Source organism: Scyliorhinus torazame, chromosome 2, assembly GCF_047496885.1.
Source record: "Scyliorhinus torazame isolate Kashiwa2021f chromosome 2, sScyTor2.1, whole genome shotgun sequence".
NCBI classification, from domain to species: Eukaryota; Metazoa; Chordata; class Chondrichthyes; order Carcharhiniformes; family Scyliorhinidae; genus Scyliorhinus; species Scyliorhinus torazame.
In genome coordinates, this window is record NC_092708.1 from 174,527,612 (window position 1) to 174,815,969 (window position 288,358).

Consider the following 288,358-nt stretch of genomic DNA (forward strand, 5'->3'; position numbering starts at 1 on the left):
GGGCGCGATCGATGGGATGCACGTCGCCGTGCGGCCACCTGCAGATAACAGGGTCGTGTTCACTAATAGGAAGGGGACCTATTCGATGAACGTACAGGTGGTCTGCGACCACCGCATGATGATCCTGCACGTCTGCGCCCGTCACCCAGGCAGTGTACACGACTCATTCGTGTTGTCGCGGTCATCCATCCCCGGCATGTACGAGGGACGCCATCCCCGGCTGAGGGGCTGGTTGCTGGGCGACAGGGGCTACCCATTGCGATCGTGGCTGATGACGCCTATACGGAGGCCACGCAATGAGGCGGAGTACCGCTACAATGATGCCCATGTAGCGACAAGGGGAGTGATCGAGAGGTGCTTTGGCGTGCTGAAGATGCATTTCAGGTGCCTGGACCTCTCTGGGGGCGCCCTCCAGTATCGGTCAGATAGGGTCGGCCGCATCATTGTGGTGTCCTGCGTCCTGCACAACATAGCCCAGCAGAGGGGCGATGTGCCGCAGGCAGAGGAGGGCGGAGTGGAAGAGCAGCAGGAAGAGGCGCAGTCCTCCCCAGATGAGGGGGATGGGGGCAATGGTCAGGGCAGACGGGGTAGACACAGGCGGGTGGCTGTCCACCGTTACCGGCTGGCCCAGCGGGCACGGGACAGACTGATAGACGCCCGCTTCACTGACTAGATGGGCGTGGGAATCGGGTAGTATGGCCACAGACCGCACACCATGGCAACAGCCGACCACCCACACCCCCCAACTATCCACCCACCCAGCACCCTCACCCCCCTCCCCAACCCCACCCACCCCACCCGCATGCACAACACCCCCCCCCCATTGCCGATCCACCTGCGGCACAACGGGCCGGGCTCACACAGTTGCGGGTGGACGCGTGTCTATCGCAGGCCATGGAGGATGATGACAACGCGCCCTGCGATGAGCTCCTGGCTCTACATCATTTGACTATGTCTGACCCATGGCCACAGTACCACCATCCACCCGGACCATCCCTGCATGCGGCTGTGACACTGCAGCGCACGGTCCCGTCCTCTGCCCGGGGGATGTTGATGGCGGCCCAGGGGGAAGGGGGCAGACTCACCTGGGGCTGAGGTAAGACCACCCCTCACACACACACTTGCGCTCAACGTACATGACACCCCCGCACACTTTGGACAGAGCACAAAGGCAGCTTCGGTAGGTGTAACATTGACTTTAATAACCAAAGGAATTCATGCACGTGCCCTAGCCCATAAAACTCATCTGTGCCCTGCACACGTGCCAACTTACTCAGTGTCTAATTGTTTGGCCTTACGGGCCCTTTGACTACGTCTACGTGGTCCCCCAGACGGTACAGCAGAACTGGAGGTGGACTCCTGTGATTCCTGCGCTCTGACACTGGATCCCTTTGGCGGCCGTTTCCTGGGGCGTCCTGGCCTAGATGGGCCAGGCTGCGGCCTGGGCGACTGGGATGGCGAGCTGCCAGCCTGTCCTGCCCGTTGCCCACCCGATGCACCTGGGACGGAAGGGGCGGAGTCCGAGGTGTCGCGGTGTACCAGGACCTCCCCTACAGAGGGAGCCGGGACGGACCACACCACCTCCTCCTCCCTCGGGGTGCCCGATGGCCCCCAGGCCTCTACATGGGTGGGGGATGCGAACGGACTGGCCATCCGATGCCGCCCCGACATCTGGCGCTGCCAGTCCTGGAGGCCCGTGCTGGTATCGACAGGGGTCTGCAGGTTTGCAGCCATGGAGCCCAGGGGGTTGGCAAACCCTGTCTGTGACAGTGCGACGCCGGCTCGCACATGGCCACTGGCGCCGATGCCCTCAGCGATGGCCTGCAGAGACTGGGCCATGGCCTGCTGAGACTGGGCCATGGCCTGCTGAGACTGGGCCATGGCCTGCAGAGACTGGGCCATGGCCTGCTGAGACTGGGCTATGGTGTTGAGCGCCTCTGCCATCTGGCGCTGGCACTGGCTCATGGCCTCCTGTGAGAGGGCAGCCATTTCCTGGGCCACAGACGCCGCCTGCACGGAAGGCCCCAGGCCTCGCAAACCGTTCCCCATGTCTGACACCGTCGCACCCATTGCCTCCACCGCGGACGCCACCCGTGCGGTGTCAGCCTGGGAGGCACGCATGATCGGCACCACTCCCAGCTCCTGGACGCGGGTGGACTCCTCCACCTGCGACCGCAGCCGCCGCAAGCCGCCCGTCACCCTCTTCGCTCGTCTCCGGGTCGGTGGTTGCATCGGATCTATGTGTGGGTGTGGTAACTGCAGGAACCCGGGATCCATCTGGGCGGCAGGTGTTCGCTTGGGCTGGGCTGCCCTCCGACCGCCCGGTCCCTCTGCTGCTCCTACCTCCACCTGCTGTACCGGGACGGCTGTGTTGTGCGCACCAGTGAGTGTACCAGACGCCTCATCACTAAAGTGCCCAACCGTGGTGAGTGTTTCTGCGATGGTGGAGGGTGTTGGTGACAGCAGTGGCGTTGTGTCGTGTTCTTCGTCCCACTCTGAGTCCATGGCACTTTGGGGTGGGGGTTCGTCTCCACCCATCCACTCTGAGTCACTGTCCGGTATTTCGTCTTCCTGGGTAGTGCTGTCCCGGGTCGGGGTGTCCTGGGTAGTGCTGTCCCGGGTAGGGGTGTCCTGGGTAGTGCTGTCCCGGGTAGGGGTGTCCTGGGTAGTGGTGTCCTGGGTAGTGGTGTCCTGGGTAGTGGTGTCCTGGCTCGGATGTGACGGGGGCCTGTGGCTGCCCCCCTCGTCGCTGGGTGGTCGCTCCCGCACGTGACGGGGGTGTCATCTCCCTGTTGCTCCAGGTCTCTCCGTCTCCCGTGGTCTCCGAGGGGCATCCTGCGGGCTTCGCATGCTGGAGGGTGCGGGTCTCTCCGTCTCCCGTGGTCTCCGAGGGGCATCCTGTGGGCGTCGCATGCTGGAGGGTCCGGGTCTCTCCGTCTCCCGTGGTCTCTGAGGGGCATCCTGCGGGCGTCGCATGCTGGAGGGTGCGGGTCTCTCCGTCTCCCGTGGTCTCCGAGGGGCATCCTGCGGGCGTCGCATGCTGGAGGGTGCGGGTCTCTCCGTCTCCCGTGGTCTCCGAGGGGCATCCTGCGGGCGTCGCATGCTGGAGGGTGCGGGTTTCTCCGTCTCCCGTGGTCTCCGAGGGGCATCCTGCCGGCGGTCTGCATCTGCGGGGATGGGTGCCTGGACGTTTGGTCCTGCGATACACAATGAAGCATGCATGGTTAGACATCAGGCAGTGATCAGGTGATATGGGGGATATAGGGGAGGGGGGATATGGGGACGGGCTGTCGGTGGCTCACTCGCTAGTATGCCCCCGACCTCTGCATCAGCAACCTCCCGGTCCTCAGGTCCGCCAGCCAGTTCCAGGGCCCTTTCCTCGTGTACGGTCAGTGGCCTCTCATCAGCGGGCCCTCCTCCAGTCCTCACATGCTCCCTATTGTTGTGTGCGCGCTTCTCCTGTGGGTAGGGGGCAGGGGTAAAAGGCAACAGTGTTAGACAGGTATATGAATGCATGCCATCGGTTGCGCGTGCATTGCAGAGGTTAAGGTTAGGGCTGGATTCACTTGGGGATATGGGGGATATGGGGGAGGGGGGATATGGGGGAGGGGGGATATGGGGGAGGGGGATATGGGGGAGGGGGGGATATGGGGGAGGGGGATATGGGGGAGGGGGGATATGGGGGATATGGGGGAGGGGGGTTATGGGCGAGGGGGGGATATGGGGGATGGGGGATATGGGGGAGGGGGGATATGGGGGATATGGGGGAGGGGGGATATGGGGGAGGGGGGTATGGGGGAGGCGGGGATATGGGGGAGGGGGGATATGGGGAGGGGGGATATGGGGGAGGGGGGATATGGGGGATATGGGGAGGGGGGTTATGGGCGAGGGGGGGATATGGGGGATGGGGATATGGGGGAGGGGGGATATGGGGGAGGGGGGATATGGGGGAGGGGGGTATGGGGGAGGCGGGGATATGGGGGAGGGGGGATATGGGGGATATGGGGGAGGGGGGATATGGGGGAGGGGGGATATGGGGGAGGGGGGATATGGGGGAGGGGGGATATGGGGGAGGGGGGATATGGGGGAGGGGGGATATGGGGAGGCTCACCCTGCCTGCTCTGACGAGGTCGTTCACCTTCTTGTGGCACTGGGTGCCTGTCCGTGGTGTCAGGGCCACAGCGGTGACGGCCTCTGCCACTTCCCTCCACAGACGCCGGCTGTGGCGTGGGGCAACTCTGCGGCTGTGCCCGGGATACAGGGCGTCCCTTCTCTGCTCCACCACGTCCAGGAGCGCCTCCACATCGCGTGACTCGAACCTCGGGGCTGAGCGACGGCCAGCCATCCAGTCGGGTGTTCCGGTCGGGTGTTCCGGTCGGGTGGGGGGGAGCAGCGCGGCCTTATGAGCCGTCACGCCGTGCAGCGTGTATGACGCTGCACGGCGTGAACCACTGCGCAAGCGCGAATCCCATTACGTCGCTGCTAGCCCATTTCGGGCCGGAGACTATCGACCCATTTTTCCGACGTGACGCAAGTCGGATTTGCGCCGTTTTTTGCGCCGATCGGCGGACTTTCCGCCGATAACGGAGAATTTCGCCCAGGATGTTTGTATGAAGCTAAAAACAATGGCTCACACCTTCATTGAAATTAACCATCTTAGTAACCATCTGGAAAAGTATGGATGAGGGTTTCAGTTGAGTTAGGTGGTAAATGTAAACCTTTCAAGTTATAACCAAGCAATGATTCACACCTTCATTGAAGTAAATTCAGCAGAGAGAAAAGAATGACTGGGGGGCCAAATATATAGGTGTGAAGCTCTGCTGGAATCAGGTAAATTAAAGAAAACTGGAGACAACCTGTCTACAAGAACTCAAATTAGACCCAACTCAAGTCAAAATTATGAGCTGGGGACACAATTCGATAATAAAACTATAGAAATGATAGGAATCATAATTCACACCCCTCTTGAAATCAAAGCATTTTGAACATCACAAAGGACACAATGTAATCAGATCTATGGGCGGAGGCTATGCCCCAAATGAATACTTAGTTGTGTTAGAAAAATTCAGATTAAAGGAACCCTTTCACAATCCAAGTGAAATAAAAGTTACTTTACAATAAAGTCATAAAAACTTAATAACTGTTAGAAAAATATATAAACCCTTAGAAAGGGGCAGAGAGGGAGAAAAGCAGAGAGGCAGAGAAGCAGAGAAGGAACAAGAGAAGCAAGCAGAGTCAGCTTACAGTCAGCTCGGTCATGGGACAGAGCAAAGCAGCCGAGCTCAAACAGCTAATACATCTAAGGAAGACCAGAATTTAAAGAGGAGGCAGAGTCAGCTCAGAGTCAGCTTAGAGTCAGCTCAGAGACAGACAGCAAAGCCAGCTCTCACAGCTCGGTACATGGGAAAGATAGGACATAGCAACCGAGCAGAACAGTGAAAACATCTAAAGAAGACCAGATTTTAAAAAGAAGATTGATTGTCATGGTGGGCCTGAAGGTCGTTGAGTGTCTTTAAGACAGAAGTTGATAAATTCTTGATTTCTCGAGGAATTAAGGGCTATGGAGAGAGAGCGGGTAAATGGAGTTGAAATCAGCCATGATTGAATGGTGGAGTGGACTCGATGGGCCGAATGGCCTTACTCCCACTCCTATGTCTTATGGTCTTATGGTCCCTTCAACCAACTAGGAGGATCCAGAGCATGATCTTTTTACCTTTCTGTAAAGACAGTGATTGCAGCTTTTAAAAGAAAAAATATCATAATAAAATAACTTAAATGTTTTAACCTGAAACAGTGGTTATTCCTAAGTCTACTTTACTTACTTAGCAATGCGAGACCCAGGATTGATGCTACGAAGTGGTAAGTAGATGAAATCTTCTGTGAAGGCATGGGTGATACCAGGGGATAACTTGAAAACATAGTTTGACCTGAATAGCACCCAGCTAAGCCTGCACAGGATTCAGATAGTGAGAATCCCTGTTCACCATTTAAAATTTTGGTATAGGTGGAATTCTAAGAATAGTGGTGAGTTTTCAACAACATGGCGCCCAACGTTTAATTAAAACTGTGTTAATTATGCCTAGCGGGTTGCTTTAGTTTCTACATGGCACCAGACGTGTTAACACCGTGTTAATTACGCCCAGCCGGTTGTTTTGCTTTCTCCATGGCACCCAGCGTGGAGGCCGAGAATATCAGAAATTTCTAGCTGAGCAGAATGGGGGCTAGAGTGGGGGCTAGAATATTAGTAGTTTCTAGTTCCCAAGAAACGGTTGGAATATTAGAAGTTTCTAACCGGCACATTGGCTAGAATATTAGAAGTTTCTGGTCTATGTGTGAGTCAGACTTTACCTGCCAAGTTTAATTTTGAAAGTCATGTAAGGATATTCTGTGGATCAAGGGGACTAAAACTCAGGTTGAGTGTGAAAATCAGCAGACTAGAAGATGCTGACCCTGAGAAAGTCTGCAAGACATCTTGGTGACAGCACTAAAACTCTTGCATCCATTACTGGTAAAAGGAGGCCAAAAAATAAATTATCCTTAGAGTAAGGCAGATTGTGAGGGGTATCCTAGAGAAATAGGGATGCCTAGAAACCTTTAGAGACCAATAACCAATCGACCCTTAACTAAAACAGGAAAACAGTGCCTTAGTTAGCCTTCGATGGGGCCCCGAAAGGGTACTTATCCTTAATTTCAGATTGCAACTGAAAGGGACAACCAGGAATAGAACTTAGAATTCTGAAAAATGGCAATTAGAATAATTCTCTTGCTCTGAAACACGGTCAAGAGAGTTGAAGCAATAAAACAAGAATGGAAAAGATTAACAGAGGCAAAAAACTCCTGCATAAGAGAGACTTATCAGCACGGAGGGGTCTCAATTTTTGTTAAGAGTAATTAAAACCCTACTGAATAGAGGTCCAAGATCTCAGTGGATAAATAAGTGTGTGTTTAATAAGGATTTGTGAAACCCTACAAAGTAGAGATCCAAGATCTGAGTGGACGAATGAGTGTGTGTATGTTTAATAAGGATTTGTGAACTTTCTTTGGTGTTTGTATTTTTAAAAATGTTGTATGTTGCAAAACGAGTTTCACATCAATTAGAAGTTAAAAATGGCAGGCAGAAATGTGATCAGTATTATGAGGTGGTAAATCAGTATGTTCAAAATTAAATTGGTCTCCGAATAAACAGATAAAGAAGTTTTTACTGGGCAGCAGTCAGCTGTGTGCAGGAAATTACTTTGAAACTAATGCGTTGAAATTGGCACGGCATAGCTCCGCAGGGTCCGAGTGCCCGTCGATCGCAAGAATGTTACCAGCAAAACCAAAATGATGTTTTGAATGTTAAAAACATGGTAGAAGGAGCTTTAGAGAATAAAGATATTGGACCAAAAATTAGATTAGAAGAATTACTTGCAGTATCAGGAAATGAGAATCTGATGGCAGAAAAGGATTTAATAAAAATAGATGCAGGAAAAATTAAGATATTAAAACCAATTGATAATACAGAGGAAGTTTGGGTGAAGCTACCAACTAAGACTGCAGGAAAAATAATCAGTGAAGCTGTAAAATGTAAAGACAAGATTGTTCAGAATCTGGGTAAACATACAGTTGAATTAGAGAAGCATGGTGTCTGGAGCAAAATAAATTGTATCACAATTAAAACACATGACCAACTGGTGCGAAGACAGTGAATTAAAACCCGTTAGCAGCTTTGATTGGACAGATGATAAAGTTAAAATGTCATATTTGGAACTTACCTTTCATAAAAATCCGGTCGTAATCAAAATAAAGTAATTAAAGTAAATGCAGTAACAATACCAGGAATGTATCAGGGTAAGGTTTCGACCAGATTGGATCACTGAGTGAGCAAAAGAGGAGGAGTTTGAGATTCTTCGAATCTCACTCAGGGGTGCAATGACAGAAGGAGGAGGCTTAACAGGCCTTAATTGTATGATGTACATCAATGATAAGGAAAATAAACCAGTTCAAAAAGAAAAAGGAAAGAAATGGTGGCAAAAGAAATCCGGAAGTCCTGGAGAGGGCACTTCTGGAGTGTTCAAACGAAGATAGAAAGTACAAATTAAAGAATAGGGCCCTCTCCACCCTTGACCTGTTCATTTGATTTTTCAGATGGAAAAATTAAATAACAGACAAACCAGTTCACAAGAAGGAAGAGAACGACACCCCAGAGAAGAATGTTTTAGACAGTATTGGGGGAAAACTAATGACACAATTGGCTACATATATGAGAGAATGAAATGACAGAGCCCGGAGGAAAACTTTACGGGTTAGAAACAAATAAAAATATCAAATTATTACTGAACAGTGAAACCTCCGGTCAGACATTTCTAACTGGACATCATCTGGTTAAAGTCCACCAGGTTTGTTTCAATATCACTAGCTTTCGGAGCGCTGCTCCTTCCTCAGGTGAATGAAATGCGGAACTTGGCTATAAGTTTCTGCTCAGCGATTCTTCATCGATGACGTGTTGAAGGCTGTGAAGAAGATGTCGTAGTTTCTCTGCATACCTCTTCATTCACCTGAGGAAGGAGCAGCGCTCCGAAAGCTAGTGATATCGAAACAAACCTGTTGGACTTTAACCTGGTGTTGTAAGACTTCTTACTGTGCTCAACCCAGTCCAACGCCGGCATCGCCACATCATGGACATCATCTGATGGATGATCTGCGGTCTCCACTGGGTATGTACTATGCAGTGGAGTTATTAAGGGTCCCAGCAGACAGCAGCGACTGACGAGGAACCCCAACATGATAAATGACAATAGTTTAAGAATTTTTATAGCTTGATGCCACGGTGAGAAAATTATTACCAATGCAGCAAACAATATTGCATTGACGAGCTGTAATAGTTATTAAGGAAGAAATGTCATGTAAATTGGTAGGAACTGTTATGGATGATAATGGGGGTATGTGTGCCGTTCAAGAACTTGATCAGCATTTCTAAACTGTGTGAATGTTTTAATAGAGGGGAAATAGTGGTAGTTTAGTGTGTTTTCTTGATTTAACTGCATAGAACATCACAAATAATATTGATGTTGTCAACACGCCATATTTAGTATGTAATGACTATTGGTCTCAAAGCCACGAAGGGATGTGTCGATATTGTACTTTATTTTTAGTATTGGAATAGTGATAACAGTTGCAAATATGTAAAGTTGTAACACGGTCTATTTGTGTGGTTAGATAATGAGTAATATGTTAAGATAAGACTTAAATTTTTACTATGTATTTCACAATAGGGAGAATTTATTTGGAAAAAGAAAAGTGATAGTTCGATGTGGTTTTGCGAATACTGTTGGCATATTATGTTGCAAATGTTGTAATGGAAAATATACGCTTCATGTGGTAAGGGAAATGATAACAGACAAAAGGGATTTGAAGGAAATTTGTCAGAAATATATTCTCTCATGTCCACCAGGGGCTGGCAGACATACATGGTTCAGGACAATGTTAGACATTGATGTGAGGAAGTCAGGGATAGAAGCAGGATCAAGTGAACCTTTAAAATTAATGAAGCAAGGGAATCAGTGGGTGGTACATGATATCATAATTTACCATTCCAATGAGAAACGGAAAGCAACTTTGGATGACGGAAAATGGGGACACTAGACAGCCAGTGATGGAAAAAATACCTTTTTGGTTACTGATGGACTGAGTTGTGTGCTGTTTCTAAGGATCATGAGGAAGCTTTTACGGTGCTGCTACCCCAAGGAAGTAAAATGCTTTGGAGGCAGTGGAACACACGGATATAGCTATTGTGATACCTTCCTGAGCAGCTGCAGCTATGGTTCACGGTAATTGGACTTGATGAAAGAATGAAAAAATGATATGGATACATTTACAAATTGATTTCGGTGCACAATTTAAAATCACAAAACATACATACAAATGACAAAGATCGGGGATATATATTAGTCAGTACAATTGGATGGGGGGATAATTGACAAAATTATATAGTTATGTTTCAAATGTCAAGACGGAGTGTAATTGAAAATATGGAAAGATGTGTCATTTGAAACATGGAAGTCTGGCAATAGCTGGGCTGAGAGAAACATGATAGAATGTAGAGAAAGATCCCGCAAAGGGTTAACAGCAGCTGCTAAGAACAGGATTATAAAATGCAGATTCCTTCTTCCAAACAGGCTTAGCAAACAAACAGGATTTTTGTATGAAGCTAAAAACAATGGCTCACACCTTCATTGAAATTAACCATCTTAGTAACCATCTGGAAAAGCTTGAATGAGGGTTTCAGTTGAGTAAGGTGATAAATGTAAACCTTTCAAGTTATAACCAAGTGGACTTTTAGCATTACGCTAAAAGCAATGATTCACACCTTCAGTGAAGTAAAATCAGCAGATAGAAAAGAATGGCTAGGGGGTCAAATATATAGGTGTGAAGCTCTGCTGAAATCAGGTAAATTAAAGAAAACTGGAGACAACCGGTCTACAAGAACACAAATTAGACCCAAATCAAAGTCAAAATTATGAGCTGGGGACACAATTCGATAATAAAACTATAGAAATTACAGGAATCAAAATTCACACCCCTCGTGAAATCAAAGCATTTTGAACATCACAAAGGACACAATGTAGTCAGATCTATGGGCTGAGGCCATGCCCAAAATGAATACTTAGTCGTGTTACAAAAATTCAGATTAAAGGAACCTTTTACAATCCAAGTGAAATAAAAGTTACTTAACAATAAAGTCATAAAAACGTAATAACTGTTCGAAAAATATATAAACCCTGAGAAAGGGGCAGAGAGGGAGAGAAGCAGAGGGGCAGAGAAGGAACAAGAGAAACAAGCAGAGTCAGCTTACAGTCAGCTCGGTCATGGGCCAGAGCAAAGCAGCCGAGCTAAAACAGCTAATACATCTAAGGAAGACCAGAATTTAAAGAGGAGGCAGAGTCAGCTCAGAGTCAGCTCAGAGACAGCCAGCAAAGCCAGCTCTCACAGTTTGGTATATGGGAAAGGTAGGACATAGCAACCGTGCAGAACAGCGAATACATCTAAAGAAGACCAGATTTTAAAAAGAAGATTGATTGTCGAGTTGGGCCTGAAGGTCCCTTCAACCAACCAGGAGGGTCCAGAAGCGAGATCTTTTTACCTTTCTGTAAAGACAGTGATTGTAGCTTTTAAAAGAAAAAATATAATAATAAAATAACTTAAAAGTTTTAACCTGAAACAGTGGTTATTCCTAAATCTATTTTACTTACTTAGCAATGCGGGACCCAGGATCGATGCTACGAAGTGGTAAGTCGATGAAATCTTCTGTGAAGGTATGGGTTATACCGGAGGATAAATTCAAAACATAGTCTGACCTGAATAGCACCCACCAAAGCCTGCACAGGAGTCAGGGAGTGAGAATCCCTGTTCCCCATTAAGAATGTCGGCCCTTTTTGGTACAGGGGGAATTCTAAGAATAGTGGTGAGTTTTCAACAACAGGCGGCAACCTTGCCCTCGGCCTCAGCCAGCGCCTGCACAGAATGCCCTGGGCCTTGGACATGCTGATCCATAGCCAAAATTATTACCCTCAATGCCTACACCACAGATGCCACCCGTGTGGTGTTGACCTGGGTGACACGCATGGTCAGTTCCACCTCCTACTCCTGCACGTAGTTTGACTCCTCCACCTATGCCTGCAGGTTCTGGGTGCTCGGCGACAACCCCTCATTTAGTTCCTGGCTTTGCGACTGCATCTCTATAGTCGATGGACTGTCCATTCCAGAAGCCCGAGATCCATCTGGACGGCAGCTAGTTCCTGGGACCGGCCTGCCCTCCAACTGTCCGCCGCCTAGGGAGTGCCTACCTCCACCTGCTGGAGCAGCTGTGTGGTGCGCACCAGACAGTGTCCCAGCGGCCTCAAGGGCATCAACATAATACAATACAATACAGTGGTAAATTGTAGCAGCAATAAGTTCACCACATTCACCCCCTGTTAAAAAATTGAAGTCCAGCGGGCGTGAAGTGGGCTCACAGGTCAAGTCTGTCCGGTGCCTTGATTGTTCTCTGTGATCGCCTCAGTTCCGGCTTCGCTGTGGGCACGGGTGTTGGGCTCATTGACTCCGGGAGTGTGCCGTCTGGAGCTTCGTCATGGTGGGTCGGCGATGGGGGGAGGAGGGGTGTAGGCCGTGTAGGGGCGGTGGTGGTGTTCGGTGTGGGGGGGTGCGTAGGTGATGGTAGCTGGGGAACCGGCGGGTGCCAGATCCCGGAGGGACACTGTATCTTGTCGGCCGTCATGGTGCGCCACGTAGGCATACTGAGGGTTGGCATGTAGGAGCTGGATCCTCTCGACCAGGGGGTCGGACTTATGGCTCCTCACTTGCTTCCGGAGGAGGACAGGCCCCGGTGTTGTCAGCCAGGATGGAAGCGAGACCCCAGAGGTGGATTTTCTGGGGAAGACAAATAGACGGTCGTGAGAGGTCTTGTTCGTGGCTGTGCAGAGGAGCGACCGAATGGAGTGGAGCGCGTAGGGGAGGACCTCCTGCCAGCGGGAAACCCGGAGACCTCTAGACCATAGGGCCAGAAGGACGGCCTTCCATTCCGTCGCGTTCTCCCTCTCCACCTGTCCGTTTCCCCCGGGGTTATAGCTGGTAGTCCTGGTCAAGGCAATGCCCTTACCGATCAGATACTGACGCAGCTCATCGCTCATAAACGAGGAGCCCTGGTCACTGTGGACGTAAGTGGGGAAACCGAACAGGGTGAAGATGCTGTGCAGGGCCTTAATGACAGTGGCCGCGGTCATGTCGGGGCATTGGATGGCAAAGGGGAAACGAGAGTACTCGTCAACGACGTAGAGAAAATACACGTTGCGGTCAGTGGAGGGGAGGGGCCCTTTGAAATCGGCGCTGCGGCGCTCAAAGTGGCGGGATGCCTTTACCAGGTGTGCCTTATCCGGTCGATAGAAGTGCGGCTTCCACTCCGCGCAGATTTGGCAGTCCCTGGTCATGACCCTGACCTCCTCGGTGGAGTAGGGTAGGTTGCGGGCTTTGATGAAGTGGAAAAGCCAGGTGACCCCAGGTGACAGAGGTCATTGTGGATGGCCCGAAGTCGGTCATCTTGCGCGCTGGCGCATGTGCCGCAGTACAGGGCATCTGGGGGCTCATTGAGTTTCCCAGGACGATACACGATATTGTAATTATAGGTGGAGAATTTGAATCTCCATCTCAAGATCTTATCATCCTTGATCATGCCCCGCTGTGTGTTGTTGAACATAAAGGCTATCGACCGTTGGTCGGTGACGAGGGTGAACGTCCTACCAGCCAGGTAGTTCCTCCAATATCGCACAGCTTCCACAATGGCTTGAGCTTCCTTTTCGACAGAGGAGTGTCGAATCTCGGAGGCGTTGAGGGTATGGGAAAAGAAGCCCACGGGCCTGCCTGCCTGGTTAAGGGTAACGGCCAGGGCGATGTCTGACACATCGCTCTCCGCCTGGAAGGAGATGGATTCGTCTACTGCGTGCATCGCGACCTTGATAATGTCTGCCTTGATGCGGCTGAAGGCCAGGCAGTCCTCAGTCATCAGGGGAAAGATGGTGGCTTTGATAAGTGGGTGGGCTTTGTCCACATAGTTGGGGACCCACTGGGCATAATATGAGAAGAACCCCAGGCATCTTTTCAGGGCCTTGGGACAGTGGGGAAGGGGGAGTTGCAGGAGGAGGCACATGCGGTCGGGGTCAGGCTCTAGGACTCCGTTTTCCACGACATAGCCGAGGATGGCTAGTCGGGTTGTGCGTAAAACGCATTTCTCCTTGTTGTAGGTGAGATTGAGGGCTTGGGCGGTTTGGAGGAACTTCTGAAGGTTAGCGTCGTGGTCCTGCTAATCATGGCCGCAGATGGTGACGTTATCCAAGTACGGGAACGTGGCCCGCAGCCCGTACTGGTCAACCATTCAAGAACCATCGTTCTTTGGAATAGAGACCCCATTGGTGACTGTAGCGCCACAGTGACGCCGAAGGGGACCCTGAGGAAGTGGAAGAGGAGGCTGTCTGCCTCAAAGGCAGTGTAGTGGCAGTCTTCCGGGCGGATCAGAAGCTGGTGGTATGCGGACTTGAGATCTACTGTGGAGAAAACCCGGTAGTGTGCAATCTGATTAACCATGTCCGCTATGCGGGGAAGGGGGTACGCATCGAGTTGCGTGTCACGATTTATGGTCTGGCTGTAGTCTACAACCGTCCAGTTCTTTTCCCCGGTCCTGACGACCACCACTTGGGCTCTCCAGGGGCTATTACTGGCCTCGATGATCCCCTCCCTCAAGAGCCGCTGGACCTCTGACTTGATAAAAGTCCTGTCCTGGACACTGTACCGCCTGCTCCCGGTGGCGACGGGTTTACAGTCGGAGGTGAGGTTCGCGAAGAGCGGGGGAGGGGCGACCTTAAGGGTCGCGAGGCTACATACGGGGAGAGGGAGTAAGGGTCCGCCGAACTTCAGGGTCAGGCTTCTGAGGTTGCACTGGAAATCCAGTATTAACAAGAGAGGAGCGCAGAGATGGGGGAGGACATAGAGTTTAAAATCGCCATACTCGGCGCCCTGTATCGCGAGGTTCGCAACACAGTACCCCTGGATCTGCACTGAATGTGATCCGGAAGCAAGGGAGATTGTTTGGGATGCGGGGGAAATCTGGAGGGAACAGCGCCTTACCATGTCCGGATGCATGAAGCTCTCCATACTCCCAGAGTCAAACAGACAGGGCGCTTCGTGCCCATTGACCCGGACGGTCATCATGGAGTTCTTGAGGTGCTTCGGCCGTGACTGGTCGAGAGTGACAGTGCCAAGCTGCGGGTAGCCGGCGTGGTCAGTGGTAGCGGGATGATCCTAAGATGGCGGCCCCCATCGGTCTCATGTGTCAGGCGGCGTTGAAGGTGACGGCCAATATGGCGGCCCCCCCGTCAGTCGCACGTTTCGGGTAGCGTTGAAGATGGCGGCCCCCACGGATCGCACGAGGCGGATGACGCGTCAAAAGGGGGCGTTACCGGCAGGCATGCAGCCACGCTGCGGGGTCTGCGAGCCTGTGAGTCCATGAGTCGGGCCTGCGATTTTGGAACTTTGGGTCGAGCCAAGCAGACTTTGGCAAAATGTCCTTTCTTGCCGCAGTCGCTGCAGGTCGTGTTCCGAGCTGGGCAATGCTGCCTGGGGTGCTGGTTCTGACCGCAGAAATAGCAAGGTGGCCCCCCGGGTTGGGCGGGCAGCCGTGCGGCACAGGCCTGGGACACCCTCGGGTCGGGTGATGGTCGTGCCTCTGGCGCCCACGAGGAAATCTCGTGGTCGGACGGGAAAGCATTTAGGCTCTGGAAGACTACCTCTAATGAGATAGATAGTTTTACTGTCTCTTCTAGGTCGAGGGCGCCCTTTTCGAGCAGGTGCTGTCTGACATAGTTGGCCCGGATTCCAGCCACATAGGGGTCCCGGATGGCGAGTTCCATGTGCTGCGAGGCCATGACGTCCTTGGAGTTGCAGTTTTGAGCGAGTACCCTCAGGTCGTGTAGATATTCCTCCAGCAATTCCCTGGGGCATTGACGACGTGTGGTGAGGAGATGCCGTGCGAACACTTCGTTCACCAGCTTCACGTAATGTCTTTTCAGGATCGCGACCGCGTCTGCATACGTGGTCGCGTCTTCGATTAGTACAGAGATTCTGTGGCTCACCCGGGCATGGAGGAGCCTCAGCTTCTGTGTCTTGGTGGCGGTGGGCGAGGAGGAGCCGGCGAGGTAGGCCTCAAAACAGCGGAGCCAGTGTGAAAAGATTCCTTTGCTTCAGCTGCCTGTGGGTCGAATTACATTCGATCAGGTTTGAGGGTGGCTTCCATTGCGATATCTTAGCTTATTAAATTGATGCGACCATCAATTCACACGAGACGATTAGTAGAAGTGAACAGTGGTTTTAATAAGCTAGATCTGTGCCTGCCTGCGACTGCTCTGTACTGAGTGCTGCTTACAGGCTGCAGATCTATATACCACCCCCGAGGTGGCGGAGCCACAGGAGGAGCCCACAAGGGCATCAACATAATACAATACAATACAGTGGTGAATTGCAGCGGCAATACGTTCACCACACTCGTCACTGCTGAGCTCACGGGGGGCCTCCAGCTGTGGCATTGGCTGGGGGACGTCAGATGGGTCCTCCCCCAGCCGCAGTAGGCCCTGCAAGACACAAGACAAGACGCATGATTAGATTAGGCTGGGAGTGGTTAGGGTGGGGGGTGGTGGTGGTGGGGGGTGGCATAGGGTGAGGATGTGGGTGAGAGTGAGGATGGTGTGGTGGTGAGGGTGATGTTGGCGTGACGGTGGTGTGGGGGTGAGGAATGTGTGGGGGTGAGGATGGTGTGGGGGGATTTGACACACGTGTCAAAGGGAACCACAACTAAGCGGGGGTCTCACTTCCTCACCAGCGCGCGAGCTCCACCTCGGTGACCTCTGTATCCTCCGGGTCGCCAACCACGTCCAGGGCCCTCTGCTCTGCCATGGTGAAGGGGCGATGGTCCAACGGACCCCTTCCTGCCTTCTCTCACTCCCGGAGGTTGAGCGCAGCCTTCTCCTGAACGATGGTGTGGGGGAACACATAAAACAACAGTATTGAACCGTCCCGGCCATAGCAGCTGGTATGGGTATTCACATGTGGTGGAGGTGGGGGATTGGCCATCCTCCTGGGGTGGGGGATAGGGTTATGGGTGTGTGGGATGGGGTTAATGCCAGGGGCACAGTGCTGCCTACTTACCCTGGCCACCATGAGGAGCTTGTGCAGTTTTTTCAGTTACTGCTGGCCCATTAGAATGATGCTGCCCACGACGCTCAGGGCTTCTGCCACCTGCACCCAGGTCCGACAAACGGCAGCAGCTGGCAGCCTCCTTGCCGGACCAGGGTACAGGATCATCCACCTCCCCTCCACCGCATCCAAGAAGGTCTCCAGCTAGGCAGCTGTAAACCTCGGGCCTGCTCTCCTTGCTGCCATCTTGTTGGCTGGGATTGTGAGTCTGTGGGGAGTGAACTGTGTATATGTGGCTGCAGCTTGTCAGCCTCCTGCTTGTCAACTGTGAACCCGGCAAATCCGGCGCCGTTTCTCATTGGAATCGATTGTGTTCCACTTGACGCCGATGCTACCCCCTTAACAGTAGCGGAATAGGTCCAGGTGCGGTGCCAATTTTGCTGTTGTGTAAGTCCACACATTCTACGTTGGTGTCAACACTTAGTCTCAGAAACGGAGAATCCCACCCATGATCTCTGATCTATTAAATGCTTATGAAGCATGGTCAGAATTTCATAGATTTCAGAAAACAGATTATCATTCCATGGAAGAATATATCAATGATTTTAACAGTTTGAATAAAGGATTGGTGAGATTCAGTCTGGGGATCCCTACATCGCTATCAGCATTGAAATTACAGAATTGTGGTCAGGTGCCCCATATGGGCAAGCTACGAATTCTAATTGGTTCTTGGAGAAGCACCCTGTTGAATCAGATGTCTGCTGCCTTAAAAAGGTTTGTGGTCTACTCCAAGTGTCTCACAGCCATTTCACACTGGAATTAGCGTTAAGTGGCTGCAGGAGGGAGTTTCAGCCCCTCCCTCAGGAGGAAGTCCCACCTTAGAGAGTTACTGGCCTATCTGACTGGCTAAAAGCTCCCCAGTCCCCGCAGTAACAGTGCTCTAGTTGACAGAAGAGATAATGCAGGAGGACACAAGACTAAGTCCAGGCACTGGAGGTCCAAATAAGTTCAAGGGGTCCCCGGGCCCGGAGGGTAAGCAAAACCTGAGACGGGAGGCGGATGTGCAAAGGGGGCGATCGGGGCCTCGATAAGCTGCCAGGTGGTGGATCCGGAGGTCATTGGGCCTTAAGTACATGGGAGGGTGGGTTCTCATCTGAGGTCAATCACTGATTTTTGGAGCTGGATGCGAACTGCCCTTAATAGACCACTTAAAGGCATCAATTGGGGCAAGGTTGAGCTTCCCAGTTGAGGCCTTGCCCACCCCAGTGTAAAATTGCTGTGTGGTTGGGGTGGGCAGGAACACAGAGGCAAGGGCAGCATGGTAGCACAGTGGTTAGCGCAGTTGCTTCACAGTTCCAGGGTCACAGATTCGGTTCCCGGCTTGGGTCACTGTCTGTGCGGAGTCTGCACGTTCTCCCTGTATCCGTGTGGGTTTCCTCCGGGTGCTCCGGTTTCCTCCCACAGTCCAAAGATGTGCACATTAGGCGGATTGGCCATGCTAAATTGCCCTTAGTGCCCAAAAAGGTTGGGTGGGGTTACTGGGTTCCGGTGATAGGGTGGAGGTGTGGGCATGGGTAGGGTGCTCTTTCTAAGGGCCGGTGCAGCCTTGATGAGCTGAATGGCCTTATACTGCACTGTAAATTCTATTATTCTTTGATTCTGAAAGCAGACCAAGGCAGGCCAGCAGCACGGTTCAATTCCCGTATCAGCCTCCCCGAACAAGCGCCGGAATGTGGCGACTAGGGGCTTTTCACAGTAACTTCATATGAAGCCTACTTGTGACAATAAGCGATTTTCATTTCATTTCATTCAATTTCATTCTCCCACCCTGCCTACAAACCCACGGGAGGGGAGTGTAAAATTCTGGCCAGAGTATAGATTAGCCCATGAAATAAAGACCACAGAACAGTTTGACAACAGAACTAGACGTAGAAATCCTCAAGACCATCTGTTTTGGTGGCTGCTAATATTCTTTTTTAAAAATTTAGAATACCCAATTCAGTTTTTCCAATTAACGGGCAATTCAGCGTGGCCAATCCACCTAGCCTGCACATCTTTGAGTTCTGGGGGTGAAACCCACGCAACACAGGGAGAATGTGCAAACTACACACGGACAGTGACCCAGAGCTGGGATTGAACCTGGGACCTCGGCGTCATGAGGCAGCGGCTGCTAATAATCTTGAGGATAAACTAATAAGGAAATCAAAACAAAAAAAATGCAGGAGAACATGGAGTTTATTCTGAAGTGTTAGATATGAAGCAATTTTATCGTAGAGGTAGATTTGTCTTGAAAATGGCCATGCAGATGGGACTTAGAAGGCTAAAGCAAAGTTAGTTGCTTTTAAAGAGCAACTGGACAATACAGATGTCAGAGTGTATTCTCCCACAGCTGGAAAAGTCATCTTAAAAATATTTTTGAACTCTTTTGGCCACATATTCATACGAATGTAGATCTGTCAACATAAAAGTCACATTGCTGCAGGGCAATATTTTTCAGAGAAGTGTTTCTGAAACTGCCACAGAAGCAGCAGATGCAAAAGGAAAACCATGGAAACTAAACAAATGTATCCATAGCCTGAATGTTGCCTCCAGGGAATGCTTTATTTGGTGATAGCTGTTTTGCTGAAATTAGGTTGAGCTTAATGAAAAGCAGATTGCCGAATTCTTTGAGACAGGATCTACTCCCATTTGGAAGCAAGTGGACGTATTAGCGCAAGGCAGTATGGTTTTGAGAAGGGGAGGTCGTGTCTCACTAACTTGATAGAGTTTTTCGAGGAGGTCACAAAGATGATTGATGCAGGTAGGGCACTGGATGTTGTCTATATGGACTTCAGTAAGGCCTTTGACAAGGTCCCTCATGGCAGACTGGTACAAAAGATGAAGTCACACGGGATCAGGGGTGAGCTGGCAAGATGGATACAGAACTGGCTAGGTCATAGAAGGCAGAGAGTAGCAATGGAAGGGTACTTTTCTGATTGGAGGGCTGTGACTAGTGGTGTTCCGCAGGGTTCAGTGCTGGGACCTTTGCTGTTCGTAGTATATATAAATGATTTGCAGGAAAATGTAACTGGTCTGATTAGTAAGTTTGCGGAAGACACAAAGGTTGATGGAATTACAAGGATGTTGCCTGGTATGGAGGGCATTAGTTATGAGGAGAGGTTGAATAAACTTGGTTTGTTCTCACTGGAACGAAGAAGGTTGAGGGGTGACCTGATAGAGGTCTACAAAGTTATGAGGTGCATAGACAGAGTGGATAGTCAGAGACTTTTTCCCAGGGTAGAGGGGTCAATTCCTAGCAGGCATAGGTTTAAGGTGCGAGGGACAAGTTTAGAGAGATGTACGAGGTGTTTCAGGCATCTTCATGACGCCTGTTGATAGTTTTTTGTGGAAATTTGAGAAATGTATAAAGGTACTCTTGGTAATAGTGACCATAAAGCCATTGTCAACTGCTGTAACAATACATCCCGTTCCCTGATGCCCTTTAGGGAAGGAAATCTGCCTTCCTTACCTGGCCTGGCCTACATGTGACTCCAGACCCACAGCAATGTAGTTATCTCTCTGAAATGGCTTAGCCACCAAGTTGTACTAAACTTAACCAAAGCCCACAAAAAGGAATGAAACCGGATGGATCACCAGCCCTGAGTATGCTGAAATGTCCTCCTGACTAATATCCAGAATTAGGAGAGCTGTGAGCCATCAGCAGCAGCAGAATTGTAGACAACCAAAAACTGAAATCTCATGGGCCATTCTATCATTACCATAAAACCAGGGGATTAACCCGAGTTCAATGAAGAGTGTAGGAGAGCATGCCAGGTGCATACATAAAAATGAGGTGTCAACCTGGTGAAGCTACAACACAGGACTACTTGCATGTCAAACAACAGAAGCAACAAGTGACAGACAGAGCTAAGCGATTCCACAACTAGCGGATCAGATCTATTTTCTGCAATCCTGTCACATCCAGCCGTGAATGGTGATAAACAATTGAACAACTCACTGGGGAGGAGGCTTTTCAATATCCCCATCCTCAATGATGGAGGAGCAAAGCTCATCAGTACAGGAGACAAGACTAAAGCATTTGTACCAATCTTCAGCCAGAAATGCCAAGTAAATCTTCAGCCACCCCCTGAGCTCCCCAGGATCGCCGATGCTGGTCTTCAACCAAGTTCATTCACTCCACATGATATGAAGAAACGGCTGAAGGCACTGGCTACTGCAAAGGTTATAGACCCTGAATACATTCTGGCAATAGTCCTGAAGACTTGTGCTCCAGAACTAGCCACGCCCCTGGCCCAGCTGTTGCAATGCAGCTAAAACAATTGGCATATATCCAGCGATGTGGAAGACTGCCAAGGTATGTCCTATCCACAAAAAACAGGAGAAATCCAATGCAGTCAATTACCACCCCGTCAGTCAATGCTCTTGATTTATCAGCAAAGTGATGGGAAGTGTTGTCAATAGTGCTATGAAGAGGCACTTATTCAACAATAAACTGCTTGCTGACAATCAATTTGGGTTCCAACAGGTCCACTCAGCTCCTGATCTCATTTCAGTCTTTGTTCAATGATGGACAAAAAAGCTGAACACCAGAGATGAGGCGAGAATAACTCTTCCTGCCATCAAGGCTGCATTTGATAAATTTTGGCATCAAGGAGCTCCAGCAAAACTGGAGTCAATGGGAATCAGGGAAAGGTTTTACTGGTTGGATTTATCGCTAGCACAAAGAAAGATGGTTGGGGTTGTTGGAGCCCAATCATGTCAGACCCAGGGCATCACTGTAGGAGCTCCTCAGGGCAGTGTCCTGGGATCAACCATCATTGCTTAATCAATGACTTTCCCTTTATCATATAGTTAGAAGCAAGGATGTTCTCTGATGATTACATAATGTTCAATATCATTTGCAACTCCTCAGATACTGATAGAGTCCATGCCAATATAAAACAAGACCAAGTCAACAAGATAAAATTCAACCATCTTCCTTTGACATTCAATGACATTACTATCATATTGGCATGGACTCTATCAGTATCTGAGGAGTTGCAAATGATATTGAACATTATGTAATCATCAGAGAACATCCTTGCTTCTAACATTCAGGCTTGGCTTGATAAATGGTAAGTATTTTACATGTCACACAAGTGCCAAGCAGTTGCTTGATTGCTCTCCCTTCCACAAACATTCAAACCCTTCACCACCGACGAACAGTAGCAGCCGAGTGTACCATCTAAAAGATGCACTGCAGTAACTCGCCAAGGTTCCTTAGACAGCACCCTCCAAACCCATGACCACTACCGTCTAGGACAAGAGCAGCAGATTCCTGGAATCACCACCACCACCTAGAGGTTCCCCTCCAAGTCATTCACCATCCTGACTTGGAAATATATTGCCGTTCCTTCACTGTCGCTGGAGCAAAATCTTGGAACACCCTTCCTAACAGCACAGTGGGTGTACCTACACCTCGGACTGCAGCGGTTCAAGAAGGCAGCTCACCACCTAATTCTGAAGGGCAACTAGGGATGGGTGTTGCTACTTTTATTTGCAAACCACAAGCTGCGGGTATGTCTCTTGTATTGACCAAATGACCACACAACCAGTATGTTAGTTCAAAGGACAGTTTATTATGAAACACAAGACTTATCTCTCTGTGCAATGATACACGCGGCTATGTATTAAACTACACCTATCAACTAAGATGACCTTTACTTAACTTCTGGATGACCGGCCCTGTGCAGGTAGTAAGGCCTTTATTGGGTCCCCACGTGTGTCGACTGGTCACGTGGTTCGTCTTGGCTGCGGCTCGTCTCTCTCAGGTAGCGATCGCTGGTCTTGAACTTGGCTGGTCGTTATGGTGCGATCGGTGTGGGCACAGGCCGGTCCCAAAAGAGATCAATCCCTAGTGTGCAGGGCCTCTTATCCTTCTTCTCTTTCGCACCCTTTTGGGCGGGGTTAACACAGGATCCAATGGATCAATGGGGTCTCGATCACTCTAATCGAGACTGGCCAATTAGGGGTGGGTACTTTGATGGCTGGGCGGGTCCTAATCATTATTGTTCTAAGTGCGTAGGCCTTTCCAAATAAGGGGAGGTGGTGCCGGGGAGTCTGCTACTGTTGCTATTCCTTAATTTGAGTCTATTGTCCTGAGGAAATCGGTGATTGACCTTTAACAGGTGCAAGTTTCCGTTCAATCTGGTTTTCCTTTGCTCAATACACAGAGGCTGTGTATTGTCTGTGCCCTGACTTGACCACAATTCCCTTTATCCTCTGTGGGTGGCCATTTTAGATGGCCACATATCCATCCTCTTGATCCTGAACGCGAAGCGTGGTGGATCACAGACTCGAGCCTATGTCTACCTTGTTGTGCCAGTCACCTGTCAGTCAGTTCAGGTCCTACTCTACTCTGTCCTAGAAATTCATTGCACAGTTTGACCTAATTCATTATGATTACATACAGTTTTCAAAATTAAATCCATTGCTAATTATTATCTCATTTTAAATTACATTTATACAAACAGTTCATTTCTAACTAACTCGAAGCTAACCTACTCTCATGCTGCTTGCTCACAAATTAAAGAACTTTATTTACAACACAAAATTTAAAGCAGCAGCACCTCATTCATTCTACTTATCCTTATCTTTAATACAAAGGCACAAATGGCTCATTTCAGCAGTGGTTGTTACATTCGATTATAAGTTGACATTCTTAGGATACCTTTTTTATTGAATTCCAAAAAAGGGGGTCCCGGACCCTGTAAATCTGGGGGTGGGAGACTTTTACCTTCCATTTACAGAGTCGGAATGTGAGGATGACAATATATATTACTGCAATCAGGAGGAGGGTCTCGACTATGTGGGAGAGGGGGTTCCATTTTGCAAGGTTTTCCCACCAGGTGGGGGTTTTGGTCACAATCTCTCACAGTTGCTGGGTGGTGTCCTGACTGAAGGTGGTGTTTCTAACTTTGCCTTAGTTTAATTGCTCTGTTTTATCACCTTTGCTCTCGAGTCGCCAGGTATCTTTATGATACCGCCACGTGGTTCAAGTCCGAGTAATGATAATAATCCAATACACCGATTAGTAAGATTTAAATCAAAGCACATTTATTATACACAGCAATCACTACTCATGCATAAATTCTACGTCTAAGCTACTTCCTACAACTAACAGGCCTATACTTAACTTGGAACTGGCCCACCAGGTCAGGGAAACAAATAGCCTTTCGTTCAGGTTCTGAGCCTGCGGGATTCGAAGTTGGTACAGATTGATAGCTAAGAGCGCCTATCTCGTAGCGAGCGTTGAAGTAAGACTTACAGGTTCGGTCGGCTGCTGAAGAGTGACGAGAGCTGGAAGAGCTGGAAGCGAGCCGAAGAAGAAGAGAGCGACTTGAACTTGGGGCTCAATTCTTATAGTCCCCAGGGGCTTCCCGCCTTTTGGTGCGGACCCTGTACCAGGTCCCAAGTGATTGGACTTTGTCCCAATCTTACGTGACTGCTTAGAGACAGTGGACTGGTCCATATTTAAGAACTCAGCGACCAACTTAAATGAGGATGTCACCACTGTCACAGACTTCATCAACAAATGTGTGGACGACTGCGTGCCAAAGAAAGCAGTACGTGCGTTCCCCAACCGGAAACCATGGCTCAATCGTGAGATTGACTCCCTACTGAAGGACAGATCTGAGGCGTTCAAGGCAGACGATCCTGACCTATACAAGAAATCCAGGTACGACCTCCGCAAAGCCATCCGGAATGCCAAGAGAGAATATCAAACCAAGCTAGAGTCACAGACAGACTCTCGGCGGTTGTGGCAAGGACTAAACAACATAACGGGCTACAAAGCGAAGCCGAACAGTATCTCTGGCAGCAGCGCACCCCTCCCCGATGAACTCAATGCATTCTATGCTCGGTTCGAGCAGGTAACCAACAATCCGCTGGCGAGTGCCCCAGCAGCCCATAATTCACCCATACCCACCATCACAGCTTCCGAAGTCAGATTGGCCTTCCTGAATGTGAACCCTCGGAAGGCGACGGGCCCAGACGGGATCCCTGGTCGTGCACTCAGAGCCTGCGCGGACCAGCTGGCAGAGGTATTCACGGACATCTTTAACCTGTCCCTACTCCACTCCGAGGTCCCCACCTGCTTCAAGAAGACCACCATCATACCTGTACCAAAGAACCAGGCAACGTGCCTTAATGACTACTGACCAGTGGCCCTGACTTCAGTCGTAATGAAGTGCTTCGAGAGGTTGATCATGAAGCGCATCACCTCCATACTCCCAGAACGCCTCGAACCACTGCAATTCGCATACCGCGGCAACCGGTTCACATCAGACACCATTTCCCTGGTCCTACACTCATCCCTAGAGCATCTCGAAAACAAGGACTCCTACATTAGACTCCTATTTATTGACTACAGCTCCGCCTTCAACACCATAATCCCAGCCAAGCTCATATCAAAGCTCCAAAACCTAGGACTTGGCTCCCCACTCTGCAACTGGACCCTCGATTTTCTGACCAACAGAGCACAATCAGTAAGAATGAACAACAACACCTCCTCCACAATAGTCCTCAACACCGGCGCCCCGCAAGGCTGCGTACTTAGCCCCCTACTCTACTCCCTGTACACACACGACTGCGTGGCAAAACTTGGTTCCAACTCCATCTACAAGTTTGCTGACGATACAACCATAGTGGGCCGGATCTCGAATAACGATGAGTCCGAATACAGGAAGGAGATAGAGAACCTAGTGGAGTGGTGTAGCGACAACAATCTCTCCCTCAATGCCAGCAAAACCAAAGAGCTGGTCATTGACTTCAGGAAGCAAAGTACTGTACACACCCCTGTCAGCATCAACGGGGCCGAGGTGGAGATGGTTAGCAGTTTCAAATTCCTAGGGGTGCACATCTCCAAAAATCTGTCCTGGTCCACCCACGTCGACGCTACCACCAAGAAAGCACAACAGCGCCTATATTTCCTCAGGAAACTAAGGAAATTCGGCATGTCCACATTGACTCTTACCAACTTTTACAGATGCACCATAGATAGCATCCTATCAGGCTGCATCACAGCCTGGTATGGCAACTGCTCGGCCCAGGACCGCAAGAAACTTCAGAGAGTCGTGAACACCGCCCAGTCCATCACACGAACCTGCCTCCCATCCATTGACTCCATCTACACCTCCCGCTGCCTGGGGAAAGCGGGCAGTAAAATCAAAGATCCCTCCCACCCGGCTTACTCACTCTTCCAACTTCTTCCATCGGGCAGGAGATACAGAAGTCTGAGAACACGCACGAACAGACTCAAAAACAGCTTCTTCCCCACTGTCACCAGACTCTTAAATGACCCTCTTATGGACTGATTTCATTAACACTACACCCTGTATGCTTCATCTGATGCCAGTGCTTATGTCGTTACATTTAATATGTTGTGTTGCCCTATTATGTATTTTCTTTTATTCCCTTTTCTTCTCATGCACTTAATGATCTGTTGAGCTGCTCGCAGAAAAATACTTTTCACTGTACCTCGGTACACGTGACAATAAACAAATCCAATCCAATCCAATCCAATCACTTGGTTCGATTTTCTCCAATGCTGGAGCTGTTCCCTGATCGATGGGCGGTCTTGAGGTGGTCGTTCACCTCCTTTTGTGTAGGCTCCTGCAGGCGCCGAAGAGTCTGGTTTTACTTTATGTGTCTAAATGTTGCTTATTGTTCCCGGAGATTGCTCATTAGTATGCAGATGGCTGGTGTTTTGTTATGCTGTTGGTTGCTGGTATCGATCTTGTCTGGCCTTTCTAGAGGTAAATACACAGCCAACCTGCAGCTGCTCGTTTTTGTCCTGTTGGCTGACTTTCCCATCAGCCTTTGCCGTTCGCAATTTTGAATCGGGAGTTGGCCATTTTAAGTGGCTACAAACCCTCCTTGTGATCCTAACGCGAAGCGTGAAGGATCACATAACTATGTTGCTTTTCATTCCCTGACCTGGGGGAGGAGGGGGGGGGTGGGGGGGGGGGGAGGGGGGGAAACTTCCTTCATGGCCTCTGCACTGACCATAGCTATGCAAAAAAATTTTAACTAACAATTCTAAAGGCGCTATGTCAAACATGCATTTCAAAACAATAAACTGGGAACCTCTAACTATTCTTAATACACTACACTCACTTAAACATTTCATTATCCTAACTTCCTCAACCATACAAAAAATCATAGCAGTTTATACATCAGTTCTCATGAACAGTTCTTTACATTTCTTTATTTACAATAAACGCAAGTGAATGCTCTTTATTATAGATCGCGGGGCTCGGGAGTCTGGTCGTAACCGAAAATAGGGGATCTGATCCTATATACCGGGGTTCGAGCACGGTAGGCTCTCCTTCTCCATTTCCGTAGACGCATAGTCTGCACTATGCAGCAGAGTATCGCTAATACCAGTAAGGTTTCTATTACATAGGAGAGGGAGAACCAGGTTATAAACCTGGCACACCAAGATGATGTGGTGTCGCTGGTGACTGGGCTCTGGGTACTGCAGGGAAGTGAAACATTAATGGCTGGGGGGATTGAAGTCATGGGGTTCACATTCACGTGCAACCAAATGTCCATAAAGGTGATGCTGATCCATGTGAAGGAAGTCCTCCTGGCTCTTCTCTTTCCTTTTCTTTCTTCTCTTCTCCGGTCCTGGGGCTTCTGGAGTTCTGTGGAAACAAGCATAGTGTCTGTAACTATCTTTGTTTAATATCTTGTATCTGTCCTGTAGTGCCAATTACTCCCTTTAAAATTGGTCACTATGTGTGACTCCCTCATTTTTTTTCAAAAATTGAATTTTCGGACAAGACACACTTCCAAATAATGAACCAGTGCGAGTCGTCTCGCAGACTGTGCAATTTACCATCCAAATGTTTTGGGATGTAGATAGCATGTGGCTGGCAACCTACACGTTACCTAAAACAAATCAAAACTTTTTGAACGAAAAGTGCCAAAATGAGGTGCGCATGGGACGCGATGGGTAAGAGTTGGATGGAGTCCCCGGGTAGGACGGCTACCAATGCCGTGTCTCTCCTACCCGAGCGTAGTTGACCAGAGGGGGGGGTTCCCAGGCAGGGCGGGTCCCAAGCCGTTTCTCCACTGCCTGAGCAACCGACAAGAGCGGGCAAGAAATGTAGTCATCGTGGTGGGGCTGCCGTAGTGGTTCTTTCCTTCGAACCAGAAGGACAGTTACGAACGGGCATCTGGTTCCTTAACCAGTCTCTGCAGACAAGCTAGTTCCGCTGAACTAGTGTCTAGCAATAGTGAGTCTCTGTAGGCAAGTCCTCAGAGGTTTCGGCCGAATCGGCATGGGGCAGTGGGAATTTTTTTTTCCTGTCGGACATACAACATTTAACAAACTTACAAACAACATAAAACATTCTGTAGGTTCCATCAGAAAGGGCACCACTTCTCCCAAGCGGTTCCTTTTAAAACATCATCTGGACACCTCAGTTCTCGGTTGCGAACAGGGTCGCAAAGGGGTTCTCGGTTTGGGAGTCAGACCCAAGGTCGTCATCTTCTCCCGGGTGCCAAACTCTTGAGTGTATCAGGGCTGAAAGGGCTGCGTGGTGTGAGGTGGGGTCGCTCTCGTCGTTGCGGATGAGTCGGAACGAGTTATCTCGGTGCCAATAGTTGGTGTCTAGTTGTGTGGGGCGGAATCGGGGTTGGCAGTGTAGTTCAGTGGTCGGTGGTGGGATTTGTTTAGGAAAGTGATCATGAAGGGATCACTTGGATCGTAGTCGGAATCGCTGGGTGTGAGGCCTGTTGCCTGGGGATAGTAGGGAGGCATGCTGTGGCTATCGTCTGAGTCACAGTCGCTGTCTCTGCTGCTGCAGTCTGTGGGCCTTCCGGGGCGGAGTGTATATTTCGGGGGTGGAGTCGAGGTCGAGTCCATGGCTGGGCTGGACATGTTGGGGGTTGGTAGGGTTACGTTGGCTGTGGGTGGGGCGTGGTGTGCTGCGTCGAGCATGACGTGGTGTGCGTGGTTCGACTGTGTTCCATATGCCTTCAGCTGGTTTATGTGGAACCACGCAGTCTTACCGTTGGGGTACTTTATTTTATACACGGAAGGGTTTACTTTATCCGCAATGGAGTACGGACCCGAGTATTTTGGTGACAGGAATGTGCTGGGGTTATATACAGAGAGCATAACTTGCTGTCCTATACTGTACTCAGTCGCATGCACTGTCTTGTCGAAACAAGCCTTGCTCTGTTTCTTTCTGGTGCCCAATTTTACTGCGGCTGCTAGCTAGCTGAGCCGTTTTAACATTTTCAACTAATTGCTCTACTGCTTTCTCGTGTGTGAGGGCCGTGACCCCGGGGCTGGTCAAGTCTAAACCTAATAAATATTCTGTGCCTTTCATAGGGTATCCGGTCATGAGGGTGTGTGGGGTGTAACTTGTGGAAGTAGAAATTGTGTTACGCAAAAACGTCAGCGCAAAAGGGAGGACTGAGTCTCAAGTGGTGTTGTTTTGCTGGACCATTTTTCTGAGGGTGGATTTTAGGGTCCGATTCATGCGCTCCACGATACCACTCAACTGTGGGTGGTTTGCTATGTGGAATTTTTGGGTGATGCCAAATATCGTGAGGACGTTCTGCATGACACGTCCCGTAAAGTGGAAACCTTCGTCGGATTCAATGCTGCGGGGGAGTCCCCATCTTGTAAAGATGTGGTGGGTCAAAATCTTGGCTGTGGTTTTTGTAGTGTTTGTGTGGCTGGGAATGCTTCCACCCAGTTCGTAAATGTGTCAATTACCACAAGTACGTATTTATAGCCATTCCTGCAAGGGGGCAATGGTCCTATAAAATCAATCTGGAGGTTAGACCAGGGGCCGTTAACGGGTCGGGTGTGGCTGAGTTGAGCCTTTTTGGCATATCTGTCCGGATTATTCTGGGCACAGATAAGATAATTCTCGATGTAGTGGTTTACATCTTCCTTTAAATTCGGCCACCAACAAAGCTGCTTGAAATGGGCTGTAGTGAGATTGATTCCCTGATGTCCATGACCGTCATGGAACAAACAAATCAGTTGATTCCTGTCCTGTCCAGGAACCACATAAAGGGTATCTTTTAACACCATACCGTCATGTGTGGTCAGTGCGTTTTTGAACCTCTCATAGGGAGCTGGATATTTTCCTTTTACAATCTCCCTGAGATTGCTGTCCTGCTTCTGGGCCTCCACTAGATCCTCGATCATTGTCTGTGAGACCTGAACTGCAGTCACTGGTGCGCTTTCGGGGGGTGCCCAAAAGTATCCATGTCTGGAACCTGCTTTAGCCAGTGCGTCGGCTTTCACATTTCCGGGGGGGGGGGGGGGAGGAACGATGGTGACTGCGGACTTTGATTATCCCATAAGTCCTGTTCTGGGCTCGCTCTAAAATGTGACGGAGCAATGGGGCTGAGGGGAGGGGTTTTCCGTCTGCGGAAACAAATCCTCTTGCTTTCCACAGGGGCAGAAATTCCGTGAGGCTGTTGCAGACATAAAGGCTGTCCGAGTATATGTCTGCTGAGCTGGGGAAGGAATCTGGGTGTTCCACTATATACGCGACGGCCACGAGCTCTGCTGCCTGCGTGCCTAAGTGGCCTGGCGGTTTTATCGATATTTCCTTGAGGGCGCGTCCCTGCGCGTCCTCGACATAGATACCGCAACCTGTTATGCGCTTCCCATCCAAGACTGTGGAAGATCCATCCACATAGATCTTTATGGGCTCACACGTATCCGTGTGCTGGGGGCTCTGGGTTGAACTACCTATCTGTCTGGGGGCTGTTTTAGCGATAAAGGGGCCTGTGTTGTGGTGTGGAGAGATAATTTCACATTCATGGGGGGTTCCGGGGTGCCGTAAGTTGTCGGCTAAGTAGGCATGCGTCTTTGTCCTTTTAACAGTGATGTCCCGTCCCTGCAAGAGAAGGGTCCATCTAGCTGCTCTAATAGGCTTACTGTACCGTCCTTGAGTCGTCCGTCCAGTAAACATTGGGTGGAGGCGTGTTCAGTGAGAATTGTGATGGGGTTCAGTCCGGTAATGTACGAAAAATACTGCACTGCCCAAAATACTGAGTAGGTGCCTCTCACAGGCTGAAAATCCCTGCTCCACAGCATCTAAAATTCTGGAGGCGTAAGCTCCGGGCCTTAACTGGTCGTGCCGTTCCTGGAGGATCACGGCTGAAAGGGTGCGGTCTGTGGTCGCTACCTCTGTGGCGTAAGGGGAAGCGGGTCTGGAACTTGTAGTGCGGGGGCTGCTATGAGTGCCTGTTTTAAAGAGTCCACAGCATCCATATGCTGCGGAAGACATTCCCAGGGGGCTCCTTTCTTTAGGAGGTCTGAGAGGGGTGCTGCCTTGCTGGAGAAACCGTCAATGTGGTTTCGGCAGTAGCCAACCAGTCCTAAAAACGACCGGAGGGCTGAAACGTTCTGGGGAAGGGGCAATTTAGTAATCGAGTCAATTCTTTTATGCTCGATTTTACCATGTGTGATAATTGTTCCCAAATATATCACTTTTTCTTCCAAAATCTGGGCCTTTTTGGGGTTGACTTTCAACCAATTGAGTGTAAGAGTTCCAGGAGATCGGACAGAAGCTCAATGTGCTCTTCCTTGGTGTCTGTCTGCAGTAGTAGGTCGTCTACATACTGAACCAGACATTCGGGGAGATAGAATTTGGCTAAACCATTTGCCAGCTGTCGGTGGAAAATGGAGGGGGAGTTGTGGAAGCCTTGTGGCAGGCATGTCCACGTGTACTGCTGTGCTTTAAAGGTGAAGGCAAATTTGTACTGGCACGCCTTTGCCAATGGAATGGACCATAATCCATTACTCACATCCAAAATCGTAAAGAATCGGGAATTGAGTCCCTGCTTGAGCATGGTCTCGGGACTTGTTGCTACTGTGGGGGCTGCTGCGGGGGTGACTTTGTTGAGTTCCCGGTAATCGATGGTCAGTCGCCATGATCCATCGGGCTTTCTCACTGGCCAAATCGGGGCATTATTAGTGGAGGCTACTGATCTAAGTACGCTCTGCTCTAATAAGCTTTCTATTACCTTGGAGATTTCTCCATCTGCCTCTTGGGGAAATCCATACTGTTTTTGGGGTCTAGGGTCAGGTCCTGTTATCTGTACGGAGCCAGTCATCCGTCCACAGTCGTGCTTGTGGGTCGCGAATGCTGCCCTGTTCTTTTGCAGAACTGCCCTAACCTGCTTGTCCATACTAAGCGTGGTCGGGTTGAAGCAAAATTCGCCTACTGCGCTAATTTTGTTCGCATATTCTCCTATGTTGAGCGTTGCGGGGGCTCTTGCGGATTTTGCCATCTTCCAGACACACTGGTTGACTGGATCGAATGAAACATTATGGGAATTCATGAAATCGATTCCCAGAATGTGTTCTGCTGTGTGGGGCTGGTCAACTAAAACTACAGGGTGCTTGGTGGTGATGGTACCGATTTGAATGGGTACAGGGGCTGTGATGTGTCCCTGCTGTGAGTGGCCTGTAAAGCCACTGAGGGTGATGGTGGCTGTAGTGGGCCACGTGACTTTTTGGAACAAGGTGGAGGAATGTATTGTGGTGCGGGACCCTCCTGTGTCCCAGAGAAATTTGATTGGCTGTCGTCCGGACCTATCCCAAAGGGTGTCGCAGACCCAACTGGGGGAGCCCGTACACCGTCAGTCCGTCCGCTCAAGTCCGTCTGATCTGAACGGGCACTAACGCTATGAATGGGCTCTGTCTTTTTCTTACTCAGAGTGCCCGTCTGCTGGGCTCTCTGTGGCTTTTTAGGGGCATTGCACTCTCTTGCGAAGTGTCCCAACTGCCCGCAGTTGTAACACTCCTGTGACTTGGGTGGGGGGCTGTTTTTCCCTCATTCACCCATGCGGGGTTCGGGTGTGTTTTAACTGCCTGTATATCTGCGGCGGCCTGCTCTTCCTCGGTATTCTTAACAGCGGGTTTGCTCTGTATAGATTGCTCCCAAGTGCGGGACAATCTTTTAACTACCCACTTCTTGTAATGGGCCTCCTCTGAGGGATCATAACTCGCGCAGGCTTTCTGTCCTGTTTCTGTGGCATGGGAGATAAGGGTGCGGGTCCATTTGGCCATGTTGTCTGGGGATAACTGGGCACGGTCTAAGTCTCCAAAGACTGCTGCAAAGTGGATCCACAGGCGTCCAGCAAACACTGTGGGGTGCTCGGAATTCTTTTGCCTACATTTGTTGAGGCCATCTACGGAGTCACCCCGGTTATACCCGATCGCATCCAGGATCGCGGTATGCATTTCTGCAAGGGTGCCTCCTCCTATGTTCTGTGGGTCGGGAAGGGCTGCTGCTACTGAAGGGTCTAAACTTAAAACTGTGAGCTTGACATGGTCGCCTGATGCTTAACTGTGGCAAAGAAATGGTGGGGGTCTGAGGTGGGGAGGAACGGTGTGATCTTATTGCACGCATTCCGTAATTAGGTCACTGTTAAGGGGCTGGAGTATAGAAATTCCGCATTGTCCGATGTGGCTGTGCGGTGGGTGGTTACAGGGTTTATTGGAGCTTGAACTATCTGCTGTGTGGGGGGTTGGGGCGCTTTCCTCTTTTGTGGCTTTCCCTGCGCACATGTTCCCTGAACATATCTCTGCGCTGTTTTGTTCAATTCTTCCCAATCAGGGCTGTCTTCCTGATCTAATTTGTCTCCAAAGGTTTCCTGGAAACCTTTCTGAACAGAAAGCAGCGACTGCAGCTCTGCAATCTGCTTCCGGCACTTTGCGTGATCTAGCGAGCTTTGTCTTTGTTCTGTGGTGGCAGCATGGAGTGCTCTTAATGCTGCCTTGAGGTCACTACACTGTTTCTGTAATGCCTCTACCTGCTTTTTCGTTTCTTCACGTACCAGGACAGCACGTTGCGTGTCCTGATAGGCCTTTTCGTATTGAGACTGGAAGCTGCTGAAGTGCGCCAGACAAGACTGGTGTGCCCTTTTGGCATCCTCCACCTCTCCATCTTTTGCTGCCAATTTCCTTCTCAATTCTAAATTCTCCTTTTCTACCTCGCTTACCTCGACCTTACTCATTCGATGTATGCCCTCAACTTCTTTCCGGTGCGTCCTGATGACCTCCTCTGTGCCTCGTAATTGTGCCAAGTAGGACATGATTGCCATCGGCTTGCGAGCTATCCCTAAGCTGTTTTTGTGGATCTCGCTCAGGGTCTGCCACCAAGTATGTCCTATACTCCCGAGGCCTGATTCCTCATTATCACAGAATTCATTCCAAAGGGGCCATCCTTTCCCTTTGAGATATTTCCTGATCTCTTCCTCCCAAATGGGACATTGTCCCACTCTGCTGCTGCTGGTCGCTGCGACCGCAAATTCTTCAGGATTCATGAGGCGTTGCATTGCCTGCATTGCCATCTTTCCTATCCGAATGCTGCTCTTCAAATTTTGGGACAGGGGTATTAATCCGAATGCTGCTCTTCAAATTTGGGACAGGGGTATTCGGGCGGTGCTGTAAATACGGGTATGGCTTTCGCTACTTTCCGATATACAAACTTCCGACAGTTTTGTCGCAACAGAAAATCTATCAGTTTTACCTTATCGCCCTGTTAGTTACGCATGCATACACACACTTCCGAATTATGATCAGAACTGCTTGAAAACTTTTTTTTCCAATGAATTTTGGAGAGAAAACCAGAAATGGAAATTAAAGTGCAGAGTTTGATTGTTCAAGTATCTCACAGCGTGTGTGGTCGATGTTTGGAGTGGGCGGACACTTTCTTCTACCAGTCTCCATCTTAATCATAACCATGGGAGGTTGAGGCTTTGCTTAACTAGCCGAATTTTAGGGCGCCCAATTTTATAATGTTTTGTTCCAGGGGCACAGAGGGATTCCATGTATAGCAGCAGTAATCAGCAACCGTTGTGTCTAACATGTAAATAGCAGTGGGAGTGACCGAAGGGGTCTAGAGAAAGGTGGAAGAGAGCAGGGTTTAAAGTGCGGACCATTGTGGAACACATTCTTGATCCCACAACCAAACAGAGGGGATAAAGTCATGTTGGACATGAAGATTAAGACCTGCCCAAGGCAATGAAACATGCAGAAAACCATTCCAGCGAATTTGAGGGTGACATGGGGTGCGTATAGGCCGCTACGGGTGACGAATGTGTGGGATCCCCAGGTAGGGCAGGGGAAATTCCATTATTCCACTACACGAGCTTTACTTGACCAGTTTTTGGAGTCTTCATTTCGAGCGGGAATTAATGCCATGTCTCCCTACCTGGGTGACCGTGATGAACGGGAAGAGTTTGTATTCATGTGAAATCTTTCTCCATGGGGATAGCAAGGCTGTGCCCACAGATTGTGTCTTTGACTGCCATTAGTCAGTATACTGCATCTTTGACTGTATAAACAAATTCTTGTGCGATGTGGTGTCAGGCCGACAGGAATTAAAACCATGCGTTAAAAAGAGAGGTGAGGAAGAAGAAGAAGAATAGGAATGCGGGCAGGCTCCATCAGAAATTGGACACCTTAATTCTTAGTAGGCGTCCGCTTGTCATCATCTGGACATCTCAGATATATACGTAAATCATTTCCCAGAAGAGGCTCATTGTCTGAATCATCTGTACCTCCTGGCTGCCAGACTCGCGTCTGCAGGTTCATACTGTTACTCTGAGTGTTTGCCATGTGGGCCCGTGAATTGTCTGATCTGTCATGTCGTACCAATCGGCGAGAAGGGTTGCGGTGCCATAGTGGAGGATTGGGGTTGCAGCGTGTCGGAGGGTAGTCATGGTCTGGGGTCCTATGAGTGGAAGCAATGCTGCGTGGGTAGGGCGGATAAGTGGGAGGGGGGTGCCAGGCAGGCATGGGGCCTAATTGAACCAAGTCGTTACTCTGGGGAGAGTCAAGCCAGTAATGTGTCTCAAGTAGGTCCGGCAGATCGGTGTCCCGTAGGGGATATAGAATGGTGGGAAGGTCGCTGTCTGCAGAGAGATCGAACAAGTCATCGGGGTTACTAGTTAAATCCAGTCGGTCAACATCCGAGTCTAGTTCAAGTGCAAAATCTGCATGTATGGGCGGAGTTAATGGTAGGGGTGAGTGGTTGGATCGGGGGCGGGGCGTAATCTTCAGTGGGCGTGGCGTCATAATCTCCCATTGCGAAGGTGACGTGGTGAGCATGGTTACGTTGGGCTCCATAGGCTTTGAGTTGGTTGATGTGAAACCAACCAGTCTAACCGTTAGGGTATTTTGTAAACGGAGGGGCTTACTTTGTCAGAAATGGAGTAGCGGATTGCGAATTTAGGGGATAGGAAGGAGCTTAGATTGTACAACGAGATCATAACTTGCTGGCCCACTGTGTATTCTATGGGGTGGACGTTTTTGTTAAAGTTGGCTTTACTCTGCCTTTTTCTAGCGCCTAGTCGGACAGCAGCAGCCAGTTGTGCCGCTTTAATGTTTTCTGTGACCTGTTGCATTTTCATGGGTGAGAGTGGTTACTGTGGGATTTGCCAAATCGAGTCCTAGTAAATATTCAATGCCTTTCATGGGTCTCCCAGTCATGAGTGTGTGGGGGATGAAACCTGTGGAACTGGAAACTGTGTTTCTGATGAACATGAGGGCGAAGGGCAGTACTGCATCCCAAGTGGTGTTGTTCTGCTGCACCATTTTCCTTATAGTCGTTTTTAAAGCGTGGTTCATGCGCTCTACTATGCCGCTGGACTGGGGGTGGTATGTTATGTACACCGTTAATCAATGCTGAGTGGAAGACCCCAGCGTGTAAATATCTGATGGGTCAAAATTTTAGCGGTGGCCTTTGCTGTGTTGGAATGAGTGGGAAATGCTTCGACCCACTTCGTGAATGTATCGATAACGACCAGAAGATATTTGAAACTATTTCTGCAAGGGGGAAGGGACCAATGTAATCGATTTCAAGATTTGTCCAGGGGCCCTCTACAGGTCAGGTGTGTCTTAATTGTCCCTTCTTTGCATAACGATCGGGATTGTTTTGAGCACAAATGAGGCAATTCTCCACATAATGGGTGACATCACTTTTCAATTCAGGCCAGCAACACAGAGGTTTTAAATGGGCAATGGTAGTGTCTATTCCCTGATGTCCATGTCCGTCATGGAACTGATATAGTAACTGGTTTCTGTCCTGGGTGGGGACCACATAAATTCCGTCCTTCAATATTATGCCATCCTGTATAGTGTGTCCTTCCATTTATCATAGGGGGCTGGGTAGGTGCCGTTCAAAACCTGTTTAAGGGACTCATCTACCTTCTGTGCTTGGGATCAATCTTCAATATTGGTTTGGGATACCTGGAATGTATGCATTTGCTCGCCTTCGGGTGGTCACCAGAAGGGACCATTGCGGGCTCCAGCTTTAGCTAAGGCGTCTGCCTTGAGATTACCGGGTGGTGAGGTGCAGTGGTGAATTTTTACTTTAATGATGCCATATGTGCGGCCGGCTGCATCTTTCAGGATGTGTTTCAGTACAGGGGCGGAGGGTAGGGGTTTCCGTTGGCGGACACAAAACCACAAGCTTCCCAGAGGGGCATGAATTTGGTTAAACTGTTGCAAACACACAGGCTGTCTGAGTGCATGTCTGCAGGCATTGGAAAAGAGTCTAGGTGATCAATTACATAGGCTATGGCTGTGAGCTCTGCTGCCTGGGCTCCTAAATGTCGTGGCCATTTTAAAGATATCTCTTTTAGTGAACGTCCCTTTGAGTCCTCCATAAAAATCCCGCACCCAGTGATCCTAACACCATCCTCTACAGTGGAGGAGCCATCCACATAGATTTTAAATATGTACCCTGAGTTTTGGGAACCTGGGGCGGGATTCTCTGATCATGAGGCTAAGTGTTGAAGCCGTAGGAAACACGGCCCCAGGATCAGCCGGTTCACGCCGCTCCAGCTGCTGATCCGGCCGTGGAATGGGCACCGGGGGATGCGCACATGCGCAGTCCCACCGGCTCGATTTCCGCACATGCATGGTGTCTCCCTTGTCCGCGCCGGCCCCGACCCAACATGGCGCAGGAGTACAGGGGCCGGGGCGAAATAAAGGAGGCCGGGACACAGAGAGGCCGGCCCGCCAATCGGTGGGTCCCGATCGCGGGCCAGGCCACATCGAAGGCCCCCATGGGGTCGGACCCCCCTCCCCCCCCCCCACAGGCCGCCACCCGACCCTTCAACGCCGAGGTCCCGCCGGCTCAGAGCATGTTAGAACGGCGCCGGCGGGACTCCTTTTTTTTTTTTTTTACAGCTGCTTGGCCCATCCGGGCCGGAGAATCGTGGGGGAGGTCGCGTAGAGCGGCCCCCGACCAGCGCTGTGCCGACCACGCAGGCCTCAATGGCGCCGATTCTCCGCTCTGCGGAGAATCGCGTCGGGGAGTCGGGGCGGCGTGGCTCGATTCACGCGGCTTCCTGCCAATTCTCTGACCCGGCGCGGGGTCGGACAATCCCGTCCCTGGTTTCTCGCTGCCTGCACGTGGCAGTAGTGACTTGGGAATAAAGGATCCTGTGTGGTGTTTGGCGGTAATGACCTGACACTCATGTGGGGTACCTGCATATTTCAAATTGTCCGCTAAGAATGTGTGGGTCTTGGTGCGCTTTATGGAGATGTCGCTGCATTGCAGTAAAAGTATCCAGCGAGCTGCCCTTACCTGGCTAACTGAACCGTCCTTTAGTCTGCCGTCTAACAAAAGTTGAGTGGGGGTGCACTCGGTGAGAATAGTGACTGGGTTGAGGCCTATAATGTATGCAAAATATTGAACTGCCCAAAAGACTGCAAGCAGTTGTCGTTCACAGCCAGAAAATCCCTGTTCTACGGGGTCGTAAAGTCTGGACGCATAGGCCACTGGTCCTAATCGGTCGTGGCATTCCTATAGGAGTACTGCTGATAGTGTTTGGTCGGTGGTTCCTACTTCTATGGCATATTGTAAGTCAGGGTAAGGAACTTGTAAAGCAGGTGCGCTTTAGCAGAGGGCTAAACAGCTGGTTTATAAAGCAGACCAAGCAGGCCAGCAGCGCGGGTTCAATTCCCGTACCAGCCGCCCCGAACAGGCGCCGGAATGTGGCGACTAGGGGCTTTTCACAGTAACTTCATTTGAAGCCTATTTGTGACAATAAGCAATTTTCATTTCATTTTTTTCAAATCATTAATGGCGTCTGTGTGCTGTGGAAGCCAATTCCAGGGTGTGTTCTTTTTCAAGAGCTCTCAGAGTGGGCGGCTTTGGTGGCAAACCCATCTATGTGATTCCTACAGTATCCCACTAAACCCAGGAATGAATAGAGTGCACTTACATTACGGGGCAGGGGCAATTTGACTATATAGAACATACAGTGCAGAAGTCTGCACCGACCCACTTAAGCCCTCACTTCCACCCTATCCCCATAACCCAATAAACACTCCTAATCGTTTTGGTCTGTCAGGGCAATTTATCATGCCCTATCCACCAAATCTGCACGTTTTTGGACTGTGGGAGGAAACCGGAGCACCCGGAGGAAACCCAAGCAAACACGGGGAGAACGTGCAGACTCGCACAGACAGTGACCCAGCGGGGAATCGAACCTGGGACTCTGGCGCTGTGAAGCCACAGTGCTATCCACTTGTGCTACCGCGCTGCCCACATGTACTGTGGAGTCTATTCGCTTCTGTTCAATCTCTCTTTTGCCGTGTGTGATAATCGTCCCTAAATAGAGTACCTTCTCCCTCATTATTTGAGCCTTTTAGGGGTTTACTTTACATCCGATGGACTGGAGCAGGGCTAGCAATTCGGCAAGCGGAGCCACCTGCTCTTCCTTGGTGTCTGTTTGCAGGAGCAGGTCGTCTACATATTGAACTAGGCATTCATGGCGTGAGATTTAGAGAGACCAGCAGCTAGCTGTCTGTGAAAAATGGAGGGGGAGTTATGGAATCCTTGTGGGAGACATGTCCATGCGTACTGCTGATCTTGAAACGTGAACACAAATCTATATTGGCAAGCTCGGTCTAGGGGAATGGACCAGAAACCATTGCTAATGTCCAGCACGGTGAAATATCTTGCTTGCACTCCCTGTTTAAGCATGGTCGCGGGACTCGTCGCAATGGTGGGGGCTGTGAAAGGGGTAACTTTATTTAATTCATGATAGTCAATTGTGAGTCGCCATGAGCCGTCTGGTTTCTTTACTGGCCAAATCGGGGCATTGTTAGTGGAAGCAACGGGTCGAATCACTCCTTGTTTTGGTCGGCTGCTGATGACTTTTGAAATCTCACTCTCAGCCTGCTGGGGGAAGCCGTACTGCCTCTGAGGTTTGGGATCAGGATCTGAAATCATGACTGAACCTGTTATCTGCCCACAATCATGCTTGTGATGTGCAAAAGCGTCTTTGTGTTTGGTTAGCACTTCCCTAATGGTTGCATCAGTGCTAATTGCTGAGGGATTGAACCAATAGTCCACTATTGAACATATACTGTGTGCATAATTTCTTACTGATAGCGTTGCGGGGGCCCTCGTTGCTTTACACATATTAGACACTTATTTACGGGGTCAAAGGAAAGTTTATTGGAGATCACAAAATCCATACTGAGAATGTGTTTTGCGGTTGGGGGTAGATCGACTAAAACGACAGGGTGCTTGGTGGCTATGGTTCCAAGATGGACAGGTATAGGGGCTGTAATGTATCCTTCCTGCATGTGCCCAGTGAATCCACTTAGTGTAATGCTGTCTGTAATTGGCCAGGGGGTTTCTAGGAACAGAGTTGCAGAATTTAGCGTGGTCCGGGCACCTGCTGTGTCCCAGAGAAAATCGACAGTATGTCCCCGGACTTTGCCTGTGACTACTGGTCTTGCGACATTATCCCAGCGCGTGTCACAGACCCAAGTTGGAGACGCCGGACACCGTCAATCAAGGGAGTTGTATGCGAGGTTATCTGAGCGGGCGTTCACGCCATGCATGGGGCACGGATTGCCTTCTAGCTGGCGTGGCTGGCGATCATGGTCTGGTCTATTGTTTCTGGGTGGGGGGTTGGGTTGTTCCTGTGGTCTCTGGTATCGGTAATTGGGTAGGGAATTCTGTCTACAATTGCGGGTGAAGTGTCCCGTTTGTCCACTCGTGGCATGTGGGGTGAACCTTGTGCTCAGGGATACTGTTCTCTGGGGTACTGTACCTCCCTCCTGACCTCATTTATCCACGCGGGTTCCTGGCTAGGTCTAGCTGGGTACATGGTGCCTTCTAATCCGTTCTGTTCTATCTGCTCCTGTAGTGACTGTTCCCATGCCCTCGAGAGGAGTCTGAATACCCATGCCTCATTGTGTGTGTGACCTGCCGGGTCATAGTTTGCACAAGCCCTTTTACCTGCTTCTGTTGCATGCAAAACTAACGTGCGGGACCATTTAGTGGTTTCCTCAGCATTGAGGTTTGGTCCCCAAAAACTGCCTTGAAATGTATCCAGAGGCAACTGGCAAAGGCCATCCGGTACTCTCCTTTCTTCTGCCTATACTCATTCAAACTCTCTTCTGGATACCCTTTATTATACCCGATAGCAGCTAATGTTGAGTCCCTCATTTCGTCTAGGGTTCCCCCTCCTACATTTTGGGGTTCAGGTAAAGCTGATCTCACGGACTGGCTAAGGCTCATTACGATTAATTTTACTTCCTCCCTCTCATCTAAACTATACATAACCTTTGTTGGCGCACCTCTTCAAAGAAGCTATGCGGGTCTGCAGTGAGCTCGAATGGTGTGATCTTATTGCAGGCATCCCTTAACTAGGTTATCGTGAGTGGGGTCATGTAGGTGAAAGCTGGACCTATATGATCCCTTACCTTTATTTCTGTCGTGACCGGATTCATGGGTGCCGGGGCGTTTTCACTACTCATGTTGGTTGGTGTGACCTCTTCAGTCGGGACTGCTGGTGCTTTTATTTTTGGGATGGGTGGCGGTTGCTTTCGACCTTCAGTTCTGTCTACGTATATGTGCGCGCTTTCTTTTAACTCTGCCCAATCAGCCATCTCTTCCTCCTCTTTCCCTACTGTCTCAAAGGTACACATAAAGCCATTTTGAACTGAAAGTAGTGATTGGAGTCTGTCTATCTCTCGCTGGCACTTGGTGTGGTCAGCGGTACTTTGCCTTTGCTCCTTAGTGGCCTGGTGGAGCGCTCTTAACACTGCCTGTAAATCAGCACATTTGTTCATTAATTGAGTGACCTGTTGTTCAGTCTCCTCTCTTACCAAGACTGCACGTTCTGTATCTTGATAGGCCTTGTCGGACTGGTTTGGAAGCTGCTAAGGTGTACTATACAGGACTGGTGGACGTGTTTAACATCGGCGATTTCCCTATCCTTAGCGGCTAACATCTCCTGGAGTTCCTCATTGTTTCTCTGGTTCTCGTTCGCCTACTCTCGTAAATGACCGCGGAGTGTCCCTACGACCTCCTCGGTTCCTCGTAACTGTGCCAAGCAACACACTATTGCCATTGGCTTTCAAAATTTCACTGCATTCTTCTTGTAAATCTCACATAGATTCTGCCACCAAGTTTGTCCTATCTTTCCTGCACCTGTCTCAGTGTTTGCACAGAAATTCGACCAAAGTGGCCATCCTTTCCCCTTTAAATACTTCCTCAACACATCCTCCCATACGGGACACTGCACTGACTTATCAACTGCTGTAACCTCGGTTGCTGCTGCGGATACATCATCTTCTCTACCAATTGCGCTGCCATTTCTTCTCTACTTTTAATTTGGAACATTTGGAGCCGATTGAACAATGGGAACGGCTTAAGGCTGTATTCCGGTTCACAATCCTTCTAGATTTGCATGCAAGCCTGACGAGTTTACCTTACCCTTCCCTGTGAGTTACGCATGCACACTTGGTTAGTGCACACTTCCGAAATTTGGTTATTTGGCCAATACAAAACTTATTCTTGTGGTTCAGTTTCCTTTTTCCAATTTAATTCAAAGTTGTGGGCTCTCTCTCGGAGTAACAAAGTAATTTCTAATCGAGATCCCGTCAGAGTCGCCAATAATGTTGCTACTTTTATTTGCAAACCACAAGCTGCGGGTATGTTTCTTGTATTGACCAAATGACCACACAACCAGTATGTTAGTTCAAAAGACAGTTTATTATTAAACACAAGACTTATCTCTCTGAGCAATGATACACGCGGCTACGTATTAAACTACACCTATCAACTAAGATGACCTTTACTTAACTTCTGGATGGCCGGCCCTGTGCAGGTAGATAAGGACTTTATCTGAGTCCCCACGTGTGTCGGCTGGAAATCGTCAGGTTCGTCTTGGCTGCGGCTCGTCTCTCTCAGGTAGCGATCGCGGGTCGTGAACTTGGCTGGTCGTTATGCTGCGATTGGTGTGGGCACAGGCCGGTCCCAAAAGAGATCAATGCCTCGTGTGCAGGGCCTCTTATCCTTTTTCTCCCTTTTGGGCGGGGTTAACACAGGATCCAATGGATCGATGGGGTCTCGATCACTCTAATCGATACTGGCCAATTAGGGGCGGGTACCTTGATGGCTGGGCGGGTCCTAGTCGTTATTGTTCCAAGTGCGTAGGCCTTTCCAAATAAGGGGAGGTGGCACCAGGGAGTCTGCTACTGTCGCTATTCCTTCATTTGAGTCTATTGTCCTGGGGAAATCGGTGATTGACCTTTAACAGGTGCAAGTTTCAGTTCGATCTGGTTTTCCTTTGCTCAATACACAGAGGCTGTGTACTGTCTGTGTTCCGACTTGACCACAATTCCCTTTATCCTTTGCAGGCGGCCATTTTAGATGGCCACATGGGCAATAATTACTGGCCTAACCATAGATGTCCACATCCTGCAAATTAATTTTAAAAAAAAGAAAATTATTGTGGATGAACGGAATTGAACATTAGTTGAAATGCAACCCAGCTGATGGTGCTTTGTGTGGGGGCCTAAGGGCTTCCAAACATATTATTGTATGCTCACAATTATAATTATTGTCTGGGGGTCATTGTTCTGTTCTATTTTATTATATTGTCCGGTTTATGTCATGATGAGGAACAGAACAGTTTGTCCATTTGCACCAAGTGTCATTCTGACCTGCTGATTCAATAATCTGCGGGACAAATACAGATTAAATTCCTGCTTCTCTGTTGCTACAAGAGAGTGAGATTGATGTTCATCTCCCAGGTCCGTACAAAACAAATTAATTTATTCACTCATCCAGCGGAATGTCGGGGCCTTAAGGATGGCCGTAAAAGTTTAAAGGGGTGATACAATGAAAAACCCAAACCAGCAGGTTAAACAGCCTCTCAGGAAGAGTGGTGCTTTTCATTTTTAAAATCCAGAAACTCACTACTGCTAGAAACTGGATGTTGCCTGTTAATGAATCATTGACATCCATCGCAGGTTCTGTAAACATGTTGATGCTGCTGTGCCATGGCCACACCAACTAGGCTTTGCCTTAGAGGGAGCTGGTGAAAGGTCCTGTGGAACCAAGCAATAAGTGTACAAACAAGGAAAACAAGTGTGGGCATGCAGACTTCTGACATAGAAATATAATGCGACCCAGCTTGACTGTGAGGCTTAACCAATGTCAGTTGTCCGGGTATGGTGGAAATGGGGTACTTCATTTTGTGGTTGGAAAACAGTCATAGATCACTTTGGATAGACCGCCATTTAAAAAGGGGCTGTTTAGCACAGGGCTAAATCGCTGGCTTTGAAAGCAGACCAAGGCAGGCCAGCAGCACGGTTCAATTCCCGTAACAGCCTCCCCGAACACACGCCAGAATGTGGCGACTAGGGGCTTTTCACAGTAACTTCATTTGAAGCCTACTTGTGACAATAAGCGATTTTCATTTCAGGGGCAGCATGGTAGCATTGTGGATAGCACAATTGCTTCACAGCTCCAGGGTCCAAGGTTCGATTCCGGCTTGAGTCACTGTCTGTGCGGAGTCTGCACATCCTCCCCGTGTGTGCGTGGGTTTCCTCCGGGTGCTCCGGTTTCCTCCCACAGTCCAAAGATGTGCAGGTTAGGTGGATTGGCTGTGATAAATTGCCCTTAGTGTCCAAAATTGCCCTTAGTGTTGGGTGGGGTTACTGGGTTATGGGGATAGGGTGGAGGTGTTGACCTTGGGTAGGGTGCTCTTTCCAAGAGCCGGTGCAGACTCGATGGGCTGAATGGCCTCCTTCTGCACTGTAAATTCTATGATTATGAAATGTAAACTTATTTTTTATTCAAACAGTATAAAATAAAGAGCTTTCTTAACAGTACCAAACTGTCCCTTAAAACAGTTCCTTAAGCTAGTGCCTAAACAGCTGCTCAGCAATCAGTGGTGACAGATTTTAATGGGGTAGTCTCTCCTCATCTGCTCTGAGGGTTATTAGAGGAAATCTGTGCGCAGAACTAGCTGTTAACTAATTGTATAAAAGGCATATAGCTATATCTTCTCCTGGTGCGGTCCAGGAAAGCCAAACAAGAGCAGGGTTCAGGAACAAAATGTAATGGTTGCGAGAGAATGTCCAATGTTTTCTATGTAACCGCCAGGTCTTCAGGCTATTAGGTGAGACTATGGCAGAGGAAAGTTGTTCCCAATGTATCACGGGGAGCAGCCATGGAAAGGGCAAGAGTTCAAACATAAAGTTTTACTGGGCAACGGGGAGCAGGAAGGGAGGTGAGTGTTAAAGAGGTGAATATCCATTTACTGAATTAGACAACAGAATTCATCCTGATGTTTCACAATTGTTGTATTGTGAAACAATAGCTCAGCATCAACATTGGTTTCCACTCAAAAACAGAAAATGCTGGACAATCTCAGCAGGTCGGACAGCATCTGTGGAGAGAGAACTGAGCTAACATTTCAAGTCTGGATGATTCTTTGGCAAAGCTGGAGATAATTGGAATTAGGATGAGAAATAAGATGGTTCCGACTGACCCTTCTGGATCGTCTCCCTGTCCAGAAGCCTCCCCAACTGCAGAAAAACCCAGCTTCAATGAGCATCACTTGCTCTTTATTCACTCTGAAGCTAGTCCTAGCTGTGTCTTAAAGGGACCTTTTCTAAGTGGAAAGAGATTGGAGGAGAGATCAGAAGTAGCAACCAGACCGCAAGTTTGTTGATCCGTGTTTGAGGGTGTGGGGTGGTTCTCCGTGTTCAAGAGTTTCTATGTTCACTAAAATTTAACACACATAATTTAAATGCTATTTGAGACTCAGTATTAAATATCAACAGTCCCATGCAGGCTATGTTTTTTTCAATCAAACAATGTTTTATGTCCACAGGTAAAGATACAAGTCGTTCGCTGGTGACTCAATTCTCTGGTCCAGCCAGCAGCGCACCCTGTCCATGGGGTTCCTGGCGGCGTGGGATGTCCTCAATTCGAATTTCTATTGACAGCAGCAGGAGCAGGGAATACTGCTGCCAGCGAATGGTGCACTGCCTCCCGCTGCCGAGAAACACGTGGCTGGGAGGTCGGAGAATCTCACCCATAGTATTTTAACCAATGTCCCTTTTACTGTGCAACAAATAAGGACTACCTATTTATGGAAATTACAAACTTTCATCTTTTGGGAAAGCCCCAGTAACTGTTTCAGTAACTGAAAGTGATGAACCTTTTTCACCATATTGTTACAACACCCCGGGCGAGTGCATGGTCAACTCCAGCCCCACAGACCCCAAAGTCCCAACATAAATGAATTAGCCAATAATTTGTATATTTTCCTGAGATTTCTGACTCTTCATGGGCAGCATGGTGGCACAGTGGTTAGCACTGCTGCCTCGCAGCTCCAAGGACCTGGGTTCAATTCCGGCCTTGGGTGATTGTGTGGGGTTTGCAATTCCTCCCTGTATGTGTGTGGGTTTCCTCCAGGTGCTCTGGTTTCCTTCCACAGTCCAAGGATATGCAGGTTAGGTGGGGTTATGGGATTCCACAGTGACCATATGCCATATGCATGCTATTAAGACAGCAACTAGGGCACTGGACACTTAGATGATGTGCCTTCTCTTGTGGGACAACTGACATTCCTCCTCCATGTGTCCAAAGGAGAAGAACCTAAGAAATAAACACTGTGGTGGGTCACACTTCTCACCAACATGACACCCATGAGAGCAGGCAGGGCAAAATGGCAGCCATTCCATCAGTATGGTGAGGCTGGAATTCAAGAAAGTGGGTAGCCTCGTAAGTGGACACAAGGGAGCCTTAGGCGAGCATGGCGAATGGTGTTCCTCTGTTCCTCACAGGAGAAACATCGATCTGATCATCAGTCAATTCTGGAGGCTTGTGTTTGGAGGGGCAAAAATTGTTGATTTTTCTGTTCTGTCTCACATGTCATGCACAAGAGAGTTGCAATCTTTGGGGGTCATCTCTCCAGGAGGAGAAGACTCAGAGGGTGTATTCCACTGCAGCCTGTGCAGACGCTCTCATGTCAGTGCATTTGAGCTTATGATTCGATTCAGGGTCGCAATCAGATGAGAGCATTGCATAGGCGCCAGTCCAGCTGTCGGATGCTGTGATAGCCAAAGCCAATAAGTGTGGGAGGCTGGGCACCAGGCTCATGATGTCTTTGGAGTTGGCAGTATGGCAGCAGTGTGAAGATCTGACAGAAATGCCAGCGGGTTTGCAGATCCTGACTTGGACATCCAGACCATTTCCCTCTTGTGTACAATTTGACCTTAGTGTAGGGCCTTAAGCAGATCTGGGTCTAAAAGGCCTGACTTCAGACTGCAGCATCTTGGCCTGGGATGTAGCAGTCTGGACTAGCTGAGAAATGGCAGTGTAGCTAGAGTGAGAGTAGAAAAGTTGCAAGTTTGTGTTTCCTGGAACTGCTCTTCCAGTGTGATCCCTCAGCAATTCTACTCATCTGTTGTAGAACACTTTCATGTGTTCTCCCGGCAGCCTTATTGAACAGTGACATCCAAAAGCTTGATGGCAACTGTCTGAACTCCCAATGCAGCATTCAGATCTTTGATGCTGCCATGAAACTGTAACATTGGCCATCACACGTGACATCATGGTCAGTTCCACAGAGGATGATGAGGGAGGTGACACATTCCATTTTTGGAAAGGTTTTGCAAAATCTGAGCAAAACCTGGGGCAAACTTTTACCCTCCCCCATTGGTGGCCTTGCATACTTGGGGCTGCATACAATTACCCAGTAGGCCTTCCCATTACCTTCCCGCCTGCCAACCCCGCCCGACCCGTCTGTAATTTTACACTGGATGAACAAGGCCTAGTGAAGTCAGCACACCTTTGCCCCAGTGGAGGCCCTTAAGATTGATATTAATAATATTTAAAGGCAGTTCCTTGACTGCCCTCAATTTCGACGCTGGTGGGACGGGATTAGAAGGCCCAGCAGATCTCCCTGCTCGGTCCTCAGGGAGGAAGAAGGGGCCCCTCACTTAATTGCCTTCTTTCTACATTGGGTGACCCCCCCACAACATATGTCCACCATGGGGGCTTCCTCCCCTCGAACCTCTCCATCAATACCCCTACCCTCCCTCTCCACCCCCACTAAACGCTTACAGCACAGAAGGAGGCCATTTGCTCCACCACAGGGTAGATATTCATTCACATCCCATAGGCCCTGTGTTGGCTATTACACCCAAGATCCCATAATCTTTGCTAACTACTCTCACAATATGAGCTCCTCCACATCCTCCCACCCCACTCCCATACTCTCCCAGCCCCAAGTCCTGGCAAGATGGCATAGCATCATGACAGTGGGAAGATAATAAGCATGCCACCTTCACCTTCCCACATTGCTATAAAGGGTCCCCACTTCCCGCCATGTCTGCAGAGGGTTGGAAAAATCCTGTCCTACGTTTTAGGTCAATACCTTTCATCAGAATCTGTAGCCATCTAAGATGGCCACCTGTAAAGGACCATGGGAATGATGGCCAACCCAGGACTCAGAAAGATACACAGCCTATGTGGACCTAAAACACAGGTAACCAGACCTGACCGAAACCCCTGCTCATTTACATTTCAATGACCAATTTTCCCAGGATAATAGAACTCCAATCAAGCAACCAGTACAGCCACAGACTGATCGGCACCACTCCCCTTACTCAGAAAGCACAACTGGTGCGGCCCGCATGCACCTCATGTTCCCTTCACTTCATACACTTTGAATGGTTCTCAACACTCTGCATTGCCTTTGGCAGGCCTTAGTTTCACCTTCTCTACTCTCTCTTTGGTTGTGGTATAAAGAATGTATTTTGCCACGTTCTGTACACTCACCCCTTCTTTCCTTTACCTCCCGCGACCCCCTGGTCGTTCCCCACATGCTATTTACACATATGACACAATTGGTTGCTGCTCACTGCTGCTATACACGCTGCTACACACGAATACCTCTGAGCCCTGGGACGAAACTATATAAAACTGGCCGCCCTGAAATTCGGCTGGTTAAGATAAGCCTCAACCACCACTAGTTGCAAGTAAAGAAAGACTGGTCGAAGAAATTGTCCGACCACTCCCCGCATCGACAAGCTGCGAGAGTCTCTGTACTTTAAAAATTTGCATTTCTTGTCTTTCAAAAAGAAAAAATGAGGGAGTCACACATGGTGACAATCATAACGGGTAATTGGAGTAAGGAGAGAAAGACTAATAAAACGAGATATTAACCAAAGATAATAACAGATACTAGGCTTGCACCCCCAGGATTATCCAGAAAACAGGATGAAGCAAGGACTGCTGACATGCATTTGGACCATCGCTGGACTTCTGCAATTGCTCGCGCAATGAACTTTTGTTACAAACCCCACACCAGCTCCGAACACTACCACACAACAGGTCACCACCAGCCCGGACACTACACCACACATAAAGGCAGACATCGAAACTCCCACCTGGTGCGAAAACATTGCCAAATGGAACTCCCTTTCATACATAGTAGAGGCCCTTCTAGTAATTACAATAATCTGCAGTGTCATTCAGGCACTCCAACTCCGTAAATGGCGAGCAAAAGCCTCCTGCTCCCCGATATATACAGTCCGATCCCCCTTCTTTGGAATTCAACAAAATGAACTCATGTAACAATCGCTGCAAAAAGAAAATAAACCATGTACCTCTTTAACTTTATTATGATTAAGTAGAAATGTGATGCTGCTGTTTTAAATTTTGTACTGAATATAAGTTCTTTGATATTCACCAGCAATGTGAGAGTAGCTTAGATTACGTTAGCTAGAGATCAACTGTGCGGATAAATTAAATGTTATAGTGACCTAAATTATAGTAACCTTTAGAGATTAATTAATTTATGAATGTATCAATGGAATATTAGGTAAATGTCCCAAACCATAAGATAGAGTAGAGTAGGGCCTTGCCTTGACCAAGGGTGACTGGTCCAACAAGGATGAACAGGGATCAATAGTGTGATCCACCTCGCTTCGCGTTCAGGATCAAAAGGACGGAATGTAGCCATCTAAGATGGCCACCTGAAAAGGACCATGGGAATTATGGCTAACCCAGGACTCAGACAGATACACAGCCTATGTGTACCTAAAACCACAGGGAAACCAGACCTGACCGAAATCCCCACTCGTTTACATTTCAATGGCCCATTTTCCCAGGACAATAGAACTCCAATCAAGCAACTGGTACAGCCACAGACTGATCGGCGCCACTCCCCTTATCCCGAAAGCACAACTGCCAAGGTCAATGACCGCTAAGGACCTGCCCAGCTACAAAGGCACCCGCCCCTTTATTGGCTGAAATCGAAGAGATTGATCAGAGCCCTGTCGAACTATTGGGTCCAAGATTAAGGACCACCCCAAAGAGCACGAAATCCCAGGGGGATAAAAGAGAGCACAGCCATGTGTTCTATCTCTCTTGGATCCGGCCAGTGCCTACCCAATTGCAGCAGGAACAACTAGCTAAGTTCAAGACCAATGCTCGTTACCTGACGGATGAGCCCAGCAGAGACAGAGCCACTTTCTTTGAACCAGCCAAGTGAAATCCAGATAAAGGCCTTTATCCATTTGCACAGTGCCAGTCACCCTGAAGTTAAGTATAGGTTATTGTAGCTGATAGGTGCAGTTTATCTCGTAGTAGATATTGTGTTTGCATGTTGAGATAACTCTTGTGTATGTAAATAAACCATCTTTTGAACTAACTAACTGGTTGTGTGGTCATTTTATCGATATAAGGGAAGGCTTGTGATTCACCGAGATAAATAAATAGAGCAACAAACCATTTACACATTTTTCTTAGAATGCTTTTGCCGAGATGCACATTGCAAACATTCACCTCATTACTCAATAAACAGTTTCAGACTATTCGTAAGGGTACAAGCGAATCTCCAGTTAATGCCCACCACATGCATCCAATTAAATACAACCAATGTACAATTAACAATCATCTTTTTCTCTTTGAATAAAAATTAAATTTCAAAACAATGGTAGTACAAGGGTCGAACAGATGGGATAGGCTAATAAATGGTGATGTACCACTGACACTATAGTCAGTTATCCGTTAGTTTCTTGAGAGAGAGGTTGGAATCATGCCTAGGAGCTCCATGCCTACTCTGTAACCCATTTAGATGTACTATTAACAAACAAGTATTAAACAGAAACCAGGGTATGTCTACACTCGAAGAATCCAGCCCTATCTTCAGGAGTCCAAGGCAGAGAACATAGAAAATACAGCACAGAACAGGCCCTTCGGCCTACGATGTTGTGCCGAACCTTTGTCCTAGATTAATCATAGATTATCATTGAATTTACAGTGCAGAAGGAGGCCATTCGGCCCTTTGAGTCTGCACCGGCTCTTGGAAAGAGCACCCTACCCAAACTCAACACCTTCACCCAACACCAAGGGCAATTTGGACATTAAGGGCAATTTAGCATTGGCCAATTCACCTAACCCGCACATCTTTGGACTGTGGGAGGAAACCGGAGCACCCGGAGGAAACCCACGCAGACACGGGGAGGACGTGCAGACTCCGCACAGTCAGTGACCCAAGCCGGAATCGAACCTGGGACCCTGGAGCTGTGAAGCAATTGTGCTATCCACAATGCTACCGTGCTGCCCTTGAGAACAAATAAATCTACACTATATCATTTAACCGTAATCCATGTACCTATCCAACAGCTGCTTGAAGGTCCCTAATGTTTCCGACTCAACTACTTCCACAGGCAGTGCATTCCATGCCCCCACTACTCTCTGGGTAAAGAACCTACCTACGATATCCCTCCTATATCTTCCACCTTTCACCTTAAATTTATGTCCCCTTGTAATGGTTTGTTCCACCCGGGGAAAAAGTCTCTGACTGTCTACTCTATCTATTCCCCTGAGGAATAGATAGAGTAGACAGTCAGAAGGCAGAAGGACCCAATCTCAGAAAACAAATTAAATCATAGACTTCCTTATTCAGTGCTATAGTGGCATCACTGTGCCACCATGACGCACCTCTTTAGTTGGAGATGGTCATTGCCTGGCACTTGTGTGATGTGAATGTTAATTGCCACTTATCTGCTGAAGCCTGAATGTTGTCAAGGTCTTTCTCCATTTGCACATGGACTGCTTCCGTACCTGAGGAATCATGAATGTACTGAATATTGTGCAAATTGTGTAATGATCAGCGAACATCCCCACTTCTGACCTGACGGAAGGAAGATTATTGATAAAGTAGCTGAAGATGGTTGGGAACTCCTGCAGTGATGTCCTAGAACTGAGATGATTGACCTCCGACGACCACAATTATCTTCCTATGTACTAGGTATGACTCCAACCAGTGAAGAGTTTTTTTCCTGATTTCCATTAACTTCAATTTTGCCAAGGCTCCTTGATGTCTTACTAAGTCAAATGCTGTCTTAATATCAAGTACAGTCACGCTCACCTCACCTCTTGAGCTCTTTTTTCCATGTTTAGATCAAGGCTGTAATGAGGTCAGGAACTGAATGACCCTGACGGAAACCAACCTGAGCATCAGTGAGCAGATCATTGCTGATTACATGTCGCTTGATAGCACTGTCGACGACACTTTGCTGATGATCGAAGAGTAGACTAATGTGGCAGTATTGGACCGATTGGATTTGTTCTGCTTATAGTGGACAGGACATACCCGAGCAATTTTCCACATTGCCGGGTAAATGTGGTTGTAGCTGTGTTAGAACAGATTGGTAGGGGGTTGACTAGTTCAGTAGCACAAGTCTTCAGTAATATTGCCGGAATATTGTCAGGACCCATAGCCTTTGCAGTATCCAGTGCCTTGAACCATTTCTTGATATCACCACTCGGCCCTTCAGGCTGAAGATTGTTGCAAATGTTTCAGCCTTATCCTTTGCACTGATGTGCTGGGCGCCTCTGTCATTGAGGGTGGGAATATTTGTGGAGCCCCCTCCTCTGGTTAGTTATTTAATTGTCCACCTCCATTCACAACTGAAATTGACAGGACAGCAGAGCTTTGATTTGATTCACTGGTTATGGGATTGTTCACCTCTCTCTACTGCATGCTGCATCCAGTGTTTGTATTGTAACTTCACCAGGTATCCCTGATGCACCGCTCGTCATTGAATCAGGCTTGATGTTAATGGTAGAGTACAGGATATGCCGATAATTGTGATTATGGTTGAGTAGAATTCTGCTGCTACTAATGGCCCTCAAGGATGCCCAGTTTTGAGTTTCCAGATTTGTTCAAAATCTATCCCGTTTAGCACACTGGCAGTGCCCCACAACCAGATGGAGGGTACCCAGAATGTGAAAGCAGACTTAATTCTGTTCCTATATCTTACGAACAAGGATTGTGCAGTGGTCAATCCTACCAATAATGTCATGGGCTGGTACACCTGAGACAGGTAGCTTGGTAATGGTGAGGTTAGGAAAGGTTTCCCCTCTTGTTTGTTCCCTCACGACCTGCTGCAGACCAAGTCTAGCAGCTATATCCAACAGAGCTCATACTGTTTAGCCAGTAGTGGTGCTTGATGATGAAAACATGAAGCTTTCTAAGGACCTATTTTAAAAATACATGGACTGTTGTTTAGTAGTACAGAACTTGACTTCCGGTGGCGGCGATGAGCGAGTAAGCCGCGCATTCGGTGGCTCTCACTCCGGCAGGATTTGTGGACCTGGTTTCCCGTTTTTTCGAGACTTTTGAGCGCTGGGATAGACGGCCATGGAGGTGCTGATTAACGGGCAGAGCTGTATGGAACCACAGGAGAGCAGAAAGCAGCGAAAACGGGAGAGGAAAGGACAAAGGCAAAGTGCATTGGAAGCTGACCCGGGAGCAAAGATGGCTGACATACAGACCTCGGATGTCCAGTTAGCGCTGGAAAATATGCTGCAGGTAATTAAAAGCAGTTTTGAAACATTGAAGCGGGATAACTTGGACCCACTTCAGAAGGCAGTGGATCAATTGAACCAGAGATTGGATGCCCAGGACAAAAAAGTTAAGGAGCTGGGGGAAGCGGTGGAGGAGCAGGCGGACACGCAGACGATTGCTGCGCTAGACGTTGATGGGTTGAAGGAGAGACAGAGGAGACTGCTGGACAGAGTAGAGGAGCTGAAAAATAGAGCCCGCAGACAAAATCTGAGGATCATCGACCTCCCGGAGGGGGCTGAGGGGGCAGATGCCACAGCGTTTGTGGCTAACCTGTTGCTGCAGCTGATGGGGGCTGACGCCTTTCCGCGACCGCCGGAGCTGGAGGGGGCACATAGAGTACAGGCGAGACAGATGCGTCCAGGGGGTTCCCCCCCTCCCCCTCTCCCCCCCTCCCCCCCTCTCCCCCCCTCCTCCCCCTCCCCCCCTCCCCCCCTCCCCCTCCCTCCCCCTCCCCCCTCCCCCCTCCCCCCCTCCCCTCCCTCCCCCCTCCCCCTCCCCCCCTTCCCCCCTCCCTCCCCTCCCCCCCTCCCCCCTCCCCCCCTCCCCCCTCCCCCATGGTCTCAAGCTAGAGTCCGAGAGTTATTGTTTGGGGGGATGCCTACTGTGCCTGGACTGACGGTCGACTGTTTACTGCTTTAAAGGTGCTTTGTATTGTATTTCTGGCAGCTTTTGCCTACAGGGTGTGCGGGGGGGGGGGGGGGGGAGGATGTGATCCCCTCGCGCTTTCTTTTACCTTTTGTCGTGTTCTTTTTGTTTGTTGGAGCCTTCACTGTAACATAAAGGTGGTCAGTAAGCAATGGGGGTTAAAGTTTTTGGTTTTGTTTTGTTTTTTAATGGGTGGGTGTTATACAGATACTGTGTTACTGCGTTTGTGAACACTCATCTGTTTACACAGCTGGAACTGTATTACACCTGGAGCAGCCCCACTTTGCTGTTTGATGTCCCCATCTCGTTTGATCTTTCCCATTTTAGTGAGACTGCTCCAGTAGGTCAGATCAGGGGATGGTGTGTTGATGAGTGGGGAGAGGAGGTCGGGGAAACAATGGGAGCGAGACAAGTGGGCGCCGGAGGGATGAGTCATCGGGCTAGCAGATTGGCTAGTCAAGGGAGTCAGGTGGGGGCTGTGCATACAGCCAGTAGATGACAGGGGTGGGGTTATAGGGAGATGTTGCTAGGGGGGGAAGGGGGGGAAGTTATTCTGCTGACGTGGGAGGGGTCTGAAGTAGGTAATGGAGAGGAGATCGGGGGTGGAAACTGCCAAGAGGCGAACCAAGAGAGGCGGGGCACATGGGCTGGGGGCGGGCCCAAGAAAGGATATGACTGACCGGCGCGGGGGGGTAAGGGGGAAGGGTGCCCCCCCAACCAGGCTGATCACCTGGAATGTCAGAGGACTAAACGGGCCAGTCAAAAGGGCACGTGTGTTCGGGCACTTGCGGGCTCTAAAGGCGGACGTAATTATGCTGCAGGAGACACATTTGAAAGTGTCTGACCAGATTAGACTAAGGAAGAGCTGGATCAGCCAGGTCTTCCACTCGGGCTTGGACTCTAAGTCCAGGGGGGTAGCAATTATGATCAATAAGCGGATTCAATTTGAGGCGGAGGGCGTAATCGCAGATGGCGGCAGCAGATTCCTTATGGTAAGGGGCAAGCTGGAGGGGAGGAGAGTGGTACTGGTGAATATATATCGAACTGGGACAACGCTGACTTTATTAAAAGAGTGCTGGGGAAAATCCCAGACCTAGACTCACGCAAGTTGATTATGGGAGGGGACTTCAATACGGTCCTCGATCCGGGGCTAGACTGGTCATGTCCCAGAACGGGAAGGCTCCCAGTAATGGCAAGGGAGCTGAAAGGGTTCATGGAGCAAAAAGGGGCAGTAGACCCATGGAGAGCCAGACTGCCGATGGGAAGGGGATATTCGTTTTACTCACATGTTCACAGAGTATACTCTAGGATCGATTTTGTTATCATGAGCAGGGATTGTGTACGGGAGGTAAAAAATATGGGATACTCGGCGATCACTATTTCGGACCATGCCCCACATTGGGTGGACCTGCAGGTCTGCGGGGAGAATTACCAACGCCCGCAATGGAGGTTAGACGCAGGATTGCTGGCGGAGGAGGGGATATGTGAGAGACTGCGGAAGTGTATGCAAAATTACTTGCAGGTGAACGATACGGGGGAGGCAGCAGCGACCCTGTGGGAGGTGCTGAAGGCGGTAGTGAGGGGGGGAGCTGATCTCAATTCGGGCTCACAGGGATAGGACGGACAGAGCAGAAATGGATAGACTTGTTAAGGAGATTCACCGGATATGCGAGGAGCATACGGGGTCCCTGGGGGAGAACCTACTCAGGGAGAGACGGAGACTGCAGGTGGAACTAGGAGTGCTATCTACGAGTAGAGCCGTGGAACAACTTAGAAAGGCAAGGGGAGTGGTGTATGATCATGGGGAAGAGGTCAGCAGACTGCTAGCGCAGCAACTCAGGAGGAGGTAGGCGGCCAGGGAAATAATTAGGGTGTTAGATGGGAAGGGAAACAGATTGGAGGTCCCACCAGTACTGAATAAGGTGTTTCGGGACTTTTAAAATAAGCTGTACGCTTCAGAACCCCTGGAGGAGCCGGTGGAGATAAAACGGTTCCTGGACGGACTAGCCTTCCCAAAGGTGGTCAGGGGACTAGTGGACGGGCTGGGAGCCCCGATTAGAGCTGAGGAGGTACTGGGGGGCCTAAAGGCCATGCAGTCGGGTAAAGCCCCGGGACCAGATGGATACCCAGTAGAGTTTTACAAAAGGTTCTCGGAGATAATGGGGCTGGTGCTGACCAGGGTTTTTAATGAGGCGAAGGACAGAGGGTCCCTACCTCTGACGATGTCGCAGGCCACCATCTTGCTGATATTAAAGCGGGACAAGGACCCGGAATCCTGCGGGTCATACAGGCCAATCTCCCTGATTAATGTGGACGCCAAGCTCCTGGCGATTAGAATTGAGGACTGTGTACCGGAGGTGATTGGGGATGACCAAACAGGGTTTGTTAAAGGCAGACGCTGACAGCCAACTTGAGAAGATTGCTTAATGTGGTTATGATGCCCCCGACAGGCAAGGAGGTGGAGGCAGTGGTTGCAATGGACGCTGAGAAGGCCTTTGACCGGGTAGAGTGGGACAATTTGTGGGAGGTACTCGGGCGATTCAGGTTCGGGGAGGGACTGGTTAATTGGGTCAGACTACTGTACCAGGCCCCAAAAGCGAGCGTAAGGATGAACAGGACAACGAACAGGACAACAGGTCAGACTATTTCAGACTACATCGCAGGACCAGACAGGGATGCCCACTCTCCCCATTGCTGTTCGCGCTGACTACAGAACCGTTGGCGATTGCCCTGAGAGCTGCAAAAGGGTGGAAGGGAATGACTAGTTGGGGGGGGGTGCGGGGGGTGGAGCACAAGGTCTCTCTCTATGCGGACGACCTGCTCCTGTACGTGTCGGACCCACTGGCCGGGATGGACAATATACTGGAAACATTGAGAAAGTTTGGCCGGTTCTCAGAGTACAAAATAAATATGGCCAAGAGTGAGATGTTTGTAGTGCCGGCAAAGGGCCCAGGAGAATAGGCTGAAGGAGCTGCCATTTCGGCTGGTAGGGGAAAGTTTCCGAGACTTGGGGATACAGGTGGCACGAGACTGGGGCAGGTTACATAAGTTAAATTCACAGTAACTTCATTTGAAGCCTACTTGTGCCAATAAGCGATTTTCATTTCATTTTCATTTTCAATTTCACTAGAGTGGTGGAACAAATGAAGAGGGAGTTTCGGAGATGGGATGCACTCCCGCTAACACTTGCGGGGAGGGTACAGACGGTAAAGATGACAATCCTCCCAAAATTCCTGTTCATTTTTCAGTGCCTCCCAATCTTTCTCCCACGGTCCTTCTTTAAAAGGACCAGCAAAATTATTATGAGCTTTGTCTGGGCGGGAAAATCCCCGCGGGTGAGGAAGGCGCTGCTTGAAAGGAACCACAGCGAGGGGGGACTGGCGTTGCCGAATCTGATCAACTATTACTGGGCGGCTAACATAGCCATGATAAGGAAATGGATGGTGGGTATAGGGTCTAACTGGGAGCGAGTGGAGGTGGCTTCGTGCAGGGGCACCAGTCTGGCAGCCCTGGTCACGGCTCCCCTACCGCTGTCGCCGGCCAGGTACTCCACCAGCTCGGTAGTGGGGGCGGCCCTGCGGATATGGGGCCAGTGGAAGAAACATGTGGGGGAGGTGGGTGCATCGGTCTGAGCTCCAATATGTGCTAACCATCGATTCGCCCCCGGGAACATGGATGGTGGGTTTCGAACACCGCGGCGAGCGGGGGTGAGGAGGGTGGGTGATATGTTCATGGAGGGGAGCTTTGCGAGCATGAGGGCTTTGGAGGAAAAATTTGGGCTGGTAAGGGGAAATGACTTCAGGTACTTACAAGTGCGGGACTTTATACGGAGACAGGTCCAATCCTTCCCACGCCTCCCGCCAATAGGGATCCAGGACAGAATAGTCTCTAGAGGAGAAGGAGGAGAGGGTAGAGTCTCGGATATTTACAAGGTGCTCATGAAGGAGCAAGAGTCCCAGACGGAGGAACTTAAACTCAAATGGGAGGAGGAACTCGGCGGGGCGATGGAGGACGGTGTATGGGCGGAAGCCCTGAGTAGGGTAAACTCAACCGCAACATGTGCCAGACTCAGCCTGATTCAGTTTAAGGTCTTTCACTGGGCCCACATGACGGTGGCTCGGATGAGCAAATTCTTTGGGGTAGAGCCCAAGTGCGCTAGATGTGCGGGAGGACCAGCGAACCACGTTCACATGTTTTGGGCATGCCCTAAGCTTAGGGGGTACTGGGAGGGATTTGCTCGTGTCATGTCCCGGGTACTGAAAACAAGGGTGGTGATGAGTCCAGAGGTGGGACTTTTCGGGGTTTTTGAAGAAGGAGGAGAAAGAGGCCAACGTTCTGGCCTTTGCTTCCCTGATAGCCTGAAGACAAATACTGCTGGCATGGAGGGACTCAAAACCCTCGAAGACTGAACCATGGCTTTCGGACATGTCGAGTTTTCTGGGTCTGGAAAAAAATCAAGTTCGCCTTGAGGGGATCTGTATTGGGGTTCGCCCAAAGGTGGCAACCATTCATCGACTACTTCGCGGGAGATTGAACGTCAGCAGGGAGTGCGGGGTGGGGGGGAGAGGGGTGGAGTGGGGAGATTAGAGTAGAGTAGGAGGGATAAATAGGCGGGTAGTGTTTATGGGAGAGGGTCGGTTATGTGCACAATGGTTCGGTTGAAGTGTAGGTTTTCTGTTGATGTTTGCACATTTATGTAATCTGTAACTGTTTACAACACCAAAAAATACCGCAATAAAATTGTTTGTTAAAAAAAAAGCAGTACAGAACTTGATTATTGCTGAACAAATACATTTTGTTGCAGCTTTTTGTCTTACACTCATCAGGACAATCGAAAGAAAACCATTGTCAGGGGGAACAACAATTTTATACTGTATAAGAATAGTGCTGATTGGTTGGCAAGTGGACTCTAGAGGCGTTGCCATGGAGAATGCATCAGCTGATGGTGACTGACTGTTAACTGCCAAGCATTGGTTGAAATTTAAAATAGGCAGCTTGACTCCGATTGGTTCCCTGAGGAATGAACCAGCAAATTGTTATCACTTACTTTGTTCACTGAAACAGGTGCAATGTATGTACATGTTTGTTCTGTCTGCACAGAACAAAATCCTGTGTATTGTTGCTAACTTTGCCTTAGTTCGGGGGTGGACTTCCGGGTGCGGCTATGCAGAGCTAGGTTGCATATTCGGCAGCTCCTGCTTGGAACGGACTTTTGGGCTCTTTTGCAGGGCCCCCACGGCATTTGTTTGACATTTCCCGGTGTGGGAAGAAGGCTGCAATATTCCCCCGACAGTGTCCCCCAGGAAGGGTATGTCTCTGGGTTGCCAGACACGGCAGAAACAGTAAAAGATTTGGCTGCAACTGCAGGATAAACAGGGCCTCTTCCAGCATGCAGGCGGGGGAAGGGCAAGCTTAAAGCTGCAAGCTGACCTGAGGGCCTGTATCAAAGGTGAATTCTAGCAGCAGAGAGAACAACTGTGAAAAGACCTCATCAAGGCCACTGAAGGGACTTCCGGTTGCGGTGATGCCTAGCTAGCCGCACGCTTCGGCGGCTCCAGCTCCGACGGACCTTCGGGCTCTTTTAAGAGCCCCAACGGGGAATTTTTCGACGACGCAACCCGGTGTGGGGTGTGTGAGAAGGGAGTCCCCCCCAAACGAAGGAGGAAAAAACCGGCGGCGGCGGCTGCAGCGCGAGGAATCGTCGACCAAAGGGTCAGAAAGAGAGAAGTACAAGATGGCGGCGGAGAAAGCGCAGGCGACATGGGGGCCTGAGCAGGATGAAATTGTGAGACGGTGCGTGGAGCTGCTGAAGAGGGAGGTGCTGACCCCGTTGCTACAGGCAATTGAGGGGCTCAAGGAGACATTAAAGACCCAGGAGACAGAGCTCCGCGTGGTGGAGCAGAAGGTGACAGATACTGAGGACGAGATCCTGGGCCTGGCGGTTAAGACACAGACGCACGAGGCACTTCATAAAAAGTGTACTGAAAGTGCCCTAGAAAATGGAGCGCGAAGGAAGAACCTTCGGATACTGGGTCTCCCTGAGGGTGTGGAAGGAGTGGACTGTGGAGTGTACGCAAGTACGATGCTGAGCTCACTGATGGGTGCTGAGGCCCCTACGGGCCCCTTGGAGGTGGAGTGGGCAAATCGGATTCCGGCGAGAAGACCAAAAGCGGGAGAACCACCCAGGGCGATAATCGTGCGATTTTACCGCCTTAAGGATAGAGAAGAGGTCCTGAGATGGGCTAAAAAGGTGCGGAGTAGCAGATGGGAGAATGCAGTGGTACGGGTATACCAGGATTGGAGTGCAGAGGTGGCGAGAAGGAGGGCGAGCTTCAACCGAGCCAAAGAGGTGTTGCATAAAAGGAAGGTGAAGTTCGGGATGCTGCAGCCGGCAAGACTATGGGTCACGTATCAGGAGAGACACCATTATTTCGAGACGGCGGAGGAAGCATGGACCTTCATCAAAGAAGAGAAATTGGATCGGAACTGAGGGACTGATTGTGGTAGTATGTATTGGGGGTCATGTGGGACTGGAAGCCCTAATGTCATTGGCTGACAGATCCCGGGTCCTGGTTGGCCGTTGACCTCAAGCTCCGCCCTGAAGGCGGAGTATAAGAAGCCGGAGTCTTCCCCCGCAGGCCAGTTTACTATCGAGCTGCGGGGGAACAGACACGCTTAATAAAGCCTCATCGACTTCACTCTATTCGTCTCATGGAGTCTTTGTGCGCTACAATTTATTAAGCGTGCCTAAAAAGGACTATGGAGCTCAGGATCATTCCAGAATGCCTGAGGATCAGCCCCCACGCAGTGAACGCGGCAGCAGCCTTCAAACACTGGCAGACTTGCTTCGAGGCCTACCTCAGAACGACCACCGGCCGAGTCTCAGACGAACAAAAACTGCAGGTCCTGCACTCGAGGGTGAGCACGGAGATTTTCACCCTCATTGAAGACACCGATGATTTCCAGACGGCGTTCGCAGCACTCAGATGTCTCTACGTTCGCCCAGTTAACCAAATCTACGCTTGCTACCAGCTCGCGACGAGATGGCAAGCTCCCGGAGAATCGATGGACGAGTTCTACGCCGCGCTGCTGATTTTGGGACGAGCTGCAGCTGCCCGTCGGTGAACGCAAACGAACACACGGACATGTTAATGCGCGATGCTTTTGTGGAAGGTAGGCAATCCACCCAAATCCGCCAAAGACTTCTAGAAAAAGAGTCGCTAGGACTCTGAGAGGCACGGGCCCTAGCAGCCTCCCTAGACGTGGCCACGCGTAATACCTGCGCCTACGGCCCCGACCGCGCGGCAGGCCATTGGGCCCCGTACATACCCGTCGCGGCAAACCCTCTACCCCCCCCCCCCCGGACACCCCACAGGCTTGCGCGGTCCAAACGCCGAGTCGCACCGGGGGCGCCCACTGTTATTTCTGCGGCCAGGCGAAACACCCCCGACAGCGCTGCTCGGCCCGCGCAGCAATCTGCAAAAGCTGCGGGAAAAAGGGTCATTATGCGGTTGTGTGCCGGTCCCGCGAGGTCGCCGCCGTCCCGGGAGCACAGGGAGCCCTGCAAGCAGTCTATGCGCCCCAACCCCCCCAGCACGCCATGTACGACCCGCAGGCGCAGCCGCTCTGGGTCCCGACCACCGCGGTCGCGAGAGAACTGGGAGCCCTGCACGCCGCCTACGCTCCCCAAACCCCCTCCCCGCAGCCCATGTATGACCCGCCGCCGGCACTACCGCTTTGGGTCCTGGCCAACACTCTCCACGGAGAGGAGGGAGTTTTTTGCGTCCCTAATGCCACCCTAACCCCCATCCCGCGCCCCACGCCTGACCCGCCGGCGCCACCTACTTGGACCCCGACCACCGCTGCACCGGTGAGGGAGCTCCGCGCGGTCCTTGCGCTCGCGGCCCCACGCCTGACCCGCCGGCGCCGCCGACCTGGGCCCCGACCACTGCTGTCCCCGGTGAGGGAGCTCCGCGCGGTCCCAGCGCTCGCGGTCCTAGCGCTCCCCAGCCCCCCCAGCACACCATGTGCGACCCGCAGACGCCGCCATTTTGGGTCCCGACCACCACGAGGGGAGGAGGGGCGCCGATGTGCGACCCGCAGATGCTGCCATTTTGGGTCCCGACCACCACGAGGGGAGGAGGGGCGCCGCCATCTTGGACCACCCCAGACCTGAACGACGCATGGGGGCGGCCATTTTGTCCACCCCCGCCGCCATCATGTGACCCCCCAGCCACGTGCGATGTATGGGGGCGGCCATTTTGTTCATCCCCGACGCCATCTTGGACGGCAGCAACGGACCCCACTCCACTACTATAACCACGGCTCACTTCGATTACGCTCGATCAGGCTCGGCCCCGGACACTCCAGACGACGACGACAACGGTCCTAATAAACAGCCACGAGACGCCATGCCTAGTCGACTCCGGGAGCACGGAAAGCTTTATACACCCCGACACGGTAAGACGCTGTTCCTTGACCACCTATCCCAGCGCACAAAAGATTTGCCTAGCTGCAGGATCCCACTCCGTACAGATCCAGGGATTCTGCATAGTTACCCTTACGGTGCAGGGGAGGGAGTTCAAAAACTACAAACTTAACGTCCTTCCCCAACTCTGTGCCCCCACCTTGCTGGGATTAGATTTCCAATGTAATCTACAGAGCCTTACATTCAAATTCGGCGGCCCCATACCCCCACTCACTATCTGCGGCCTCGCAACCCTCAAAGTGCAACCCCCGTCCTTGTTTGCGAACCTCACCCCGGATTGCAAACCCGTCGCCACTAGGAGCAGACGGTACAGCGCCCAGGACCGGACCTTCATTCGGTCCGGAGTCCAGCGGCTACTAAAGGAGGGCATAGTCCAGGCCAGCAATAGTCCCTGGAGAGCGCAGGTGGTAGTAGTGAAGACAGGGGAGAAACAAAGGATGGTCATTGACTATAGCCAGACCATCAACAGGTACACAAAACTAGACGCGTACCCTCTCCCCCGCATATCCGACATGGTCAATCGGATTGCCCAATATAAAGTCTTCTCCACCGTGGACCTCAAGTCCGCCTACCATCAGCTCCCCATCCGCCCAAGTGACCGCAAGTACACAGCCTTCGATGCAGACGGGCGATTATACCATTTCCTACGGGTCCCTTTTGGCGTCACAAACGGGGTCTCGGTCTTCCAACGGGAGATGGACCGAATGGTTGATCAACATGGGTTGCGGGCCACGTTCCCGTATCTCGACAATGTAACCATCTGCGGCCACGATCAGCAGGACCAGGACGCCAACCTCCAGAAATTCCTCCAGACCGCCAAAGCCTTGAACCTCACGTACAACGAGGACAAGTGCGTTTTTAGCACCGACCGGCTAGCCATTCTGGGCTACATAGTGCGCAATGGGGTAATAGGCCCCGACCCCGAACGTATGCGCGCACTCATGGAATTTCCCCTCCCGCACTGCCCAAAAGCCCTGAAACGCTGCTTGGGGTTCTTTTCGTACTACGCCCAGTGGGTCCCCCAGTACGCAGACAAGGCCCGCCCCCTAATACAGACCACGACCTTCCCTCTGTCGACAGAGGCTTGCCAGGCCTTCAGCCGCATCAAAGCGGATATCGCAAAGGCCACGATGCGCGCCATCGACGAGTCCCTCCCCTTCCAGGTCGAGAGCGACGCCTCCGACGTAGCTCTAGCGGCCACCCTTAACCAAGCGGGCAGACCAGTGGCCTTTTTCTCCCGGACCCTCCACGCCTCAGAAATCCGCCACTCTTCAGTAGAAAAGGAAGCCCAAGCCATAGTGGAAGCTGTGCGACATTGGAGGCATTACCTGGCCGGCAGGAGATTCACTCTCCTCACCGACCAACGGTCGGTAGCCTTCATGTTCGATAATGCACTGCGGGGCAAAATCAAAAACGACAAGATCTTAAGGTGGAGGATCGAGCTCTCCACCTTCAACTACGAGATCTTGTATCGTCCCGGAAAGCTGAACGAGCCGTCCGATGCCCTATCCCGCGGCACATGTGCCAACGCACAAATTAACCGCCTCCAAACCCTCCACGAGGACCTCTGCCCCGGGGGTCACTCGGTTTTACCACTTCATCAAGTCCCGCAATCTCCCATACTCCTTAGAGGAGGTCCGTACAGTCACAAGGGACTGCCACATCTGCGCGGAATGCAAGCCGCATTTTTTCAGGCCAGATGGAGCGCACCTGATTAAGGCTTCCCGCCCCTTCGAGCGCCTCAGTCTCGATTTCAAAGGGCCCCTCCCCTCCACCGACCGCAACGCATATTTTCTTAACGTAGTGGACGAATACTCCCGCTTCCCTTTTGCCATCGCCTGTTCTGACATGACCGCGGCCACAATCATTAAAGCCCTGAACAGCATCTTCACACTGTTCGGTTACCCCGCATACGTCCACAGCGACAGGGGGTCCTCTTTCATGAGTGACGAGCTGCGCCAGTTCCTGCTCAGCAAGGGCATAGCCTGAAGCAGGACGACCAGCTACAACCCCCGGGGGAACGGGCAAGTAGAAAGGGAGAACGGCACGGTCTGGAAGGCCGTCCTACTGGCCCTACGGTCCAGGGATCTCCCAGTTTCACGGTGGCAGGAGGTCCTCCCGGACGCTCTCCATTCCATCCGGTCGTTATTATGTACGAGCACTAATCAAACGCCTCACGAGCGTCTCCTGGTCTTCCCTAGGAGGTCCTCCTCTGGAACGTCGCTGCCGACCTGGCTGGCGGCCCCAGGACCCATCCTGCTCCGAAAGCATGTGCGGGCACATAAGGCGGACCCGTTGGTCGAAAGGGTTCACCTCCTCCACGCAAACCCCCAGTACGCCTATGTGGAGTACCCCGACGGCCGACAGGACACGGTCTCCCTGCGGGATCTGGCGCCCGCCGGCAACACGCACACCCCCCCGACACCATCAACCCAACCCCCCCCCTTCCTGCCACCGCCGCACCCCGCGACCGCCCCCTTCCCAGGAGGATCGGTCCCCCTCCCCTTTGCACCGACAGCTGAAACTGTACGGCTCCTGGAGGCGACAACACTGGTACAAGCACCACCATCACCGCCGGGGCCGAGGCGATCGACACGGACGACCAGACCGCCCGACCGACTCGTGGCGTCGATGTAAAACAAATATGGACTGTTCACAAGAACGTTTTGCTTTTCTTCCTATACCCTCTGTAAATAGTTGCAACAGGACGAAATTGTCCAATACTGTATTGCCATGTGAATGTTTTATCCTCCCAGGACCAGCCCTGTAAACCCTTACCACCATACGAAGCATCACCCCGCCGGGTTCATTTTTGACAAGGGGTGAATGTGGTAGTATGTATTGGGGGTCATGTGGGACTGGAAGCCCTAATGTCATTGGCTGACAGATCCCGGGTCCTGGTTGGCCGTTGACCTCAAGCTCCGCCCTGAAGGCGGAGTATAAGAAGCCGGAGTCTTTCCCCGCAGGCCAGTTTACTATCGAGCTGCGGGGGAACAGACACGCTTAATAAAGCCTCATCGACTTCACTCTATTCGTCTCATGGAGTCTTTGTGCGCTACACTGATGCTGCAGGAAATGTTATTGTTAATGTTATGGTTGAAGTTAATTGAGAAGTAAATTGGGAAGTGGGGAGACATTGGGGAAATGTGGGCGCCGGTGAGGGGGGAAAGACGGGACATAGTTGGAGAATGGGGAAGGTGAGTGGGAGGGGAAAGGGAGCTGCGCCATAAGAGGCGGGTCAGGTAAAGGGATGTTCCCGCGCCAGAAAGAATAAGGCGGAAGACAGGCGCAAGGCGGATGGGAGTTCCCCACACTGGCGGGTCGAGGAGTGAGCAGGAGTAGCCGGGGTCAGTTGAAGTCAGCTGACTTACGGAAGTAATATGGGGGGAGCAATCATGCTAGAAAGAGATCTAGCGGGGAGGGGGGGAGGGAGGGGGAGGGGGGGTCAACTGGGTTGCTGCTGCGGAAATCCAAAAGGAAATGGCTAAAGAGTGGGTGGGCGGGGATGGTGTGCGACGCTGGGGGAGCGAGCGGGAGTGCGGAGGCGGGATATGGGACTGGCCTAGAGAAGGTAATGGCTAGTCGACACGGGAGGGGGGCAGTTAGCCCCCTAGTGAGGCTGATCACGTGGAACGTGAGAGGCCTGAACGGACCGATAAAAAGGGCCCGAGTGCTCGCGCATTTGAAAGGACTAAGGGCAGACGTGGTTATGCTCCAAGAGACGCACCTAAAGGTGGCGGACCAAGTTAGGCTAAGGAAAGGATGGGTGGGACAGGTGTCCCACTCAGGACTGGACGCAAAGAATAGAGGGGTGGCCATTTTGGTGGGGAAACGGGTAGCATTTGAAGCAAAGAACATCGTAGCAGATCGCGGAGGTAGATATGTAATGGTGAGTGGCAGGCTGGAGGGAATGGAGGTCGTGTTGGTTAATGTGTATGCCCCAAACTGGGACGATGCGGGATTTATGAGACGGATGCTGGGGCGTATACCGGACCTGGAGGTAGGAAACTTGATTTTAAGAGGGGACTTTAATACGGTGCTGGACCCGGGGCTAGATAGATCCAGCTCAAGGACCGGAAGAAGGCCGGCAGCGGTCAAGGTACTTAAGGGGTTTATGGACCAAATGGGGGGAGTGGATCCATGGCGATTTCTTAGACCTAGGGCTAGGGAATTTTCCTTCTTCTCCCATGTCCATAAAGTGTACTCCTGGATAGATTTTTTTGTTTTGGGAAGGTCGTTGATCTCTAGGGTGGAAGAAGCTGAGTACTCAGCCATAGCGGTTTCGGATCATGCCCCACATTGGGTGGACCTGGAATTAGGAGAGGAAAGGGAGCAGAGAACACTCTGGCGATTAGATGTGGGACTGATGGCGGATGAGGGAGTGTGTGCAAGAGTGCGGGGGTGTATTGAGAGATACCTGGAGGTCAATGACGACGGCGAGGTCCCTGTGGGAGTGGTATGGGAAGCACTAAAAGCGGTGGTCAGAGGAGAGCTGATCTCCATTGGGGCCCACAAAAGGAAAACAGAGGCCAAGGAAAGGGAAAGATTACTGGGGGAGATTTTATGGGTGGATAGGGAATTTGCAGAGACCCCGGAGGAGGAATTGTACAGGGAGAGGAGACGACTCCAGACGGAGTTTGACCTTCTGACCACCAGAAAGGCGGAGGTACTGTGGAGGAAGGCACAGGGGAGGAGGTATGAATATGGGGAAAAGGCTAGTCGCCTGTTGGCTCATCAATTGCAAAAGAGGGCAGCAGCGAGGGAGATAGGAGGAATTAGAGACGAAAGGGGAGACACGGTGCGAAGGGCAGGGAAGATAAATGAGGTGTTCAAGACCTTCTATGAGGAACTGTATAGGTCTCAACCCCCAGAGGGAGAGGAGGGGATGCGGCAGTTCCTGGACCAATTGAGGTTCCCGAAAGTGGAGGAGCGGGGGGTGGTAGGCCTGGGGGCACCGATTGGGGTGGACGAGGTTATTAAGGGACTGGGAAGCATGCAAGCAGGGAAGGCCCCAGGTCCAGACGGGTTCCCGGTGGAGTATTACAGAAAATATGTGGACTTGTTGGCCCCGTTGATGGTGAGGACGTTCAATAAGGCCAGGAAAGGGGGGACTCTACCCCCGACGATGTCGGAGGCGACGATATCGTTAATTTTGAAGAGGGATAAAGATCCGTTGCAGTGCGGGTCCTATAGACCCACTTCATTATTGAACGTGGACGCCAAATTGTTGGCAAAGGTACTGGCATCGAGGATAGAGGACTGTGTCCCGGGGGTGGTGCACGAAGACCAGACAGGGTTCGTAAAAGGGAGACAACTGAATGTTAACGTGCGACGACTATTAGGGGTGATAATGATGCCCCCAGTGGAGGGGGAGGCAGAGATAGTGGCGGCAATGGACGCAGAGAAGGCATTTGATAGGGTGGAGTGGGAGTATTTATGGGAAGTGTTAAGGAGGTTTGGGTTTGGGAACGGGTTTATTAGCTGGGTTAGACTTCTTTATGGGGCTCCAACGGCAAGCGTAGTTACAGGTCGACATAGATCGGAGTATTTCCGACTATATAGGGGAACAAGAGAGGGATGCCCGCTGTCTCCATTGTTGTTCGCGTTGGCAATTGAACCTCTGGCCATGGCGTTGAGAGACTCCAGGAAATGGAGAGGGGTGATTAGAGGGGGAGAAGAACACCGAGTCTCGTTATATGCGGATGACCTAATGTTATACGTGTCGGACCCAGCGGGAGGGATGATAGAGGTTATGCGAATTTTGAGGGGGTTCGGGGATTTCTCGGGGTATAGGCTAAACATGGGGAAGAGTGAATTATTTGTGATACATCCAGGGGACCAGAGTAGAGAGATAGAAGGCTTGCCTCTAAGGAAAGTGGAAAGAAACTTCCGATACCTGGGGATTCAGATCGCTAGGAGCTGGGGAACCTTGCACAGACTTAATCTGACACGGTTGGTAGAACAAATGGAGGAGGACTTCAAGAGGTGGGACATGCAGCCTCTATCGCTGGCGGGCAGGGTGCAAGCAATTAAGATGATGGTCCTCCCGAGGTTCTTATTTGTATTTCAATGTCTCCCTATACTAATCACCAAGACCTTTTTAATTAAAATAGACAGGAGCATCACGAGCTTCGTGTGGGCAGGGAAAGTTCCGAGAGTAAGGAGGGGGTTCCTTCAGCGTAGTAGGGACAGAGGAGGATTGGCACTACCGAACTTGGGCGATTACTATTGGGCCGCCAATGTGGCAATGATACGTAAATGGATGATGGAGGGTGAGGGAGCGGCGTAGAAAAGACTGGAGAGAAAGTCCTGTAAAGGGACGAGTTTAGAGGCGCTGGTGACGGCGCCGCTACCGATCTCACCTAAAAAGTTTACCACAAACCCGGTGGTGGCGGCAACATTGAATATCTGGGGACAGTGGAGGCGACAGAGAGGGGTGCGGGGAGCCCTGGTGGGGTCCCCAATCAGGAACAACCATAGGTTCGCCCCAGGAAGAATGGATGGAGGATTTCATAGCTGGTACCAGTTGGGAATTAGGAGGGTGGGAGATTTATTTATAGATGGGACTTTTGCGAGCTTGGGAGCATTGGAGGAAAAGTATAAGTTGCCCCGGGGAAATTTCTTGAGATATATGCAGGTGAGGGCGTTTACTAGACAACAGGTGAGGGAATTTCCGTTGCTCCCGACACAGGGGATACAGGACAGGGTGCTTTCAGGGGTGTGGGTCGGAGAGGGCAAGGTGTCAGAGATTTACAGAGAGATGAGGGAAGAGGGGGAGGAGTCGGTGGGCGAACTAAAAGGAAAGTGGGAAGAAGAACTAGGGGAGGAGATAGAGGAGGGTATGTGGGCTGATGCCCTAAGCAGGGTAAATTCCTCTTCCTCATGCGCCAGGCTTAGCCTGATTCAATTTAAGGTGCTACATAGAGCACACATAACGAGAGCAAGATTGAGCAGGTTCTTTGGAGTGGAGGACAAATGTGGGAGGTGTGGCGGGAGCCCGGCAAACCACGCACATATGTTTTGGGCGTGCCCGGCACTGGAAGGGTATTGGAAGGGAGTGACGGGAGTGATTTCGCGGGTGGTGAAGGCCCGGGTCAAACCAGGCTGGGTGTTAGCTCTATTTGGAGTTGCGGAAGAGCCGGGAGTGCAGGAGGCGAAAGAGGCCGACGTTGTGGCCTTTGCGTCCCTAGTAGCCCGGCGCAGGATCTTACTGATGTGGAAGGAGGCGAAACCCCCCGGACTGGAGGCCTGGGTAAATGATATGGCGGGGTTCATTAAACTGGAGCGGATAAAGTTTGCCCTGAGAGGATCGGCTCAAGGGTTCACCAGGCGGTGGCAGCCATTTCTCGACTACCTAGGGGAACGTTAGAGGGAAGACAGATGACCAGCAGCAGCAACCCAGGGGGAAGGGGGGGGAGGGGTGACGGGGTGGGGGGTTTAGTTTAGTTTAGGTCAAAGATAAAGGGGTTTTGTTACTTGTGTATTGTTAAAAATTTCTGTATTGTTATTGTTGCGTTTGCTTTGTAAGAGGGGAAAAATTGTTGTTTGGGAAAAAAATTTCAATAAAACATATTTAAAAAAAAAACTTTGCCTTAGTTCAATTGCTCTGTTTTATTACCATTGCTCTCGAGTCGCCAGGTATCTTTATGATACCGCCACGAGGTTCAAGTCCGAGTAATGATCAATAATCCAATACACCGATTAGTAAGGTTTAAATCAAAGCACATTTATTATACACAGTAATCGATACTCGTGCACAAATTCTACGTCTAAGCTACTTCTACAACTAACAGGCCTATACTTAACTTTAAACTGGCCCACCAGGTCAGGGGAACAAATGGCCTTTCGTTCGGGTTCTGAGTCTGCGGGATTCGAAGTTGGTACGGATTGGTAGCTAGCAGCGCCTATCTCGTAGCGGGCGTTGAATTAAGACATACGAGTTCGATGATCACTGGAGTCACTGCACTGGTCACGGTCAATGTTGGTTCGTTTTTGTTGGGTGACCCGGGCAGGAAGAAGAGTGTGAAGTGAGCGAAGAGGTGAAGAAGAGCGCGATTTGAACTTGGGGCTCAATTCTTATAGTCCCCAGGGGCTTCCCGCCTTTCGGGGCGGACCCTGTACCTGGTCCCAAGTGATTGGACTTTGTCCCAATCGCTTGGTTCGATTTTCTCCAATGCTGGAGCGGTTCCCTGATCGATGGGCGGTCTTGAGGTGCTCGTTCACTTCCTTTTGTGTAGGCTCCTGCAGGTGCCGAAGAGTCTGGTTTTGCTTTGTGTGTCCAAATGTTGCTTATTGTTCCTGGGGTTTGCTCATTAGTATGCAGATGGCTGTTGCTCTGTTATGCTGATGGTTGCTGGTATCGATATTGTCTGGCCTTTCCAGAGGTAAATACACAGCCAACCTGCAGCTGCTGGTTTTTGTCTTGTTGGCTGACTTTCCCATCAGCCTTTGCCGTTTGCCATTTTGAATCGGGAGTTGGCCAATTTAAGTGGCTACAGTATTAATACAAAGATTATACCAGTATTACTAATTTCAATTTTAGTTTAAAGTGATGGGAGTGATTGAGTCTATGATGTTGACAGATGTTTTGTGGAACCAGTCTAAAGATGTGCAGCTTAGGTGGAGTGGCCATGCTAAATTACCCTTAGTGTCCAAAAAGGTTAGGTGGGTTAGTGGGTTATGGGGATAACGGGGATAGGGTGGATGCGTGGGGCCTCTTTCCAAGGGCCGCTGCAGACTCAATGGGCTGAATGGCCTCCTTCTGCACTGTAAATTCTATGGTTAATTCTATGAACAGCAGTCCTACTCCTTCCAAATTTGCAAAAGACAATGGGATAGATTTTGCTGCAAACTATAATGTTGAGGCTATCAGCATTCACTGCTATTATTGTGCAAATTGAACAGTAACTTTCTTGTGTTTCAAAACTAAACAGTTTAGCTGTTATTGTGCAGCTCCTAACAACTTTACTCAATAAAAGAGGGAGGCAGAAAGAAGGAAATTACAAGGCAGTTATTCTAATATCTGTCATTGGGAAAGTGCTAATATCCATTATTAAGAAGGTTGTAGCAGGATACTTTTAAAACCACAATGTGATCAGGCAGAGCCAACATGGCTTTGTAAAAGGGAAATTGTGTTTAACTTATCCATTAGAGGTTTCAATAAATTTGCATTCTAGGTGAATAAAAGTAAATCAGTAAATGTGATGTCCTTGGAATCCCAAATAACATTCGATTAGGTGCCACATCCATGGTCACTGCACAAGACAAGAGCCCAAGCTGTAGGGGGGTAACATATTAGCATGGATAACAGATTGGTTTGTGAACAGAAAGCAGACAGTATGGATAAATGGGTATTTTTCGGACTGGCAAGCTGCAACTAGCAGAATGCCACAGCGATCAGTGCTGATTCTCCGCGCTCGACGGGCCGAGTGCCCGCCGAGTCCCATCGGCGTGGTTCATATGTGGTCCCACCCGGCGGTACCTCGACGTTCTGGCTGCGGGGGCCATCCTGGTGGCAGGGCGGGGGGATCCGACTATGGGGGCGGGGCCTCCACGGTGGCCATGCCCGCAATCGGGGGCTACCGATCAGCGGGCGCGCTCATTCCAGGAGGGGCCTATGTTCCTGCGTGCCGGGCCTCTGTAGGGCTCCGCCATGTTGCGTGGGGGCCGGCGCGAAGACAGCCGACGCGCACATGCGCGGACCCGCGGCCAACCGCCGTGCGCATGCTCCGGCTGCTGGCGGGGCCCTGCTAGCCCCCTTGAAAACAGAGAATCACCTTGGACCTTTGAAGAAAAAGTCCGGAGTGATTCTCGCCCGTTTTCCAGTGGGAAACGTAGTCCCCAGAAGGGAGAACCCCGCCCTAAAAGTTTGTATTGATTGCAAGAGGAATGGAGGGCGGGATTCTATGATCCTGAGGCTAAGTGTTGACACCGTCGGAAACGCCGTCGCTCCAGCTGCTGATCCCGGCGCGAACTGGACGCTGCGGGATCCGCGTATGTGCAGTGGCACTGGCACCAATGCGCACATGCGTAGTGGCACTGGCGCCAACGTGTGCATGCGCAGTGGCTTCCTTCAACGTGCCGGCCCCGATGCAACATGGCGCAGGACTACAGGGGCCGGCGCGGAAGAAAGGAGGCCCCCAGCCAGAGAGGCCGGCCGACGATCAGTGGGCCCCCATCGCAGGCCAGGCCACATCGGAGGCCCCCCCCCCCACCCCCGGTGTCGGACCCCCCATCCCCCCCACAAGCCGCCCCCCCCCCCCGACCCCGTTCCTGCCGGCTGAGAGCAGGTGTGGACGGCGCCGGCGGGACTCGACGTTTTTACAACGGCCGCTCGGCCCATCCCGGGCCGAGAATCGGCGGGCCGGCCACATAGAGTGGCCCCCGACAGGCGCCGCGCCATCCACGCTGGCGCCAATGGTGCCGATTCTCCGCTCTCCGGAGAATCACGTGCTGGTATCGGGGTGGCGTGGCGCGATTCGCGCCAGGCGTGGGGATTCTCCCGCCCGGACCCGGGCTGAGAAAATCCCGCCCGGAATGTAAAAGTAAGGAACTTTTGCTGCAGCTGTATTGGACTTTGGTGAGAAAATACCTGGCGTATTGTGTCCAGTTCTGTGTCTTTATTTGAAAAATGTATAATTGCTTTAGAATATGTTCTGAGAAGGTTCACTTTGACTCATTCCTGGGATGCAGGGCTTCTTTTATGAAGAATGGTTGAACAGATTAGCCTTTGGAGTTTAGAAGACTGAGAAGTGACCTTATTGAAACATATCCTGAGGACACTTGATCGGGTCGATACTCAGCGGATGTTTCTTCTTATGCGGGGAAATTCGGGTACATAGATTAAGAACAAGAGGTTCCCTATTTAAGACAGAGATGAGGAAAAATTCCTTTTTCCTAGAGGGTCATTAGAGTGTGGAACTCTCTTCCCCACAAGGTAGTGGGTCTAAATTTATTCAAGGCTGAGTTAGTTTTTTGTTAAACAAGGGAGTCCAGGATTATGGCAGACAGGAAAGTGAAGGTAAGACCACAGCCAAATCCAGCCATGGTCTTATTGAATGGCACAGTGGTTAGCACTGGTGCCTTAGAGCACCAGAGACCTGGGTTCGATTCCGGCCTTGGGTGACTGTCTGTGTGGAGTTTGGACTTTCTCCCCTTGCCTGCATGGGGTTCCTCCTGGTGCTCTGGTTTCCTACTACAGTCCAAAGGTGTGCAGGTTAGGTGGATTGGCCATGATAAATTGCCCCTTAGTGTCCAAAGATATGTAAATTAGGTGGGATTATGGGTTCCAGGGATAGGTTGGGGGAGTGGGCCTGGGTGGGGTGCTCTTTTGGACAGTTGGTGCAGGCCCGATGGGCCAAATGGCCTCCTTCTTCACTATAGGGATTCTATGATTCAATGATGAATATTGGAGCAGGCTTGCGAGCCCAATCATCTACTCCTGCTTCGAAGTTCTCCGTGCCTATGAGTGTAAAATAAATAGAAGGATATGTTGACACTGTTTAGTGAGAAGAATCTGAGGATTGTGTGGAGACTGTGCCTACATAGACATGTTGGGTTGTATGACCTGTTTCTCTGCTATAGACTTGCTGTCACTCAACACAACTGGATGGAAGAGATGAAAATACTAATATTAGAAGGCTTCAGGACAGGAAATTTAATTTTGAATGTTAGAGACATAGGACTGTATTGCAAAATAGAGACACTTTTTGAGTTGCACCAAATGTTGAGGAATTAATTTACCCGGATCAGTTCCAAATTGGTATGGGTTCAACCTTTTCTATTTACATGGTATGAATGTTATGATTAATTATTCTACCTTGGATAAGTTTCAGAATTCTACAATTTAATTCTAAACAATGGCAAGTGTTCTGATTTGAATTAGTAGAAGAAGTTGGATTGATTCACCTAACCACACAGCATTTTGATTTGCACAGAACATACAGTGCAGAAGGAGGCCATTCGGCCCATCGAGTCTGCACCGACCCACTTAGGCCCTCATTTCCACCCTATCCCCATAACCCAATAATCCCTCCTAACCTTTTTGGTCACTAAGGACAATTTATCATGGCCAATCCACCTAACCTGCACGTCTTTGGACTGTGGGAGGAAACCAGTGTACCCGGAGGAAACCCACGCAGACACAGGGAGAACGTGCAGACTCCGCGCAGACAGTGACCCAGCGAGGAATCGACCCTGGGACCCTGGCGCTGTGAAGCCACAGTGCTATCCACTTGTGCAACCGTGCTTATTTACCTCATCCTCAGTGCCAATATTTCAAAATATCCCTCACCAAACATTCTTATTAAACTGAGTTACACACTGTTATTCAGAAGATGTTGCAAAGCACTGGTGGGTTCTCTGCAGCAGCAACTCAAGATGTATTTCTCAAGGTTGAGATATCCAGATAAAGGCTCAAAGCCCAGATTTCAAGGATAGTAAAGAATTTTAGGTCGAAGATTAAATGAAGTGGAATTAGTGATTAGATTACACAAAGACAGATTTAAAAGGCCCAACGACTCACAGAAGGATATTTTCAGGGTGAAGCCATAATAATCAGAGCCGCGCGTGGAATGAATTAGAACCGCATTCTGTCTTAGTTGTGATTCAATATTGTGAGGATATAGGGAGGAGGAAAGCAGAGGGGGAAACTAGTCCAACTCTAAGTCAAAGGGGACAATAAGAGGAGTACTTAAAGCAATGGACTGAGGCAAGTCACATAATTTTGTTCTGTTGTAACTCGGTTTAAGTTGTGGATATCGATGATGAGTAAATGGGGATTCCTTAGGGATTAGCGTTTCTGTGAGTTGATTTCCTCAGACCTTGGGCGTCATTCTCCGCCGGCGGGAGTCTCCGTTTTGCCGGCGCCCGGGGGTTTCCAGGCGGCGTGGGGCTGCCCCACAATGGGAAACCCCATTGACCGGCCGGTGTTACGGAGACTCCTGCCGGCCGGTCGGAGCAGAAATGTGGCGGGGCGGGTAGGAGAATTTTGCCCCTTTTTCTGAACGGTATTTTCCAAAAATAGCCAATTGTAAAGTATTTTAAAATGGTTGTACATGATGACATCACTGTTCCAAGCCAGAATGGAGAAGATTGGTAAAATGGAGCCTGCTCAGCTTCGAGGAGCGGAACTGAATTACATCCATTATTTGTATATAGTTAAACTCCACTCATTGCATTTTGCTGGAGAGATAATGCTGTTATTGTCAGGAGACTTTATAAAGTTTTGGTCATGAGTTCTGTTTGCTCAGGGAGTGAGTTGAAGCTCATTTCAATAGACTGCTTATGAATTATACATTGTTTTCTGGAAAATAGAATTACAGAATCATACAGTACAGAAGAGGCCCTTCGTCCCAGGCAGTGCATTCCAGATTCCCACCACCCTCTGGGCGGCATGGTGACCCTGTGATTAGCACTGCTGCCTCATTGTGCCAGGGGCCCGTGTTCGATTATAACTTTGGGTGACTGCCTGTGTGGTGTTTGTACGTTTTCCCCATGCCTGCATGGGTTTCCTCCGGGTGCTCCTCTCACAGTTCATTGATGTGCAGGTTAGGTAGATTGGCCATGCTAAATTGCACCTTTGTGTCCAAAGCTTGGGTGGGGTTGCGGGGAATTTGGCCTAGATGGGGTGGTCTTTTGAAGGGTTGGTGCAGACTCGATGGGCCGAATGGCCTACTTCTGCACTGTAGGGATTCCATGATTCTACGATTCTATCTCTGGATGAAGAATTGTTTCCTCACTGTCTTTCATGTTAAAAGTATGCTCCCTTGTTATTGACCTTTCAACTAAGGGGAACAGCTGCATTCTATCCACCATGCCCATGCCCCTCACACTCTTATTCACCTCAATCAGATCCCCTCTCAGCCTCTCTGCTCCGAAAAAAACAACCCAACCTTATGCCGCCTCTCGTCATAGCTAAAATGTTCCATCCCAGGCAATAACCTGGTGAATCTCCTCCGCACCCTGTCTAGTGCAATCACATCCTTCCTATTGTGTGGTGACCAGAACTGAACACAGTACTCCAGCCATGGCCTAACTAAAGTTCTGCACAGCTCCAACATAACCTCCCTGCTCTAATAACCTATGCCATGACTGATAAAGGCAAGTGTCCTGAATGCATTCTTAACTACTCTGTTCACCTGCCCTGCCATCTTCAGCAAGCACCCCGAGATCCCACTGTTCCTGTGGGCTTCTGGGTGTCCTGCCATTCATTAAGTAGTCCCTTGTCTTGTTCCTCCTTCCAAAGTGCATTACCTCACACTTTTTAGGGTTAAATTCCATCTGCACTGATCTGACCAATCTGTCTACATATCCCCCTATAAACTAAGACCTTTTTCTTTACTGTCAACCACCCAGCCAAGCTTCATGACACTTGCAATCTTACTTATTATCCTCCCCACATTTTCTTCCATATTGTTTATATGTACATCACAAACAATAAGGGACCCAGCACTGATCCTTGTGGTACGCCACTGGACACCGGCCTCCAGTCACACAAACAGCCTTCTATCACCATCCTCTGTCTCCTACCACTAAACCAGTTTTGGCTTCAATTTGCCACATTATTCTGGATACCATGTGGTTTAACTTCTTTACCAGTCCCCCATGTGGGACCTTGTCAAAGTTTTGGCTGATATCCATATAAATTACATCAACTGCACTACCCTCATCTACATGCCTGGTCACCTCCTCAACAAATGTGATCAAATATTGTTAGGCATGACCTCACTACGACAAAGCCATAGCGACTGCCCCGAATCAAACCTTGCCTCTCTAAGTGGAGATAGATTCTGTCCTTCCGAATATATTCCAATAGTTTCCCTACCGCTGATGTGAGACTCATTGTAATTCCCTGGTTTATCTCTACCACCCTTCTTGAAAGTGAAACCACATTAGCTGTTCTCCAGTCCTATGGAGTCACATGTGGCCAGAGAGGAATTAAAAACTTGGGTCAGAGCTGTTGCAATTTCCACCCTCGTCTCCTGCAGCAGTCTGGGATGAAACTCACCTGGATCTGGGGATTTTGCCACTTTTAAGTCTGCCAAAACCTCCAGTATCTCCTTTCTCTCTGTGTCAAACTGCTCAAGAACCTCACAGTCTCTTTGTCTGAATTCGGCACCTACATCCTCCTTCTCCAACTTGGGCTGGATTCTCCGCCCCGCCGTGCCATATTTCTGTTTCACCCCGCCGGCGGGATGCTCTGTTACGCCGACTGGTCAATGGGGTTTTCCATTGTGGGGCAGTCCTACACCGTTGGGAAACCCCCGGGCTGCCGGAAAAATGGAGCATCCAGGATGTTGCCCGCGCTGGAGAGTTTTAGTGATGGAGAGAGATGGATAGACTTGGATTACTTCCCTTGGAGCAGAGGAGACTGAGAGAGGACATGATTGAGAAGTATAAAATTATGAGGGGCATAGATAGAATTGACAGGAAGAAACCTTTCCCCTTGGTGGAGGGCCAATGCCTGGGGGGCATAGATTTTAGATAAGGGGCAGGAGGTTTAGAGGGGATGTGAGGTTTAGAGGGTGGTGGGAGTTTGGAATTCACTGTCTGCAAGGGTGGTGATGGAGAGACCCTCATAACATTTAAGAAGTATTTAGATGTGCACTTGTGATCCTTGGTCATACAAGGCTATGGGCCCTGGAAAATGAGATTATAGTAGTTAGGTGGTTGTTTTTGGCCAACCCAGACACAATAGGCCGAAGGGCCTTTTCTGTGCTGTATGATTCTATGACTCTATGACTATGAGCTTGCGGACCTGCTCACTGCTGCCGCTTATGAGGGGAAGACTGCACACAGCCTTATTTCCTTCTCATTTAAAAGGCGGCAGCAGCCACCATTCTCAATAACAATGGCTGTACCTGCCATTGGGCACTTCTACCATGATCAGGACCACCGCTGGAACACCGCAACCTGCACTTTGAAAAACCCTGCTCTAAACTCTTTACAATGTGACTATCTCAATTACTGTTGGGAAAGCTGAAATCTCCCAATATAATTTCTCTATTATTGTTTTTACACATCTTAGTGAATTGTCGACATATCTGCTCCTCAATTGCCCACTGACTATTTGGTGATCTAGAATACACTACCAGCAATGTGACTGCCCCTTTTTTATTCCGAAACTCTACCTACAAAGACTCATTCGAAGATCCTGCCAAGATATCCTTCCTTACAACAGTAACAGACTCCTTCATTAATAATGCAACACCACCATCTCTTTTGAACCCTCCCCTGTTCTGCCTGAAGATCCTATACCCTGTAATGTTGAGCTGCCAGTCCTGCCCACCCTTCAACCTATGATGGCAAAAACATCACAACTCCACTTGTCAATAATGCCCTTAACTCATTTGTCTTATCTATGAAACACTACAATAGAGAACATCCAGCCTCGTCTTATTCCCATGAAACTCTGTGTCCCTATTGCATAAACACTCTGCGTCCCCTCCCCCTGCTGAACTAGTTTAAACTCCTCCCAACAGCACAAGCAAACCCACCCGCAAGGATGTTGGTCCCTTTCAGGTTCAGGTGCAGTCCGTCCTGCTTATTCGTACAGGTCCCACCTTCTCCAGAAATGATCCCAGTGATCCAGGAATCTAAAGCCCTACGTCCTGCACCAGCTCTTGAGCCACACATTCATCTGCCCATGCCCCCTATTTCTGTATTTGCTAGCACATGGGAGTAATCCAGAGTTTACAATCTTTGAGGACCTGCTTTTCCATCAACTGCCCAGCTCCCTAAATTCTAGATACAAGGTTTAGTCCCCCATTCTACCTATATCATTGGTACCAATGTGTATCACGACCTCCGTCTTCAGGATGCCCTGCAGCTATCCAGTGACATCCTTGACCCTGGCAACAGGGAGGTAACACACCATCCTGGAGTCATGTCTGTGGCCACAGAAACACCTGTCTGCCCCCCCGAACTAATGAATCCCCTATCGCTATCACTCCTGCTTTTTCTTTTTCCCCTCCTGTACCGTCAAGCCATTTCTGCTTCCAGAAGCTTGACTCTGTCTGCACAACCTTGAGGCACCAGCCCTCATCAGCTTCCAAAATGGAAAACCGGTTTGTGAGTGGGACCCCAGGTGACTGCTGCACTATCTGCCGGTTTCTTTTTGACTGCCTGGTGGTTACCCATTCCATTTTTTCCTCAAGTCCCTTGAACACCTCTCGAAACGTGCTACCCACGTACCTCTCAACCTCACAGGTGTGCCATAGGGTCTCCAGCCGCCGCTCGATCTCCAAAACCCGGAACTCAATTTTCTGCATTCGGGAGCACTTCCTGCAAAACGTGGTCATCTAGGATGCCGGCAGGGTGACTTCCCACATATGACACACATTCCACTCATCTGACCTCACCTGTCATGACTCAAACTTGGACTTACTGAGTCCTACGCACTAAATTCTCTTCGTCTCTGACCTTTTACTTATCCCTGGTGCTTCTCAGTTAATCCCTTAATAATCTTCCAGCTTTTTGGGCCTTGGTTTGCACTGCCGCTTCTGGCCTGAAAAAATAGTTAGGGAAACAATAATAATATTAATCTTTATTGTCACAAGTAGGCTTACATTAACATTGTAATGAAGTTACTGTGAAACCCCCCTAGTTGCCACACTCCGGCACCTGTTCGGGTACACTGAGGGAGAATTCAGAACGTCCAAATTACCTAACAAGTATGTCTTTGGGATTTGTGGGAGGAAGCTGGAGCACCTGGAGGAAACCCACGCAGACACAGGGAGAATGTGCAGACTCCGCACAGACAGTGACCCAAGCTGGGAATCTGGGACCCTGGAGCTGTGAAGCAACTGTGATAGCCACTGTGCTACCGAAAGATAACAGAAAAAGAATCCCTGCCGTAATTCATGCCTCACCACCAGCTCTGATTGGTACAACCCAACTCATTGGCTGCCATGTACTGCCAATGATTCATGTTATAATCTCTTTTCTTTAACTAGAATGGTTCAACTTCAACAGATGAAGCGTTCAGTGGAATCTTGTTGAGGTGTTGGAGGTCTTGCCTTCTGGCTAGAGTGCTGAGGATTATCATAGATTATCATAGAATTCTGCATAGAGCCTGTGCAGTCTCTTTATGGGAAACCCTGCTGAACAACAAGCCAATCAGGCAATGACGAGGCCACAGGCAGGCCTAAATCAAGACCTGCCTAGTGTAAGCTGCTGCTCAATCAGAGGCTGGCATCTCTTCTATTCCACCCCACCCTTGGAGTCCCAGGATCGGGAGCGACCACAAGGTTGGGGGTGGGGTGGGTGGCGGGCAGTCTGTGTGTGGGGGTGATGAGGAGATGGGTCTGGGCATTGGAAGCATGGGCAGGGATGGTGGCTCTCGGTACACTCCTCATCCCTTGCCCTCGATGTCCTGTCCCTCAATCAGGCATGGATTGCCTTTGACCGAGGGAGCTGCCACCAACCCACTCCTCGCACTCCCCAGGTAACAAGCAGCCTACGTAAATTCACCTGTTGAGCACGCTGCATGGTGACCGACCTGCCTGTAGCCGGGTTAATCCCAGTGGCGGTGGAATGAAGCCCTTAAATGGTCATGAATCGGGAGCAGGCCGGTTAGGACAACCAGGGTTTTCCTGCCCAGAATTTAATTCTGGTGGAGGTGGAAATGGAGCAGGATTCAGGTATGTCACCACCTCCCCTAAGTAAATGCCCTTCCCGCCTCCAAGCTAGACACCAGCGAGAGCGAAAGGTTCTTCCCATTAACTCAGTTTCTACTCACTGATGTTGCCTGACCTGATGAGAATTTCCAACATTTTCTGTTGTTATTTTATAGAAGCTGCCCTTTCTAATGTGTCAAACAGCAAAGAACAGAGTAGAGCCCATATTTTGTAAGTAAATGTTATATTGTCGTATTCATGGGTGTGAAAATTTACAGCTGGTAAATTCACATTTCATTCTTGCATTATACCGAGAGTTGAAATTATACAAGGTAAAAATGTCACTTTGTATCTCTTTCTAATTTCCACATGGCAGTCAGTCAACTATTTAAGCTCAGAACTGATTGTATCTATACTCATTCGGGAAAAATGTCGGCGGCGATTTCCATCGGCCTACCACCATACACACTGAAAACTGGAGCAGTGGGCACGAAACGTTTTGAAAACTACCACCCACTGGCTGATGAGACCTGCTTGAATCAAATTTCAAGTGCGTCCCGGATCAAAAGTTCACTGTGGATCGGGAGTTCTAAATGACAGTTTTACATCTACACCGTGTGTAATATAGGCAAAAAATTACATCATAAGGTCTGCACGGCCTGTAATTGGCATCACCGCCCTAAACTCTTCTGCACAATCCTCATTGCCCAGCCAGCATGGCAATATCAGTTTATGTGCTGCTCACTTTCATGCTCCCAGTCACTTCCTCCCCAGTGCGTAGTGAGGTCCAGTTGGCAAACTGCCACATTACGAAGTTTCCCTGATCACTGATGGCATAAGCACACCCTGTATGTCACACAGTGATTGTGTGATTTGATTTGTAAAGCTCTTGGAACAATGAGCATTGCAAAACATTCCATTGTAAGTTATAGCTTGAATATGTGCCGAATGGAAATGGGAAGGTGTACAAATGTAATGTAAGATCTGTAGCTGTGTGTCAGTGGAACAGATGTACAGTGCATTTCTGCTGGGAATTACTAAAGATTACGAAAGTATGTTTGGTTATCTGTTTCTTTAGATTTGCTTTGTCATGAAACTCACCTTCAAAATTTTTGAAAGCTTCACGTGCCTTCCTTACACCCCTCATGAAACTGCCCAGCAGGCTAACAGTTGGTTCTTGCAATTTTTTTGGCGGGGAGGAGGGTGCAATGTGCATGTTGAAGCTAAGGTCGGGAGCATGCAAATTTAATGCTGCCAAGGGGAGAGCAGGATTAAACCGGCTACAAGCAGGCCGGTTGCCAAGCAGTGTGCACGGCAAGTGAACCAACATGAACTGCCTGTCACCTGGGGAGGGTGGTGCTCACAGCAGCTTTAAAGCTCAGCAGGAGTCCTGAGAGCATCTTCCCATCTCACATGGCACCTTCGTTCATCTCTTAAAGTGAAGCTGCTTCGAATAACAACTTCAAGACTTTAGTAGTGGAGGTGGACAGAGAAGAGAAGCTATGACTCCATAAGGGGCCAAGAGGTCCTCAACGATGATCCTCAGAAGGGATTGGGAGTAGATGGCCAGGGGTCAATGCCTGGTATCTGGACCAGAGGACCTACAGCAGAGACATAAGGGAGTGGATTCTCCGCTCCCCTTGTCGCATGTTTCTCGGTGGCGCACATTCACTGGCGGCGGGATTCTCTACTCCCACAGAATTCCGGCCAATAAATCTAATGATTTCTTGGCTGATATCTTTGCAAAACATTTCAGAACATAAAACGTACAGTGCAGAAGGAGGCCATTTGGCCCATCGAGTTTGCACCGACCCACTTAAGCCCTCACTTCCACCCTATCCCCGTAACCTAGCAACCCCTCCTAACCTTTTTGGTCACTAAGGGCAATTTATCAAGGCCAATCATCCGAACCTGCACATCTTTGGATTGTGGGAGGGAACCGGAGCACTCGGAGGAAACCAACGCAGACACGGGGAGAACGTGCAGACTCCGCACAGACAGTGACCCAGCGGGGAATCGAACCTGGGACCCTGGCACTGTGAAGCCACTGTGCTAGCCACTTGTGCTATCGTGCTGCCCACAGGGCGGGACAGGAAACACGAGACAGGAGATTTCCTGTCCAAAACACGAACCTCTCACACTACTCAGTGCATTCGACACTCATCACTCAGCCAGCATCAGTCTCTGGCACTCAGCATTCACATGTAATATTCAGACTCTCCATCTCCGCCTTACAAAACTTGCAATGATGTCAGCTCCATATCCACCTCCTGCTACTTCCACATACCTGGAGCTATTCAGGCAGATCACCCAAACACAGTACAACACTATTACTGACATTCCAGCTTCCTTCTTGCTGCAGATGGTACACAATAGAAAGGAGCAGAGTAGAACCAGGACACTGATGCCTGCCTCTCCCCTGAGGAAATGGTTCTGTACATTATGGTGCTGAATGTTAAACAACCCATGGTATCCAGTGTTGCAACCAACATCAGATATGATGGTAGTTATGTTCCTGCGTTATGCCCTCTCTCAACTCCCAGCTCTGACATGAAAGGGCAGTGGAGGATGATGTGATCCTGAACATCTTCACTTTCCACCCACCTCCTCTCAAACCAAAGGCTGCTGGTGCCAGGTTCTGTCATAATATACACCAGTATATCATGGTGCAGACACACACTGATGGACACACAGTGGGACCAATCAACACACACAACACCGCAGCCAATCACCAGTGAGAGCATACGCACTATAAAGACAGGAGGCATCAGCGTTCCCGCTCATTCGAGCTGCAGCTAGCTAGGAGGACAGAGCTCACAGCCTGCAACACAGACATTCACCATGTGCTGAGTGCATCGACTGGTTAGGACAAGGCAAAGGTCTTTAGTCAAAACAAGTATCGTGTTAACCCACAGTCAGAGTATGTTAAACAGTTAATGATTCAATAAAATAGTGCTGCACTATTTCAAGTGTTGGTGACCTGTATGTGTTCCATGGATCCAGAACACCCAACACAACATGATACCAGGAGTTGAGGGATATTAGCACTTCTTAGACCTACCTGCAAGTGATCTGCCTTCTGCCAGCATTCCTTCATCCTGTAACATGGATAACATCAGCCCGCCGCCGCTCCGCATCACCGGCAACCTAGGGGCCAACTGGAAGATATTCAAACAGCGCTTCCATCTCTTCCTTGAGGCCACAGACAGGGAGGACGCCTCGGATACCAGGAAGATTGCTCTCCTCCTCTCCACGGCTGGAGACCATGCCATCCACATTTTCAATTCTATCACCTTTGCGGATGATGACGATAAAACAAAGTTCAAGACGGTCCTCCTCAAGTTTTACACTCACTGCAGCGTAGAGGTGAATGAAATTTTCGAGCGCTATGTGTTCCAACAGCGTTTGCAGGGTAAGGCTGAACCTTTCCAATCCTTTCTCACGCACCTCCGCATCCTTGCGCAGTCTTGCAGCTACGGGCCCATCTCCGACTCCATGATACGCGACAAGATCGTTTACGGTGTTCAGTCGGACCCCCTGCGACAGCAGCTGCTCAAAGTATAGCAGCTCACCCTTGCGACTGCCATTGAGACCTGTGTCTTACACGAAAACGCTACGAGTCGGTATTCCCACATCCAAGCGGCTGAAACGGCACGGCAAGGTCCCCACGAGACGGAACGGGTCCAAGTGATTGAGCAACTCCAGGGCCTCAGCCTGGATGAGGGCGGCCATTTCGCGCGCTATTCGTGGTCTCCCGCGCTTGTGCGCACCAAACGAGGGGACGGCGACGTCGAAGAACGTAATGCGCAGGCGCGCACCACGCACGATCGCACCGCACATGCACGGTGGCGCAGCGAACGTGCTGACGCTACGATGTGTGGCAACTGTGGCTCCGCCCACTTAAAACAGCAATGCCCTGTCAAATCTCGACAATGCCTACGGTGTGGCAGCCTTGGCCACTATGCTGCCTGCTGCCGAGCAGCTCAGCCTGCCAATTCATATCGCTTCAGCCAGCCTCGCAGGAATGTCCGGGCAATTCAACCCATGGTCACCGAGTCCGATGCGGACCTCTCACACAGTAGTGACACCGAGGAGCCGAAGGCGCCTTTTCGAGTCGGTGTCGTGACAAAAAACAGGCTGTCCCCGAAGCAACGACACCAGCCGCTGTCGGTATACAGCATCGATCCAGACGATGAGTGGTGTGCCACCCTGATTGTCAACCAGTCCCAAATACGATTCCGCCTGGACACTGGTGCCTCCGCCAATCTCATTGCGCGGTCTGACTTCCTAAGCCTTCGTGTCAAACAAGCCATCCTTCCATCAGCCTGCCAGCTATTGGATTATAATGGAAATGTCATTGCTGCTAGTGGCTCGTGCCAACTTGAAGGGGCGCACAGATCACGCAAAGCCATTCTTCCTTTTGAAATCGTGGGCTCCTCGAAAGCCTCCCTGCTTGGCGCGCAGGCGTGCAGGCATGAACCTAGTTCAGAGAGTTCACTCTCTCTCTCCGGATGACATGTCTGCCTTTCAGGACACTGACTTCAGGGCGCAACTCAACGCCATCATCGACCAGCACCACGACGTCTTCGAAGGCATGGGCACGCTCCCATATACCTACAAGATCTTATTGAAACTGAATGCCGCACCTGTGGTGCATGCACCTCGCAGGGTCCCAGCACCCCTAGAGGACCGCCTCAAGCAGCAGCTGCAGGACCTCCAGGACCAAGGAGTGATCTCCAGAGTCACGGAACCAACCGACTGGGTCAGTTCCATGGTATGTGTAAAAAAGCCTTCCGGCAAATTGAGAATTTGCATTGATCCCAAGGATCTGAATCGCAATATCATGAGGGAGCATTATCCAATTCCCAAGCGCGAAGAGATCACGTGCGGGATGGCTCGCGCCAAGCTCTTCACCAAACTCGACGCCTCAAAACGATTCTGGCAAATCCAGCTTGACAAATCCAGCAGGAAACTGTGTACATTCAATACCCCCTTTGGCAGATGTTGTTACAACAGGATGCCGTTTGGGATCATATCTGCTTCAGAAGTGTTCCATAGGATCATGGAACAAATTATGGAAGGCATTGAAGGTGTTCGCGTCTATGTCGACGACATAATCATTTGGTCCACCACCACGCAGAAGCATGTCAGTCGCTTCCAGTGCGTGTTCAAACGCATACATGAGCAGGGCCTACACCTCAACAGGGCCAAATGCTCTTTTGGTCAGACGGAACTCAAGTTCCTCGGGGACCACATCTCCCAGTTGGGTGTGCGGCTGGATGTGGACAAGGTGGCTGCCATCACAGCCATGAAAACGGCAGAGGACAAGGAGGCGGTCCTCCGATTCCTGGGTATGGTCAACTTTTTAGGGAAGTTCATCCCTAACCTCGCCTCTCATACCACGGCTCTCAGGAACCTGGTCAGGAAGACGACAGACTTCCAATGGCTCCCTGCCCACGAGCGCGAATGGAGAGAACTCAAAACCAAACTCACCACGGCCCCGGTCTTAGCTTTCTTTGATCCAGCAAAAGAGACCAAAATTTTGACCGATGCCAGCCAATCTGGCATTGGGGCAGTGCTCCTGCAACGCAATGAGGTCTCATCTTGGGCCCCTGTTGCATATGCGTCACGTGCCATGACCCCCAAGGAACAGCGCTACGCGCAGATAGAAAAGGAGTGCCTGGGCCTTCTGGCCGGTGTGGTTAAGTTTCACGATTATGTGTACGGACTTCCTCAATTCACCGTCGAGACCGAGCATCGGCCGCTGGTCAATATAATAAGAAAGACTTGAACGACATGAAGCCTCGCCTCCAGCGTATTCTTCTCAAGCTCCGGCGATACGACTTCCAGCTGGTATACACCCCAGGCAAAGACCTCATCATTGCTGACGCTCTCTCCAGGGCAGTCAACATTCCGTGTGACCCAGTGGGATTCGTCTGCCAGGTTGATGTCCATGTGGCCTTCGTGGCCTCCAATCTACCTGCCACGGATGAACGCTGATGCGCAATCAATTACTCTCAAGCCGAAGTGATTCATAACTGAAGGCTTTAATCTGCTAGAACTCTTCCCCAGCAGCTTCGATAGAGAAATTGAAGGCTGCTGGGACGGCACCAGTTCTTATACGCCGCCTCTCAGGGCGGAGCTACGTACATCAGCCAATGGTAGACTCCTGGGTCTAACCAATGGTCATCCACCTCTCAGGTACCACAATACCTGGTATTACCACATTCACCCCCTGTTAAAAAAGAGCCCGGCGGGGTGATTGCCAGCGTTAATAGTCGCCTTTCACATGGTATGACCAGATATGGAGGTACCGTGATGTCGAGGGTATTAACAAAGTGTTCATAGTGCAGCAATCAGTGGCCTGATTGTCCTTCTGGAGCGTCTGGGATTCGGCGGTGATTCTGATGGGGGTCCCAGCTGTTGCGACTCCGGGAGCGTGATGTCGTCCTCCCAGGCAGCTTTGTCACCCCTAGGCGGCGCTGTTGGGGCAAAAGGTGGACGGGGGGAAAGCGCCTGTAGGGGGCGTTGGCGTGTGTTCGGGCCTAGGCAGGAGCGGTGGGAGTACTGACCCTCCAGTTAGGTGCTGTGGGGAGGGTGGGGGAGGGGGCAATGGTTTGGGTGCACGTGGGGTTCCGGCGGGCGGCAGGTCCCGAAGGAAGACCGTGCCTTGGCGGCCGTCAGGGACCGCTACGTAGGCGTACTGGGGATTCGCGTGCAGCAGGTGGACCCTCTCGACCAATGGGTCCGACTTGTGCGGCCTGACATGTTTCCGAAGCAGGATGGGTCCGGGTGTCGCTAGCCAGGTTGGGAGCGAGGTCCCGGAGGACTTCCTGGGGAAAACAAGGAGACGTTCATGAGGTGTCTAATTTGTGGTTGTACAGAGCAGTGACCGGATGGAGTGGAGGGCCACCGGGAGGACTTCCTGTCAGCGGGAGACTGGGAGATTCCTGGACCGTGGTGCCAGCAGGACGGTCTTCCAGACCGTTCCGTTTTCCCTCTCTACCTGCCCGTTTCCCCAGGGGTTGTAACTTGTCATCCTGCTCGAGGCGATGCCCTTGCTGAGCAGGAATTGACGCAGTTCATCGCTCATAAAGGAGGACCCCCTATCACTGTGAATGTATGCGGGGAAACCGAACAGTGTAAAGATACCGTGGAGGGCCTTGATGACGGTGGTTGTGGTCATGTCTGGGCAGGGGATGGCGAATGGGAACCGGGAGTACTCGTCAATCACGTTAAGGAAGTACATGTTGCGGTCGGTGGAGTGGAGGGGGCCATTGAAATCCATGCTGAGGCGTTCAAAGGGACGGGAAGCCTTTATCAGGTGCGCCCTCTCTGGCCGGTAGAAGTGCGGTTTGCACTCCGCGCAGATTTGGCAGTCCCTGGTGACGGTCCTGACCTCCTCGATGGAGTAAGGCAGGTTACGGGTCTTGATAAAATGAAAAAAACGAGTGAGCCCCGGGTGGCAGAGATCCTCGTGGAGGGCTCGGAGGTGGTCCACTTGTGCGGTGGCACATGTGCCGCGGGACAGGGCATCAGGAGGCTCATTTAGCGTCCCCGGACGGTACAAGATCTCGGAATTGTAGGTGGAGAGTTCTATCCTCCACCGCAAGATCTTGTCGTTCTTAAGCTTGCCCCGCTGCACATTATCGAACATGAAGGCAACCGAGCGTTGGTCAGTGAGCAGAGTGAATCTCCTGCCGGCCAGGTAATGCCTCCAGTGTCGCACCGCTTCGACTATGGCCTGGGCCTCCTTTTCGACCGAGGAGTGGCAAATTCCGGAAGCATGGAGGGTACGGGAGAAGAAAGCCACAGGCCTGCCCGCTTGGTTGAGGGTGGCCGCCAGAGCTACGTTGGACGCATCGCTCTCGACCTGGAAGGGGAGGGACTCATCGATGGCGTGCATCGTGGCTTTTGCGATGTCTGCTTTGATGCGGCTGAAGGCCTGGCGGGCCTCCGTCGACAGGGGAAAGGTTGTTGACTGGATCAGGGGTCGGGCTTTGTCTGCGTCGTTGGGGACCCACTGTGCGTAATAGCTGAAGAACCCCAGGCAGTGCTTTAGGGCCTTGGGGCAGTGAGGGAGGGGGAGCATGCGCTCAGGGTCGGGGCCTATGACTCCACTTCGCACTACGTAGCCTAGAATGGCGAGACGGTCGGTGCTAAACACGCATTTATCCTTATTGTATGTCAGGTTGAGGATTTTCACGGTCTGGAGAAATCTGCGGAGGTTGGTGTCGTGGTCCTGCTGGTCATGGCCGCAGATGGTGACGTTATCCAGATACGGGAACGTTGCGCGTAAGCCGTACCGGTCAACCATTTGGTCCATCTCTCACTGGAAGACCGAGACCCCGTTCGTGATACCGAAGGGAACCCTTAAAAAGTGATAGAGCCGCCCATCTGCTTCAAAGGCAATGTACTGGCGGTCACTATTACGGAGGGGTAGCTGGTGGTAGGTGGACTTGAGGTCCACCGTGGAGAAAACCTTGTATTGTGCGATCCTGTTCACCAGGCCGGCTTTACGGGGGAGAATGTACGCATCCAGCTGCGTAAACCTGTTGATGGTCTGACTGTAGTCAATGACCATCCTATGTTTCTCCCTGGTCTTTACCACCACGACTTGAGCTCTCCAGGGACTGTTGCTCGCTTCGATGACCCCTTCCCTCAGCAGCCTTTGGACCTCCGACCTGATAAATGTCCGGTCCTGGGCACTGTACCGTCTGCTCCTGGTGGCGACGGGTTTGCAATCCGGGGTGAGGTTCGCAAACAGGGAAGGCGGGTCGACCTTAAGGGTCGCGAGGCCGCAGACAGTAATAGGGCCACTGAATTTAAAAGTCAGGCTTTGCAAATGGCACTGGAAATCCAGCCCAAGGAGGGTAGCTGCGCAGAGGTGCGGCACGTCGTACAGGCGGAATTTGTTGAATTTCCTGCCTTGGACAGTGAGGTTCGCTAGGCAGAACCCCTTTATCTCCACCGAGTGCGATCTGGAGGCCAGGGAGATCCTTTGATTTATGGGATGGTGACAAGAGAACAGCGCCTTACCGTGTCGGGGTGAACAAAGCTTTCCGTGCTCCCAGAGTCAATCAAGCACGACGTCTCGTGGCCGTTGATGGAGATCGTCGTTGTAGCAAGCGTCCGGGGCCGACTCTTGTCCAGAATCACCGAAGCCAGCTGAAGTAATTGAGAGTTCTGGCCGGGCAGCATGTAGTCGGCTGTGCTGGGGGCCTGGGGCCCCATCCAAGATGACGTCACCCATGGGTCACACATGGTGTCTGGGGATGAAGAAGATGGTGGCGGCGAGGGACAAAATGGCAGTGCCCACCTGTCCAGCTTGGTGTCCAGGGGGCAAAATGGCCGTGCTCGCGGGTCGCACGTGGCCTTAGGATAGGGGGGTGGCGGTGAGCGCTGGGCGGTCGGGGCCCGAGAGGGGGGTTGCCGATAGTCGCTGGAGACTGTGGCCATGCTGCGGGCCTGACAGACCCCCACATAGTGGCCCTTCTTGCCGCACCCTTTGCAGGTGGCGCTGCGGGCCGGGCAGCGCGGGCGGGGATGATTCGCCTGCCCGCAGAAGAAACAGCGGTGTCCGGCGGCGTTAGCATGCCGTCTCGCAGTGCAGGCTTCCGGGGTCAGGGGAAAGGTCTGAGGGGCTGCCGCTACGGGGTGCCACGCAGCCCAGGGGGCTGCCGCGCGATCGGGTGCAAAGGACAGCGCGTTTTTATAGGCAACGTCCATGGACCCTGCCAGGGCCCGTGCCTCTATAAGTCCCAGAGCGTCCATTTCTAGGAGTCTTCGGCGGATATCGGGGAGGTCATATCTGCCACTAAAGCATTCCTGATCAAAAGTTCCGTGTGCTCGCTCCCCGAAACTGGCGGGCAGCCACAGTTTCGGCCCAGCACCAGCAGCGCCTGGTAGAAGTCTTCCAATGTTTGCTCGGGGCTTTGCCTCCTAGTCGCCAGCAGGTGACGAGCGTAGACCTGGTTCACAGGGCAGATATAATGTCCTTTTAGCAGCTCGATCGCGGCAGCATAATTCTCCGCCTCCTCGATAAGAGGGTAGATCCCAGGGCTGACCCGTGAGCGTAGGAGATGCATCTTTTGTCCTTCCGTGGGGGTGTCGGCGGCCGTGTCGAGGTAGCCCTTAAAGCACGCCAGCCAATGTTTGAAAATAGCAGCAGAGTTGTCCGTGTGGGGGCTGAGCTGAAGGTACTCCGGTTTGATACGGAGATCCATCCTTCCAACTGAAGTTGTAGCAGATTAAATTGATACGCAATCAATTACTCTCAAGACGAAGTGATTCATAACTGAAGGCTTTAATCTGCTAGAACTCTTCCCCAGCAGCTTCGATACAGAAAGTGAAGGCTGCTGGGATGGCACCGGTGTTTATACTCCGCCTCTCAGGGCAGAGCTACGTACATCAACCAATGGTAGACTCCTGGGTCTAACCAATGGTCATCCACCTCTCAGGTACCCCAATACCTGGTATTCTATGATTAATCTAGGACAAAGGTTCGGCACAACATCGTGGGCCGAAGGGCCTGTTCTGTGCTGTATTTTCTATGTTCTATGTTCTATGTTCTATTACCACAACCGCCTCGTCCAAATTCGCTGCGAGATGGCGGCTGACCCTTTGCTACAGCGTGCCATGCGCCACCTAACAGACGGGTGGCTCAAGGGCCAATGCCCTCAGTTCTACAATGTTAGAGATGATCAGGCAGTAGTAGACAGGGTTCTTCTGAAACTGGACCGCATTGTCATCCCGCATAGCATGTGCCAGCTCGTCCTGGAACAACTACACGAGGGCCATCTTGGCATGGAAAACTGCCGCCGACGGGCCCGAGAGGCAGTGTACTGGCCCGGCATTAATGATGACATAGCCAACACAGTGCTCAACTGCCCCACTTGTCAGCGCTTCCAGCCGGTCCAACCATGTGAGACCCTGCAGCCTCATGGGTTGGTCACGTTACCTTGGACCTAGATGGGCATCGACCTGTTCCACGCGCTGGATAGAGACTATGTCCTGATTGTGGACTACTTTTCAAATTACCCGGAGGTGATACGGTTGCACGATATCACATCATCTGCAATCATCCGTGCCTGTAAGGACACCTTTGCTCAACACGGCATCCCACTCACGGTGATGTCGGACAATGGCCCCTGCTTCGCCAATGGCCCCGGCATCAGAGTCCCCGCTCATTCGAGCTGCAGCTAGCTAGGAGCACAGAGCTCACAGCCTGCAGCACAGACATTCACCATGTGCTGAGTGCATCGACTGGTTAGGACAAGGCAAAGGTCTTTAGTTAAAGCTAGTGTCGTATTAACCCACAGTCAGAGTATGTTAAACAGTTAATGATTCAATAAAATAGTGTTGCACTATTTCAAGTGTTGGTGACCTGTATGTGTTCCACGGATCCAGAACACCCAACACAACAGGTTCCACCTAAGCTGTCACTGCCTTTCTTCTTTCAAATATCAATTCAAGTTGTACCATCAAATAATTGTCACTTTCAGCGACCAATGTGCTTATTGAGAACTGGAAGAGGAAATGTAGGAAATGCATGCAGCATTTGAATTGATATTTGAAAGGATAAAGGCAATGACAGCTTAGGTGGAACCTGTCACCAGCAGTCTTTGACTCTGATGAAACTGGTTTTGTATTTTCCAGGACTGATTTTAATTTGGGGTGGAAATTGGGCAAGTGATTGTGACTTTTAAATAGTTTTGACATTGGCAGGATGAGACCCGGACAATTTTATCACTTACTCATCTCCATATGGTTCCCAGTCAGTTGTACATCCTCTCCAAGATCTTATCAAGCTGGTATGGATTGCCCCTCACTCTGGCACCAGAAAGGAAACATACCATGTGATACTCTCAATTCTGCTTACAAGAGAGTGATTTGTCCCCCTAATTATTATATACCTTACAAGTACCACATGACAATTCTTCTCCTGCTCCACGTTGCACAAGCGTGTTCTCACAGAGAGGGCATGAGAGACACAGTGTGAAGAAAATGAAAAAGTTGGAAATTTGGTAAGGGTGAGAATTCGTATCAGAGGCGGGAGGATCTGCTGCTTTGGCTCCAAAACTTGTATTGGTCCATATAAGCTTGGGACAATAAATGCTTCAAATATTTTTCATGCTCAGCGTGGAGAAAAAAACCTCACAAAATAATAAGGAAATGTAACTAATCAAGATTAAGATATGGCAGGACAAGCTGTGTCCATGGATTGTAGTGTGTGGGAGTTTGTGGATGGCAAAAATGTCCTGAGCAAACACATCTGGGGTAGATGTCTTTGTCTCTAATCTTTCTGGTATGGAGTCATTACGCTGGAGTGCGCGTTGGAGCCATTCTGACATACAGAGAGCGGGAGCAGTATCTGGACATTATCTCTTGATTTTGATTATATGTCACAGAGAGGGTCAGGTTCGGAACAGGTTGGTGTGTACAGAGCAAAGGGAAATCAGGTGAGATAGAGAATGAGGAGAGCCTCCACCTATCACTGGCCCTCTGTCCAGCTCTTACTGCTCCAACCCTCCCCCCCATCACAACAGGATAAACTTCATCCTATTTCCAGTTCTCTCTAGCTCTGACAAAGAGTCATGCATAATGATCATGACTGATCATTAAGTTCAATACCTTGATCCCGCCTTCCCCCCTTATCTCTTGATTCCTTTTGCCCCAAGAGCTATACCTCATTCCTTCTTGAAATTACAGAATGTTTTGGTCTCAATTTCTTTCTGTGGCAGTGAATTCCACAGATTCACCACTCTCTGGGTGAAGACATTTCATAGATAATCCTGACAGTGCAGAAGGAGGCCATTTGGCCCATCTAGTCTGCACCGACTCTTGGAAAGAACACCCTGCCTAGCCCCTCGCCCCCAGCCCTTCCCCGTAACCCCACCTAATCCTTTGGACACTAAGAGGCAATTTATCATTGCCAATTCACCTAACCTGCACATCTTTGGGCTGCGGGAGGAAACCGGAGCACTCGGAGGAAACCCATACAGACACTAGGAGAATGTGCCCACCATCTGGAACATTAACTGTGTTCTCTCTCCACAGATGCTGCCAGACCTGTGAGATTTTCCAGCATTTTCTGTTTTGTGTTAGAGAATGAGGATTGGCAGAAACTGATCCTCTTCAATGGAGACAATCATCATCATCATAGAATTTACAGTGCAGCAGAAGGCCATTCGGCCCATCGAGTCTGCACCAGCTCTTGGAAAGAGCGCGCTACCCAAGGTCAACACCTCCACCCTATCCCCATAACCCAGTAACCCCACCCAACACTAAGGGCAATTTTGGACACTAAGGGCAATTTATCATGGCCAATCCAACTAACCTGCACATCTTTGGACTGTGGGAGGAAACCGGAGCACCCGGAGGAAACCCACGCACACACGGGGAGGATGTGCAGACTGCACACAGACAGTGACCCAAGCCGGAATCGAACCTGGGACCCTGGAGCTGTGAAGCAATTGTGCTATCCACAATGCTAGCGTGCTGCCCCAATGTACTTGTGACCTGTGAGGATGGGAGTAAAGACTGACAGAAGGACACCTAGAATGCAAACCAGGATCTAAAAAGCAAGACATCAGCAGTTGTAACCCCCAGATTATTACCAGAGCTATTTACAAATTGTTATAGGGATAGGAGGATAAGCAGGACTCCTTGGATGGAGAGGGAGGTAGAAATTATGAAGAAACAACAAAGGAGGGTATATGATGCATTGCCGGTGAATTCTTCGACCAGAATTCTCCCCCCCCCCAACTCCCACTCAGCCCTAGTGCTAGGGAGGCAGCGAGCTGTTAGCCACTGGTGGGATCTTCTGTCCCACTGAAGTCAATGGCAATTTGTAAGGCTCGTCAACTCCGTTGTTGGGCAACCCACCGTGGGAGAGTTGCTTCGGCGGGATCAGTCAGAAAATCCCACCCTTCCAAGTGAGAACCAGTTCAAATGCGATAGGTTGAGAAGAGAGGTGAAGAGGAAAATAGTATTGGCAAAGAGAGAATCCGAGGAGAGAATGACGGTCAACATGTAAGGTAACCCAAAGATCTTCTCCCAGCATGTAAATAGGAAGGGGGTCGGAAGAGGTGGAGTGGGTCCTTTTAGGAATAAAGAGGATGATATATGTTTTGAGACTTAAGGGAAGGCTGGAATATTAATGAATTCTTTGCAATAGTGTTTGCTCGGTAAAGAAAATCTGAAAAAATATCAGTCGAAATGGAAATGGTGGAGGAAATCGATAATCTGAAAATTGAGGGCAGACGATCGGCAGTGTGCCGGTCAATGAGACAGCAACGGCCTTGTGACTGCGAGTGGCATGCGTTGCGATGACGCCAGTTTGGAGAGGGTGGAGAATCGCAAACCGGCGCCCATGGCAATGTCACCCCCCACACACATGGACACTACCCCACACCTCCCCAAGTGAGGACGCCCTTCTTTGGGGTCCCTGGGGCCTCCCCTCTTCAGAGGCACCTACTTACCTGCCCTGCACCACCCACACTTCAAACTCATCCTCCACCCTCCTTTTAGGGGTATGGCCCCCTTCAGGCCCTGACCCTTGGCAGAGCCACCCTTGCACCTGGGCACCCTTGCAGTGTTCCTGCCAACTTGCCCCTGGAACCTTGGCAATGCCAGGGTGGCAGTGCTAAGATGCCAGCTGGGCAGTTGCAAGGTGTCCGAGTTCCAGGGGGAGGGCCAGGGAGCCACCCTACACTATCCCTGGCCACCCAGCGGTTCAGATGGAATGGGAATTACTCAATAACCTTATAAAGCAGACGAGCCCTTTAATGTTATGGGCGACACGGTAGCACAGGGCGGAATTCTCCCCTACCCGCGGGGCGGGGGGTTCCGGCGTAATGGAGTGGCGGGAACCACTCCAGCGTCTGGCCGCCCCAAAGGTGCGGAAGTCTCCAAGCCCTCATCTTGAGGGGCTAGGCCCGCGCCGGAGTGGTTTGCGCTCCGCCGACTGGCGGGAAAGGCCTTTGGCCCCACGCCAGCCGGGGCCGAAAGGTCTTCACCGGGCGACGCATGCACAGGAGCGTCAGCGGATGCTGACGTCATCCCCGCACATGTGCAGGGGAGGAGGTCTCTTCCGCCTTTGCCATAGTGAAGACCATGGTGAAGGCGGAAGAAAAAGAGTGCCCCCACGGCACAGGCCCGCCCGCGATTGGTGGGCCTCGATTGCGGGCCAGGCCACCATGGGGGCGCCCCCCGGGGCCAGATCGCCCCACGCCCCCCCAGGACCCCGGAGCCTGCCCGCGCCGCCTTGTCCCGCCGTTCAAAAGGTGATTTAATCCACGCTGGCGGGACAGGCATTCCAGCAGTTGGACATCGACCCATCGCGGGCCGGAGAATCGGCGGGGGTGGGCCCGCCGACCGGCGCGATTCCTGCCCCCGCCGACCGCGCGGCGCGATTCCTGCCCCCGCCGAATCTCTGGTGGCGGAGACTTCGGGACACGGAGGGGACGGAATTCACGCCATCCCCCGGCGATTCTCCGACCTGTTGTGGTGTCAGAGAATCCCGCCCACAGTGTTCAGCACAGTTGCTTCACAGTGGACCCGGGTTCAATTCCCAGCTTGGGTCACTGTCTGTGTGGAGTCTGCATGTTCTCCCCGTGTCTGCGTGTGTTTTCTCCGGGTGCTCCAGTTTTCTCCCACGTGCTGTTAGGTGAATTGGACATTATGAATTCTCCCTCAGTGTACCCAAACAGGCGCTGGAGTGTGGCGACTAGGGGCTTTTCACAGTAACTTCATTGCAGTGTTAATGTAAGCCTACTTTTGACATTAATAAAGATTATTATTATTCGGAAGGAGTGGTGTGGGAAAGAGGGGTTCCATTTAATTGGACACTGACATCAGCACCGTGACAAGAAGCAACTGTACCATTGGAATGGCTCCATCTGAACGAGGGTCCTGACAAAAAGGATAAAAAGAGTGGTCACAAAGAATTTAAATGCTTAATTGGGTGGGGGAGTAGAACTTGGGGGAAAAGGTAGCATAAATAATAGTTCAATGATAAACAAGAGAGTGGAATAAATGTCAGAAATTGCGCTTCAGACAAAACTACAAAATGCAAAGCAATTGAAAAGGGGAGAAAAATAAGAAATGTGTGCATAAAACATTTCTTGAATGTGTCTCAATGTTTTCAGCAGCAATATGCAGGTAAGAGGTAACACAAAACTAAAAAAAAATATTTAAAATGCAGATTCTAGCAGATGGGAAACATACAATGAGCAGCAAAGGTGATGATACAGTGATACAGATTGTTGGAGTTACAGAAGGGGAGTATTAAAATAAACTTGCAAGGAATACCAAAACCAGCACAAAACATTTTTACATCGCTTATCATAGAATCATAAAGTTTACAGTGCAGAAGGACGCCATTCGGCCCATCGAGTCTACACCAGCCCCTGAAAGAGCACCCAACCTAAGCCCACACCTCCACCCTATCCCCTAACCCAGCAACCCCACCTAATGTTTGGACACTACGGGGCATTTTAGCGTGACCAATCCACCTAACCTGCACATCTTTGGACTGTGGGAGGAAACCGGAGAACCTGGAGGAAACCCTGCAGACACGGGTAGAACGTGCAAACACCGCACAGGCAGTGACCCCAAGCCTGGAATCGAACCCGGGCCCCTGGCACTGGGAAGCAACAGTGCTAACCACTGTGCTACCGTGCCGCACGCTTCTCGGTCTTCTGGCTGAGATCAAGCATGAGATCCGATTTAATGCCAGTTCTTGTCAGTTGGATCTGATACGTCTCTCTTGTGGTGACCATGAATTGAATTGAATTTGAATTTGAATTGTTTTTTGGAGCAAGAAAGGAGATGGATTAGGGGTTTGCCTCTGTCCATTCTGCGCTTTGACATTGAACTATGAGAAAGGAATAAAATTTAACATCGTATTTGGGTCAGAAATGCAAGCAAACTAACAGTAAAGAAGAATCTGATAGCACTAAGTCTGACAAATCCCCAGGACCAGGTGGTTTCCATCTGGAGTTTAAAGGGAGATTCTGATATGATTGCCGATGCCTAAACTATAATCTTCCAAAGGTCTCTCAATATCAAAACTTTTCCTGTAGATTGTCAAATTAATCATGTCATTCAGTTATTTCAGAAAGGTGAGAAGGAAATATAGACCAATGAGGAAATGACTAGAGTTTATAATTAATGGGGGTGACTGAATACCTTGAGAATTTCCAGCTGATCAGAGAAAATCAGCATGGATTTGTAAAGCGTTGGCCTGTGAATCGGGTTTAATTGTTTTGAACAGGTGACTAAAGTGACAGCCAAAAAAAGGAAAATGGAAATTATTTATATGGACTTCCAAAAGACAAGAGCCTGCTAACTAAGGTGGGAGCTTATAGAATTGACTGCAAATTTGGTGACTGGTAAGTGGTAAGGGACAGAGAGTAGGGACAATGGGCAGGTGATCTCATTAGTAGACCCGTACATCCAAATTTGATGTTGACACAGAGATAGATGATGGTGTTTTTAAGCAGTGTAGATGGAAGCATGACATTACAAATAAAAATTGACAAATTAAGCCGATGGGTAACATTGTGGCAATGGATTTCAACGTAGGCAATTGCGAGGTCTTGTAAAAAAAAAAATTAATTGCCACTCTCCGAAGGGTAAGAATCTAGAAAACAGTGGAAATACCAAAAGAGTGTAGCCACCTGAGTTGGCCACTTCCTGACTTAAAATGGAGAACCGCAAAGGCTGAAGGGAAATTCAGCCAACACAGGCAAAGACTAGCAAATACAGAAATCATGTGTGTTGAGACCTGTAAGGAACCAGACAGCACTGAAACAAGCAGCCATCTGCATAGTAATGTAGCAGCCATCTACATAGTAATGTGCGATTCCCAGGCACAATAGCAACAGTTAAGGTAAACAAAGCCAAGCCAGACTCCTCGGCACCAGCAGGAGCCAAGACAAAGGAAGGCCAACGAACATGTAGGGACCGCCAAGCGATCAGGGAACCGCTCCAGCATTTGAGAAATCGATCCAAGTGATCAGAAAGTAGTCCAATCACTTGGAACCAGGTACGGGGTCCGCCCCGAAGGGCGGGAAGCCCCTGGGGACTATAAAGTAAAGCCCCCAAGTTCAAATCATTCTTCTTTGGCAGGGTCACTCAGCAACTTGAACCAACCCTTGACAGTGACCTGTCTTGTTGCCTCCAAGCAAGTAAGTCTCAAGTCAACGCTCGCTACGAGATAGGCGCTCCTAGCTACAGTCCATACCAGCTTTTGAATCTCGCAGACTCAGGACCTGAACGAAAGGCCATTTGTTCCCCTGATCTGGTGGGCCAGTCCGAAGCTAAGTATAGGCCTGTTAGTTATAGAAATAGTCTAGAAAGTAGAGTTTATGCATGAGTAGTGATTTACTGTGTATAATAAATGTGTTTTGATTTGAATCTTACTAATTGGTGTGTTGAGTTATTGATCATTACTTGAACTTGAACCTCGTGGCGGTATCATAAAGATACCTGGCAACTCAAGAGCAAAGGTTATAAAACAGAGCCAATTGAACCAACCAAAAGTTAGCAACAAGAGATTTTGGGAACCAGCTATGTGGGTCATTGAAATGTCATGAACAGATACCTAAAATAGTCAAAAAGGCAAAAGGAAGGGCAGCACGGTGGTGCAGTGGTTAGCACTGTTGCCTCATGGCGCTGAGGTCCCTGGTTCGATCCCAGCTCTGGGTCACTGTCCGTGTGGAGTTTGGAGATTCTCCCCGTGTTTGCGTGGATTTTGCCCCCACACCCCAAAAGATGTGCAGGGTCGGTGAATTGGCCATGCTAAATTGCCCCTTGTGGTAGTACCAGGTATTGTGGTACCTAAGAGTCTGATGACCATTGGTTAGACCCAGGAGTCTACCATTGGCTGTTGTTACGTAGCTCCGCCCTGACAGGCAGGGTATAAGAAACGGTGCCGTCCCAGCAGCCTTCACATTCTGTATCGAAGCTGCTGGGGAACAAGTTCTAGTAGATTAAAGCCTTCAGTTACAAAATCACTTTGTCTTGAGTGTCATTGATCGTGCATTAATTTAATCTACTAGACTTAAGCTGGAAGGATGGATCTTCGAATCAAACCGGAGTGCCTTCAACTCAGCCCCCACGCGGAGAACTCGGCTCCAATATTTAAACACTGGCTGGCGTGCTTTAAAGGCTACCTCGAGACGGCCGGAGGCACCCCCTCAGGAGAACAGAAAATGCATCTCCTGCGCTCAAGGGTCAGCCCTAGGATCTATCCCCTTATCGAGGAGGCGGAGAACTATGATGCCGCGATCGAACTGCTAGAAGGACATTATATCCGCCCTGTAAATCAGGTCTACGCACGTCACCTGCTTGCAACTAGACGGCAAAGCCCCGGGGAATCGTTGGAAGATTTCTACCGGGTGTTACTGGTGCTGGGCCGAAACTGTGGCTGCCCGCAAGTTTTGGGGAGCGAGCACACGGAACTTTTAATCAGGGATGCTTTCGTAGCAGGTATGAGCTCCTCAGATATCCGCCGAAGACTGCTAAGAAAGGGACACCCTGGAACTTACAGAGGCACGGGCCCTGCCAGGGTCCATGGACGTTGCCTACAAAAACGCGCAGTCCTATGCGCCCGACCGCGCGGCGGCCCCCTGGGCTGCGTGGCACCCCGCAGCGGCAGCCCCACAGACCTTCCCCCTGACCCCGCAAGCCTGCGCTACGAGACGGCCCGCTAACGCCGCCGGGCCCCGCTGTTTCTTCTGCGGGCAGGCGAATCATCCCCTCCCGCGCTGCCTGGCCCGCACCGCCGCCTGCAAAGGGTGCGGCAAGAAGGGCCACTTTGTGGGGGTCTGCCAGGCCCGCGCGTGGCCGCGGTCTCCAGCGACCCCGGACCGCCGTGGCAACCCCCTCTTCAGGCCCCGACCGGCCAGCGCTGACCGTCACCCCCCTATCCTAGGGCCACGTGCGACCCACGAGCGTGGCCATCTTGCCCCCCGGACACCACACTGGACGGGTAGGCGCCGCCATTTTGTCCATCGCCGCCGCCATTTTGTTCATCCCCGGACACCATGTGCGACCCATGGGTGACGCCATCTTGGATGGGGCCCCAGCACGGCCGACTACACGCTGCCCGATCAGAACTCGCAACTGCTTCATCTGGCGTCGGTGACACTGGACCAAAGTTGACCCCGGACACTCGCAACAGCTACAACGACGGTCCTCATCAACGGCCAGGAGACGTCTTGCCTGATTGACTCTGGGAGCACGGGAAGCTTTGTTCACCCCGACACGGTAAGGCGCTGTTCACTTGTAACCCACCCTGTAAATCAAAGGATATCCCTGGCCTCCGGGTCACACTCGGTGGAGATAAAGGGGTTCTGCCTAGCGAACCTCACTGTCCAAGGCAGGAAATTCAACAATTTCCGCCTGTATGTGCTGCCGCACCTCTGCGCGGCTACACTCCTGGGGCTGGATTTCCAATGCCATTTGCAAAGTCTGACCTTTAAATTTGGCGGCCCTATACCTCCCCTTACTGTCTGCGGCCTCGCGACCCTTAAGGTCGACCCGGCTTTCCTGTTTGCGAACCTCACCCCGGATTGCAAACCCGTTGCCACCAGGAGCAGGCGGTACAGTGCCCAGGACCGGACCTTCATCAGGTCAGAGGTCCAAAGGCTGCTGGGGGAAGGGGTCATCGAAGCGAGCAACAGTCCCTGGAGAGGTCAAGTAGTGTTGGTAAAGGCCGGGGAGAAGCATAGGATGGTCATTGACTACAGCCAGACCATCAATAGGTTTACGCAGCTGGACGCGTACCCTCTTCCCCGTATAGCCGACCTGGTAAACAGGATCGCACAATACAAGGTCTTCTCCACGGTGGATCTCAAGTCCGCCTACCACCAGCTACCCCTCCGTAATAGTGACCGCAGGTACACTGCCTTCGAAGCAGATGGGCGGCTCTATCAATTTTTAAGAGTTCCCTTTGGTGTCACTAATGGGGTCTCGGTCTTCCAGCGAGAGGAAGATGGACCGAATGGTTGACCGGTACAGCTTACGCGCAACGTTCCCGTATCTGGATAACGTCACCATCTGCGGCCATGACCAGCAGGACCACGACACCAACCTCTGCAAATTTCTCCAGACCGCGCAAATCCTTAACCTGACATACAATAAGGATAAATGCATGTTTAGCACCGACCGTCTAGCCATTCTCGGCTACGTAGTGCAAAATGGAGTTATAGGCCCCGACCCTGAGCGCATGCTCCCCCTCATGGAGTTCCCCCTCCCTCACTGCCCCAAGGCCCTGAAGCGCTGCCTCGGGTTTTTCAGCTATTATGCACAGTGGGTCCCCAACTACGCTGACAAAGCCCAACCCCTGATCCAGTCCACAACCTTCCCCGTGTCAATGGAGGTCTGCCAGGCCTTCAGCCGCATCAAAGCAGACATTGCAAAGGCCACGATGCGCGCCATCGACAAGTCCCTCCCCTTCCAGGTCGAGAGCGATGCGTCCGACGTAGCTCTGGCGGCCACCCTCAACCAAGCGGGCAGGCCTGTGGCTTTCTTCTCCCGTACCCTCCATGCTTCCGAAATCCGCCACTCCACAGTCGAGAAGGAGGCCCAAGCCATAGTAGAAGCTGTGAGGCATTGGAGGCATTACCTGGCCGGCAGGAGATTCACTCTCCTCACGGACCAACGGTCGGTTGCCTTCATGTTCGATAATGCACAGTGGGGAAAGATTAAAAACGATAGAATCTTGCGGTGGAGGATAGAACTCTCCACCTTCAACTATGAGATCTTGTACCGTCTGGGGAAGCTAAATGAGTCTCCTGATGCCCTGTCCCGCGGCACTTGTGCCACTGAACAAGTGGACCGCCTCCGAGCCCTCCATGAGGACCTCTGCCACCCGGGGGTCACTCGTTTCTTCCACTTCATCAAGACCCGCAACCTGCCCTACTCCATTGAGGAGGTCAGGACAGTCACCAGGGACTGCCAAATCTGCGCGGAGTACAAACCGCACTTCTACCGGCCAGAGAGGGCGCACCTGATAAAGGCTTCCCGTCCCTTTGAACGCCTCAGCATGGATTTCAAAAGCCCCCTTCCCTCCACCGACCGCAACACGTATTTCCTGAACGTGATTGACGAGTACTCCCGGTTCCCTTTCGCCATCCCCTGCCCAGACATGACCACCACCAATGTCATCAAGGCCCTCCAGGGTATCTTTACACTGTTCAGTTTCCCCACGTACATACACAGTGATAGGGGGTCCTCCTTTATGAGCGACGAACTGCGTCAATTCCTGCTCAGCAAGGGCATCGCCTCGAGCAGGACGACCAGTTACAACCCCCGGGGAAACGGGCAGCTGGAGAGGGAGAACGGAACGGTCTGGAAGACCGTTCTCCTGGCCCTACGGTCCAGGGATCTCCCAGACTCCCTCTGGCAAGAAGTCCTCCTGGTGGCCCTCCACGCCATCCGGTCGCTGCTCTGTACAACCACAAACAGACACCTCATGAACGTCTCCTTGTTTTCCCCAGGAAGTCCTCCTCCGGGACCTCGCTCCCAACCTGGCTAGCGACACCCAGACCCATCCTGCTTCGGAAGCACGTGCGGGCGCACAAGTCGGAACTGTTGGTCGAGTGGGTCCACCTGCTGCACGCTAACCCCCAGTATGCCTACATGGCGTTCCCTGACGGCCGGCAAGATACAGTCTCCCTTCGGGACCTGGCGCCCGCCGGAACCCCACGCGCACCCGAACCATAGCCCCCCCCCCCCCCACAGTACCTCACTGGAGGGTCAGTACTCCTGCTGCCCCCTACAGGGCCCCCCCACCCCCTCTCCCCCGTGTCAACCTTTTGCCTCAACAGCGCCACAAAGCTGCCTGGGAGGCCGAAACCACACTCCCGGAGTCGCAACCACTGGGACCCCCACCAGAATCACCACCGAAGCCCAGACGCTACAGAAGGACGACCAGGCCACCCAATCGACTGATTGCTTCGCTGTGACTTTAACTGTGAACTTTGTAAATATCCTCGACAGCACGGTACCTCCATACCTGATCATACCATGTTAAAGGCGACTGTTACCACTGGCCACCAGCCCCGCCGGACTCTTTTTTTAACAGTGGTTGAATGTGGTAGTACCAGATATTGAGGTACCTAAGAGGCTGATGACCATTGGTTAGACCCAGGAGTCTACCATTGGCTGTTGTTACGTAGCTCCGTCCTGACAGGCGGGGTATAAGAAACGGTGCTGTCCCAGCAGCCTTAACTTTCTGTACCGAAGCTGCTGGGGAACAAGGTTCTAGTAGATTAAAGCCTTCAGTTATGGAATCACTTCGTCTTGAGTGTAATTGATCGCGCATCACCCCGTAATTGGAAAAAATGAATTGGGTAATCTAAATTTATATATTTTTTAAAAGGCAAAAGAAAAGTTTGTCTTTATGCAAGAGGACAAAAATACAATGGTGTAGAGGTCATGCTTCAGCTATACAAAGATTTGGTTAGATCACACCAGGAGATGAGTGGCTCAGAGTGGCCTTGAAAGGAGTGTAGTGTAAATTTACCAGACTGGTAGCTGAACAACAAAGGCTAAATTTTGAAGAGAGATTACACAGAGTAGGATTACATTCCCTGAAAATTTGGAAGGTTAAGGCATGTTTTGATCAAAGTTTTGAAGATATTAAGGGGGACAGATAGGATGTAGAAAAATTGGGTGGCGTTTTCTAGGTTTTGTTTAAAGGTGTTGTCACAGGCGGGAAAAGCGGTGTGTAAACCGTTGGCTGTGCTGCTGGCTTTTCACCCCAAATGAAAGAAAGAGACGAGTTCTACATCATTCTGGCAGGGTGGGGCTCTGAATGAGCCCACCCCGTCAGCAAGCTCGCTTTTCAATAGATCAGGGCACCGTTTTTAAACAGCGCCCTGATGTAAAAGAAATAAACATTTAAAAAAGGATCCTCCCGTGATCACTGACACCCCTGCCACAGACACAGGGCTCCCTCCCTTTCCTAGGAGACCCCCTCCCATGGACATGACCCCTCCCACAGAGACCATTTCAAGTCACCTGTTACTGCCCCCATACTACCAGGGGGCTGTGCCAAGTGGGCAGTGCTGGAGTTAGTGCCTAGGCAGTGCCAGGGGACCCCCCTCTCCCTAGGGACTGTACTTACCTGTGACCCCTGGCGGGGACTGTTCACCAGGTTCCTGTTTTACAAAAGCTGTTGTCATTCCCTGCTGTTGTAACGTCACTCATAATGTTAACGAGGAAGCCTCCAGTGTCTGTCTCAAGCCACCACATTGGCGACGAGGTAAAAGTTTTTGATTGCCACCACAGCTGCCTTGAGTTAAGGGGGGAAGGATCAGTTGAGAAACTAGAGAAACAAGAGAGCCAAAATCATTCAGACCATAAGTGGAAATGTCTATCATTGGTGAACTAGACCCATTTAACTAAGGGACTGAGGATTGAAGTCAGAACATTGAATGGCTGCACTATTTTTTAGCGCGAATGTGATCACAGGTGAGGACAAACATTTCTGACAGTTTGCGGGCCACAAACATATACTTTTGTGTGTCCCCAATGAGTTGAGGGCTGTTCAAGTGTCTCAGTACAAGGGGCAATTTAGCATGTCCAATCCATCTACTCTGTACATCTTTGGGTTGTCGGGGTGAGCCCCACGCAGAGAAGTGGAGAATGTGCAAACTACACATGGACAGTTACCTGGGGCCGGGATCGAACCTGCGTCCTTGGCGTTATAATACAGCAGTGCTAACCACTGCTCCACCATGCCGCACCTGACATTTGTTGTTATGCACCTCAATCCCCCATTCCACGACAGGGGTCACACTCGCTGAAGTTGTTGTCTCATAACATTTGTATGTAGATTTTTGGAGTAGTGTAATAAGGGACTTCAGCGGGAGGGATGTGGTAGAGTGGCCCCTTTATGGGGCTAGGCTCTGAGATCATGTGACTAACTCCGTGCCAATCGCACAGGAGTGCGTGAACCTTGACCTATAGGTATTTTGTGCGGGGCCCTGGCAGCAGGACCGCAGGCAGTGTTGTCCAGGAGGCGAAGTGTTAAGACCTGTTGTATAGTGTTCTGAGCCTGTTACCAAACTGCCTTTGCCTTTCACCAATAAATCTCTTTCTTAACTACTTGGAAGCTTCCAGTGTATGTCTCGAGCCACCACAGGATTATTGATCACCTTGCCGCCATAGGATATAACATAAAGGGCAGGATTGTTCGGGGAGAGTTTAACTGCCTGACTCTCCCGCTTCCATGGGGCAACTTGTGTTAAAATATTCCCTTCAGTATTCATCGTGATCAATACTCATTTCACCCCTAGCTTTTGCACGAGTTAGTTGCACATTGGACACTAGACAAATTAAACTTTGAAGCATTTTCCATTTGAATGCCTGATAACATAATTCTAAAATCCAAAACAAGGAAGAAGGAATCAAGGAAAGTAAAAGCAAGAGAGGGGATATGTTTAATCTGTTGACCATGGAGTACCATTGCCTCAATGCAGAACAATAGAAATAATGGTATTTTTTCACATTTGGCAGATATCAGTAGAACATTTAGTCTGGCAACCACACATTCCTAACAGACTGCTTGCTGCATAACAAACAGCTCAATTCTGGATAAGGGAAGACAGGCAAAGGCAGTAAGAGGTGCAAACAATCAAAACAGCCAAAAAAACAGGAAAAATGAATTTTGTCAGAACCTATAAGTATTGCAAGCATTCCCAAAATATCTACCAATGAGTGGATGGATTCTCGCACTCAACTCATTACATGCCTCTTGTGCCGAGTTAAATAGAAAAGAATTACAAATAATATTGTTCAAACGATCAGAAGCAGCACTGACTCGACATCCTTCACCAGAAGAGTTCAGCAGATATACATCTTCTCCTTATTTACTTCATTTGAGCTATCATGACGGTAAGAGTCTATTTCACAGATCTAACTGCACAGCAGGAAGTAATTTCTTTAAGAAGCAGCAAAGCTTCAAGGATGTTTGTTGTTTTGTCGTGCAAGATTTTACTGAGCTTTCGTTTTTTTCAAAAACATATCAGCATTACCTGAGATCTCGTTTTAAAAAGCTAGGAACCATTTAGACTGATTGTAAGCTGTTTAACTATTTAGTTTTACAATTGCTATTTCATCTTTCTGCAACTAACATAATAACTGGATAAGTTCCAAAATACCTTGGAAGAAAAGATTACAATTTTGTGAAGATTAGTCATACTTTTTCTAAATTAAAATACTTTTTAAATGTTTTGTCTCTGACTAAAATTATTTCAGATATAATTATTTCCTCGATTTGATCACAGATTAGTTCTAGCTAAGACAGTGGTTGGGTAACTGCTCCTTGGATTCTTAATGCTCCATGAGACTGCAGAAGGGATCATTTTCCTTTGTCTCAATGGGAAATTAGGTGAAATCCTCATTTTATTAATAATAATAATAATCCTTATTAGTGTCACAAGTAGGCTTACTGCAATGAGGTTCCTGTGAAAAGATCCTAGTTGCCACATTCCGGCGCCTGTTCGGGTACATGGACGGAGAATTCAGAATGTCTAATTCACCTAACAAGCATGTCTTTGGGGACTTGTGGGAGGAAACCGGAGCACCCGGAGGAAACCCACGCAGGCACAGGGAGAACGTGCAGACTCCACACAGACAGTGACCCAAGCCGGGAATCGAACCCAGGTCCCTGGCGCTGTGAAGCAACAGTGCTAACCACTGTGCTAACATGCCGCCCTCGTTATTCGATTAATAATCCAGAGACCCAGGATAATGCTCTGGGTTCGAATCCTACCATGGCAAATGGTGAAATTTGAAATTAATACAAAAATTCTAGAATTATAAGTCTAATGATGACCAAGAAACCATCTGGTTCAGTAATGTATTTTAGTGAAGGAACTCTGTCGTCCTTACCTGGCCTGGCCTACACATGACTCCAGAGTCCACAGCAATGTGGTTGACTCTTAAATGCCCTCAGGAATGGGCAATAAATGTTAGCCCGACCATCCCATTGACGAATAAAAAAAAACATTATTTCCTTGCAATCCCTTCAGTGCAGCACTCTATTTCAGGTTAAATGTTCAACAGAGGCCCTAGTATATACAATGACTGACATGCGGAGGCACACAAAAGTTGTTAATGGAAAGGACTAATGTCCATTGAGCTCTCTTTTTGCCATCCTAGTTGTCACAAGATAAAATGAGAACTCAATTAGCAGCTTTCAATTAGTCTGCAACAAGCGCAGGAAAGCCGAGACAAAAAAAAAGACAAAGTTGTAGAGGTTTGGGGAAAATAGTCACTGTTTCTGTCACGGACATACTGTACTTTGTGGATATGTGAGTAGGTTTATTGTTAAACGTGCTGAAATAGACAGAACATTGGGAAGCTGCTTCGAACCAACCAAATATTGCATTTATGTGCAATGTGTTTGACTACATGTGAGAAACACACTCAGGAGATGTGGGTAGCCAAATTTATTATTTTTATTATGTTAAGAGGGATTTAACTGCTATTTTAACAAGGGTTTTCACTTTAACCGTGGTGCATCGGTTTGCTGGATTTCCTGGAACTTACCAGTGAAAGAAAGGGAAGCTCACAGCAACATTGAAAGGCTGAAGAAGTCCCATAAATACCAAGACTTCACACCTGGTTTCTTGTCATACATCAGATCAGCAACTTATGCTGCTTTATTTTGGTCCTCAGAAGAGGAACATGATGAGCAGCAGCAGCAGAAGAACCAACAGGAGTATTACCAGCAGGAATTCCAGCAGCCAGAGTACTACCAGCAGGAGAACCAACAGCAGGAGGAACAGCAGCAGGAGGGCCAACAGCAGGAGGACCAACAGCAGGAGGACCAGCAGCAGGAGGACCAACAGCAGGAGGACCAGCAGCAGGAGGACCAGCAGGAGGAGGACCAGCAGGAGGACCAGCAGCAGGAGGACCAGCAGCAGGAGGACCAGCAGCAGGAGGAAGACCAGCAGCAGGAGGACCAGCAGCAGGAGGGTTGACAGCAGGAGGACCGGCAGCAAGAGGACCAGCAGCAGAAGGACCAGCAGGGGGAGGGCCAACAGGGGGAGGACCAGCAGAAGGAGGACCAGCAGGAGGAGGACCAGCAGCAGGAGGTCCAGCTGCAGGAGGAGGACAAGCAGGAGGAGGACCAGCAGCAAGAGGAGGACTGGCAGCAGGAGGTTCAGCAGGAAGAGGACATGGAGGAGGACCAGCAGGAGCAGAAATGGCAGTAGGAGGAGGACCAGCAGGAGGAGGACCAGCAGCAGGAGGTCCAGCAGCAGGAAGACTAGGAAGAGGACAACCAGCAGGAGCAGAACCGGCAGCAGGAAGAGGACCAGCAGGAGGAGGACCAGCAGCAGGAGCAGCAGGAGGTCTAGCAGCAGAAAGACAAGGAAGAGGACAACCAGCAGGAGCAGAACCGGCAGCAGGAAGAGGACCAGCAGGCGGAGGACCAGCAGCAGTTTTTCTCCACACAAACATTGAAACATGGAAACAGAACATTTCTGGCACAGAAGAGTGTATTTGAGCCAGCACACAGTGAGCTAACCAGTCTAATCCCACTTTCACGTTCTTGATCTGTAGTCCTGTAGGTTACGCCACTTCAAAGTATTCGAAGTATTTCTTAAATGTGGTTAGGTTTTCAGCTTCAAACAACCTTTCAGGTGGTGAGTACCAGACCCCACAATAATCAGTTAAAATGTTCACCTCAACTCTGCTTTAATAATTCTGCCAATAATTTTATATGTCTGCCCATCTCTCTGCTCAGGGAAATATACTTTCCTATATTACTCTATCGAGGTACCTTATAATTTTGTACAGATCAATTAAAGCTTCCCTTGACCTCCTCTGTTGAAAAAACAAAAGCCTCCCCCGATCCGACCTTTCCTCACAGTCAAAAATGAGAAATAATAATAATCTTTATTGTCACAAGTAGGCTTACATTAACACTGCAATGAAGTTACTGTGAAAAGCCCCTAGTCATCACATTCTGGCCCCTGTTCGGGTACACTGAGGGAGAATTTAGATTGTCAAAATTACCTCACAGCACGTCTTTCAGGACATGTGGGAGGAAAGCGGAGCACTTGGAGAAATCCCACGCAGACACAGGGAGAACGTGCAGACTCCGCACAGGCATTGAACCAAGCTGGAATCGAAACTGAGACCCTGGAGCTGTGAAGCAACAGTGCTAACCACTGTGCTACCTTGAGAGAGTCTGAGCTCAGTACTACATCTCACAGGGGGTGATAGCCGCAACCGAGGATCAGCATCCTTGACATGTCTGAACAACCGTACCTCAAGATGCTCAGGGTATTTAATTTGAATTACTGCACACATTTGGGCCACAACTTCCCCCAAACAAAACACTTGAAATGAAATGAAAATCGCTTATTGTCACAAGTAGGCTTCAATGAAGTTACTGTGAAAAGCCCCGAGTCGCCACATTCCGGTGCCTGTTCGGGGAGGCTGTTACGGGAATCGAACCGTGCTGCTGGCCTGCCTCGGTCTGCTTTCAAAGCCAACGATTGAATGGATCATTTCCAGACCATTAACTGTTGACAACCAATTAGCGGTGGTAGGTGGGCAGTGGACAGGGGAGAACCAATCAGAGTGGCTGAATGGGGCTGGCAGGTCCAATGAGTGCTGTTCAGGTATTTCGAGAAGGAGCTGGTGGCTCAAGCTGGAAGGTCGATACTGATGCTGCAACCAGCGGCCACATACTGACTCTCAACACAATCCATTTGAGCTGTCTGCAGGGAAATGTTTTCAGATAAAAGCACTTTCCAGTTCATGTGCAGCAAATATGATTTGGCTCCTTCAAAGTCTTCTCAGCGTGCACATGGACAAAGAGGTGATCATGAGGCACTTGGCCTCCTGTTCACCTCTTGCCTTCTGAGAGACGACAAGCTGCATATACAGTGGGGGGTCCAGCTTGATATTTGGAAAATGTAATTGAAGTGTCAAGGTAGGAGCTGATCGATGTTTCAAGACTTTAATTGTCTTCCGGCCGTTGCCAGGTGGGTAGCTGTTGGCATGCTGGAAGCTTACCACAACAAGGCAGGAACAGATCGAGGAGCAGCCCTGATAGACTTCTTCCAGAATTTCTTGAACCCTCCTGCTCCCCTGCCTCCGAAGCAATCTCGAGAGATTGGGAAAACTCCAGCCTTGCTGTCTGCTGGAATAAGTGTTATTGCCAAGTGAACCCTGTGGCCTCTTTCTTCAACTTCTTCTTCACCTTCCAGGCATCACAATATCACAGTTGGCCACCAACAAATACACCACACTTGTAACTGATGCCATGTTTGTCATGGCAAGCCATTATGTACACCTTACCAATGGTGATGCCAGTCAGACTGAGTGGGCACTCAAACTTGAAACTCTAGCTGGCCTCCCATTATCGACTGAGTACATGTGACAATCAAGGTGGCACTAGATCAGTCAGGAGGGGTTTGTGAATTGGGATGGTTTCCCACTCCATTGATATGCAGCCACAAAATGTTCATCATGCTGGTGTGTCCATGATTCCCAAGGATCTGCAATAATACATCTATTCTGCGTCAGTCCATTCTTCCTGAGCTCTATGGACCCAGGAACAGGCATACTGGTTGGAGACAACAGCTACCCACTTAAAACATGGCTGCAGACATCAGTCAAGAATCCGAGCAATGAGGCAGGAGAACCTTAATTTAACCATATGAAGATGTAATATGTAACTGAACAAGCAATTAGGATGCTGAAGAAATGCATTAGGTGCCGGACAGAGCTGGAAGAACCATTCAATACTAACCTGTCGGAGCATTGAGAATGACAGCAGTGTGCTGCGCTCTGCATAACAGCAGTGAGGTTTGGAGCTGCTGATGGATCACAGGAAGAGGACATCACTTCTTCAGAGGAAGAGGAGAGAAGGAGGAGGAACAGGAGGAGAAATGTAATGTGGCCACAGCAGCAGCGCACATTGCTGCCTAGGGTGCCCTCTTTCTGTTAGGTTGGGCCAGTGCGCCAATCTGACAGTCACACATTGGACCCAGTTCACCCCTCTCTTGTCCAACTTGCTGGACTGTTTTTAATCTCACATTGTATAACACACTCATCGGCAGATCCTTCTGTAGCTACAAATCTTTACTCTTCCTTTCTCTGTCATGCATATGTGATGTAAACCATGTTGCTTCAGCAGAGGTAGATGCTAGCTGTTCAAATCCCTGCTCCGACCACTAAGATTCTGTTGTCTGACATCCTCTGGGGTCTGACCGTTGAAGGCCCCATGAAAGCATGTGTGGTAGTCACCACTGATGTATATATTGTGTATAGATGTCGGTGTAGGTGCTTTGTGGTAAGGCCCTGTACTACAAGTACAGGGGTAGTTCCCTGCCTGCTGGCTCCACCCAGTAGGCGGAGTATAAATATGTGTGCTCCTCGTACAGCAGCCATTTCACCAGCTGCTGTAGGAGGCCACACAGCTTAGTGTAATAAAACCTTGATTGCATCCAACCGGCGTCTTTGTGCAATTGATTGTGCATCAGCATGTTCCACCTGTACCTGCACAGGAGCAGAATCAGCCACTGCGACATGAGTCACCTTGTCAGCCAGTGACAGGGTCAGTGAGGGTCCAAAGTGGAAGCACTTTCAGCAGAGTCACCACCTTCTTCATGGCCTGTCCACATTTTGCTTCCAGCAATAAGCTAGAAAGCACTTTTCTGCACATTAGTTGGGAGTGAGGGATTTTTAGCAATCCTTTTTGGTGGAATTCAGTGTGCATGTCGGTGGGTGCGATTTAATGGCCACATTGTGCTTAAGCGAGGGTGTGATGAGGCGGGAGAGGCCAAAGTCGAGAACCTTGCAGAGCGTGATCTGTTTGCGATCTGACCAGCACGCCAGGATCCCGCCAAAGCGTGGCGAGAAACCAATAATTACCACTTAAGCTCAACCTCCATACAATTAAGCAAGAAACCCCCTATCTAATTGCCACCCGTGATCTAAAGGCCTCCCCAGCAACTGTCACTTAGTACACCTTTTGAAGCGGGTGGAAGGGCTGCTGCGGGGGTCTGAGGAGGTGAGTAGCCATCTTCGCTCCCGTCAATGAACCCGGGGGCACTGGGCTTACTGCACTAATGCTCATGGAGTTTGGGGTGGGGGCAGTCCCTGGGGGACCAGTCTCGGTCAGGGTGGGCCACCATCGGGGGTGGCTGCTCATAACCTGGGCTGGGCTGGGCTGGGGGAATGGGAGCAGATGGATTCTGCTATACCAATCCCTAGATCCCTGTGTGATCCTGTTTCTGGGGCAACCACAACCCGTGCCTGCCTGCCCCACCGACCACCTGATGCACAATCAATTGCACAAAGACGAGAGTTGAATACAACTGAGGCTTTATTGCTCTAAGATGTGTGGTCTCCCACAGCAGCTGGCAAAATGGCTGCTGCACGGAGGACACACATATTTATACTCTGCCTACTGGGCGGAGCTAGTAGGCAGGGACTACCGTCGTACCTGTAGTACAGCTGCTCATAACCTGGGCTGGGCTGGGCTGGGGGAATGGGAGCAGATGGATTCTGCTATACCAATCCCTAGATCCCTGTGTGATCCTGTTTCTGGGGCAACCACAACCCGTGCCTGCCTGCCCCACCGACCACCTGATGCACAATCAATTGCACAAAGACGAGAGTTGAATACAACTGAGGCTTTATTGCTCTAAGATGTGTGGTCTCCCACAGCAGCTGGCAAAATGGCTGCTGCACGGAGGACACACATATTTATACTCTGCCTACTGGGCGGAGCTAGTAGGCAGGGACTACCGTCGTACCTGTAGTACAGGTCCTACCATACATCACCTAATATAGGTGCAACAGTGGCTTACCACATTCACCCACTGTTAAAATTGAGTCTGGCGGGGGTGGTGGAGAATTATATACAACAACTGAATTTTACATATACAATTTTTGTGAGAAACCGGTCCGGGGCCTTGATGTGCGGATGCTGGTCTAGTCTTCAGTGACTCCGGGAGCGTGCTGAAATCCTCTTTATCTTCGGGCATGGGGAGGGGAAGGACGGATGGTCCTGGGGGGGTTGCTGCTGGGAGTGCCGGGGGAGAGAGGGGGGCGTCGGGCCGGAGGGTGTGTGTGTGGGGAACCTGCTGGTGCTAGGTCCCTGAGGGAGACACTATCCTGGCGGCCGTCGGGTTACGCCACGTAGGCATACTGGGGGTTCACATGGAGCAACTGCACCCTCTCCACCAACGGGTCCGCCTTGTGGAGTCGGACGTGCCTACGGAGAAGGACGGGTCCTGGATCTGGGAGCCAAGTCGGGAGCGACACCCCGGATGTGGACTTCCTGGGGAAGGCAAAGAGACGCTCATGGGGTGTGTTGTTAGTGGCGGTGCACAGTAGTGACCGAATGGAGTGTAGTGCATCATGGAGGACCTCCTGCCAGCGGGAGGCCGGGAGGTTCCTGGACCGAAGGGCCAGTTGGCCCTCCATACCGTCCCGTTCTCCCTCTCCACCTGTCCGTTTCCCCAGGGGTTATAGCTTGTCGTCCTGCTGGAGGCGATACCCCTGCTGAGCAAGAACTGACGCAGCTCATCACTCATGAATGAGGATCCCCTGTCACTGTGGATGTAGGCGTGGAAACCGAACAGAGTGAAGATTGTGTTGAGGGCTTTGATGACGGTGGCAGACGTCATGTCGGGGCATGGGATGGCGAAGGGGAATCTGGAGTACTCATCGACCACATGAGAAAATACCTGCTAAAGTCGGTGGAGGGGAGGGGCCCTTTGAAATCCACGCTGAGGCGCTCAAAGGGGCGGGAGGCCTTCACCAGGTGCGCACGGTCCGGCTGGTAGAAGTGTGGTTGCACTCCGCACAGACCTGACAGTCCCTGGTGATTGTCCGTACTTCCTCGACGGAGTAGGGCAGATTGCGGGCGTTTATAAAATAGTACAACCGTGTGACTCCTGGGTAACAAAGGCTGTTGTGCAGGGCCTGGAGTCGGTCTACATGTGTGCTGGCACGCGTATCTCGGGATAGGACGCCTGGGGCCCCGTTAAGCTTGCCGGGGCGATTCAAAATCTCGTAGTTGTAGGTGGAGAGCTCGATCCTCCACCTCAAGGTCTTATCATTTTTGATCTTGCCCCGCTGTGTGTTATTGAACATGAAGGCTACCGACCATTGGTCAGTGAGGAGAGTGAATCTCCTGCCGGCCAGGTAATGCCTCCAATGCCGTACAGCTTCAACAACAGCTTGGGCCTCTTTTTCGATGGATGAGTGCCGAATTTCTGAGGCATGAAGGGTGCGGGAAAAGAATGCCACGGGTCTGCCTGCCTGATTGAGGTGGCGGCTAGGGCGACGTCCGATGCATTGCTTTCTACTTGAAAGGGCAGTGTCTCGTCTACTGCGTGCATCCCAGACCTGGCGATATCGGCTCTGATACGGGTGAAGGCCTGTTGAGCCTCGGCCGTGAGGGGAAAATGGGTGGACTGTATGAGTGGGCGGGCCTTGTCCGCATAGTTTGGGACCCACTGGGTGTAGTATGAAAAGAACCCCAGGCAGCGTTTGAGGGCCTTGGGGCAGTGGGGCAGGGGGGAGCTCCATGAAGGGGCGCATGCGGTCGGGATCGGGCCCCAGAACTCCGTTCTGGACCACATAGTGGAGGATGGCTAAGCAGTTCATGCTGAACACGCACTTCTCCTTGTTCTAGGTGAGGTTTAGGAGAGTGGCGGTGTGGAGAAATTTGGCACGGTTGACATCATGGTCCTGCTGATCATGGCCATTGTCTAGGTCCGGAAAGGTGGCCCGCAAACCGTACCGGTCGAGCATTCAGTCCATCTCCCTTTGGAAGACCGAGACCCCATTGGAGACGCCGAAGGGAACCCTGAGGAAGTGATAGAGGCGACCATCTGCCTCGAAGGCAGTGTATGGATGGTCCGCTTTACGGATGGGGAGCTGGTGGTAGGCGGATTTGAGGTCTACCATTGAGAAGACCCGGCACTGTGCAATCTGATTGACCATATCAGATATGCGTGGGAGGGGGTACGTGTCGAGCTGCATGTACCGATTGATGGTCTGGCTGTAGTCCATGACCATTCTGTGTTTCTCCACAGTTTTAACTACTACCGCTTCGGCTCTCCAGGAGCTGTTGCTGGCCTCGATGATGCCTTCCCGAAGCAGCCGCTGGACCTTGGACCTGATGAAGGACCTGTCCTGGGTGCTATACCGTCTGCTCCTGGTGGCGACGGGTTTGCAATCCGGGGTTAGATTTGCGAAGAGGGAAGGTGGATCGACCTTTCGGGTTGCGAGGCCGCATACAGTAAGGGGTGGCTAGGGCCAGGGTTAGGCTCTGGAGGTTACACTGGAAGTCTAGGCCGAGTAGTAGGGCAGCGCAGAGATTAGGGAGAACGTAGAGGCGGAAGCCGCTGAATTCTACACCCTGGACCGTGAGTGTGACCGTACAGTACCCCTGGATCGCCACGGAATGGGATCCGGAGGCCAGGGAGATTCTTTGATTGGCGGGATGTACCGCGAGGGAGAAGCACCTTACCGTATCCGGGTGGATGAAGCTTTCGGTACTCCCGGAGTCCAGCAGGCAAGAGGTCACGTGTCCATCAATTTTAACGCTGGTCGATGCGGTGGCCAGGTTGTGTGGACGAGCCTGGTCGATGGTCACTGAGGCAAGTTGTGGTTGGTCGTCGCTGGTGTCGGATGATGGGGTGCCCGGGGGGCACGGGTCCTGGAACGCTGGTGGTGCCCATGTGCCACGGGGGAGTCAAGATGGCGGCGCCTGAAGATCTTGGGGAGGACAAAATGGGCCGCACGTGTTGCGCGGAGGGGAAGATGGCGGCGCCCACTGGCCACGCTTGGTCTGAGGGGGAGAAGGTGGCGGCGCCCACTGGCCACGCGTGGTCTGAGGGGGAGAAGATGGCGACGCCCATTGGCCGCACGTGGTCAGGGGAGGTGAAGATGGCGGCCCCCATTGTCCGTAAACGAGAGGGATGGGGGCGATAGCGGCGACTGCGCGGGCCTGGCACACCGTGGCGAAGTGCCCCTTCTTACCGCTCACCTTACAAAGGGCCGGGCAGCGTTGGCTGGGGTGTTTCTCCTGGCCGCAAAAGTAACATCGGGGACCCCTGTGGTTTGCTGGCTGGCGCGTGATGCAGGCATATTGGCTGGGTAAGGCCCCCGCTGGGACGGTCGGCTGTGGGGTCCACGATAAATAGGAGGGGTGGGCCGCGCAGCTGGGAGTGTAGGCCTGGATATTGCGCGAGGTGACCGTCATAGAGAGCGCTAGCTTCTTTGTCTCTGTGAGATCGAGCGTGGCCCCCTCTAGAAGTCGCTGGCGTATGAGGTCCGACCCAATCCCCGTAACAAAAGCATCCCGCATAAGGAGGTTTTAATGTTCCGTGGCCGTAACGGCCTGACAGTCACAGTCCCAGGTGAGTGGGATTAGGGCCCGTCAGAAGTCTTCTGTGGACTCATAGGGAGTTCAGAGCGAGTGGCGAGTACGTGCCTGGCGAAGAGCGTGTTCGTCTTCTGGGTGTAATTTTCTTTGAGTAGCGTCATGGCTTCGGGGTAGTTTGGCATGCCCTGGATCAGCGGAAAGACGTTGGAGCTCAACCTCGAGTACAGTATCAGGGCTGGGCGCCGAGTTGATGTACGCCTCGAAACAAGCTAGCCAGTGCTGAAAGTCCTTTTTGGCATCGCTTGATTGCGGATCCAGCTGCAGGCGATCCGGCTTGACATGGAGGTCCATCTTCTGAAAATCTTAGAGCAATAAATTGATGCACGATCAATTGCTCAATGACGAGAGTTGAATACAACTGAGGCTTTATTGCTCTAAGATGTGTGCGAAATGGCTGCTGCACGGAGGACACACATATTTATACTCCACCTACTAGGCGGAGCAAGCAGGCAGGGACTACCGTCGTACCTGTAGTACAGGTCCTACCATACATCACCTAATATAGGTGCAACAGTGATTTACCACACCACCCATAACTCCCTCTGACCGTGGAGTCTTCTGACCGCGAGGCTGAAGGCTACAGGTAATAGGGAATTGGCAATTGTACTTAAGTGAGCACTTCAGACATTCCAAGTGGATACCTGTGGGTAGGCGTGCCATGCAGCATGTGGGAGCTATTGCCTGACATCCCAGCAGCCAACATCCGAACACCCAGGGATTGGGCCCGAGCACCTATGACATTCAGCACCCAGAGGGTTGGTATGTGCACCGGGGAGAGGACCAGCGCCTGGTACAGGTAATGTTACATACATGTGTCTGGGGTGCAGGGTGTGGGGGTCCGGTGAGTAGGGGCCCTACTGCGGCCAGGGGTTCATGGGCAGGGCTGCCAGGTTGGCGGGGAGAAAAGAGGCTTCCAAGACCTCTGTGTCTGAATAGATGGGGCAATGGGTCATGGGACTGCTGCTCGGCCTGCATTGCAGAAAAAGGTGCCAGAGGTGTCAGATTGGCTGAGGTCAACGATATTTATTATATAACAAATGTGTCCCCAACTGCCCCAAACCCCGATGGTGCCCGTTCCCCACCTCTCCCCCTCACAACGCACCCAACCACTCCTTACCTCCTCCCCACATCCTTCTCCCCCTGTGCCCTCTCACTAATCCTCGACCTACTTGGTGCTCTACTGCTGAACCTATGTGTGCCCCCATGATGCACATCAGAGGTGGAGGCAGCCGACTGCCAACCGTGCCATGTGTCATTCGATGACACTGGAGGGTGTCCTCTGGTGGCTCTGAGGCTGAAGGGCCCGGGACGCTCTCAGGAGGGCCTCGGCAATGCCAACCTGAGACATATGCCCCACAGCGCCTCATCATGGTCCGCCTGTTACTGGATCATATCTCACAGTGACTGGGACACGCTGTTGAGGTGCTCAGCTGTGGCTGAGCCACACCTTGGGCATCTTCATTCATGCTGCCGACATCGTGCTCCAGGCTCTCCACTGCAGTCACCACCCTAGCAGTGTTTGACCTTGGTGTCACGCATTGCTGGTGCCATAGCCTCCTGCGCCGTAGCCTCTAGGCCTCCTCCAATCAGCTACGGATCTGCTGAAGGGTCCCTCACACGCCCCTCGGTAGCTTAAGGCCACATCCTAGCATCTGCATCAGCTCCAGGTAAACCTGGTCCAGAGGCTTCGCATCTAACTGGGACCCAGCTGGGTCCTGGGATCCAGCAGACCTCTGACTGCTGTCTTACCTGGAAGTTCCTGCCTCCACCTGATGTACATCAGCAACTGCGTGGTGCTCACCAGAATGTGCCCCAGAAGCCTGACCACTATCTTTGCCGGTGGAGGGTGGGGGTGAAAGCTATGATGCTTTGACGGTGGTCCCCTCAGGCTCTCCTTGGCTCAGAGGGGGCAGTGGAGGGGAGGTGGTGGAATGGGGAGAATGGCTTTGGGAAGGTTGAGGATCTGGTGCCAACTCACCTGTGCGGCCCAATGGATGTCGCTGACCTCCTTGTGGCACTGGGTGCCGGACCTCCTGCTCACACTCCCCGAGCTCACGGCCGTGGCCACTTCCTCCCAGGCAGCACTGGCTACCCTGTGGCTGACCCTCCAAGACCCTTGGGGAACAGAGTATCCCGTCTGGCCTCTACCACGTTCAGTAATCTGCCCACGTCGGCATCCCCAAATCGTGGGGCTGGTCTCCTCGGCGGCATGGCTGCAAGCTGTGTGGGGTTGACTGTGCAGGATTGGTTTACGTGCTTCTCTCCCTTGTTAGTGGGGGGGCCGGCCAGTGCATTCCCAGCGAATCAGCCGGCGGGACCAGCATTTGTGGCGTGAAGCCCGTGGGGCCTTGTTAAGCAGACCCATTATCGTTTTATAGCAGTGACAGCCTCGCCGGCTTGAACTTTGCTCACTACCACACTTAGAAATCTTTTGGTTAAATCCAGTCGGTTGTGTTTCTGTTTCTGCTTTACACAAACTCACCAATCTCACATCAGCACTGGTAAATTTTACATAGGTTTGGTTTATTTGAAGGTACATTACAGATGGCTCAACGGACATCAAATTTATGGAGCCAGTAATTATTAGTCACAAGGATAACACAGCTGCAATTCCTACACACACAGTACCAGCTACTGGTTACATGCTGCTTTATAGCTGGTTACTTACTTATCTGCACATTCCCTGAAAGTAATAATCACAGCATACCCTGTTTTGCACCCAAGATACAATTACATACTTTTAAGAAATACGTGCACAGTTGGGCGATTCTGAAAACTATTCATACAAAAGATAGATCTCTGTTTCAGAGATAGAGTCTGCATAATGTTCATGTGGCTTGTTAATCCTCCTGGATCTCGTGATGGTCTGACCTTCCTTAGGTATTGTTGAACTGTGGGTGCATTGTCATCCTGTGTGATATCAGAGTGATCTTCCGCAGTCTAACTTTCTGAGTTTGGATGTGTCTTCGATGGAGTTGGAGGGCAGAGTGTTATCCGGTTGTACTTCTTTCTGGTGGCAGGCTCTTTTCTCCTGTTAATATGGAAGAATATCTCCTTGTGGATCCTTACACGGTGCAACATCAGCTCCAGGGAGCAAGCCGTGAACCGAATGACAGTTTTGTCACGTTTAAAATTCATTAGTACAGTTGCTTCCACTACTCCCTCACCTTGACCGCTGTCCAACATTCCTTTAAATAATTCTGCTGAAATCTACTCATGTTGCTCACCTCCCTGCCCACTTAGGCCAATTATTTGGGAAACCCACAAGTCAGCTGCAAAGGCAATGACCCTGTTAAAAAGCTAATGACAGACATATTGCAGCTATTTCTAAGCTGTTAAATACTCCGCCATGACTCAAAATGTTGTTTTCTGTATATTCAGCACTTGAAGAGGCAGATAAGATTGAGTGACAGATTCGGAGAATCTTCTTCTGACTGGCCACACTGGTGAAAAGATAGTCCAGGTAGTAATTTCCACCACTGTGTGATTTGTTTTGGAATACGAAGGGAAAGATGAACTGCAGTGTGCTGAACCAATGGACAGCTGATACCACATCTGGCAGCAGCTGCTGAGGACCACCCCTTCCAGGAAACACTGTTTGAGAATTTGCAGCCCAGAAGCACTTAATTTTCTACCTGTTTCCATTAATGACAAAACATCAGGAGCTGCGAGCTGTTGAATCCAGTAGCAGTGCCAGGGGAGGGGGCTGACAAGGTACTGCCCGGGAAATACCCTGCATGACCCTCTCCCCCAGAGTGCTGTACTCGCCTGAACTCCCCTGGTAATTCTGCTCACCAGGTGCACACCTTCAGAGACCAGTCGGGCTTCATGCCGTTCTGCTGTCACGCCGCCGTGGATGGGTTATTTGACAGGGGAAATGATTCCGGCGTACGGGCCTGATAATTACAAGGTAATGTATTCAAATGAGGTTGAAGGTCACTGACGGGGGGAATGGGACCACGCATCATGCCTACATGCCAGTGCAAAACGTGACTTTGCACTTCTCGCAATATTTTCCGCTTCAATCGTGGGACCTACTTGACATGAACAGGAACGGAAAATCCTGCGCTCCGAAAGTTAGTGATTCGAAACAAACCTGTGGACTTTAACCTGGTGTTGTAAGACTTCTTATTGTGCCCACCCCAGTCCAATGCCAGCATCTCCACATCTTTATTAATAGGGGCATAGAATACAAGAGCAAGGAGGTTATGCTGAGCTTATACAAGACACTGGTTAGACATTACCTGGAGTATTGTGTACAGTTCTGGGGCTATAGGAAGGATGTGAACACATTGGAAAGAGTGCAGGAAGAGGTTTACAAGGATGGTTCAAGGATGAGAAACTTCAGTTATGAGGATAGATTGAAGAGGTTGGGATTGTTCTCCTTGGAGAGAAAAGGCTGAGAGAAGATTTGATAGAGATGTTCAAAATCATGAGGGGATTGGACACAGTAGATAGGTAGAAACTGTTCCCATTTGTAAAAGGATCAAGAACGATAGGACATAGGTTTCAAATGATTTGCAAAAGAAGTGATATGAGAGAAAATATTTTCACACAACTAGTTTGGGTCTGGAATGCGCTGCCTGGACGTATGGTGGAGCAGGTTCAATTGAGGCATTCAGGAGGGCATTGGATGATTATTTGAATAGAAACAATGTGCAGGGGTATGGGGAAAAGGCAGGGGAATGGCACTAAGTCACGATGCTCGTTTGGAGAGCCGGTGCAGACATAATGGACAGAATGACCTCCTTCTGCACTGAAACAACTCTGCGATTTTGTTTTTATTGGTACGAGTATTTTTCAAAGACCAGCTGCTGATGACAGTCTTCCTGGTTCTCATTGCCAATTTTGTGGTGAAGCTGTTTGTTTACTGGTTATCTTTTCCAGTTTAAAGACCATAAGACATAGGAGCAAAATTAGACCACTCTGCCCATCGAGTCTGCTCCGCCATTCTATCATGGCTGATACTTTTCTCATCCCCATTCTCCTACCTTCTCCCCATAACCCCTGATCCCCTTATTAATCAAGAACCTACCTATCTCTGTCTTAAAGACACTCAGTGATTTGGCCTCCACAGCCTTCTGTGGCAAAGAGTTCCACAGATTCACCACCATCTGGCTGAAGAAATTCCTCCTCATCTCAGTTTTGAAAGATCGTCCCTTCAGTCTGAGATTGTGCCCTCGGGTTCTAGTTTTTCCTACTGTTGAAAACATCCTTTCCACGTCCACTCTATCCAGGCCTCACAGTATCCTGTAAGTTTCAATAAGATCCCCCGTCATCCTTCTAAACTCCAACAAACACAGACCCAGAGCCCTCAACCGTTCCTCATACGACAAGTTCTTCATTCCAGGGATCATTCTTGCGAACCTCCTCTGGACCTATTCCAAGGGCAGCACATCCTTCCTTAGATACAGGGCCCAAAACTGCTCACAATACTCTAAATATGGTCTGACCAGAGCCTTATATAGCCTCAGAAGTACAGCCCTGGTCTTGTATTCCAGCCCTCTCGGCATGAATACTAACCTTGCATTTGCCTTCTTAACTGCCGACTGAACCTGCACGTTCACCTGAAGAGAATCTTGAACAAGGACTCCCAAATTCCTTTGTGCTTCTGATTTCCTAAGCATTTCCCCATTTAGAAAATAGTTGTCTAATCCTATCTGTGATGTTTTGTCAACAAGTAATTTGAACACTATTTATATCCAGTCTAGATTTGATAATGTCAATAAGGGCGAAACTCCACCCAATGAGAATTTTGATGAAAAAAGGTAGTAGTACTGCAATTAGCAAACGTCCCCATGCCTGTAAATTATATTGAGCATGACTGAATTTTTGAAGTTATGAGCTTATTTACTTTCTCCTTGGCACTACTGGATTGTCCTGTGTATCACATGACTGAGGCCACATGGGTGCACCGCTACTATCATTTCACCAGTGTGGTCAGTAGGTGATGAGCAAAGGGAGGGCTTCCTGTAGTATTTGGGTGTTCTGCACTGTAAGGATTAACAAAGGACTGGGAAAACAATACCACCCACCTTATGATATAGAGAGTCACATTGGAGGAATAAAACGTAGTTGTGAGTCTGAAAGAAGTTGGCAAGAAGATAACACTTACTCAGGAATATATCCTGTATATATGGTATTAATAATCAATTATTATTCAACCATTCAAGCCTCTAGATCTCTTTATGAGACAACATACAACCTTACAACACTTCCTAACATCCATGTTATCTGTTATTAACTGGCAGTGACGTTGGAAAGAGTTGCCAGGGATCAAAGTGAACATAAGCCCTTTAGAAAATGAATCTGGGGAGATAGTCATGGGGAACAAGGAAATGGCAGAGGAGTTAAACAGATATTTTGAATCCGTCCTTACAGTGGAAGATGCTTCAAACATCCCATTAATACAAAAGAATATGGGAGGAGAAATTAAATACCATCACCATCACTCGAGACGTAGTACCAGACAAACTAATGAGGATAATGGCAGAAAAGTTCCCTGGCCCTGATGGCTTGCATCCGAGAATCCTAAAAGAAATAGCTCCAGAGGTAGTGGATGCATTGGTTGTAATTTCCCAAAAGTCCCTGGATTCTGAAATGAAAATTGCTTATTGTCACAAGTAGGCTTCAAATGAAGTTACTGTGAAAAGCCCCTAGTCGCCACATTCCGGCACCTGTTCGGGGAGGCTGGTACGGGAATGGAACCATGTTGCTGGCCTGCCTTGGTCTCCTTTCAAAGCCAGCGATTTAGCCCTGTGCTAAATCTGGAGAAGTACCAGAGGTTCATAAAACTGCCAATATGACACCCTTATTCAAAAATTAAGGGAATCAAAAAGCAGGTAACTATCAGCCGATTGGCCTATCATCTATTGTTGGAAAATGTTGGAATCAATTATTAATGAAGTAATAGCAGCACATTTGGAAAATCATAATCTTATCAAACAGAGTCAGCATGGCTTCATGAAAGGGAAATCATGTTGAACATATTAGAGATTTTTGATAAAGTATCAACCAGAGTGGATAGAGGGGAACCAGTAGATGTGTTGTATTTGGACTTCCAGAAGGAGTTCGACAAGATATCTCACAAAAAGTTAAGTCATAAGATAAGAGCCCATGGTGTTGGAGGTAGTAAAGGTAAAGTTGCGATCGTCCCAGATGGCCACGGGCTGCTTTCCCCTTTGCGGGAGAGCTGACTGGTGGTGATTTAACCTGAAGATCACCACACCTAAGGCGAGGGGCAAGGTTGAGAAGGAGGGGCCTTCATGAATAGCCTCAGCTGGTACGGGAATTGAACTTGCTGTCTAGCCCAGTGAGCTAAGCCGGCCCCCTATTGGGGGCAGTATATTGGCATGAATAGAGAATTGACTGATGGGAAGAAAACAACGAGTGGTGATAAGGGATTATTTTTCAGGTTGGTGACCTGTAACTAATGGGGTTGTACAGGGATCAGGTGCTGGGACCGCAACGGTTTACTACATATATATATAACTTGGAGGAAGGAAGGAAATGTACGATAGCCAAATTGGCAGATGACTCAGGTGGAAAGGCAAGTTGTGAGAGGGATACAAACAGTTCAAAGAGACATTGATAGATTAAGTAAATGGGAAAAAAGTTGGCAAATAGAGTATAATGTGGGAAAATGTGAAGTTGTTCATTTTGGAAGGCAGAACAGAAGAACAGAATATTATTTAAATAAAGAAAAACTGCAGAAAGCTGGAACACAAAAGGACTTGGAGTATGTGTGCACGAAACACAGGAAGCTAGCACACAGGTGCAGCAGGTAATCAGGAAAGCTAATGGAATGCTTACCCATGTTTCAAGAGGGTTGGAAGGTAAGAGTTTGGAAGACTTTCTGCAACTGTACAAGGTACTGGTGAGACCACATCTGAAGTACTGTGAGCAGTTTTGGTCCCTTATTTATGGAAAGATCTTGGGCGGGATTCTGCGGGAATCGGCGGGGCGGGAAACTCCAGCACGGAGTAGCGTGAACCACTCCGGCGTCGGGCCGCCCCGAAGGTGCAGAATCCTCTGCACCTTCAGGGGCTAGGCCGGCGGCGGAATGGTTTGTGTCGCGCCGGCCGGCGGGGAAGGGGCTTGGCGCCACGCCAACCGGTGCCGAAGGGCCTCTGCCAACCGGCGCAAGTTGCCGCATGCGCGGGAGCGCCAGCATATGCTGGCGTCATCCCAGCGCATGCGCAGGGTGGGTTCATCTCTGTGTCTGCCATTGCGGACTTTTACACCCGCCGACGCGGAGCAATAGAGTGCTGCCACGGCACAGGCCTGCCCGCGGATCGGTGGGCCCCGATCGCGGGCCAGGCCACCGTGGGGGCACCTCCCGGGGCCAGATCCCCCGCGCCCCCCCCGAGGACCCCGGAGGCCGCCCGCGCTGCCTGGTCCCGCCGGTACCTGTTGTAATTTACACTGGCGGGACTGGCCTAAAATGGGTGGCCACTCGGCACATCGTGGTCCGGAGTATCACCGGGGGGCCACTGCCAGTGGCTGCCGACCGGCGCGGCACGATTCCCGCCCCCGCCAAATCCCCGGTGCTGGAGAATTCGGTAGCCGGCGGGGCGAGATTCATGCCGCCCCCCAGTGGTTCTTCGACCCGGCTCCGCCCCTTATTTCATTGGAGGTGGTTCAGAGAAGGGTGATCCCCGGTATGGAGGGATTGTCTTATGAACAAAGGTTAAACAGGTTGGGACTCTATTCATTAGAATTTAGAAGAATGGGAGGTGATCACAATGAAACATCTAGGAATCTTAAAGGGCTTGACAGAGTAAATGCTGAGAGGACCTTGGGACCTTTCCCCTCATGGGAGAGTCTCAGACCAGAGTGCATACTCTCGGAATAAAGAGGTGCCAATTTAAGATGAGGAAGAATTTCTACTCTCAAAGGGTTGCAAGTCTTTGGAACTCCTTGCCACAGATAGTTGTGGGGGCAGAGTCCATATTTAAGACTGAGATAGATTGATTCTTAATCAGTCAGATAATCTAGGTTTACAGGGAAAGGGCAGGAAAATGGTTGTGAGGATTGTTAGATCAGCCATGATCCTATTGAATGGCGGAACAGGCTCGAGGGGCCAAACAGCCTACCCCTGTTCCTATTTATTATGGTCATAGGTAGAAGCCTATTGGGCAGAATCCTACACTATTTTGGCAAAGTGAGAATCCCGCTGGCACTGGTGACAGTAAATCACACGCAATACTGAGCGTCTTGAAAAACATTTTAACCACGTACGTGGTGGCCTGCCACTGATTCGCTCGCCCTGGGACAACTTATCTATGCAATCAGTCAGGCTCTCCATATAAATGCCTTCCCAGCACTCCCCAGCATTTGTTCCAGATCGAGCCGGGAGGTGTGGCTGCCAGGAAGCCAGTGCCAAGATACTCTGAGGGAGCCCGGACCGAGGCCCTGGATGGTATGCAGCAGAGGCCTACACCTGCATTCCGTAGATGTCCTTCCATCCAGGTTACCATCCCGCCTGGGAGGTAGTGGCAGCCTTAGTGGGTGCCAAGCTACTGCAGAAGAGGATGGAGCAAAAGTGCTGCAAAAAAATGAATTACCGTCTTTGCGCGGCCAGGGTATATCTGCCTCCTCAAGTATCCCGCTGCACCACTTCACATACCTCTGACACGTTACCAACACTTATCATGTAACCTTTGTTCCCCAACCACACCCCACTCCCCATGCTCTCCCCCAGTAGCTACTCTGCTCCTCACATCCCTGCTCCCACTCAAATCCTATGCATGCCGGCTCCATCGCCATCTGAACTGGCAGGACTCCCGCCAACATTCTCCCCATCTGGCTCATTGCAGGAAAAATCCGAGCACAACCGGCTTGAGAGGGCACAGCCACCTGGAGTCATGCCAGATCTCAGATACCGGATGCCCTTTGATGAAAGGGCCCTTGACTTGGCCGGCGTTGAGCAAAACCAAAAGTGAGAACCTTCAAGACACGCATTCATAGTTCAAGCCTCACGTGAGGAAGCTTTCTCCCATCAATTATCCCTGAGATGCACTAATTCCATCTCATTTTCCTTGCAGGACAATCAGTTGACCGGCCCGAACTATCCTCTGTCCCTCTGGACACCAGAGACACGAGCAGCTCTGAGGAAGACAATTTAGAGACAAGCATCAAGGAGGCATCCCAGTTGTCACCCGTATACAACACCAGCGCAGATAGTCTCATGTCGCTGGGATTAAGTAATAGGCAGGTTTCTCGGTCACTGACTGGTGAGCACCTCATAACTGAAGATCCACAGCAGGCAGGGGCAGGACGTCTCAGGGATCCAGCACTCGGAGGGATACTGAGGGATACTCTGCTGAGCCCCTGGCCGATGACGTGCCCCTTGATCTGGCCGTCCTAGAGCTGCAGAGTCACGAGCATCAAGAAGGGATACCAGGGACTGTCAGGCTGACTGGAGGAGATTCCAGCACCTTCTGTCTGAGTAGATAGTGCCATCACTCCAATGCAACAAGATCAAAACTGTGAGGGTGGCATCGACAGTGGAGACCTTAACCCAGGGCACGCACGCCATGGTGGGTGATGCCCACTCCATGGTTCAGCTCAAGACCTACAGGGCTGAGGGTGTGAATCTCATGGTGCAGGACTTCAACTGCATGGTGCAGGCACCAGTGGTAATTCACGACTGTCAGCTCCAGGGGATGGTGGGGTGTCTAGATCTTACTCCAGCTGTCCCTCTATCCCACGGAAGAGCACACGGGCCCCAAGATACCAGAAGGTTAGACGATTGGCAGGAGCGCAGCACAGGACCTTCCACCCAGGAAACACTGAAGCCTATCTGACACCCCACTTCCTGTGAGTGACACATCTCTAGCCCTACGCACCGAGGAGGGCAAAACTGAAACACCTGTGCAGGATGTCCACCCAGGTAATTTCAGGCACCAGGATATGTAAGGCAGCAGACCACCTCAACCTCAGCTGTGGATTCTGAGAATACTTCTAGATGTAGTGGGAGGGTGAGGAAGAGTAAGAAATTATAGCCACCTAGTGGGTACGATTGTACCTAGGCACAAGGTGATAAAAGTCACCATGGCAATAGAGTTCTTGTATTAAGCACACCTTTGTTCACCTACAGATCCTCCATCTTGTCATTTCATGGCACCATGCTCTGCAAACAGCCGCTCACACTCGACACTTCATCCCTATGGAATCGGAATCACAGCGCTATGTGTCTGCATCTCGTATACAGATTACTAAGTGAGGAAGCGCAGCTGCTGGACATGCCCACCCCTGGACCCACTCCTCAACCCCTCCATCAATGGAAGGTGACACCGACCGCTAGCATCAACGCTCAGGCACTGTGGCTTGGATTCTCCGGTCGCTGACGCCAAAATCGCGTTCGTCAATCAGACGGAGAATCAGAATTCCCGTCTAAATCGGGGGTGCCGCTGCTTTCGCGATGTTCCGCTCCCTCCAAAGCAGCATACTCTAGGGGTACGTCGTGCCACGTATCGACGGCCTCAGGACATTGCCTGACGCCCGCCCCCCGATGCTCCGCCTCCGACCGGTTGAGTTCCCGATGGCGTCGGTCGTGCGTGGTCTCATCCGTCGGGAACTCGGTGTGGCGGCGCCGGACTCAGTCGGGGCAGGGCCGATCCGCGAGCAGGGGGGGGCTTTATTAGGGGCTGGGGGTACTGTGGGGGGGGGGGGGGGGTGGACTGAGATGTGCGAGCCGGCCAAAGGGGGACACTATTTCGCTGGCTGGGTCCACGAGCGGCCTCCGCCATGTAGCACGGCGCGGCCCCTCAGTCCATCGCCGTGCGCATGCTTGGCCACGGACCCGCCAGTTCTCCGGGACGTATCAGCAGCTAGAGCTGGGTGCTCCACGCTGCCAGAATGCTAGCCCCCAGGAAAACAGGGAATCGGTGGCCGTTTTACGCCAATTTATCCACACATGTCTGCCACTCCTCTCCAGTGATGAGGCGGCCAGGGTCTGACAAAGTGTTGAGAGATTGCCCACCTCAAATGTAAGTTGGATGGAAAAAATAGGAACTCCTGACCTCGGAGGGGGCTGTAGTAGGTGAGGTAAATCATCCAGCATTTCTGAACTTCATGATAAGGCCGTTCATTGGAAGGATGCGTTCAATTCATGGTCAGGTAGAAGTCAGACAAACTTCTGAGGATGAGAGAAGTATCGCTCTGTCCACAATGCAAGTCAGCATCATTCTCCTGCAGCATGCAGCCAACGGCTTTAGCGCCCTGCCCATGAATGTAGGAACAATTACAAGGACCTCCCGCAGGCACCTCAGTGGTGTGTTGATGTCACACACATGATGGGAGAGCTCTTCACTCCCTGGTTCTGGTCAATCCCGAACTACGAAGCTATGAGGGATTCCTTAGCCCTACGCCCCATGTAGGCCCTGGCTATCATCAGAGGTGCTTTCTCTTCTTTCTCCATGGGTTTCCCCTCACCGCCCTCATATGAGGAGATGTGGCACTCCTCCATCTCCTCCTGGTCTCTTCACTGCAGCACCAGGAAATGGAGAGCAAAGCAGACGACAATATTGCAGGACACCCACTGGGGGCCATACAGGAGGGCTACCCCAACCAGTCAAGACACCAGAATCACATCGCGAATAGCCCAATTGCCTATTTGACCAACACTCGTTATAGCGAGTCTCAGCGGATGTTTGTGGCCTCCGCACTGGTGTCATCAGCCACATCCTGAGAGAGTTCTCCCGGCCCCCGAGGAGCCACCCCTCCAGCCACTGCTCTCCCTCAATGATGGCTGGGATCTGCGAGCATCCCAAGATGCTCCCCAGGAAATGGGCACACACCTGCGTAATGCCGCATCATGGTGGTCTCAAACAAGTTGGACATTTAGGGAGTGGGATCCCTTGCGGTTCATGAATGGTGCTGCCTGCCACCATGGAGACTGCAGGGCCACGTGGGTGTAGTCGGTGTACCCTGCACCTGGGGCACATCTACTAAGTGGTCAGAACCCATGGCCCTGATGTCCTGGCATGCCCGGTCCCGGATCAGGTTGATGTACATTTGTGCCCTCCGGACAAGCCACGGGCCCAGCCTCCCCTCCTCTGCAGGATGCTGGTCTGGGCCATGTGCTACTGGTCAATAGCAGTGAGTAGAATTGCCAACTCAACTGGCTCCATGTTTCTCCAGAATCATTCACTGAAAAAAAGAGAACATCAAAACTGAATGATGAGGATTCCAGACTGTGGACCCTCAGCCCTACCCGCTACTGGGACATCCATGCAGGTGCTTCCCTCTCAGTGAGTTCCTCTCCATTCAGCCTCACAGTCATAGAATCCCTACAGTGTAGAAGGAGGCATTTGGCCCATCGAGTCTGCACCAAACCTCTGAAAGAGCTCCCTCCCTCACAACAGCATAAGCCCACCTAACCTTTGGACTCGAAGGGGCAATTTAGCATGGCCAATCAGCCTAAACTGCACATCTATGGACTGTGGGAGAAAACCGGAGCTCCCGGAGGAAACCCACGCAGACACGGAGAATGTACAAACTCCACACAGTCACCCAAGATCGGACTTGAACCCAGGTCCCTGGCACTGTGACGCAGCAGTGCTCACCTCTGTACCATCATGTCACCCTCACTCCCTTCCCTTTCACACAATAGCCACTTCCCCACAGTTGTCTCTCTCAACTCTGCCTGGATGAAGCATGTCGACACTCAAGAGTCACAGTGGTACCTCACCCCTGACCATTTATACCCCAACCCCTTACCATTCCCTCCCCCCCCCCCCCCCCCCCCCCCCCACTAACCCCTGACTATTCTTCCTCCTCCCTCCATCAACCCCAGTTTTAAGTGATAGGGCAGTTGTGGGCATGCACTGGATAAGTGATTGTTCCTCATGGGGAATGTCATTGATGCCCCCTGTCATGACCTTGAACGGGGTGAGTGTTGAGAAACATCACCATCACATCTTGCATATGGGTTCACATTGGTGTAATCTGTTTAACGCTTCCAAACTGAGCGACAAATTAAAGGCACAGCCCTTAAAGGGAAAAACACATCACCAATGAAACTTAGAATATCAAACAAAATGTGATTAAGGGGGTAAATAAGTCCGGTCCCTATGGTGCCCACCTGGCATGGAAGGCCTCGAGGTTTCGAAAAGGGCTCCAACAATTTTGATTAAACCAAATAAACTAAATTGAATAAACTGAGGGACAAAATAAAAGGTGCAGCCCCTTATAGGGATACTGCCGTAAACAAAAACAAATCGCAAATGAAACTTAAAACATCAAACCAAACTGTGATTAAATAGGTTGCTAAAGCACCTTAGACCCTGTGGGGCCCACCGGGCATGGAAGGCCTCGATCGTGAGTGTGGACACTGCTTTCTCCCTCTCTGGGGACACCTGGCTGTATAATGTAGCTGGGGTAGAGGGGCAGACAGTTGGATTGGACAACTTCCTTGGTCGTCCACTGCCTGGGCTTGTTTATGTCAAGTTTGGTCAGGCCAAGCAGCAGGTTCATGAGGAGGTCCTCCTCCCTGTCCCTTTCTGCACAGGGTATCCATAGGTCAGTAGCATGGGGCTGATGAGCAAACAACACTGCAACAAGAAGTTTTTCAAAAAACTTAAAAGGGGTGCAGCCTGAAACAACCTTTGTAAACATGGTCCACAGATACCACAAGGCCACAAAAAAGGCAGGCATCTTTCTTGGGAATCCATGAATTAATGCAGTCTATTAGAGCCCTCAAAGCAAAAGCAATAGAGCATTCCATGCCATCGTCCCATCTGTGGGCCTGCATCTCCTTGATGCCATAGGGGAAGACATCACACGTCAAGACTAGCGGTCGAGTTAGATTATGGGCAGCACGGTAGCATTGTGGATAGCACAATTGCTTCACAGCTCCAGGGTCCCAGGTTCGATTCCAGCTTGGGTCACTGTCTGTGCGGAGTCTGCACATCCTCCCCGTGTCTGCGTGGGTTTCCTCTGGGTGCTCCGGTTTCCTCCCACAGTCCAAAGATGTGCAGGTTAGGTGGATTGGCCATGAAAAATTGCCCTTCGTGTCCAAAATTGCCCTTAGTGTTGGGTGGGGTTACTGGGGATAGGGTGGAGGCGTTGACCTTGTGTAGGGTGCTCTTTCCAAGAGCTGGTGCAGACTCGATGGGCCGAAAGGCCTCCTTCTGCACTGTAAATTCTATGTAAAAATAATGGGTGAGGAGTTGCGAGGATGACAGACGTTTCTTCACCCCGCCGAATGCTTCTTGTAAGGCACCCCAAATCCAGTTCTGGATCTTCTTTAGCAGTATGTGGGGGGGGGGGGCGCCAACAGAGTGGCCATGTTTGAGATGAATTTTCCATAATAATTCATCAGGCCTAAAAATGACCAGAGTTCAGTGGTGTTCCTTGGAGTTGGGTCACTTTTATGGCCTGAACTTTCTCCTCCGCAGGGTGCAGGCCATCTTTGTTCAGCCTGTACCCCAAGTACATTATTGACTTCGCCCTGAACACACACTTGCTCCTTTTAGCTGGGTACCCACTTACCGTCTGAGCACCTCTGCAGGTTGTCCATGTTCTCCTTATCAGTGGCACCTGTGATGAGCACATTGTCTATGTATACAGTTACCTTCGGCAGACCTTGAAAAATACCCTCCATCACTTGTAGAAAGAGTGTCAGAGCTGACAAGACTGCAAATGGGAGGTGGGTGTACTCAAATAACCTTCTATGGGTGTTAATAGTTACATAGTTCCTGGATGTGGAGTCCAGTTTCACCTGTAAATAGGCATGGTTCATGTTGAGCTATGAAATGGGCAGCATGGCAGCACAGTGGTCACAGCGTCAGGGTTTGATTCCCGGCTTGGGCCGCTGTCTGTGCAGAGTCTGCACGTTCTCCCAGTGTCTAGGTGGGTTTCCTCCGGGTGATCCGGTTTCCTCCCACAAGTCCTGAAAGACGTGCTGTTCGGAAATTTGGACATTCTGAATTCTTCCTCCGTTAACCCGAACAGGCGCCAATCACAGTAACTTCATTGCAGTGTTAATGTAAGCATACGTGGGACAATAAAGATTATTATTATTATTATTATTATTAAAGGAACACCCTTCAGCCAGTTTCACTTATAAATCTTCCACCCTGGGCATCGGGTAATGTTCCAGGTGTGAAGCCCTGTTCACCATGAGCTGGTAATCTCCACAGAGCCGGTCAGACTTGTCAATGGGTGCGGCTAACTCTGCAAACTGTACTGGACATATGATTCTCAGATCCTTTAGACACTGCATTCTGTATCAACTTTGGTGACTAAGGCATAGAGAACATGCCTTGCCCTAAAGTACCTGGGTTGAGCCTCTGAGTCTATGTAAATACAAGCCTTGGGCCCCTTTAGCCTGCCAGACCATCCTGGAGCACTTCCGGGTATTTGTCCAGTACATCATTGAAGTTTCTGGTGTCCATCCGGAAAATTTGTTGCCAATTAAATTGGAGGACACGTAACCAGTCATGCCTCACCAGACTGGGTCCAAGGCCCTGCGCCATGGCCAAGAGAAGCCTGATAAATTGATGTCTATGTATAACTGGAGTCAGGGTGGGCTACACGATGCTCTGTGCTTCACCTGTACAGTTGCTGACCTCGCCTTGGTGTCTCGCAGTGTTTGTGGTAAGATCTCTGCACAAAGCCGGTGAAAGGTCTGTTGGTCCACAATGGAGAGAGCAGCTCCAGTGTCCATCTCCATCACCAGAGGATGCCCATTTACCTGCAAAGTGACCCGGATATGTGTCATCCTTTGGGACCGTGATGAACTTCAGCTGCATCAAACAATATTCTTCTGGAGGAGCCACGTGCAAGGCCCTGGCCAGTGGCCCCCTCGGTGGTTGCACTGGGTGGTGTTCTCTTTGCCAGTTCTGGTGGCTCTGATCACCACATGCTCTTCGTCTACACATCTGGCAATGTGGTCGGCTCTCCAGATCGTCCTTGGGGGAGGTACCCACAGGTATGCAGTGGCTCCTGGGTACTGGATCCAACTGCGGAATTGCACGTTGGGTTACCTCATGAGAAGTGATCTCGCCAGTCTGGCACTTCCTCCTGATGCTGCTGGAGTCTGATACGGAGAGCAGGTCAAATTACGACTCATAGTTCATAGCCCCTGATGCTCCTTTATCCCTTTCTCTATTTTCACGGGATAGTGACACACTGATGGCCTCTTTCAAGTATAAAGTGGGCTCTGCTAACAGGTTCCCGTAAGTGGCTGTGCTATTTATCCCTTACACAAGCCTATCCCTCAACATCTCCAAAAGAGGTGGCCCAAACTTACAGCGCCGCTTAAGACAGGTCAAAAAGTCACTACTGATCCATCCAAATACAGCACAGCTGTATGGAACCTATGAAGTTGCATTATAACGGAAGGTTTTGGATCATATTGTTCAGCCACCAGTGCGACCAACTCATCGAACGATTTGCAGTCTGGTGCAGCTGGGTAAGTAAAGCTCTTTATAATTCCCAAGGTTGGGGCCCAGCAGGTGGTAGGGTGGTCACTTTTTGATGACCTTCCCCCAAGATACCACTGGCCTGAAAGAAGTACCTCATATGTTCTGCGTATTGGCTCCAATCTTCCAGACCTGCTTCGAAGGCCTCTAGCTTACCAAATAAGGACATTTCCAAACTTTACATCCTCATGTTCCTGCACGGTAGTTGTCCGGGGTGGTTGGGCATTTTAACACGCTAGTCCAAAGTCTCCTTTGTCCTCATCGCCAGTTTAATGACCAAGGAAGCCAGCGGTAGGAAGGAAAGGATTTATTTTATTTTTAACAATAATCTGCTCACGGCAGTAGCTATCTACAATTACAGTCCTCTTGGGACAACCAACATGCGCTCCCTGCTTGGCCGACTTTTATGCTCAGTTCGAAGAGCCCCAGCTGGGTGAGAGTCAAATTTCTGAGACCCATTTTTCAGGCAGAAGTTTCAGGGATCGCCTTTTATACAGGTCTTGTTTTCAAAGGGCTTACTTTCAACTATAGGGTAAGGGGGGAAGCCATCACTGAGATTTACTGAAACACCCAATTTGCACTCTCACCATCTGGTATGTCTATGAACAGTCCAAAACCATATAACCTTTCTTGGCTTCCAAACATGGTGTGAGGGTTCCATCAGTCTATGAAGATTCCTTTCTTCAGCATCATGAACATTAAACCGGACATGGTGCTCTCAATCTTTCAGGGAACATGCCACCTGGTTCCGTATTGATCCATTTTTACTGCGCTCATTGGATGTTAGGAGCGGAACAATGGTGCTCCCACCAAAATCCCACAGAGGCATCAAACCTGAGCCCAATCCCTGATATGCTTCCATCAGGCTGTACTCCCACTTCAGGGACCTTCACCAACAACCCCCAGCCCGGGTGAGGAAGTAATGGTATCGACAGGGTCTGCAGTTTCAATGTTGCTCAGAGGTGAGAGGAAGCAAAGGAAAGGGAAGGGCCATGTCATTGGAAAATGTCACACTTGCACTATTTCAATGAACATTGTCCAAATACTGTTTAATGAATAATTAATTCAAGTATATCAAAAATTAAGGACATTTTGATCAAAGGTTGGGATTGACCTTGACACGAGATCAACTATTATTCGAGTATATGATGCTTATCAGTATCCTGACACTGTCTGCATTCACGTTTTAAATTTAGCCTCTGTAACTAACCTCTCCTGAAACATCAATGTTAACAGGAGGCACTTTAACTTTGTCCTGTATTTTACTTTGGACGCTGCTTATAAATTTGAATGAGTAGGACAACAATGGTTCTGTTGCTGCCCACTTAGTTACCTGTTCATGCCACATTTTCATGTAATAGATCCTGAAGTCTCACCACAAGAGCTCTCTGAAATCAATTGCAGTGCACGCATGAGGCTTCACTGAGAGCCCAGAAATCCATTACTTTTGTTGAAACACCCGCGTCTCAGGACAAAACATTGCTTGATTCAGAGGTCTGGCTCTCTGGTCTCTGCTGTCAATTTCACACTATTTACACATGGTGAAGTGATTGCAAAGGCTTGTGTTTCTATTATTGACACGTTAAAGGGTCTGGATGATTGACACTTGTATTGACTTTAGTAAAATGGCTTTTTTCAATAGAAAGCAATGCATTTTTTTTAAAGCCATAGAAACATATGAAATAGGCACAGAAGTAGTCCATTTTGCCCTTCAAACCTCCTCGGCCATTCAATAAGATCACGGTTGATCTGTTTGTGTTGAGCTCCACATTTCCCATTGATTGTGTACAGTGTGACAATGGGCACTGAAGTGCCATAGCTTGGTCTAGGAGGCATGAGGGGTCATGGGGGTAAGCAAAGTGCCATCGCCTAGCATAGGGGAGCATGTTTGGGGGATCATTGGGGGTGTGTGGAGTATCATAGCTTGTCATGGGGGCATAAGGGGCCAGGGGAGATTGAGAAACTTAACTTGTCATGGGAGCATGAGGTGCCAAGGGGAGAGTGGGGGCCTTAACTTGGCATGTGGGCATGAGAAAGACCTATTGAAGTCATGTTTTAATTGCTCCTACAATCTAGGGTTCATGACCCTTCTGAGCAGTCTGTGAACTGGGACTCTTTAAAAAGCTGGCTCGACTCCACAAAAGTTATTGAGTTGTTCATGTCTATCCCCACAATGAAGCCGGACAGGTCGGGAGTGCCGGATGAGGTCTTCTGACCTGAACCAGCCTGTAGCCTTTAAAGGCACAACCAAAAATTACATAGCCCAAATTGCGACCATTTTCCAAGTCATCCCGACTCAGTAAAAATCCAGCTCTTTACCCGAATTGTTTTGTTAAATCTTGGTCCCTCTAGGCCTCCCCATCCACTTACACCCTACTCCCAATGCCCCATCCAAGCTAACTCATACCTACCCCCCATCCACCAACTCAATAGCCCCTAATACCCTCCATGCCAACTTATCGCACTTCCATGCCCATTCAGTACACTCTGTACTGAACCAATGGACCCATAACAAAGGCATGTATGGAAATGCTCTAAAAACAGCCATTCATTACTTTCTTTAAAACCTGCTCTAACAATCCTAAAATGTGTCAATCAACCAGAACTTTAAAGCATCAATAGCAGAAGCTGTAAGCACTTGGCATCTTTTTATCTTGTGTAAATAAACCTAGAGCCAGTGACAAAATAGATCACAGAAAAATGGCTTGTAAACTTCTCAATCAACCAATGTTTCCCCTACATACCTATTTCAACAAAGGGAACCTTCATGGAAGTCTGGACTCTCAGTCAAGCCTCATTATGTATGCATGCTTTCTTAAAATGAGGCCAGTTTGAGGCTTGTGGCATGCTCATACTCAAGTATAAGGTTGAAGGAGGTGTCGGAGAGCTTGTTTCATCTCTGCAATCTGAAGGCCTGTTAAGAAAACAACAACATTGCTACTAAACCTGCTGACAAGGTTGGAAATGTTAGAGTTGAACCTGAGAGAATGGAGAGCTTCAAGATCGGGGAAGGGTTAGGTTAAAGTGAGTGTGGCCTAACTGGTCTTTGGTTATGTTTATACTCTGCACAAACCTCCTCCAACTTGTCTCCTCCAACGTGGTCCTACTCTTTTTCATATGGCTCTATTCCCTTCTCCCTTGTGTAAGTATCAAGCCTGCTCGTAGTGCATTAATGCTATCTGCGTCAACAATGCGTTTCACAGTCGCATCACTCTCGAAGAGAATTGCCTTCAAAATTATTTATTTGATCTGTCAGTGACTACTGTATCTTATGTTTATGTTCTCGTCATAATCATTTACAACAAAATAAACAAAATGGTTGCCTTTTGACAAAAATTGTATGTTTTATATTAACAATTTTCCTGTTTGTTCCAGGCCCTGTAGAAAGTGTATGGTAACAACAATGAAAATGCACCGCTCTGCTTTCCAGTTGGCCGTGTTTGGTCTAGTCCTCTCGTACTCCGTGACTCAAACACAGCAGGGTAAGGAGTCACTAAAATTAAAGTCAAGCATGAGTTACTATCTGGCCTTGACATGTGAGAAGTAAACACGAGGAAAGACTGTGAAACTGAAAGGGGTTCATTGCCATCTGATAATAATGAAGAGATTCAAATTAAATCAGCAGCAACATGAATGTAAAACATAGGGGTCAATTCTTCAATACTTGTACACTGGTGATTGAGGTTCTGCAGATAAAGGTGGCTCTTTTTTGAGCTAAGTACCAAAATGGCTCTGTTGTCTGTCAGTTGTGTCTCAGTTGGTAGTATTCTTGCCTCAACCTCAAGCTTCTGGGTTCAAGTCCCACTCCAGGGCTTGAGCACACAAATCAAGACTGGCACTCTCGTGCGGTACTGAGGGAGTGTTGGAGATGGTATCTTTTGAATGTTAAACAATTTGGTTGGTTGTGGCTGAACTGAAGAATAGCTGTAGAATTGTTCAATTCACAACTTTTATTACACTCACACAACTCTTCACCGTGCCTCTTCTGTTCTCCCCTCTGTTACAGCTCTCCTTTGTTCTACAGTAGTTTTAGCTTTTTTGACTGTCAGCTCTATTTGTGGCCACAGGGTTTTTTTTTTGTATCCTAACTTCCTTCCTGTTGATATATATTGCTTCCAGGTCAACGGTCGCCATGTCACATGGATTTCTTATTATCTAAGGAAATTACAATTAATCCCATTACAATTGGTGCAAATTCTGAACAACTCTTATATTCCAAGGATAGATGTCCTGACATTTTAATGAAGTTTCAAATTTACCGTACTGTATTTCTTTTGGATCAAAGATTGTCACATCTAACCAATCAAAATCTTTCCATCTACTCTATAATATTCCCTTAATAGACTGGAGACTTCAAACTTATCTACATTCTGGGGACAATTTAACCCTAATTTGTATATTTTTGCCTCGTAATTTAACCCTCCTGCCTTGGACCTTACATGCTGTCTGTAAACTTATTTTCTGTGATAATACTCATTAAATATGCTGGGTAGTGGAATCCGCCCACATAGAGAGTGCTCAGGTGCTACAATGCCTTAAATAGGAAGATGTCTAAAAGAGAGGGGAAGTGTTCCAAATCATTTCTTTACATTTAAAAAAACCTCTAACCAAACTGTGGATCACCAGCTGCAGCAATGCCCAGCACAAGCCCCTCTTCCTCCAACCTTGACAATAAAGCTTGGCCCAGGCTGTATCTCCACCCAATCTCCTGCTGCTCCTGAGTCAGTGGTCATTGAGACTCCACACTCACATCATTAGTTTACTGTGGTGGTTGTCCAGAGGCAAGTAGTCATGCTGCTTGCTCAGAGTGCGTGCATGAAACCATCTGACGTCAGGGGCGGAATTCTCTCATAATGGGACTAAGTCCCCACCCCGTGAGAAAACGGGCGCAAATCACTCGGGACTTTCCTGGAGAAAGTCCAAAGTGATTCTCTGTTTTGAAGGGGACTTGCAGGGCCTCGGAGTGCTCCACGCAGCTCTGGTGCCGATATGGGGCCCTGCATTTCTAGCCGCAGGTCCGCACAACATGGTGGACAGACACAGCGGGCCGGCCCCAACAATATAGGGCCCCCCCAGATCGCACGCGCCCACCGATCGGTGGCCCTCGATCGCGAGCCTGGCTGACCTGGAGGGCCCCCCGGGTGATGGATCCCCCTGCCTGGGCAGCTGCGGACACAGAAACTCCGAGTGCCCGCCGGGTGGAACTATGAGTGAACCATGCTGGCGGGAACTCGGCCAGCTGCCGGCGGAGGATCGCCGCGGGGGCCTCTTTCAATGGCCCCCGACCGGCGTCGCGTCAACTGCGCATGCGCGATTGCCGGCGATTCTCCGGTCCCCGGAGAATCGCGTGAAGGCATTGGAACCGACAACGTGTCTGACGCCCCGTTCTCCACCCCCCCACCAAGCACGATTGTGGCGTGGATGCTCGGAGAATCCCGGCCCAGGGTCTCGCCATCTATGGCTTTTTCGTTTTCCGTTGCTATATAAAAGCACTGTCACAGAATAAAAGCCACGGTTGTTTGACATGTACAAATGTGGAGCAGAAAGTCAAAGTTATGACACAATTGGGGAGATAGTGTGCAGCAATTGCAAACTCAGACAAGATTTTGCCCTGCAGCATTTTTACTGTCAGAAGTGCATCATGGTATTACATCCATCTGCTGATGAGACCATGCTGTGGCCACATCCCATTCTGGTTCCTCAGGTTATTCAGGGCAGGCTGTGAGTGAATAGATTGTCTCCTAGGAGCTTCCTCCTGGAAGAGAGGATCATACTCTATCGGGTGCTGCAGCTCAAAGAACCAGGGCATCAACGTAGCACTGGGCTGTAAAAAATATGAAGAGCCCCCATGTTTACAGTCTCCTTCTCAGAAATTCCTTTGGTTCAAATAAGGGAAGGAAGCGAGGAGCCATATGGGACTAAAGGAAGGAGACCAAATAAGGCAGTGCTCCAAGTACAGTGAAAGGAAGCACCTTGGCAGTTATCATAGAATTCATAGAATTTACAGTGCAGAAGGAAGCCATTCGTCCCATCGAGTTCGCACCGGCCGTTGGAAGAGCACCCCACTTAAGCCCCACGCCTCCCCCTATCCCCGCAACCCAGTGACCCCACCCCAGTTAGAGTCATTGCCAATAAACCCACATAGCAACTCAATGGTGAAGAAAGTTTGATGAAGCCATGGGGCTAACTAAGGTAAGAGAAAAACTCTGAACTTCCAACAATGCGCAGCAATAGGCGTTTGTAACGTGTGCAGTCACCTTTCGTTGAACCCTTAACTTATCAGACGTATGCATGAGGCACCACAAGGCCCTTTGTATCCTTTTCCTTTTCCTGTACGTATTCTGTCATTCAGCGCCTAACATGTATGGAAGCAGTAAATATATCATCCCTGTTAAGGAATGCTCATTGTCATCTGGGCCACATTTTATTATTTGTTTTTTTTAATAAAGAACAAAGAGACCCATAACCAATGGCAGATCAGTTTCATGGGACTGAAGGAAGGAGTCTAAACAAAGATTTGCTCCCAATATGACAAAAGTAAGTGGCCTTGGCCACAGATATTGTTAGACAGCTGCAGGCACATTTTGGCTAATGGTACATTTTCCTGACCTCATGCTGCATATCAAAAGACAACTATAATGTGTCATATATTATGTGTCTTGGGAAGACACATAAGAGAAGCAAAGTAGAATCTTACCCCACTCGCAATACTTTGAACTATATCGCTGTTCCATCACAATTGCTGGGTCAAAATCCTGGAACTCCCTTCCGAACAGCACTGTGGGTGTATCTACACCACAGCCGTTCAAGAAAGAAGCTCACCATCAATTTCTCAAAGGCAATTGTGGGTGGGTAATAAATGCTGGCCTAGCCAGGGATGCTCACATTCTGTGAACGACGAACAAAAATGCTACATTCATAAACTTTCTTCTCTGAAAGTGACAACAGCAGCTTGAAGCACCCATCCAAAGATTGTCCACTCTGTGTAAACAACATTTCAATGGTGCTGTGGTGGCAGCTGCCCTTTACCACATTCACACCGATAGTTTGTCCATTTGTAAGATCTGTGGTATATAGTAGGAGTTCAGCGTTGTCTGGCAGCTACTGAAAGGGAATGCGCATGATTTTTTAAATTGTATGAAATAGTTGTATGCATGCTGCACATTAAACAGAAGGATGTAGAAAAATATACTCCACTGAGGGTTCAGTGAAATGTACACCGGTGGATACAGACCTGGGGGCATAATGAGTTCATTACGCATCATCCTTAGAAGTGAACTGATAAATTCACATGTTACTGTCCTTTAGATAAGAGGAAAATAGCACAACAAAAATCTATTCTTTAATCTCTTCAGATGCAGTATTTATTTGAAAGCCTTATTTGTAAGGTCATCGAGTGAGTTGTCAAAACATACATAGAAAAATAAGGCTCTTTTAGTGTTTGAGCTGTGTACATGTTGTAGAAGTGTAAACTGATCATTCTACAGCGAGGCCTGAATGGAGAGCAAATCAGTTCTCCCTGGGGACAGAGCCAGGACAATGGCAGGGGGACGAGCCAGGGCAGTGCAAGAGGGAAGAGCCAGGGTAATGCCAGGGGACAGAGCCAGGGCAATGACAGGGGGAAGAGCCAGGGCAATGCCAGGGTGAAGAGCTAGGGCAGTGCCAGGGTGAAGGGCCAGGGCAGTGCCAGGGTACTGGCAGCAGTGGCAGGGGGCAGTTACAAGCTCAGTGCGCATTGCAGCACCAGAACAGCCAGGGCAGTGCCAGGGGCTAGTGCCAGGGGCAGTTCCATGAGGCAGCAACCACAGCAGTGCCAGGGGGCAGTATCCAGGATAGTGCCAGGGGGCAGCACCTGAGGGCAGTTCCCACAGAAATGCCAGGGGGCAGTGCTAGGGCAGTACCGGGGGCATATCCACGAGGCAGTGCCAGGGGACAGTTACAAGGAGACAGTTACAAGGGACAGTACCCGGGGCAGTGCCAGGGCAGAGCCAGAGCAGTCCCAGGGAGTAGTACTTGGTCATGGACCACACCCCCTGAATGTTGCACTCACCTGAGCTTCCCTGGGAGATCTGCATGCCAGGTTCACTACTTGGGAGACCAGCCGTGATTCACACCAGTCTTCGCTCAACTGCCGTGGATGGATATTGTGACGGGGCGGGGATGATTCAGGCATAGGGCCTAATAATGACAAGATAATGTTTCAAATGAGGTGTCAGGAAATGTGGCCCGTCACTGATGGGGAAGGGACAATTGCATCATGTGATTACGCCAACATAATTCACAACTTGGCAGTTCTTGCGATATTTTCTTCTCCCGGTGTCAACCTACCAAACACGAATGTCCACAAATCATTGAAGCTGGCAGGGCAGGTTCAAAAATACATTAATAAGTCATTCAAGATCTGGACTTTATAAACAGAAGCACAGAGGACAAAATCAAGGAGGTTTTGCTGAATCTTTATAAACACTGGTTCAGCTTCAGCTAGAGTATTGTGTCAAATTCTGGGCAGCACACTTTCAGAAGAAAATCACAGACATCAAATGACTGCAGCAGACAATGATTAAATGATGATAAAAGATAGTAAAAGGTATTGATAACGTAGATGAAGAGCGGTACTTCATCTTGCGGGGAAACCTAGAGTAAGAGTCATGTTTTAGGATAAGGAGTAGCAGATTTAAAACAGAGATGAAGAGAAATTACTCATGAATCTATAGAATTCATTGCCCTAGAGTGCGGTAGATGCTGGGACATTGAGAAAATCTGAGGAGAAGACAGACAGATTTTTAATTGGTAATGGGTTGAAGGGTTATGGGGAATGGGCAGGGAAGTGGAGTTCAGTCGGAGAAGAGGTAAATCATAATCATATTGAATGGCAGAGCAGCCCGAGGGACTGAATTGTCTCCTTCTGCTCTTAGTTCTTATGTTCTTCCGTGTTCTTATTTGGTCTATTATGTCCATGCTCTGCAGGAAAAGCCCAGCAGTTCATACTAATCTGTCTTTTCCCATAGTCCTATAAATCTTTTCTCTCCAGATAATTATAATTTAATTAAGTCCCTTTTGATTGAATTTGCCTCCACCACAGTCTTAGGCAGTCTATTCCAGGCCATAATCTTCATGTCACCTCTGGCTCTTTTGACAATCACCTTACATGGATGTTCTTTGGTTCTTGACCCTTCTGAAAATGGGGACAATTTCTTCCTATTTACTCTGTCTAGACCCCTTGTAATTTTGGACACCTCGATCAAATCTCCTCCCAATTATCTCTTCTCTAAGAAATATCTTCTCGAATCTATGTAACTGAAATCTCTCTTCCCCTGAACCATTCTTGCACCCTGCACCCTGCCCAATGCCTATACCTTCTTCTGAAAGTGTGCTGCCCAGAATTTGACACAATACTCTAGCTGAAGCTGAACCAGTGTTTATAAAGATTCAGCAAAACCTCCTTGATTTTGTCCTCTGTGCTTCTGTTTATAAAGTCCAGATCTTGAATGACTTATTAATGTATTTTTGAACCTGCCCTGCCATCTTCAATGATTTGTGGTCATATACACCCATGTCCCTCTGCTTTTCACCCCTGTTAGCATTGTATCCTTTACATTATGTTGGCTTTCCTCATTCTTCATATGCAAAGGCATCAATTCACATGCCATGTCCATGCCTTTTGGAGGTCAGTCATCTCAGTTCGAGGACATCATTGCAGGAGTTCCTCAGAGTAATGTCCTAGGCCCAACTATCTTCAGCTGCTTTATCAATGACCTCCCTTCCAACATAAGGTCAGAAATGGTGATGTTCGCTGATGACTGCACAATGGTCAGCAACCACCATTGCGACTCCTCAGATAATGAAGCAGTCTATGCCCATATGCAGCATGACCTGGACAATATTCAGACTGTGCTGACAAGTGGCAAGTTACATTCACACCTCACAAGTGCCAGGCAATGATCATCTCCAGCAAGAGAGGATTTAACTATCATCCTTGAGATTCAATGGCATTATCATTGCAGAGTCCCTTATGATCAACATCCTCCGGGTTATCATTGATCAGAAACTGATCTGGACTAGCACTATAAATACTGTGGCTAGCAGGATACAAAGAACAAAGAACAAAGAAATGTACAGCACAGGAACAGGCCCTTCGGCCCTCCAAGCCCGTGCCGACCATACTGCCCGACTAAACTACAATCTTCTACACTTCCTGGGTCCGTATCCTTCTATTCCCATCCTATTCATATATTTGTCAAGATGCCCCTTAAATGTCCCTATCGTCCCTGCTTCCACTACCTCCTCCGGTAGTGAGTTCCAGGCACCCACTACCCTCTGCGTAAAAAACTTGCCTCGTACATCTACTCTAAACCTTGCCCCTCGCACCTTAAACCTATGCCCCCTAGTAATTGACCCCTCTACCCTGGGGAAAAGCTTCTGACTATCCACTCTGTCTATGCCCCTCATAATTTTGTAGACCTCTATCAGGTCTCCCCTCAACCTCCTTCGTTCCAGTGAGAACAAACCGAGTTTATTCAATCGCTCCTCATAGCTTATGCCCTCCATACCAGGCAACATTCTGGTAAATCTCTTCTGCACCCTCTCTAAAGCCTCCACATCCTTCTGGTAGTGTGGCGACCAGAATTGAACACTATACTCCAAGTGTGGCCTAACTAAGGTTCTATACAGCTGCAACATGACTTGCCAATTCTTATACTCAATGCCCCGGCCAATGAAGGCAAGCATGCCGTATGCCTTCTTGACTACCTTCTCCACCTGTGTTGCCCCTTTCAATGACCTGTGGACCTGTACTCCTAGATCTCTTTGACTTTCAATACTCTTGAGGGTTCTACCATTCACTGTATATTCCCTACCTGCATTAGCCCTTCCAAAATGCATTACCTCACATTTGTCCGGATTAAACTCCATCTGCCATCTCTCCGCCCAAGTCTCCAGACAATCTAAATCCTGCTGTATCCTCAGACAGTCCTCATCGCTATCCGCAATTCCACCAACCTTTGTGTCGTCTGCAAACTTACTAATCAGACCAGTTACATTTTCCTCCAAATCATTTATATATACTACAAAGAGCAAAGGTCCCAGCACTGATCCCTGTGGAACACCACTGGTCACAGCCCTCCAATTAGAAAAGCATCCCTCCATTGCTACCCTCTGCCTTCTATGGCCTAGCCAGTTCTGTATCCACCTTGCCAGTTCACCCCTGATCCCGTGTGACTTCACCTTTTGTACTAGTCTACCATGAGGGACCTTGTCAAAGGCCTTACTGAAGTCCATATAGACAACATCTACTGCCCTACCTGCATCAATCATCTTAGTGACCTCCTCGAAAAACTCTATCAAGTTAGTGAGACACGACCTCCCCTTCACAAAACCGTGCTGCCTCTCACTAATACGTCCATTTGCTTCCAAATGGGAGTAGATCCTGTCTCGAAGAATTCTCTCCAGTAATTTCCCTACCACTGAAGTAAGGCTCACCGGCCTGTAGTTCCCGGGATTATCCTTGCTACCCTTCTTAAACAGAGGAACAACATTGGCTATTCTCCAGTCCTCCGGGACATCCCCTGAAGACAGCGAGGATCCAAAGATTTCTGTCAAGGCCTCAGCAATTTCCTCTCCAGCCTCCTTCAGTATTCTGGGGTAGATCCCATCAGGCCCTGGGGACTTATCTACCTTAATATTTTTTAAGACACCCAACACCTCGTCTTTTTGGATGACAATGTGACCCAGGCTATCTACACCCCCTTCTCCAGACTCAACATCTACCAATTCCTTCTCTTTGGTGAATACTGATGCAAAGTATTCATTTAGTACCTCGCCCATTTCCTCTGGCTCCACACATAGATTCCCTTGCCTATCCTTCAGTGGGCCAACCCTTTCCCTGGCTACCCTCTTGCTTTTTATGTACGTGTAAAAAGCCTTGGGATTTTCCTTAACCCTATTTGCCAATGACTTTTCATGACCCCTTCTAGCCCTCCTGACTCCTTGCTTAAGTTCCTTCCTACTTTCCTTATATGCCACACAGGCTTCGTCTGTTCCCAGCCTTTTAGCCCTGACAAATGCCTCCTTTTTCTTTTTGACGAGGCCTACAATATCACTCGTCATCCAAGGTTCCCGAAAATTGCCGTATTTATCTTTCTTCCTCACAGGAACATGCCTGTCCTGTATTCCTTTCAACTGACACTTGAAAGCCTCCCACATGTCAGATGTTGATTTGCCCTCAAACATCCGCCCCCAATCTATGTTCTTCAGTTCCCGCCTAATATTGTCATAATTAGCCTTCCCCCAATTTAGCACATTCATCCTCAGACCACTCTTATCCTTGTCCACCAGTACTTTAAAACTTACTGAATTGTGGTCACTGTTACCGAAATGCTCCCCTACTGAAACATCTACCACCTGGCCGGGCTCATTCACCAATACCAGGTCCAGTACTGCCCCTTCCCTAGTTGGACTGTTTACATATTGTTTTAAGAAGCCCTCCTGGATGCTCCTTACAAACTCCGCCCCGTCTAAGCCCCTGGCACTAAGTGAGTCCCAGTCAATATTGGGGAAGTTGAAGTCTCCCATCACCACAACCCTGTTGTTTTTACTCTTTTCCAAAATCTGTCTACCTATCTGCTCCTCTATCTCCCGCTGGCTGTTGGGAGGCCTGTAGTATACCCCCAACATTGTGACTGCACCCTTCTTATTCCTGATCTCTACCCATATAGCCTCACTGCCCTCTGAGGTGTCCTCTCGCAGTATAGCTGTGATATTCTCCCGAACAAGTAGCGCAACTCCGCCTCCCTTTTACATCCCCCTCTATCCCGCCTGAAACATCTAAATCCTGGAACGTTTAGCTGCCAATCCTGCCCTTCCCTCAACCAGGTCTCTGTAATGGCAATAACATCATAGTTCCAAGTAGTAATCCAAGCTCTAAGTTCATCTGCCTTACCCGTAATGCTCCTTGCATTAAAACATATGCACTTCAGGCCACCAGACCCGCTGTGTTCAGCAACTTTTCCCCGTCTGCTCTGCCTCAGAGCCACACTGTCCCTATTCCCTAGTTCTCCCTCAATGCTCTCACCTTCTGACCTATTGCTCCCGTACCCACGCCCCTGCCATACTAGTTTAAACCCTCCCGTGTGACACTAGCAAACCTCGCGGCCAGGATATTTATGCCTCTCCGGTTTAGATGCAACCCGTCCATCTTATACAGGTCACACCTGCCCCGGAAGAGCTCCCAGTGGTCCAGAAAACGGAAACCCTCCCTCCTACACCAGCTGTTTAGCCACGTGTTTGTCTGCTCTATCTTCCTATTTCTAGCCTCACTGGCACGTGGCACAGGGAGTAATCCCGAGATTACAACCCTCGAGGTCCTGTCTTTTAACTTTCTGCCTAGCTCCCTGAACTCCTGCTGCAGGACCTCATGCCCCTTCCTACCTATGTCGTTAGTACCAATATGTACAACGACCTCTGCCTGTTTGCCCTCCCCCTTCAGGATTCCCTCTACCCGTTCGGAGACATCCTGGACCCTGGCACCAGGGAGGCAACATACCATCCTGGAGTCTCTTTCACGTCCACAGAAGCGCCTATCTGTGCCCCTGACTATAGAGTCCCCTATTACTATTACTCTTCTGCGCTTTGACCCTCCCTTCTGAACATCAGAGCCAGCCGTGGTGCCACTGCTCTGGCTGCTGCTGTTTTCCCCTGATAGGCTATCCCCCCCGACAGTATCCAAAGGGGTATATCTGTTCGAGAGGGGGACAACCACAGGGGATTCCTGCACTGACTGCCTGCCCTTTCTGGTGGTCACCCATTTCTCTGCCTGCACCTTGGGTGTGACCACATTTACATAACTGCGATCTATGACGCTTTCCGCCACCTGCATGCTCCTAAGTGCATCCAATTGCTGCTCCAACCGAACCATGCGGTCTGTGAGGAGCTCCAGTTGGGTGCACTTTCTGCAGATGAAGCCATCCGGGACGCTGGAAGCCTCCCGGACCTGCCACATCTCACAGTCAGAGCACAGCACCCCTCTAACTGACATTGCGTCAATTAATTAAAATTAAAATTTGTCTTTTTTTTTTTTTAAATACTTTTTTTTTTAAATTGCAAAGTTACTGTCAACTATCTGTTTCCTAGCACTAGATTTCTAATAGAAATGCAATAGCTAACTATAATACTCTCCGATCTCTGGCTTAGATATCCTCTAAATTATAATTAAGTTATTATGTTTAATTAGTTCCCAAATACTCAAATTTTTTTTTTTTTTTTTAAATTTAGGTTAGAATCCCAACCAGCCACTCAGGTCACAGCTTTTCTGTGATGTCACTTCAGTTTCCCCCCGACACACAATTTGAAAAAAGGTATAAAAGTAAAAATCACTTACTTGCCTTCTGAGTGTCTGAGATGTTCTCAGGTTCTCTCGCTGACAGAGACTGCTCCTCCACCACCGATCCTTGACCTGCACAATGCTAATAATATAATAATATAATATGGCACTTACCTTACACCAATGGGTCTTATTATTAGGTTAGAGGAGGAGGGCGGGTGGGAGACACTACACGTGTAGTGTCTCGGGTTTCCTCTCCACCAGAATTTATTGGTTGGGGGGGGGGGGGGGGGGGGCACTTGCCAGAGGTAGAACTTCCGGTTCCCGCCTTATATAAAAACAAATAAAACTGAAAAGAAGAACAGACACGGGACCAGGTAAGGCTTTTTAAATACACTACTCACCTCCAAGAAGGCCCCTGCGCACCGCTGCCGCCGAAATCCAAAGGGCTGCTCCTGTAAAGGTAAGGTTTTTAAACACACTACTCACCTCCCAGAAGGCCCCTGCGCACCGCTGCCGCCGAAATCCAAAGGGCTGCTCCTGTAAAGGTAAGTGGTTTTAAATTCACTACTCACCTCCAAGAAGGCCCCTGCGCACCGCTGCCGCCGAAATCCAAAGGGCTGCTCCTGTAAAGGTAAGGTTTTTAAACACACTACTCACCTCCCAGAAGGCCCCTGCGCACCGCTGCCGCCGAAATCCAAAGGGCTGCTCCTGTAAAGGTAAGTGGTTTTAAATTCACTACTCACCTCCAAGAAGGCCCCTGCGCACCGCTGCCGCCGAAATCCAAAGGGCTGCTCCTGTAAAGGTAAGGTTTTTAAACACACTACTCACCTCCCAGAAGGCCCCTGCGCACCGCTGCCGCCGAAATCCAAAGGGCTGCTCCTGTAAAGGTAAGTGGTTTTAAATTCACTACTCTGATAGTGACCTACTGATAGGTCAGGCTGGGAATTTTGCAGATAGTACCTCACCTCCTGACTCCCCAAAGCCTGTCCACCATCTACAAGACACAAGTTAGGAGTGTGATGGAATACTCTACCACTTGCCTGGATGATTGCAGCTCCAACACTGAGGAAGCGCGACATAATCAAGGACGAAACAGTCCACTTGATTGGCACCCCATCCACAAAGATTCATTCCTCCCACCACCGATGAACAGTGGTAGCAGTGTATATCATCTACAAGATGCACTGCAACAACTCACCATAGTTCCAAATCCACTCCCATCTAGAAGAAAAAGGCCAGCAGGTACATGGAAACATCTCCACCTGGAGGTTGCCCTCCAAGTCATTCATCATCCTGACTTGGAAATATATCGCTGTTCCTTCACTGTCGCTGTGTCAAAATTCTGGAACTCCCTCCCTAACAGCACTGTGTGTGCACCTACACCACAAGGATTGCAGTGGTTCAAGAAGGCAGCTCACCACCACCTTCTCAGGGCAATTAGGGATGGGCATAAATTGCTGGCCTAGCCGGTGATGCCCACATCCCAAGAATGATTAAAACATCAATCGCATTGCCCTCATCAAACCTGTCTGTTACCTCATCAAAAATGTCTATCAAATTAGATCCCACATGCTTTGCTAACTAATCTCTTAATGTGCCCTGCCACCTTTGCAGATATATGATATGAAATTCCAGATCCCTTGGTCCCTGCACTCTCTTTTATACCATTCAGACTATATTTCCTCCCGTTATCTCCTCTGTCAAAATCTATCACCTCACATATCTGTATTAAATTTAATTTGCCATTTCTTTGCCTATTTTGCTAACTTAGCCATGTATTCATAGAATTTACAGTGCAGAAGGAGGCCACTTGGCCCATCGGGTCTGCACCGGCCCCTGGAAAGAGCACCCCACCCAAGGTCACACCTCCACCCTATCCCTGTAACCCAGCAACCCACCTTCTTGGACACTAAGGGCAATTTAGCATGGCCAATCCACCTAACCTGCACATCTTTGGACTGTGGGAGGAAACCGGAGCTCTGGGGGAAACCCACGCAGACACAGGAAGAACGTGTAGATTCCGCACAGACAGTTACCCAAGCCGGGAATCGAACCTGGGACCCTGGAGCTGTTAAGCAACTGTGCTAACCACTGTGCTGCTGTGTTGCTATTGTTCCATGTTTGCTGTTTTTCACAACTCCAAGTTTGACATTTAGCAAAATTTTGAAACCTTATTCTAGATTCCAATGTCCATGTCATTTACAGTATGGTGTCCAAATCCTGGCACCTCAGGACCGAGACCATGCTGGATTTTGGATTTGACAGAATTTTGGATCGGGTGATTAATAAAATTAGTCGAGGCACCATTTCTGCAGGTGAAATGCGACCTCAGTTCCTCTGGGTTTTACACATTTGATCTAATGGATTCAGTCTTCTCCTGCAGGGCTTCCTAGAGACAAGCCAAATGCCTCAGGCACCGACAAGTGCCTCTTGGCATCTGCTATGGCCAACAGTTGCATGCAACAGTTTGGTCACAGAACAATGGAATTATACATCAGAAGTCAGTTTCTGTTCTTTCAGCTTGCCCTTGGCCAGGCAGGGTGGATGGTCAGTAATAGCACTGCTATTACCCTTTGCAGTTTACTGAGCATATTCATATGCAAATCAATCTGACTTCTATCCCAGAGTTACTGTCAGTTGACCAAAGTGTACCCGAGGCCTTGCATTCAGGACAGTGTTTTTCCAAATTTGGCCAGCTCATTTTCGGTTGGTGCACTGGTAAAATATGTGGAAGGGTCCAGCTTGGAGAGCAAGACATTCCTGACATGAACTTAAAACATGTCACAGGAGCAAAGAACATCTGGCCGCAGGCACCTTCGAGCACATTGTGAAGGAGAAATCATCAATCAATGTAATACTGTAACTTCACCCACAGAGGGCAGCATTAATTTCCATTTTCAAAATGATTTGGTTTCAGACAATTCTGGATAGCCGGATTTTGAACATTGCACCAGTATCTATATCAAGCACAAACTTTAGTCCGAGAACTGAACCTAGGGGTACACCACTGTCTATCATTGTCCAGCCTGAAAAACAGCCATTTACCATGATTGTTGTTTTCTGTCCTCAAACCAGCTGACCCTTCTTTCCATGAGCCGCAATTTTGCAAACCCACTTTTTGTGAAATACTTTATCAAACTCTTCCTTAAAAGTCATACAGGTGATATCCATTGCATTCCTTTCATCGACTTTCAAAAAAGTCAAATTGGTTATTAAAGCATTATCTATTAACTCAAACCTCTCCAAGTGCCTGTTGATTGTTTAAATCCTCTTTATTATTTCTAAAACCTCCCCTACTGTTGATGTTAAACTGACTAGCCTGTAGTTACTAGCAATGTCTTTACCCCCCATTCTTTAAAAAAATTAAATTTAGAGTACCCAATTCATTTTTTCCAGTTAGGGGGCAATTTAGTGTGGCCAATCCACCTAGCTTGCACATTTTTGGGTTGTGGGGGCAAAACCCATGCAAACACAGGGAGAATGTGCAAACTCCACACAGACAGTGACCCAGAACCGGGATCGAACCTCGGACCTCGGCGCCGTGAGACCGCAGTGCTAACCCACTGCGCCACCGTGCTGCCCTTTTACCCTCATTCTTGAATGATGGTGTTATATTTATCACTCTCCAAGCCTGAAGCCTCATTGGAAGATTAGAAGACTATAGCAAGTTCTTCCATTCTCTCCACCCCCACTTCTTTTATAATAATAATCACTTATTGTCAGAAGTAGGCTTCAATGAAGTTACTGTGAAAAACCCCTAGTCGCCACATTCTGGCACCTGTTCGGGGAGGCCGGTACGGGAATTGAACCCACGCTGCTGGCATTGTTCTGCATTACATGCCAGCTGTTTAGCCCACTGTGCTAAACCAGCCCCTCACCAGACCCAGTTTTAGCAAACTGGTTTGCAAATAATGTGACTGTCCAATCTAAGCATAGCCAACCTTTCCAGTGCTTCCTACCTATCAATTTTCACCCCATCCATTATCAATATCCTCTCTGCTTCTTCTGATACGTTGTCAGCATCCTATTCACATGTAAACACAGGTACACTTTAGGTATTCCACCCTTGTTTTGTGCCTCTAAACATGTATCACTCTTTGTCTATAAAATGACCCACCCCACCTCTTATTATCTACATACGAGTAGGTAGAAGATTTTCAGGTTAATTTTTATGTTAACTACCATTCTATTCCCATATTCTGTCTTTGAAGTACTACTTTCCTCTTCATTTCCCTCTCAATTATTCTATTTATTTTGCTTATTGTTTAAAGTATACATCTGACATGTATCATACACCCTCTTCATTCCTGCATCATATGATCTATCTCTGTCCTCGTCCAAATAGCTTTGATTCCCCTCGCCTTTGTCCTTGCTGGAAAGTACCCAGCCTATACATGAAACATCTCCTGCTTAAAGATGTTGTGTTAAACCTTTCCTGTCAGTCTTTCCTTCCATGCTACCAAGGCTGAATTCCCTCTCATCCGACTGAAATTAACCCTCTTCCAATTTTAGAATTTCTTTTTTAAATTGTTCCTTCACTTCTCCATTACAATTATGCAACCCCCTCGTGAGGCCTTTCCTTGCCTGGTTGATGCTCTGTAACTGAAAAGCTGAAAAATAAGTTGTTTTTATAGAATCATAGAATCCATACAATACAGAAGGAGGCTATTTGGCCCATTGAGTCTACACAGACTCTCTGAAAGAGCACCCTACTAAGGCTATAACCTCATAATCCCAACTTTGGACACTAAGGGACAATTTAAAAATGGCCAATCCACCTAAGCTGTACATCGTTGGATGGGGGAGTCGGTTTAGCTCAATGGGCTGGACAGCTAGAACAAGGAACAAAGAAAGTTACAGGGCAGGAACAGGCCCTTCAGCCCTCCAAGCCTACACCGACCATGCTGCCCGCCTGAACTAAAATCTACTGCCCTTCCGGACCATATCCCTCTATTTTCATCTTATTCATGTATTTGTCAAGATGCCCCTGAAAAGTTACTATCGTATCTGCTTCCACTACCTTCCCTGGCAGCGAGTTCCAAGCTCCCACCACCTTCTGTGTAAAAAACTTGCCTTATACTCCTCCTTTAAACGTTGCCCCTCGCACCTTAAGCCTATGCTACCTAGTAATTGACTCTTCCACCCTGAGAAAAAGCTTCTGACTATCCACTCTGTCCATGTACCTCATAATCTTGTAGACTACTAGCAGGTCACCTCTCAATCTCCGGCATTCCAGTGAGAACTAACCAGATTTCTCCAACCTCTCCTCATAGCTAATGCCCTCCATACCAAGCAACATCCTGGTAAATCTTTTCTGTACCCTCTCCAAAGCCTCCACATTTTTCTGGTAGTGTGGCAACCAGAATTGAACACTATATTCCAAGTGTGGCCTAACTAAGGTTCTATAAAGCTGTAAGTTGACTTGCCAATTTTTAAACTCAATGCCCCGGTCGATGAAGGTAAGCATGTTGTATGACGTCTTGACCACCTTCTTCACCTGCGTTGCCTCTTTCAGTGACCTGTGTACCTGTACACCCAGATCCCTCTGCCTATCAATACTCTTAAGGGTTCTGCCATTTACTGTATATTTTCCATCTGTATTAGACCTTCCAAAATGCATTACCTCATATTTGTCCGGATTAAACTCCATCTGCCATCTCTCCGCCAAAGTCACCTTCTGATCAATATCCTGCTGTATCCTCTGACGGTCCTCATCGCTATCCGCAATTCTATCAACCTTTCTGTCTTCCGCAAACTTACTAATCAAACAAGCTACATTTTCCTCCAAATCATTCATATATATTACAAACAGTAAGGGTTCCAGCATTTATCACTGAGAATTGCCACTAGTCCCAGCCCTCTGATTCAGAAATGCACCCTTCCCTCTGTCTTCTATGACCGAGCCAGTTCTGTATCCATCTTGCCAGCTCACCTCTGATCCCATGCGACTTCATCTTCTGTACCAATCTGCCATGAAGGACCTTGTTAAAGGCCTTACCGAAGTCCATGTAGACAACATCCACTGCCCTACCTGCATCAATCAACTTTGTCACTTCTTCAAAAAACACAATCAAGTTAGTCAGATTCGACCTCCCTTTCACAAAACCATGTTGCCTCTCGCTAATACGTCCACTTATTTTCAAGTGGGAGTAAATCCTGTCTCGAAGAATCCTCGCCAATAATTTCCCTACCACTGACGTAAGGCTCACCGGCCTGCAATTACCTGGATTATCCTTGCTACCCTTCTTAAACAAAGGAACAACATTGGCTGTTCTCCAATCCTCTGGGACCTGCCCTGTAGCCAATAAAGGTACAAAGGTTTATCTCAAGGTCCCAGCAATTTCCTCCCTTGACTCTTTCATTATTCTGGGGCATATCCCTTCAGGCTCTGGGACTTGTCTACCTTAATGTTTTTCAAGACCCCCAACACCTCCTCCATTTTGATCTCAACATGGCCCAAACTATCTACACCCTTCCCCTAACTCACCATCCACCAAGTCCTTCTTTTTGGTGAATGCTGACGCAAAGTATTCAGGTTATACTTCGCATATTTCCTCTGGCTCCCGCATAGATTCCCTCCCCTGTCTTTGAGTGGGCCAACCCTCTCCCTGGCTACCCTCTTGCTCTTTATATATGTATAAAAAGCCTTGGGGATTTTCCTTAATCCTGCTGGTCAATTACTTTTCGTGACCCCTTTTAGCCCTCCAGACTCCTTGCTTAAGTTTCTTTCTATTTTCCTTGTATTCCACACTTGCTTTGTGTGTTCCCAGCTTCCTAGTCTTGACAAATGCTTCCTTTTTCTTTTTGACTAGGCTCACAATAGCTCTCATTATCCAAGATTCCCGATATACTATACTTTGCTATACTTATCCTTCATCCTCACAGGAACGTGTCAATCCTGAATTTCTGTCAATTTACACTTGAAAGCCTCCCACATGCCAGAGGTTGATTTGCCCTCAAACATCTGTCCCCAATCTACATTCTTCAGTTCCTGCCTGATGTTGTTGTAATTAGCCTTCCCCCAATTTAGCACCTTCACCTGAGGACAACACTTATCTTTATCCAGCAGTACCTTAAAGCTTAGTGAATTGTCACTGTTCCCGAACTGTTCCCCCACTGAAACATCAACCACCTGGCCGGGCTCATTCCCCAATACCAGGTCCAGTACGGCCCATTCCCTAGTTCGACTATCTACATATTGCATCAAGAAACCCTCCTGAATGCTCCTTACAAACTCTGCCCCATCCATGCTCCCAGCACTAAATGAGTCCCAGTCAATCGAGGAGAAGTTAAAATTATCCACTACAACAACCTTGTCACTTTTACACCTTACCAAAATCTGCCTACATATCTTCTCCTCTATCTCCCGCTGGCTGTTGGGAGGCCAATAGTAAACCCCCAACATTGTGACAACACCCTTCCTATTTCTGAGCTCTATCCACATTGCCTCTCTGTATGAGCCCTCCGAGGTATCCTCCCGCAGTATAGCTGTGATATTCTCCTTAACCAGTAGTGCAACTCCCCTTTTACATCCTCCTCTATAACGCCTGAAACATCGGTATCCTGGAACGTTAAGATGCCAATCCTGTCCTTCCCTTAACCAAGTCTCTGTAATGGCAACAACATCATAGTTCCAAGTACTATAATAATAATCTTTATTAGTGTCACAAGTAGGCTTACCTTGCACTGTAATGATGTCACTGTGAAAATCCCCTAGTCACCACACTTCGGTGCCTGTTTGGGTACACAAAGGGAGAATTCAGAATGTCCACATTACCTAACAAGCACATCTTTCGGAACTTGTGGGAGGAAACTGGAGCACTCGGAGGAAACTCACGCAGACACGGGGAGAACATGCAGACTCCGCACAGACAGTGACCCACGGCGGGAATTGAGCCCGGGTCCCTGGCGCTGTGAAGCAACAGTGCTAACCACTAACTAATCCAAGCTTTAAGGTCATCTGCCTTACCTCTTCCACTTCTCTCATTGAAACAAATGCACTTCAGTCCACCGGACCCTCTTTGATCAGTAACCACATCCTGCCTGCTCTTTCTCTAAGTCTGACTGGCCCTACTCTCTCGTTTCCCTTCAGTTAATTTATCTTTTCTTTGCTTCCCACCCCTTTCCAAACTAGTTTAAATCCCCCTGTATGACACTAGCAAACCTCTCAGCCAGAATATATTTGCCCCTCCAGTTTAGATGCAACCCATCCTTCTGTACAGATCATACTGCCCCGGAAGAGATCCCAATGGTCCAGATATCTGAAACCCTCCCTGCTACACCAGCTGTTTAGCCAAGTGCTGAGCTGTACAATCTTCCTATTTCTAGCCTCACTGGCACGTGGCACAGGGAGTAATCCTGAGATTACAACCCTAGAGGTCCTGCTGTTTCATTTTCTACCTAACTCCCTAAACTGCTGCTGCAGGATCTCGTCACTCTTCCTGCCTATGTCATTAGTACAAATGTGTACCACAATCTCTGGCTATTCACCCTCTACCTACAGACTAATTTCTGCCCGTTCAGAGACATCCTGGACCCTGGCACCAGGGAGGCAACATATCATCCTGGAGTCTCTTTCACGTCACAGAAGTGCCTATCTGTACCCCTAATTCTAAGTATAGAGTCCACTGTAACTATTGCTCTAGTGCTCTTTGTCCCTCCCTGCGTCACAACAGAGCCAGCCGTGGTGCCACTGCTCTGGCTGTTGCTGTAAATTTCAATCCCACTCTGGCTGCCTCACTCAGGCCATCTCCCACTTCACGTGCGCAAAGTTTACTGAGAGTGTGCTTATGCCTCTCTCTTATATAGAGCTGAGGTGGGCTGAGATGACTCACACACTAGTTAGGCTTCAAATAGAAGAATGCAATTTATACCTTTTGCCTCTAATCAGACTTCAGGTGATTGACAGGTAACTGTCACTCAACTATTTGGGTGGGGGCAGCTCTTTTTTACCAACTAACTAGACCACTAAACTTCTAACTGAATAAAAAACAGGAAAATTAGATTTACCACTTACCTCTTTAATTACCACACTGTTCCACATTTCCAAATTTCAATCCCATTCTGGTTTCCTCACTCAGGCTGTCTCCCACTTTACATGCACAAAGCTAGTTTGTGATGCAGAGCAAGGCCAACACACTGGTTCAATTCCTGTTCCAGGTGAAGTTATTCATGATGGCCTACCTTGCCTCTCGCCTGAGGTGTGATGATCCTTGATGTGTTATGTATGTTGGATTAACACGGACTGCAAATTGATGCAGTATCACTTGAAAACAGGCTTCCAACGCTGTAGATGGTTCAACACTGCTTTATTGAACTTGCCGAGTAATGTACACAGTTCGCTGTGGGTCGACTCTCTATTAATCTAAGCTTGCTAACCTTGGTCTGGCTTGCCCAGGCTTGCTCTGTGCCATGTGTAGTAAGTGCAGACTGTACATTGCACCCTGACTGTTGCTACAGCGATCACCAGTACAAAGAGGACGAGCCTTCCTGCCTCGTGTGTTTTATACTGGTCATGTCCCCAGTAGTGTCCTGCCTGGAGATTGGTTCCTGTGTGTGTCCATCACTGCCTGTCTGTATCTCATTATGAACATGAGTGCATATTATGACAATCCTCAGGTTGAATCACACCAATCGCTCTCCCCTTCACGCAGCCTATGGTCATCTGGGGCTATGGTGATTCTACTTATTTACTTACACCTTTGGACTGTGGAGGAAACTGGAGCACATGGGGGGAACCCTCACAGACATGTGGAGAATGTGCAAACTCGGCATAGCCACCCAAGGCCGAAATTAAACTCGGTCCCTGGTGTTGTGAGGTGGCAGTGCTAACCACTGTGACACCATACCACCATTTTATTCAAAGATTCCGTCTCATTGATGAGGCTTTAGGTCAATCTCGGCCAAAGAAGAGAGGGTGAAAAGAGGACACGGAGGTAATGAACAACATCAAGAACAGCGAACCAGTCTAATCTTAGGCTCAGGAATGGAACGGCCACATTCTGAGAGATATCTAAGTGGGACATCACAGGGAGACAGATAAGTGATTGGTTGGTGAATATTCTGCTTGTTTCTCTTAAAATCCTGAGTCATTTTATTCATAATTGTAAGGTTTTATTATTTATAGGCGGTTTTATGAGCTCAGTAAAGGTTATTGGGAATAGTAGTGATTATTAATTATAAACTAATTAAGAAAAGTAAATTAATTAACACATAACAAAGATGGCACAGCGGTTGATGTGTTGCGACTGACTGCAGAATGTGGGAGCTCCTGGTTACTGGTGTGATTCTGGGAAAACATGTCTGCTGCTTGTGGAGCTTCGGCTTAGAGTCACTAAGCTTGAGGTTGAGCTGCAGACACTGCGATGCATCAGAGAGGGAAAAGTTACCTGGACAATTTGTACCAGTCACACCCCTTCTGGTTTGGTTAGGGATAGGAAGGTGTGACTGTTAGTGAGGCAGAAGTGGAGAAGCCTCGGCCTTTGCAATTGTCTAACAGGTTCAAGGTTCTTGTAATCGGAAAGCATGAAAGTGGTGGCTGCAGGATGGAGGAGAGAACTGGCAACAGCACCAAGAAGCCATTCATATTGTGGGGTGGGGGCAATTAATAGGACTGTAGGGGAGGGTATTGTCAGGGGGATAGACACAGCTCTCTGCAGCCAAGAGCGGGAATCCAGATTCAAGGGTTTGGGACACCAGCTCTGGGCTGGAGAGGAACTTGATTGGGAGAGAGAGGATCTATTAGTTGTGGTCCTCACAGGTATCAATGACACAGGTGGGACCAGGCAAGAGGCTTGCTGAGGGCATATGAGCAGCTAGGGTCTAAATTAAAAAGCAGAAATTCAAAGGCAATAATCTCTGGATTTCTATGTGAGCCAAGAGCAAATTGGCAAATGGTAGATAAGATTAGAGAGTAAAATGCGCTGCTCAAATATTGGTGTGGGAGAAATGAGTTTTGATTCATGGGGCACTGACACTAGTACTGGGAAAAGTGGAAGCTGTATCATTGGGAGGGTCTTCACCTGAACCAGTGCTCTTGGCAAGTCAGAAAAACTGAAGGATTTCAGACAGCTTTTGGCTGACAGACTCAATGGGCCAAAGAGCCTTTTCTGTGCTGTAGATCTCTAATACACTATGAGTACACCCTTGTTCAAAAAGGTTGTCAGGATAGACCCAGCAATCACAGACCAGTCAGTTTAACTTCAGTGGTGGGTAAGCTTCTGGAAACAGTTATTCAGGATATAATTAATAGTCACGTGGAAAAATATGGGTTGATTAGGAAGAGCCAGCATGGAAAATTGTGTTTATCAAACTTGCTGGAATTTTTTGAGGCAATAACAGAAGGGATCATTGAGAGTAATGCTGTTGTTGTGTGTATATGGACTTTCAGAAGGGATTTAATATAGTGCCACACAACAGACTTGTCAGAAAGGTTATTTAGGTCATTGATTAAAAGGGACAGTGACAACATGGATACAAAATTGGCTGAACAATAGCAAATAGCAAGTCGAGAGTAATGGACAAAGGGCATTTTTCAGGTTGGAGGAAGGTTTGTAGTGGTGTAGTGGTGTTCATCAGGGGTCAATATTGGAACCCTTTTTTCCCTGATATATGTTAATGATCTAGATCTTGGTGAACAGGGGACAATATCAAAGGTTGCGTATGATACAAATGTTGGAAACATTGTAAACTGTGAAGAGGGCAGTGTAGAACTTCAAAAGGGCATAGGTAGGTTGGTGGAGTGGGCAGATAGGTGGTAGATGAAGTTCAATGCAATGTCGTGTGAGGTGATGCATTTTGGCAGAAGAACATGTCAAGACAATGGGCATGATTCAGCAGACTGAAATTAAAGTGCGCTGTCGGGTGCATTTAGCTGAGAAATACCCCGCAATCTAATTGCACTCTGTCATTTTTTTTGGCCTTGGGGAGATTCTACCCATTGAGGCCGCACTGAGACAGATTTCCTGCTGCAGGAAGGGCTCCTCACAGGGTGCTATTTTGTCCAGCACCCTTAATCTGCAGCCCCCCTCAGGCCCACCCTCCAGCATCATTGACCACCCACTCACGCTCCCCCTCCCACCCACCCAAGCTTTGGGAGGATCCCGGGAAACACCCCTCACTGCCCCTACTTGGAAAGCCCCTCTGGACCTAACCCCTGGCAGTGCCAACCTGGCACCTGGGCATCCTGGCACTGCCAGCCTGGCACCCAGGGTGGTATTGCCATGGTGCCATTTGGCACAGTCAGGGAGCCAGGATGGCTGTGCCAGGTGCCCATGAGCCAGGGGTAGTGCCAGGGTATCACCCTGCCCTGTCCCCAACCACCTGGGGGTCTCAATGGCCTGGAAGACTCCCCCAGGTACCGTTACGACTGGTCCACATTTGTGTGGACCAGTACTAAACAGCACCCTGGCGAGATCTCCCAGGCACGGCCAGTGAGTCCAGTGCGCTGGGTGAATCCTGCTGTTAGGCTCATTTAAATATTCAGATTTGGATCTCGCCCAGTGAGAGCGAGATCCAGATCCTACTGGATGGAACAAGTCGGGTGACTTGCAATCGGCTCAACACAGAGCCGGTTATAGGGCTTACGTCAGATTCACCCATTGCACCTGGCTCCGAGCCAGGGCAACGGGGTCACTGAATCCTGCTCAATATAAAATAAGGGGTACAACTCTTAAAGGGGTGAAGGTATAGAGGGACCAGGGTGTATAAGTGCATAGACCTTTGAAGGTGGAAGGATAGGTGGAGAGAGCAGTAAATAAAGCATACAGTATTCTGGGCATTATTTTTAGAGCATAGAGTGCAAGAGCAAGGAAGCTATGCTGAACGTATACAAGTCACTAGTTGGACCTCAGCTGGAGTATTCTGTACAGTTCTGGGCATCACACTATAGGAAGAATGTGAATGCATTGGACAGGGTGCATTAGAAGTTTACAAGAATGGTTCCCGGGATGAGAAATTCAGATATGAGGAAAGTTTGGCGAGGTTGGGACTATTCCCCTTGGAGAGAAGAAGATTGAGAGGAGATTTGATAGAGTTGTTCAAAATCGTGAGCGAGCTGAACAGAATAGATAGGGAGAAACTGTTCCTGCTCATAAACAGATCAAGAACGAGAAGGTACAGATTTAAAGCGATTTGTAAAAGAAGCAAATGCGATGTGAGAAAAAGCATTTTTACACAATGATTGGTTCGGGTCTGGAATGCACTGCGTGGAAGGCAGATTCAATCGAGGCATTCAAGACAGCATTAGTTGATGATTTGAGTAGAAACAATGTGCAGGGCTACAGGGGAATGGCACTAAGTCACGATGCTCGTTTGGAGAGCCGGTGCAGACATAATGGACCGAATGGCCTCCTTCTGCACTGTAACAACTCTGTGATTCTGAGTCGTAAAACTATGGAGGTAGAGACAATGTTTAACTAAATAGTGAAGGATCATGTTTGGGAGATGTGATAAATTAAATAGAGAAGACAAGGCAAAAGAATAAGGCAGGAATAAGGGAATTGATAATTATAGTATGGCAGGAAGGACCGGAGTTTACAATTTTGAGTGCACCAACAGATAGTGTTAAAGTTGACCAAAATGATAAAAGACAGAATAAAAGGCTTTGTATTGGAGCACATGTAGGATGTGTAACAAAACAGAAGAACTGACAGCTGTTATGATTCCAGTTGATGTTACTACTGGACCGGAAGCTCCCAGAATGGAACCCTGGCTCAAAAGATCATAACTTTTACTTGTGGATGAACAGAATCACAGACCTGCCAGAAAAATACATTTATTATAGATGAAAAGTTTGACTATAATGCAATACTCCCTCACTCTCATTTATCTTCACAAATGTACAGAGATTTTATGGATAACACATTCCAAAATATGTCTTATACTACAATGTTCTCAGTAAACACTCAGCCCCTGTAACCCAACAGGCTAACTGTGGTCAGGCAACCCCTACTCTGAAACCTAGGGGCAGATGCCACCTAATCAGACTTTTATGGATTACTCCTCAAATTACCTAGATGATTGCCACATGAGGGTTTCAAAACTCCACTCTCAAAATACAAGCTTTAGAATCTTCTTACAAATAATTGCAGTGGTTGCTGAGTGAGTGCTTGCTGAGAAGGGAGTAAATTTTTTAAAAAACTTACTGTTGGGGGTTTCCAGCTGAATCCGGTCGGAGTGAGGACAGAGTGACTGCTGGATAAGTAGTAAAGATTTAAATTGTTTGCGCGGGCCCATACCAGCTGATTGCTATTATAGCGCGGAGTGCAGTGGTAGCTGTTTAAGTGTTTTATTTTTACATGTATTTAAATTGGGCGTTTCCTAAACCCGAGACACTACACTTGTAGTGTCCCCCACCCTTCCACCTCCTCTAGCCTAAGGGGTTGAGTGAATATCAGGTAAGCTCTTTCTTTTTCTTGTTTTTATCCGCAAGTTATCTAGGGGGGATGGCAGGGAAGGCAGTGCAATGTTCCTCCTGCAGAATGTTTGAGGTGAGGGACGCCGTCAGTGTCCCTGCTGATTTCACCTGTGGGAAGTGCACCCATCTCCAGCTCCTCAGAAACCGCGTTAGGGAACTGGAGCTGAAGCTGGATGAACTTCGGATCATTCGGGAGGCAGAGGTGGTCATAGATAGTAGCTTCAGGGATGTAGTTACTCCGAAGAATCAAGATAGATGGGTGACGGTGAGAAGTGCTGGGAGGAAACAGTCAGTGCAGGGATCCTCTGTGGTCGTTCCCCTCAGTAACAAGTATACTGTTGTGGATACTGTTGAGGAGGACGACCTACCAAGGGTAAGCCACGGTGAGTGATCTCCAGCACTGAGTCCATCCCTGTGGCTCAGAAGGGAAGGAGGGAGAGCAGGAGAGCAATAGTTATTGGGGACTCGATAGTTAGAGGGACAGATAGACGGTTCTGTGGCAACGAAAGAGACTCATGGATGGTCTGTTGCCTCCCTGGTGCCAGGGTCCGTGACGCCTCGCACCGTGTTTTCAGAATCCTTAAGGGGGAGGGGGAACAGTCACAAGTCGTGGTACACATCAGTACCAACGACATAGGTAAGAGAAGAACTGGGGATTTAAAACAGGAATTTAGGGAGCTAGGGTGGAAGCTGAGAGCCAGGACAAACCATGTTGTCATCTCTGGTTTGTTGCCATTGCCACATGCTAGTGAGTTGAGGAACAGGGAGAGAGTGCAGATAAACACGTGGCTGCAGGGTTGGTGTAGGAGGGAGGGTTTCAGTTACGTGGATAATTGGAGCACATTCTGGGGAAGGTAGGACCTGTACAGACAGGACGGTTTGCACCTGAACCAGAGGGGCACCAATATCCTGGGAGGGAAATTTGCTACGGCACTTCGGGGGGGTTTAAACTAATTTGTCAGGGGGATGGGAAAACGAGCTGTAGTCCGGAAGCCAGTATTGAGAGTAGTGAGGTACTGAGGAGGGTATCAAGGTCGTAGGAGTGTACCGGCAGACAGAAAGGTGGGTTGAAGTGTGTCTACTTCAATGCAAGGAGCATCCGGAATAAGGTAGGTGAACTTGGAGCGTGGATTCGTACCGGGGACTACGATGTTGTGGGCATTACGGAGACATGGTTAGAACAGGGACGAGAATGGTTGTTGGAGGTTCTGGGGTATATATGTTTCGGTAAGAGTAGGGATGGTGGTAAAAGAGGTGGAGGAGTAGCATTGTTAATCAATGATAGTTTAACGGCTGCAGAAAGGCAGTTCAAGGGGGATCTGCCTACTGAGATAATATGGGCTGAAATTAGAAATAGGAAAGGAGCGGTCACGTTGTTAAGAGTTTTCTATAGGCCCCCAAATAGTAATAGAGAAGTGGAGGAAGAAAATGCAAAACCGATTATGGATAGGTGTGGAGGTCTCAGGGTAGTTGTCATGGGTGACATTAACTTTCCAAATATTGATTGGAACTTCTATAGGTCGAACAGTTCGGATGGGGCATTTTTTGTACAGTGTGTGCAGAAGGGTTTCCTGACACAATAGGTGGATAGGCCGACAAGAGGTGGCGCCACATTGGATTTGGTACTGGGTAATGAACCAGGCCATTTGTTAGATTTGTTTGTGGGAGAGCACTTTGGAGATAGTGACCACAATTTGGTATCTTTCACTATCGCAATGGAGAGGGATAGGGCCATACGGCAGGGCAAGGTTTATAATTGGGGGAGGGGTAATTATGATGCAATTAGGCAAGAATTAGGGAGCATAAAATGGGAACAGAAACTGTTAGGGAAAGGCACAAATGAAAAGTGGAGCTTGTTCAAGGAACAAATACTGCGTGTCCTTGATAGGTATGTCCCTGTCAGGCAGGGAGGAAAAGGCCGTGTGAGGGAACCATGGTTCACAAAATAGGTTGAATGTCTTGTCAAGAGGAAAAAGGAAACGTATGTAAGGATGAGGAAACAAGGTTCAGTTGGGTCTCTTGAGGGTTAGAAGGTAGCAAGGAATTAACTAAAAATAAGGGCTTAGGAGAGCTAGGAGGGGGCATGAGAAGTTCTTGGAGGGTCGGATCCAGGAAAACCCCAAGGCTTTTTACTCTTATGTGAGAAATAAAAGAATGACCAGGGTGAGGTTAGGGCCGGTCAAGGACAGTAGTGGGAACTTGTGCATGGAGTCAGAAGAGATAGGAGATGCGTTGAATGAATACTTTTCTTCAGTGTTCACCAAGGAGAGGGACCATGTTTTTGAGGATGAGAGTGTGATACAGGCGGGTAGGTTGGAGGTGGTAGATGTTCTGAGGAAAGATGTATTAGCAATTTTGAAAAACCTTAGGGTCGACAAGTCCCCTGGGCCAGATGGGATATATCCTAGGATTCTTTGGGAGGCAAGGGATGAGATTGCAGAGCCTTTGGCTTTGTTCTTTGCATCCTCACTGTCCACAGGGATAGTGCCAGAGGACTGGAGAGTGGCGAATGTTGGGCAAAATTCTCCTACCCGCCCCGCCACATTTCTGCCCCGACCGGCCGGCGGGAGTCTCCGTAACACTGGCCGGTCAATGGGGTTTCCCATTGTGGGGCAGCCCCACGCCGTCGGGAAACCCCCGGGCGCCGGCAAAACGGAGACTCCCGCCGGCGGAGAATGACGCCAGTTGTTCCTGTGTTCAAGAAAGCGAATTGGAATGACCCTGGTAATTATAGGCCGGTTAGTCTTACTTCGGTGGTCGGTAAGTTAATGGAAAGGTCCTGAAGGATAGGGTTTATGACTATTTGGAAAGATGCAGCTTAATCCGGGATAGTCAACATGGATTCATGAAGGGGATGTCTTGCCTCACAAATTTGATTGAATTCTTTGAGGAGGTAACTAAGTGTGTCGATGAAGGTAGAGCAGTTGATGTCGTATACATGGATTTTATCAATGACTTGGAGGAGGGGGCAGAAGGGTGGGTCAGTAAATTTGCTGATGACACCAAGATTGGTGGAGTAGTGGATGAGGTGGAGGGCTGTTGTAGGCTGCAAAGAGACATTGATAGGATGCAGAGCTGGGCCGAAAAATGGCAGATGGAGCTTTACCCTGGTAAGTGTGAGGTGATTCATTTTGGTAGGAAAAATTTGAATGCGGATTACAGGGTCAACGGCAGGGTTCTGAAGAATGTGGAGGAACAGAGAGATCTTGGGGTTCATGTCCACAGATCTCTGAAGGTTGCCACTCAAGTGGATAGTGACGTGAAGAAGGCCTATAGTGTGTTAGCGTTTATTAACAGGGGGCTTGAGTTTAAGAGCCGTGGGGTTATGCTACAACTGTACATGACCCTGGTGAGACCACATTTGGAGTATTGTGTGCAGTTCTGGTCACCTCACTATAGAGAGGATGTGGAAGCATTGGAAAGGGTGCAAAGGAGATTTACCAGGATGCTGCCTGGTTTTGAGGATAGGTCTTATGAGGAAAGTTTGAGGGAGCTAGGGCTTTTCTCTTTGGAGCGGAGGAGGATGAGAGGCAACTTAATAGAGGTTTATAAGATGATGAGGGGGATAGATAGAGTGGACGTTCAGAGACTATTTCCTTGGGTGGACATAGCTGTTACAAGGGGGCATAACTATAAGGTTCAGGGCGGGAGATTTTGGAGGGATATCCGAGGTAGGTTCTTTACTCAGAGAGTAGTTATGGTGTGGAATGGATTGTCTGCTGTGATAGTAGAGTTGGACACTTTAGGAACTTTCAAGCGGTTATTGGATAAGCACATGGAGCACACCAGAATGACAGGGAGTGGAATAGCTCGATCTTGGTTTCGGACAAGCTTCGGCACAACATCGAGGGCCGAAGGACCTGTTCTGTGCTGTACTGTTCTATGTTCTATAATGCTTTCTCGCAGATGCTTTCAACAAGCTTCCACCTCCATGATTTCCAACTCTCCTTTCAGTATTACATTTTTTTGAATAGCTACGAGCATTCTTGTTTTTTTCACACAAACTCTCAGGTACTCAGTCGCAAACTAAATATTATTGCTCCAAAGACTGGAATAAGGACATCAACCTTACAATTGCTTCAGTTATTTGGCTTTTCCCTTGCGAATTTCATCCAGCTCTTCGCTTTCAACTCTTTCTGTTTTAACATCAGTGGCCAGTACCCTGCTCAAATTCAAACTTCTGTTTTCCTTTTGATTTCAACCTTTATGAAAAACTCTCTTTTCATCACCTAGTTTCTGGAACTAGCGGTGCTTTCGTTTCTGGAACTTTGTTGGCCATTCCTCCACTGTATGGCTTTCCTGCTTTGAGCAGAGCACTGGGAGTTGTTCACTCTCTCACTGCCAAGCTCCAACAGGTTTGAATTCAGTTGTACACAATCACTAAAGTGACCCCTATTTGTTGAACAATATCTCACCCTTTCTCCAAGCTCTTGTTTACATTTCATGTGGTAACCTCTCTGAGCACAATAGTGACAATATTAAAATGAAACCAAAAATCCCCATACATTCAAAAGACCTTTGCTTAGCATGAATCTAACTCGAGTTTTATCCTTTCTTATACAGCAATTCTAAATTAAACTTACTTCAACTTGTACCTTGTTTCTAATATGCAACAATACAAACATAGACCACTTAAAACTACCTTTGCTTCCCGACACAGCTCAAGTAACAATAAATATGTATGATCTGATGGCCATGACAGAGACGTTACTGCAGGCTGTCATAAACTGGGACATTAATACTCAAGGGTACATGACATTCAGCAAGAAGTTAGGTAAAGGGGTAGTGGGAGCTCTCCTAATCAAGGATGGCATTGGTTCAATAGAGAGAGATACCTTCGTTTTGGAGATCGTGATGTAGAAACAGTTTGGATATAGATGAGAAATAGTTAAGGGGTGGGATTTTCCAGTCCTTCCCGCCAAGGGGATTTCTAGTCCCGCTGAAGGTGATCCCCCCCCAATGGGTTGCCTTGCGGCGGGTCGGGAAAGCCATGCAAAATGGCGCAGGCATTGGCGGGATCTTCCGATCCTGCTAGCAGAGAATGGTCTGCCTCCGCTGCTAGAAAATATGCCATGGGGGGGGAGCCAGAAAATCCTGTCCAAGTTAAGAAGTCACTTGTGCTAGTTATTTATATTCCCCCTGAACAGTAACCACACTGTTGGATGAGATATATAGAAATAAATAATGTGGGCTTGTGAAAAAGATACAGCAATAATCATGGGTGTTTTTAATTTGCATTTTGATTGAACAAATCAGAATGGCAAAGGTAGCTTGGATGATGAGTTCATGAAGTATTTTGGGGACAATTTCCTGGAGCAGCACATTGTAGCATCAACTAGAGAGCAGGCTGGTAATGTGCAATGAGACAAAATTAATTAATACCTCATAAAGAAGGTGCCACTAGGTAGCAGTGATCATAATATGATTCAGTTTCACATTGTGTTTAAGGGAGAGAGGAACGGATCTAAGGCTAGTGTTTTAAACGTAAATAAGGAAACAGTGGATGAAGTGAACAAATATTTTGGCTGGAACTTTCTGGCCGTTCATGCCAGTGGACTCTTCTGGTCCTGCCAACAGCACATCCCCACTGTGGGTTGCTCTGTAGTGAGGGGTGCATTCAACAGGAAACCCCGTTAACAATTGTCAACCAGAAGATGCTGCCGCTGGCTAATAGGTTGCGTGGACAATTCCATCCCAAGTGTCTGTCTTCACTGTAGTGAATACAAATGACACTCCTAAAATGATGGTGAATCAAGAAGTAAGAGGAGGTAGGAGCTTAAAAGGATTACAATTACCAGGAAACGGGTACTGAGAAATTTATTAAAGAGCTTAATGCTGAACGTCCCCCGGTCATTATGAATTTCATCCTCGGGTCTGAAAGGAAGTGGCTGCTGTTATGGAAGATACATTGGTTTTAAATTTCCAAAATTTCCTAGATTATGGAAAAGCCCCATCAGATTGGAAAATATTCAAGCAAGAAGGGAGATAGAAAGCAGTAAACTTCAAGTCTGATAGCTTAACATTTGTCATAGGGCAATTTCTGGAATCAATTGTTAAGGAGGTTATAGCAGGGCATTGAAAAAATCTAAATGCAATTACGCAGAGTCAGCAGGTTTTTTAAAAGGGAAATCGTGTTTGACTAATTTATTGGAGTTCTTTGAAGAAGTAACAAGCAACATGGAGAAAGGTGAACCTGTGAATTTGCTTAGATTTCCAAAAGGCATTTGACAAGATACTACAGCAAAGGTTACTGCACAAAGTAAGAGTTCATGATGTTGGGAGGGAAGGGGTAACATAGTAACGTGGAGAATAAATGGGTTAGCTAACAGGCAGCAGAGTATATTAAAAATTCAGAGTATTACTTAAATGGAGAACACCTGCAGAGTCCCGAGGAATTTAAGTGTTTTCGCACTTGAGTCACAATAAGTTACTGTGCAAGAGCTGCATGTAATCAAAAGGCAAATGGAATACTATCCTTTATTATGAGAGGAACTGAACATAAAAAAGGATGGTATGTTTCAGTATACAGGGTATTGGTGAGCCTGCACCTCGAACACTGTGTGCTGTTTTGGCCTTTTTTTGAGGAATGATGTAAATGCATTGGAGGCAGTTCAGAGATGGTTTCCTAGATTGATACTGGAAGGAGTGGGTTGTCTTATGAGGAAAGGTTGGAGAAGCTGAGCTTGTTCCCACTAGAGTTTAGGAGAGTGAGGGGGTGACTTGATTGAAGGGAATAAGGTCTTGAACAATATTGACAAGGTGGACGTTGAAAGCATGTTTCCTCTTGTGGGTGAATCCAGAACTAGGGGGCACTGTCTTAAAATTAGGGGTTATGGGACAGAAATAAGGAGAATATCTTTCTCTCAGAGGGTTGTGTGACTTCAGAACTCTCCGTCTCCGAAGTCGGTAGAAGCGGGCTCACTGAGTATTTTTAAGGTGGAGGTAGATAAATTCTTGTTGGCCAAGGGGATCAAAGGTTATAGGGGGTAGGTGGGGAATGTGGAACTCAGCACAAACAGATCAGCCATGATCTTATTGAATGGCGGAGCAGGGAGATGGGGCCGAATGGCCTACTCCTGCTCCTATTTTGTATGTTCATATGTTTGCTCATATGTTCATAGGGTAATCATAAACGGGTCATATCCCGTTTGGCAAGATGAAACAAGTGGAGTGCCAGAAATTAGTGCAGAGGCTTCAACTAGTTATAATTTATCTCTTTGACTTGGATGAAAGGACCAAATATATGGTTGCTAACTTTGATGATGACACAAAGATAGGAAGGAAAGTCAGTAGTGAAGAGAACATCAGGGGCGGGATTCTCTCAGCCCACACCGGTTCGGAGAATCGCCGGGCCGGGCGCGATCGCATCGCCACCCCGACGCTGGTCCGCCAGAGAATCGGGGCCATTGGCGCCGGCGCAGTCATGGGCCTCTTTACGCGGCCCCCTTGCTTCACCCGGGCTGGGCCGACTGGCTGGCAAGAAAGCCCGAGCCCCGCCGGCACCATTCACATCTGGTCTTATCCGGCGGGACCTCAGCGTCCATCCTGTCAGGGGCGGCCTGGTGGAGAGGGAGGGGGGGTCCGACCCGGGGGGGGGGGGGGGGGGGGGGTCTACACCGTGGCCTGGCCTGCGAACGGGGCCTACCGATCGGCAGGCTGGCCTCTCCTGGTGGGGGCCTCTTTTACTCCGCACCGGCCCCTGTAGCCCTACGCAATGTTGAGTCGGGACCGGCTTGGAGAAGGAAGCTACCGCGCATGCGCGCATTCGCTCCGGTCGCAGCGCACAGCGCAGACCCGCCGTGCACGTTTGACACCGGTATCGGCAGCTAGAGTGGCATGAGTCGCTCCAGTGCCGTGCTGGCCTCCTGTGGGGCAGAGGATCGCTACACTTAACGGTCCAATGCCGTCGTTAAACTCTCCAGTTTTTACGACGGCGTCAACACTCTGCCGTCAGAAGGGAGAATCCCATGGAGTCTAAAAAGGAACGTTGATATTTTAAGTGGGCAAAGATTTGGCAGGTGGAGTAAAGCCTGGGGAAATGCAAACTTGGCCATTTTGGCAGGAAGACTAGAAAAGCAGTATGTTATTTGAATGGAGATTCCAGAACTCTGAGGTACAGACAGTTCTAGGTGTCCTGGTACATAAATCACAATAGGTTTGTTTGCGAATTCATCAAGTAATTGGGATAGCAAACGGAATGTTGTCATTTATTGCAAGGGAATGAAATATAAAAGTAGGGATGTTTTGCCATAGTTGAACAGGGCATTGGTGAAACTACATCTGGAGTATTTTGTGGAAGCGACGAGTATAAAGGGCACAGTTTAAGAAAAAGATTGTCCCATTTAAGATGGAGATCAGCGGAGGTAGGGGCAGGATTCTCCCCTACCCGGCGGGGCGGGGGGTTCCGGCGTAATGGAGTGGCGGGAACCACTCCGGCGTCGGGCCACCCCAAAGGTGCAGAAGTTTCCGCACCTTTAGGGGCCAAGCCCCCACCGTGAGGGCCTAGGCAAGAACCGGAGTGGTTTCTGCTTCGCCGGCTGGCGGGAAAGGCCTTTGGCGCCACGGCAGCCGGTGCCGCAAGGTCTTCGCCGGGCGACGCATGCGCGGGAGCGTCAGCGGCTGCTGATGTCATCCCCGCGCATGCGTAGGGGAGGGGGTCTCTTCTGCCTCCGCCATAGTGAAGACCATGGTGAAGGCAGAAGAAAAAGAGTGCCATCATGGCACAGGCCCGCCCGCGGATCGGTGGGCCCCGATCGCGGGCCAGGCCACCGTGGGGGCACCCCCACGACCCCGGAGCCCGCCCGCGCCGCCTTGTCCCTCCGTTCAAAAGGTGGTTTAATCCACACCGGCGGGAGAGGGTTGACAGCGGCGGGACTTCGGCCCATCGCGGGCCGGAGAATCGCCTTTGGTGGGTCCGCCGACTGGCGCGGCGCGATTACCGCCCCCGCCGAATCTCTGGTGGCAGAGAATTCGGGACACGGCGGGGGCGGGATTCATTCCAGCCCCCGGCGATGCTCCAACCCGGTGGGGGGTCGGAGAATCTCGCCCAGGGTCTTTGAATATTTTCAAGGCAGAGCTTGATAGATTCTTGACGATGAAGGTGTTAAAGGTTATCGAGGGTAGGCAGAATGTAGAGTTGAGGCCTGCAGCTAAGACAATCCACAACATTCCAAAGCAACCCCCAAAATTCTGAAAGAAAAAGTCAATTCCACCCTATCCTCCAATGTGAAGTGATCCTTTAAAACAAATTCAGGATGGAGATCTGCATCTTTACCAAAAGATGGGCGGCACGTTGGCACAGTGGGTGGCACTGTTGCTTCACAGCTCCAGGGTCCAAGGTTCGATTCCCGGCTTGGGTCACTGTCTGTGCGGAGTCTGCATGTTCTCCTCGTGTCTGCGTGGGTTTCCTCCGGGTGCCCCGGTTTCCTCCCACAGTCCAAAGATGAGCAGGTTAGGTGGCTTGGCTATGCTTAGTGTCCAAATAATGGTTAGGTGGAGTTACTGGGTTAAGGGGATAGGGTGGAGGTGTGGGCTTAAGTAGGATGCTCTGTCAAAGGGCTGAATGGCCTCCTTCTGCACTGTAAAGTCTATGATTTTACTCAGTTCTTCCTGGGAGTGCATCCTATCCGTGTACCCCACTTCATTGAAATCCATCCATTAGTTTTTGAGGTTTTTGTTTACAGGCAAATTGAGGTTGAGGTAAATTATGCACAAGGTCATTAGAATCTTCAGACACAGTTCAACTAGGACCCCTGTAGCTAACACTCTCAGTTAGAATTATATTCTGGGCCCTGAAATCAAATGATCATCCAGCTATATCATTCCAATCCCTGCTTTCCCCACTGAATCCTCTGTAATAGTACAAGTTCTTCAGGGAATTTGTCAATTTAGACAGAATTGATATTTCCACAAAACACTTCCAAGTTCATCATACTTATCGGAGCACTGTGACCAAAGCTTTCCACGTTGACAAGCCAACATCACTAATGCTATTTTCAATATTTGAAGCCTAATGGCATTTGGACTTGTCAGAACATCTCAAAATAACTAGAATGCTGCATTTTTCATGAGTGGTAACAGATGTTTGAAGCAGCATGTTACAATAAACCAAAAATACTGTAAGATTTGTTGATTCTTTCTGGCTGAACTGTGATTTTACTTTTAAATTGTATATGTTTCTGTGAAAACGCACCCAATCTGACGGGTTAAAACAAGATCACTATTAGTTGTGACAATCTTGATGGTGCATTGTTTACTGACATTCAATGCGGATTCTCCGGTCACATTGTGTTCTGGTTCAAATGTAACAAGGCCGACGAATACCGGGAGAGGCCAAAAACGAAAGCCACGCCAAACAGTTTGCGGTGAAACCGGCTTGTTCCCATAGTTGAAATCGGGATCTCGCTGTAGCGTGGCAAGAAGCTAATTATCACCACTGAAGCACCATTTCCATACAATTAACGAGAGCGACCCCATATCCAATGGCCTCCCATCATTCAGCGGCTTCCCCAGCAAGTGCTCACGCTGGCGCCGATTGGTACTCCTTTTGAAAAATGTGAACCTTCTGTGGGGAGCCGAGGAAGTGAGTAGCCATCTTTGCTCACAGGCAAAGAGCCTGGGCTGACCACCCCAGTGCTCGGTAGGGTTGGCTGTGGGTGGCGGAGCCTCCGCAGGGGTTGGCCACCATGGGATGTGAGGGGGAAGTGCTGAGGAGGCAGTGGGAGCAATCATGGGACAACCGCTCGTTGCACCACCATGCCAATCCTTGGATCATGTGTAACGGTTCCGGGGCCAACCTTGTCCTTGCTCGTCTTTCCCACCGGTCAACCATAACCCCCACCGAATGCTGAGGCCTCTGGCAGTGCGGCTGAAGGCTTTTGCTGATAGGAATTGTCGTGTTGGGTGCTCTGCTGCACAGACGAACCAACACGGTTGCAGATGGTACAACTCTGTTTTATTACTATCAATAACAACATCTGTAAACTTGTTACGGTGGTTCGTTCATTACCCTTTAACCTGTGGACCCAGCCCTAACACTATCTTGGAGAGGCACTCAGCACATGGTGTATGTCTGAGTAGCACGCTGTGAGCTCTGTGCCCTGAGCTGTCTCCTGCTGGAATCAGCGTGAACTGTGGTGTTCCCCATTTTATAGTGCGTGTGCTCTTGCTTGTGATTGGCTGTGATGTTGCGTGTGTGTTGATTGGTCCGTTGATCTGTCCATCAGTGTGTATGCGTGTTTGCACCATGATGTTTATCTGAACATCATGACATCCCCCTTTTTAACAAAAATATGTGCATATGTGTTAATAAATATAGATGTGTACTGAGCGCAGCTGAATGTGTGTGTGCAATATCTACAACATGTACATGAGGCTAAACTATATACATAGGAAGGTGTCAGGTGCAACATAGCAATGAGGTTGTACCATAAACAAAACAAGTGTAAACATCAAGCATCAAAACAAACTCCTGTAACGACAAAAAGAGAAATATATTAACATTGTGGCATAAAACTTTAGTGAGTCCAATGTTCAAACAGGCTCATAAGTCCAGCCGAGCAGGTGGGCGACAAATTCGGATTGACCGCCTCAGGGGTGGGTCAGGATCCACCGGCTGAGGAATGGGCCTGGCCACAGGCGACAGAGGAATGGGCATGGTGGCAGGAAGCTCCACGAAGTCGACATCAGGAACAACAGGAGGGCGTGGCACCGGTGTATGATCACGTAGCGAGTGCGGAAGCAGCCGAAGAGCCCGGCGATTGCGCCGGCGAGTGGAGCCATCAGGCATACGAACCAGGAACGAGCGGGGAGCCATGTGTCGGAGAACTTCGGCAGTTGTCAACCAGCCACCCTCTGGTAGGTGGATGCGGACAGTGTCTCCAGGCGCCAAGGCAGGAAGATCAGTTGCCCGAGAGTCATGTGCCACCTTCTGCTGAGCACGCTGCTGTCGCATCCTTTGCAGTACTGGAGCATAGTCGGGTGTAGGAACAAGAATGGATGGCACAGTGGTCCTGAGGGCGCGACCCATCAACAGCTGGGCTGGTGAGAGGCCAGTGGCTAGTGTGGTCGAGCGATAGGCCAGCAGGGCTAAACAGAAGTCAGATCCTGCATCAGCAGCCTTGCAGAGGAGCCACTTGACGATATGAACGCCCTTTTCCGTCTTGCCATTGGACTGGGGATGCAGAGGGCTGGACGTCACGTGTGTGAAGCCATACGAAGCAGCAAAAGAAGACCATTCTTCGCTTGCAAAGCAGGGCCCATTGTCCAACAAGTCAGTAAACGGAATGCCATGGCGAGCGAAGGTCTCTTTGCATGCCCTGATGACAGCGGACGATGTCAAATCGTGGAGGCGTATGACCTCTGGATAATTTGAAAAGTAATCTATGATGATGACGTAGTCCCTGCCGAGCGCATGAAAAAGGTCCACACCCACCTTCGCCCAGGGGTACGTCACTAACTCATGGGGCTGAAGCGTCTTAGGGGACTGCGCCGGCTGAAACCTTTGGCAGGTGGGGCAGTTGAGCACCATGTTGGCGATGTCGTCGCTGATGCCCGGCCAGTATACAGCTTCTCGGGCCCTCCGCCTGCACTTCTCAACCCCGAGATGGCCTTTGTGTAATTGTTCGAGGACCAGCCTGTGCATGCTGTGTGGAATCACAATCCGGTCCAACTTTAGGAGGACACCGTCAATGACGGCCAAGTCGTCCCGGACATTGTAGAATTGTGGGCACTGTCCTTTGAGCCACCCTCCCATCATGTGGCGCATCACACGTTGTAGAAGGGGGTCAGCTGCAGTCTCCCGGCGAATACGGGCCAGACTTGAATCATCAGCTGGCAGATTGGCCGATGTGAAGGCCACATGCGCTTCGACCTGACAGACGAACCCCCCCGATTGGTGTGCTCACTGCTCTGGATAGGGCATCCGCGATGATGAGGTCCTTTCCCGGGGTGTAGACCAGTTGGAAGTCGTACCTCCGGAGCTTGAGCAGAATGCGCTGGAGGCGAGGGGTCATCTCATTCAGGTCCTTTTGTATGATGCTGACCAGCGGGCGATGGTCGGTTTCCACGGTGAACTGAGGGAGACCATACACGTAGTCGTGGAACTTATCTATGCCGGTTAACAAACCCAGGCACTCCTTCTCAATCTGCGCATAGCGTTGTTCTGTGGGGGTCATGGCCCGTGAGGCATAGGCGATCGGGGCCCATGATGCAGTGTCATCCCGTTGCAGGAGTACCGCCCCAATGCTGGACTGGCTGGCATCAGTCGAGATCTTCGTATCCCGAGAGGTGTCGAAGAACGCCAATACCGGGGCTGTGGTGAGCTTAATTTTGAGCTCTACCCATTCCTTCTGGTGTGCGGGAAGCCACTGGAACTCCGTGGACTTCTTCACTAGGTGGCGAAGAGCCGTTGTGTGGGAGGCAATGTTGGGAATGAACTTTCCCAGGAAGTTGACCATCCCGAGAAAGCGTAGCACTGCTTTCTTGTCTGCCGGCTGCGGCATGGCTGTAATGGTGCTCACTTTGTCTGCATCCGGATGCACTCTTGACCGGGATATGTGGTCCCCCAGAATCTTTAGCTCAGTTTGGCCAAAAGAACACTTGGCTCGGTTGAGGCGCAGTCCGTGTTCTCGTATCCGAGCAAAGACACGCTGGAGACGACTGATGTGCTCCTGTGGTGTGGTGGACCAGATGATGGCATCGTCAACATAGACGCGCACCCCTTCGATGCCCTCCATCATCTGTTCCATGATTCTGTGAAATACCTCGGATGCCGAGATGATGCCAAATGACATTCTGTTGTAGCAAACCTGCCGAAAGGAGTGTTGAATGTGCACAGCTTCCTGCTGGACTGATCCAGTTGAATCTGCCAAAAACCCTTTGTGGCATCAAGCTTTGTAAAAATTTTAGCCCGGGCCATTTCGCTTGTGATCTCTTCCCATTTGGGTATGGGGTAGTGTTCCCCCATGATGTTGTTGTTCAGGTCTTTCGGGTCGATGCAGATCCGGAGCTCGCCAGAGGGCTTTTTAACGCACACCATGGAGCTGACCCATGGCGTGGGCTCCGTGACCCAGGATAGCACTCCTTGGTCCTGGAGATCCTGCAGCTGCTGCTTGAGGCGGTCTTTGAATGGTGCTGGGACTCTACGAGGTGTGTGAATGATCGGGGTGGCGTCCGGTTTGAGCCGTATCCTGTAAGTGTAGGGCAGTGTGCCCATGCCCTCAAAAGCCTCCTGGTTGTGGGCGAGGAGCGAGTGGAGCTGTGCCCTAAATTCTGCATCCGGGAAGTCTGACGTGCCTTCTGGAGACAGAGTGTGTACCCGCTGAACGAGGTGGAGAACCTTGCATGCCTGTGCGCCTAGCAGGGAGTCCTTCGATGATCCAACTATCTCAAAGGACAATGATGCTGTGTATGCATTGTGTGTAACCTCGAGCTGGCAGGATCCCATGGCCGGGATAAAGTTTCCGTTGTAGTCGACCATCTTACAATGAGATGGCCGAATCGGTGGTCTGACCTTCAAGGCGTAGAAGGCTGACCATGCTATCAGGTTGGCGGAGGCACCAGTGTCTAAACGGAATGTGATTGGTGATCGATTGACCGTTCATCACCCGGATTGACACTGTTCACTGGCACCGGCTGGTGTGTCCTGCTTGGGGACATCCGGTTCCTGTCAATGACCGTAACACGGAAGGCTTCCTGGGCGTCTGTATCACCGGTCTGTATATCATCAGGGTATGACTAGGTGTATGGAGGCTGAATGGTCCGCACGTCCCTGCGAGGCTGGCGGAATTGGGGAGCGTTGGCAGGTTGAGCTGCTCGACAGCAGGCAGCGTAGTGGCCCATCTTGCCACAGCGGAGGCATTGTCGGTTCTTTGCTGGACATTGCCGCTTTAAATGTGCGGATCCACAGTTGCCGCACGTCGTGACGTCATGGCGTTCGTTGCGCCATCGCGCCTGTGCAGTTCGGTCCTGCGTAGAGCGCGCCTGCGCGTCACGTCCCTCTGCGTCAACGTCTCTTTTGGCGCGTACAAGCGCGAGAGGCCGCGGAAAGAGTGCGAAATGGCCGCCCTCATCCGGGCCGCGAGCCGGGAGGAATTCGATCGCCTGGACCCGCTCGGCCTCGTAGGCCCCTGCCTTGCCGATTCGGCCACGTAGGACCCCTGCCGTGCCGATTCGGCCGCCTGGAATTGGGAGTAGCGGCTGGTCGCGTTTTCATGGAGGACGCTGGCTTCGATGGCGGTGGCTAGGGTGAGGCTTTTAATTTTGAGGAGCTGCTGGGGTAGGGTGCCCGAGGTGACCCCAAAAACTATCTGGTCCCGAATCATGGAATCAGAGGTGGCCTCGTAACCGCAGGACTGCCCGAGGATACGGAGGTGTGTCAGGAAAGATTGAAAGGGCTCATCCTTACCCTGCAGGCGCTGCTGGAAGAGGTACCTCTCGAAGCTCTCATTTACCTCGACGCTGAAGTGTTGCTCGAGTTTAAGAAGGACCGTCTTGTACTTCGTCTTGTCCTCACCTTCCGCGAACACCAGGGAGTTGTAGATGTGGATGGCGTATCGCCCTGCCGTGGAGAGGAGGAGGGTGATTTTCCTGGTGTCCGAAGCATTCTCCCTTTCTGTGGCTTCTAGGAAGAACTGGAAGCGCTGTTTAAACAGCGTCCAGTTGACGCCGAGGTTTCCAGCGATTTGGAGCGGCTGCGGCAGGCTGATGGTGTCCATGGCGCAGGATGGCGGATTCCTGAAGATGTGTAGGTAGGTCTCACAGTTGCTGGGTTCCAATCCTGGTACTATGTTGTGTTGGAGAGGCACTCAGCACATGGTGAATGTCTGAGTGGCTTGCTGTGAGCTCTGTGCCCTGAGCTGTCTCCTGCTGGAATGAGCGGGAACTGTGGTGTTCCCCGTTTTATAGTGCGTGTGCCCTTGCTTGTGATTGGCTGTGATGTTGCGTGTGTGTTGATTGGTCCGTTGATCTGTCCATCGGTGTGTATGTGTGTTTGCACCATGACGTTTATCTGAATATCATGACAGGAATTTTCAGTCGTGGTGAAGTTAGTACTTCATACATGCCAAGTGGATTCCCGTGTGTGGGCGGGCCATGTAACATATGGGAGTCATTGCCTAGCATCCCAATGACACCCTGATCCCTGGACGCTGTGCTTAAACACTAACAGAGGCAACACCACACACGCAATATCCGAACACCCAGGGGATGGGACACAGCTCCGGGGACATGTCCACGGCTGGAAGGTGGGTGGACACCACGGGAAGGAGGGGGATGCCTGGAGAGACAGGCAAATAGTTCGGAGGTCAGCCCACATTGTGGAAGAAAGTGGCAGGTGGTTTAAAGGAGTTTAATGTGCTGTACAATAACCCACTCCCAACTGTGCCAGCCCACCACCCCAATCCCCAAACCCCCCTCGCCACCCCCTATGTACCCCACACCCCATCCCCCTGCCCCCAGTGTCCTCAGTGATCATCAACTTACCTGGCCCTCATAGCTCTACCACTAGGTCGAGGTGTTCCCCCAAGATGCACATCTGGGGTGGAGACTGCCAGCTGCCTACCTCATCCCGTGGCCGTCGATGCCCCTGGTGGGCATCCTTTAGAGCTCTGGGGCTGGAGGGCTCCGGCTCACTTGTAGGCGGCACATGCACACCCCTTAGGTCCCTGGGGTCCACCTTGGGATGGAGGGGCAGCTGGTTTGAGCCCCGGCTGCCCCTGCATCAATCTGCCAAACCTGGTGGTTCCCCATGATCTGCATCATCGTGTTGATGCCCTCGGCGATGTTCCTCAGTGACTGGAACATACACTGCAGTGCCTCAGCTATGCCCACCTGCGACTGGGACAAGCTCAACAGTGCCTTGGCCATGCCCATCTGAGAGCGGGACATGTCCCGCAGAACCTCATCAAGGTCGGCCTGGTGCATTCTGCCGAGGCCTTCAGCCATGGCCGTCACCGACTGCGTGACGCCTTGGATACCTTCACTCATGGTGCCAACATCATGCACCAGGCTCTCCACAGAAGTCGCCATCCTAGCGGTGTTGGCCTCGGTGCCACGCTGTACCAATGCCATCCCCTGCACCCATAGCCTCTGAAACGTCTCCAAGCGGCTATGGAACTGCTGTAGCGATGCTGGTACCTCCTTCTGAAGGTCCCAGCCACTCCCTATCGTCTCCATCAGCTCTGGGTAACCCACTTCCACAGGCTTGGCATCAGGCTGGGACCCAGTTGGGTCCTGGGATCCAGCAGACCTTCGACTGCTGTCTCATCTGGGGGTTCCTGCCTCCACCTGATGTGCATCATCAGCAATGTGATGCTCACCAGATTGTGCCTCAGAAGCCTGACCCCTAACATTTCCCAAGGTATGTGTATTTGCACTGGTGGAGGGTGAGGATGGCATCTGGGTTGCAACCATGGTTGCATCCTCGGAGCTCTCCTCCAAGATGTTCTCCTTGCAGTCAGGAGAGGGAGTCGTCCGGGATGGGCCAGATCTGTCGGTTGGAGGACCTGCAGGAGAATGAACATTGGGTCAGTGGGAGGGATGGGTCAGTCAGTAAGTGTAGCGCACAATGACTCACGAGAGACGAATAGAGATGAAGTCGATGAGGCTTTATTAAGCGTGACTTGTTCCCCGCAGTTCAGCAACAGACTGGCCTGCGGGGGAGAACTCCTGGTTCTTATACTCCGCCTTCAGGGCGGAGCTAGGGATCAACAGCCAACCAGGACCTGGGATCTGTCAGCCAATGACATCACGGCTTCACAGTCCCACATGACCCCTAATGCATACTACCACATTCACCCCTTGTTAAAAATGAACCCGGCGGGGTGGTGCTTCGCATGGTGGTAGGGGTTTACAAGGCTGGTCCTGGGAGGAAAAAAAACTTTTGCTTGTCATCACAGTGCCCTACACTGAGCTATGTACAGGGTTTTTTTGTTTTGAACTATTTACAGTATTCGTAAGAGGGAAAAAAAGGAAAAAAAATTCTCGTGAAAGTCCACAACATTCTAGTGTTACACCGATGCCACGAGTCGGTCGGGCGGTCTGGTCGTCCTTGTCGATCGCCTCAGCCCCGGTGGTGGTGGTGCTTGTTCCAGTGTTGTCGTCTCCGGGAGCTTTACGGTGTCTGCTTCTGCTTCACTCCTGGTCGGACATGGGAGGAGGACCGATCCTCCCGGGAAGGGGGCGGTCGCGGGGTGCGCCGGTGGCAGGGAGGGGGTGATTGGTGAAGGGGGGGTGTGCGTGTTGCCGGCGGGCGCCAGGTCTCGCAGGGAGACGCCACGTAGGCGTACTGCGGGTTCGCGTGGAGGAGGTGAACCCTCTCGACCAACGGGTCCGACTTGTGCGCCCGCACATGTTTCCGGAGCAAGATGGGTCCTGGGGCCGCCAGCCAGGTCGGCAGCGACGTTCCAGAGGAGGACTTCCTGGGGAAGACAAGGAGGCGCTCATGAGGCGCTTGATTAGTGGTAGTACACAACAGTGACCGGATGGAGTGGAGAGCGTCCGGGAGGACCCCCTGCCACCGTGAAACTGGGAGATCCCTGGACCGTAGGACCAGTAGGACGGTCTTCCAGACCGTGCCGTTCTCCCTCTCTACCTGCCCGTTCCCCCGGGGGTTGTAGCTGGTCGTCCTGCTCGAGGCTATACCCTTGCTGAGCAGGAACTGGCGCAGCTCGTCACTCATGAAGGAGGACCCCCTGTCGCTATGGATATATGCGGGGCAACCGAACAGTGTGAATATGGTGTTAAGGGCTTTAATAACTGTGGCCGCTGTCATGTCGGGGCAGGGGATGGCGAAAGAGAAACGAGAGTACTCGTCCACCACGTCCAGGAAGTATGTGTTGCGGTCGGTGGAGGGAAGGGGCCCTTTGAAATCCAGACTGAGGCGTTCAAAGGGATGGGAAGCCTTGATCAGGTGCGCTCTATCCGGCCTGAAAAAGTGTGGTTTGCACTCTGCGCAGATGTGGCAGTTCCTGGTGACTGTACGGACCTCCTCCACGGAGTAGGGGAGGTTGCGGGACTTTATAAAATGGTAGAACCGAGTGACCCCCGGGTGGCAGAGGTCCTCGTGGAGGGTTTGGAGACGGTAAATTTGTGCGTTGGCACATGTGCCGCGGGATAGGGCATCGGACGGCTCGTTCAGCTTTCCGGGACGGTACAAGATCTCATAGTTGAAGGTGGAGAGCTCGATCCTCCACCTTAAGATCTTGTCATTTTTAATTTTGCCCCGCTGTGCATTATCGAACATGAAAGCTACTGACCATTGGTCAGTGAGGAGAGTGAATCTCCTGCCGGCCAGGTAATGCCTCCAATGTCGCACAGCTTCCACTATGGCTTGGGCTTCCTTTTCCACTGAGGAGTGGCGGATTTCTGAGGCGTGGAGGGTTCGGGAGAAAAAGGCCACGGGTCTGCCCGCTTGGTTAAGGGTGGCCGCTAGAGCTACGTCGGAGGCGTCGCTCTCGGCCTGGAAGGGGAGGGACTCGTCGATGGCACGCATCGTGGCCTTTGCGATATCCGCTTTGATGCGGCTGAAGGCCTGGCAAGCCTCTGTTGACAGAGGGAAGGTCGTGGTCTGTATTAGGGGGCGGGCCTTGTCTGCGTACTGGGGGACCCACTGGGCGTAATATGAAAAGAATCCCAGGCAGCGTTTTAGGGCTTTTGAGCAGTCAGGGAGGGGAAATTCCATGAGGGCGCGCATACGTTCGGGGTCGGGGCCTATTATCCCATTGCGCACTACATATCCCAAGATGGCTAGCCGGTTTGTGCTAAAAATGCACTTGTCCTCGTTGTATGTGAGGTTCAAGGCTTTAGCGGTCTGGAGGAATTTTTGGAGGTTGGCGTCGTGGTCCTGCTGATCGTGGCCGCAGATGGTTACGTTATCGAGATACGGGAACGTGGCCTGCAACCCGTGTTGATCAACCATTCGGTCCATCTCTCGTTGGAAGACCGAGACCCCGTTTGTGACGCCAAATGGGACCCTTAGGAAGTGGTATAATCGCCCGTCTGCCTCGAAGGCTGTGTACTTGCGGTCACTTGGGCGGATGGGGAGCTGATGGTAGGCGGACTTGAGGTCCACGGTGGAGAAGACCTTATATTGGGCAATCCGATTGACCATGTCGGATATGCGGGGGAGAGGGTACGCATCTAGCTGTGTGTACCTGTTGATGGTCTGGCTATAGTCTATGACCATCCTTTGCTTCTCCCCTGTCTTTACTACTGCCACCTGTGCTCTCCAGGGACTATTGCTGGCCTGGATTATGCCTTCCTTCAGTAGCCGCTGGACTTCGGACCGAATGAATGTCCGGTCCTGGGCGCTGTACCGTCTGCTCCTAGTGGCGACGGGTTTGCAATCCGGGGTGAGGTTTGCAAACAAGGATGGGGGCTCAACCTTGAGGGTTGCGAGGCCGCAGATAGTGAGTGGGGGTATTGGGCCGCCGAATTGGAAGGTTAGGCTCTGCAGGTTGCACTGGAAGTCTAATCCCAGTAATGTGGACACGCAGAGTTGGGGAAGGACGTAGAGCCTGTAGTTTTTAAACTCCCTCCCTTGCACCGTTAGGGTCACTATGCAGAAGCCTTTGATCTGTACGGAGTGGGATCCTGCAGCTAGGGAAACCTTTTGCTCACTGGGACGGATGGTCAAAAATCAACGTCTTACCGTGTCGGGGTGGATGAAGCTTTCTGTGCTCCCGGAGTCGACCAGGCATGGTGTCTCGTGCCCGTTGATCAGCACCGTTGTTGTCGTCGTCTGGAGCGTCCGGGGCCGTGCTTGGTCCAGCGTCATTGAGGCCAGACGTGGTCGTAGTGCTTCAGCGTCTTCCTCGAACCCAGTTGAGCCGTCGATGCTGGGGTCCATTGTTGCCGTCCAAGATGGCGGCGGGGTGAACAAAATGGCCACCCCCATGCATCGCACATGGCTGGGGGTCACAAGATGGCGGCGGGGGTGGACAAAATGGCCACCCCCATGCGTCGCACAGGGCTGAGGGGTCCCAAGATGGCGGCGCCCCTCCTCCCCTCGTGGTGGCCGGGACCCAAAATGGCGGCGCCTGCGGGTCGCACATGGGGCGCTGGGGGGGTTGGGGAGCGTTTGAAACGCGCAGGACTCCTTGTTCTCCGGGGACAGCGGTGGCCGGGACCCAAAATGGCTGCGGCTGCGGGTCGTACATGGGGCGCTGGGGGGGGTTGGGGAGCGTTAGAAACGCGCAGGACTCCTTGTTCTCCGGGGACAGCGGCGACCTCCCGGGACCGGCACACAGCCGCGAAATGGCCCTTTTTTCCGCAGCTCTTGCAAATCGCTGCGCGGGCCGTGCAGCGCTGCCGGGGGTGTTTCGCCTGGCCGCAGAAATAGCAGCGGGCCCCCCCGGGACGACTTGGCGTCTGAACCGCGCAAGCCTGTGGGGTGGGGGGGGGGTTTGTCGCGACGGGGGTCCACGGAGCCCAAGGGGCTGCCGCGCGGTCGGGGCCGTAGGCGCGGACGTTTCGCGTGGCCACATCTAGGGAGGCTGCAAGGGCCCGTGCCTCTGAGAGTCCTAGCGACTCTTTTTCTAAAAGTCTTTGGCGGATTTGGGGAGAGTTCATACCTGCCACAAAAGCATCGCGAATTAACATGTCCGTGTGTTCAATCGCGTTTACCGGCGGGCAGCTGCAGGCCCGTCCCAAAATTAGCAGCGCAGCGTAGAATTCGTCTAGCGATTCTCCGGGACTTTGCCGTCTCATTGCGAGTTGGTAGCGTGCGTAGATCTGGTTCACTGGGCGAACATAGATGCTCTTTAGTGCTGCGAACGCCGTCTGGAAATCCTCTGCATCTTCTATGAGAGGGAAAATTTCCGGGCTTCCCCTCGAGTGCAGGACCTGTTGTTTCTGGTCTTCTGTGACCCGGCCGGGGGCCGTTCGGAGGTATGCTTCGAAACAAGTCTGCCAGTGTTTAAAAACTGCTGCTGAGTTCACTGCGTGGGGGCTGATCCTCAGGCATTCCGGGATGATCCTGAGCTCCATAGTCCTTTAAGCACGCTTAATAAATTGTAGCGCACAAAGACTCACGAGAGACGAATAGAGATGAAGTCGATGAGGCTTTATTAAGCGTGACTTGTTCCCCGCAGTTCAGCAACAGACTGGCCTGCGGGGGAGAACTCCTGGTTCTTATACTCCACCTTCAGGGCGGAGCTAGGGATCAACAGCCAACCAGGACCCGGGATCTGTCAGCCAATGACATCACGGCTTCACAGTCCCACATGACCCCTAATGCATACTACCACAGTAAGGCAATAAAAACTCACGTTTGACAGGTTCCCTAGTGGAGCCCGATGGTTCCTCATCTCTGCGGCACACGCCAGCCTCCGCGTGGGTGACCGCTCTGTCCTCGGTCACCTCCAGGGCCCGCTCCTCAAAGGAGATGAGGATTCTTATGTCCAACACCCCACCGCCAGTCTGGGTCCTCTCACGCTGATTGTGGGAGAGCTTTTCCTGCAGAGAGGGCATTGTTAGCTACACGTGTGGCTTACAGTGATGGGAGAGTAAAGGCGAGGTTTGAGAGGTTGTGGAAGGAGGGGGGAGGGATGGCCGGGGTTCACATGGGGGTGTTGGGGTATAGATGCTCCCTTTGTGGGGGGGGGGGCATTGGTGTCTACTCACTCATGCTGCTCGGTGTAGATCTTTGACCTTCTTCCTGCACTGCTGGGCAGTCCTCTTGGCCATACTATTCAAACTTACGGTCGCTGCCACCTCATCCCAGGCAGCACTGGCTGCCAAGTGGCAGACTCTGTAGGACCCTCGGGGGAACAGGACATCCCTTCTGGTCTTCACCGTGTCCCGCTCGCTACCACAATTTGGCCCTCAATGTCTGGTCCAATACATGTAGAACCAGATACAAGTTCATCATCTGCACTTCTGAAAAAACACCCGAGCCTGCACATTACCTTCAGCAGAGATGGAAGATGAGTTTTCAAAAAGCTATTTGCTAAAATGCTGCAAAAATATTTCAGTCTGAAGTGAAAACTCCATTATCCCTCACTTCAATTTACTAGTCTTCTTCATTAACTGCTGGGTTGAAAGACTTGTGTAAATGTTTCACTTTTTGCCAAGACTATTGACATCTACCCCATTTTATCTGACATCAAGTAATACCAAAGCATGTTTTCCATATTTAGCGTACTGAGAATAAAATGTGTCCTAATATGGTTCACTACCAATTTCCATCCAATAAATGGATCCTCCTTTCTTAAGGCATTTGATGGAGGTTTCATTGTGCTTGCTTTGATTGAGTTCTCTGAGTGATCAAACTCGCAGTTAGGGTCGGTTCCACATATATACGTTTTCTTCATAACTCCAGTGTATTAAATTCTAACTGTAGTTTTATTTTTATTTTAGCACTCAGGTCAAAGTAGCTCTGCTCATAGTTGCCTTTGTTATCATGTTTCTGAGATTACTCTGCACCTCATTTTACTATCCAGTGTTATGTGTCAGGGTTTAGAGAACCCCAAAGTGTATCATGGAGTTCACCTGACCCACGACTTTTAATAGATTGTGGTATGGGGAGCACACGGCCCAGTCTACAGGTGTGGTACAGCAGAAAAGGACAAGTATTTAAAAAAAAAAAACAATGTTTATTCTATGAACGCAAGTTAACCTTTTTTAAAACAAACAGTGAACATCTAAGCAACCATTAATTCAAATACAACCCCAAAGACTACAACCCTAAGTAACCCTGTAAGCTGTCCTTTTAACATCCAAAAGACTTAACAAACCTACAAACAGGAGCACATTAGGTTTACATTCAATACTGAGACCTTTTACAATTCTGGGTTCACCAAATGATCCATAGATAGTCTTTGGATGGCAGAGATCAACAGTACAACCCTTTGTTTTAACTCCAGATGCAGCTCACTGAAAAGCACAGACACACCCAAGCTTTTCTCAAACTGAAACTAAAAAGCAGAAGTAGAGCTCAGCTCCACCCACACTCTGACATCACTCCAGTAACATGAGAAGCTCCATTTCTTAAACACCCATTTCTTAAAGGTACTCTCACATGACACCAGTCACAGCAGCCTTTGCCGACAGTAGTGACATTCCTGACCCCTTTATCTTTACAGATTTTAGATTATTGCCATAGAGGCACTACAGCACAAAAAGAGGCCATAACATCCAGCAAATGCTCTCTGTGAAGCAATAGAGGCAGTGCCATCCATCCGCTCCATCCTGGTAGCCCTGCAAATCTGATTCCCTCAAGTGTCATTCCAATTTCCTTTTGAAATCATTTACCATTTACGCTTCCACCATCCTCGTAGGCAGTGAGTTACAGGTCATTACCACTTACAAGCACACAAAGAAACAAACTAGGACCAGGCGCGGGCCATTCGGCCCTGTGGTAACTTGACCACACAAAGGTAGTTGCGAAAGTTCAATCTTCTTTACTTATGAAAGTATCGAAGTAACAGTCCCGCATGGATTGAGAAAGTAGCAGCAGCTATACACAAGTATACACAGGTCCGTTGTGGCAATAATAAAAAACCTGTGCAAGTCCATGCTACCAATGACATTACTCATGCATGCACACTTGCGAAAGACATCTGTATATATATTCAAATCGGAAGATGCTTCTATAACACTCTGTAGCATAATTTGCTATTTGATAAGATCATGGCTGACCTGGTTTTGGCCTCAATTCCACTTTCCACGCTACCCCTATGCTCTTTGACCACCTTGTCAATCAATAATCTACCTAACTGAGCCTTAAATATTGAATGACCCTGTCTCCATTGCTATCTGGGGAAGATAATTCCATCGACCAACAACCTTTTGAAAGAAAGCATTTCCTCTCATCTCCAGCTTAAATGCGAGACCCTTTGGGGGCGATTCTCCAATATGGAGCCCAAGTGCTCGCGCCGTCGTGAACGTTGTCGCGTTTCACGCCGGCTGGAACCGGGCCCGGGTATGACCGATTCTGGCCCCCACATGCGCGGGGGACTTCTTTAGCGCGCCGGCCCCGACTCAACATGGCATCGGTGATCAGGAGCCGGCCGCGCCAGGGCCAGACCCCATTGGAGCACCCCCCCCCACACCCCCCCCCGGTGAAGGCCCCCCCCCACAGGCCGCCTACCAACCATTCGCGCAGAGTTCCCGCCGGCAGCGACCAGGGGTGAACGGCGCCGGCGGGATTCTGTCGTATCGGCGCGGCAGCTCGGCCCATCCGGGCCGGCGAGTCGGCGGCTTCGCCGGTTCCAGCGGCCCACGGCCGGCGCCGCGCCAAACACGGCGGCGCAAATGGCGCCGATTCTACGCACCTCGGAGAATCGCGCGCCGCATCGGGGCGTCGTGGTGTTGTTGCGCCAATTCTCCGGCCCAGCGCGGGGCTCGGAGAATCGTCCCCTTGATTTTTAAACTGCGCCTCCTAGTTCTAGCCTCTCCCACAAGGGGAAACATCCTCTTTGTATCCACTCTTTCAATCCCCACAGGATCTTATATGTTTCAATAAGATCACCTTTCATCATTCTAAACTACAACGGGTACATGCCGAGCCTGTCCATCCTTTTCTCTGGCATTCAAAGCATTATCCTGCATCATTGGCTTTGTCTATATATGTGTTTGTCTAACCTACCTCTTCACTCACCTGGTAAAGGAGCGACACTCCGAAAGCTAGTGATTCCAAGTAAACCTATTGGACTTTAACCTGGTGTTGTAAGACTTCTTACTGCAACCTTTCCTCATAAGATAACCCCTTCATTCTCAGGAATTATTCGAGTGAACCTCCTCTGAGCTGCTCCAATGCTACTATATCTTTTCTCAAGCAAGGAGTACAAAACTCTACACAGTACCCCAGATATGGGGCGAAATTCTCCGTTATCGGCGCAAAGTCCGCCGATCGGCGCAGAAAACGGCGCAAATACGACCTGCGTCACGCCGCAAAAATCGTCGCGAAATCTCCGGCCCGAAATGGGCTAGCAGCGACGTGATGGGATCCGCGTTTGCTCACGAGGTTCACGCCGTGCAGCGTCATACACGCCGCACGGCGTGACGGCTCATAAGGACGCGCTGCTCCGCCCCACCCGACCGGAACACCTGACTGGAACACCCGACCGGATGGCCGGCCGCCGCTCAGCCCCGAGGTTTCAGTCACGGGATGTGGAGGCGCTCCTGGACGCAGTGGAGCAGAGGAGGGAGGCCCTGTATCCCGGGCACAGCCGCAGAGTTGCCCCACGTCACAGCCGGCGTCTGTGGAGGGAGGTGGCAGAGGCCGTCACCGCTGCGGCCCTGACACCACGGACAGGCACCCAGTGCCACAAGAAGGTGAACGACCTCGTCAGAGCAGGCAGGGTGAGCCTCCCCCTGCCCGATATCCATATCCCCCTCCCCCATATCCCCCCTCCCCCATATCCCCCCTCCCCCATATCCCCCATATCCCCCCTCCCCACATCCCCCTCCCCATATCCCTCCTCCCCCATATCCCCCATATCCCCCCTCCCCCATATCCCCCCTCCCCATATCCCCCTCCCCATATCCCCCTCCACCAAATCCCCCATAACCCCCTCCCCCATATCCCCCACCCCATATCCCCCCTCCCCCATATCCCCCATCCCCCATATCCCCCCTCCCCATATCCCCCATATCCCCCTCCCCATATCCCCCCTCCCCATATCCCCCCTACCCCATATCCCCATCCCCCATATCCCCCTCCCCATATCCCCCCTCCCCATATCCCCCCTCCCCCATATCCCCATCCCCATATCCCCCCTCCCCCATATCCCCCCTCCCCATATCCCCCCTCCCCCATACCCCCCTCCCCATATCCCCCTCCCCATAACCTCCTCCCCATATACCCCCTCCCCCATATCCCCCCTCCCCTATATCCCCCCTCCCCCATATCCCCCCTTCCCCATATCCCCCCTCCCCCATATCCCCCCTCCCCCATATCCCCATATCCCCCTCCCCCATATCCCCCCTCCCCATATCCCCCATATCCCCCTCCCCATATCCCCCCTCCCCCATATCCCCCTCTCCCATATCCCCAAATGAATCCAGCCCTAACCTTAACCTCTGCAATGCACGCGCAACCAATGGCGTGCATTCATATACCTGTCTAACACTGTTGCCTTTTACCCCTGCCACTCACCCCCGCCCGCAGCCACAGGAGAAACGCGCACACAACACCAGGGAGCATGTGAGGACTGGAGGAGGCCCCGCTGATGAGAGGCCACTGACCGAACACCAGGAAAGGGCCCTGGAACTGGCTGGCGGACCTGAGGACCGGGAGGTTGCTGATGCAGAGGTCGGGGGCGTACTAGCAAGTGAGCCACCGACAGCCCGTCCCCATACCCCCCCTCCCCGATATCCCCCTCCCCCATACCATCTGATCACTGCCTGCGTGTTTAACCATGCATGCTTCATTGTGTATCGCAGGAGCAAACGTCGAGGCACCCATCCCTGCAGATGCAGACCGCCCGCAGGATGCCCCTCGGAGGCCACGGGAGACGGAGAGACCCGGACCCTCCGGCATGCGACGCCCGCAGGATGCCCCTCACACACCACGGGAGACGGAGAGACCCGGACCCTCCGGCATGCGACGCCCGTAGGATGCCCCTCGCTCACCACGGGAGACGGAGAGACCCGGACCCTCCGGCATGCGACGCCCGCAGGATGCCCCTCGCACACCACGGGAGACGGAGAGACCCGGACACTCCGGCATGCGACGCCCGCAGGATGCCCCTCGCACACCGTGGGAGACGGAGAGACCCGGACCCTCCAGCATGCGACGCCTGCAGGATGTCCCTTGGAGACCACGGGAGACGGAGAGACCAGGAGCAACAGGGAGACGACGCCCCCGTCACGTGCGGGTGCGACGACGCAGGCGTGTGCCACCCAGCGACGAGAGGGGCAGCCACAGGCCCCCGTCACAGCCGAGCCAGGTCACCACTACCCAGGACACCCCTACCCAGGACACCCCTACCCGGGACACCCCTACCCGGGACAGCACTACCCAGGAAGACGAAATACCGGACAGTGACACAGAGTGGATGGGTGGGGACGAACCCCCACCCCAAAGTGCCATGGACTCAGAGTGGGACGAAGAGCACGACACAACGCCACTGCTGTCACCAACACCCTCCACCATCGCAGAAACACTCACCTCGGTTGGGCACTTTAGTGATGAGGCGTCTGGTACACTCACTGGTGCGCACAACACAGCCGTCCCGGTACAGCAGGTGGAGGTAGGAGCAGCAGAGGGACCGGTCGGTCGGAGGGCAGCCCAGCCCAAGCGAACATCTGCCGCCCAGATGGATCCCGGGTTCCTGGAGTTACCACACCCACCCACAGATCCGATGCAACCACCGACCCGGAGACGAGCGAAGAGGGTGACGGCCGGCTTGCGGCGGCTGCGGTCGCAGGTGGAGGAGTCCACCCGCGTCCAGGAGCTGGGAGTGGTGCCGGACATACGTGCCACCCAGGCCGACACCGCACGGGTGGCGTCCGCGGTGGAGGCAATGGGTGCGACGGTGTCAGACATGGGTAACGGTTTGCGAGGCCTGGGGCTTTCCGTGCAGGCGGCGTCTGTGGCCCAGGACATGGCTGCCCTCTCACAGGAGGCCATGAGCCAGTGCCAGCGCCAGATGGCAGAGGCGCTCAACGCCATGGCCCAGTCTCTGCAGGTCATGGCCCAGTCTCAGCAGGCCATGGTCCAGTTTCTGCAGGCCATGGCCCAGTCTCTGCAGGCCATCGCTGAGGGCATCGGCGCCATTGGCCATGTGCGAGCCGGCGCCGCACAGTCACAGACAGGGTTTGCCAATCCCCTGGGCTCCATGGCTGCAAACCTGCAGACCCTTGTCGATACCAGCACGGGCCTCGAGGACTGGCAGCGTCAGATGTCGGGGGGGCGTCGGATGGCCAGTCCGTTCGCATCCCCCACCCATGTAGAGGCCTGGGGGCCATCGGGCACCCCGAGGGAGGAGGAGGTGGTGTGGTCCGTCCCGGGTCCCCCTGTAGGGGAGGTCCCGGAACACCGCGACACCTCGGACTCCCCCCCTTCCGTCCCAGGTGCATCAGGTGGGCAACGGTCAGGACAGGCTGGCAGCTCACCATCCCAGTCGCCCGGGCCACAGCCTGGCCCATCTAGGCCAGGACACCCCAGGAAACGGCCGCCAAAGGGATCCCGTGTCAGAGGGCAGGAATCACAGGAGGCCACCTCCAGTTCTGCTGTACCGTCTGGGGAACCATGTAGACGTAGTCAAAGGGCCCGTAAGGCCAAACAATTAGACACTGAGTAAGTTGGCACGGGTGCAGGGCACAGATCAGTTTTAGGGGCTACGGCACGTGCATGAACTCCTTTGGTTATTAAAGTCAATGTTCCACCTACTGAACTACCTTTGTGCTCTGTCCAAAGCAGGCGGGGGTGTCATGTACGTTGAGCGCAAGTGTGTGTGTGTGAGGGGTGGTCTTACCTCAGCCCCAGGTGAGTCTGCCTCTTCCCCCTGGGCCGCCATCAACATCCCCCCGGGCAGAGGACGGGACCGTGCGCTGCAGTGTCACAGCCGCATGCAGGGATAGTCCGGGTGGATGGTGGTACTGTGGCCATGGGTCAGACATAGTCCAACGATGTGGAGCCAGGAGCTCATCGCAGGGCGGGTTGTCATCATCCTCCATGGCCTGCAATAGACACGCGTCCACCCGCAACTGTGTGAGCCCGGTCGTTGTGCCGCAGGTGGATCGGCAATGGGGGAGGTGGTGTGCATGCGGGTGGGGTGGGGGGGTTGGGGAGGGGGGTGAGGGTGCTGGGTGGGTGGATGGGTGGGGGGTGTGGGTGGTCAGCTGTTGCCATGGTGTGCGGTCTGTGGCCGTACTACCCGATTCCCACGCCCATCTAGTCAGTGAAGCGGGCGGCTATCAGCCTGTCCCGTGCCCGCTGGGCCAGCCGGTAACTGTGGACAGCCACCCGCCTGTGTCTAGCCCGTCTGCCCTGACCATTGCCCCCATCCCCCTCATCTGGGGAGGACTGCGCCTCTTCCTGTTGCTCCTCCACTCTGCCCTCCTCTGCCTGCGGCACATCGCCCCTCTGCTGGGCTATGTTGTGCAGGACGCAGCACACCACAATGATGTGGCCGACTCTATCTGACCAATACTGGAGGGCGCCCCCAGAGAGGTCCAAGCACCTGAAACGCATCTTCAGCACGCCAAAGCACCTCTCTATCACTCCCCTTGTCGCTACATGGGCATCATTGTAGCGGTTCTCCGCCTCATTGCGTGGCCTCCGTATAGGCGTCATCAGCCACGATCGCAATGGGTAGCCCCTGTTGCCCAGCAACCAACCCCTCAGCCGGGGATGGTGCCCCTCGTACATGCCGGTGATGGATGACCGCGACAACACGTATGAGTCGTGTACACTGCCCGGGTAACGGGCGCAGACGTGCAGGATCATCATGCGGTGGTCGCAGACCACCTGTATGTTCATCGAATAGGTCCCCTTCCTATTGGTGAACACGGCCCTGTTATCTGCAGGTGGCCGCACGGCGACGTGCATCCCATCAATCGCGCCCTGGACCATGGGGAACCCGGCCACGGCAGAGAAGCCCACGGCCCGGGCATCTTGGCTGGCCCGGTCCACGGGGAAGCGGACGTAGCGGTGCGCCATGGCATATAGGGCATCTGTCACTGCCCGGATGCACCGATGCACCGATGTCTGCGATTTGCCGGACAGGTCCCCACTCGGTGCCTGGAATGACCCCGTTGCATAAAAGTTCAGGGCCACCGTAACCTTGACGGACACGGGGAGAGGGTGTCCCCCACCAGTGCCACACGGTGACAGGTGTGCCAGCAGGTGGCAGATGTGTGCCACGGTTTCCCGCCTCATCCGGAGTCTCCTCCTGCATTCCTGGTCCGTGAGGTCCCGGAATGGACCGGCCGGGGCCGGTACACACTCGGGTGCCTCCGTTGCCGTGGGGCCGCGACGTCCTCCTCCCCCTCCTCATCCTGTCGGTCAGGTGTCCCTCCAGCCTGGGCGGCTGCCGCCTGCCCCTCTGCGGCAGCCTGCGCTGCCTCTCAGGCACGCTCCTCCTCCTCCTCATCCAGGGTAACATAAACATTAGCGGCTGCCGCCATGGCGGCCAACGTCGCTGGATGATCGGAAAACATGACGGCCTGGTGGGGGTGGGGAGGAACGACGACATGTCATCATTGCCCATATCCCCTCCTCCCCCCAGCCAGGTGGCATGGACCGCATGGGTCCAACTGTTGGAGGCTGGCACCTGGCCAGGTGGACCAACTCACTTGCCCTCGCACCCCCCCCTCCCCGGAACGGGCCCCCCATCCTCCTCCCCGGCACGGGCCTCCCATCTTCCTCCCCGGCACGGACCCCATCCTCCTCGCCGGCACGGGCCCCCCATCCTCCTCCCCGGCACGGGCCCCCCATCCTCCTCCCCGGCACGGGCCCCATCCTCCTCCCCGGCACGGGCCCCCCATCCTCCTCCCTGGCACGGGCCCCCCATCCCCCTCCCCGGCACGGACCCCATCCTCCTCCCCGGCACGGGCCCCCCATCCTCCTCCCCGGCACGGGCCCCCCATCCTCCTCCCCGGCACGGACCCCATCCTCCTCCCCGACACGGGCCCTCCATCCTCTTCCCCGGCACGGGCCCCCCATCTTCCTCCCCGGCACGGGCCCCCCATCCTCCTCCCCGGCACGGACCCCATCCTCCTCCCCGGCATGGGCCACCCATCCCCCTCCCCGACACGGGCCCCCCATCCTCCTCCCCGGCACGGGCCCCCCATCCACTTCCCCGGCACGGACCCCATCCTCCTCCCCGGCACGGGCCCCCCATCCTCCTCCCCGGCACGGGCCCCCCATCCTCCTCCCCGGCACGGGCCACCCCCCCCCCCATCCCCCTCCCCGGCACAGACCCCCCATCCTCCTCCCCGGCACGGACCCCCCCATCCTCCTCCCCGGCACGGACCCCCCAACCCCCTCCCCGGCACTGACCCCCCTCCCGGCACTCCCCCGGAGCCCAGCCCACTCTAACCACCCCCCCCGCCACACACACACACACACAACCCTAGACACACCTCTCCCCACACATTCAGACTGCGGCCACGCCATCGCCTGCCCAGCGGCCAACCCCCAGGCCGTCACTCACCTCCACGCTGGTCGGCGTGAACCTGGAGCACAGGTTGACGCCGATTAAAAGGAGGTTTAATTTACGTCGACGTGAACGGTCATCACGTCGACGGGAGTTCGGCCCATCCGGACGGGAGAATATCGGCAGGCCCAAAATCGGCTGCCTTGCGGCCACCCGTGCCATTCTCCGACGTCTGCGGCGCCATTAACGCCCCGCCGACTTTTCTCCCTTCGGAGACTTCGGCAACCGGCGGGGGCGGGATTCACGGCGGCCAACGGCCATTCTCCGACCCGCTGGGGGGTCGGAGAATGACACCCATGATCTTCCCCAAGCCCCATAAAATTGCAACAACACATTCGTACTTTTATATTCCATTCCCCTTGCAATAAACAGCAACATTCCATTTGCCATCCTAATCACTTGCTGTACCTGCATATTAAGGTTTTGTGATTCATATACCAGAATACCCAGATCTCTCTGTACTGCAGAGCTTTGCAATCTTTCTCCATTTAAATAATATACTGCTTTTCTATTTTCCGCAAATGTGGACGAGTTTGCATTTTCCCACATCATACTCAATCTGCAAATCTGTGCCAATTCACTTAACCTAGCTATATCCTACTGAAAATGAAAATGAGAATGAAATGAAAATGAAAATGAAAATCGCTTATTGTCACAAGTAGGCTTCAAATGAAGTTACTGTGAAATGCCCCTAGTCACCACATTCCGGCACCTGTTCGGGGAGGCTGGTACGGGAATTGAACCCGCGCTGCTGGCCTTGGTCTGCTTTACAAGCCAGCTATTTTGCCCACTGTGCTACACCAGCCCCTAAGGGGGTGTAGACCCCTCCTCACAATTGAGTTTCCTCCCTATCTTTAAGTCAGCAATGGCAACAAAGTGGTTAGCACCGTTGCGTCACAGCGATAGGGACCCGGGTTCGATTCCAAGTTTGGGTCACTGTCTGTGCGGAGTCTGAATGTTCTCCCTGTGTCTGTGTGGGTTTCCTCCGGGTGCTCCGGTTTGAATTATAGAATTTACAGTGCAGAAGGTGGCCATTCGGCCCATCAAGTCTGCACCGGCCCCTAGAAAGAGGACGCAACTTAAGCCCATGCCTCCACCCTATCCCAGTAACCCCACCTAACCTGTTGGACACTAAGGTGTAATTTAGCATGGCCAAATCCACCTAGCCCGCACACCTTTGGGCTATGGGAGGAAACCGGAGAACCCTACCTACATAGACACGGGGAGAAAGTGCAAACCCAGGATTGAACCCATGACCCTCGAGCTGTGAGGCAGCAGGTGTAAACATACTTTAACAATTATACGTCTCTTGTATCACTTTGCTTATCTTTCACAGAAGATTCTAGAGGTCTTGGAAAGAGAACAGCTTATTACCTCATCAAATTTAAACTTATTTTCATGTTAGAAACTCTTAACTCCATTAAGCTAATTCTGTGCAACACTTGCATACTGCTTCCTTGCCACAGAATTCTGCAAGGAAGCCTTTATCTTCTCAGCTTGTCTAGTCCTAACCTTTCTTGACTCTCTCATACTGTTTTGTCATTAATGCTTCCCTTGAAATGTATTTTGTCCTTTCTTACAAACTCACCATTCTACACAAACTTTCTTATTCCTCCATTATGTTGAATTCAGGGCTAAGTCTACCACACCTTTTCTGAACTCTTCTTTCCTATTTTTTGAACACATTTGAACTCATTTTCACCTCAATCTATCATTTCTCTTACAATCTATAAGATTTATTTAGTTTTCTTTCTTATTCTTGGTTCTGTGCATGACTATCAACATCCTGAGGGCTATCATTGACCAGAAACTGAACTGGATCAGCCATATAAATACAGTAACTACAAGAGTTGGCCAGAGGCTGGGAATTCTGCAGCGAGTAACTCACCTCCTGTCTTCCAAAGCCTGTCCACCATCTACAAGGTGCTAGTTTGCAGTTTGAATGAGAACTCTCCACTTGCCTGGATTAGTGCAGCTGCAGCAACACTCAAAAAGCTCAACACCATCCATGAGATAGACGTCCATTTGCTTGGCAGCCTATCAACCACCTTAAACACTCAGACCCTCCAACACTGATGCACTGTAGCAGCAGTGTGTACCAAATACACAATGCGTTGCAGCAACTCACCAAGACTCTTTTGAAGCACATTCCAAACCTGCGGCATCTACCACGCAGAAAAACACGGGCAGTCAGTACAAGGGTACACCACCACCTGCAATTTCCCTCAAGCCACACACCATCATGCCCTGCCATTCCTTCACTGACAGATGATCAAAATCCCGCAACTCCCTTACTAACAGCACTGTGGGAGTACTTACACCTGAAAAATTGCAGTAATCCAACTAGGCGGCTCACCATTTTAGGGATGAGTAACAAAAGCTAGCCTTGTCAGCAGAGCCAACATCCATGAAATAAATTTAAAAAAAAATATATAAGCTTTTATCTTAAATAGATTTTTCTGTAAAGTGTGATGTGTTTCCCTATATTACCACAGTGATAGCGTGGCAAAGGTTGACTGTATCATTGACTTTGAAGTACACTGGGACATTCTAAGGATATGTTATATAAATACAAGTCTTTCCTTTTTACTGGATTGTTTTGCTTTCTCTGTTTTAACATGTTCATATTTTATCTTTCTCTTTAAAGTGCAGGGATCAGCTGACCTAATTTTCCTAATTGATGGATCAGGACATTTGGGAAGTAATGAATTTCAGCTCATCCGTTCTTTCATCGTAAATTTCATTCAAGATCTCAATATTGGCCCTGATGCCATCCAAATTGGCTTGGTGCAATACAGTAACACCCCCAGTACGGAGTTCTATTTAAACACGTATCCCACAAAAAGAGGAGTCCTCAATGCCATGAAAAATCTTTGGCAGAAAATTGGAGACCAAGCCAACACTGGAAAGGCTCTTCAGTTTCTGATTGACAATCATTTCATTCCATCGGCTGGGAGCAGGGCAGAGGAGGGGGTTCCTCAGGTGATGGTCCTCATGACTTCACGACAGTCCACTGATGATGTCAAACGGGGAGTGTTCTCAATAAAAAAGCGTGGCACGTTTACATTTGTTGTTGGGGTGAAAGACGCAGATGCAGCCGAAGCCAAACTGATAGCTACCGATCCTTCATTTGTTATGCTCATTCCCGACTTCCAAGGCATGGCTACCACAAGACAAGGGTTGATGTCACTGTTTTCATTAGTGGCTACCAAACAATTGGTGATTGAGGTGGGAGAACCTAAGGCTGAAGGTGCGTAGCTTCCAACTTTTGTAAACACTTGTTTTATTGCATCTCTAATTATATAAATGACATTCAACAAAATTGATGACATTTTCCCTGGTCAACCAGCTTTCCTTTAACACAGTATTTCGCTTTGGAAAGACTTTGGCCTTTTCAAAGATACATTGATAAGGTTAGCACTGTTGCCTTATAGCGCCAGGGACCTGGGTTTGATTCCGACCTTGGGTGACTGTCTGTAGGACTTTGCATATTCTCCCTTTGTCTGCATGGGATTCTCTAGGTGCTCCAATTTCCTCCCACAGTCCAAAGATGTGCAGGTTCGTTGGACTGGCCATGCTAAATTGCCACTTTGTGGCAAAACGATGAGGTGTGGTTACGGGGTAAGGTGGGGACATGGACCTAGGTAGGGTGCTCTTCCAAAGGGTTGCCATAGACTCGATGGGCTGAACGGCCTCGTTCTGCACTGTAGGGATTCTATGATATCTCTAGCCATTAGGTTGTTTGGGCTTAGGCTACCCAGAACTAGACTTGCCACTCTACAAAATTTGGACAAATTGTCGTGAAATTAAAACAAAATGCTCCACCGGCCAGGCAGCATGTATGTGACAGACAGTTTATATTTCAGGCAGGTGACCTCTGGTTGGAACTGTTTCTTTCTCCACATGGGCTGATATATCTGACCTGCTGAGTATTTCCAACATTTTCTGTTTATATTTCAGATTTGTAGATCTGTAGTATTTTTCCTTAATATTAATGCTTCCCACTATTCTGCACACTGCATGCCAAAGAAAAAATGTATTTATTCCCATTTAGAGATAATTCAATAGCAGACCTCATTTCTATCTGCTATGTAGTGATGGACGTAAACATTGCTACTGCTTTATATATAATCTACAATTAGGAGTTGACCCTTTTATTGTTCTTTGTTGGACTTGTTTATTTTCCGTGCTGAAGAGTTATCTAATTTTGTGTTTTATGTATGTTTATTTATTAAATAAGTAACAATTTATGTAAGCACTTAATATAAATTGTGAAAAACGAATTTTCAAATGCTTTGGTATTTATCATTGTGAGAATTAATTTTAAATTTCATACCCCTGTGTGTTAGACCCGACTCATTTACAGCTATTATTTGGAAAATCACATTGGGCATATGCTTAAATGCCACTTCTTTTCTCTCAGAATGGGTAGCTATGTGCTGGAGTTATACGTTTTGCAGATGACACAAAAATTGGTGGGAAGGCAAGTGGTGAGGATAACACAGAGAGTCTACAGAGGGATAGAGATGGTGAAGTGAGTGGGAAAAAAGCTTTGCGGGTGGAATATAATGTAGGAAACATGAAGTTATGCACTTTGGTAGGAAGAATAAAGGAGTTAAATATTATTTAAATGTAGAAAGCTGGAGCACAGAGTGATTCGGGGATCTTTGTGCATAAATCACAAAGTGCTAGCATGCAAGTTCATTAAATATCTGCACAATCTGTACAGTTCTCTGCTGTGAGTCATGATTTGCCATGGTTCAATCAGTTCAATATTGTTCGAGCCCTTTGCATAAAAAGAATCTTCACTTTATGCTGCTAAGTACAAATAAAAATGTATTATTTTGAACGATGCAATGACTTCAAACAAACCTTTCAACTAACCTATGGTTATTTTGCAGTTCAAATCAGCAAGAGGGACATCGTATTCCTGATCGACGGCAGTTCCAGTGTGGGAAGAGCTAACTTTTTGCAAATTTGCAAACTTATCATGAGTATAACTGACAAATTTGTAATTGGACCAGACTCTGTTCAGGTTGCTGTGGTACAGTACAGTGATGTTCCAAGAACTGAATTTTACTTAAATACCCACACAACACAATCTGCTTTACAAACTGCTCTGAAAAACTTGAGTTTGAGAGGTGGTTGGACACTTAACACTGGTGCAGCTCTGGACTACACCTCTAAAAACCACTTCACCAGAGCTGCCGGAAGTAGGAAGGAGGACAGTGTTCCCCAGTTTTTGGTGCTGATCACTGGTGGAAGGTCTAAGGATGAGGTCAAGCACCCTGCAGACACCCTGAAGCGAGCGGCTGTAATGATCTTTGCCGTTGGAGCCGGGGATGTAGATCCAGCACAGTTACACGAGGTTGCGATTGACCCCAGTTTAGAGTTCCGTGTTGATGATTTCCATTCTCTACAAGAATTACAAGAACGATTGATGGCACCCCTGTCCACATTGGCTGGTGTAACCATAGTTTATGAGAAACCAAATGTTCCAGTTAAAAAAGGTAACAGAACATTTTAGCAACTACTCTGGGTTTGGGTGTTTTAAATAACTTATTGAACACAGTGTTGAGAAACGTAATTCTTGTGCAAAAACTTATTCTATGTTAAAGTATTCAGATTTGCTCGAATAAAACAGCACTGGGGGAAAATGCATTCCATATAAAGTGGTTACTAATTTTTGCTCTCAATTGCCATCATGCGTTTAAGCTACTTTTGATAAGCGATGATCAATGGTAGGTTTCCTTGAGTAAGGTTCCCCTGGAGAAAGATATTTCATTCACATCAATCACGCAATATGGCGCATTTAAAAGACAATAAATTGCTGTGTGACAATTGTTGCCAATCAATGTGTATATTCAACATAAGGCAGCACGGTGGCACAGTGGTTAGCACTGCTGCCTCACAGTGCCAGGGACCCGGATTCAATTCCAGCCTTGGGAGACTGGCTGTATGGAATTTGCACATTCTTCCCGTGTCTGCCTGGGTTACCTCCAGGTGCTCTGGTTTCCTCCCACAGTCCAAAGATGTGCAGGTTAGGCAGAGTGACAATGCTAAATTGCACTTTAGTGTTCAAAGATGTGCAGGTTAGGTGGATTGGCCAAGATCAATGTGCGGGGTGTTACGTGGTTAGGATGGAAGTGTGGGCCTAGGCAGAGTACTCTTTCGGAGGATGCAGACTCGATGGACTGAATGGCCTCCTTCTGCATTGCAGGCATTCTATTCACCAATTTGACATCAGTTGGGCTTTGGTCTGATTCAAGAAATATCTTTAAGTGAATCAGCATTTCAATTTTATGTTGTGAAAGCCTTTTTAACAAGAATAGGAATTTCTTGTTTATTCATTTACTGGTTGAGCTGTATCAAGTAGCTGAAAGTAGGCCAGTTTATATGAAAAATGTGTCCTTCCAACTCTCCTACAATGTTGCCTGTTCCATCTCCACAGGCACCTCACTGAATGAAGAATCATTAATAGTCACCTCAGATAAGTTCCTAGAGGGAGTAGAGAGAGGGCAGTGGGAAAGGGGCTTTGGGAAAGGGCTTGATTGCAATCAGCAGCGACCGCCAGGCCTTTTACTAACCGTAACATCTGTTATCTGCCTGTCTCTCCCTGTTTTATAACAGTTGTGTTTCTCCAAACAAATGCATTAAACTGTGATATACGAAAACCTTGGCCATCATCATTATGTGGGCTCTGCCCAAAGACAACTCCTTGGCTCATAGCGGTAAAAGCTTAAATTATTCTCACAATAGAATAGGAACATTCAGAAAAATGAAAATAGCAGAAAGTTACATTTCTGAAAGATATCTTACCGAAATAGAAGAAAAAAAATAACAGCCGAGAGAAAGACTTCATGGTTCTTTCTGACCCATGAGGCTCAATTTTAACCCAGAGTGGGAATGGGGCAGGCGGGGGTGAGGTGAGAGGCAACTGACCTCAGCAGTGAGAAGCCCAGGTGATTTGAACTTCTGGATTTCATGTGTCTGCCCGAAAAGGTTTTAAACAACTCATGATCTGTGGGCAGTTATGCAGTTTGCATGGGAGTTGGTGCTTGGCTGAACTGAAAGGGCAGCACAGTAGCACAAGTGATTAGCACTGTGGCTTTATTGCGCGCCGGGGTCCCAGGTTCGATTCCCTGCTGGATCACTGTCTGTGCGGAGTCTGCACGTTCTCCCCGTGTGTGCGTGGGTTTCCTTCGGGTGCTCCGGTTTCCTCCCACAGTCCAAAGATGTGCAGGTTAGGTGGATTGGCCATGATAAATTGCCCTTAGTGACCAAAAAAGGTTAGGAGGGGTTATTGCGTTACGGGGATAGGGTGAAAGTGAGGGCTTAAGTGGGTCGGTGCAGACACGATGGGCCGAATGGCCTCCTTCTGCACTGTATGTTCTATGTTCTATGTATGTAAGGACAGCTGCTAGCAGTCCATAAAATCAGAAGACATAGGAGCAGGAGTAAGCTGCACAGCCCATCGAGTTTGCTTCACCGTTCAATTAGATCATGACTGATCCTCAATTCCACCATCCCACCTTATCCAGAACCGCAGTCTGAGGATGCAAGGTAGACCATTTAGGACTGAGATGAGGGGAAATGTTTTCACCCAGAGAGTGGTCGGCCTGTGGAGTTTGCCACCACAGAAAGCTGTTGAGGCCAAAACACTGTATATTTTTAAGAAGCAGTTAGATTTAGCTCTTGGTGCGAAGGGGAAGGTTATCAGGGTAAGGCAGGATTAGGCTACATGAATTGGATGATCAGCCATGATCATAACAAATGGTGGGGCAGGTTTGAAGGGCCGAATGGCCTACTCCTGCTCCTGTTTTCTATGTTTCTATGTAACCCTTGATTCCCTTACTGATTAAAAATCTGTCTATCTTAACCTTGAACATACTTAATGACCAAGCCTCTGTAGCCCTCTGCAATTTCTCCTCATCTCTGTCTTATATGAGTAACCCCTTACTCTGGGATTATCCCCTGTGGCCTTAGATTCTCCCACAGGAGGAAACAAACTGTCAGCAACTACCCTGTCAAGCCCCCTGTGTATCTTGTATGTCTTAATAAAGTTGCTTCTCATTCTTCTAAACTCCAATCAGCACAGGCCCAACCTCCTCAGTCTCCCCTCAAAGAAACATCCCTGTATACCCAGGATCAACCTTGTGAACCTTCTCAGGACTGCCTCCAATGCTAATTCATCTTTCCTTAGATAAGGGGACCAAAACTGTTCATAGTTTTCCAGATGCGGTCTAACTAGTGCCTTGTATAGTTTTATCAAGACTTCCCTTATCTGCTGAACTTGCATGCTAGCTTTTTGTGATTTATGCACAAGGATCGCCAAATCCCTCTATGCTGCAGCTTTCTGCAATCTTTCTCCATTTAAATAATATTCAGCACCTTTATTCTTCCACCAAAATGCATAAATTCACAATTTATTTCATTATATTTCATCTGTCAAGTTTTTTTCCACTAACTTAACCTGGCTATACCCATCTGTAGACTCTTTGTGTCATCCTCATCACTTGTCTCCCCACCTATTTTTGTGTCTTCCGCAAACTTGGCAATAATATATTCTTCTCGCATCGAAGTCATTCATTTATATATTGTAAATAATTGTGGCCCCAACATCGATCCCTGTGACATTCCACTAGGCACAGGTTGCGATCTGGAAGATGCCCCTCTTATCTTAACTGTCTGTCTTCTATTCATTAGCCAATTCTCTATCCATGCTGATATACTACCCTCAACACCATAAGTTCTTGTTTTATTCAGCAGCCTTTTGTGTGGTACTTTATTCAACATGTTTTGGAAATACAAGTATATTACATCTATTGATTTCCCTTTATCTATCCTGCTTGTTATTACCTCAAAGAAGTCTAATAAGATTGTCAGGTATGATTTCCTCTTCATAAAGCTATGTTGAATCTGCTTGATTGTATTGGCCCATAACCTCCTCGAGTCGAAATCTCTGGCAGATTGCCACTCTTGACGGACTTACCAACGTTAATATTCCAAAACACCTGACCTGCCCAACCTTCCTCACTCAGGCTGGGTGAGATAGGAGCAGTGAAGTGTGCCCTTGGCTGCAAGGGCGTGGAGTAACTGGGGCACAGAGAGGAAAAAAACACCGGCCGGGATTCTCCCCTACCCAGCGGGGCGGGGGGTCCCGAAGGGATGGAGTGGCGGGAACCACTCCAGCGTTGGGCCGCCCCAAAGATGGCTACCTGTCAATTTGATTTTCCCAATCCACTTGAAGACGAAAGTCATCCATGATTAATGTACTTGCCTTTTTTACAATTCCTCATTATTTCCTGATTGATTCTCTGTCCTACAGAAGAGCTACTGTTTGGGAGCTTATAGATTACTTCCACCAGTGTCTTCTTCCCCTTGTTATTGTTTCTTACCTCCACCCATATGGAGTCTACATCCTCTAATTCAAGATAATTTCTTGCAATCGTACTTATTTAATCTTGAACAAAGCTACCCCACCACCTTTCCTTCCTACCTGTCCTTATGAAAAGTCACATACCTTTGAATATTTAGTTCCCAGCTTTGATCTCCTTGTAATCACGGCTCTGTGATTGGATCCACAATTGGCTGAGTAGCAGGAAGCAGAGGTTGATGGTCAAGAGATGTTTTTCTGACTGGAAGCCTGTGTCCAGTGGAGTCCTGCAGGGATTGCTGATGTGGCCCTAGCTGTTTGTGGTTTATGTAAATTATTTAGACTTGAATGTACGAGAGTTTGCGGATTATACAAAAATTGATGGGGAGGCAAATAACGAGGAGGATAGCCTTCGATTACAGGAGGATATAGACGAGCTGGTCAGATGGGTTGATTAGCGGCTGTTGGATTCAATAATTATAGATGGGGGTCCTTTAAAATATTAGCTAAAATGATTCTTGAAAATTACTGCATTTGCAGAAATATGATCATTTGAATACTTTTCATCACTGTCTCAAATGTTACGAATAATGTACTACTTGTCCGATACGATATATGATATGAAAAGTACATTCGACAAGCTTGTAACAATATTGTAACTGAGACCAGACGTGACATAGGGAGTTTGAACGTGGGACAAAACTCATGGGACAGTTAATTAATTTAGAGTGTCTAATGTCTAATTAATGTCTAATTAACCAATTGCCTGTTAAGTGACTGACATTTTTCTGAATGAATCAAGCGAGTTTTACTTAGAACCAATGAAACTAAGTAAGGGGCTAAACCCAGATAAGGGGCGGGATTCTCCGACCCCCTGTCGGGCCGGAGAATCGCTGGGGGGGCGGCATGAATCCCGCCCCGCCGCCGGCTGCCAAATTCTCCGGCGTCGGTTTTCGGACGGGGGCAGGGACTGCGGCGTGCTGATCGGGGGCAGTTGGCAGCGGCCCACCCGGCAATTCTCCGGGCCCCGATTGGTCGAGCTGCCACCCATTTACGGCCAGTCCCGCCGGCGTGAAATGGACATGAACCATCCCGGCAGGACCTGGCTTGTCGGCCATCTAGCGGGATCCTCGGGGGGGCGGGGGGGGGGGGGATCCTGCCCCGGGGGGGGGGCCCCACAGTGGCTGTCCCCCCACGGTGGCCTGGCCCGCGATCAGGGCCCACCGACCTGCGGGCCAGTGCCGAGGGGGCACACTTTCCCTCCGCGCCGGCCTCTGTAAGGCTCCACCATGGCCGATGTGGAGAAGAAACCCCCTGCACATGCGCAGGAAACACACCGGCGGTTCTACGCATGTACAAGAACACGCTGGCAGTCCTGCGCATGTGCCAACTCGCGCGGCCAGCGGCAGCCCTTCGGTGCCGGTTGGCGCGGCGCCAACCCCTCCAGCGCAGAGGATTCCGTAACTTCCGGGCAGCCCAACGCCGGAGTGGTTCGCGCTGCTCTTGGTGCCGGTACGGGCCGCCCCGCCAATTGCGGGAGAATCCCGCCCCTCGATCCCCTTAAGAATGTGATCCGTCTAATTGATTAGCAGAGAAATTATAGCCTTCGGAGAATAAACATTACTTTTAAAGGCCTTTGTTGAAATGACTTTTAATTTTGTAAATCTGAAGTCACTTTTATCTTGAAGATTTTGTTTCTACTTGTTCGTGCCTCAAGGACATTTCGAGAGACACAGGAAAAAGCATTTTCAATTAAGTTTGTGTGAATGTACCAAAATGTGTTCTTTAGAAATAAACTTTGCTTTACATTCATTCAACCGGGCTGACTTATCTATGAGAGAGAGAAATAAGACAAACCTTACAGTGGCAAATGGAATTCAATCTGGATAAGTGTGAGGAAGTGCACTTGAGCAGAACAAACAAAGCGAGGGAATACATGATAAACTGCAGGATCTTGGGAAGCACTGAGGATCAGAGGGACCTTGGTGTGCATGTACACTAGTACCTTAAGTGGATGCAGTGGTTAAGAAGGCATATGGTGTACTTGCCTTTATTAGCAGAGGCATAGAGTTTAAGAGCCAGGTGGCTAGGCTGGAATTGTATAAAGCGTTGGTTAGGCCCCAGCTGGAGTATTGTGTGCAGTTCTGGGATCAAAATTACAGGAGGAATGTGATAGCACTGGAAAGGATGCAGAGGAGATTTACAAAGATGTTGCCTGAGCTGGAAAATTTTAGCTATGAAGAGAGATTGGATAGACTGGACTTGTTTTCCTTATCTGAGGGGGGACGTGATTAAGATGTATAAAATTATGAGGGGCATAGATAGAATAGACAGGAAAAAACTTTTCCCCTTGATGGAGAGTTCAATGACCAGGGGGCATAGATTTAAGGTAAGTGGCAGGAGGTTTAGAGGTGATGTGAGGAAAATCTTTTTTACCCAGAGGGTGGTGGGAGTGTGTAAATCACAGCCTCAAAGTGTGGTGGCGGCAGAGACCCTCATAACATGTAAGTATTTGGATGTGTACTTGCGATGCCAAGACATACAAGGTTATAGGCCAAGTGCTGGAAAATGGGATGAGAATAGTTAGGTGGTTGTTTTTGACTGGCGTAGAAGCATTGGGCCTTGGGGCCTTTTCTGTGCTGTAGACCTCTATGACTCTATAACATCTTTAAGTTCATCCCCATAAACATCAATGTGTGCCGTTAAATAATTTAGTTTGTGCTGAATACTATGTGCATTTAAGTAAAGAACCATTTATTTTATCTTTTTACCTTTTATTCCCTCTTTGACCCTAATTGTTGCTGTTTTTTTTTGTTTGTACACTCTGTCCCTTCCTGTCACACTCTGGGTATAATTAATGCTGCAATATCCTTTTGCCTTGTAAGCCCCCCACTCCCAGAACAATTCGAGTGAGTCACATGTTTTGGGAAGGTCTACTTGTATTTGAGAACGAGGGAGGGATGAGGTGGTGTCTCTTTTGGCCTCATCATCTCTTCTTGCTCACTTTATCTGGCGAGAAAGCTGCATTGCCATTGGACTTTGCTCTGTTTAAAGAAGCATTCTGCTGACCTGAGGCCTGCTCAGAAATGCAAGTTGAAATTGAAAACTTTGAGAATGGGCCAAAGTCAAATAATAATGTGAAACAGCCAAAGAGGTGCCCTGTTTTCCAGCTAGTGTTACAGTGGAGCTGAGAATGCGATCAAACAGCTGCAAGAGGTTAGTTCAGATGATGGTTTGGTGAGGCATTGGTGCTTTTTAGTCCCTGGTTGATTATAACTACCTGCTTGCTTGGACTTCATTGAGTGAGTTGAGTTAAAATCAGGTCCTATGGTAGGAGTCAGCAGAAGGCCATCGGCGGAATACAGACCTGCTGAATATATGGGGCAGCACGGTAGCATTGTGGATAGCACAATTGCTTCACAGCTCCAGGGTCCCAGGTTCGATTCCCGCTTGGGTCACTGTCTGTGCGGAGTCTGCACATCCTCCCCGTGTGTGCGTGGGTTTCCTCCGCGTGCTCCAGTTTCTTCCCACAGTCCAAAGATGTGCAGGTTAGGTGGATTGGCCATGATAAATTGCCCTTAGTGTCCAAAATTGCCCTTAGTGTTGGGTGGGGTTACTGGGTTATGGGGATAGGGTGGAGGGGTTGACCTTGGGTAGGGTGCTCTTTCCAAGAGCCGGTGCAGACTCGATGGGCCGAATGGCCTCCTTCTGCACTGTAAATTCTATGATAATCTATGATTCTATGATAACATGCATGAGGTTAGAAATAGCAGCTTTCCCCAAAATACCAACATACTTCAAGTCATAGCGTAGCTGACAAATGATTTAATTGATGAGTAAATTAACACGAGCAACACTTGCTTATCTGACAGTGCCTTAAATGTTGAGACTTTAAGAATTATCTCTGTACCTTCAGAGGTAAATCCAGGGTCTTTTGGAAATCTAATATGGAGCGCTTTTATTTTACAGAACTTCCAAATATGTGTTATTTAGTGACAGTAATTCTGTATTTCATTTGGTAATCATAACAGAAATGGACAAGAGAGATATCGTGTTTCTTGTTGATGGATCACATAATGTTGGAAGAAGAAATTTAGCTGCTATCCGTGACTTTATTACAAGAATAGTTACTGCGTTTGACATTGGAAGCGATGGGGTGCGAATAGGCCTGGTACAGTACAGTGATGTTGCAGAAGCCGAATTCTTTCTAAACACCTACTCATCAAAAAATGAAGTTCTCTCTCATGTAAGAAGACTCACGCAAAGAGGTGGCGCAGTTCTCAAGACTGGAAAAGCACTGAACTATGTACTTAAATACCTTTTTACCAAATATTCAGGAAGCAGACAAGAGGAAGGTGTTCCCCAGTTTCTGGTACTTATTGCTGGTGGAAAATCGAGAGATGATGTGAAACTGCCATCTGACGCCCTGTCACAAGCTGGTGTTACAACGTTAGTCATTGGAGTGGAGAATGTGATCAAACAGCTACAGGAGGTTAGTTCAGACCCCAATTTAGCTTTTGGAGTGAAAGAGTTCTCTTATCTCCCAGATATCCAGCAGGAAATACTTTTACCTTTGTCAACACTAACTGGTGTGAGGAAAGCTTCTGAACGGCAGACAGACCCAACAACCGAAGGTAACTGCATTTTGAATGACAATGTTTTGGCTAATTTGTCTTATACTGCGATACATTTATCAGAAAAACTTGGCTTTGAACAATCTTCTCTCCTCTCTGAATATGCGAACATCATTTATATTTATTTTCACCCCAGCATTATAGAAAAGCAATGTTCTTTTTTCTGGACAGTAAGAAGTCTTACAACACCAGGGTAAAGTCCAACAGGCTTGTTTCAAATCACTTGCTTACGGAGCACTGCTCCTTCTTCAGGTGAATGAAAAGGTAGGTTCCAGAAATATATATATAGACAAAGTCAAAGATGCAAGACAATGCTTTGAATGCGAGCATTTACAGCTAATTAAGTCTTTACAGATCCAGAGAAAGGGGTAACCCCGGGTTAAAGAGATCTCTTTTTCTGGAGAGATTGTTACATGAGTTTATCAGAAGATTATAGTATCACAGCATGATGCACTCTGAAATGCACACAGAAGCAAATTACAAAATGCCTTTATGCTGGTTTCCTTGTACAATAGCAGGCACGCAACAGTTTTTTTTCACCTTTTTCAATTTTTATTGCTCTCCTGCAGACGAAGGAGGCAATTTTGGCTTTGTGTGGTTGTATAAAATGGGTGATGGTGACTCATTCACTATCACCCATTTCACACAAAGTCAAAATTACTCCTGCAGAGTCCTGCAGAGATTCTGTTCGCCCTTCGATACATTTTCATGGGTTTTCATGTAGCCATGAATCATGTGCGAATCTGGATAGTCCATGCCAGTCAGCTACCGAACTGGTGAACACATCAAAGCACAGCCCCTACCTGCCCTCACCTGATCCTCACATATATGTACATTCCATTATGAGTCACTACATCAGGAGCAGGAATTTTGCCTGCTTTTTCTCAGCTCTAACCTAGCATTGCTGAGGCCAATTGTAGTCAGCTATTAATGTAACTAATCAAGATCAATGAACACAACACAGAGCAGATTCAGAATCCTGAACCTTCCTGAACCCTGGGTTTCATATGGTGCATTTTCCTCCTTGAACAATTCAAATGGATAACATGTTCGTTTGCCAGTGATTAACTGGAGGACAGTTTCTGTAACACAACAATCAATCAGATTAATGGTTACTTCTGGAGTAGTGGAGAGTGTCCTAAGATTCCTCAGCTGGTTCATTGAATGCCTCTCCTTTATAAATCTGGTCTGGTATTGAGTATGTATTATTTGGCAAACATCTACCAATATCCAACAACCGAAGAAGTGAAGCCCTCACAATTATTAAAAAACACTAACTCACTCTATTTTTCATCTGAAATATTTCATCCACAAGTCCACAAAAATGGTTGGAGTACACGTGTTGCAGGAATGAGCACTGAGATCGAGATCACATGCTCAAAGAGTGTGTCTGTTACTCGGTTTTTACTTACAGATCAGAAATGCAATTAGCCACATATCAATTCCCAATTAACCCGACATAACTAGTGATGAATATATTGGAGAAGACTGGTTTAGTGTCTACTTGGGCAATTACTCTTGTTCCTTGTAACATAATCTGTACGATAACATCATATTTGCTGTATTGGAGTTTTCCCACAGCAAGAACAGTAGAATCTTGGGAAAGAATTGCATTCCTGAAATATGAATGGCTCATTTTTCATAGATCGAAGCAAGGTTGTGTCGTCCAGGAGGGAGAACATCAGTCTGCACCTTTTGACTCATGATTATCACAGCAAAAGTAAAACAATTATCCTTTTCCACCTGTCAGCCCCAACCTCCTGCTGCATCCGTTACAGTTTGTTTCCTTTCTGCACAGATTGTGGTCTGAACCCATTTATGCTGTTTGCATCAAAGGGGTTTCACCGCAATTTATTCTATCCTAGAATCATTGGCAGAATGAGCGGAGCATGGTCATAGCTTATGCAGCAGTAAATCTACACTCTCAAAATGCAGACCTCAGAATACAAAGTGGGACGGCACGGTGGCACAATGGTTAGCACTGCTGCCTCACAGCACCCGAGACCCGGGTTCAATTCTGGCATTGGGTCACTGTCTGTTGGAGTTGCACTTTCACCCGTGACTGCGTGGGTTTCCTCCAGGTGCTTTGGTTTCTTCCCACAGTCCAAAGATGTGCAGGTTAGGTGGATTGGCCATGTTAAATTGTCCTTTAATGTTTAGGGATGTATAGGTTAGGTGAGTTATATATAGTGTTAGGACAGGGAAGTCAGCCCAGGTAGGGTGCTCTTTCAGAGGGTCAGTGCAGACTTGATGGGCCGAATAGCTTCCTTCTGCACTATAGAGATTCTTTGATAATTAAGGCTGGAACAGATTGGATAGGATTGGGTGTGGGAAGTAAAGTTCGCCGATCGACTCATCTCAAATTTTACCGAAACTGACACACAATTTCACTGGCAATAGCAATTTGGAACAATGCAAAGATGCAGCCTATGATTCAGTGAGGTACATAAATGTATATCAACTTGAAAACTCAATAGAGCATTACTCCTGAAGTCTCTTTATAATCTGTAAAAATCCTGCATTTCATTTATAGAAATTATAAATACTTGTTTGTATTTCTTGTGTTTATTTGTAACAGAAACTGAGAAGAAAGATATTGTGTTCTTAATTGATGGATCATTTCATACTGGAGACACAAATTTACCAGCTATTCGTGACTTTGTCACAAAAATAATTGAGACCCTTGATATTGGAAGTGATCGAGTGCGAGTCGGTCTGGTACAGTATAGCGATATTGCAGAACCTGAGTTCTATCTAAACACCTACTCATCAAAGGATGACCTTATCTCTGAAGTAAACAGACTCCGACTGAGAGGCGGTACTGTGCTCAACACTGGAGCAGCACTGAATTATGTCCATAAATATATTTTTACAAAATATTCAGGAAGCAGGAAAGAGGAAGGTGTGCCACAGTTTCTGATATTACTTACTGGTGGAAGATCAAGAGATGATATCAAAAAGCCATCAGATACTCTGCTACGATCTGGTGTGATGACTTTAGTCATCGGAGCTGAGAATGCCATAAATCAACAACTACAACAGATTGCTTTGTGGCCCAGTTTGGTTTACACTTTGGATGAATTTACTTCTCTTCCAGAGATACAACAGGATGTGCTGTTACCACTGTCAACTCTAACTGGTGTAAAGAAAATCGTGTCTGAAATGCCGACAGTGAAGAATACCAAAGGTATGACTTGGTAGTTTGATGAAAATGCTTTACGATGTTATAAATGAATAGGAATCCTTAGGTTGCCAACAAGTTCGACTCACTGAACACCGCTTTGTTATTCAGTTGCAAACAACAAATTATATTGCCCATCCACCCACTAAGTGTGTATCATTTTGGAGAGATTGTAAGAGGGTTTTGTCAACTGATCATGGTGTCACACCATGGTCCTTGCAAAAATGAATGAAAAAGGCAAGTTACAAGTGTCAATAGATGAGGGATTTTATATAATACATGTGTGTAAATCTGCTCTTCAGTCCTGTAGATTGTGGGGCAGATTCAGTGCTATCCATGCACTGAGGTGAGATTCTGCAACTATTGATTGAAATTGATCAGTTAGTGAATATAATGTGAAGATGCTTTGCCAGTTTTTCTTTTGCAAAGGGGCTGCTGTAATTATCAGGTCCATCTGAGAGCAGCTGTTCTTAAAGGGACTGCTTCACTTCAAGGCAGCTATGTTCTGGCTCCAGGAAATTACTAAATTAGCAATGGAAAAGAGATGTGGGAAAATGGCCAGGACTATCCACTTTATTGAAAAAAGAGGTATTGCAGGGGAAAGTAGCCACTCTGCGACCTGGAAGCAAGGTGGCTGAAGGTAACTCAACCAGCCAGTGCCTCCACAGACCTGTGCCATGGGGTAAATGAAGATCATTTTCTTCAGGCTGAGGAAAGGGTAAGTCTGACCACAATCTGTCTATTTAAATTAAGTCTTTGTGCTTAACATGTAGGTCACAAAACTGCATTTTAAACATGGTAGAGCATCAACAAATAAACATGAGAAGCATTGAGACAACCTTTCAGACTCTTTACATTTAGAATCATAGAAGCACACAGCACAGAAGGAATTTAGTTGTGCCTGTATCAGATCTTTCAAAAAACTATCTAATTCCTGTATCCCTCTCCTCTACTCCTCGTCCATAGCCATAAAATAATATTGAAAAGTTACGGCACAGAAAGAGACCATTCAGCCCATCAAGTTTGCACCAGCTGAAGAAACTAGCCGCCCATTCTAATCCCACTTTCCAGCACCTTGCGGCTTACAGCACTTCAGGTGCAGATCCAAGTAACTTTTAAATGATTTGAGGGTTTCTGCCTCAAGCACCAATCAGGGTAGTGAATTCTAGGTATCTCCCACTCTCTGGGTGAAAAGGTTTGCCCTAATATCCCTTTAATTCTTGTACCAATCACTTTAAATCTGTGCCCCCCCCCCCCCTCCAGCCCCCAGTAATTGGCCTCTCTGCTAGGGGAAACATATCTTTCCAGTCTACGTTATCTAGTCGGTGATTGGGGAGGTGGTGGAGTAGTAATAATCTTTATTGTCACAAGTAGGCTTACATTAACACTGCAATGAAGTTACTGTGAAAAGCCCCTAGTCGCCACATCCCTACACCTGTTCGGGTACACATAGGGAGAATTCAGAATGTCCAAATTACCTAACAGCACTGTTTCGGGACTTGCGGGAGGAAACCGGGGCACTCGGAGGAAACCCACACAGACACGAGGAGAACATGCAGACTCCGCAAAGGCATGGACCCAAGCCGGGAATCAAACCTGGGACCCTGGTGCTGTGAAGCAACAGTGCTAACCACTGTGCTACCATGCCACCCATAATGGTATTGTCACTTTTAGAAGCTGATGAGCAGAGGCAGGCTAACAATAAAATACAGCAATGCAGCATGGGCCCCTGGCCAATGGGTGGAGGCAGGCATACTGAGAGGTGGCTGTGGTGTGGGAGCACCAATCAGAGCGTGGTAGCGGTCTCCCGGCTTTCACCGGCCACGCTGCGCCACGGCGAGCTGCTTTTCTGGCGCAATGTGGTTGGAGGATCGCGCCCTGTATGTTTTCAAAAAGCAGTTAGATATAGCACTTGGGACAAAGGGGATCAAAAGATATGGGGGGAAAGCATAATTAGGCTATTAGTGGACGATCATCCATGATCATATTGAATGGCGAGTAGGTTCGAAGGGCAGAATGGCCTCATCCTGCTCCTATTTGCTATGTTTCTACGTTTTGGAAATTTCATGATCAGCAATATGTTTTCCAACATTTCTCCAGTTCGAGTACCCATCAACAAATTATTGTTACTCTTTACAAGGGAATCATAGACTGCCTTAGAGACTTCTGAAAAAAATCTACCAATTTCTAATTTCTGTCAAGCCATTTCTCATGAAGACTTTTAAACTGCTTTCAGCCTCGAACTTCAAACCCTTTTCCCAAATTTTCCATATTACCTGGTCAATTTATTATGAAATATTCAATCATAGCTAGTGGGACAGGTTTTGGCCATAAGGCAATGTCTTCAGGATAGGTTTCTTCCCTCACTTCAGCAGCAGAACAATGAGCATGAGCAATATCTTGTCATTCCATTCCTATTTCAGAGTCCATTTTGTGGTCAAGCTTTTCAGGAGATGTGTTGTCTCCGGAAATTGACAGGTCCGTAGTCATCGGACCAGTGCCCAAAACCTTTTGTGGATGTTGTTGTTGAGGATGAATGTTCAGCTTGGGCACTGCGCAATAATTCAAACCTTTTCAAGTAAAATGTCATGTTGTCTTTTTTCCCTGCTTCGTCCTCTTGCCTTCAATTGCCTGCATTTTTGACTGGCAGATTTATAGTTCTCTTCATCGTGACTGATCTGTCTTCATTTCGACAAATATGAATTTTCAGAAAGAGCCAGCTTCTTTGCCCTCCTCAGTCCTGGCCTGGGGGTCAGGTTGCCCCTGCAGCTACTCCCTTCGACGACCCAAGCTCACAAGTGTGCTGATGATAGCTGCTTGTCTGCCGCTGCTGGTTATCTGACCTGGCCTCTGCTCTCGCACTCGTGGTCCAGTTGCCTCCCAGCCCTTTAACTCTTCGCCTTGCCTCTGGCCAAGTTGCCCTGCTGGTCCCCGAAAACCATGATGCCGGTGCCTGCCTTGCCATTGCACCTCCCAACTCTCCCTCAGGTGGCTGGACCTCGAGCCTCGATGGCCACGTGCGGTCCTGGCTGGCTGCCTGGCTGCTGCAGCAGGATATTTGGTCTGGCCTCTGCTCTCACCCTCACCGGGCCGGTTGCCACCCAGCTCTCTCACTCTCAGCCCTGGCCTCTGGTCGCGTTGCCCCGCTGGCCACTGCTCCCCAAGCCTCGACGTGGACCAGACTGGTACAAATGACTTAGGTAGGAAGGGAGATGGGGTGCTGCAAACAGAATTTAGGGAGTTGGCAGAAAATTAGCATTGAAAACCTCAAATATAGTCATCGGATTACTTCCAGTTCCACGTGAAGATGAGTACAGAAATAGGAGGATAAGGCAGACGAATGCATGGCAGGGAAAATGGTGCAGGAGGGAGCTGCACCATTTCTGGGATTTCTGGGACTGGCTCTGGGGGAAATGTCACCTGTGCAAACAGGACATGTTGCACCTGAACAAAGCTGGGACTGAGTTCCTTGTGTTTTACTGGTGCTGGTGGGACGGCTTAAAACTAACTCGGCAGGGGTGTAGGAATCAAGAGGAAATATTAGAGAGGAATCCCAGGATGCACAAAATATTGGGAGGGAAGAAAACACTAGTATAGAGAATAGTAAGTTAAAAAGTGAAGTCGGAATAAGGGAACAAGAAACAACGTCTAAATCAGGGTTATGTCACGTACATGAATGCATGGAGGAGAGAAACAAAGGTTGTTGAGTTACAGGCTCAGATTACATTGTGGAAATACAGGGCACAATTTTGCCAAAAACTTTCAAAGTGTCGTCTCCAGCGGGAAACAAAGTGAGGTTCCCATTGGGTAGTTCAGTGCTATCCAGATCGCAATCCAATCACACTGAGAAATTTTATTTTGAGGTTGAGGTGAATTGCGCCCCGAATGAGGTGTATGGGACCTGAAGACGCCAGCAGGTCCAGCTCCTCAGCGATCAGGGCACATTTTTAAAGGATGAACCAATCTCAGATGAACACTCCATGTCCTCTACCCCTCCCCCCCTTGCCGTCAACCCCCCCTCCCCCTTCACGTCAGCTATGACCATCCCCCAATTGCCGGTATCAGCGCTCCCCTCCCCCCCAGATGAGCGAAACCCTGCTATGTGGTCATAAAATGCCTCCCTTTGAGGCTCTTCCTCCCGCTCAGGCCCTGTCTCTTGGCAGTGCCAACCAGGAACCTTGGCAGTGCCAAACTGGAACTTTGACAGTGCCGAACTGGCTCTGTCAAGTTATCACTGCCAGACTGCCGGATTTATCCTAGGATTCTCTGGGAAGCTAGGGTGGAGATTGCTGAGCCTTTGGCCTTGATCTTTAAGTCATCTTTGTCTACAGGAATCGTGCCAGAAGACAGGAGGATAGCAAATGTTGTCCCCTTGTTCAAGAAGGGGAGTAGAGATAACCCCGGTTACTATAGACCAGTGAGCCTTACTTCTGTTGTGGGAAAAATCTTGGAAAGGTTTATAAGAGATAGGATGTATAATCATCTGGAAAGGAATAATTTGATTAGAGATAGTCAACACGGTTTTGTGAAGGGTAGGTTGTGCCTCACAAACCTTATAGAGTTCTTTGAGAAGGTGACCAAACAGGTGGACGAGGGTAAAGCAGTTGATGTGGTGTATCTGAATTTCAGTAAAGCGTTTGATAAGGTTCCCCATGATAGGCTACTGCAGAAAATACGGAGGCATGGGATTCAGGGTGATTTAGCAGTTTGGATCAGAAATTGGCTAGCTGGAAGAAGACAAAGGATGGTGGTTGATGGGAAATGTTCAGACTGGAGTCCAGTTACTAGTGGTGTACCACAGGATCTGTTTTGGGGCCACTGCTGTTTGTCATTTTTATGAATGACCTGGAGGAGGGCGTAGAAGGATGGGTGAGTAAATTTGCAGATGACACTAAAGTCAGTGGAGGTGACATAACCCTGATTTAGACAGTGCGGAAGGATGTTACAAGTTACAGAGGGACATAGATAAGCTGCAGTGCTGGGCTGAGAGGTGGCAAATGGAGTTTAATGCAGAAAAGTGTGAGGTGATTCATTTTGGAAGGAATAACAGGAAGACTGAGTACTGGGCTAATGGTAAGATTCTTGGCAGTGTGGATGAGCAGAGAGATCTCGGTGTCCATGTACATAGATCCCTGAAAGTTGCCACCCAGGTTGAGAGGGTTGTTAAGAAGGCGTACGGTGTGTTAGCTTTTATTGGTAGAGGGATTGAGTTTAGGAGCCATGAAGTCATGTTGCAGCTATACAACACTCTGGTGCGGCCGCATTTGGAGTATTGCGTGCAATTCTGGTCGCCGCATTATAGGAAGCATGTGGAAGTATTGGAAAGGGTGCAGAGGAGATTTACCAGAATGTTGCCTGGTATGGAGGGAAGATCTTATGAGGAAAGGCTGAGGGACTTGAGGCTGTTTTCGTTAGAGAGAAGAAGGTTAAGAGGTGACTTAATTGAGGCATACAAGATGATCAGAGGATTGGATAGGGTGGACAGTGAGAGCCTTTTTCCTCAGATGGTGATGTCTAGCACGAGGGGACATACCTTTATATTGAGGGGAGATAGATATAAGACAGATGTCAGAGGTAGGTTCTTTACTCAGAGAGTAGTAAGGGCGTGGAATGCCCTGCCTGCAACAGTAGTGGACTCACCATCACTAAGGACATTCAAATGGTCATTGGATAGACATATGGACAATAAGGGAATAGTGTAGATGGGCTTTAGAGTGGTTTCACAGGTCGGCGCAACATCGAGGGCCGAAGGGCCTGTACTGCGCTGTAATGTTCTATGTCCCCAACCACCCACGAGCTACATCGAGACGATGCCCTTACTGAGCAGGTACTGATGCAGCTCATCGCTCATAAACGATGTGCCCCGGTCACTGTGGATGTACGCAGGGAAACCGAACAGGGTGAAGATGCTGTGCAGTGCCTTTATAACAGTGGCCGAGGTCATGTCGGGTCAAGGGACAGCGAAGGGGAAGCGGGAGTACTCGTTAATGATGGTCAGGAAGTATATATTCTGGTTGGTGGACGGGAGGGGCCCTTTGAAGTCAATACTGAGGCGCTCAAAGGGCCGGGAGGCCTTTACCAGATGAGCCTTGTCTGGCCGATAGAAGTGCGGTTTGCACTCTGCGCAGACGTGGCAGCCCCTCGTATGGCCCTGACCTCCTCGATGGAGTAGGGCAGGTTGCGGGCCTTAATAAAGTGGGTAAGCCGGGTGACCCACGGGTGACAGAGGTCATCGTGGATAGCCCGAAGTCAGTCATCCTGCGCGCTGGCGCATGTGCCGCGGGACAGGGCATCTGAGGGCTCGTTGAGCTCCCCATGACGATACTTGATATCGTAATTGTAGGTACAGAGTTCGATCCTCCACCTCAAGATTTTGTCATTTTTAATTTTGCCCCGTTGTGCGTTGTCAAACATAAAGGCTACCAGCCGTTGGTCGGTGACGAGGGTGAACCTCCTACCGGCTAGTCGTGCCTCCAATGCCGCACAGCTTCCATGATGGCTTGAGCTTCCTTCTCGACAGAGGAGTGTCAGATCTCGGAGGCGTTGAAGGCTCGGGAAAAGGCTACTGGCCTGCCCGCCTGGTTGAGGGTGGTGGCCAGGGCGACGTCTGACGCATCGCTCTCTACCTGGAAGGGGACGGACTCGTCCACCGCGTGCATTGCGGCCTTAGTGATATCGGCCGAAGGCCGAGCGGGCCTCAGCCGTTAGGGGGAATATTGTGGCTTTAATAAGTGGGCGGGCTTTGTCCGCATCGTTGGGGTCCCACTGGGCATAGTAGGAGGATGCCCCAGGCATCGTTTGAGGGCCTTGAGGCTGTGGGGAAGGGGAAGTTCCGTTAGGGGGCACATGCGATCGTGGTCGGGCCCTAGGACTCCGTTTTCCACGACATAGCCGAGGATGGCTAGCCAGGTTGTGCGGAAAACGCACTTCTCCTTGTTAAATGTGAGGTTGAGGCAATGGGCAGTTAGGTGGAATCTCTGAAGGTTGGCGTTGTGGTCCTGCTAATCATGGCCGCAGATAATGATATTGTCCAAATACGGGTATGTAGCCCGCAGCCCGTACAGGTCCACCATTCGGTCCATCATTCTCTGGAAGACCGAGACCCCATTAGTGTCGCCGAAAGGGGCCCTGAGGAAGTGAAAGAGTCGGCCGGCTGCTTCAAAAGCCTTGTAGTGGAGATCTTACGGGCGGATCGGGAGCTGGTGGTAGGCTGACTTCAGATCTACCGTGGAGAAAACCTGGTATTGCACGATTTGGTTGACCATCTCCGCGATGCGGGGGAGTGGGTACACATCCAGTTGCGTGAACCGGTCTATGGTTTGACTGTAGTCCACAACCATCGGATTCTTTTCCCCGGTCCTGACGACCACCACTTGTGCTCTCCAGGGGCTGTTGCTGGCTTTGATGACCCCCTCCCTCAAGAGTCGCTGGACCTCTGTCTTGATAAAAGTCATGTCTTGTGCGCTGTACCGTCTGCTCCTGGTGACGACGGGTTTACAGTCGGGGGTGAGGTTCGCAAAGAGCGCGGGGGGGGGGCGACCTTAAGGGTCACGAGGCTACATACCATGAGGGAGGGTAAGGGTCAGCCAAAATTTAGGGTCAGACTTCGGTGACTGCTGTGGAAGTCTAGTCCACGCAGTAGGGGGGCGCAGAGGTGAGGGAGGACATACAGTTTAAATTGGGTGTACTCTGAGCCCTGTATCGCGAGGTTCGCGACACAGGTCCCCGGATCTGCACCGAAAGGGATCCGGAGGCAAGGGAGATTGTCTGGGACGCGGGGTAGATGTGGAGGGAGCAGCGCCTTGCCGGGTCGGGGTGGACTAAGCTCTCTGTACCCCCGGAGTCGAAAAGACAGGCAGGCTCGTTCCCGTTGACCCAGACGACCATCATTGAAAATTTCAGGTGCTTTGGCTGCGACTGGTTGAGGGTGACTGCGACGAGCTGCGGGCAGACTGCGTGATCGGAGGTATCGGAGTCACAAGATGGCGGCCCCCACGAGTCGCACGTGTCGAGCTGAGTTGGATATGGCGACCAAGATGGCCACCCCCATGAGTTGCACGTGTCGGGCTGCGTGAAAGATGGCGACCCCCACAAGTTACACGAGGTGGATGACGCGTCTGAAGGGGGTGTTCCCGGCCGACACGCAGCCACATTGCGGGATTTGTGGGCCTGTGAGTCCGTGGATCGGGCCTGGTATGCATTAGACTTCGGGGCTTTTGCCGCAGTCGCTGCATGTTGCGGTGCAGGCTGGGCAACGCTGCTGGGGGTGTTGTCCCTGACCACAGAAGTAGCACGGCGGACCCCCGGTCTGGACGAGCAGCCACGCGGCACAAGCCTGTGACATAGCCGGACCTGGTGAGGGCCACGTCAGTGGTGCCCACGAGGGGTTCGCTGGATCTGCGGGGAACGTGCTGAGGCTCTGGTTGGCCACCTCTAATAAGGTGGCTAGTTTTACCATGTCCTGCGGGTCCGAGGCCCCATTTTCCAGCAGTCGCTGCCTGACGTAGTTAGACCGGACCCCAGCCACGTAGGTGTCCCGGATCTGCAGTTCACATCCTGGTAGTTGCAGTTTCTGGCGAGTAGGGTCAGGTTCTCCAGGTACTCGTCCAGCGATTGGTCGTAGATCATATTACTATTTCCTGGTCATAGGTCAAAGTACTATACAGATAGGGTAGATCGTATTACCATTTCCTGGCCATAGTGAGAAGGTGCCACGCGAACACCTCGTTTACGGCCTTCACGAAACCCTCCTTCAGCGTCGCGACAGCTGCATCATACGTGTCGGCTTTCTCAATCATCACGGAGATTCGATGGCTCACCCGGGCGTGGAGGAGGCACAGCTTGAGGGCGTCGGAGGGAGGCGTTTCAGAGGAGTCGAGGTAGGCCTCGAAACAGCGGAGCCAGATGATCTCCTTAGCTTCTGCCGCTCGTGCGTCAAGGTCATGTTTATCAGGCTTTAGAGAGGGTTCCATAGTGATGTCTTCGGTTAATAAATTGTTGTACATCAGTTCACTGCAAGACGATGAGAACGAGTGAACAGAGGCTTTATTAACCGAGAACCTGCCTGCCTGTGAGTTCAGTAACAATGAGTGCCGCCCACAGGTGGCCAGGTCTGTGTACAGCCCCAGGGGGGTGGAGCCTACCGGGGCTCCTGTACAATACATGGTGGTAGATCATATTACTATTTCCTGGTCATAGGTCACAGTACTAAACAGACAGTTTATACTATGGTGAATACATTCACCACAGGTGGTAAAAGGAGTAAGGTCAATGAGGGATTTAAAAGGGAATTTCCACATTGGGGCTGAGGGCAATACTGAGGTATGAAATAAATACTCTGCATCCATCTTTGCCAAGGAGGTAGATACAACCCAGGACCCAGACAAGGAAACGCATTAGAAGGGTACAAAATGGAAAGAAAGAAAGTGTTGTGTAGATTGTATGTGCTTAAAGTTGACAGGTCACCAGGGCCGGATGAGATATATCCAAGGATATTGAAGGAAGTGAGAGTGGAAATTGAAGAGGCTCAGGCCATAATCGTCCATTTTTTTCTAGACTCCGGGGAGGTGCCAGAGGACTGGATAATTGCAAATGTTACACCCTTGTTCAAAAACGGTGCTCAGTATAGCTCCAGCAATTATGGTTCAACTTGCGTGGTGGGCAAGTTTCTAGAAAGGTAGCAGATAAAGTTCAACGCGGTGAAGTGTGAAGTGATGCAATTTGGTAGGAAGAGCATGAAGAGATAATATGAAATAAGGGGTAAAATTCCAAAAGGGGTGCAGGAGCAGAAGGGCCTGGGTGTATATTTACACCCCCTTCAGCTGAGACTTCACCTTCCCGAGAGTCAAAGAAATTCAAGTAAGTCTCCCTCCGCCAAGCCGTGTCTCAGGATGGAGAAGCAAACCTCCACCCCAACAGAACCCGCCTCTGGGCAATCAGAAAGGCAAAGGCTAACATCTGCCCTCGCACCCGTCTGCCGCCTGAGCCGGTCCGATCCCCAAAAAGGCTTCTGGGGGCCATCGTTCCACGTTCACGAGCACTACCCCCAAGATGGCCCTGAAAAACCTCCCTCCAAGAAACCCCTCACATTCCATGTAACTATCATAACCGGGGGTCTCTCACCCCCACTCCCCTCCGATCCACTATCCTCATAACTCCAGGCCCCGTCCACTGGGCTTGGCCCGCCCCGTCCCATTGTTACCATCGAGCGGCTCCCCCTCCCCCAGAATCCTCCCATCCACCTCCTTTCAAGAACACCTCACCCAGTATCGGTCCCCTCCCCCAACTTTTCACACCTCCTAGGCCCATCGAAACCTGTTGTACCAGGCTCTGAAGGCCGCAGGCCCTCTCTCTACCACACTCCCATTCACTGGCCAGCTTGAGCTAGCCAGTGTGGAGGCTCCTGCCCAGGCCTCACTCTCCTCCAATCCCTTCTCCCAGCCTGGTCCCAGGAAAACAAAGAAACCCCTTTCAACACACAACTGCAATGTAAACACACAAACCCCAAAGAACCATCATTGCAAAAGAAAATCCTAACTTTTACCTTGTCCAAATAGGCAACTTCAACTCATTTAGCACATATAACATGTCGTGATAAAGAGCTACACACATTCCTCCACTCCCTCTACCCTCAGCCTAAGACAAATTCTCAGTCCCATTTCTCACTTTGCCCCAGTCCTTCTGCCTTCACAAACGCCTCCGCTGCTTCCATCATCTCGAAATAAAAGTCTTTGGAGTTGTAGGGTACCCTCAACTTAGCTGGGTACACTATGCTGAACCGAACACTGCTGTTATACAATGCCAAAGGCCGCCCGCCTCCTCACCAACTCCGCGGTAAAGTCCTGGTATATATGTATACCAGCTCCAGCCCAGTGCACTTCACGCTTCTGCTTTGCCCAACACAGGGCGTTCTCCTTCACGCGGTACCTACGGAAACAAATAATCACTGCTCTTGGCGGCTCATTCACCTTTGGTTTAGGCCTCCACGCCCTATGAGCCCAATCCAGTTTGTGCTGAGAGGGGTCTTCCCCCTCCCCCAACAGCTCCGCTAACATCTTGGCAAAATACTCCGTCAGCCTCGTGTCCTCCAGCCCTTCGGGCAGGCCCACGATCCTCAGATTTTGCCGCCTAGATCTGTTTTCCAGGTCCGCCGCTTTGGCTCGCAGACCCTTGTTGGCCTCCACCACCCTCTGCAGCTACTCACCCATCAAGGTGAGTCGATCATTGTGTTGTGACAAGGCCTCTTCCACTTCCTTCAGTTTCTCACCCTGCTCCCGTACCTCGGCCGATGTCCTCGATATCGCCTCCTTCACTGGGGCAATCGCCTCCTCCACCAGCACCTTCAATGCTGCCATCATCTTCTTCCTCATCACCTCCATGTGCTTTTCAAACTGTTTTTCAAGTTCCACAACCATCACCTCGGTCATCTTTTCTGCCGTGAACAGTGCGGCCCCACCCAGCGACCCATCCTCCACCATCCTTTCAGTTGCTGAGCCGACCCTACCACTCGGCGGCGAACCTTCACTCGCCCCCTTCTTTAAGGCAGCTATCCTTTGGGGTTTGGACATCCTCCTTCCTTATGTCTTTCTGCACTTATTTAACCAAAAATTGCCCCTGGGACCGGGCATTAAATTTAAATAAATCAAGCCTCGAGGAGGAGCCATCCAACGTGTGACCTCCTCCTACATGCTGCCACCGGACGTCCACTTCATTGTCAATGTTGCAGGATAATGACGCTGGTCGATTATAGATGTGGAAGTTCTGGAGTCTCATGCTCTCAGAGAAGTTAAAATATTATGGCCTTTGCTGCTTTAAGCTCTCCTCTTTTGTTTTAGCTAAACTCCAAATATCCCACCCAATTTGTCCTTTCTTTTTCCTTTGTCCTCAGGGTTTTCAAATTCTGGATGGTTATATCACACCCATGGTAACTACTTCTTCCACAAAACTGTTGAATTCCTTGCCTCCTCCAGCCTTACCTTACTACCATCTGTTGGATTTGAAAGCCCAGGGCAGCACGGTGTCGCAGTGGGTTAGCACTGCGGCCTCACGCGCCGACATCCCAGGTTCAACCCCAGCTCTGGGTCACTGTCCGTGTGGAGTTTGCACTTTCTCCCCGTGTTTGCGTGGGTTTCGCCCCCACAATCCAAAAATCTGCAAGTTAGGTGGATTGTCCACGCTAAATTGGCCCTTCATTAGAAAAAATGAATTGGGTACTCTAAATTTAAAAAAAAAGTAAAGGTTTGATAGCCAAGTTTGACATTATCTAATCACTACTATTTAATTTATTTATATTTCTGTCCAAGCCTTTTCAGCCTTGATGAATTCTCATAATGTGGGTCTTTACTCATCACCAAGGCACACAACTTGAAATCATAGAATTATAGAATCCCTGCAGGGCAGAAGGAGGCTACTAGCCCATCGAATCTGCACTGGCCCACTGAAAGAACACCCCACCTAGGCCCAATCGCCTACCCTATCCCTGTAACCCCCACCGAGGAGCAATTTAGCATGGCAAATCCACCTAACCTGCACATCTTTGAACTGTGGGAGGAAACTGGAGCACCCAGAGGAAACCCATGCAGACACGGGAAGAATGTGCAAACTCCACATAGACGGATAATGAGGTCGGAATCAAACCCAGGTCTCTGGTGTTGTGAGGCAGCAGTGCTAACCACTGTGCCACCATGCATATTAAGCATTTATCAGGAGAGCCCATGAAACCATAGTTTCAGCAGTACATTTTTTTTAAAATGCATCTTAACTCTAAACTATTGAATGTTGTCTTGGTAGAGATCATTGATACCCGGGAACGAGACATCGTGTTCCTGATTGATGGTTCGACAAAAGTTGGTTCTACATTTTCTTCTGTACGTGAATTTCTTCACGGTGTAATTGAGCATCTCAATGTTGGGTTGAACAGCAATCGCATTGCAGTGGTACAATATAGCACGGACCCAACAGTCGAATTTCTTTTGAACACCTATTCAAGTAAAGGTGAGGTTTTGGATGCAGTGGGAAATCTGGAACCTAAAGGTGGAAGAACGCTGAATACTGGGGCTGCGCTGAACTATGTCATCAGGAATGTCTTCACCGCAGCTTCTGGAAGTAGGCGAGATTCTGGTGTGCCACAACTGTTGGTGCTTCTCATTTCTGGAAAGTCAAATGACAATGTTAAAAAGGCGGCAGAGGCACTAAAAAAAGCTGCTATTGTCACATTTGTAATCGGGGCAATGGATGCAGATGGCAAAGAATTACAGGACATTGCGTATTCTTCTAATTTGCTGTTTGCTATTCAAGACTTCCAGTCTCTTCCAGATATCCAGGATCAAGTGTTACAGCCATTGAAAACGCTGATTGTTGAAATTGTCAAAATGCCATCCAGTGTCACTGAAGGTACATGGGGTTGAAGAATTTCCAGTTCGGTTTTTTTAACCTTCAATGTTAAATATGTGAAGTAATTTAGAGATTCGATGGCTCACCCAGTGAGCATGTTGCTGTGTGTAGACTAAAACACACAGATCAGCAAGGTTGCAGGTTTGAGTGCATGCTCTCAGTTAATGAAAGATGAAAATCGTGAGGGTTTCCACTTCAGTTGTCCCTAACCTGTTGTTGGAAACTGTCACCAATGAGAATAGAATTTCATGGTCTCCACTCACACATGAAGAATCGCTATTTGAATAAGTTATACCAGGGAGTTAGCCTGGGGCTTACCTCAGTCTCTTCTTGAATCCCTTGGTTAGTGAGATTTGTTCGAATAAACACAGTTGTGAAAGTTTCAGTGAGAGAAGCTCTCAGCACTGTCTTCCTAGAGAATGAAGAAACTGCAGTAATTGCTGAGATAAATAGTGGGAGAGCAAAAAAACCACTGAGAATAAAAGAGAACTAAAAAGTACAGAAGAGGAAGGAAATATTTTAGTAAGTATTGAGGAACAAAGGAGTAAACATAGCAGGGAAAGAAAGGTAAATGCACAGAAAGGGGCAAAAGTAAAAAATAAATACAACAGGAAATAAAATAAATACTGAGAAAAGAATTGAAAATGAATTACAGGGAATGACTACATGAGGGAGGCAAAAAAGACAATGAGAAAGAAGTAATAAGTAATACAGAGAAACAGTGAAATAAACTTCTATTGAGTAACAGAGTGAGACACAAAGAAATGGAAGAGAGTGAAGGAGGGCAAAATAAAAATAAAGAGGGGAGTGAGAATGAAGTTACCCTTTTGTAATATTCCTCTTACATGTATGTATAACTGGATGGGTGTGAATAAGAATAATTTGGCGGCATAAGGCCTGAAAATATTCCAATAAGCATGTGTACAAGATGATTATTTCAGCAGTGCTGTGGCCTGGGCTGGAAGGGGCAGAGAGTCGCAATTGTTGTTGGGGAAGAAGGAATAGAAAGTCCTACTTGGTGGCTGTAGTTGAGATGCTGAGTGGTGAAGTGGGGCTGAACAGTCTTCTGAGAGGGAATAGAAAAAGACAGCAGGACATCCCTGGTGTGGCAGAGAGTAGTTTGTGAGGAAACTATTTGGGGAAGGAGTAAGAGAGTGTCAAAATAGAAGAATGAGAGAAGAAAACAGACACTTCAGCAATCCTTTTACATGCTGGCAGCTGATGGGATATTTACAATTGGAGCTTAGCAGGTCATTGTTATAAAACAATATGATTAACATCAAAGAAAATGCACCAGTATTCATACTATTTGTTGGATAACCTTAGTAATAATTATTCTTCCTTATTTATTGCAGGCAACAAGAGAGATGTTGTGTTCCTAATCGACGGTTCTTACCACGTGGGAACGTTTTTTTATTTAATTCGTGACCTTATTATTAATTTAATTCCCAACTTTAATCTTGCAAAGGACAAAGATCAAATTTCAGTGGTACAATACAGTGACAATGCAAGGATTGAATTTCCACTGAATGCTTACACAAGTAACGAACAGGTCTTGGCTGCAACCAGAAAGCTTCGGCTTAAAGGCGGGAGAAAACTTAAGACAGGCTTTGCTCTGGACTTTGTCAGGAGGAATGTCTTCAGCAGATCCGGTGGGGGCAGGCAACACTTGGGAATCTCGCAAATTCTGGTGCTCATCACTACTGGAAAGTCACAGGATGATGTAAGGCGGCCATCAGAGGAACTAAAGCAGGCTGGTATTGTGCCATTCGCTGTTGGTATTGGGGATGTAGACAGAAGTGAACTCAATCAAGTCGCATATTCACCAAAACTGGCTTTTCAGGTGGACGACTACTGGGGTCTTTCAGATCTGGACTTGCATCTGCTCAGCATTTCACAGAATGAAGAGAATGTCCCAACGCCACCTATTTCTGGATCAGGTAACCAAGAACTTTTGAAATTTAAGAATAGTTTGCTCTATTTGAACAAAGATTATGAACTACTCATTATCAATTTGGGAGATAAACATTAGGGATGAACCCAGTAGAGACAGTCTTTGAAGGGAGTACTGTAATATTAATGAAGAGTGCCCTTGGCTCTGGAGACACAGAACACCACCTAGTGAGGTAATTTCCATTCCTGCCATCTGGAGCTAAGTGTCACTGCTACACAGTGTATGTGGTTGCAGTCATTTTGTTCTGCTTATGAGTGTGCTGGATTCAACCAGCAATGCACTTTATATATGAATGGTCAAATTACAGTGACTGCATGTGCTCCATGTGGTCATATACATCACTGTAACTACACAAAGGGTTAATGTACATACACCTAGCTAGACACTAGAGGGAACAACAGAGACACGACACACAGACAGTCAACCAATAGGTCAGTAAGATAGGACACGGCCAATGGGCAGTCACGATACACATATAGGTGACACTACTACAGGAGGGCATTACACCAACCCATATAAAAGGTCACATCACATATGCTCAGTCTCTTTCCAGTGGAAACACTCAGTGTGTACACAGGGTTGATTCAACATCACACACACCACCTGGATTGCAGCAGACTGGTTAGTCAGTCTGAGTAGCTGTAGAAGGATTAACAGTAGAGGCGAATCCGAGTAGGAGAATTGTAAATAGTTCAATAAACGTGTTGAAGTTATCTCCACGTCTGAACCTTCCTTTGTCAGAGTGCACATCAAGGAAGCCGCTTATGCTACGTCAAGAGCATAACAAGACACTCCAATGTTTTGAAATGTTGTTGCTGGTATTCTAAACTTCACATCCCTCCCCAGAGTTTAAATTACACAATTTCAGAACAAGGCAGCTGAAGACACAGGGAATCCACACCGAGTTGTAACAAAAGAAAGGAAGGTTTATTTACAAGGTTTAAGGTACACTGCTCCCAGTGTTACCCAACCAGGTCTGAGGAGGTCTGCCCCAAACTGACCAACCTTATACACAATGTTAATTGAGCTTCTCCTGTCCCCTTACCGGGGAAGCCGTATTCTGCAAGAATCCGGGGAATACAATCGTTTCCACCCCGTAAGTCCCATGCGGGTACAGGTTATGACAGCAGTGCCATCAAAATGGGGTAGCATTTTTCAGTAAAGATTCTCTTTCATTAGTATCAGTATGCAGTGGTAAAACTTGAGCTAGAAAACAAACTAAGAAGAGAAACAAATTCACACTTTATATGTATATATTTTATTTATAAATTTAGAGTATCCAATTAATTTTTTTCAATTAAGGGCCAATTTATTGTGGCCAATCCACCTAACCTGCACATCTTTGGGTTGTGGGGGTTAAACCCACGCAGACACGGGGGGAATGTGCAAACTCCACTCGGACAGTAACCCAGAGCCGGGATTGAACCTCAGCGCCGTAGGGAACAGTGCTAACCACTGCGCCACCGTGCTGCCCAACTTTATAATATGGTAAGATTTGCAGCACATAAACAAGCTATTTGGCCTAACTTGAGTTGGGAACAAGAGTAGGCCATTTAGCCTCTTGAGCCTGCTCAATGAGAAACTTGTTAATCTGTGACAAGCACACTTGGATTTACTCAAATTTCTTAATGCTGTGATTAACAGAAACCTATTAGTCACAGATTTAAAATGAGCAATGGCCCAACATCAACAGCTGCTTGTGAAAGAGTTCCAAACTTCTACCACCCTTTACATGTAGAAATATTTCCTAACTTCACTTGTGAAAGGTCTGTGCCTGACCTTTAGGTCAAATCCCTAATCCTAGTTTCCCAAGTAGCAGAAGTAGTCACTTCTTTCTATCCTATCAAGTCCTCTCAATAACTTGAAAACTTTGTTCAAATCCCCATTATGGGCCATAGCACCGTGGAGCAGGGCGCTGTCCAAAGTTGGGAGGTGGAGGAGGGGAATATAATGTTGTAGTTGTTTGAAGATTCTACATTAGGGGGACAGATAGCATCCTTTATAAGTGGGATCAAGAATTTCACAGAGTGAAGGACATCTCAAACTCACTTGAAAGGATATTGATGATTGAGGGGAACAATTTAGTCATTATGATCCATGATGGGACCAACAACTTAGGGAAGAGTAGATAAGAGGTTCTGTTTGGAGAGTACCGGGAACGACAAACTAAATAAAAGAGCAGGACATCAACAGTCGTAATCTCCAGTTCGTTATCTGAGCCCTGTGCAAATTGGTAAAGGGAGAGTGTTGTGGAAAAGAGGGAAATTTCATGGGATAATGGCATGAGTACTGGGACAAGAAGGAACTGTACCACTGGGACCGGTGCACCTGAACCAGGCTGGGAACAGGTCCTATGGAAAGTCTAAATAGGGCGGTCACCAGGAATTTAAAATGGAAATTCGTGGCAGGACTCAGGTAGAAAAGTTGATATTCTCAAAAATAAGTGAAAGAGATTATGGGCGCGATTCTCCCAAAATGGAACAAAGTCCCCAAGCGAAAACATTTAGCTATGTGTTTCCCAGCACACACAATGCCAAGAAACACATGGCTGTTCAATGCAACTCGTGTTACTTCATAGACTATCATCATAGAATTGACAGTGCAGGAGGAGGCCATTCGGCCCATCGAGTCTGCACCGGCTCTTGGAAAGAGCACCCTACCCAAGGTCAACACCACCCTATCCCCACAACCCAGTAACCCCACCCAACACTAAGGGCAATTTTGGACACCAAGGGCAATTTATCATGGCCAATCCACCTAACCTGCACATCTTTGGACTGTGGGAGGAAACCGGAGCACCCGGAGGAAACCCACGCACACACGGGGAGGATGTGCAGACTCCGCACAGACAGTGACCCAAGCCAGAATCGAACCTGGGACCCTGGAGCTGTGAAGCAATTGCGCTATCCACAATGCTACCGTGCTGCCCTTAAGGGGCCTGAACAGGGAACACACAGCCAAGGCTGTTTAGCACACTGGGCTAAATCGCTGGTTTTGAAAGCAGACCAAAGCAGGCCAGCAGCACGGTTCAATTCCCGTAACAGCCTCCCCGAACAGGCGCCGGGATGTGGTGACTAGGGGCTTTTCACAGTAACTTCATTGAAGCCTACTTGTGACAAGAAGCGATTTTCATTTCATTTCATAACCCGTTTGTACAGTGGAGCTCCCCTGTGTAGCAGGAGATTGGGCCGCCATTTCACCCACACAGCATTGCCTCAGTGCTAGGCTGGCACTGTCAGAGTGTGCAGGTGGTACCAGCAGTGCCAGGGCACCACCCTGCCCAAAGGGCATGCAGCTGGGGCCTCCGATTCTCTGGAAGGCTCCCAGAAGTCCCCATTTGCAGGGACCAGTGGAGAGCAACGCTCGCCCAAGGTCTCTGAGGCAAACGGGATAAATCCCAAAGCCTCAAGTGCCTCGGGAACTGCACATTCTGTCTCGCTCTAAAATGCAGATTTGCCAAAAAGTGAACCCACCCACAATGGACGGGATTTACATCGCAACTTCTTGCGAAGTCATGATGGATTTCGCGAGGCGGTGAGAGCCGGATAGATCCGGGATCAGAGTCTCCCAGCTTTTATCGGCTACACTGCTTTTCTGGTGCAGCGTGGCCGTTGGATTGCGCCCTATGCTTTAAACATTACAGACAAAGTGAAAATAAAGTAATTAAACTTGGAGATAGAAATCTGAAAATGTGATTGAGGGCAAACATTTTAAAGATAACTTCCTTGTTCTTGTACTCATGGGTGCGATTCTCCAGCCTCGTTATGCTCTCGCTCAAGGAAAACAAGGCCAGTGAATAGCGGGAGAGGCAGGAAACGAAAACCACGCCAGGCGCCAAACAGTTTGTGATGCAACTGGCCCTCTCCCATAGGCGAAATCGGGATTCTACCATAATGTTGTAATGAACCAATTATCACACGTTAACCTCTATTTCCGTGCAATTAACGGGAGCCACCCATTATCCAAAGGCCTCCCGTCATTCAGCAGCCTCCCCAGCAAGGAGTCACGCTGGCACCAATTAGCACTCCTTTTGAAAAACGTGAACCTGGCGGAAGGGCTTCTGTGGGGCACCGAGGAGGTGAGGAGCCATCTTTGCTCACAGGCAAAGAGCCCGGGGGCATAGGTCTTACCACCCAAGTGCTCGCCGGGGTTGGGGGATACTCAGCTGGGGACCCACGACAGGGGTGGGCCGCCATGGGAGGGGGGGGGGGGGTCACTGGGGGAGCAACCGACACGGCAACTGCATGCGGCTCCAACATGCCAATCCCTGGATCATGTGTACCCATTCCAGGGGCAAACCCTGTCCCTACCCGTCTGCCCACCGACCTCCCATAACCCTCACAGATTGCCGAGGCCTCTGGCCATGCAGCTGAAGGCTAGTAGGGAATTGCCAATCAATATTATGTGAGCACTTTACACAACCAAAGTGGATTCCCGTGGGTAGGCAGGCCATGTAGCATTTGGGTGTCATGGCCTAGCATCCCAATCACACCTTGATGCATGGACACTGTGCTAAAACACTGCGGGAGGCAACACCACTCACGCAACAGGCAACATCTGAACACCCAGGAGATGGGACACAGCTCCGGGGGAATGTCCACGTCTGGAGGGTGGTTGAGTGCCATGGGGCAGGGGGTTGCCTGGAGATGGACGAAGGGTTCGGAGGTCGGCGGGCATTGCGAAAGAAAGGGACAGGCATCAAACTGGTTGTGCACAAAGGTGTTTTTATTTATTTAATAAATTTTTAGCGTACCCAATTCATTTTTTCCAATTAAGGAACAATTTAGCGTGGCCAATCCACCTACCCTGCACATCTTTGGGTTGTGGGACGAAACCCACGCAAACACGGGGTGAATGTGCAAACTCCACACGGACTGTGACCCAGAGACGGGATCGAACCTGTGACCTCGGCGCCGTGAGGCAGCAATGCTAACCACTGTGCCACCGTGCTGCCCTGTGCACAAAGGTGTTAATTATGTTTTACAATTCCTCACCCTCCCGATGGTGCTACCCCCTCCCTCACCCTCGGTGCCTTCAGTGATCCTCAACGTGCTTTTCCCTCCTTGCTCTATCACTACGTCTAGGTGTGTCCCCAGGATGAACCATCTGAGGTGGAGACAGCCAGCTTATCACATCCCGTGACCTTCGATGTCCCTGGCGGGTGTTCTCTGGGGGCTCGGAGGCCGTAGGGCCATGGCTCACTCGTCGGCGGCACATGCACAGCTGTGCCGCATTGTCCTGTGTGCTGACTGTGAGACGCAGCCTCATCAGAGGGGTGGAACTCGGGGAAGCTGGTGGCAACCATCGCCACTCCATGGGATGGGTCCAGGTTGGCACCTGGTGCTCCCTCCTTCCGGTCGGTGCCCATAGGGCCCTGGAGTTCACCTTGGGACGGAGAGGCAGCTGGTTCAAGCCCCAGTTGCCACTGCGTCATCTGGCTTTGCCTGCCCTGGCAGCTCCCTGATGCCTGCACTATCGTGTTGATGGCCCACGCTATGCTCCTCAGTGATTGGGCCATGCTCTGCTGTGCCTCGGCAATGCCCACCTGCGACTGGGACAAGCGCCACAGCACCTCGGCCATTCCCATCTGAGAACGAGACATGTTCCACAGAACCTCATCAAGGTCAGCTTGGTACTGGGTGACATCCCCCAGCGAGGCGGATATTCTATCGAGACCCTCAACCAATTCCCGTCACCGACTGTACACCACCTTTGACACCTTCACTCATGGTGCCGACATCGTGCACCAGGCTCTCCTCTGGGGTCACCACCCTAGCAGTGTTGGCCTCAGTGCCAAGCATTGCTGGTGACAGCTCTAGCGCCTGTAACCTCTAGGACTCCTCCAAGCGGCTATGGATCTGCTGGAATGATGCTGACATCTCCCCCTGAATGTCCTGGCTGCTTTCTATCGTCTATATGTGCTCCCAGATGATCTCTTCTACAAGCTCAGCATCAGGCTGGGATCCAGCAGATCTCCGACTGCTGCTCGCCTGTGGGTTCCTTTGTCCACCTGATGTACATCAGCAGCTGTGTGGTGCTCACCAGATTATGCCCCAAAGGCCTGACCACTGACATGTCCCACAGAGGTGTGTGTATCTGTACTGGTGGAGGGTGGGGTTGATACCTGTGCAGCGACTATTACAATGGCATCCTCGGAGCTCTCCTCCGAGGTGATCTCCTGGGAGTCAGGAGAGGGGGCCGCCCAGGATGGGCTGGCACCATCGGCTGGAGGACCTGTGGGAGAATGGACATGTGGTCAGTGGGAGGGATAGGTCAGTGAGTAAGGCAACAACAACTCAAGTGAGACAGATCCGGGTGGAGCCCTGTGGTTCCTCACCTCTGCGGAGTCCGCCAGCCTCCGCGTTGGTGATCTCCCTGTCCTTGGCCACACCAGTCACCTCCTCGAAGGTGGTGAGGATTCTGATGTCCGCCAGTCTGGGCCCTCTCCCGGCGATTGTGGGAGAGCTTTTATAATCATAGAATCATAGAAGTTTACAGCATGGAAACAGTCCCTTCGGCCCAACCAGTCCATGCCGCCCAGTTTTTACCATTAAGCTAGTCCCAGTTGCCCGCACTTGGCCCATAACCCTCTATACCCATCTTACCCATGTAACTTTTCCTGAGGAGACACAGAGGGCGCATCGTTTGTCACACATGTGGTTCATTGTGGTGGAGGGGGGGTTTTAAGGAAGGTTAGGAGGGTTGGGGGAAGAGGGAGGGGTGTGAAGGAACGGTTGGGGGTGGTTGAAGGGGGAGGGGGAGGGAGGATTGGGGTTGGCATGGAGAGTTGGGGTGGATACTCCCGTGGGACAAAAAGGTCTCGGGGAGTGGGTGGGGGCATTGGTGTTAACTCACTCGTGCTGCCCCGGTGTAGATTGTTGACCTTTTTCCGGCACTGTAGGCCAGTCCTCCGAGTCACACTCCCGGCGCTCACAGCCACCGTCACCTCGTCCCAGGCAGCAAGGCTTCCCTATGGCTGACCCTCTTGGACCCTTGGGGGAATAGGACATTCCCCCTGGCCTCCACAGCAGCTCCCAGCCTCTCCAGGTCTGCATCCCTGAATCTTAGGGCTGGTCTCCTGGGGGCCATTATTGCGAGCTTGCTGGGGTTGGCTGAGCAAGAGCAGCTTAAGTGCTGCTCAACCTTGTTAGTGGGGGGCTGGCGATGTGGTCCCGGCGAATCAGCTGGCAAGCCTTCATTTGCGGCGGGAAGCCCGTGAGGCCTCAATAAGCGGACCAATTAACATTGAATAGCGTTGCTGGCCTCATTGGGCTGAGGGGCTGTGAAGATTGTGGTAGTCCTGCTCGCTACAACACTTAGAAATCTTTCCAGAGGATCGCGTCCTATGTCCCCATTGATAAAACCCAGGATGCTGTATGCCTTGTTAACCACACTCTCAACCTTTCCTTCCACCTTCAATGGTTTGTGTACATATAACACAGGTCCCTTTGCTTCTGCATGTCTCTCAGTGCTCTTCCTACCAAAGTGCATCACTTCACACTTACAAAAAACAAAGAACAATATAGCACAGGAAGAGGCCCTTTGGCCCTCCAATTTGCGCAGGTCATGATGCTTGTCTAAACTAAACCTTCTGCACTTCTGGTCCATATCCCTCTAGTCCGATCCTATTCATGTATTCGTCAAGATACCTCTTAAACGCCACTATCATATCTGCTTCCACCACCTCCCCCAGCAGCGCCTTCTAGGCACTACATTAAGTTTCATCAGCCACTTGCTGCCCACTCCACTAAAGTCAATGCCCTTTGGATGTTCTATATCATCTTCTTCACAATTTACAGTACTTCTATGTTTCCCATTGCTTGGCCAAGTTGGTTTAAACCCTCCCCAACAGCAAAACACCCTGTGAAAACATTGGTCTTGGTTCAGGTGCAAACTGTCCAGCCTGTACAGGTCCCATTTCTGCCAGAACCTATCCCATTGTCACAGGAATCTAAGCCCTCTTCCTGCACCATGCCTCCAGCCAAACATTCAACTGCCTTGTCCATCTATTTCTATAATCACCAGCACATGAGGTGAATCGGTGCCTATAGGATTACAGAAGAGCGAAAAGATAATATAGCTCCTCCAGCAATTATTAGATTTGCTTGGATTTGTTTTGCTATTGTTACATAAAAATATTTCAACGGTGCCTACTTTCATTTGTTACAGCTGTTGATAAAAGAGATGTCATCTTCCTTATCGATGGTTCTGCTAAAATTGGAAAAGGATTTTCAACCGTTCGTCAGTTTATGGCTAAAATGGTTGAAAAATTTGATGTGGGAGAGGAGAAAGTTCAATTTGGTGTTGTACAGTTCAGTGAGACACCAAGAACTGAATTTCTCCTAAATACTCACTCAACCAAGAAGGGAGTTCTGACTGCAATCAAGAAACTCAAAATAAAGCGTGGCAAAAAAATCAACATTGGCCGTGCACTGGACCATGTCATAAAGAGTGTGTTCACAAGCTCTGCAGGAAGTCGGCTGGACAGTGCTGTTCCACAGATTCTGTTGCTTCTCACTTCAGGGAGGTCCCGTGATGATGTTTCACAGCAGGCGGAAAAATTAAGAAAACTGGGTATCGTTCTGTTTGGGATCGGCCTGAAGGAAGCTGATCAAACAGTGCTAGAGCCGATGGCATACTCCGCCAGCTTGGTTTTTCCCGTGAGGAGCTTCCAAGGTTTGATGGATATTCAGAATCGACTCCAACTGATAATGAAATCTGTGGCGATTGAAGTTGTTGAAACACCAGTTGAAGGTATTTGCCCAACTTTCTTTTCTGGCTTGCAATAGGGTGGAATTATTCAATTGGGTAAAAGGCATAAATAACAGAAAGATATTTGTGCTGGCTGATGTTTGAGCTGTGTTGCTTACTGTCCCATGATGGAACTAAGATAGTTTAACTTCAAGCTGTGACCACAACCAGATTGCTACAAATGCTTTAGGATCTCTGGGGTGGCAGCAGAAAAAGATTTGGTCCCTCCCTGATTGCCATATAGTGACTGATGCACTATCAATTACGACGAGACGAGAGTAGAGTGTAATTGAGGCTTTATCAAGCAGAGATGTGCAGCCTCCTGCAGCTGCTGCCGAAATGGCTGCAGCTCGGTGAGCACACACATTTATACTCTGCCTACTGGGCGGAACCAGCAGGCAGGGATCTACCCCCGTACCTGTAGTACAGGAGCCTTCCCATATTACATCTCGTATGTGATATATACAACAGTGGTGATTACCGCAGTGATTAAAGTAGAAATTAACCCCCACTCAGTAATATGCCTTGGCCAGAATTCTCACACAGCTGGAGAGGCTCTCAGTTTGCACAAAATGTCAGCAGAGGCCCCCATCCTGAAGTGCTGCCCTTGATATTGCAGACTCCACCACTTTTACATGGTTGTGGGCAGGGTGGGGAGTGGGGGGGATGAGGGGAGCGGGTCGTCAAATTCATGCTTCACAGCGCATGAGTGATTTTGATGAGGCAGGCTAAGTGCAGCCTTCTCGGGTGTTCCTCGCTGTGGCCAAGACCTACCCAGATGGGCGTTAGATAGTGGGTGTTCCTCGGTGCTCCGAGCGCCGGAAACACCCAACTAATCTCACACTATGGGACTCTGTCCCCATTCGGATAGAACTCGCCCATTATAAACCATTGTTACATTCTGTGGTTTATTACATTAATTCACATAAGCCCAGTCTGACACCTGTGTATTTATTTATATATTGTGTGCTCAGTTAAACATATAAAATGATTGAAAAATAAATCTACAAAGAAGATGTAAACGTTAGGAAAATGAGTGTTGTCAAAGGAGGGCTTTCTTTGCTGCACTTGGTTGTTTGAAACCTCGGCTACATTACAAACCAAATGGAAACACTGAAAGTAAAACTTTAACAATGGACTGTAATGTCCATTCCAGAGAACTCGAGGCCCTGTTCCAGGACGAAAGAGAATTTGTCTTTCCTTTGTGATTCTGGGTTCTGTCTTCCCCTCTTCACTTGTCCACAGAAGGAACATATGCTGTGGGGACCCAGTAGACCACTAATACAGCATTGATGCTTCAACTGTACACCCTGCATTCAATTTTTGAGTTCTTGGCAAAGGTCGTGCACTCTGAACATCAAAATGTGTGTTTTTTCTTGTTCTCTCAGGTATCAGAGCTGAGTTTGATGCTGGCTCAATGTTTGATGTTGATACAGCTCTGCCACAGTAGCTGGTCATTTCCCATTGTCAATGGTGAAAGTTGTGCCGATCTTAGAAAAGTAAAACACTTTGAACAGAAGCCTAGGCAAAGGAAATGTGTGCGTTTCTACCAAAAATATTCTTTAATTTCTTTTTCCTCCAACTTCTATGCGGATGCTGTTCATTTCCAACACACTCTTCTTGTTTGTTGGATTTGGAGCATTTGTAATTAAAAAAAAATCTGCACTCAACACCTCACCCCAACCCTGGCTTATCACATTGGGGAATATGCTGTGCAAGAACCTTTCAACCACTTTAATCAGAGGCTTTCAGCACTGCTAATTCACACCTTTTAAATAATCCAGTTCCTTTTCTTTTTTCCACAGATTTCTAACTTTGCAGATGGTTGCACCTATGGATCTATTGCCTTGTAATTTTCAACTTGCAAGCTCCTCTTCTACCGTCAAGCATACAAAGTGATCAGTGAGAAAGAAATTGATTCATGACTCAAACAGGAAATCAACCAAAAGGATGATCTTGATTTTTAGCCACCACTTTGATGATTTCTTGCCTTTCCGAGGGGCCACCACTTGGTACTAAAAAAACTATCTACAATAATTGAAAATTTTTGGTCTGCATGATTTCTGTTGCATGAGATTAATTGGCTTCAGTATGAACACAATGTTAGGAACTCATATACTGTGCTATAATTGATCCCATTATGTTTGATTTGATGCAAAGTTTTAATTCACGTGTATCAGCTAATGAACATTATTGTTGATTGTTTAAATACAAAAGTTGAAGCAGAAGTTATAGTGAGTGTCGCAATTAAGAAAACCTCATAAACATACATCTATAAATCGCAAAGTGTGTTTTACTCCTTTCTCAATTGCATCTTTGAAATGAAATACTTTTGCTTGAAACAGCAGTTCCAAAGAAGAGTCAAATTGGAGTTGAGATTTTTTCTCGACACTTGCTGGCAGACCTGTGTTTTTCCATCATTTTCATTTTATTTTATTTCAGGAGCGCCGGTATTGCTTTAGGATTTAGCTCATTGGAGATTTGAGGCTAACAAGTGTCGTGTTGGGTGTTCTGATGTACAAACGATCCAACACGGCTGGAGATGGTGTAACTCAATTTTATTTACTACTTAACTATAACAGCACACTGCTAACTCGGGTATGTGCATTACCAGCTAATCTGTAGATCCTGTCCTATTACTATCTGGGTGTCTCCACGGTGAACTGGGGAAGGCCATACACATAGTCGTGGAACTTGTCAACGCCAGTCAACAGGCCTAGGCACTCCTTTTCAATCTGCGCATAGCGCTGCTCTGTGGGGATCATGGCCCGTGACGCATAGGCAACAGGGGCCCGTGAACGAGGCGTCATCCCGTTGCAGGAGGACCGCCCCAATGCCGGACTGGCTGGCGTCAGTCGAGATTTTCGTCTCCCTTGCAGGATCGAAAAACGCCAGTACCGGGGCGGTGGTGAGCTTGACCTTGAGCTCCTCCCATTCACGCTGGTGGGTGGGAAGCCACTGGAATTCAGTTGTCTTCCTGACAAGGTGCCGGAGAGCTGTAGTGTGGGAAGCAGGGTTGGGGATGAACTTCCCTAGGAAGTTGACCATTCCGAGAAAGCGTAGCACCGCCTTCTTGTCTGTGGGCTTCTGCATGGCCGTGATGGCTGCCACCTTGTCGGCATCCGGCCGCACCCCCAACTGGGAGATGTGGTCCCCCAGGAACTTCAGCTCGGTTTGTCCAAAAGAGCATCTGGCTCGGTTAAGACGCACACCCTGGTCCCGTATCCGTTTAAAGACCCGCTGGAGGCGACTGATGTGCTCCTGCGGTGTGGTGGACAAAATAATGATGTCGTCTACATAGACGTGCACCCCTTCGATGCCCTCCATCATCTGTTCCATGATGAGATGGAACACTTCAGAGGCCGATATGATGCCAAATGGCATCCTATTGTAGCAGTATCTGCCAAATGGAGTGTTGAAAGTGCACAGCTTCCTGCTGGACTGATCCAATTGAATCTGCCAGAAGCCCTTTGAGGCATCAAGCTTGGTGAATATTTTTGCCCGAGCCATCTCGCACGTGATCTCCTCACGTTTGGGTGTGGGGTAGTGTCCCTCATTATGTTGCGATTTAAGTCTTTCGGGTCTATACAGCTCCTGAGCTCGCCGGAAGGCTTCTTGACGCACACCACGGAGCTGACCCATGGAGTCGGCTCCGTTACCCAGGAAAGCACTCCTTGGTCCTGAAGGTCCTGCAGCTGCTGCTTGAGGCAGTCCTTGAGGGGTGCTGGGACCCTGCGAGGTGCGTGAACTACCGGGGTGGCACCCTGTTTAAGCCGGATTTTGTACGTGTAGGGCAGTGTGCCCATGCCCTCAAAAACATCCTGGTTGTGCGTGAGGATTGAGTTGAGCTGCGCCCTAAAGTCTGCATCTGGGAAATCGGACGTGCCTTCTGGAGAGAGTGTACACGCTGAACGAGGTGGAGGATTTTGCATGCCTGTGTGCCTAGCATAGAGTCCTTTGAGGAGCCCACAATTTCGAATGGTAGTGTGGCTTTACATGAGTTGTGTGTCACTTCGAGCTGGCACGACCCTGTGGTGGGGATGACGTTGCCATTATAGACAACGGGTTGACAGTTGGATGGCAGAATAGGTGGTTTAACCTTCAGGATCTGGAATGCTGACCATGCGAGGAGATTGGCGGAGGCGGAGGCGGAATCTCACCTGGGATCGGTTGACCGTCAGGGTGGCACACCACTCGTCGTCCGGATCAAAGCTGTGCACTGACAGCGGCTGGTGCATTCGGCTCGGTGACAGCTTGTTCTTGTTGATGACAGCAACGCGGAAGGGCTCCCTGTCCTTAGTGTCATTGGTCTGTGTGACGTCGGGATCGGACTCGGTGAACGTGGGTTGAATTGCCCGAACGTTTCTGCGAGGCTGGTTAAATGGGTACGAGTTGACAGAGTGAGCTGCTCGACAGCAGGCAGCATAATGGCCCAACCTGCCACAGCATAGGCATTGTCGCACTTTGGCAGGACATTGCCGTTTTAAATGGGCGGAGCCACAGTTGCCGCACGTCGTGACGTCAGTGCGTTTGTTGCGCCGCCGCACATGCGCGGTGCGGTTTTACGTAGTGCGCGCCTCCGCATCGCGTTCCTCTGCGTCAGCGTCCCGTACAAGCGTGGGAGTCCTCGGAAAGTGCGCAAAATGGCCGGCCTCCTCCAGGAGGTACTCTATCGTCTGGACCTGTTCCACCTCGTGGGGCCCGTGCCGCGCCGTTTCGGCCGCCTGGGTGTGTGAGTACCGGCTGGTGGCATTCTTATGCAGAACGCAGGTCTTGACGGCAGTCGCCACGGTGAGTTGCTTGACCCGAAGGAGCTGCTGGCGCAGGGTGTCCGACATGACTCCGAAAACTATCTGGTTGCGTATCATGGAGTCAGAGGTGGTCCCATAGCCGCAGGACAGCGCGAGGATGCGGAGGTGTGTTAAGTAAGACTGGAAAGGTTCGTCCTTACCTTGCAGGCGCTGCTGGAACAGGTACCTCTCGAAGCTCTTGTTTACTTCAACGCTGAAGTGTTCGTCGAACTTCAGGAGCACCGTCTTGTATTTGGTTTTGTCCTCGCCGTCCGCAAATGTAAGGGAGTTAAAATGTGGATGGCGTGTTGCCCCGCCGTGGAGAGAGGAAGGGCAATCTTCCTGGTGTCCGATGCATTCTCCCTGTCTGTGGCCTCGAGGAAGAGCTGGAAGCGCTGCTTGAACAGTTTCCAATTGACCCCGAGATTGCCAGCGATTCGGAGCGGCGGCGGGTTGATGTTCTCCATGGTGCAGGACGGCGGATTGCTGATACGTTGCAGGTAGGTCTCACAGGCGCTGGTTTGCGTCCACTTCTGGTATCATGTCGTGTTGGGTGTTCTGATGTACAAACGATCCAGCACGGCTGGAGATGGTGTAACTCAATTTTATTTACTACTTAACTATAACAGCACACTGCTAACTTGGGTACGTGCATTACCAGCTAATCTGTGGACCCTATTACTATCTGGGTGAGGCACTCAGCACATGGTGAATGTCTGAGTGGCAGGCTCTGAGCTCGGTGCTCTGAGCTGGCTGCTGCTGGAATGAGCGGGAACTGTAGTGTCCCCTGTTTTTATAATGCGTGTGCTCTCACTGGTGATTGGCTGCAATGTTGGTTGGTCCTACTGCATGTCCATCAGTGTGTGTTTGATTGCACCATGATATGCTGATCTAATTATCATGACAACGAGGACTTCAGTTGAAATAAATAATTGTGCCAGCATCATTTGGTCCCTAGATTTGAATCCAGCCCAGAAAGTCAGTATATAAATCCATAGAATCCCTACAGTGCAGAAGGAGTCCATTTAGTCATTGAGTCTGCGCCAACCCTCCGACAGAGCACAAGGCTCACTCCCTGCCCTATCCCCGTAACACCACACATTGATCATGGCCAATCCACCTAATCTGTACATCTTTGGACTATGGGAGGAAGCTGGAGCACCCGGAGGAAACCCATATATACATGGGGGAACGTGCAAACTCTACACAGTCACCCAATGTTGGAATTGAACCCATATCTCTGGCGGTGTGAGTCAGCAATGCTCACCATCTCCCCCCTCTGCTACCTGTAAGATTTAACTACTGAATTATCTATTAACAAGCAAATGGGGTGCATGGTAGCTTCATAGCGCCAGAGTTCCAGGTCCGATTCCCAGCTTGGGTCACCGTCTGCGTGGAGCCTGCACGTTCTCCCCGTGTCTGCGTGGGTTTCCTCCGGGTGCTCCGATTTCCTCCCACAAGTCCCGAAAGACATTCTGTTAGGTAATTTGGACATTCTAAATTCTCCCTCCGTGTACCCGAACAGGCGCTGGAATGTGGCGGCTAGGGACTTTTCACAGTAACTTCATTGCTGTGTTAATATAAGCCTACTTGTGACAATAAAGACTATAAATTACAGGCGAAGAGCATTGAAGATTGGAGGTTATTGCAACTAAGCAGTTGATCTCCTCTATTAGAGAACAGAGAAAGCATGGATAATGGAAATGGCACATTAATCAGTGGCAGGGGTTTTCCTTTTCCTGGACTTAACAACCCTGAATAAAGGATTCCCCTCACTATTCCCCTGCCAACGTAGTCCAAGAAACAAAAACAATTAAGAAAGTATTGAAATTGAGCAAATTATTTGGGTTTTAATTGCCACATTAATGGTTCTATATATTGTAGTTTGAGGCCTCTCATATAGTACCCTGAGCAACATCAGAAGCATTCACAATTACCCTGCTGATTTAGTCACAAGCAGGGGCCGATATAATCCCAAGCCCCCACCAATTCGGGGCTGAAACCTAAGCAATTCAATTATCAGATCTCTTTCCATGTCTGTGGTGGCCTAATGGTGAAATTCTGGCCATGAAGCGTTCAGGCTATGATTCAGATCCAGACTCCAAAAAGGAAAAGTTAATGGCAAAGTTTATTGTTCCCTTTGTAAAGAAGATCACTGGAAGTAGGCCAGTGCTGTTTCTGGATGGGACCCCAGCATTCCCTGAACCTGGCAGCAGTTGTTGGATTTCCTGGAGGCTTGGGTAGATTTATGGCTAAGATGTAATGTTAGTGGGGGCCATGATCTCAACCCTGAGAAATCCATGGGGACAGTGCAGTTGATTCCAGCGAAATCACCGCTAATCCACAAGGTTTCTGGCCCTTAACAAATTAGTCCCTTAAATGATGTGGATTGACAAAAACTAGTATTTATATGATATATTTAACAAAATAAAATATCTGAAGATGCTTCACATAGGAACATTGGCCTTTCAAATTTGCTCTGCCATTCAACCATGATCATAGCTGATCTGGCTGTGGCCTCAATTCCACCTTCCCGTCTGCATCCCCTTCCCCACCCCCCAAACCCCAGAACCCTGAAATGGAGGGAGGAACTTAATACAATCACCATCACCAGGGGAAAGGTGATGTGAAAGCTATGAGACCCAAAGATTGACTAGTCCCCAGGACCAGATACCATGCATCCTAGGGTCTTAAAATAAGTGGCTGCACGTAATAGATGCATTGGTTATAATCCTCCAAAATCTTCTGCAGAAAGCAGAACATGATCTCCCTTTCACAAAGCCATGTTGACTCCCTCACCTATCAAAGATCCATCTAATTTAACTTTGAATAAATGTAATAAACCTGCCCCCACTGCTTCCTGGGGAAGACAATTCTACAGACTAATAATCATCTGAGAGAAAACAATTCTCTGCATCTTTGTCTTAAAAGAGAGACCTCTTATTCTTTAACTGTGTCCCCTAGTTTTAATCGAGCCGTAAGGCGGAAAATCCTCCAGGTATCCATCATGCCAGTCCATCCAGGATCTTATATGTTTCAACAAGATCACCTCTCATTCCTCTAAACTTCAATGGGTCGAGGCCCAATCTGCTCAACTTTCCTTCTTAAGCTAAACCCCTCATCCCAGGGATGAGTCAAGTGAACCTTTGCTAAATTGTTTCTAAAGCATTTACTGGTATTTCTTGTCTCAAGTAAGAAGAATAAAACTGTAACAGTATTCCAGATGAGCCTCATCATGGCCCTGTACAGCTGTAGCAAAGCCTTTTCACTTTTATAGTCCATTTCCCTTACAATAAATGCTAATATTCAATTTGCCTTCCAAATCACTTGCTGTACCTACATACTAACCTTTTGTCATTCATGACCACCCAAATCCCTCAGTCCCATTGAATTCTGCAATCTCGCTCCACTTAAATAGTATACTACTTTCAATTCTTCCTGTCAAAATTAACAAGTTCGCATTTTATACTTCATAAAATCTTTGTCCACTCACTTAACCTCTCTATATTCTTTGCAGACTGTCTAGCTCCTGTTGATTACTTACTTTTCCACCTATTGTGGTGTCATCAGAAAATCTAGCTATCATACATTTGGTCTATCATCCTTAGCATTGATTTTGACTGTAAACAGTTAAGGCGCCAGCACTGACCCCAGTGGCACTCCGCTAATTACGGATTGCCAACCTAGAAAATATCTATTTATCCCTAGTATCTGCTTCCTGTTAACAATCCATTGTCCATGATAATATATTCCCTCCCTATGCCATTGTGTAGTAAAATTTGATGCAGCACTTATCAAATCCTTTTGGATATCCAAGTACACCACATCCACAGGTTCCCCTTTATCCACCTTGTTTCAAAAAACTCTGATGAATCAGTTAAACACAACAATGCCATGTTGACTCTGCCTGGTCACACTATGATTTTCTAAATAACCTGGTAGAGCTTCTAAATTATAGATTCTCACTATTTCCCTATGACAGATGTTAGGCTAACTAGCCTCCAAGTCTTGCTTTCTGTCTCCTTCCTTTCTTGAATAAAGATGCTACGTTTGCTATTTTCAAATCTGCTGGAACCCTCCCAGAATCTAAGGACATTTAGAAGATTCACAAAGAGTCTTTCTTTCTCACTGGGATAAATCTTTGCTGAGAATTATTAAGTATCTCCTTAAAAGTATGCCACCAAATCACTACTGTCCTATCTTTTAACCTAGTTCCCAGTTCACTTTGGCCAGCTCTGCCTTTATTTAGGTTTAAAATATTCATCTTAGACCTTTAACCTGAACATGAAATGTGAACATATTATGATCACTCTTGCCTAAAGGCTCCTTTCATGAGGTTATTGAGTAATCCAAAAGAGTGTTTTCAACCAAAATGTGACACTGAACTACATAATATGAGAACAAAAAGCCAGGTTTTTAAAAAATTCTTCAAGGAGAAAGGAGGTGAAGAGTTTTAGGGAGGGAATCCAGAGCTTAGGGCCTCGGCAGCTGAAGGCATAGCCACCAATAGTGAAGGTAAAACAGAGAGCTCAGAGGATTGTGGAGTTGGAGGAGATTATAGAAGTAGGGAGGGTCAAAGTCATTGACAGGTTTGAAAACAGGCATCAGAATTTCAAAATGAGGCATTTCTGATGGATTTATTGTTGGCCAGCAAGCACAGGGGTGATGGATGAAGGCACTTACTGTAAGTTCGGATATGGGTAGCAGAGTTTTGGATGAGCTAAAGTTTGTGAAAGGTGGAAAATAGAAGAAAAATCAGGAGAGCGTTGGAACAGTGAAATCCAGAGGTAACAATAGTATGGATGAGTATCTCAGCACAAGATGGCCTGTGATAGGGGATCCATAGAATCCCTACAGTGCCAAAAGAGGACATTTGGTCCATCAAGTCAAAATTGACCTTCCGAAAGAGCATTCTACCTGGGCCCACCCTCCCGCCCTATCCTCATAACCCCGTACATTGATCATGGCCAATCCACCATCTTTGGACACAAAGTGGCAATTTAGCATGGCCAATCCACATAGCCTTTGGACTGAGGTGGAAACCAGAGCACCCAAAGACAATGTACACACTCCACACAGACAGCCATGAAAGGCCAGAATCGAACCCGGGTCCAGGCACTGTGAGGCAGCAGTGCTAACCACTGTGCCATTGTGACGGGTAGACAAGGGTAAGTTATAGAGATGAAAGTAGGTGGTTTTGTCATCAGAGTAGAGATATGTTTGGAAGCTTATCTCAGAGTTAAATGGGGTGCCAATGTGCAAACATTCTGTGTCAGCCTCAGAGAGTATCCAGGGAGGCGTTTGGAGTTAATGGCTAGGGAACTGAGTTTGCCACAAGGACTGAAATGAATGACTGTGGTCTTTCCAATATTTAGATGGAGGATATTTCTGCTCACTCAGTACTCAATGTCAAACAAGTAGCTTAACCAATCAGAGCCAGTGGAGAGGTCGAGGGAGCTGGTGGTCAAGGAGAATTAGGTGCTGTCAGTATACAGGTACTTCTTGATTTCATGTTTCTAGATGAGCAATAGGAGTAGATCAAGGCAAGATCCTTGGGAAACTCTGGAGGAAATAGACTTGGCAAGTGAAGTCATTGTAGGTGATTCCCTGGCCATGACTAGGCAGATAAAAATGCAACGAGACACGGGCAGACTCACCCAGTTGGAACACAGAGAGGTGTGGTCAACTGAACCAAAGGCTGCAGACAGGTCGCAAAGGATAAGGATGAATAGTTTACCTCAGTCACACTCAAATAGGAGGTCACTTGAAAAGAGTAATTTCAGTACAGTAGCAGAGGGTAAGCCTGAATGGAGGGATTCAAACATGGAATTCTGGGAAAGATGTGCATGGATTTGGGACATGACACCTTCAGACACTGAGGACGGAAATGAGGTGGGAGTCCTCTTGATATATATATGAAATCCCAGAGACAAATAAAGCTTTCTGTCCACTCGGCCCAATGCTCAAATGTGCACCCTCATTTCTCTTCATCAGTCTCACGTTTTTACAATTTATCAATGATGTTGCTGTACTCTCACTGTATACTGCTGCTTCCTACTAGGTTAAATACATGGTCTGTTTCTTTGACATCCTAAATGTAGTAAGAAGTCTTACAACACCAGGTTAAAGTCCAACAGGTTTATTTGGAATCACAAGCTTTTGGAGCATAGCTCCTTCATCAGGTGAATGCAGAGGTACGTTACACATACACAGCATATACAGACAAAGCCAATGATGCGAGATGATACTTTGAATGTGAGTCTTTGCAGGTAATTAAGTCTTTACAGGTCCAGACTGGAGAATTCCACTGTCTGGACCTGTAAAGACTTAATTACTTGCAAAGACTCACATTCAAAGTATCATCTTGCATCATTGACTTTGTCTATATATATGTTTCTGGAACGCACCTCTTCACTCACCTGCTGAAGGAGCTGTGCTCCGAAAGCTAGTGATTCCAAATAAACCTGTTGAACTTTAACCTGGTGTTGTAAGACTTCTTACTGTCCAACACCGGCATCTCCAAATCCTAAATATAGGTTGAACCTGCTACTTCTCAGTATATCAATGATAATGAGCTCATCTCATATTATTATTTTATTATCTTCTCGGAGAATACATATGACTAGCAGCTGAGCTGCTGCCAAGAACACATCATTGGTCCCATTAAGAAAAGCTATTTGATGAACTAATGAAGAACCATCAGTCCCTCTAAAGTTGTGTTTAGCTCTCAAAGAGTAGTGAGAAAAATTGGCACAGAGTAAAGCAAATAATTACAAACCTCTTTTTTATGGTTATAGATTGGTTCTGCTTTTATAGATCAACCTTTCCAAAAAGTGAGAGCTTTATAGTTTGAGAAGGGGTGAAAGGAAGGGGGAGAAAAAACTAGGGATGTGTCAGGAAATGAATACACACCATTATTTATAATATTTAAAATCAAGTAGTAAACACATCTGAGCTCATTTTGCATCTTAGGTTACCTACTCCTCTGACTCCCTCTGCTGAAGGTTTCCGTAAAAGCACCAATTTGTGTTTTGGTCGGTTTACAAGGCTTTCAACAGCTTTCCAGTACAACACTAAAGTAACCATTATTCAAGTGTAAGTCTCGATAACTAGCTTCATTTTGGCCATATCATGCTTTCACACATGGACGCTGTTTAGCACGGACAGTTGAGCTCAGTTGTTTCCTTCTAATAGTAATAGCCAAGGTAATGTCCAATCTTAGGACAACAAACTCAATAGAGGTCTTTATGGCACATAAGGTTAAGCAGAAATATTTTTGCTCATTAACTCCAGGCTGAGCTGAATAGACTTTTGATAGACGAGGGAGTCAGGGGTAATGGAGGGAGGAGAGGGAAATGGAGATGAGACCACAACCATATTAGCCGTGATCTTATTGAATGGCAGAGCAGGCTCGAAGCGCTGAATGGTGTACTCCCACTCCTACGTCCTATGTTCCTATGTACTTCATGATCAGTTGGTTCTTTAAGTTGATGCACCAATATGCCCTATGATAGCTGGGTAAGATAAACCAAGGGAGAATTTTTCCATTTTTATGTAGAATGTTGCAGCGGATGGGGAAAGCTATGTTGAAGCTGTTGCCCCCCAAGTGCGGCTTTAGCCGTGGTATTAGTAGCCTGATAGAAAAAAACTCCAAAGGGGTGGGCCCCACAACATCAGACAAGCAGTTTCTTTAAAGATCTGGGCGCTTTTTTAAAAGGCTGCCCCGATACTGTTACAGCACCATGGGCTAGTGCACAGTCAATTCTAGCACCATATACCCCAGAATCACAACACAAGTTAATTAACCAATTAACTCTTATCAAAATACCCAAAGTTTTTGGCCCTTGGCTGCCCAATAATTACAGTCACCAGGTTTGTAAATGTAAACATGATTACTGTACATTTATAACAAGGACTATCATGAAATATGCAGTAATACAACTGGTTAACAACAAGCTAATACTTATTATCCACTTTAACGGTCCCACCCTCTAACCACACACAAGACAGACAAACCCAGAAAGGTGGAAAGGGGTACAAAATAATAAGGATGAAAGTCAAAAGATAAGAGTCTTGCTTCAGATGGTTTTTAGCACACTTTCTTCACAGAAAGCTCGCTGATTAAAGTCTCTGGTTTATAGCCGGTAATGGTCTTCTCGGTAGAGTCATTCATTCAGTGTCCTTATAGGTTAGAAAATGCAGTACTCACAGGCAGAGGCTTTCTGAGAGACACCTGGCGTGGGATTTTCTGATCCACCATCAGCGATTATCGGCACAGCGCACCCTTGCCAGCAGCGAGATTCTCCGTTCCTGCAGCGGCCAATGGGATTTCCCATTGTGGCCACCTCACACTGTCAGGAAACCAGTGGGCATGGGTGCACTGCCATCGGACCGGAAGATCCCGCTGATGGAGAATACCACTGCTGATTTCTCATCAAACTGAGCCTTCAGCTCGAGGTTCGCATTCAGGAGTAAGACATAAATCACACACACTTACCCATTCAAACCATCCCTTCCCAGTCGCTACATTGGGAACTAGTCAGCCCTTAAACGCATGACAAAGCATCCACAATCACATTATGCTTTCCAGGAATGTGTAAAAATTTAATATTGAACGGTTGTAATAAGAAACCCCTTGGAATGATCTTGCGTTCTGGGTTCTAAACTTCGCAAGTGGATTATGGTCTGTGTAAACTAAGCATTGTTGATTGTCATGACAGACATATTCTTCAAAGTGCTGAAAGACGAGTAGCAAGGCAAAGGCTTCCTTTCAATGGTGGAATACTTTCTTTGGCACGGACTTAGTTTTTTTTGGAAAAATATCACTGGCCTCTCTATTCTTGCATCATTGTCTTGTAGTAGCACTGCTCCTACCTGCAGGTCTCTGACATATGTAGCCATTTTTAATGGTCTGGAAACGTCCGGAGCAGCCAGCACCAGTTTGTGTCTATCATGGCCGTCAATCTCTCACACCCTACTTGACGTTCTGTGGACCACAGCGGCTTTGTTTGTTTCTGCAACATGTCCAACATGCATTGTATTTCAGTCTCTAACTAAGCCAGTCTCCACGTTTGTACTCAAGACTGATGTGGCGTTATTGGTTCAGAGTTGTTTTTACATCATTATTAATTAACAGAGTGCCCCTTGGTGTTTCCCGACAGCCCTGTCTATACTCTTTCAGTATCTTATTATATCTGTCTTTCTGTCCCTCATGTAGTGCAGTCAGTCTTTTCTGATTGTCCAATGAATATTAATCCAATTTTCCTGTGTTTGTGTGTGTTTCACCCCCACAACACAAAGATGTGCTGGTTAGATGGATTGGCTACACTAAATTACCCCTTAATTGGAACAAAAAATAACTGGGTGCTCTAAATTTATAAAACATTTAAAACAAATCCAATTTTCGAGGCTCTCCTACAACCAAACTACAAGTAGTATTTTCAATGCTGAGAGGAATATTTGGTTCATTTTGAATCAATAAACACTCTCAATAAACCCCTCCAGCTTTACATTCTCTCTTTACCTGCATATGCTTATTTTCAGTGCCAAGTACAGTTGAGCATTCAATCTCTTCAGGGTTGACCGGCTGTATATGCACTATTTTCGTTTTACTGCTTTTATTACCTCATCAATGTTTTCATTATCACAGTTCCTATCTCCAGTTAGTAACACGGACTGAAACAAGTTGTGCTTTCCAGATTTTGACTGTTCCTCTTTACTTTCAGAATCAGAGGATAACACATTCTTGGCTCCGTGAACTTTTTGCTTTTTGTTAATAGATGCAGTGGCAGAATAACTACATGGTTCTCCATCCACCTTCCTCTTAATTTTCAAAATGAATTGATTACTGATTATTACGGACGTCATCCTCCGACCCCCCAGCGGGTCGGAGAATGGCCGTTGGCCGCCGTGAATCCCGCCCCCGCCGGTTGCCGAAGTCTCCGAAGGGAGAAAAGTCGGCGGGGCGTTAATGGCGCCGCAGACGTCGGAGAATGGCACGGGTGTGCGCAAGGCAGCTGATTTTGGGCCTGCCGATATTCTCCCTTCCGGATGGGCTGAAGTCCCGTCGCCGTGATGACCGGTCACGTCGACGTAAATCAAACCTCCTTTTCATCGTGGAGGTGAGTGACGGCCTGGGGGGTTGGCCGCTGGGCAGGCGATGGCGTGGCCGCAGTCTGAATGTGTGGGTGAGAGGTGTGTGTAGGGTTTTGTGTGTGTGTGTGCGGCGGGGGGGGGGGGGTGGTTAGAGTGGGCTGGGCTCCGGGGGAGTGCCGGGAGGGGGATCCGTGCCGGGGAGGAGGATGGGGGGTCCGTGCCGGGTAGGAGGATGGGAGGTCCGTGCCAGGGAGGGGGATGGGGGGGGGGTCCATGCCGGGGAGGAGGATGGGGGGTGGGGTCCGTGCCGGGGAGGGGGATGGGAGGTCCGTGACGGGGAGGCGGATGGGAGGGTCCGTGCCGGGGAGGAGGATGGGGTGGGGGGGTCCGTGCCGGGGAGGGGAATGGGGGGTCCGTGCCGGGGAGGGGGATGGGGGGTCCGTGCCGGGGAGGGGGATGGGGGGGGGTCCGTGCCGGGGAGGGGGATGGGGGGGCCGTGCCGGGGAGGGGGATGGGTGGTCCGTGCCGGGGAGGGGGATGGGGTGGGTCCGTGCCGGGGAGGAGGATGGGGGGTCCGTGCTGGGGAGGAGGGTGGGGGGTCTGTGCCGGGGAGGGGGATGGGGGGTCCGTACCGGGGAGGGGGATGGGGGGGGATCCGTGCCGGGGAGGGGGATGGGGGGGGGGGTCCGTGCTGGGGAGGAGGGTGGGGGGGTCCGTGCCGGGGAGGGGGATGGGGGGGTGGGTGTCCGTGCCGGGGAGGGGGATGGGGGGGGTCCGTGCCGGGGAGGGGGATGGGGGGGTCCGTGCCGGGGAGGGGGATGGGGGGGTGTCCGTGCCGGGGAGGAGGATGGGGGGGTCCGTGCTGGGGAGGGGGATTGGGGGGGTCCGTGCCGGGGAGGGGGATGGGGGGTCCGTGCCTGGGAGGGGGATGGGGGGTCCGTGCCGGGGAGGGGGATGGGGGGTCCGTGCCGGGGAGGGGGATGGGGGGTTCGTGCCGGGGAGGGGGATGGGGGGTCCGTGCCGGGGAGGGGGATGGGGGATCAAGTGAGTTGGTCCACCTGGCCAGGTGCCAGCCTCCAACAGTTGGACCCATGCGGTCCATGCCACCTGGCTGGGAGGAAGGAGGGGATATGGGCAATAATGACATGTCGTCGTTCCCACCCCCCCCCACCAGGCCGTCATGTTTTCCGATCATCCAGCGATGTTGGCCGCCGTGGCGGCAGCCGCTAATGTCCATGTTGCCCTGGATGAGGAGGAGGAGGAGCAGCGTGCCAGAGAGGCGGCGCAGGCTGCCGCAGAGAGGCAGGCGGCAGCCGCCCAGGCTGGAGGGACACCTGACCGACAGGACGAGGAGGGGGAGGATGATGTCGCGGCCCCATGGCAACGGAGGCACCCGAGGGCGCCCCGTGTGTACCGGCCCCGGCAGTCATACCAGGACCTCACAGACCGGGAATGCAGGAAGAGACTCCGGATGAGGCGGGAAACCGTGGCACACATCTGCCACCTGCTGGCACACCTGTCACCGCGTGGCACTGGTGGGGGACACCCTCTCCCTGTGTCCGTCAAGGTTACGGTGGCCCTGAACTTTTATGCAACGGGGTCATTCCAGGCACCGAGTGGGGACCTGTCCGGCATATCGCAGACATCGGTGCATCCGGGCAGTGACAGATGCTCAAAATGCCATGGCGCACCGCTACATCCGCTTCCCTGTGGACCGGGCCAGCCAAGATGCCCAGGCCGTGGGCTTCTCTGCCGTGGCCGGGTTCCCCATGGTCCAGGGCGCGATTGATGGGATGCACGTCGCCGTGCGGCCACCTGCAGATAACAGGGCCGTGTTCAACAATAGGAAGGGTACCTATTCGATGAACATACAGGTGGTCTGCGACCACCGCATGATGATGCTGCACGTCTGCGCACGTTACCCAGGCAGTGTACACGACTCATACGTGTTGTCGCGGTCATCCATCCCCGGCATGTACGAGGGATGCCATCCCCGGCTGAGGGGCTGGTTGCTGGGCGACAGGGGCTACCCATTGCGATCGTGGCTGATGACGCCTGTACGGAGGCCACGCAATGAGGCGGAGAACCGCTACAATGATGCCCATGTAGCGACAAGGGGAGTGATAGAGAGGTGCTTTGGCATGCTGAAGATGCGTTTCAGGTGCCTGGACCTCTCTGTATCTCCAGCACTACCTCCAGTATCGGTCAGATAGGGTCGGCCGCATCATTGTGGTGTGCTGCGTCCTGCACAACATAGCCCAACAGAGGGGCGATCTGCCGCAGGCAGAGGAGGGCGGAGTGGAGGAGCAGCAGGAAGAGGCGCAGTCCTCCCCAGATGAGGGGGATGGGGGCAATGGTCAGGGCAGATGGGCTAGACACAGGCGGGTGGCTGTCCACCGTTACCGGCTGGCCCAGCGGGCACGGGACAGGCTGATAGCCGCCCGCTTCACTGACTAGATGGGCATGGGAATCGGGTAGTATGGCCACAGCCCGCACACCATGGCAACAGCCGACCACCCACTCCCCCCCACCCATCCACCCACCCAGCACCCTCACCCCCCTCCCCAACCCCACCCACCCCACCCGCATGCACACCACACACACCCCCATTGCCGATCCACCTGCTGCACAACGGGCCGGGCTCACACAGTTGCGGGTGGACGCGTGTCTATTGCAGGCCATGGAGGATAATGACAACCCACCCTGCGGTGAGCTCCTGGCTCCACATCGTTGGACTATGTCTGACCCATGGCCACAGTACCACCATCCACCCGGACCATCCCTGCATGCGGCTGTGACACTGCAGCGCACGGTCCCATCCTCTGCCCGGGGGGGATGTTGATGGCGGCCCAGGGGGAAGGGGGCAGACTCACCTGGGGCTGAGGTAAGACCACTCCTCACACACACACTTGCGCTCAACGTACATGACACCCCCGCACGCTTTGGGCAGAGCACAAAGGCAGCTTCTGTAGGTGTAACATTGACTTTAATAACCAAAGGAGTTCATGCACGTGCCCTAGCCCCTAAAACTCATCTGTGCCCTGCACCCGTGCCAACTTACTCAGTGTCTAATTGATTGGCCTTACGGGCCCTTTGACTACGTCTACGTGGTTCCCCAGACGGTACAGCAGAACTGGAGGTGGACTCCTGTGATTCTTGCCCTCTGACACTGGATCCCTTTGGCGGCCGTTTCCTGGGGCATCCTGGCCTAGATGGGCCAGGCTGCGGCCCGGGCGACTGGGATGGCGAGCTGCCAGCCTTTCCTGCCCGTTGCCCACCCGATGCATCTGGGACGGAAGGGGGGGAGTCCGAGGTGTTGCGGTGTTCCGGGACCTCCCCTACGGGGGGACCCGGGACGGACCACATCACCTCCTCCTCCCTCGGGGTGCCCGATGGCCCCCAGGCCTCTACATGGGTGGGGGATGCGAACGGACTGGCCATCCGACGCCCCCCCGACATCTGGCGCTGCCAGTCCTGGAGGCCCGCGCTGGTATCGACAGGGGTCTGCAGGTTTCCAGCCATGGAGCTCAGGGGGTTGGCAAACCCTGTCTGTGACAGTGCGACGCCGGCTCGCACATGGCCACTGGCGCCGATGCCCTCAGCGATGGCCTGCTGAGACTGGGCCATGGCCTGCAGAGACTGGGCCATGGCCTGCAGAGACTGGGCCATGGCCTGCAGAGACTGGGCCATGGCCTGCTGAGACTGGGCCATGGCCTGCAGAGACTGGGCTATGGCGTTGAGCGCCTCTGCCATCTGGCGCTGGCACTGGCTCATGGCCTCCTGTGAGAGGGCAGCCATGTCCTGGGCCACAGACGCCGCCTGCACGGAAAGCCCCAGGCCTCGCAAACCATTCCCCATGTCTGACACCGTCGCATCCATTGCCTGCACCGCGGACGCCACCCGTGCGGTGTCGGCCTGGGTGGCACGCATGACCGGCACCACTCCCAGCTCCTGGACGCGGGTGGACTCCTCCACCTGCGACTGCAGCCCCCGCAAGCTGGCCATCACCCTCTTCGCTCGTCTCCGGGTCGTTGGTTGCATCGGATCTATGTGTCGGTGTGGTAACTCCAGGAACCCGGGATCCATCTGGGCGGCAGATGTTCGCTGGGGCTGGGCTGCCCTCCGACCGCCCGGCCCCTCTGCTGCTCCTACCTCCACCTGCTGTACTGGGACGGCTGTGTTGTGCGCACCAGTGAGTGTACCAGACGCCTCATCACTAAAGTGCCCAACCGAGGTGAGTGTTTCTGCGATGGTGGAGGGTGTTGGTGACAGCAGTGGCGTTGTGTCATGCTCTTCGTCCCACACTGAGTCCATGGCACTTTGGGGTGGGGGTTCATCTCCACCCATCCACTCTGAGTCATTGTCCGGTATTTCGTCTTCCTGGGTAGTGCTGTCCCGGGTAGGGGTGTCCTGGGTAGTGCTGTCCCGGGTAGGGGTGTCCTGGGTAGTGGTGTCCTGGGTAGTGGTGACCTGGGTAGTGGTGCCCTGGGTAGTGGTGACCTGGGTAGTGGTGTCCTGGGTAGTGGTGTCCTGGCTCGGCTGTGACGGGGGCCTGTGGCTGCCCCCCTCGTCGCTAGGTGGCACACGCCTGCGTCGTCGCACCCGCACGTGACGGGGGCGTCGTCTCCCTGTTGCTCCAGGTCTCTCCGTCTCCCGTGGTCTCCAAGGGACATCCTGCGGGCGTCGCATGCCGGAGGGTCCGGGTCTCTCCGTCTCCCGTGGTGTGCGAGGGGCATCCTGCGGGCATCGCATGCCGGAGGGTCCGGGTCTCTCCGTCTCCCGTGGCCTCCGAGGGGCATCCTGCGGGCGTCGCATGCCAGACGGTCCGGGTCTCTCCGTCTCCCGTGGCCTCCGAGGGGCATCCTGCGGGCGGTCTGCATCTGCGGGGAAGGGTGCCTCGACGTTTGCTCCTGCGATACACAATGAAGCATACATGGTTAGACACGCAGGCAGTGATCAGGTGATATGGGGAGGGGGGGATATGGGGGAGCGGGGATATGGGGACAGGCTGTCGGTGGCCCACTTGCTAGTACGCCCCCGACCTCTGCATCAGCAACCTTCCGGTCCTCAGGTCCGCCAGCCAGTTCCAGGGCCCTTTCCTCGTGTTCGGTCAGTGGCCTCTCATCAGCGGGGCCTCCTCCAGTCCTCACATGCTCCCTATTGTTGTGTGCGCGCTTCTCCTGTGGCGGGGGGGGGGGGGTGCGGTGGTGGGGGTGATGGCAGGGGTAAAAGGCAACGGTGTTAGGCAGTTATATGAATGCACGCCATCGGTTGAGCGTGTATTGCAGAGGTTAAGGTTAGGGCTGGATTCACTTGGGGATATGGGGGATGGGAGATATGGGTAGGGGGATATGGGGAGGGGGGATATGGGGAGGGGGATATGGGGGATATGGGGGAGGGGGGATATGGGGGAGGGGGGACATGGGGAGGGGGGATATGGGGGAGGGGGGATATGGGGAGGGGGATATGGGGAGGGGGGATATGGGGGAGGGGGGATATGGGGAGGGGGGATATGGGGAGGGGGGATATGGGGGAGGGGGATATGTGGGAGGGGGATATGGGGAGGGGGGATATGGGGAGGGGGATATGGGGGAGGGGGGATTTGGGGATATGGGGAGGGGGATATGGGGAAGGGGGGATATGGGGAGGGGGGTTATGGGGGAGGGGGGATATGGGCTAGGGGGGTATGGGTGATATGGGGAGGGGTATATGGGGGAGGGGGGATATGGGGAGGGGGGATATGGGGGAAATGGGGGAGGGGGATATGGGGGAGGGGGTTATGGGGAGGGGGATATGGGGAGGGGGGATATGGGGGACGGGGTATGGGGAGGGGGGATATGGGGAGGGGGGATATGGGGGAGGGGGGATATGGGGGAGGGGGGTATGGGGGAAGGGGGATATGGGGGCGGGGGGATATGGGAGGGGGGATATGGGGGAGGTGGATATGGGGGATATGGGGGAGGGGGGATATGGGAGAGGGGGGATATGCGGGAGGGGGGATATGGGAGGGGGGATATGGGGGAGGGGGATATGGGGAGGGGGGATATGGGGAGGGGGATATGGGGGAGGGGGATATGGGGGAGGGGGGATATGGGGAGGGGGATATGGGGAATATGGGGAGGGGGATATGGGGGAGGGGGGATATTGGGGAGGGGGATATGGGGAGGGGGATTTGGGGGATATGGGGGATATGGGGGAGGGGGGATATGGGGGAGAGGGGATATGGGTGAGGGGCGATATGGGGGACAAGGGGGAGGGGGGATATGGGGGAGGGGGATATGGGGGAGAGGGATATATGGGGAGGGGGATATGGGGAGGGGGGATATGGGGAGGGGGATATGGGGGAGGGGGATATTGGGGAGGGGGATATGGGGGATATGGGGGAGGGGGGGATATGGGGGAGGGGGGAATATGGGGGAGGGGGATATGGATATCGGGCGGGGGGGTGGAGGCTCACCCTGCCTGCTCTGACGAGGTCGTTCACCTTCTTGTGGCACTGGGTGCCTGTCCGTGGTGTCAGGGCCGCAGCGGTGATGGCCTCTGCCACCTCCCTCCACAGACGCCGGCTGTGGCGTGGGGCAACTCTGCGGCCGTGCCCGGGATACAGGGCCTCCCTCCTCTGCTCCACTGCGTCCAGGAGCGCCTCCACATCCCATGACTGGAACCTCGGGGCTGAGCGGCGGCCAGCTATCCAGTCGGGTCTTCCGGTCGGGTGTTCCGGTCGGGTGGGGGGGAGCAGCGGGTCCTTATGTGCCGTCACGCCGTGCGGCGTGTATGACGCTGCACGGCGTGAACCACGTGTGCAAGTGCGGGTCCCGTCACGTCGCTGCTAGCCCATTTCGGGCCGGAGACTTTTCAACCATTTTTCCGGCGTGACGCAAGTCCGATTTGCGCCGTTTTTTGCGCCGATCGGCGGACTTTGCGCCGATAACGGAGAATTTTGCCCCTGGTTCGCTACCACTGTCATTTGATATGGGATAAGTCTTTCAACATTTCTTTTGTTGAGTCAATTAATGCCCAATACATTTTCCTAACTTTCACATGCCCTCTCATTGTAATCTCATGTGCTATCAGCAGTACTTCTATCATACTCTGCAATCATGGGTGAAGCTGCATCCTTCACTCCAGCCAAATAATTCCCCAAAAGTAAATCTTCTCCGTCCACTGGGAATTCTGTAATCACTCTGACAACTACTGAACCTGACGTTAAATCACACTCCAATTGTACTTTATACAATGGAATTGGAATATAATCTCCACCTATGCCATTCACTAATACCTCAGCTTTCATTGAACTCTTTGGAGTGAAAACTGAATCCTTCTCCAGTAAGAGAGTTTGAGCAGTAAATGTGCCTCTTAAGATAGTTATGGGTTTGGCTACATCAGTCGAAGAAAATAGGGTGATCTTCCCCTTCGACAAAAAACCGGCATATCTCTCATTTACCTCGCTCCTCACACCTGCTCCCAGAACAGTGTTTACCTCAGGTCTCCTAAGTCCCGTTAAGGTTACAGTCTGCCTTGTAGTATTCTCCACTTTTATTCCCTTTTTGGAATCCTCCATATGAACCCCCACAAGTCCCATGGGCTTTCCTTGCAACCTCTAATATTCTGAGCAAACATGTCCCACCGTGTTACAATGGTAACACCTCGGTGTTTAAATCTCAGTAACTTCCTTCCTGGTCTGAGAAGGAGATCTCAGAGCATCCCTAGCTATCCATTCTTTACCTTAGCTAACTGCTTTCCTCTCACTCTCCCACTTCCTATCCTTTTCAAGATTCTGGGGACAATGGAACATAGGTTTAAATTTATGGACTAGCTTATAATCATCAGCCATAATTGCTGCTTGCCCAGCACTTTTCACCCTCTGATCTTCAACGTTTGTTCTTATTGAGGAAGGTAGGGAATTCTTAAATTCCTCAAAGAGAATAACCTCTCTCAGAACCTCATAGGTAGTTTCAATTCCAAATGCTCATAATTAACTTTTAAAATTGTTCTGCTTAACCTTACATGCTTCAGGAACCAATTCATATGTATCCAAAATAGCCTTTTTTACTGAGTTATAATTCTTAGACTCCCTCTCTGACAGGGAAGCATAAGCTTCCTCCGCCTGCCCTGTCAGTTTACTCTGCATGCATAATGGCCACTTAGCTCTTGACCACTGCATTTGTATTGCTATTTCTTCAAAAGCCCGAAAAAAACATTTCTACCTCCTTCTGTTCTACCTCTTTCTGTTCAAATTTTGGGAGGGCCTGCATAAATTTCAACATATTTTCACTGGAATCCATTCTAAGATTAAACTCCCCCCTATTTTATGGCAGTTCCCCACTCATTTATAATGCCTTAAGCTGGAAGGAATTCTCTTTGGCTTTCTCCTCTCTCTCTGTTATTCTTTTCCTCTCTTTTTCTTTTTCCTCTCTCTCTCATTCCAACCTCCTCATTTCCTTTACATTTATTTTTTCTTCATCTCCATTTCTTTTTCTTTTTGACTCAACTCCATTTCTATTCTTTTTAATCCCCTTTCATGCTCTAACTGCGATCGAACCCGAGCAGCTCAACATCTCCACCAGAAAAAACTCCTTGGTGCTACACTACTTTGGGAAAGTGCATGGTCAATTCTAGCCCCACGTGCCCTGGTGTCACAACACAAGTGAATTCACCAATAATTGTGATTGAAATACCCCAAGACTTGGTCCTTGGCTGCCCAATAATTACAGTCGACAGGTTTGTAAATGTAAACATGATTACTGTTTACTTATAACAAGGACTATCATGAAATATGCAGTAAATACAACTGGTTAATGACAAACTAATGAGTTCCACCTTCTTTAAGTGTACCAACCTCTACACACACACACAAGACAGACACACCCAGAGGGGTGGAAAGCGGTACAAATTAATAAAAATGAAGATCAAAAGATAAGCAGCGGGATTCTCTATCAGCCGATGCTGGAATCGGGAAAGGCGATTGGGCGGAGAATTGGTCTTAGAACATAGAACATATAACGATACAGCGCAGTATAGGCCCTTCAGCCTACGATGTTGCACTGACATCGGAAGTCAAAAAACAAAAGCCATCTAACCTACACTATGCCATTATCATCCATATGCTTATCCAATAAACTTTTAAATGCCCTCAATGTTGGCAAGTTCACTACTGTTGCAGGTAGGGCATTCCACGGCCTCACCACTCTTTGCGTAAAGAACCTACCTCTGTCCTCTGTCCTATATCTATTACCCCTCAGTTTAAGGCTATGTCCCCTCGTGCTAGCCTTTTCCATCCGCGGGAGAAGGCTCTCACTGTCCACCCTATCTAACCCCCTGATCATTTTATATGCCTCTATTAAGTCTCCTCTTAACCTTCTTCTCTCCAACGAAAACAACCTCAAGTCCATCAGCCTTTCCTCATAAGATTTTCCCTCCATACCAGGCAACATCCTGGTAAATCTCCTCTGCACCCGCTCCAAAGCTTCCACGTCCTTCCTATAATGCGGTGACCAGAACTGCACGCAATACTCCAAATGCGGCCGTACCAGAGTTTTGTACAGCTGCAACATGACCTCATGACTCCGGAACTCAATCCCTCTACCAATAAAGGCCAACACTCCATAGGCCTTCTTCACAGCCCTATTAACCTGGGTGGCAACTTTCAGGGATCTATGTACATGGACACCTAGATCCCTCTGCTCATCCACACTTCCAAGAACTTTACCATTAGCCAAATATTCTGCATTCCTGTTATTCCTTCCAAAGTGAATCACCTCACACTTCTCTACATTAAACTCCATTTGCCACCTCTCAGCCCAGCTCTGCAGCTTATCGATGTCCCTCTGTAACCTGCTACATCCTTCCGCACTGTCGACAACACCACCGACTTTAGTGTCTTCTGCAAATTTACTCACCCACCCTTCTGCGCCCTTCCTCTAGGTCATTGATAAAAATGACAAACAGCAACGGCCCCAGAACAGATCCTTGTGGTACGCCACTTGTAACTGAACTCCATTCTGAACATTTCCCATCAACCACCACCCTCTGTCTTCTTTCAGCTCGCCAATTTCTGATCCACATCTCTAAATCACCCTCAATCCCCAGCCTCCGTATTTTCTGCAATAGCCTACCGTGGGGAACCTTATCAAACGCTTTACTGAAATCCATATACACCACATCAACTGCTCTACCCTCGTCTACCTGTTCAGTCACCTTCTCAAAGAACTCAATAAGGTTTGTGAGGCATGACCTACCCTTCACAAAGCCATGCTGACTATCCCTAATCATATTATTCCTATCTAGATGATTATAAATCTTGTCTCTTATAATCCCCTCCAAGACTTTACCCACAACAGACGTGAGGCTCACCGGTCTATAGTTGCCGGGGTTGTCTCTACTCCCCTTCTTGAACAAAGGGACCACATTTGCTATCCTCCAGTCCTCTGGCACTATTCCTGTAGCCAATGATGACATAAAAATCAAAGCCAAAGGCCCAGCAATCTCTTCCCTGGCTAACCAGAGAATCCTAGGATAAATTCCATCAGGCCCTGGGGACTTATCTATTTTCAGCCTGTCCAGAATTGCCAACACCTCTTCCCTACGTACCTCAATGCCATCTATTCTAATAGCCTGGGCCTCAGCATTCTCCTCCACAACATTATCTTTTTCCTGAGTGAATACTGAAGAAAAATATTCATTTAGTATCTTGCCTATCTCTTCAGACTCCACAACTTCCCATCCCTGTCCTTGACTGGCCCTACTCTTACCCTAGTCATTCTTTTATTCCTGACATACCTACAGAAAGCTTTTGGGTTTTCCCTGATCCTACCTGCCAAATACTTCTCATGTCCCCTCCTTGCTCGTCTTAGCTCTCTCTTTAGATCCTTCCTCGCTACCTTGTAACTATCAAGCGCCCCAACTGAAACTTCACTCCTCATCTTCACATAGGCCTCCTTCTTCCTCTTAACAAGAGATTCCACTTCTTTGGTAAACCACGGTTCCCTCGCTCGACGCCTTCCTCCCTGCCTGACCGGTACGTACTTATCAAGAACACGCAGTAGCTGTTCCTTAAACAAGCTCCACATATCCAGTGTGCCCAACACTTGCAGCCTACTTCTCCAACCTATCCCCCCCAAGTCTTGTCTAAGGGCATCATAATTGCCCTTCCCCCAGCTATAACTCTTGCCCTGCGGGGTATACTTATCCCTTTCCATCATTAACGTAAACGTCACCAAATTGTGGTCACTGTCCCCAAAGTGCACACCTACCTCCAAATCTAACACCTGGCCTGGTTCATTACCCCAAACCAAATCCAATGTGGCCTCTCCTCTTGTTGGCTTGTCAACATATTGTGTCAGGAAACCCTCCTGCACACATTGTACAAAAAACGACCCATCTAATGTCCTCGAACTATATCTTTTCCAGTCAATACTTGGAAAGTTAAAGTCTCCCATAATAACTACCCTGTTACTTTTGCTCTTCTCCAGGATCATCCTCGCCATCCTTTCCTCTACATCCCTAGAACTATTTGGAGGCCTATAGAAAACTCCCAACAGGGTGACCTCTCCTTTCCTGTTTCTAACCTCAGCCCATACTACCTCGGAAGAAGAGTCCCCATCTAGCATCCTCTCCGCCACCATAATACTGTTCTTGACTAGCAGCGCCACACCTCCCCCTCTTTTGCCTCCTTCTCTGAGCTTACTAAAACACCTAAACCCCGGAACCTGCAACATCCATTCCTGTCCCTGCTCTATCCATGTCTCCGAAATGGCCACAACATCGAAGTCCCAGGTACCAACCCATGCTGCCAGTTCCCCTACCTTATTTCGTATACCCCTGGCATTGAAGTAGACACAATTCAAAACACCTACCTGAACACTGGCCCCCTCCTGCGAAGTCAAATCTGTGCTCCTGACCTCTATACTCTCATTCTCCCGTACCCTAAAACTACAATCCAGGTTCCCATGCCCCTGCTGCATTAGTTTAAACCCCCCAAAGAGCACCATCCTGTCTGTAGAGGTCCCACCTTCCCCAGAAAGAGCCCCAGTTATCCAGAAATCTGAATCCCTCCCGCCTGCACCATCCCTGTAGCCACGTGTTTAAATGCTCTCTCTCCCTATTCCTCATCTCATTATCACGTGGCACGGGCAACAACCCAGAGATCACAACTCTGTTTGTTCTCGTTCTGAGCTTCCATCCTAGCTCCCTGAAAGCCTGCCTGACATCCTTGTCCCCTTTCCTACCTATGTCGTTAGTGTCAAGGTGGACGACGACTTGGGGCTGCTCCCCCTCCCCCTTAAGGACCCGGAAAACACGATCCGAGACATCACGTACCCTTGCACCTGGGAGGCAACATACCAAACGTGAGTCTCTCTCGCTCCCACAAAATCTCCTATCTGTGCCCCTGACTATCGAGTCCCCAATTACTAATGCTTTGCTCCTCTCCCCCCTTCCCTTCTGAGCAACAGGGACAGACTCCGTGCCAGAGGCCCGTACCCCATGGCTTACCCCTGGTAAGTCGTCCCCCCACAAGTATCCAAAGCGGTATACTTGTTACTCAGGGGAACGACCGCAGGGGGTCCCTGCACTGACTGCTTCTTCCCAGTCCCTCTTACAGTTACCCATCTATCTCCAATCTTTGGTGTAACTAATTCCCTGAAGCTGTTATCTATTCTGCCTCCCGAATGATCCGATGTTCATCCAACTCCAGCTCCAGTTCCCTAACTCGGTCTTGGAGGAGCTGGAGATGGTTGCACTTCCTGCAGGTAAAATCAGCAGGGTCACTAACGGCATCCCTCACCTCAAACATCCTGCAGGAGGAACATTGCACTCCCTTCCCTGCCATCCCTCTAACTTCCAACCAAGATCTAAATTTAAAAAAAATAATAATAATCTTGACGCTGAAATTGTGGCCGGCACCGGGTTCAAGCCAAATCGCAATTCTCAGGCGCCTCGACAGCGCCTTCAATGCATTCCACTTCACATGCACAGTAAACACCATTTGCAGATTATTAGCCAGCATGATGTAGCATTCATCGGGGCCTACGCGATCCTCTGCCTACACCGGGCGAATTCTCGCTGGCAAGGTTCACTTTTGCTTTTAAAAATCCAAAAACAGGCACTGTGGCTGATGAGGGAAAGGGAGGAGGTAGGGCATGCAGAGGTGCGACCATGGGCTGCTGGTCCTGACACTGGCTAGGCTGGGTGGGAGGAGAGTGGCCATAACAGTGGGGGTGAAAAGTGGACAGACCATGGGGCCGGGGTGACCACACATGGGACTGAGGTGGTGTCCAGGCATGGACCACCATTGCTGCGGTGCCATTGGTCGTATGGGTGCCCCCGACCCACCACTCCTGTACCAGAGCCCCCACTCACACCCGAACCACAGCCCCACTCGCCACCCCACCACCCTTGCACGCCACACTCTATCCACAACCCCCATATTGCACAGTGAGCTATACCACCCCCTGCCGGTGGGGCAGCACGTGGCCTACCCGGGGGCAACACCCACAGTGGCCCTACAGGGTGGCACCGGATGGGGGCCATGGAGTGCACCACTTGCATGGGCAGCACCAGCCAATGGTACCAGTGGAAGGGATGGGCACCCACGCCTTAGGCCCCCACGGTGCAAGGCACCGAAAGGGCCAGGGGTGTGTGGATGGAGGAGGAGAGTTGGCAGAGGCAGCTGGGGGCACCGTAGAGCCATTGGATCTAGTTGGGCACAGGAGTATGCATCATGCTATCATGTCTGTCCTTCACCCCCAGAAGACAAGAGATATTGAATACGAGTTGCAACGGTGGCCTTCCTCCTAGTCACCGCAACCCTGGGGGATGCACTGAGGCTGTACGAGGTGGAGCTGCTCAAGGAGGAGGAAGCTGCAGCAGCGGACCCTGCCTCAGAGGGACAGAAGGAAGCCAGTGAGGATGGAGAGCCGGCTGCCCAACAGGCTGAGGAGGAGGAGGAGGTGCAAAGGAAGTGCCGCATTAGGACTGGCAGCACCTGTCATTCGAGGACCAGATCATCTGCGGGGGAATGGGGAGGACACATGTTCCCGGTGGATCTCAAGGTGACAGTCGCACTGAACCTTTACGCCACAAGGATTTATCCAGGTGGCGAGTGGTGACCAGTCCGGGGACTCACAGAGCTCAGTGCACAGTTGTATTTGCCTTGTCACGGAGGCCCTATATGCCCAGTTGGCACAGTATATCCATTTCAAAGTGGACCGAGCCGACCAGGATAATGGACAGTGAGGTTTACCGACATTGCCAAGATGCCCCGGGTCCAGGTGATGTGGTGCTGACCTGTTCTGCCAGCTGCCCATGTCATGCACCAGGGGCAGGAGGGGGGGAGATGTGGGGGGAGGGGGGAGTAGATGTGGTGTGGGGGTTGACTCATGTGCCATGGGGAACCGCAACTCAGCGGGGTCTCACTTCTTTGTCAGATGTTGGTCTCTGCCCCAGCGACCACCCTTTCCTCGGGGCCACCAAGCCCATCCCGTGCCCTCTGTTCTGCTGCGATGAGGGGCAGCGGGTTAGGTGATCCCCCTTCAGCCTTCTCCTGTTCTCGGCGGTTGTGAGTCGCCTTCTCCTGGCTGGCCGCTGCTGGGGGGGGGGGGGGGGGGGGGGGGCGTTGGGGAACCACAAAACGCACAGTGTTAAATGGTCCAATGCTTGCAGCCCAAGGGGTTGGTGGCTGGTGGCTTCTGTGGCCAGGACATCCAGCCATGGCAACCGGAATGGTTGTCGGCATGTTGTGCAGGGTGGGGGTTTGGCCACTCTCCTGATGGTGGGGGTGTTTACGGGTGGGTGGGGAAGGAGTTAGTGCCAGGGGCACAGTACTGCCTACCCATCCTGGCCGTCCTGAGGAGGTCTCACGAATCCTGCCCCGGTGTCAACACTTAGTCTCAGGAATGCAGACTCCGGCTGAAGATTCTTTCATTCAGGTGGTGGTTATTTAGCACACTTTCTTCACAGCAAGCTTGCTGATTAAAGTCTCTGGTTTACAGCCGGTAATGGTCTTCTTTATAGAGCCATTCATTCAAGGTCCCTGTAGTTTAGAAAATGCAGTACTTTCTGCAGAGACACTTTATTTCACATCAAATTTTGCTTTCAGCTCGAGGTTTGACTTCAGACCTCGGTAATGGCCACAGGGCCACAGAAGCCACCAGCCACCAACCCCTTGGGCAGCACGGTAGCATTGTGGATAGCACAATTGCTTCACAGCTCCAGGGTCCCAGGTTCGATTCCGGCTTGGTTCACTGTCTGTGCAGAGTCTGCACATCCTCCCCGTGTGTGCGTGGGTTTTCTCCGGGTGCTCCGGTTTCCTCCCACAGTCCAAAGATGTGCAGGATAGGTGGATTGGCCATGATAAATTGCCCTTAGTGTTGGGTGGGGTTACTGGGTTATGGGGATAGGGTGGAGGTGTTGACCTTGGGTAGGGTGCTCTTTCCAAGAGCCGGTGCAGACTCGATGGGCCGAATGGCCTCCTTCTGCACTGTAAATTCTATGATCTATGAATGTCAAGAGAACAGCAGCCAGACTTTCTGGAGAGAGGTTCAACCCTCACAGTGGCCTTCTGGAGAGAATTAGCTGGATGATATTGGAGAGAGTTAGTTAGATCTCTTGATCAGTCTGCTGGAATAAAAGCTGAAACCAAACTCAACCATTGGAAGTCTGAAAAACAAATCAGTGAGATCAAATCCACTCACCATCTGTTACCGTAAGAAGTCTTACAACACCAGGTTAAAGTCCAAGAGGTTTGTTTTCAATTACTAGCTTTCGGAGCACTGCTCCTTCCTCAGGAGAATGAAGAGGTGGTTCCAGAAACACACATATAGACAAAGTCAATGATGCAAGACAATACTTTGAATGAAGTCTTTACAGGTCCAGATGGAGCGACTGGAGAAAGGGATAACCACAGGTTAAAGAGGTGTGAATTGTCTCAAGCCAGGACAGTTGGTAGGATTTCGCAAGCCCAGGCCAGATGGTGGGGGGGTGAATGTAATGCGACATGAATCCCAGGTCCCGGTTGAGGCTGTACTCATGTGTGCAGAACGTGGCTATCAGTTTCTGCTCGACAATTCTGCGTTGTCGCACGTCCTGAAGGCCGCCTTGGAGAACGCTTACACGAAGATCAGAGGCTGAATGCCCTTGGCTGTTGAAGTGTTCCCTGACTGGAAGGGAACATTCCTGCCTGCCGATTGCCGCACCATGTCCGTTCATCTGTTGTCGTAGTGTCTGCATGGCCTCGCCAATGTACCACGCCAAAACACTGCAGTGCACAGCAGTCAAAACTGAAAGCAAAAGCAAAAACAAACCTCACAGCCACAGCTCAGCTCCACCTACAAAATGTCATCACTGAAGCCATGTGATAAGACAAAAACCTTTCTTAAAGGGACACTCCCATGACACCTCCCCCAAGAAAAAGAAAATAAACGGTCAACTTCAAAGATGGTTTAATTTTTCAGCTTTTCGCTTGCCCATTCCAAACACTTGACAAGAAACACCCATAGATCTTAAAACATCAAAACAGGCAAATATTTACAATAATAGTCCATTTTAGTTCTTCGTTTTCCAACAATCGAACCTGCTTCTCTTCATCAGATTCGTGACAAAGCATCGGCTATCACGTTTTCTCATCCTGCCACATGTATAAGCATTAAATTAAATGGCTGTAATAATAAACACCATCGAAACAGTATGGTTTTTGTATTCTTGAATGTCTCCAAAAACGTTTGGAATATGATCAGTGTATAAAATTGTTTCAGACGAATTGCTGGTAACATAAATGTTAAAATGTTGCAAAGCCAGCAACAAGCTCAAAGTCTCCTTTTCAATTGTTGAATACTTCCTCTGGTGATCATGTAATTTTTTGGAAAAATACCCAGTAGGCCGCTCTATTCCTTTGTCATCTTCTTGCAAGAGCACAGCACCTACGCCCACATTACTTGCACCAAAAGCCACCTTGAATGGTTTTGTGTAACTTGGGGTGACAAACTCAGGAGAAGTGGTTAACACAGCCTTCAAATGCCTGTTGGCACTCCGCCGTCCACTGAAATTTGCTACGCTCCTTCAGCAAGTCCGTCAGTGGAGCAACCACGCTGCTAAAATTCGGCACAAATTTATGGTAAAAACCACTCACGTCTGTAATGATATGTATAATGCCAGTACAGTAAAGGGTTAATAGCTGAATCTATGTGTAAATCAAACACTAGAGGGCGTCACTAATTCACTGTATATAAGACAGCATCTCTAGGAATTCTGGGAGAAGCTGAAGAGAACATGAGGAGAGCAGAGTTGAATAGAGATATCTAGCACAAGGTCAAGTCATAGTGCAGTTTAATAGTTAGATAGAATATTTAATACTGTAGTACAGATTCAGTATCATTAGTTTATTGCTATAACTCAGTAGCGTGTGCAAACTTCATTTCAGTTAGTACTGTAAAAAAAATTAGATTTGATTCAATCTTCTTATTTGTATATTCTTTGTCAACACTACATATCTGGCTATCTTGGAGGAAAAGACAAAGAATATAACATGATACCAGTAGTGGTAATATAACAACGCCAAGAAATCTCATTATTTCCCTTTGTGTCGAGGGTATTGGAAACTCCCCAATAACTTTTGTTTTCACATCCCATGGGACCACTTGTCCATGTCCAATTTCATGGCCAAGGAACATGACTTGGGCTTTTCCAAACTCACTTTTGGTTAGGTTTACCACCAAACCCGCCTCCTGAAGTCGATCGAATAACTCCATCAGATGCTGCAAATGTTCTTTCCAAGCCTGACTGATAATCACCATATTGTCTATGTACACCGCACAATTGGGTACTCCTGAAATGACTTTGTTAGTTTAACATTGAAAGGTGGCTGGAGCTTAGGCAGCACGGTGGCGCAGTGGTTAGCATTGCTACTTCACAGCGCCGAGGTCCCAGGTTCGATCCCGGCTCTGGGTCACTGTCCGTGTGGGGTTTGCACATTCTCCCTGTGTTTGCGTGGGTCTCGCCCCCACAACTCAAAGATGTGCAGGTTAGGTGGATTGACGACACTAAATTCCCTTAATTGGAAAAAACGAATTGGGTACTCTAAATTTATTGAAAAAAAGAAGAAATGTGGCTGGGGCATTTTTCATGCCAAATGGCATAACTTTGAATTGGTATATACCATTTGCAGTCACAAAAGCTGAAATCTCCTATGCCATTTCGGATAAAGGTACCTTGAAGTAACATTTAAGTAAATCCAGTTTGGAGATAAAAGCTGATTGTTCCACCTTCTCAATGCAGTCCTCCAATTGTGGGATAGATAAGAGTCTGTTCTTGTAATTGCATTAACATTTCTATAGTCCACACACAATCATTGGGTACCGTCCGGTTTCGGTACCATCATTATGGGTGAGCTCCATTGGCTGCAACCCACTTCAATTATTTTAAAGCATACTTTCAATTTCTTTTTGAACCTGTGCCAATTTTAGAGGGATAGGTCTATATGGATGTTGTTTAATTGGAACAGCATTTTTAACATCTACATCATGCATAACCATTTTAGTACTTCCCAACTTATTTCCACAAACTTCCCCTTGTGATATTAATAACTCTTTCAGGTCAATTTGTTTTCCCTCTATTTATCCAAATTTGTGAGAACATCCTCGTTATCCAATTTAATTTGAGGAATGCCAAATTCAGAGTCATCTGGGTTTGGTTCTTCACTTTGAGTTAGAATCACTAAACCTCCTACTTTTGCTTTCCTTCCCTTTCAAAATACCTTTTCAGCATATTCACATGACACACTCGATGAGTTTTCCTTCTATCTGACGTTCTTACCAAATAATTCACCTTATTCAATTTCCTTTCCATCTGATAAGGTCCACAAAACATTGCTTTTAAAGGTTCACCTTCCACTGGTACTAAGACTATAACTTTATCTCCACTGGCAAAACTACAAACTTTTGCTTTCTTGTCTGCTACCTGTTTCATCACATAAATGTTGTCCAGCAAATTCACCTGCTCTATTTAATCGGTCCTTAAAATTTGACATGTAATCCAATAATGTAGTTTCAGATTGCTCTCTCACCAATTTCTCCTTAATCAATTTAAGTGGTCCTCTTACCTCATGACCAAAAATTAGTTCAAAAGGACTGAATTTGGTTGACTCATTAGGTGCATCCCTAATTACAAACAATACGAATGGAATTCCTTTATCCCAATCCTCTGGATAATCTTGACAATAAGACCTCAACATTGTCTTGAACGTCTGATGCCACCATTCTAATGCTCCCTACGATTCTAGATGGTACACAGTTGATTTAAATTGTTTTACTCCTAAGCTGTCTATAGCCTCCTTAAATAACCTTGAGGTAAAATTTGATCCATGATACAATTGTTTTTCTGTGGGTAGTCCATATCTAGTAAAAAATTTAAGTAACTTCTCTGTAATCCTTTTAGCTGTAATATTGCGTACTGGAATGGCCTCTGGAAACCTAGTTGACACATCCATTATAGTCAAAAGATATTAATTCCCACTTTTTGTTTTAGGAAGCGGTTCTATACAATCAAATAAAACCCTTGTAAAAGGTTCCTCAAATGCTGGAATGGGCATTAAGGTTTTATCACCGCTTGAGGTTTCCCTATCACTTGGCATGATCGACAAAATTTAACTACATCTTTATATAGTTCAGGCGAATAAAAATGTTTTTGTATTTTAGCTTGAGTTTCCTTACTCCCAAATGACCTCCTACTTGTACCTCATGTGCTACTCGCAACACCTTCTTTCTATTACTCTACCGGCAATACCACTTGATGAACTTCTGCCAACTTTTCATCCACCTGCATATGCAAACGTCTCCATTTTCTCATTAAGACATCATTTTTAAGGTAATAATATTCTGGTATACACTCAGATTCCTCTTCCTTGTCTGCTTTCCGATGCATCCATTTTATTTCTATATCTTTCTGTTGTAACTCTGCCAATTTTCCTGAACTAAAAATATCCCCCTCATCCTCCACCTGTTCTTGTTCTTTTTCAACCATCTGATCAAAAATCCTTTCTGATAATTGCACTTTAACTTTATCTTCACTCTTTAATTTCTCCTCTTGTCTTAACCTGTGACTTTGCGACCTTATTGCTACACAATTAGGAAATCTCCCAGGATATTCATCCTTCAACCACAGTAGGCATCACTTCTACCTACGATCCAGCTATATCATTACCAAAGATAAACTGTATTCCTGGACAAAATAATTTCTCTATTACTCCTACTACCACTTCACCACTCTTCACTGGACTCTCCAACCTCACTTTATACAATGGAACAATATTTTTCTTACCCTGAATTCCACATATTACCATCTTTTCTGGCAATATTCTTCCCAAACTACGTAACTCCTCATCTCTTATCATCAAAGATTGACTCACTCCCGTATCTCTTAAAATTCTGACTTCTTTACCTGCTCCTCCTGATACACATGAGTAAACTTTGCCCACACAAGTAAATTCTTTAAAGAGATCTGGCACCTTCTTATCAATCACCTCTTGATCAGGCTGTACATTCTTTTGCACCTCCTTCGCTCAGTTGGATTTTCCTTTCACAAACCCCGCTGACTTATCCTGTTTTACCACATCAATGCTTTTCTTCAACCCCAACACTGTGACTTTACATGGCCTAGTTTATTACAGTAAAAACGTCTTGACACTTTTCATTTCCCTTCCACCCTCCTTGATTTCTTTTTTTAAATCTGAGGTACACTATCATTATTATCTCCCATCAGTTCACCTTTACCTTTACCATTTGAGTATTTCTCTTTTCCCCAGTTTCTATCCCTCACAGGCTGAAACTGATGTCGGAGACCAAACTTTGATTCATGAACTAATTCATAATCATCTGCCATTTCTGCTGCTAATCTTGCAGTTTTAACCCTCTGTTCTTCAACATGAGTTCTCACTACATCAGGAATTGAATTTTTAAACTCCTCCAAAATTATCATTTCTCTAAGAGCTTGATATATTTGGTCTATTTTCAAAGCCCTTATCCACCTATCAAAATTACTCTTTGATTCTTTCAAACTCTATGTATGTTTGACCAGGTTCTTTCCTTTAATGTCTAAACCTTATCTGTAGGCTTCAGGCACTAGTTCATATGCACCTAAAATTGACTTTTTTTTACCTCCTCATGCATCCCAGATAACTCCTCTAATAGTGATGCAAACACTTCACTAGCTCTACCTGCCAGCTTTGTTTGAATCAGTAATATCCACATGTCCTGTGGCCATTTCATTTGTTTAACCACCTTCTCAAATGAAATGAAAAAGGCTTCTACATCCTTCTTATCAAACCTTGGCAATGCTTGGACATATTTAAATAGATCCCTACCAAACCTTCGACTATGACGCTCTTTCTCTTTCTCACTATCCTCACCACTATCCTCAGACTGTACGTTTCTCTTTACCACCACCAATTTTAACTGGCGTTCACGTTTCATGGCCAGTTTCTGAAGTTCAAAGTCTCTCTCGTTTTCTTTTTCCTCTCTCTCTTTTTCTTTTTCCCTGATCTGCACCTCCCTTTCTCTCACTTTTTGTTCTGCTCGGGCTATTCTTTCTTTTCCCCTTATTTCGAATTCAAGCTGCTTTAATTCTTTTTCATGCTCAAGCCGCTTTATCTGTAATTGAATTCTTGCCATTTCCAGTGATTATGACTGTGTCTCAGGCAATTTTAATTCTCAGCTAGTGCCGTAATTACCCCTACTTTCCGTACTTTGTCAGGCAATGTTAACTGTAATGTTTTTGCCAAATCTAAAAGCCATTTTTAGTCTCCATTTGTAAGGTACTGCATGTGACCCCCACCCCCCAAAACCTCTGAGCCTCTAAAAGAGCCACTGTCCACAACACACTCCCTATTTAAACTTGAATACAACACCTGAAAAGCAAACACAAATATGCTCACCCCTCACTGTCTTTAAGTTCACTAAGCCAACCCCAATCACGGATGAGCCCCCAATTTTGTCATGGGCCAGGGCTTAGAAACTCCAAAGTATATTATGAAGTCCACCTGACCTACAACCTTTATGCTGAATTTGGCTAGGATGTGCACAAGAGCCTTCCCTTCAGGTGTGATTGAAGTCTTCCTCGACACTTTAATCAAAATAAGCTTTATTCTAAGAACTTAGTTAACATATATGTATATATAAACACAGCAAGATTTTAAAAATCAATTATAGACATTAAGACACCACATAGATATGGTAATCTATTTTTAATACTTAATGAATTCCCGCTTAACTGTTCCAATTCAAAAACAGATCCCATGACGGCCTGGTAGCTCAGTGGGTAGCGCTGTTGCTTCACAGTTCAGTGTTCCAGGTTCGATTCCCGGCTTGGGTCACTGTCTGTGTGGAGTCTGCAAGTTCTCCCTGTGTCTGCGTGGGATTCCTCCGGGTGCTCCGGTTTCTTCCCACAAGTCCCGAAATACGTACTGTTAGGTAATTTGGACATTCTGAATTCTCCCTCTGTGTACACGAACAGGCGCCGGACAGTGGTGACTAGGGGCTTTTCACAGTAACTTCATTGCAGTGTGAATGCAAGCCTATGCGTGACAATAAAGATTATTATTAAATAAACTAAAAGCCCCTTTTCAAGGGCATAGCCCAGCACTCTGCGTTCTCACTTGAATGAGACTGGCTTTCCCTGAGATACTAATCCAGCAGGTTTAACTCCTTCCAGAAAGCAAACTATATCTTTTAAATTGCTAAAGCAGGTAGCTATAATTAATGTTTTTTTTCTCTCTGGAACAACTCTTTAAAATGAAAAGGAGAGATACAAGCCAAAACACTTAATTTCTCTGCCTGTAGTCCACAGCAGTCAAAACTGAAAGCGAAAGCAAAAACAAACCTCACAGCCACAGCTCAGCTCCACCCACAAAATTACATCATTGAAGCCATGTGATACCTTTCTTAAAGGGACACTCCCGTGACATTGCCCCCTCAGACTTTCAAAAGTCAAGCTTTTCAGGTAGGGTGTCAACATCCACGCGGCGCCAACTTCCCGGTGAGTCTGTGGAAGATTTCTGGCGTGCCCTGCACGCCCTAGTGAGAGACTGTGACTGCCAGGCAGTTTCGGCCACTGAACACTGAAACCTGCTGATGAAAGACATGTTCGTTATGGGCACAGGGTCTGACTACATTCACCAGCGCCTCTTAGAAGGGGTCATGCTTGACCTCACGGCGACCAAAAAAACTAGCGCTCTCGCTTACGGTCGCATCACGAAACGTTCAGGCCTATGCCCCCGACCGCGTGGCCCACCCCCCCTGTCCATCGTGGACCCCGCCAACGGCCACCCCATCATGGACCCCATCAGCGACAGCCCCCAGCCAACACCACGCCTGTGCCGCGGCCAACCAACCCTGGAGGACCCAAATGCTACTTCTGTGGACAGTGAAAACACCCCTGGCAGCGCTGCCCGGCGCAGAGCGCCCTCTGCAAGGCCTGTGCCAAGTAGGGAAATTTCGCTGCAGTATGCCAGGCCTGCTCAATCGCCGCTATTGTCCCTGCACCCCCCACGTGCGGCCAGTGGGCGCCGCCATCTTGCTCTACTTACAACACGTGCGGCCCGTGGGCGCCACCATCTTACCCGCCTCAAGACCCCTGCCCGTCGGGCACCTCATCAGGCCGCTCATTGCCTGCAACCGCCGACAACGAGCCTCGTCTCGCCTCGGTCACGATTGACCAGTCTCGACCGCACAACCTCGCGACCGCTTCGACAAAGGTGAAGGTCGATGGGCACGAGATCGCTTGCCTTCTGGACACCGGGAGCACTGAGAGCTTCATCCACCCTGATACGGTAAGGTGCTGCTCCCTCGCGGTACACCCCGCAAACCAGAGAATCTCCCTGGCCTCCGGATCCCACTCCATGGCGATCCGGGGGTACTGCATTGCCACCCTCACCATCCAGGGCGTGGAGTTCAGCGGTTTCCGCCTCTACGCCCTCCCCAACCTCTGTGCTGCCTTGCTACTTGGCCTGGGCTTCCAGTGCAACCTCCAGAGCCTAACCCTGAAATTTGCCGGGCCCTTACCACCCTTTACCGTTTGTGGCCTCGCGACCCTTAAGGTCGACCCGCCTTCCCTTTTTGCAAACCTAACCCCGGATTGCAAACCCGTCGCCGCCAGGAGCAGACAGTACAGCACCCAGGACAGGACCTTCATCAGGTCTGAGGTCCAGCGGCTGCTGCAGGAAGGTATCATCGAGGCCAACAACCGCCCCTGGACAGCCCAAGTGGTAGTGGTGAAAACCGGGGAGAAAAACAGGATGGTCGTTGACTACAGTCAGACCATCAATCGGTACACGCAGCTCGACGCGTACCCCCTCCCACGCATATCTCATATGGTCAATCAGATTGCACAATACCGGGTCTTCTCGACAGTGGACCTGAAATCTGCCTACCACCAGCTCCCCATCCGTAAGCCGGACCGCCCATACACTGCGTTCGAAGCAGACGGCCGCCTTTCCCTTCGGCGTCACCAAAGGGGTCTCGGTCTTCCAACGGGAGATGGGCCGAATGGTTGACCGGTACGGACTGCGGGCCACCTTCCTGTACCTGGACAACGTCACCATCTGCGGTCATGACCAGCAGGACCACGACGCTAACCTTGCCAAATTTCTCCACACCGCCACTCTCCTCAACTTCACGTATAACAAGGAGAAGTGCGTGCTCAGCACGAACCGATTAGCCATCCTCGGCTATGTGGTCCAGAACGGAGTTCTGGGGCCCGACCCCGATCGCATTCCATCGAGGAAGTCAGGGCTATCACCAGAGACTGCCAGGTCTGCGCGGAGTGTAAACCGCACTTCTACTGGCAAGACCGTGGGTGCCTGGTGAAGGCCTCCCGCCCCTTTTAACGCCTCAGCCTGGACTTCAAAAGGCCCCTCCCCTCCACCAACCGCAACACGTACTTCCTCAGTGTGGTCGACGAATATTCCCGATTCCCCTTTGCCGTCCCATACCCCGATATGACGTCTGCCACCGTCAACAAAGCCCTCAGCACCATCTTCGCTCTGTTCGGTTTCCCCGCCTACATCCACAGCGACCGTGGATCCTCCTTTATGAGCGCTGAGCTGCGCTAGTTCCTGCTCAACAGGGGCATTGCCTCGAGCAGGACGACCAGCTACAACCCCAGGGGAAACGGGCAGGTGGAGCGAGAGAATGGGACGGTCTGGAGGGTCGTCCAACGGACCCTATGGTCCAGAAACCTCCAGGCCTCCCGCTGGCAGGAGGTCCTTCCCGACGCACTCCAATCCATTTGGTCGCTCCTGTGCACCGCGACCAACGAAACCCCCCATGTAAATCTCATTGCCTTCCCCAGGAAGTCCACCTCCGGGGTTTCGCTCCCAAGGTGGCTGGCAGCTCCAGGACCCGTTCTCCTCCGTAGACAGGTGCGACTCCACAAGGTGGACCCGTTGGTTGAGAGGGTACAGCTACTCCACGCCAGCCCACAGTATGCTTACGCAGTGTACCCCGATGGCCGCCAAGACACAGTCTCCCTCAGGGACCTGGCACCAGCTGGTTCCACACACACACACACACCCCTGCCCTGACGCCTCTCTCCCTTCCTCCGGCGCACCCCACCGCAGCCCCTGCTCCAGAACAATCCGTCCTCCCCTTGCTCCCACCCGGGGATGAAGAGGATTTTGACACACTCCCAGAGTCACCGAAAACCAAGTCGACGCCTGGGTCGCCACCAGCACTGCAGCGCTCTCGACGACAGATCAAGGCACCGGACCGCCTAAACTTGTAATATTCTTTGTGATTTTTAAATGCAACTTGTCTGTATATAGTTCTCCATCACCCCTGCTGGACTCATTTTTAACAGGGGGTGAATGTGGTTGTCACCACTGATGTATTATACTGTATATACATATGGGTTTTACGGTAAGGCCCCTGTACTACAGGTACGGGGGTAGATCCCTGCCTGCTGGCTCCGCCCAATAGGCAGAGTATAAATATGTGTGCTCTCCAAACAGCAGCCATTTGGTAAGCTGCTGTAGGAGGCCACACATCTCTGTGTAATAAAGCCTCGATTACATTCTACTCTCGACTCGTCATAATTGATAGTGCATCACTGGATAGCTTTGAGGACTCAATTATGCCTCAGTAGCTTTGTGTGCACTATCAAATTTGATGTCAAATTCATTTCAAATTAGAACTTTTGATGTCAAATTGTAAGTGAGAGCATTGATGTTAACATTTTGAGTGGATATTAATTAAAATCTATTATTTGATTAAGGTTTTGTTCATTTGCCCTAATATTTCCTCATGTGGGACAAGTGTCAAATTTTGATTTATAATCTTCCTGTGTCGTGCCCGGGGATATTTTATTATTTTAAAAGCACTAAACACGTTTTTGTTTTTGTTGGCATCATCTTGTTCCTTCACGCTATCTGCTCCTGACTGTCTACCAACTGTTGTGCTGATTTAAGAGGGAATAACATATAAATATAAGAATTGTAAGGAATAGAATGATTCAAAGTAACAGAGAAAAAATCCTGGGAAAATAGAATCCATAGAATTCCAACAGTGCAGAAGGCCATTCAGCCCATCAAATCTGCACCAATCTTCTGAAAGAGCACCCTATCTAAGCCCACTCCTCCCCACCTTATCCTCATAACTCCATCAAATTGGCACATCTTTGGACTGTGGGAGGAACCCACGCAGACACGAGGATAAGTTGCAAACTCCACACAATCACCCAAGGTTGGAATGAAACGGGTCGCTGGCACTGTGAGGCAGAAGTGCTAACCACTATGCCACCCCCTAAGCATTGTAAGGAACAGTATGATTCAAAATAACAGAGAAGTATACTGGGAAAATAAAATGGATAGTTTTCTCGAAGGGACTGGCTCAATATTTAGAGCTTTCAAGACATGTACAGTATGAGTTGGATACAGACTTATCTCATCTTGTGCTATCATGCAAGTTTGATTGAGTTCAAGTTAGCTGCAGTCTAAAACATTTTTTACACTGTCTTAAACATTATTCGAGCACAAATTCAGGACTTATGGTATCAATGTGAACTTTTCCATTTCCCACACCATGGCCCTGAGTGAGAAGGTTGTTAAAAACTTAACATTCCTGAACTATGGACTCATCTATATTGGAACTTTTCAAGACTATGTATGACCCTTATGAAAAACTGAAAAGGAAACTAGCTCCATCAATTTTACATAAACCCGAATGCCGTTTCCATAATAAAAGGAGTGTCTGAATCAGTCTACCACCAGCCTCTCCATAAAATTCTGCACCAACGTATATCTGAAATGTACAAGCCTGTAAATCATAGATATTGGCATCTGGAAAATTTAACTTGGAAACATCCATGTTGCATACTTAACCATAATCACAGACTAAAGTATTTGCCTTTATTAGTCTCAGATGCTTGACCTAAATAAATATGCTGCATTTTACTTGAGAAAACATTATAATTGTTTCCATTGCAATTAATCTTTATACTGCAAAGTCCAGCTTCATGGGCTAAGCAAAATTGATTGCTGCTTCGGCAGATGCTAACAAACAAAATGACATACTTTGCCAAAGAAGAGTTTAGAGTGTAGTCATGTTTATATCTTAATTGGAAAAAAACACTTAACAGCATTCCAGTCAGAGGTTATTTTATGTAAGTGTTCATGTTTGCGATATTATTTGATTAAAATGTTATTTATGGTCTGTAACTTCAGAGTAGGAATTTGGAATGGCAGATTGCTATCTTTTCCAGTGTTGATCCAAAATAGTTGACTCATTTCTTGCATCAACAACATGAATGTTTTGTTTTGAGCTGGTTATTAGAAATTAAAGCGAGTGTATCAGGGGAAGTTTTAATGTAATAACTCTTGAGATGAAGAGCTCTATAATTTGAGTCCAGGTTTCCCTGGGATCAATGAAGGATTTGGACATCTCCTAGCACGACAAAGCGGCAAACACAGAAATTCACTAGAATGCAGAGAATCCCAGCCTGCTTGATTGGTCAAATGGTAATTGGCTAGGTTGGATTTGTCCTGTTTCATTGTACAGGACACACCTGGGCAATTTTCCATGTTGCCAGGTAGATGCCAGTGTTGTAGCTGTACTGGAACAGCTTAGCAGGGGCACGGCAGGTTCTGGAGCACAAGTCTACAGTACTATTGCCGGAATATTATCAGGACCCGCAGTCTTTGCAGTATCCAGTGCCTTCAGCCGTTTCCTGATATCACGTGGGGTGAATAGTATTGGCTGAAGACTGACATCTGTGATGCTGGGGACCTCTGGAGGAGACCGAGATGGATCGTCCACTCGGCACTTCTGGCTGAAGATTGTTGTGAATGCTTCAGCCTTGTCTTTTGCACATCATGGAGGATGAGGATATTTGTAGAGCCTCCTCCTCCAATGAATGGTTCACCACCATTGACAGCTGGATGTGGCAGGACTGCAGAGCGTAGATCTGTTACATTCATTGTGGAATCACTGAGCTCTGTCTATTACTTGCTGCTTATGCTGTTTGGCACACAAGTAGTCCTGTGTTGTAGCTTCACCAGGTTGACACCCCATATTTACGTATGCCTGGTGTTGCTCCTGCCATGCTCTCCTGCACTCTTCATTGAACCAGGGTTGATCCTCTGGCTTGGTGGATATGCCAGGCCATGAGGTTGCAGATTGTGGTTGAATACAATTCTGCTGCTGCTGATGGTCCACAGTGCCTCATGGATTGCGTAGTCTTGAGTTGCTGGATCTGTTTGAAGTCTATCCCATTTAGCACAATGGTAGTGCCACACATGATGGACTGTATCCTCAATGTGAAGACGGGACTTTGTCTCCACAAGGACTGTGCGGTGGTCACTTCTACCGTTACTGTCACGGACAGGTGCATCTCAAGTAGGTAGTTTGGTGAGGATGAGGTCAGGTATATTTTTCCCTCTTGTTGGTTCCCTCACCACCTGCTGCAGTCCCAGTCCAGCAGATATGTCCTTTAGGACCCAGCCAGCTTGGTCTGTGGTGGTACTACCAAGCCAGTCTTGGTGAAGCCCCCACCCAGAGTATATTCTGTTCAACATGGAGGAGTACTGATGGTGGTGGTACGTAATAATCAGCAGGAGGTTTCCTTGTCCATGTTTAACCTGAAGCCATGAGAACTAATGGGGTCCACAGTCAATGTTGAGGGCTCACAGGGCAACTCCCCCCCGACTTCAGAAGCTATTGCAAGTTGCTTTTTGAATCCACTAATTCATTGACTGTTTCACAGTTAAGCCTAATCTTAGCAAACCATGCTCTGCCAAATAGGGCAGAAAAATTTCCACGGACAATGAGAAAAGGCAACTTCGCTGTCTGCCCATTTAAAAAAAAAAATTTAAAGTGCCCAATTCTTTTTTTTCAATTAAGGGGCAATTTAACATGGCCAATCCACCTACCCTGTACATCTTTTTGGGTTATGGGGTTGAGACCCACACGCAGACATGGGGATATTGACAAAATCTTACGGTCCAATGAAGATATTCTATATTTCAAAATACCCTATCAAGCGTGGAATTTTTGACTAAACTTTGCATTGTGAATCAAGACTTTAATGTCATTTGCCTTCCATTAGTTTCTTGAGTCTTCGCACGTACCATTGGCATTTATCAATTGCTCTTGCTTCGTCGTTTTCCTTATTATCTTTCAAGCAACTCTTCCCAGATTAGTACTATCCACCCAGTGGCTGAGCAACTCCTCTAAATGGAAATAGATTCCAAATGTGTCTGGACAGAGGGTCCTCAGTATCTTTGTTCATGAATCGGATGTCGGTATGCAGGTACACTGTGTAATTAAAAGACAAATGGAATGTTAGCGTTTATTGCAAAAGGACTGGAGTATAAAAGTAGAGGAGCGTTGTTGCAATTGTTGTTTAAAAAAATTCCAATTAAGGGGCAATTTCGCATGGCCAGTCCACCTACCCTGCACATCTTTGGGTTGTGGGGGTGAGACGCACGCAGACTTGGGGAGGATGTGCAAACTCCCCATGTGACCTGGGGCTGGGATTGAAACCGGGTCTTGGGTGCCGTGAGGCAGCAGTGATAACGACTGCACCACTGTGCCGCTTTTGTAACTTCATCATAATATATCCTTTTAATGGTATAATCTCTTCAGTGTACGTCCTTAGGATCACATTTGATATTTTTAAAGATCGATGCTTCAGCTTTTGATTATAATTTGTCTCAGGTATTAGCGATGCTGCTGCGCACGTATCCATTTCCATTTTAATTTCTTAAATTTTGGATATTGTTGTTGATTGCCCTGTATTGACAAAACACCTAGCTTAAACTGTTGCAGTAGCTCTGTTTCATGGTCTTTTGAATAATCATGGGCTTCATCCACTAATTTGTAGATACAACGAGATTGATTACTTGTATTGTTTTTTGTGCACTTTCTTGGTGTAGAGGTTTTCTGAGCCCAACACGCTTTGGCAATATAGCCATTCTTACCACAGTTCTTGCAAGTATTTAATTTACTCCAGCATTCCCCTGCCAAGTGTCCAACTGTGTACAATGGTGACATGGTTACACCTTTGCAGCCTTGTTCTTTGAGGTATCCATTTTGTAGATCTTTGCTCCAGCCCCTATCGGTGAAGCTTCTCTTGTTGCAAGAGCCATAGATGTGGTAACGTCCATAGCAGCTTTTAGAGTTAAATCACCTACAGTAAGCAGCTTCCTCTGAATAGTTTCACTGCATAACCCACAAACCAGCCTGTCTCGAAGAGTATCATCAAGTGTTGTACCCCAAAATTCATGATATCTAGCTAATCTTCTTAAAGGCACTATAAACTGTAAAATGGTTTCACCTTCTTCCTGACTATGATGGTGGAATCGGAACTTTTGTATAATCAATAATGGTTTCGGGGAGAAATGTACCTCTAAGATTTTCATTAATTCACTGAAGGATTCTGTCACAGTATAAATATTTTGCAGCCAACTGAGCTGAGAAATGTTGCGACTTTTAGGTACCCCAGTGTTTGATTAGCTATTAAAAACAATTGGGATCTTTTGTCATATGAATTCCATGTTTGATAATCCTCGTTAAATGTGTGCATGGGTGCCTATTTTTCCTGCCATTTTTGAATCCCGGCTCCTTGGGTCAACTCTTCCTCCCTCCTGATTGTGTTGGAACGTCTGGCACAAAGCAACAACAAAGAATTCTTTCCGCTTTTTTGCCTGAGTATTTTGACATTCTGCCAAAGTAGTGCCTAGTGCAGAGTCGGCAGACGTTGAAATCCCCGCAGCCCGTGTAGCTTTGCCACATGCACGGTCTCTGTAGCTCAAACCCGACTCACTTCAACGCACGCAACCTTTCCCCGACTGTCAGTCTTCTTATTCCCAGTTGTGGTTGAAATTTTATTTAAACCTTCACATCGACGGCAGTGCCTCATCCGACATGGGTGTGTGAGAGTCCGGTCCCGAGATTCTTCCGTCGCTTCTGAAGCCGTCCCACAATTGGTCGATAAAATCTTCTTTGCAACAGTATTTCTGCCTCAATCCTCATTGTGAAAATATGTATATTGTAAGAATAATAAGAGTTAACAATTTATTGTAACTGCATCCAACCACTAGATGGCGAGCAAGTGCATACATGTGGATCACGTGATACTCTTGATTCGGGGAGAAGGTTGTTAGGTGAGGTAGAGAATAGTCGTTGTTATCAGGAGCTCTGTTAGCAAGCAAGTTGAATCTATTCAGTTGCAGTGTAAATAAATTAACTTTGTTCAATACATCGCTTGATGTTCTTTGTGAGATACTACACGTCAAAGCCATCCTCATTCAAAAATCAAAGACCATCACACTCATCGCTATCTTTCTCTTTTGTTACATCTCTTTGTTGCCGCAAAGAGAAAAGGTTTGGAGATGCCCACACTCTGGATTCTTGTAAAACATCATGCGAGGTTTATTAAGGGTGTTGCTCATGCAATCAAGATGGTAGCCTGCCCAAAGCTCACGCAAACACTCTGCTGACGTTACCACACATCACGTGATGCAGAACCAGCAAGAATGTATTCCCACGTACATAACACCAACATATCTTGTTTTATCTTTCAACCGGACTGAATTTCTGCTTTGAGGTAGGGTCCGATGTATCAAAACGTGGTACATTTTGTACCATAAATGTTCAAATGTCCAGTTAACCAACTGTCACTCACACACTGCTAAACTCCATAAAGCAAGGTCCTGACTAGGAAAGATATCACCGTTGCTTCACTGTCGCCGGTTCAAAATCCTGGAACATCCCCTCTAATAGCATTGCATAGATGGCAGCGGTTCAAGAAGATGGCTCACCACCACCTTCAGAAGAGCAACTCAGGATGGGCAATAAATACTCGCTGAGGCAGCAACACGCACATCCATGAAAAAATTTTTTAAAAATGTGTATATGAGTTTCCAGAAGATATTTGTTAAGATGCCCCAAAAGAGACTTATTAGAAAAATTTCGGCATGAGGAAATGTACCAGTATGTGTTTCATCTTGGCTTTGGGCCCTTGATTAGGTTTCCTTAGGGTTTGCCTGCCCCCTAAAAAAGCTACTCTTGACTATAATTTGTAAAAAGCATTTTTGTTTATTTACTGATCTTTATACATCTCAGCAACTCTACATATGGTAGCATTTCTGTTTCCACCAGATATCAATAACCATGTGATCTTAGATCATAGTTACATCAGTATCAGGTGCCCGATACCTTTTTCTGTACAGCATGGATAGAACGGTAGATGACAGAGAAGTAACGGGGGCAGCACGGTAGCACAAGTGGCTAACACTGTGGCTTCACAGCGCCAGGGTCCCAGTTTTGATTGCCTGCCTGTGCAGAATCTGCACGTTCTCCCCGTGTCTGCGTGGGATTCCTCCGGGTGCTCCGGTTTCCTCCACAGTCCAACGACGTGCTGGTTAGGTGGATTGGCCATGCTAAATTGCCCTTAGTGTCCAAAAAGGTTAGGAGGGGTGATTGGGTTACGGGGATAGGGTGGAAGTGAGGGCTTAAGTGGGTCGGTGTAGACTCGATGGGCTGAATGGTCTTCTTCTACACTGTATGTTCTATGTTCTATGTAACAACGTGAGATTAATTATAACCTTCAAATCCAGATACAGAGATTGTAACCCGTGGAACCATAGAATCCCTGCAGTTCAGAAGAAGGGCAAACATCCCATCGAGTCTGCAGGGACCCTCCACCCACTACCCCTCCCCATTCCCGCGTACCTCACTTAACTTGCACATCTTTGGACACTAAGGGGCAATTTTTCATTGCCAATCCAACTAACCTGCACATTTTTGGACTGTGGGAGGAAACCAGAACACCAGGAGGAAACCCACGCAGACACAGGGAGAAAGTGCAAAATTTACAGTCACCCAAGCCGGAATCAACCCCAGATGCCTGGCACTGTGAGGCAGCAGTGCTAACCACTGTGCCACCATAATTAACCTACACATGTTCATTGCAAAGCAGGTGGGATGCCAACTTGTTGCTGCCTGTTCGTTTCCTTGATTGCTTCATATTAAAAACACTTATATTACCAGCACTTGCTGTGCTGTTGATTGATTGTATGGCTTGGCAGGAGCCCCATTATCCAGAGAATCTAGCCCAATTTTAGGTTAGCCTGCATGTCTAAAAGGGGCTGCTGCTGGTCCTGAGATAAGTCTGCATTTTGCGATGTGGAATGGTTATCCATGGCATTGACCAAAGTTAATGGACACCCCACTGAAGGTCTTGTTGGAAGAGGTGGATGAAAGGAGAGAGATCAGGGCAAATGTCATTAACATAGGATTGTTGGAGCATGGAATACCTTCCCATAAGTCACAGCTGAGAGAGCAACCAATGTATCATTTAAGGCAAAATTGGAGCAATATTGAAAGCAGTGGGAGGTAGGTCTCTGCAGAGGAAATAGAGCAGCTGCACAAAAAAATCAGGTGGCATCCACTGAGAAAACAAGGTAATTGATATTTCAGACATAAAATGGTTACTGAGGATTGAGTTCATTCTCAATGCTTTACCACAGTGAATTACCAGCATTGACGTGATAGATTGTGAGCTAAACATCTGTGGTTCTACAATAATTACATGAAGAGTAGATGTTAGCTATTAAATGCTGTTCGTTAATATTAAATGTACAATAATCTTTGTCAATGCCAAGTGCTGGAGATTGAACTGTAAACACCTCAAATAATTCATTGTGCTAAAGTCCGAACAGCGATTCCCTCGGGTCCAAGTTGTTGGCTTTTGTTGACTGATACTTTATGTGATCCTGGGTGTTAATCCCTTACGTACTATTTCAAATAATACAAAGTACAAGTTAGAAATTGAAAACAGACTAAAATTAATTTTAAGGCCATGTGTAGGAAAAAATGTTGGCACTTGATTGTCAGCTGTGACTCAGATGCTCGCACTCCCATGGTGAGTCAGTCTGGGCTCAAGTCCCACTCCACAAATTGGGTATACAAATCAGGGCTGACATGGCAGTGCAGGGCAGAGGAAATGCTGTGCTGTCGGAGGTGCAGCCTTTCAAATGAGATGTTGAATCAAGGCTCCATTTGTCCTTTCACGTTGATGTGAAACATCACATTTTGAAGAAAAACAGAGAAGCTGTCCTCTATGTCCCAGCCAACATTTATCCTTTAATAAATATTACAAAAACAGACTATCTGGCTATTATCACATCGCTGTGTGTATGTAGCTTCTATAAAATCGCTACTGTGATATGGATTTTCGCTATTGAATCAAGTAGCCTGAATTGGTTGACAGACCCACGTCAATATAAAAGGCTCCGTCACATGCAAATTGTGCTCCGGGTAGGTGGGGCAAGGATCGGGTTTGGCCCACCGAACCCAGAAGCAGATCAGAAGCAGCCAAAGGGCTGGCCGCTTGTTAGAAAGCCCGGTTAAATTCCCTGAGCCTTCAATATTTGTTAGGGCCTCCAGCTCTCACCCCCACCCCTCACTTGCCATGCGTCCTCCATGCCAACCAATGCCACTCACCCACCTCCATGCCAACTCATAACCCCACTCCATCTCCATGCCAAATTTATACCTCCCTCATGCTACACACCCAGTATCCACCGTAGCCCTTAGTTATGGCACCATGTGGAGATATACAAAAACAAATCTAACATTCTATTAGAGATCATTCATAAGCTATGTTAACAGCTCTTGGGATATGTCAACAATGAACTTTACTGAAACTGGAGGAACAGATGCTAATTTTTTTTTCTAAGCTACATCAGATGTCCTGTCAGTCAAAACAGTCCAGCAGTTGGTACTTCTTTTAACTCTAAGTGGCAGTTGCAGCCTAGTTCTTTTGTAGTGAAAGGGCTGGTAATTTAAATAACTTCAGAAACTGTTACTTAACCTGGCCTTATCTGTCCAGCAAGAGTATTTGCATCTATTCCATAAATTTCTGACTCCCACACTGCTGGTTAAGGCCTTTGGGGCAACAAAACTGAGGGCTGTTTAAATCAGCACTAAATAACTCTGCTGAGTTTGAGTTTCCCACCTGTGTGATCCACACCCCAACTCCGTCTCCCACTGTAAAAACTATAGCATATCGGAAATGGAAGCGGTACTCCTGCGTCCTGCTCCCACCCGCCATTTTTAAAGGTCTCTGGAAAACCCGGTCTTGTGTTTTCTACATTACAATAGTGGCTACACTTTAAAAAGTACTTCATTGGCTGCAAAATGCCATCAGGAAGTTGTGAAAGGTCTGTGTTTTGAACTACAAGCCTTTCTTTCAAAATGTTCAATTATATTGATACC

At 49.4% G+C, this 288,358-nt stretch overlaps 1 protein-coding gene across 3 annotated transcripts; it reads left to right on the forward strand.

Annotated features, from left to right (window-relative positions):
- Nucleotides 1-107,387: 107,387 nt before the first annotated feature.
- Nucleotides 107,388-240,000, forward strand: LOC140393896 (collagen alpha-3(VI) chain-like). 3 transcript variants are annotated; one of them, XM_072480498.1, is made up of 10 exons: nucleotides 107,388-107,613; nucleotides 138,958-139,064; nucleotides 199,074-199,676; nucleotides 201,328-201,936; nucleotides 209,834-210,436; nucleotides 213,015-213,623; nucleotides 226,407-227,009; nucleotides 228,365-228,949; nucleotides 237,133-237,717; nucleotides 239,520-240,000. In XM_072480498.1, the coding sequence occupies exons 2-10, from the start codon at nucleotides 138,974-138,976 to the stop codon at nucleotides 239,525-239,527; spliced, it is 4,296 nt and encodes a 1,431-aa protein (XP_072336599.1). In that variant the 5' UTR covers nucleotides 107,388-107,613; nucleotides 138,958-138,973; the 3' UTR covers nucleotides 239,528-240,000. The 3 variants fall into 3 exon arrangements, with proteins under 3 accessions (XP_072336599.1, XP_072336607.1, XP_072336616.1); XM_072480506.1 differs by having other exon boundaries at nucleotides 107,391-107,613; nucleotides 213,534-213,623; XM_072480515.1 differs by lacking the exon at nucleotides 199,074-199,676 and having other exon boundaries at nucleotides 107,392-107,613.
- The last annotated feature ends 48,358 nt before the right edge of the window (nucleotides 240,001-288,358 follow it).

Coding starts and splice junctions, on each gene's coding strand:
- LOC140393896 (XM_072480498.1), top strand. CDS start 138,974: ATGGTAACAACAATGAAAATGCACCGCTCTGCTTTCCAGTTGGCCGTG. Junction 139,065..199,073: donor CGTGACTCAAACACAGCAGG/GTAAGGAGTCAC, acceptor TTCTCTTTAAAG/TGCAGGGATCAGCTGACCTA. Junction 199,677..201,327: donor GGGAGAACCTAAGGCTGAAG/GTGCGTAGCTTC, acceptor GTTATTTTGCAG/TTCAAATCAGCAAGAGGGAC.